The following is a 288,358-nucleotide window of genomic DNA, read 5'->3' as shown; positions in this document are numbered from 1 at the left end:
CAGTCCTGCCAGATGCGACGGTGTAACAAATGTGCGAATCCCAGCATCTAAACACTTAGAATTTGTGGAACTTTATATTAATTTCAAAAGGATAAGTAAATGAAACATCCTTTTCTTTAGAACAAAGGAAAAGAAGACATAGTCCTCTTTGAGAAAAATGCAGAGATTGTGGCTTAAGAAACAGGAAATTGCTCAAATTCTTTTTCCCATTTGTAAAAATATTCTTATTGTCACATGCTTTGAAAAGGATACTCCTGTTATTATTTGTTGCCTGGTCATCTGCATGGCTTTCTGTCTAAACAAAACCTACTTTTTGGGTTCGTCGTTCAGGGGACGGGGAGACCAGTCTGGGGCTCGGGGCAGTGCCAGGTCAAGAGAGCGCGCCACCCAAGTCCCTGGTTAGGAAATTCTGGCCCTGGTGAGCCAGAATTTCTAGCATGGAAACTTTCTAGTTTGCAGCATTGGGACATTCTAGGAACTGGAAAAGCTACCATTCCTGGGGCTCATAATTTATATAGCCCTCATGCAATACCTCACAACAGCCCTGCAAAATAAATCTTGTCATATTTATTACTACATGCTTGCCTAGCATTGGACTAGAGAGTGTGTTGTGGTTTCATTAAGCTTAGTGTGAGGGAGACATGAAATAAACAACTTTCCAAATAGCTACTGTCCAGCAGTGGTAAAGTACCAGGCTAATGGAATAGCACCTGAGACTGGCTGCTCTTAGGATAGAGTGGTCAAGGAGGGCCTCTCTGAAGAGGTGCCATCCGAGCAGAGGCCTGGACAAAGTATGGAAGTGAGATGTGCTAATACTTGAGGGAACCATGGAACGGCAAGGATGACGCCTTGAAGTCATACCTTGGTAATGCCCTGACATGGCACCAGAGCGGTGGGACTCAGTCAGAATGCTTTCTGTTAACCTACTTCCAAGCAGGTCGTGTCCAATAAAATCACCTGAAGTCCACCAGGTTACTCTCTGGGGATTTCTTCCACATACATGTTCACCTACCAAGAAGGGGACTTCCTGTGGGCAGAGGAAAACACCTGAGGAAGTGAAGTCTCTCAAATTCCTTCCCAGGCCTGATGTTTTGCCAGCTCAGCCACTGTAAAGGAGTGTGACTCAGCTTTCCCTGGAATCATTGCCCTGCTGAGCCAGGATGGGGCTCTCGGGTTCCCGCTGAGCTCCGCAGCTGCCTCTGGGAATCCAAGGAGACCACATAAGGGGTGACCTTGATCAGACAAAGAACTTTCCATGTACCAAGCGGTGAAGGAGGGCTCTGCCTTGTACCTGGGCTTTCATCCGTTTGTAGCAAGATTCACATGCCTACGGGGCCTGAGGAGGCAGTGGGTCAGCTTAACAGTAGAAGCCACTTATGCTTTTTTGCTCAGTTGAGGACCCACACCTTTTAGGGAGAATATAAAGACCAATAAAAATGTTGATTATCAGGTTTATAGTCCAGGGGAGGAGATGGACAAGACACTTACAGCGCTAAACACCACAAGTGGCACATGCTCTAAAGGAGTTTGGAAGAACAAGAGGTGGTTTCCATCTGGAGAGATGAAGCCAGAGACTATGTAGTGTGTCCAGCAAGTGCCCAGCACTTAGTCATCACTCAATAAATATCAGCTGTCACTATGACCGGGGCTGGCTGTGCACAGGAAGCAGAATTGGAGGCAAGGCAAGATTGCTAGGCATATAGGACATCCAGTGAAATACGCCTTTCAGATGAACAAAAAAATGTTTTTGGTATAAATATGTCCCACATATTGCATGGGACATATGTATATGAAAATGTGTTTGTTCTTTATCTGAAATTCAAATTTAAATGAACAGCCTGTGTTGTTGGGTTTTTTTGTAATCCTCACTCGAGGATATTTTTTCCATTGCTTTTCAAAGAGAGTGGAAGAGAGAAAGAGAGAGAGGGAAAGACACCGCAATGTGAGAGAGACACATGGATTGGATGCCTCCCTCACACGCCCTGACCAGGGCCGGGGATCAAGTCTGCAACCGGGGCACATGCCCTTGGCCAGAATCAAACCCAAGACCCTTCAGTCTGCGGGGTGATGCTCTACCCACAGCACCAAACCAGCGAGGGTGGCACTCTGGTTTTTTATCTAGCAATTTTCATGTCAAAGGAAAACTTTGAGATGGAGACGAAGTGCGGGTAAATTAGCATGTCCAAAGGCACAGAAACTCGAAAGAAATGGTGTTTTTCATGGCAATGTTCTTCAATAATTGTTAAGACTTACTGAGTACTGCTCTTAGCCCGCGTGGCAATCACTGTTCTCACGGCTTTGCAGGGATTCATTCATTTATTCTTTATAAAAACATGTGTGGTAGGTTATCATTATCCTCATTTTAAAAATGAGGAGTCTGAGACATAAAGAGGTAACGTGTCCAGGAGCTCAGAAATGAGAAATGGTGCAGCTGAGATTATGAACCTGGGATGTTTGGAATCAGGGGACTGCTGTCTTAACCGTTTTGGATGGAGGAAAATTATCTGTTCACAGTAAGATTTTAGATGGCTTTCAGTCATTTTTTAAAAATCCGATCATCCAACCGTCATTCTCACATAAAGTGAAATATCGCTTGTGAAACCTCTGCTTCACAGCGGGCTGCCGCCGGCCTGCCCCTGCGCTCTCCCCGGGCCATCAGGCGCTCAAACCCGGGGTGCGCTCCTCCGGTCCCGTTTGGATTTCCAAAGTCGCCTTGTTCCTGGAATGTGGGCTCTGCCTCTGTCGGCTGCCACCTTTGCAACAGCTTATTGGAAGCAAACAAGCTTCCAATTGAGCAAGAACTTCTGGGACACCAACCTTGGAGAAGGAACAGGGAGTGTAGAGTATCTGTTGACCATCTAAACAGGACCAAGATAATGATTAATTAAATCTCCTGCAGGTTTAAATGAGATGGGAACTGGGAGTGGAAACAATCCTCCTTCCTCACAGCTGGAGTGCTCCTCATGAGCCAGCCCCCCTCCCCTGCAAGAAAGATGTATTCCATGAGGATCTTCTGTCTGGTCCTGAGCGTGGCAGGCACAGTTTGGGTATGGTTGCCTTTATTTTCTCTCCTTGCTTTCTCTCGGGTGTTTATTTCATAAAGAGCTTGCAGGTCTGAGTCAGCATTATGTATGTCCTCATACACTGTTAGCTCTCTCAGCTCCAGGCCATGGAGGCAAGTTCCCAGATGGGCCAAACATATGACCCTAAGAGGGCAACTTAGGGGGAGCAAAGTGTATACATCCAAAGGGGAAGCTTTAACATCTGTAACTCAGGCTTACAACATTGCTGTTGTTTTTTTAAAGGGAAGATATCTTTGCCGTCTTTGTTGCTATAAAGCCTCTAGATAGTTAATGCTAGTCAACAGAACAAAACATTCGCATAAGTTTTAAAAATGTAATTATTATTTTCTTGCTATTTGTCCAGAATAAGAAAAACAGTGTTTAATATAGTTTTTCTGAAAGGTGGTTTTTGTTTTTCTTTTAAGACAAATACAAAGCAAATTAGTTATCTTTGCAAATATATTACAAAGCAAAGTCAGAAAAGGCAATAAGGCAATATGCTTTTTAGAAGCCATTATATCCTTTTAAGATAATTACTAAATATTGCAACAACTTCTAAAGTTTGACTCCAGAACCCCATAGAAAAAAAGAGAAACTTTATTCAACCAGGCTTTTGAAGCACTCCAATCTTATAAAAACATGACAAATATGTTTAAAAAACTCAGTTACACCTAGGCTATGAATTATTCCAATTTATTTCTTTCCCTTCATCACTCATAAACCTTAACACCAGAGCAGAAAAACACTAAGGGTTTCTAACTTAATTTTTTCCCTTATAGCATACTAATAAGTAAACATTTTCATGAGAAATAAAACTAACATCATTTGCTAAGATGACATTTTGGATAATGCATAACTTTCAGTTATTTCTCCCTGTTATTGGCATAAATATTTAATTTTTGCCTGTTTTTATCATGCCATTTTATTCTGAAGTATGTTTGAATTTCTAATTTTATTTCTTAGACAAAAAGATTGTACTTGTTACTTTAAACAAATTGTTCTTGATTGCTTGAATTAGTATTAGTATTATTGGGGTATTTTAAAAAATTAGATGACAAATGTTAACTAATTATAAGAACAAACTATCTGAGATTAAAATAGTCATAGTAAGTTAGTAGTACATAGTAAAAATAGCTAAAGCCTAAAACCTGCATTGATTTGTTAGGATAACATCTTATAGGAAGAATATTTTTAAATCTTAATTCACCTCATAGGTTACAATAGAAAATTTTTACAATCTGTGTTTCTAATTATAAGATGTTCAACAAAGTTGTCAGCCATGGACCATTAGTTTTGCTTTCACTCTTCTTTCTCTCATTTCAAAGACAAAAGAAACTATTACATGAGTGAGCAAACTAAAAAGCATTTCTGAGTCTGAACTGGCCACATTTGTGTTCTTGGTATATATTTGCTCAAATTATGGATCCATAAGATCATAGTAGAAACTTAAAGGAGAGAGGGACATTAAGCTAAGATCATGTAGGCTTTTTCCTACTGGAACAGGAATTATAGTAGGAGAAAGAACTCTTTAAATTTTCTCATTATATATTTCTAGACATTAATGAAAATTAAAAGGTAAATTTTAACCAATTTTGTTGATTCAAATAATTTTCCTTTTATAACAGAGCCTTTAAAAGTCCTACCATTTAGTAAATGCTTTAGTGCCAAACACAGTTAAGAAATTTGTACACCAAATCTCCTTTAATTCTCACAACTTCATAAAATGGGTATTAGGATTTTCATTCTTAAGATAAGAAACTTGAAACTTGTAGAAGCCCCAAAGCTGGTACCCTTAGTCTCTGGGAAAGCCCCTCCTCTTCTTTGGGTCTGACAGGCTTGCCAGCGTCTTTTCCTTACCTGCTTACTGTTCCTTTCTTTTGTGTGTGTAAATGAATCCTTAAAGACTGCAGAGACTGATGAAGGTGAATTTTTAGCTGGAGGAGGAGGTGTGCGTGGCCCCAGAATTTCGGAAAAAATACCATCTTCCTGCAGAGAAACAGACTGGCCCTTCTGCGCTGATGAAGACTGGGTGAGCAGTGGGCCCGGGAAACAGGAGAATCCTTCCTTGTGGTGTTAGAAATGTACACAGGATGACCGACCCATTAGTTCACAAAAAACTTTTCCAATGAAAATGATCTAATAGGTCTTACATGTCAAATGAAAAAAGACAAATGAAAAGAAACCTAGTCCTGAGAGCACTATTTAAATCACCGCCCATACCCTCGTCATTAGCGGGATTACGAGGTTGGATTTGGGTTGTATATCCAGATAGATACTAGGAATCTAAATATTATGGCCTCAGGATTTCATGGGGCCTAATTTATGACTGAGGGGGCTGTCATTTCAGAATTTCTCTATGATCTCTGCCTAGTCCTCTTAAACTACTTTTAAAGCAATAGATGATCTGAAGAGATTGGGGAGGGGAGCAATAGGACCTGCATGGAAACTTTTAAAATTGTACTGAACCCAAAAGATAGATCCTGAATGTAATTTTTTTCTCTCTTCACTTTCAGAATGAAAAATGCCCTTCTGGCTGCAGGATGAAAGGGTTGATTAATGAAGTCAATCAAGATTTCACAAACAGAATATCTAAGCTCAAAAATGCACTACTTGATTATCAGAAGAAAAATAAGGACTCTAGTTCAGTGACCGTGGATTTAATAGAACTTCTGAGAAGGAATTTCGCTTCCTCTAACAGTAAGTATTACATATTTAGTGCCTTGATTTTACATCACACAACAAAACACCACCACCAAAAATTCTAAATATGGTGTCTCCTTATAGCAACTGAGATTTTATACCAAAATACTTTGTGTAGAAACATATACACTTAAGCTATAGCTGAATTATTAAGGAGGGGCTTGCAATTTTGTTGTTGTTATAATGTAAAAAAGGCCAGCTTAGAGTTGTTTAAGATCACCATGTAAGTCAAAATTTTGGATTGAAGACTGGAATTTAAGTGTTTTCTTTTCAAGGGTATATATGGAAAGTAAGATGGGCCCAACCTTTTGAGTAGGTATATTTGTTTCTGTCTTACAGAGGAGGAAACTGAAAGGTCAAGGGACTTGCCTAAATAAGCAAAGCTGTCATGTGATGATGGAGTTGGGAATTCAATCCATAGACTCCACTAAGCTGATTATACAGTTTTTTTTAAATTTAAAATATAGAGCCATGTTATAGCTTTCTCACAGGATGAGAGCTAGGTCTCATTCGGACCAGGAAACATTGGGTTTGCTTTGGGTGTGGGCAGCAAGTTTAGTGAGACCCAGTTCCTGAAGCCTTGCTGGACTCTTGATATGTTCAGGAGACACTTGACTAATTTAAAGACAGTAGTGCAGCAGTAATTGGCAAGTGAGTGATCCTGTTGACCTAAAAATAACAAAAACAAAAAAACAAACCTTAGGAACAATATCAAATCTATAGATAGGAAGAAAACCTCAGTAAGAAAATCCTGGAATACATTTCCCGGTACACCATGTGTGGCAAACAAGAAAAAAATTACAAGGCATACCAAAAGGCAAAAAGCACACATTAAAGAGGCAGAACAAGCACCAGAACCAGACACAGCAGGGGGTTTGGAATTATTAGACTGGGAGTTTCAGTCAAATATGACTAATATGCTAAGGATTCTAATGAATAAAGTAGACAGCATGTCCATGCCATAGCATGGGCAATGTAAGCAGAGAAGTGGAAATCCCAAGGAAGAACTAAAAAGAAATGCTAGAGATAACAGACAGTATAACAGAAATGAAGAATGCCTATGATAGGCTCACTAGGACACCGGACACGGCTGAGAGGACACATCAATAGAACCCTCAAAAGCCTATACATTCATTTTTTTAAAAAATATATCTTTATTGATTTCAGAGAGAGGAAAGGAGGGGGAGAGAGAGATAGAAACATCAATGATGAGAGGGTCATTGGTCGAGCCCACAACCCGGGCATGTGCCCTGACCGGGAATCGAACCCCGATCGCCTGGATCCTAGGTCGACGCTCAACCGCTGAGCCACGCCCGGCCAGGCTATGTTCATTTTTATACATTAGTTCAAATCCATAGAATGTACACCACCAAGAGTGAGCCTTAAGGTAAACTACGGGAGTTGGGTGATATGATGTATCAATGTAGATTCATACTTGGTTAAAAAAAAAAGGAAAAAGACCATTCTGATCTGTGATGTTGATAATAAGAGAGACTATACTTGTGTGGGGGCAGTGGATATATGGGAAATCTTTGTACCTTCCTAATTTTCCTGGAAACCTAAAACTGCTCTAAAAAACGAACAATTGAATAATTGATAAACACATACACACAAAGAAATAAAAACAGAAAATTATGTGGAAAAAAAAAAGAAAATCCAGGAACATGTTCAAGTGCTGTGAGTAAGGATATGATGAAATAATTGGAATGTAAGGATATGATGAAATAACTGGAATGTGATCAAATCAATTATTTTATCTCCTAATTACACCTTTAAAATTCCAAAGAGATTTTTCTTCTGCAATTATTTGGATTACTGATTGCTGGTAGGGCATCTTAATTGACATCCATGGATGACTACAGGACATAACATTGTCCAAAAATCAAACACCTAATAGATTTGCAACTCACAAATTAAATATCCAAAGAACAAACTATTATCAAAGTAAAATGGGGAATGTTTCTAAGTAAATTTCATTCTTTTGCTGGCTATTATAAGTAAATCACCCAGCAGTTTCTTCATTATCCATATTTTCTATTTCAGACAACGGTAATACATACAACCAATTGTCTGAAGACCTGAGAAACAGACTTGAGGTCCTGAATCGCAAAGTCATAGAACAAGTACACCATATCCAACTTCTGCAGAAAAATGTCAAGGCTCAGCTGATAGAAATGAAACGACTGGAGGTAAGGAAGTGTGTGGCTCTGTCACCAGATTTCCTTATTTTTGAATAGCAGGGAAATGGAAGGAGATAGTCATTCACTGAATGCCTGCTATATGTAGAGCAAAGTGTTATATCTCTCTTATCTACCTACAAAGTAAGTATTATTCCCCCACCCTACTGATGAAAAAAAAAAAAAATGGCAGTGATATTAAGTAAAATTTCCCAGGGCACATAGATTGTAAATTTCAAAATCAAATATTCAGTCCCTGCTTGTCTTATTCAAATTCCTGATATTGCCAAGCCTCCAAGTCCTCAGCTTCACTGAAGGTCACTTCATTAGTGTATCCTTTCAGAGGAAATAGCAACTTGATCTGTTTTAAGATAAATCCAAATAGTTCCTATTGCTTCTCCTGGCTAGCATTACAACACCCAGCATCTCTTCCACTGAGGATATTACATAAATGGAAAATAAAGTAGTGGTTGGTAGGTCTCCAAGTCAAAGAAATAAAAACAGCTTCCAAGAAATAAATTAACTACTAAGAACTCAATAGACATATTTTATTTCTTTATACCTACCTTTTTTTTTTCCTTTACATTTCCCCTCCTCTCCCCTCCTCTCCCCTCCTCTAGGTGGACATCGATATTAAGATCCGATCTTGCCAAGGGTCATGCAGTAGGACTGTAGTACGTACAATAGATCTACAGGACTATGATGATCAGCAGAAGCAAGTTGAACATCTCATTGCCAAAGACTTACTTCTCCCTAAATATAGACAACACTTACCACTGTTAAAAATGAGCCCAGATTCAGATTTGCTCCCCAGAGATTTCAGGAGTCAGCTTCTCAAAGCCTCTCCGGAGTGGAAGGCACTCACAGAAATGAAGCAAATGAAAATGACGATAGAAAGGTCTGGAACAGATGGGAATCCCCGAGGAGACTCTGCATCTCGTGGAACAGGATCATCACCTGAAAACCCCAGGAAACCTGCACCTGGTGGCACTGGGAATCGGAAACCTGCGGGCTCTGGACCTGGTGGTGCTGGCATTTGGAACCATGAAAGTTCTGGGCCTGAAAGTTTTAGGCCAGATAGCTCGGGGCATGGGAACACCAGGCCTGCCAACCCAGACTGGGGCACATTTACAGAGGATTCAGGAAGTGTAAGTCTGGCGACAAAGGAAAAGTCCCGCCAAACAGGTAAACTGCACACTTCTGAAGGAGATAAAGAACTTCTGATTGGTGATGAGAAGGTCACTTCTAGTGGCACAACCTACCGTCGTCAATCATGCTTTAAATCCATTACTAAGACCGTTACAGGTCCCGATGGCCGCAAAGTAGTGACGAAAGAAGTGGTCAACTCTGAAGATGGTTCTGACTGTGGGGACACAATCGACTCAGACTTCACCCGCACTTTGTCCGGCAGGGGCGGCCTAGAAGAATTCCGTCGTACTTACCCTGAGGAAGCTGATTTCTTTGAGAGTGAATCAACTGGATTAAGAGTCCCAGGTTTCACGTCATCTGAGTTAGAAAGTCTTGGGAGTAAGACCCACTCTGTGGACTCAACATCTGTCATTTTCGCAGACTTAGGGGAAACCAGCTCTCACAGTGTCAGAGGAAGTCACAGCACCAAGAGAAGCCGAGCTAAAGGTCGCACTGCCAGAGGTATCCGCACTTCTCCTTTGGGGAAGCCTTCCCTGACCCCCTAGACTAAGTTAATTATTCTTGCAATGTGCTCCCATAGCACCTTGCGCTTCTTCCCCAGCCCTCTCTCATGCTTTATTAAAACTGCACCTTTTTTGTTTGTTTTTCATACTAGACTGTAAGTTCCACGGGGGCAGAGACTTTGTCTACCATGCTCATCTTTGTATTCCCAACTGCCTGGCAGTGCAGAGGGGCACCACTCAATAAATACATGCTAAATGAACGAATCCCTCTGAAACTCGATTTTGAGTTTGTTTAACCAAATTTTTTTTACCATTCGAAATATGCCTGTTGGAATCGTCACCCAATTTATTGATCATATATTTTTTTAGAGTGGCTTTCAGTTGAAATCGAGATCAGGTTAAAAACAAGTTATATTAATGCTAAATGGTGCTCAGATATCTTTGCTGGCTACTTGCTGTTAAGTACAAGAAAAATTCCAAATCCATTGAGGAAATCCCCTTTGCAGTTTGTATGTATAAATGCCACTCATTTGCTTAGGATTCATTCCAGTGTAAGTGCATGTTTTCTCCATGGAGGGAAGGAAAGAAGGAAGGAAGAAAGGAAGGAAGGAAGGAAGGAAGGAAGGAAGGAAGGAAGGAAGGAAGGAAGGAAGGAAGGAAGGAAGGAAGGAAGGAAGGAAGGAAGGGGGAAGGAAGGGGGGAAGGAAAGGCAGGAGGGAGAGAAGAAAATAGGGAAGGAAAGGGAAGGAAGCCAGTATCTACCTTCATTTTATCTGGGCCATTCCTATCTTTGTAAAGTTAAATGAGAGTAACTTCTTCCAACCAGCTTAATTTTTTTTTTAGACTGTGATGATGTCCTCCAAACACATCCTTCAGGTGCCCAAAGTGGCCTTTTCAATATCAAGCTACCGGAATCCAGTAAGATTTTTTCAGTTTATTGCGATCAAGAGACCAATTTGGGAGGATGGCTTTTGATCCAGCAAAGGATGGATGGATCACTGAATTTTAACCGGACGTGGCAAGACTACAAGAGAGGTTTCGGCAGCCTGAATGACAAGGGGGAAGGAGAATTCTGGCTAGGCAATGAATACCTACACTTGCTAACCCTGAGGGGCTCTGTCCTTCGGGTTGAATTAGAGGACTGGGCTGGGCACCTGGCTTATGCAGAATATCACTTAAGGGTAGGCTCCGAGGCAGAAGGCTATGTCCTGCAGGTCTCCTCCTATGAAGGCACGGCAGGCGATGCTCTGATCAAGGGTTCCTTGGAGGAAGGCACAGAGTACACTTCTCACGCTGGCATGCAGTTCAGCACCTTTGACAGGGATGCAGACCGGTGGGAAGAAAACTGTGCAGAAGTCTATGGAGGAGGCTGGTGGTACAACAACTGCCAGGCGGCCAATCTCAATGGCATCTATTACCCTGGGGGCTTCTATGACCCCAGGAACAATAGTCCTTATGAGATTGAGAATGGAGTGGTCTGGGTCCCCTTCAGAGGAGAAGATTATTCCCTCAGGGCTGTCCGCATGAAAATCAGGCCCCTGGTGACCGGATAAACTGGCAGAGGGGAAGGGAGAGCTCTGTTTTGTTTAGTGAAGTGGAGGAAAAATAAGGAAGTTACAGGAGTCAAGATTATTTACAACCTAAAACAATTCCCAGGTGCTATTTTATTGTTCTTTGTACTGTAGCTAAATGTAACTGAGACATACTAGTGCTTAAAAATAAAGTTATGTGATTTTTTAAAAATCTTTAAAATAGCTCTGTGAGTTTTAAAATTTCTGTAAGGATACACCAAGGGTCATTCCCTGCACCAGAAAGAGGGAGCCTGAAAAAAGCTCCTCTCTGCAGCCCCTATGGCTATTGTTTGGAGAACTTCTCCTCCCACACATTCAAAGTCATAGGGCTATTGTAAGGTAAAACAGTTATTTCATCCATACAATTTGAATGATTTTAAACCAATATTTTAAGTTGCAAAGCACTAAGTTTAACAATGGCTGACTTTTGTAGAGTACTTTATAAAGTTCTTTTATCTCTTCTGTTAGTTTGCAAATCTAGGAAGGCAGGAGAACCATTCCTCCCTAATGGAAATAGAAATCTCGTTTTTTAAGGCTTCAGTGAAGACCGCAATTACAAGTATTCCAAAAACAGATGGCAGCTACACATTGATAAAAAATTCCCACAGCATTCATTTTACTTTATTTTTCCACCAACCATAAAGTAGTCTGTGATACATCAGTTGTTATGAAAGTAAAACATTTGTTTGAAAGCATCCCACTAAATATGAACTATACTATTCATAAATTCAACATATTTACATTGGTCAATATTTTATTTTAATCTAAGTTGCGTCTTTGATCTTGGTGGCCTTGGCTCCTGCTACCACTTTTTAACTCATATTTTCTTTTAGTGAGAACTACTTGCTATTTATTCTTGAAAAGGTATTAAAATATCCCAAGCACATTGGGATCCCAGTACATGGTCCTTAGTATCTTAGTTTCTATCACAAAGTAACTGCATCCTTCCTCCTTATAAGGAAAGAAGAGAAGGAGGGAGGGACGGAGGGACAGAGGGACGGAGGGATAGAGGAAAACAAAGAAAGATGGAAGGGGGCCAAGGCTAGGGACCAGAGCCAGGGAGCAGAGGAAAGGTGAGCACAAGAACTCGCTAATGAGTCACATACGAAGGCCCAGTATTCTTGCATTTCCTTATGTACAATTAAAAATCCTTGCTACAATAAGTGATATATCTCCAAATCTTTGCATACTTAGATAAGAACTTCTTAAGAATTAAAAGAAGCTTCATTTATTTCAGACAATGAAGTTCCATGTTATCTCTATGGCCACTGTGTTGACGCTCACACGCTTCCTCAGAATTCAATTTGGGAGTAGGAAGAATTTTATTTTCCAGAGCATCACACTATTAGGGACAGAATCAGGTCCCAAAATAAAAGTGACTCTGAATGTGAAGGGCCATTCATTTCTCATTTATTTTGAAGGCTTAGAGTTTATTAATAAAAAATAGGTAACTTCTTTTTAAGAAACAATAGCCAATATTAGCACAATCATGAAATTAGAGATACAATTTCATTGTGAGAAAAGACACCAAACATCTCTTTTTCATTTTACCTTATCTTTAACCTATCGCCCTGTTTCCTTTATTCCTGAAATTAAATATTATTTCAACTTCTCTAATTCTCATTCACTTGGAAACCCACTTTAATTTGGTTTTCACTGGGCTACCACTCTCTTGAAATTCTTCTCCTTAAAGTCAACAATAACCGTGTAGTTCTAAAATTGATTTCCTGCATTCAAGCCTCTTCCTGTTCCACCTCCTTTAAACATCTGCTACTATTGTCCCCATGTGTTTCTTCAATCTGTATTTCTCTTGTTTCTGGTATACCATTCCCACCTGGGTCACCTTTCTTGATCTTTTTAACTGGCCAATTCTTTCTTAGACCACTCCTTAAATGGAGGCGTTTCTCATTACAATAATATTAGAACTCATTTTTAACAGTTGGGATTAGGTTTGACCCATGTGGCTTAAATAAGACAGAAACTTACTTCCTGTTCACAGAATCATCTATAGGAATATGTCCTTGTAAGTGTCTTCAGGAAGCCGTCACCCTAATCAATGGCTTCCATTCTCAAGTTTACCTCATGGTCTAAACCTCATGTCCTATGGAAATCTGGAAGGAAGAGGAAAGACAGAAGGGAACATGAGTGAGTGAGTACCTTCTCTCTTTGAAGGAACTTTCCCGGATGCTCCTTCCACTCACATCTCATTAGCTACAGCTCAGTCACATAGACACACCTAGAGGAAGGAGAGGCCGAGATTCCTGTTAGCTTAGATACAAGGCTACCCTAATTAAAATTAGGATTCCATTACTAAGGAGGAGACAGAGAATAGATGTGGAGTAGGCAACTAGCAGTTTAGCCAGACCATCCTTTCTCACCTTATGTGTATATATTCTCCTTGGTTGATTTGACAATCACCATAGTTTCAATTAACATCAGTAGACTGATGACAGCCAAATCTAAAACTTCAGCCCTGACATTCAGGTCCATGATTTCAACTCACACTGAACACATCCAGTTATATATTTCTCATTAATCTGTCTAAAGTTGAACCAGTTACCTTTTCACCAAAACCCATTGCATCTTCTCTATTTCTTATCCTAGTCAGAAGCATCATTAGACCTCCAGTTTCCTAATTTAGAAAATTTGGGTTCCCTTTCAGCTTCTTTATTAAAATTCCACATCCAAATCTGTTCCCAAACCTTCCTCTACTCTAGAATTGGCCATTCTTACATTATCTTTTGTTAATCTTTTCTGATTTAGGCTATTCAATGAACCGTCTCTTAACCTCTTGCTTTACCACCCTTCTTTTGTTCATTCCTTCCCCACAAAGATATCTTTCAAAAATAAACCCAATCATGTCTTTCTCTTGTTTAATGTCTTATCTTAAAGTTGAGTTAAAACAAAACAAAAGAACAAACAAAACACAACAGACACAGGTACAGAGAACAAACTGATGGTTGCCAGAAGGGAGGGGGTGGGTGAATGAATGAAAAGGGTGGAGGGAATAGGAAGTACACACTTCCAGTTATAAAATAAATAAGTCGTGGGGATTTAATGCACAGCACAGCGAAATTAGTCAATATCTTCCTAACTGTATTTGGTGACAGATGGTTACTAGACTTATTGTGGTGATCACATCATAAAGTATATAAATGTATAATCACTGTGATGTATACTCGAAACTAATACAGTATTGTGTATATCAACTATACTTTAATAAAAAAATAAGATACTTAACTTTTTTACAAATTGGTCTGCTTTTAGCTTCTGCAGTCATTCACTATATACTTTAGTCACTGAGTTTCTCACTGGTATTGGAATACCAGGTTCTTTAAGGGTTCTGCTTCTTTCCATACATTGCCTAGAAGCCTCCCATTCATCCCTTAAAATATAGCTCAATAACGTTCCTTCTGTGAACCCTTTCTTAATCCCTACCATAGAACATAGAGCCAGGAATTGTTCTCTGGACCCTCATAGCTCTTGTTCATATCTCAAGAATAACATAGTCAACCCCTAACTCTAACATAGTTGTTTTGTTTTGTGAGACTGGCTCTTTTATTACCTAGTACATGAAAGTTTATGATTGTTATAACTTCTCCATTAATTAAACTTTTTACTATTACATAATGTCCCACTTTTGCATGTTTCATCCTTTAGAACTGAATTTCACCTTGTCAAATATTAATATTGTCATCACTCCCAATTTCTTTTTCTTTACATTTACCTAGCTATCTTTAGATGCCATTTTATTTTTATCATAACTGTATCACTTTGTTTAGAAGGATTTTTAAACACAATTTTATTTTAAATTTACTTTTTATTTTATTGTTATTTTTTCTTTCCTTAACTCTTTGCATATTGATCCTTCATTTCCAAACTTTTTTCTCACTTACTTCAGATTTTTTATAATCAATAAAAAATTTAAAACACACTTACATTTCACATTTACTTAAACATGAGAATATTGTATAAAGCATTTAATTTTAATTATTTTCCCAGTGGTATTACTGATATACTTATACTCTATCATGGGTTCCTCTTATAACCAACAAAATACATTTCCAATTTAGTAAGCCACATGAAGGGTGCAGCTGGTGGATCAGAACAAGACCCATCCAGCCAAGTTCACTAATCTCCAATTATGTCTAGAAAAGCCTGAAAGAAAATGGCACCATATTAATATACTTAAATTCATTCAAGTATAACTTATATTTATGAAGTAATACAACACTTACAATTTGCTGAAACAACTTGAAAAGAAGCAACATTTAGATTTTGATAGCCATGAATATTATGTAAGTTGCTTGCAGGTAATAAAGTTTACAAAAAAAACATTTTGGAAATAGCATATTATATTTATTTATCCATGCTTTTATTGATTAACCTATATCCTATTTCTAATTGAATCCCAAGTACTTTATAAAATCTTTGATTAAAAGGGGAAGGGAGGGCAATGGCCTTAAACGGCATGGAAGGGAGTAGTGTGGTAAGGAATTTGCACCTGGGGAAGAGATTCAAATTAATTCTTATACAAGAGCTAAACATTATGTCTTCCATCTCCACATTTTAAAAGCAACACTTCAAAACCACAGAGGTAAGAAAATGTTAGGTTTGAGCTGATTAAACAGTGGTCAGCTATTCAACAGTGCTCTTCCTGTTGATCAGCTCATGGGCGAAGGTGGCTAGGTGTTGATTGCAACAGAGCACTCTAGAAAATATTTGCTAAATCTACCTTTGACTCTATCTGCAATAGGCCAGTGACCTCAAGTTTGCTTGCCTACATAAGCTGTTGCAAAACAGCATTGAAAGTATATCCTTTGAGAGATAAACCAAATGTAGCAAACAATTGGTGAATCCAGGTGAAGGACACCAAGGTATTCATTAAACCATTCTTGTCATTTCTCTGTAAGACTGAAATGTCTTAAAATAAAAAGTTGTTGGAGAACTATGATTTGGTCAATATACAAAATGAAAAACATACCATCTACTTGGCCACATATTGGTTGGCAAAAGGAGAGAAAGGGTACAGTGGTTAATATTGGGGCCAGTTAAGACTTGTTGCATAAGTATATGACTCTCTCAGTCTAATCACTTAGAAAGTAAAATACTTGACTAAACAAAGGGTAATATCATGTTCCTGATTGCTATCCTACATATAAAAAGAATGGTTAAGAATTCATATAAAAGATGATTATGCTAATAGAAAGTTGAGGAAAGGATGTGGAAGATAATTCTCAAAAGAAGATAGACAAATGGTCATTAAACATTTTCTAAATCTCTTACTTGTACTAGTAATTAAAGATATGAAAATTAAAGCAATTGTCCATTTTTAATTATAACTTTCAGCATTAGTGAGGGAGAAAAAATTTAAAAACACACACCTATAATTCTATGTGCCAAAGGTAAATTGATACAATTTACATATATATATTCATGAGCTTTAGAATGCCAAAAATTGATATTTTCTTTAGAAATTCTGCTTCTAGAAATTTATTCTAGAAGAAAATATATAATATTATATATAATATAATATATATATATGCCAAAAGGTTAAGGTAGGAAGATACTAATTTTAGTGTTATCTTTATTAGAAAAAGTTCAAAAAATCTAAATGTCAAATGATAAAAACTTGCTTAAAAAATTTGAGTACATTCACGCAATGGACTATTATATGGCCATTAAAAAGTGTATTATAGAAAATAATATTATAGGAAACATTAAATAACATGGTAAATTTTCCATGACACAATGTGATAAATTCAGGTACTAAAATATGTACAGGAAAACAAGAAAAACATAAACCAAATATTAGCTTCTTCTCTGTTAGCTTTGAAATTATAAGTGGTTCTATATTTTTCTATATTTCCCCAAATGTCTGCAAATAATATTACTACTTTCATTATATAAAAGCACATTTAATATTGTTAAACAGAAATCACTCCATTTGATAGGTTTAGCCATAATTATGCACCAACACATTTCAACTTGGTATAGAGCTGAGCTATAGTGGAAGCTCAAGAAGAACCATCAAATCACTTGCCTCGTTGGAGAAGGGAAGGATTTCAGAAGTTAGTTTCAGTTCTATGTAAAAATGGCAGGCAGCATCTATACTTTAAAAAAATCTAATAGTCCAAACTCGAGAATCATCTGAGAATGAGGGGCACCAGAGTAGAAATAGTGGTTCCATCGTTTGGAGAATATGTTGTTAAACTCAAGTCAAGTCTTAAATATAGGCAGCAGTCACCAATGAAGTCATAGTAATTTTACAGATGAACATTTGCTCTAAATACTGCCTTGTGGTCAACATTTGAGTGAAAAAAGTGCTAGATCAGAAAGATGGGAGTCGCCCGGCCGGGCGTGGCTCAGCGGCTGAGCGTGGACCTGGGATCCAGGCGATCGGGGTTCGATTCCTGGTCAGGGCACATGCCCGGGTTGCGGGCTCGATCAATGACTCTCTCATCATTGATGTTCCTATCTCTCTCTCTCCCTCTCCTTTCCTCTCTCTGAAATCAATAAAGATATATTTAAAGACAAATAATTAAAAAAAAAAAAAGTTAAAGAAAGATGGGAGTCTCAGGTAAATGCAAATGTAACCTGGATCAATTGTTCCAAAATCCAACCAGTGATCAGAATCTCTTGGGGATATTAATTTAAAAATACAGACTCTTAGGCTCTTCCCATGTAGAGACTCTGACGTAATAAACCTAGTTGACACAAGGAAATTTTTATTTTATCTTATTTTATTTTTTAAATTCTCACCCCAGGATATTTTTTCCATTGCTTTTCATAGAGTGGAAGGGAGGGGAGAGGGAGACGGGGGGGGGGGGGGAGAAAGAAGGGAGGGAGAGAAACATCAATGTGAAAGAGACACACTGATTTGTTGCCTCCCACTCACCACCTGACTGAGGCAGAGCCTGCAACCAAGGTACTTGCCTTGGTCAGAACCAAACCTGGGACCCTTCAGTCCAAGGGCCTATGTGCCAAACTGAGCCAAACTGGCCAGGGCAGGAAAATTGTATTTAAATAAGCTCTGCAGGTTTGATGATCAGCATGCGTGAGCCTCGGTGTTAATGCTTAAACAGAAATGCCAGTGGACTGCAGCTGGTGGGGTCACATCACATTATCCACATTTCCCTATGGGGAAATCCCTTAGTTACATTGGCTAGCTGTTTACCTTGGTTCCTGAATGCAGAGGAAGCCTACAGTATCCCACATGCAGATATCCTTTATAGTGTGTTACATACTTTCAGTCTTAATTGTATAACAAAATATATTATACAATGCCATAGTATGGGATTAGTAATTTTCAATTCATCTTTTTATTATCTTCATAAAAGTCAGGAGTTCATCTTTTTAGGTAGTTTTATATATTCTAACTAAGGGACACTCCTTTTTTATTATATTCAAAATTGTGATGATTGAAAGGACAATTATAAGATATGTAGCATTTCTTACCAAATGATACCTTAAGAAGGCTTACTTCCTTCTAGAGACCTAGATATTACGCATCACCCAGGAGTGGTCTCTGTGTTTCTCCTACTTGTATGTTAACTAAGAATTGACCATCAGATTATCTACTATAGTGGTTTTTAATCTGTGGCTTTACTTCAAGCTCTAGGAATTGTTTAGGTCTTTTGTGAGTGTGTAAGGGGGTTAAACAAAGATGTGAGGGACACTGCCCTTGGATTGGGCTCCTGCCATCTGCCATCCACGATTCAGTGGGCTTTTGCTACAGTCAGCCCTTCTGCAAAAGTTCTATTCTCAAGTATTTTGCATATTGAATTTCTGTCTGTGCCTTTACTGGAAAATGGGTTCTGTATGTTTTAAAAAGGGATACCCAAGATCTTGATAATCATTGGACGAATATATGAAAATCAGCCTTTCTGACAGGCTGATGATTTTGGAATCACAGGTGAGTAAGAGCTCATTATTGGTAAAGGGGGAAAGTATATGCAACAGATAAATTTCAGGTAAAGTGAGGCTTGAAAACAAAGAGCAATTTGCAGGATGGATTTTGGTGAAAGACACTGTTAGCAATGAGGGCATTATATAAAAGGGCTGACCTTTCCTGGAATGGTGAAAAATTCATTGCAACAAGAATGTAGACGTATAGGAAAGGGGGTGGCGGTGGAGGCAGAGGACAGTGCTGGGACCATTTTTGCTCCCATCTGTGAAATTTGGACTTAAGTTTTAGATAACAAGAAAATAACATTAAGCAGGGAAGTAACTTGGTCAGAATTTTCTATTCTTAAGATATATATGCGGCCCGGCTGGGCATGGCTCAGCTGTTGAGCATCGGCCTAGGATCCAGGAGATCATGGTTGGATTCCCGGTCGGGGCCCATGCTGGGTTGCAGGCTCGATCCCCAGTCGGGGGTGTGCAGGAGGCAGCCGATCAATGGCTCTCTCATCATTGATGTTTCTATCTCTCTCTCCCTCTTCCTTCCTCTCTCTGAAATCAATAAAGATATATTAAAAAAAAAAAAAAAAAGACACATGCGATAACAGAGTAATTGATTGATAAACTTAGGGGCAGAACAGAACTATGGCAGGAAAACCAGGTAAAAGTTGAAGTTGGATTTGCTGAGGAATTAAGAGAGTGACAACATTTCCGTGATAGAAATTTAACAACTTTTGCTTAGATGGAAAGTTAAGAGGACGAACTTTAGGACCATAAGTTTCCATGAAAATCAACAGCAGTGATGCCAAGTTAAGGAAAGGAGGGCTTAAGGTCATAGGATTGCCCAGGGCAGTTGGAGTGAAGTGATGGGAATATTCAAGGTAAAAAAATGTTGAGTTGATACATTCATTTCTTGGGGAGACATAGAAAAACCAAAAAAATATACTTCTACTTTAGTTCTGGTGTAACTATGTAAAAAACAAAAACCCAATTGAGGCCAGTAAGCTTAATTTCCAGGGGCAATAGTCAACTACTGCTTCCTACCTCACTATTTCCCCCCAAAAAACCGAATGGTGAAGACTTTATCTTCATTGTCCTCTTGAGAACTCTGATCCCAAAGCCCAATTAGCTGACAGAGCAGTGGTTTTCCATGGGGCAGAGTGAGAATTTGAATCTTTGAATGTTCGGTGCCAGTTTATGAGCTACTTGAGGTTGTGAATGCTTCTCTTTTCTTAAAAGTCCAAAGCCTAACTCATTGGCCATGTGCTTTATTGCAACAGAGACTAATTAATAATTTTTTGAAAGCTTTCTGTGGCAGTCCTTACATAAATAAATAGAGTTTTCTACAACAAGGATAGAAAATTCCTCTTCCTAACATGAAACTTTTCACCATCAACTGGAATTGAAATTTTGAACACCAACTGTCCACAATTGCTCTTTTAGTTACTTCTTGGTGAGCAATATAAATGAAGAGTACAAAAGAAGATGGTGTGCTTATTTTTTAAATTAATCTTTATTGTTGAAAGTATTACAGATGTCCCCTCCCCCCCATCCCCTCCCCTCCGCATCCACCCTCCCCAGGCCTTCATTAATGTTGTTTATCCTAAACACTTTTTTCCAAAAAGTCACACTCACGGCCTTTTGACAGTTTTAGAGGGATATAATGTATGAAAGAAAATTCCAATGATGTAATACATGAAAGTGTTGCTACATGTGGAAAAATAAAAATCTATGTTTTGGAGACTATTGCTGTGGGAAAAAGGGCCTGATCTTCATAGACATCTTCTTCATTGAATACCAGGACCCCTTCCAGTTCATCCAGACCACTCCATCATCTGTGCCATGTTTTGCCATGTCCCAGCTGTATTGTCCACCCCAGTAGTATCTGCCATTTGGATTGGCTGCATGACATCTATTATACCACCATCCACCACCATCCTCTTTAGAGCACTGCTTTCTGGGGTCTGCATTTACCCTGAAAAGAAATGTGTTTGGGGTTATTACAACTGCAGAGTTGTCCATTTAATTCAATCCAAAGTACCCAGAGAGGATGCTGTGTGCTGTACCCTTCCTTCTGGTTCTGTAAGTAAAGTCACACTAGCAAAAAAGGGAGAGAACTGGGCCTATGTGACAAAGTCATCTATATTTGTTACTTTATACTAAAATGATAGCTTTCAGATCCCTTAATATTTGAGAACGCTGAACAACAAAATGAAGGTTTCAATATATATGTTTGAATATAGAGATATAGAAATTTATCTGAACACTCACTACTCCGAAGGTGAGAGTGTTCTAATTCCAGTTCTATCTTTTATAGTTGTACAACTGGACTAAGTTACTTAATCTCTTTAAACTTCATCTGTCAAATGAGAACCATAATGGCAACCTTATCAGGATGATACATATAGAGCTTACTTCAGTGGCTGACACACACGGTCACTACCCAAGAAATGAGAGTTACTGACAACATTAGCTATCATTAATGATCCCAAGTAACAACATCGTGGTGGCCTTTACAGCAGGAGACAAGAACACAACACTTACCAGCCGTCATTGTCCCTGTCGTACGTGCTGAAGAACATGCTGTTGTGGATGGTCATGGTTTTGTTTTCTCCCACCAGTTGAGAAGCTCCTTCCATGAGGGCGTTGCCAGCTGTTCCCCTATATTTGTCCACTGAGATCTGGTACTTCCTTGTCTCGTCCTGTACAGTGAATCCTCCATAGCGTGCCTTTACCTTATCTCCTTTCCAGTCCTCCATTTCAATCAGAAGTTCTGTGGGTCCCAAGTTGGTAAGAAAGCTAATTCTATCATTTCCAAGCCAATACTCACCTAAGGGAAAAGAAAAATAAAATCTTACCAAAAATAAAACCTTTAGAAACTAAAAACTACCTTCCTTCCCTTCTCTTTCATAAATTATTCTTAACCTCCTAAAATGCCTAAAAACAGACTCCCAACACTATGTTTCCTTAAATGGAAAAAAAGCGAAAACATTTTAAGTAGAATTATATTATTTAGTACTCTCAGTTTTTACCTGGTAGGCCACAATATTTTTTCCCATCTTCATTGGTTGCAATATTACCAAATCCTCCTTTATATGGATTCCATTTCCTGCCAAAGTCAACACTACCATCTTGACGATTCTGAATTACTGTCCATCCTTTGGGGCAAAGAGACAATTTTTTTTGTCAACACATTTAAACAATAACAAATAATGTCACTTTGAGGGAAATGTCTGAATTCTTTGTCTATTTAATTTATTCTATCCTCACCTATGCTTAACGCTCCAAAATAGATATAACAAGGAAATAAATATGAGAAGAAAACTCTTAAATCTGAAAACTACAAGTGCTTTATCTTACTCCAAATTGTGAATCATAGATATTTTATAACTTATAAAATATCAAATTGAATTCCAAATCAAATGGCCTATTGTTGGTTATGTTAAAGCTAGGTGTTATCTGCTAGCATTTTGTTGTATCAGAATAATTACAGAATAATAGGTCGACAACTATCAGATACTTACCTCCACCTTCCGTGTTCATATCGCAGTACACTCTGTAGGGTTTGATAGAGCTGTGAGGCTGAATGAGATACAGCTCGGATGTTTCACCTCCATTCCTGACAATTTCCTCACATTCTGCAACCGCACGGAAACATATTCAGAGAACTACAACATATTTACTTGGTTTTTAGTCACCAATTTTATAATTACATAGGCTCCTGAGGAATGTTTTCTTTTAGATATTTGATAACATATGATAGAAACTGAATCTTCCTTTTAGTGAAAATCAAACTCAGTAGATCTGTCTGCTAAGGGGATGAAAAAGCCCTTCTCTACCTTTTGTGCCCGGGGATATCTGTGAGACATGAACTGCCAGAACAGACGGAGTGAAGACACTCCTGCACCTCTTCACCGTCTGCCACCTATTCAAGCAAGGGTGTGCATTGCACACGCAGAGCTAGACATCCTGCTCATCAAAAGCGTGCAAATGCATTAGGCTGCGCCAGAACACAGCGTGCCAGAGCTGCGCTGGGATGTCATCAGGGTCTGCGGTGGGGAAAACCCGCTGGCCTTTTTGCAGTTCCCTTAGTTTTAGAGAGTGTGAGTTCTTCTGGAACCCTCCAGAAATACGCTTATTCACTCGTTACCTTTGCCGGACACCACAGGGATATTGCAGCTGACAGTGCAGGGGGTTCGGCAGTATTCCATCTGAGCTGACACGTCCGTTTCTAGTTTTTGTATTTTGCTTCTCAAGTTTTCCAGGATTGAACGGAGTACACGGAGGTTAGTGGGGACATTGCTATTCAAGGACTCATCTATATATAATCGGCGCGTTTCCAGCTCTGAGGCGTACTCATCGATTACATTTTCATTATCTGGAAAAATAAAATTATGTAGGAATGGTTAGCATTTTCTCCTGCTAAACTAAAAGTATTCAACCATACAACTGGGATTTGGATTTTCTGAGAATAAATGAATCGACGCTGAGCTACCATCAGGCAGTCGTCATGTGCAGTTGTGCTTAGGGAACATTATTTGGTCCACAGGTAAACAAATTGACATATGTTCTAGCTACTATCTTAGCAATTTACCTTAGGTGGACGCTAAAAAATATGCTTAAAAATAAATACAATAGGTTGTTTACTTCTTCGGTGAGTGAAGAAGGAGAAAGTAATATATGGATCTTCAGACATCAGAAGTTCAACATCTTATGGAGCGGATATGCCTGCTTTATTTACCCATCTCACATAAGTATAGCAGAGCCTTAAAATTCACAAGAGAGATGTCATAACTCCTTTAAAAAATGTCCAAATTTGGGTATACTGCTCACTGATATGCCTACACCAAACTCACTCAACTAGCTGATTCCTAATCACCAAGCCAACAGCACTCAACTTCGGTCTCAAGATTCAAAGGTTAGGTATCATTCATTATTTGCAATACAACTGAGTGTATCATGGATTAGCCCCTTATATTCAGAATCTCAAATGTTAAATATATAAATGCTAAAGTTTTACTCTGTGAATATTGTCTTCTGAGTCACAAGTTTCTTATAGACTAAAAATGAGGACTCACAGAAAAATTTTTCATAGAAAATCATCCTTGCTGATGCCACGTTGGGAGTGTGAATAGTGCTTAGCTGGCGAGTTGCATGTGAAGGTGACTGTGTGAGATCCTCAGGCTAATCAGGCCCATACGGAAAGTCTCTGTATGCTGTTTAGGCTAATCCAGAAATGTTAATCTTCTCATAATCGTGCATTCCATGGCAGTTTAACAGAATCGAATGGAAAACACGAGGATACCTACCTTTTACTTGCTCCTGCTGCTTTTCCCACATTTCTCTTAGTATAGTCACTTGCCGAAAGGAGACAGAAGAGGTCTGAGCAAGAGAATCCACATCATTACTTAACTCATTTACTCTGTTTCTGACTGGTCTTTCCTGTTTTACCAAAGTTTCTTGCAACTGACATCCTGTAGGACACAACACTCCCTGCAAACAAAGAAAATATCAGGCATTATATGAAAAATTTCGTTTATGGATGTTTGTGAAAATAGCAAATAGTGAAAATTGAATGATATCATTAGCCAGTATGAAAACTTGTCATTTGATTTTCTTTATGTAGACCAGAAATTCTCAAGTCATCATATTCCTATGAAGATTAAAAATAATCCTTACCACAAAATAAATGTAAATATATATGTAATAAATAAATGAAACATTTCTTCCCCGAACAAATGAAATGGGCAAAATACAAAGGTAAAGGCAACACCCATGTGTCTTCAGTTATAATCTTGGGCCCAGACCAAAGAAAACTAGAAAGGCATCCTCAACCGAAGGCTCAATTTGTTTGTTTTGTATTTATTTCCAAAATAAACAAAATAACAGCAGTGGCAACATGGATCAATGAAAACTTTCAAAGCCATGATGAACACAGAGGCTTTCTCTGCATGGGCCACCCACCACTGCAAAAAACATCAGTGTACCCACCAGGTCTGGGTCAGCATGAAGACAGCCCCCAGCATCAGGAGGTTTTCTCTCCACTTTCCTTTCGTTGGCAGTTACTTTGGCTGGACGAGCCCGATAGCCACCTTCACTGATGGGAGGTGAGGCAGGTCTCAGGCTGGCAGTCTCTCCCTTCCCAAGGGGTCGATGACCACGGGCACCAACATCTTTCTTCAGAGAACCAGGCAGAAATAAAATGTAGAGTGTTATCAAACATTTGAGATGTAACTATTCCAACATTCTCATTTTATAATTTCGGTTATCACACGACTGATGGTTTGCTTAAGGTCCATCACCTGCCTAGTTGTTGATAAATCAATAGGTTGCTGAGTTCTCTTCAGTAACAGCAGAAAGAAAAACAGTGCAAAAAGCTGCACCTCAGGTAGTTTTTAAAAAGAGGCTCTAACCGAAAGCTGCATCAGATTATGAATAGTAATTATTCATGAAACCTATAGTTTGGAAGACACAAAATATTGAGGAATCTACATTGTCAGGAAGAATAAATACCCTTAAGCCACTTGGATTACTAAATTCCTATAATTATTGTCAATTATTTCCCCAAGTTTGGTTTTTATGAATTGATGATTAATTTGGATAACACCTACATAATAATATCTTAAAACAATACAATTCTATTCATAATAAGACAACTCTTGACTACAGCATGTTTAAAAGGAATAAGGTATTCTGGAGTCAGATTTCTTAGCTTGACCCTACCACCTCCTAGTTATTGGTCTTGGGCAAGTTACTTTATCTGTGACCATTTCCTTATCTGTAAAATAGGCATAGTAATAGTTAGTATCTGCCGTATAAGATGATTGTAAGATCTGAATGATTTAGTGCTTATGATACCCTGGGAAGAGTACCCAGCATATAGTAAGTATTCATTATAATTTTTATTGCAATCACACAGAACTGGTACTATAAATTAAGTGGCTCTTCCACTACTAATCCCAATCTTCTTCCTAGCTTCTATCAACAAAAGTACCTGATAAGCCATTCTAATGAAATTTCCTACATGATTTCTTTATCAAACACCATGATTTTTTCATATTTAAAAGAATTCTCAAGGTATGTGAATTGCGATTAAAATTATTTGTTAACTTAAAAAAATATTACATTAAAAGACAATGAAGTGGAACATGTGTATTGCAATATAAAAGGGTTGATTTGAATTAACTATATTATCATATGGTTTTTGTCAGCTATTATACCCTTTCAGGCTTAATTACAAATTAACAAAACACTAGATTTGAAACAGAGACTAAGCTTTCTAGTTATTTTGTGAGTCTGGAAGTCATTCAGTGACTCTATTTGGAATTTTACTGTCATTTACTCACTAAGTTATAATATTTAACATTTAGTTGGAAGGTGCTAGGCTTTCAACCCAGGCAGCTTGGTTTCTGATTCTCCTGCTTAACTGCTGGACTTAAACTATAGTATCTGTTATATGGGATGGCAATAAAAATAATAATGTGTGAAGATGTAGGGAAAATACACATATTGCATTTTGAAGATGTGGTCTCTCTGTCAGAGCTGGTCTGTTCTAACAGGAATTTTATAAAATGTAATCCACCTGTATATTACAAATAAATTTATAACAGATGGAAAAAATATTTTCTTTTTATTTCAGAATGCTATTAGAGAGGTAGCCTTGATGGTCTAGCTTTACAAGAGAAAAAGAAATAAAAAATATTTTTAAAAATTACACTGGTGTGAATACCACTTACTGAAATAACTAAAGCCAGAAACTCCATTTGAAACCTAAACTAGTAAACTGTCTCTGTAGGGACCAGTTTGTGAGCAAGAATGTCAAAATGCTTACCTAAGTACTCTACGAATATTTATATATTCTTGACATTTTTCTTACCTAATGCAATTAACCAAAGATATTTTTATATGTATAGTTTGATAATTAGATCACTTAGATTCCCTTCAGATTCAATAAATGATTCAAAATGAATCATGTCATTTAAACATTAGTGTGCACTTTTATTTCTAGTATGACGATGCTATGTTATATACAAGAAATTTGATCTTGATTCATTTGATACTAAAGTTAAAATCCTTTAAATATTCATTTGCCTAAATGCATTTCTGTATTTTTGATATCTTAAAACCCATAGGAATAAATCAGCAAAGATAGAACTCGAGGAAAAACTGTTCTACAAATGAAGAAATTAAACTGGGCTATATGTTTCATAATCATTAATAATAACAATAAATGCTATCTGTGATTTAAAATTTTAATTTGCAAAACACAATATTTCATTGTCTAACCTTGCATTTGATCTATTCTGCTTTTAGATTTGGTTTGTAATTTTCACTCATAAATAGCCAGCAATTTCAAGAGTTATATAAATGACCCTCCTTCACCAAAGAGAACCTATCTACTGTAGTTTTTTACTTTTAAAATACTGCTCTTTTGTTATTTTATAGTCTGCAAAATTTTCAGATTTTTGTTCTTACAATTTAGTAATGTGTTGCTAGAACCAAACAAAATTCACAGTACTTGGGATAATAAGTGAGAAAAGCACATCTTACCTTAGATGTGGCATCTTCACCCTGGGAAAATGAAAGTGATAAACCAGAAAACAAGAAATGATTATTTCATTTTCATATAAGAAATACTATGTAGCATTCTTTAAATAAAATGGGTCCTTTAGATTGACAGTTCCATTTCATAACTAAAATCAAGGTCAACTTCATTAAAATAAATATCCATATGATTATGATTCTGTTATATTTTACATTAATAATACTATACTAATACTAGTAATAATACTATTACTAGTATAATACTATATTAATACTAGTAATAATATAATAACAATTTTTTTAAAAAGTCACCTCATGATGGTCACTGGAACCTTGGGACTGAACTATAAAAACACATAATAGTAGCACTAATAGATGTTTCATGATTTAAAATTTTTGGAAGTCCCAAGAAACTGTCCTTTGCTTGTGAACTTAACTGAGAGCTCTTCAATCCTATATATACTTGAATCCTCTGTTAGGTATGACTTTAGAAATGGTTACCATCCTTAGTTAATATTTAATTTTTTGGTTCACTTGTTGGCTGAACCCTTTTATCACTTAAGCAACATCTTCCCAGCAAGACTTATTTACTTGTCATTCAACTATTCTCTGTTGGTCGAATTTAGAAACAACAAAGCTCTTCAGTTCATTTAATTGGACAATATGATGGGAAATTAGGACATTCCTAAAAGAGATGTGTATCACATTTCCTGTAAGTTAGTGTGGATGCTACACAAGCTCACAAAGAATGTGTGAGGGGAAAAATATTTTTAATCCAAGCACAAAAAATTGGACCCACTCACAAGGCAGCCACTAACATTGTGAGCTCACTAAAGGTATAGCATAAATGCTTATGTTTTGAGGCAATCATGTAATTCAGTTTTAAAAAGCCATTAAAATCAAAGAATAATGTTATATCACCATGTGTTTATTAATAGGCATTAATCAGAACAATAAAACGATAAATCATGCATTATGATATGATAGATAAACATGAAAAAGAAATGTCTTGCCCTGGCCAGGCGGCTCAGTTGGTGGGAGCGGTGCCTGGTCACCAGAAGGTTGGGTTTGATCCCCGGTCAGGGCACAGACCCGGGGGGCGCTGGGGGCACACGTGGGAGGCAGCCAGCTGATGTCTCTCTCCCCGCCTCTCTCTGAAAACATGTCCTTAGATGAGGGTTTTAAAAAAAGAAATGTCTCATCTCTTTTTTGGTTCTGACCACATTTCATATTTTGTCCTTAATATAAGTTAAAATCTTCAACAAAATTCTAAACATTATTAAAATAATTAGTAGGTTACAGATTTCTAGATCAAAATCATTATTATAGTGACTGGATACATATTTAACATTCTATTTTTATATTATATTATATCATATGTTTTATTTTATATTATATTGTATTGCTTACAAAAACAATGGTATTTTAACACGAGTATAACCTTTATGCATCTATTGCAAATAGTTGCTCAGACATTAAGTATGGCCCATTTCTTTTCCTGTAGGCCACCAAAACCAACTCTCTCAGCTTTTCATTTGCTTGTTGCAATCAGGATTAACAACTCCTACAAGAATCAATAGGGGAACCAAAATCAGCAACACGTATCCCAGCAAGTGTGCTGCTTTGTAGCATTTTCTGGGCGTTTTTGTACAGAACGTGAAACATCTTATTAACATTTTTAAATGATTTTATTAAAAGGATAGCAGATTTAGACGAGGAGAGTATGTTTTCAACAGTGCTTTGAAGTGGACTTTTGATAATGGTAAGCGACCCACTAAATTTCTTCCTTGTCTTGGTAGCACAGGTTGCTTCTCCAAATTCTCCTGAGTCAGATTTATAGAAACAAAGGATTATGTTTAAATAAAGTAAAAGAATTGATTGGATTTTTCTAGATTTGTGTCCCATTTATTAGTAAATCCTGTACTTTTAACATTAGTTTAGCTTTACCCTTTCTTAGAAGAATACACAATCTGAAAAAGCAAATGTGCACGTGTGTGTATTAATTAAAGGTGAAAGAATAATTTCTTTCAAAATATAACTGAGAAACAGTTTATTTTAACAATCTAAGCAGGGTTTTATTTTAATGATATCAGATTCTTGCTGATTTAAAAAGACTACTATAGATCAATTTTACCTCAATAAAAATAAATAAAGTAAAAAGATTCTGTTAAGATTAAAATGTTTTTTCTTTTGTGGTGACATTGTCAAATTATCACTTCATTTTCAAGCACTGACATTTCATCAACTAGCAATAGAACCATTATTTAATTTGCAGAGGTTTAATGTTTTTAAGTTTCTCCTAGCACCTTACAGAATCTTGTACAACGTTAAAATGAAAACTCCTTTCCATTCCCACGCTTTCCACTCTGACTGGCATCCTTGCCATTATCAATAGGAAGGTGGAAGGAAACTATTAGAATGTGTGTTCCATAAGAACAGACTTAACATTCATTTTACAAATAGTACTTGAGAGCCTCCAATGTGACAGGTAGTGTGCTAGGGGCTGGGGATACATTGGTGAGTAAGACACACATAGTAGGTATTCAATAAAAAATTGTAGAACAAATGAGTGCACTAGCCTTCATTAAAACATGCCTCAGAGGCCAAGCTCTGATAATCATTTATCTGATTGAATTCTTGGAACCACTAAGTTTCATACAAGTGATGAAACTGAAGCTAGGAAAAGTTAAGTAAACTCCCAAGGCAAACAGTAAGTACTAGAACTGGGGCTTGACCCAGGTCTATCTGATCCTACAGTCCGTGCTCTGTGCCCATTACACCATATTGTTCCCCCCAAATACAAACATTATAAAGAATATACTGGTACCTTTCTGCTTTGTTTGTTGTTTGGCTAGCTCACCATCTTGGGACTATAGTGTCTCACACAGGCACACACAGTCTTAGCCTGTATTTTCACTTTTCTATAAGGGTGTGTGTAGGTGTGGATATTCCTGTCTGTGTGAGAGGCATGCCTCATGTAGCGCTAATAACTATGAGTTTCTTTAATTCTAGTCCTTGATAGATATTTTTCCCTGTAGAGTTACAGCTACACTAACACACTGACCTGCCTAATATTATAAAGTACATTACCATGTTTTCAAAGAGAAGGAATATATTTGCAGAATTTTTAAAAAAGATATGGCTTTATTGATTTCTGAGAGAGGAAGAGAGAGGGAGAGAGAGAGAGAAACATCAATGATGAGACAGTCGTCATTGATCGGCTGCCTCCTGCAGGTCCCCGACTGGGGGTTGAGCCAGCAACCCGGGCAGGTGCCCTGACCAAGAATCGAGCCTCAGTCTCCTGGATCATAGGTCAAAGCTCAACCGCTGAGCCACGCCGGCCAGATTATTTGCAGAGATTTTGCTTACTAAAATACTTAATTTCTTTAAAATGTTGATGCCATTGATGGAGGAGGAAGGGAGTACTGTTTGTTCGATTATGATTTCAGGTCACAAGTGCAGCGATCTTCATATTCACTGATACCCTTACGCAAGTCAAGGGCAGTCAATCAGTGACAGAAAACATCATCCATCCTGCCCAGCACCTCTCTGGCGCGAAGGGCAGATTTGCAGGCACTGATTGTCAATACATTTGTTCTTGATACTTTTACAGTTCACGTCAGGCCCAGGTTATAGAGCACAAGGTAATTTGTGTTCATCATATAAAGCGCCTACTTTGAGGCCAGGTGGTGTGCTAGGGGCCAAGGGTACTTTGGTGACCAGGAGAGACAAGCACCTTGTACTCATGAAGTTTTATGTCTAGATGGTGAAGGGCACCCTAAATCTGCCTTTTGGGATAGTGATTTTAAGCTGGTTGTTAAGAAAAAAAGACTCAGAAAAAATCATTTGACCCTCTTTCTTTTCTGCCCAACATATTAAGATGGGAAGACCTACTCCAGGAGGAAATCTTAGCTTCTTTACCTTAGCCTAACTTGAATTAAGTATGGCATATAGGAAGGCGCCAAGCATGGACCTGGGAGCTAGAACCCACTGAAGCAAAAATTTGCCTGACATGTGTGCCCTACACTTCTTTAGTTACCCGTAAATTGTCTATCTTGTTTTTTTTAATCTAAGATCCCATTTCCCCCTTTTCTCCTTTGTGCAAAATGACATATACACCCATTTTTGCTTCACTGTCTTTGGGAATTTTCATGCTTATGTATTAAAATTGATTTCACCCTAGTAATCTTTGTTAATTATTAGCCCAGCTAAAATAATTTAAAAGGTGAGAGAAAAAGTATTATTATTTTTTTAGCCCCCACAAGGGGAAGACAGAAAATGGAAACTACTTATCAGATGTACTATGCCTAAGAGAGGAATAGATGAGCCTTTGGGAACAGTAACTTAGGGACATAACCTCCTTCAGAGGGAAAAGGGACTTATAAGGAAAAGGCCTTTGGACTCAAAACCTGTGGTTTGAATGACTATAGTTTATATCATACACCTGACACATGGAAGATATTTGATAAATATCTGTTGAACTAAGTATGAACACGTGAATGAGTGAACAATTAAATGAATAAAATATTGTTCTCTTTTCTAAATAGGCATAGTTTTTGTTAGTCTCCATGCGTACTTTTTAAAAAAGTTCATTTTTATTGTTGAAAATATTACAAATGTCCCCCTTTTCCCCCATTTACCCCCCACCCCATCCGGCCAGGCCTTCACTGCACTATTGTCTGCATGGGTTATACATATATGCATCTGGGACTTCGTTAACTGGAAGAATAGCTCCCTCACCGTCTCCTATACTCCTAGATGCTTTCCTTTCAACTGTGTTACCAGAAAGCACCTGCTAACACCATCTCAGCATTTGGGTCCATTCTTACCATTGTAGTAAATAATTAAAGACCAAACTCCTGGAAGCAATGTCCAAGTATTCTTTTTTTGTTTCTCACCTCAGGAATTCCAAAAGAAATGAAAACTTTCACCATTCCTTCCTTTTAAATTAGTGAGGAATTATAAATCTTAAAAAAAATGTAAAAAAATACATATTCAACCAAGCAACTCTAAAGAATATTGTGCACAAAGAGATTAGTGTTTGATAAAGATTGTTCATTTTTAAGATTTTAAATTGATTTTTAGAGAGAGAAGAAGGGAGAGAGAAACATCGATGAGAAGGAAACAACAATTGGCTGCCTCCTGCACTCCCCCTACCTGGGATGAGCCCCAAACTGGAGCAGGACGATGTCCAACCAACTGAGCCATACCGACGAGGGTGATAGATATTGTTTATTTAAACCTCTAAGCTGAGAGAAAAAGGAAGGAGAAATAATACTTATCATTTTTATGAGTATAAAAATCATAGAAAACTTCCTATAAAAAAATCTGCTAGAAAGCTGATAAAAATGACAATGAAATCTATACTCATGTGACCTTCTATCATTACTCAAGGGCAAAGGACACATATTTGAAAGAGAATAAAGAGATCTCTTGTACTGGTGAGTTTTTAAAAAGTAGCTTAACTAATGAAGGGAGGCCTCCCTTAAAATTTGTACTATTGGTTTCACATGAACAGACTTAACAATGTTTACATTAATAAGTTATTCTCCCAGTGGGCTTTAGGGAAAATACTCCTACCCTTTTGAAGAGCAACAGCGACCCCTACTGCTCAAATAAGACAGCTCTGTTTGTAAACTAGGACAAGGATTCTTAGCCTTTTCTTGGCCCTGGATCCTTTTATGAATCCAAATCAATTTATAGAACCCCTCACCAGAACAAATTTTAGGTTCTTATTAACACAAAATTTGCATACAATATAGGTAATTCATGGATCCCTGAGCTAGATAACAGGGTAACTGAGTTCTATCTAAAACTTTCAAGTGCATAATTCTGTAAATTCAGGACAGCTTTTTAAAATTTGGAGCATAATCTATTCCAAATTACCAAACTTATTACAATGTTTTTATGAGTCTGGGCTTATACATTTTTTTGGGGGGGGGAGAGATTAACTAATAAGCTAATAGATCCAAATAGACAATTATATTTCCATAAATATATTATAATCTTGCTTACATTTCTATAATTTTATCGCCATTTAAAATTATGTTCTATTGTATAGTTATTACTATCTTTATAATTATAATATGAAGTCTAGAAACAGCACATATTGTATAATTATGGCATTTCCTTGTAAGCCCTACCATCAGTGACCATCGTCAGAGAAAATCAGTTCTAAGGCAAAACTCACACTCAAATTCAGAGTGTTTGCATTTTCAAGTATGACCTTAATGGATTTAACGAATTAAAAATTAATGAATTTCTAAATAAGATTATCAATTCACATTGCTATACTTTTGATAGATCCCCCCGCGCCCCCCAACAGTATACGCAGTATACTCTGGGAACAAGATCAGCGTAACTGATTATGGTTAAGGAAAAAGCAGAGCCAGTGAAACGTTCGTCTACTCAAGTTTGCAAACGTGCAATTCCATCAGTTTTTCTTTCTACAGACACACACACGCTCCACAAGTCTTCGCTCCCCAGGCCCTGACTCCTCCCCACAGGCTGCCGGGCAGAGAAAGGCCCGCCCCTCGGGCCCACGTGGCCTGCGGGCGACTAGGGCGCGTTGCGCGGAGCTACGTCACATCCGGCGTCGGGGCCCCAGGTTCCGGAAGAGGCTGCAGGGTTGTGGCGGCTGTTCCTGCGTTGATGTTTAGTTTCATTGCGGCCAGAGCGGCGAAATACACGGCAGCATCATGGTCGAGGTAAAGTGGCACTTGGGTGCCGAGGAGCAGTTGCTTTGGGGCACGTTTACTCGGGCGGGGGCGTGCGGCAGCGAGGGTGTTGGGAGTGCAGGGAGAGGAGAGGCGGCGGGGGGATGCTGTTTGGCCGAGGCCGGGTGTTTCTCAAGGTTTTCAGGGAGGGAGAGAGGCTGCCTGAGAGCACGGGTTGGAGGTTGCGTCCGGGCGGGAAGCCTGAAATAGTGCCTCCAGCCCTTATTTGACCCTTGGGCACTCGAGGTGGGCACTGTCTTCTGAGGCGGGGCTTCTGTCCATGTCCGACCGCTGGTCTTCGTCGCCTGCGGGGTAGTGTCCGCGATTGTGCCCTAAGAGACTGGTGCCTTCTCTGGTGTCCACTTTGTCTCTTACTCCAGCTGTTCCCCAGGAAAGTGTGTCGTCCTTGGATGTTTGCATCATTCCCTAGCTTGAACAGCCATTCCGTTAGCAAGCCTTGTTTTTCTTTTCTCAGAACTATTTCTTGACTCTTGTCTGTACCCGCTGCCATCACCTTAATTCAGACCAACAGCATGTTTCACTTGGACAGGTGAATTAGCTCTCAGCTGGTCTCCTTGCTTCCATTTTTGTTACAACTGCCCCTCCCCCCCATCAATATGTTTGAAAACATAAGTTGGCCCTGCTTTGCTTGCTTAAAACCCTTTGCTAGTCCCATGTTCTTAGAGCAAAAATACAGACTGTTACAATGGTCTTTAAAAAACCTTACTGATCTCGACCTGGTCTACCCTTGCAACCTCATCCTGCATCACTACTCACCCTCTCACCCAGTATATACAACTATTCTGCAGTTCCTGGCATTATTTCCTTTACTGAACACCTTTATACATAGCATTTTCCTCTCTGCCTGGATTATTTTTACCTCTTTTTTTGGTGCCAGGCTAACTTCCTTTCTGCTTAAGTATCACCTAAGAGAGAGCTTTCTTACTTTGCTAAGCCCTATCTCCATTTTCTCAGTCCCTTGTTTATTTCCTTCATAGTACAAAGTGTGGAGTTATTTTGCTTATTTTTATTTGTCTGTTTCCTCTTGAGCACAAGGACCATGAATGTCTTCATCATTCTGTTGTTAGCTTCTAGCACAATACCTACTAGGCACATAATAGTAGCTCAGTAAATTTTTATTGAATAAATGACTAATCTTAAGCACCACTCTGTCTACTTGGGGCTCTCGTCAAGGAGGAGCTTCCTCCTTTTCTCTGAACTTGACTGCTATAGCTTGCTACGATTAGCTGTGATTAGTGGTACAAAGTTTTTTACATTTTTAAACATGTAATAACTACTTTGACTTCAATTTAGGTTTGATATGTGTAATTTGTAGCTAGACGTGTAATTGCACTCTTTCTTTCTAGGAGGTACAGAAACATTCTGTGCATACACTTGTGTTCAGGTCATTGAAGAGGACCCATGACATGTTTGTAGCTGATAATGGAAAACCTGTGCCTTTAGATGAAGAAAGGTATGTATAGTTTCTTTTTTAATTGTTAGACTATTTAAATTTCTAATATTGGGGAAGAGAGCAAGGAAGGGGAACCTGTAAAGTTTAGTGAGTGACACTAACAGACATAGGTTATCTGTTCAATAATGAGTGGTGTTAGGGTATAATTTAAGCTGATTTAGCTTTTTGGGGTCTTGTACATTAACTAATTAATTGATTAATTAATTGCACTTTACAGATACCGAGTAATTAGGAGAGTCCCTTATAGGTGTTATATTTTATAACCAATCACTTTGTATGTGCTTTTAGCTACTCTCAGAGCCTCACTGAGCTGAAACTGTACCTGGCCAATACATCTACTCCCATCTGTTCTTGTTAGTATGATGAAGGTTTTTGAGTGTTGGCATATTTTTAGTTCTACATCTCCAGCTCCAGTCTGGGTTTACATTATGTGCATTGTGGCCCTTTTGCCCTTTACCCTTCTTTTAAAATCTGCTTAATTCCTCAAACAAGCATTTATATTTAATTTGCAAAGTGGACTGTTTTTAATAGTACTATAATAGGTAGATTTAAAAAAAAAAATGATTGAACTAATTAAGTACTTTGATTAGCTCTAACTAACCTTTTGCAATCTGTCCAGTAAAGGTTACTAGAAAACTTGCACTATATTTTTATACTTAGGCATTTGAAAGAAAATATATTAACATTGAGGTTTTTAAAAAAGATATATTAGTTTCTATACATTTTAAAATCAGTTAGACCCTTGATAACTCATCTGAAAGGTTTTACATTTATCGGTTAATAAACTACACTATTATGTAGACTTAATGGATGCTATGTGGTGGATTGTGAATAAAAGTGTGGAAATGAACTTGGAAATTTTGAGCTTTTTAAAGTGTGGTTTCACTTTAAAATCTTTATAGAAAATTTTTCTACATGATTAGGCAAACTTAAGCTATTTAAGTACTTGTTTCCTGGCTGTCTGTGAATGTGTTTATATTGGTGAATATATTTAAGGTACATAAAGATACATTCTTATGTTTATAACTTTTTAAAATAGTCACAAACGAAAAATGGCAATCAAGCTACGGAATGAGTATGGCCCTGTGTTGCATATGCCTACTTTGAAAGAAAATTTTAAAGAGAAGGGTCCTCAGAATGCATCAGATTCATATGGTCATAAACAATATCCTGCCAATCAAGGTGAGTATAGCATTGTCAGAAATGTCAGGACTTCTGTGTGAATTTTAAAAATAGATAAATGAAATGTGTTATTAATACCCCAACTGGAAGGACTAACTTAAGCCAAACCCTCTTTAATACTTACACCAGTAGTATGTTAGATGCCTTGATTTCCCCATTGGAGTAGTGCGTGAGATTATTGGTTGGTGGATTTTTTCTATAGGAAATGAAAAAGTGGTAGTATAATGATGGCAGAAATTCTTAGTATATGGAGAAGGTCATGATGGAGATTAAAGGAAAAATTCCTAATACGTGGGGAGACCATCTATCTCTTTTTCAGAAAGATAACATTAAGTACTTAAATTGTAGTGACTAAAGATAATGCAAGATTCCTCAGGAAAACTGTTTGCTTAGAAGAAAAAGCAGAGTGGATTATTACTTTATTGAATGACTTCTCTACACACCCTGCTACAGAGTAAGTGCACAAGCACTCTTGACATCATGTTGGCAAATGGTCAAGGAAATCAGTATATACATGTTCTTTAGAAGTCAAAACAAAAATGACCCACTTACCTTATTTCTGAGGCTTGAGTTTAGTTGTGAAAATTTTAGAAATCTGATTGATAATATAACATTTAATTCATTAAAAGAGATGATACTAATAACTTAAGATAAATTTTGCCATTGATGAATTTCTCTCTTTCTCTTTCTCTCTTGAAGGACAAGAAGTTGAATATTTGGTAGCGGGTACACATCCCTATCCACCAGGACCTGGTAAGTGAGCTGCATATGGGAAATGTGGTACTGTCACATGTGTTTCCATGAATGAGCTAATAATGTGATTCCCATAATCTATAAAGTACAAGATAAGCTATTGACATATATTTCCATGAATTAGTTGATAATATGATTCCCATAACCTATAAAAGGTAAACTCAGTAGCCAGCCATCCAGGTATAGGTTTTTAGATGATAATGAACGAATGCTTAGTATCACAAGCATTCATTCAGCAAACATTCTTAAGTACCTATATTTTTTTAGGCACTGCTAGGAATTCAAAGACAGACTGCCCCAGACTAAGACAAGCTTGTTATTTGGAGATTTAGGCAGGCAGACATGTAAATATCACTAAGCTTATAAAAGTGATACTGTAAGCATTACTATAGAGGCAGATATGATAGAAATGTATACTGGGTGTGTGTGTGGAGGAACTGGCACATCAGCGGAGTAGCCAGTATAACAGGGTAGAGGATAAGAAGCATAGTATATCTAGGTTCTAGTAATTTTAGAGGACAGGTTTCACTATATTGAAAGTACAGGAAAATTAGTGCCTCTTATTGTAAGTATACATTTATTCTTCAAAGTATTCTGTTAGTATTTAGGAAACTTGCTTAATTTTTTTTATCTGAGGTTAACATCCCAAGATTATAGAAACTTAACTTTACTGTCTTGAACTTTGCTAATACCAAGCTGCTTGTGATTAAATTAAATTTGAATTATATATTGTTAAGTGATATTTGTGGTAAAAAAGTAACAAAATACATGCAAAACATAATCAGTTTTTGAAATATCAGCACCTGGAGCTAATCACCATTACCTTTTTGGAATGTTTTCCTCCAGTGTTTTATTTTTAAATACATGCAACTGAAAACAAACATAGCTACTAAAAGGAATTTTTTTTAAATTTTTATTTATTTATTTATTTATTATTTTAACAGGGGTTGCTTTAACAGCAGATACTAAGATCCAAAGAATGCCAAGTGAGTCAGCTGCACAGTCCTTAGCTGTGGCATTACCTTCTCAGGCCAGGTATGAAATATGCTTCTCATTACAAAGATTTTGCAAGCATAGTTCACTGTTCACATTTTTTTCTCGTTTTTAAATTTGTTTCTTTATAATTATGTATTACGGGACATTTTTCTTTAGTCAGTGCTTACAAAAATTTAACATATAAAGTTCATTCTACAGAACATGTGACTGGAGGCATTAATTACTTAGAATGTGATGTTTTTTGCCTCAGGGTTGATGCAAATCGAGGTGCACCTGCTGGAGGCTCTGATCGTTCACAGCCTGCAGGGATGACTTTGGTGAGTTTCTCTGTTAAATCACACTGCAGGTGCCTGCCTTTTGGAATATGTTGCCTTATTTCCCTTTATTCTAAGAGTTTTACCTTAAATATTAAAAAGAACCTTTTTTTGGAATTGTTAAATTTATTTTGATGGAGATAGTGTGATGTTGCGCTTTATTATCCACTATTAAAAATACAAGCAGTGTTACTCTGAAACCTGTATGTTTTAGATATGAAAGACTTTTTTAAATTAAACTCTTAAGTTGATTTGTACCATTGAAGTTGATAAAAGTTTATCTGTAAGTAAATGGCAGCTACTATTATTGGTGGAAGTAGTTAAAGAATAAGTGAAAATACTCTGTCACTTGAAATAAGTGTAAGTTTTACTTCTTCAGCTTATGCAGTTGGTTTGACTTTGTGAAGAGAATACAGTTGTAGTCCTCCCACCACATTTCTTTTTTAGTCTCCATTTGCAGGTCTCTCTGCTCAGGCTTTCTGCCTCCTTAGGAGAAAGTAATGTAAGCTTCTTGAGGGTAGGAACTTTATGGGCTTAAGTATTTTTGGATAGATGGATAGGTGTAACAGTAGATTATATATTAGCTAGAATGCCTTTTAAAATAGTATTGAAATATTTGGGGGGAAGGTAAATAGAAGGACCTATCAGTCTCTCCATTGCAATATAAATCAGTGATGTTAAAATATGACAATGAAGGGCAATGGCATTAATCCACATACAGTCACTTAAATAATAATAGCTTAAATAGAGCATTTATTACTCTATTAATCATAACTGTATGAGATAGGCACTGGTATTTCCATTTTTAAAATGAGGCATATAGGTTACATAATTTTTATCCAAGGTCAATCAGCTGTTAATTGGCAGAGCTGGGTTTTGAACTTATGCACAGTGATATGTGCTCTTAACTTTAATGTTCTGCCTCTCAGATTTTTAAATTGCTTTTTAAAATTAGCATACAGAAAATGCAGTTTTTATTAGAAGTTTTAGACTCATTTTCTAGTTATGCAAACATTTTTTAGCTGCCCTTTTCTCTTCATAGAAAGGAGGGGAAAAGCTTTCATAAATCCCCTCTTTGAATTTCCATTTTTGAGAAAACTTTCATAAATTTCCTCTTCCAATTTCCATTTTTGGTAACATGAAAACGTAAGTATGATATCTTTAATAATAATGTGACCTGTTCCACACCTAGGCTGTTATGGAGGGTGGCAATGCCAAGAACACTGCACTGATGGCTAAGAAGGCCCCGACAATGCCGAAACCCCAGTGGCACCCACCATGGAAACTCTACAGGGTGAGTGAATCTGTATATTATTCCACTACATGAAACGTGTTCACTGTCCAATTGACAAGAGCTGAGGACTAGAATGAGGAGGAAAAGGAGTGAATATGAGAACAGGTACGGTGATCTGAGGTTTGACGGGGGAAAGGACTTGGGCACTAGCTTAAAAGATATCTTGGGAAGGAGACTTGTATTTTGTATAAAATATTGATAGAAGGCTACTAAATGTAGAGAGCGGTTGAAATAAATTAAGACTCGTGCCTGAGGTATTTAATATGGAGGTCAAGGGGAAAAACAGTATGTTAGGACATTTCTTTGGCTCTACTGATTATCTTTTCAATTATAGTAAATTAAAGTGATTTCAAATGTACCAGATCTAAAATAAAATGTATATAGTAGAAAAAGTACAAAGTATGTTATATTTTACTTTTCAAATTATCATACAGTAAAACGGATTTTCTTTTGGTATACAGATCTAATACATTTTAATAACTATATAGATTTGGGTAACTACTACCACAATCAGAATATAGAAGTTCTATTTTTTTATAGCCACACCCTTCCCCAACCCTGGCAACCATTTGTTTTCCATCACTATAGTTGTGTCTTCTTAACTGTGTCATATAAATGGAATCATTCAATATGTTCCTTTTGAGACTTTCTTTACTCAATCTAATGCCTTTGAGATTCATCCAAGGTGTTGCAAGTATTAATACATTCCTTTTTGTTGCTGAGTAGTATTCCATTGTATAGATATACCAGTTTGTGTATTCACTCGTGGATTGAAGGAAATTTAATAATTATCAGTCTAAAATCTAATTGTCAAAAATTCTTATAATCTTGTCATTTGAAGATGTTGGAGGACAATTTAAGCTTGAATTGAATAAACTTTAACTTACATGTAATGAGTTGAGATTGAATAACCCTTAACTTATGGGGCTGCCCATTCTACATTGTTTTAAATACAGGTGATCAGTGGGCATCTTGGCTGGGTTCGATGTATTGCTGTGGAACCTGGAAATCAGTGGTTTGTTACTGGATCTGCTGACAGAACTATAAAGGTAATAAGGAGGGAACTGCTTTGTGTTTGCCATGTACATTTAATCTGTTTTAAGTTACTTCCTCTGGTGGGAATGCTCTTTTGTTTTCTCTGATTTCATAGACCTGAGTATGGAGTAAAGCTTATTGTTTATACCAGTTAAAAGTTCCATCTGTTTGAAAAGTGGTATTTAAACAGTTTTTGTTTTCAAACAGAACATGCTGACTACCTATCACAGATTCCTTGATGCTTAAGTTTTTTCTTCTCTGGTTATAAAATTAAAGCATACTCATGTATAAAAAGTGTGGCAATGGCCTGGCCAGGCGTGGCTCAGTGGTTGAGCAACGACCTAGGATCCAGGAGATCAGGGTTCAATTCCCGGTCAGGGCACATGCCCGGGGTTGCCAGCTCGATCCCCAGTGGGGGGCATGCAGGAGGCAGCCGATCAATGATTCTCTCCTCATTGATGTTTCTGTCGCTCTCTCCCTCTCCTTTCCTCTCTCTGAAATCAATAAAGATATATTTTTTAAAAATTAAAAAAAAAAAAAAAGTGGCAAGTATAGAGAAACATAAAAGAACATAGACCCACACGTAATCCCACCACTGACAGATATTCGAGTGAATTTCTCCTTAGTGTTTTGCATTTTCTTCTGAGTTTTTCCTGTGTATAAATATATCTCTTAAAAATCATGCTTGATAATGTAATTTTCATCCTTTTTTATACTTAACATATCAAAGGCATGTCTCTGAAAAATCTAACATCTTTTAAAATGGTTCCATGGTATTTTAGCACTTAGATTTTCTATTATCTATTTTCCTATTGGACATTTTAGTTTCGTGACTTTTACTATCACAAGTAATGCTGTAATTAATCTTTGTGCCTAAAGCTTTTACTGTTTTTTTTTTAAAAAATTTAAATTTATTTATTGATTTCAGAGAGAGAGAAAAACATAAACTTGTTGTTCTACTTGTTATGCATTCATTGGTTGATTCTTGTATGTGCCCTGACGGGATTGAACCCCCAACCTTGGCGTATCAGGATGATGCTCCATCCAACTAAGCTACCCAGCCAGCGCCAGCTTTTTCTGTTTTTAAATTATTTTATTTTTGATTCTCAAAAACGGAATTAATGGGTCAAACATTTTTGAAGTTGGCACTCAAAGTGCAAATTATTTTCTAAAATCGTGAAATGATAGTGTATGAGAGGATTCTTTTCAGCCTAGTGATTGTGTACCTTTGAAAATTTCTACTTATAATCAGAAATGAGTATCTAATCTTTCACAAACGGTTTATACAAAATTTCTAGTGAGGTCCAATATTTTGATATAAAGCTACTTTTAGGATTTTTAAATAAATTTTTTTTATTGAGTTGTAATTGGATATACAATATTAGGTAAGTTTCAGATGTACAACATAATGATTCCCTGTTTGTATATATTTTGACCTGATCACCACAAAGTCTAGTTAACATCTGTCATGGTACATAGTTACAAATTTTTTTTTGTTATAATGAGAACTTTTAAGATCTACTCTTAGCAACTTTCAAATACGCAATGCAATATGATTAACTATAGTTACCATTTGTACATTAATTACATCCCTGTAACTTATTAATTTATAACTGGAATTTTGTACCTTTTGATTCCCTTCACCCATTTTATCTGTCCTTCACGCTGGCTTCTGGCAACCACCCACCTGTTCTCTGTATCTATGAGCTTAGTTTTTCAGGTTTTTGTTTCTGTTTTAGATTCCGTATATAAGTGAGATTGTGTGCTATTTTTCTCTGACTTAATTTGTTTAGCATAATGCCCTCAAGGACAATCCATGTTGTCACAGATGGCAAGTTGTGTTTTTTTTAATGATTAAATAATCCATTGTATGTATATATGCCACATTCTCTTTATGTATGTAATCAATTAATGGACATTTAGGTTGTTTCCCTAGGGTTTTTTAAAAAATCTTCACCCGAGGATGTGCTTAGAGGGAGGAAGGGGGAGAGAGAGAGAGAGAGAAACATCGATGTGAGACAGAAACATCGATTGGTTGCCCTCAGTATGCACCCCGACCGGGGATCGAACCTGCAACCCAGGTATGTGCCCTGGTCAGGAATGGAACCAGGAACCTTACGGTGCACAGGACGACATTCAACCAACTGAGCCACTCCAGCCAGGCTCCATAGGGGTTTTTTAAGTTGCTGCCATCCTTGGCTAATTTAATACCATCACATTCATATTTTTGTTAACAATGATATCCTTTATATATTAAGAATATTAATCTTTTGTCCTCTGTTACAAATATTTTCCCAGTTTGAGCATGCCTTTTAATTCCATTTTCTTCCCTGCTTTTATTTTTGGTGGTGGTAGGGGGGTTATTTTGCAAATTAAAAGTTTTTTATGTGTTTGTATTTTTCACATTTTGGAGACTTAATTTTAACATCAGGATTTAAAAATTTTGTTTGGAATAATCAACAAGAAGAAAAATGAAATATTCTTTGATTGCAGATCTGGGATTTGGCTAGTGGCAAATTAAAACTTTCATTAACTGGGCACATTAGTACAGTTCGTGGTGTGATAGTAAGTGCAAGAAGCCCATACCTGTTCTCCTGTGGAGAAGACAAACAAGTCAAATGCTGGGATCTTGAATATAATAAGGTAAGCTTGGATATAAGGATGTAAAACATTAAGATTCTCTGAGATCTGCTCCTACTGAAGTGGATCAGTGATGAAAATAGCCAAATCTGAGCATCAGAAGACCTTCCAGTCTACTTGATGCATGATCTCTATAGTTCTGGGAAGCAAAAGTATAAAGTAGTGTAAAACAAAGTGTGTGTGTGTGTGTGTGTGTGTGTGTGTGTGTGTGTGTGTGTGTGTGTGTGTGTAACATGTGTATGAAGAGCTGATCAATTCTGAGCAATGATGAAAAGGTTTGACTGCTGATCTTTGTAATTATGAAGGTTTCTACACTTGATCTGAGCTCAGAGTTGAGTTGAAACAAGCAAAAAAACCACATATAATGAGCCACTGTTTTTCTTTCTAATTATAGAAATTTTAACTTCACTGCTATGTTTGCAGGTTATAAGGCACTATCATGGACATCTGAGTGCAGTGTATGGTTTGGATTTGCATCCAACAATTGATGTGCTGGTAACCTGTAGTCGAGATTCAACTGCACGGGTAAATGGAATAGAGCTTGGTGTTTATCTATAAATGTACTGCATCTTATACTAGGCATATTTGATATTGGAGTCATATATTGTTCGATAGAGAATTAAAGATAGTTACTTTGACCCATCAATAATCTAGTCCCTCTGTTTCTTGACTTGTATGTTTTTACACCATCTTCAGTTCTGTGACCTCACCATGATTATTATTGGGAGTGCCTGCCCCTGAAATGTGACGCACTCACATTCTGTTCTGTCACTGCAGGTTTCATTCAGTGGTTCCATTATACCGATTCTTAGACTTTCAGTCTTCTAATCTTTTAGCTTTTTTCCCATCCACTGTATCCTGTCTACAACCCCCAGCCAGCTTCAAAATTATTATCTCTCACTTAAGGTTTTCATTATATTCAGGCATTGTTGTGTATTAAATTCCCAGCCTTGAATTCATTCAGTTACCTGCCTGAGTTATGAATACCTGTTCTCTTTCACAGTATGTCTATTGTGGTTTTTTATAGATTTGGGATGTGAGAACTAAAGCCAGTGTACACACATTATCTGGACATACAAATGCAGTTGCTACAGTGAGGTGTCAAGCTGCAGAACCACAAATTATTACTGGTACGATTGATACTTTAAAGTTTACCATGTATTCATATCAATACATTATTATTGTGCATGTGTTTTTCATACTTACTATGACTTTGTTTTGTTTTAAATTTTATTTTTGTTTAAAATATTACAGATGTCTGTTTTTCTCCCCAATGAACCACCCCGTTCCAATCTCCCTCCCCAGTTTCTCTCCCTACCATTGTCTGTGTCCTTGGGTTGTGCATATATGCATATAAATTCTTTGGTTACTCTCTCCCCCTCCACCCACCCACCCTCCTCCATCCTTCTGACATTCGACTATGACTCACTTTGTATCGTGTATACAGTGTTCCTGTGTGTGTGCATTTGAAATTTATTATAATATTCCATTCTATTTTTAGGTCATACTTTTTACATATCATAGACTATGTCATACACAGTATTATGTACTGTTTGAATGAAAAATGGTGATGTTAGATAAATTAAGCGTTATTTCATAGCATTAGAATTTCTGGTCTAGAAAATTAAAGTTAGAAAATAAGATATCCTGACACCAATAACCTTTATTATTATTTTTTTTAAATATACCTTTATTGATTTCAGAGAGAGGAAGGGAGAGGGAGAGAGATAGAAACTTCAATGATGAGAGAGTCATTCATTAGCTGCCTCCTGCATGCCCCCAATTGGGGATCGAGCCTAAAACCCACCCGGGCATGTGCCCTGACCAGGAATTGAACCTCCATCTTTTGGATCATAGGTCAATGCTCAACCACTGAGCCACGCCAGCTGGGCCACCAATAACCTGTAGAACAGGTTTGAGTGTTGTTTTACTTAAAATAAGGTTAATAACAATGGATCTTTACACTGAGACTAGAAAATAATTCTGTGCTGTAAAGTCATACCTCAGTTTTCGAACATCTCTGTTGATGAACATTTCGGTTTCCGAGCGCTGTAAACCTGGAAGGAAATGCTTCGGTTTTCGAACACACCTTGGAAGTGGAACACGCTCCATGGCTTCCGCTGAGGGCAAGATCCTGAGGCCCAGCTGTCGGCTGTGGATCCCTTGGTTTTTGAATGTTTCAGAACTCAAATGGTCTTCCGGAGTGGATTACATTTGAAAACCGAGGGACCACTGTATTTTATTAACCGAAAAATCATTTGAATTTTATCCTACTTCTCCACTAGGGGTAACATCGTGTATTTGTTTTGTTTATTATTGGCATTTGTTTAAGCTGTTCAGCTGACAGCGCATCGAGCATGTATTACATTTTTCAGTGTTGTTAGTCCTCACCCCAGGATATTTCCATTGATTTTTTAGATAAAGTGGATGGGGGGGGGGAGGAGAAACATCGATGTGAGAAAGACACATCGATTAGTTGCCTTCCACATGTGCCCTGACAGGGGCCGGGGTTGAATCTGCAGCCCAGGTACATTCCCTTGCCCGGGAATCGAACCCGCAACCCTTCTGTACATGGGCCAGTGCTCTCCACTGAGCCACACTGGCCAGGGCTACATTTTTTTAAGAGTTGAATTTAAAACCAGCCCAAGCCCTAGCCTGTTTTCTCAGTGGTTAGAGCTTCGGCCCACAGACTGAAAGGTCCCAGGTTCAATTCCAGTCAAGGTCATGTACCTTGCTTGGTTGCAGTCTCCATCCCCAGCAACCAATCTGTGTCTCTCTCTTGCATTGATAATTCTCTCTCTCTTTCTCCCTCTCTCTCCCTTCCACTCTCTCTGGAAAGCAATGGAAAAAATATCCTCGGGTGAGAATTAAAAAATAATAATAATAAAACCAACCTAAAATTTTGGAAATACAAAGCAACTAGCCAAGAGTTGGTATGACTTTCATTTAGAATTTATGTGTCTGTGGGAGAACACTTCGTATTTTATTATGGTTTTGCATTCTTTTTCCTAATCTATGTTTTGGGGATGTATATTTTTGTTACAGGAAGCCATGACACTACAATACGATTATGGGATTTAGTGGCTGGAAAAACAAGAGTCACATTAACAAATCACAAAAAATCAGTCAGAGCTGTGGTGTTACATCCAAGACAGTAAGTGTGTTTTCCTAATTAGTTTCTCCTCTTTAGTTTTGGTGTAGTACAGAAATACCAGCATTAGTACTACTTTGGTAGTCATTTAGACACTCATTTACAGGCCATTTCCCTTTGTAGTATTTTGCTTCATGCCCTGTATAAAATGAAAGTTTTCTACATGGTAAACAGTGATAATATCAAATGAAACAATATAAATAAATCATATTTAAAAGCTGCATGCCAAAATAGAAGCTAAAAGTAGCTAGATTTAATGTTTTGGATACGTGTTGTTTATTGTACACTAAGATATACATAGAATAGTTTAATTCTTAAGGGGGAAGCTAATGTACATGGGGAAAAAAGTACAAACTATGAACATTATAGTTGGGGTATCCAAAGAGGTGGAGTGTAATATCCTAAGCTATTGTTTGTTATATCACATCACCCTGACCTTTTTCTTGTCATACTCATGTCTTTTCTCCCCCCCCTCCCCTTACCCTCTTCCCTCTCTCCTCCTTTTTTCCTTTCCCTATCTCACTCTCTCCCTTTCTCTCTTTCTCTTGCCTTCTGTTTATTTTCTTTAGTTGTCCTCTTGTCCCCCACACTCCTCCCAAATAGTTGCATAGACTCTTGCCCTTTATGTGAATTTAGGGGTTTGGGTTTGCACATTTATTGCTGTAGCTCAGTATAGAACATGGGTAAATGAGAGGAGAATAAAACATTAATCTAGGCCTTAAAATACATTTAAAATAATTTGAAACTCTGATTTAACTTGGAACAAATGTCTTGATATTTTTACCTCTTTGTATGACAGTAACATTTGGCTAAAACTCCATAGATCCCTGAATACATATGCTAAATACAACTATAATAAGCGTCTTTAAATCTACCATTTTATTTTACTTGGTTTACTTTGTTACTGTTTTTAATCTTATTTCAGTTACACATTTGCATCTGGTTCTCCAGATAACATAAAACAGTGGAAATTCCCTGATGGAAGTTTCATTCAAAATCTTTCTGGACATAATGCTATTATTAATACATTGACAGTAAATTCTGATGGAGTGCTCGTATCTGGAGGTAAAAGAAGATTTTTATGATAAATGTATTTTAATCTGTTACTGTGTCTTTTAGTGAATGAGTAAACATTGTCAAATTTCTAAGCCATCGCACCTAAGTATTATAGCAAATTTCGTAATTAATGTGTATTTGAATGTTTATATGTATGTTTATGCTTATTTATAATTCATGTAACATTTCATAGTTCAGCCTTCTTTGAGTTCCCATATGATAAATCTAAGTTTGGGATTTATGCTGGGAATCGCCTAAAATTTGGTTGTGTATTCTGGAATTGTATGTCATTTTGTGGTGCTTTTTGAGATCTATAATAAATTTTGAATTTAGCACAGATGAAAGTGGACAAACCAATATTAAGAGAAGCCTGACTGCCTGTGTCTTATGTATCTTTATAACTGTAGTTATTGTCATGGTGCTTGGCTAATAGTTCGTGCTTAATGCTTGCCAAGCTGAATTGTTGAAGGGATGCCAAGTTTAACTGGATTGTTTCCTTTAAGCTGACAATGGAACCATGCATCTTTGGGACTGGAGAACTGGCTACAATTTCCAGAGAGTTCATGCAGCTGTGCAGCCTGGGTCTTTGGACAGTGAATCAGGAATATTTGCTTGTGCTTTTGATCAGTCTGAAAGTCGGTTACTAACGGCTGAAGCTGATAAAACCATTAAAGTGTATAGAGAGGATGATACAGCGGTAAGTTCTCCGTTTCACATACATATTAAAGTAATTCAGCTGTTCCAATTTTTTTTCCTCTCTCATTGGAGCATTTTATTTATTTTTAATATTCAGAATTTTTTTAAAAATTAAATTTATTGGGGTGACAGTGGTTAATATGAACATATAGGTTTCGGATGTGGGTTTCTATATTGCAAGATCTGTATATTGCACTGTGTGCCCACCACCCAGTCATATCTTCTCCTGTCACTGTATATCTTTATAGTATTAAAGTATTTATCATCTTGAATAGTGTCTGCTCATAGCTTTCTGCATTGGTTTCATTGATGCCAGTGAATCTGTAGATTGTTTTAATTTTATTCCAACTTTTCTTACTACAGTTACTGGGAAAATGTTGCAATAAGAACAGTAGCAAATAAGTAGATTGTTATGCAAAGAATTCTAAAGTTACCAGCTTTGGAGTTACTAGAATATCTACTGTATTTGAGATAAAAAACCATAGACTGAATTTGTAGTGAACCCACTCATCCTTCATTAGATTCAAGTAACACTGAAAGTTTGTCAACTATTCCTAAAATTGTTAAATAACTTAAATATATAATGCCAAGTAATATAATGTAGAATTGATAATTATTTTTGTTAGAAAGGAAGTTGTTAAATATGAAGCAAGCTAATACTTTGCTTTCTTATTTACTTTTCTATTTTTAGACAGAAGAAACTCATCCAGTCAGCTGGAAGCCAGAAATTATCAAGAGAAAGAGATTTTAATGTGGCATTCTCTTCATGGCGTTTTTTTTTTAGCTTGGTGTTGATGAGAGGATATCCAGTCATTTTGTGCTCTGGCTAGGATTGTAAAGCAGAAACTCACATGCTCGAATCATTGCTGCTTCATATTTTACAGTAAAATGTGCTGTCTCCCCCCATGTTTTTATTTCTAAAATAAACAATTTGAGATCCTATGAAGATGCAAATAGCAAGTATATGCCAGTTTGTTGAGTATAACTATTCTAAATTCTAAAGATAGAATATTTTGTCCATTTTATTAAAAGACACCTTTTTTAAAAAACTTACCAAATTGCCTGATATAACAAGACTTGTTTTGAGGGGAGCATTTGGTGGTGTTTTTTTTATTTTTAATTGTTTAAAACCTGATAATTTGGGATTAAAGGATTTGAAGTCTTAATTTAACTTATATATTGATTCCACAGACAGTTTTCGAGTGCTTGTTCTGCAGAGCTCTGCACTAAATACTCTTCAGGAAATAGACAAATAAGATGTATCTGTCCTCCAAGACTTCTGGTTTTGTAACTTATTGTGGGATGCTCTAATAGAGGTTCAAGGGAAAAGCTGGGGTAGCGCAGAGGAAAAGACTATTTTTCCTGGGAGGATTGTGGAAAACTTCATCGAGTAAGTAGTAGTTGAGCAGAACCTTGAGAGGGCAGAGAAGGAAGGGTATGCTAAGAGACATAAGTAAACGAAGCCAACCAGACATGTGACAGTGTGTGTTGTGTTCTGGGGGAAAGTATTGTATACTGCATTTGAGTGAGTACATCTGGTTGGTGGTGGGGAAGGCTCAGGTTTGAATTTGGATTTTATTCCACAAACAGTAGGATTCCAGTATAGGTATCAAAACCTGGAGAACTAACTGGAGATACCAGTAGAGTATTTGAAGCTGTAGTAACGGCTGTAGTCTTTTATGAAGACTTTACAGGAAAGTGTTACTGAAGTTTCTAATACCTGTGCCTCTTTCTGGTAAATACGAGTTTTGTAAACCCTGTCCTTAGGATCTGGACTCCCCATCAGTCAAGAAGATTTGTTAAACTTCACTTTCTGTAGTTAGAAAACAGTTACAAAAATAATTGGCTTAACATTTTTTTCAAATTAAAAATTACACCATAATTTTGGATAAGCATTTCCAAATTATGCCTGTTCCATCTTGCGTGCTGCAGGTGGGAGTGTGATTATTACAACCTTTAGGTGGATAGTTTTCTGGAATATACTGAAAAGGCTTGAACTCCTTAGCTAACTCTTTTTTGGAAATGAACTTACTAGGAAGCTGCCTAGTAGGAATAATCCGACAAGTGTACAGAAGTTTATCGCATCTCTGTTCTTAAATAGTTAAAACTAGTCCAGATATCCTTTTGATAAGGGACTGGTTTGGTAGATTATGGTACCTTCGTGCAACTAATTTATTTCAATTAAGAGTGAGGAATGCCTCTGGACTAATAAGATACCCAAACCTTACATTTATATAAAAAAAAAGTGCAAGCATTTTTTGTTGAAATAACTTGTTTATGCTCTAGAAGATAATGGAGAAATGGCACCACATTATCATCAGTGGTTTTGTGAGGGAGTGGGATTACGAGAGAACTGTCACGACCAGCTTTATATATTTCTATAATGTTTTAGTTTTCTACAAAATACAGTGCATGTATTTTGTAAACTTAAATTTTTAAAAAACACCCTACACTTGCATCCCTGACATTTTAATACGGCTTCTAACAAGAAAAAGTCAAAGATGTGACTTACGGTATGCTATCCCTAAAGGCCAAGAAGAAATTACTAGTACAGGGAGGTGAGAAAGAGCCCCCATTATTCTGCTAGCAAAGCTTCAAATGGCGTTTGGCACACTATCAAATTCTGAATAGCATTTCAAAAGTCATTTCCCTTCTTCACGCTGTCCCCTATTATCGTGTTCTTGAATCCTCTTGCAAACAGTTATATGTGGTCATGAATCCCATGAAAATTTAAGCAGAATTTTATGCACGTGCCCTTCTCTTCCCCAACCCAAGTTAAGCCCAGATCTCTTACTGTGCCTATGCCTTAAATACACTCAAGCTGTAAAATGTGACCAGGGAAAAACAGCTGTGCTACTGGACTCCTTGACTTACGAGCACTGACTTCAAGTGCGCCCTCAGGAATGACCACACGCATTGCCATAGGTGGTGGCCTCTGCCTCGGCTAAGGAGGAGCTGCCCTGGGAGCCACTTCTCCAAGGGTACAATTGTTGCCTAACATTCTTGTCTACTCAAGGCCTTTGCACTTTTCACCATAAATTCCCTTTTTACCAAATCTCAACAAATATGTTTTATTTAAATATGTACTTAATATGTATTTAAATAAATATGCTTGTCTTTCAAGAAAAGCCAACCCTAATGTTCCCTTCTAAGTACGTAGGCATTTTCTGTTCCCTTCAGAATACTAGAAAGTTTTCATAACCTCACCTCTGATTTCCTCACTTCCCATTCTCTTAACTGACTCCAATCCAAAAATAATCAGAACAAATGTGTTAAACATCTTTAGAAAAAGAAAACATAGAAGAAACTGAAAGTATGAGGGAATTAATAGGAAATAAATCAATGAAATTAAAAAGGAAATATACACTTAGTAAATAAACCAATGTTGACTTTTTGGTACAAAAATCTAGATAATAATTAAAAAACAATTCATAAATGTCCTAATAAAAATGATAAAGGGAAGGGAAGGAGACAATCCTGTCCAATTCTATGCCATTATTTTTAAAAAGCTAAAATGATTAAATTCTATGACTGATTCTAGAAGATACAGAAAACCTAAACAGACTAATTACCATAGAAGAGTTGTCAAGGAATTAACTTCTGTCACCACCCACAGATATCACCAAGCTCATAGAGCTTCAGAATGGGATTCTAATTTCAATGCATTTTAAATTTTTCTAGGACCTAGATAAGAAGGAAAGCATTCACGTATTTTAAAATGTAACAGCCAAATCCAAAACACAAAAAAGGAAATTATGATTTCATTTTGCTTATGAATGTCGATGCAGAAGTTATTAAAGTCTAATCAAGTAGCACATATCCAAGCAAAGTTTATTGTAAGTGCAAAGATGGTTTATTATTAGGAAATTATAATTTACCATATTGGTTTATATAAATAGGAAAATCATGAGCAGGTTGTAACTGGAAAAGCCAATTGGTAAAAAAGCCTAGGAAATGATGGTTTTTTGACCTTCAGCCACACAGCATTACAAAGGAGAGTACAGAAGACTAGGCTGGGGCTGACCGACAGGCAAATAACCAGCAATCTCTTACATAAGAATGATGTAGGATTTTGGCTTAAGATGCAAATACAAGGATGCTTTTTGGTTAATTTCTTTTTATACACATTTTTGGTTGCCTCTTTTGGTGCTCAGACATTTTGAGTGTTTTTTTCTATGATAACTGGAATATGAGATGTCAGAAAATAAGTGCCACACTAGAGGTCCACATGGAAATAGCATAGGGGTGCTGAAGACGATGTGTTCATTCGGACCTGGGGCCCTGCAGAAGCTTTACAGAACCAGTGGCATTAGAATGAAACTTGCATGATGAAAGAAGAAAGGGAAAAGCATCCCCAGGAGAACAATGAGATTAAAACCAGAGGAGAAAGCGTGAGGTGTTCTGAGAACAGCCAAGGTTTGGTGCAGTTGAGTAGAAAATATGATGTATGGGTTCAGGGTGGGGAATGAGTCCAGTCATGTGGGAATAGCATCCTGTTGGAGGAGGGACTTGAATATTGAGCTCAGAATTTGGCTTCTATTCTGCCAAATAATGACTAGGCAATGGGAAATCATTCAAGGACCCTGGAACCAAGGAAAAAGATCTAGACCAAGTGTATTTGAGGCCAGATTAATGGATGGCATTTCTCAGACATATAGAGCAGTGGCTCTTCACCTTGTGGAACCCATGGCCCCTACTGACCAACAAACATTCACAAACACCTACCCTGGGGAATCTTTATGACACTATAACTTACTGCTTTGGTCTGCTTACCTCAGCCAAATCCGAATTTGTCAAACTTTCTTTTTCTAGTATTCTGGAAATAATTTTTCTTTTTTTATACAAGATATGTAATTTCAAAAATAGATTGTCACATTATATTACTACATTCATAAACTATTGAGGGAAATGTAAATTGCCGAAGATATTTTGTGAACAATTTGGCAGTGCACATTACATTTTATTCATCAATGCATTTTTTTTAAAAAATTTTTTAGCACCTGGAACAGTATCTGACACATAGTAGGTACTCAATATATTTGTTAGGTAATTGAAGTCAGATATTCTAAGTAACTGGGAAATTGGGAGAGTCATTTTCCAGTGATCTGGTTTTATTTTATTTTTTACTTTTGTAATAAAAGTAATTGAATGAATTATTAAACAATGAAGGATTGAAAGTAATTTTAATGAAGATAATTTATACTTTTATGAATTTAAAATGTAATTAACAGTTAACACTTAGCAGACGCATAGATTTAGATTAGAAGATACTTTGGTGACATTAAGTTGAATTTAGAATGTGTGAGTTGCAATCTCACAGCATTTCCAATGCTAAGGTTTTCAAGAAGTGGACTTCTGGACAATTTTCTTATTTGAACAAATTATACCCTCTACTGCCCTTCTGGTACGATTTATGGTTTAAAGATCCCACAGTGACTCAAAATCATTTGAGATTTTTACCTCTGATGTCATGTTATAGTTTCTACTTTTCTGAGGCATTTAACTCTGAAGTCTTGAAACAATGTTAGTCAATATGGTGGTATGTGCTATATTCTTGTTTAATTTCTCTCTTGAATTCAGAAAATCAACTAAGTGGGGATGTTCTGAAGGTCAGCAGTAAAAACATTTTCTTTGTCTGGATGCAGAACTGTGTTTCCTGTAACCTGACACTGAGTTGAAAAGCCCCCTGGGGATAAACATCTTTTCCCTTGTGGCTTCATCATAAACTGGTTTTACCAAAGGCAAGGGCTGAGGTGCTTTTCAGCAGCATTTCTTTATAGCTGTCATTTGTGGTGATAAAAAGTAGCAACTGGAACTGGAATAATCACCCAGAGAAAAGCAGTATTTGGTTATCTCTGGCATTTTAAAAATAATACTTATGAATTTCTTTGAACTTTCAGACAAATAAGTTTCCACCATCAGCAACACCCTGATCTAGTCAGATATTCTAAGCAACTGGGAAATTGGGAGAATCACACTATCTTTTCTTCTGATCAGATGGCTGCACCTCTAGGGGAAGAGAAGGCGGTGGTTCAGAGCTCAGCCTGCAGCGCTGCCCACCCTAGTGTGACTCTTGGTCCTACACTGATTGACAGGTGCAGCGTGTCTGCTGGCAAGTTACTAAACTTTTCTGGTCTGTTTCCTAACTGGTAAAAGTGGGCTAATAATAGTACTAAACCCACAGAGTTGTTGTACCTATTAAAGAGCAAAGTGGTCATAACAGGACCTGGCAAATACTAAACACTATGAGTATTAACTATTATTTCCCTGGTTGCATTGACTTCCATCATTCTTAGTTGCTGCTGCTTTTAAGTCCTTTAAAACTGCCTAAAATATGTTACAGTTTCTCCACTTGCACTTCTAGCTAGAGTTGGTAAATTATTTCTACACTCTAGGGCATTGATCTCTCTCAAGGTCATTGAAAAAGCAGCTGTTTTTGTTTACCTGCAAATCAAGATGTCCCTGGACAACACTCATCCACAGTCTTGGAAGAAGTGACTAAACTTCCCTTGCAAACATGTGTAACTGATGTTTAATTGTTTAATTTAGAAAATAGTAATGGAAAATTATTTACTTGGTTATTTATGATAAAACAGGTGAATTTCCCCCACTCTTCAGCCTTCTAATGGGTATGTGCCTGTGCATTCAATTCACCAACTCCCTTTCAAAAAATTTTCAAAGACCCATAGAGACTGTGAGTTAATATCCCAGAGCCATTCTCTTCTCCTTTCTCAGTAAGAGAAGCCTTATTTGGGGGGAGGGGAGGGTGGTAAAATTGTAGCTACATGTCTCAGACTTTGTTGTAGCTATGTGTGGCCATGTTGATTAAAAGTTGTTGATTCAGCCCGGCCAGGCGTGGCTCAGCGGTCGAGCATTGACCTAGGATCCAGGAGATCGCGGTTTGATCCCCGGTCAGGGCACTTGCCCAGGTTGCGGGCTCGATCCCCAGTCGGGGGCGTGCAGGAGGCAGCCGATCAAGGACTCTCTCATCATTAGATGTTCAACTCTCCCTCTCCCTCCCTCTCTTTGAAATCAATAAAGATATATTAAAAATAAAAATTAAAGTTGTTGACTCAGCTGGGAGGTCTGAATTTTGCACCCTTCTGTCAAGAATCTGATGTGATACTTGGAAGCCACCATCTTGGAACAAGAGATGACCGTGAGAATGGAAGCCAGAGCTAGGATAACGCAGCAGCAGGACGGGGGCCTGGGGTCTTCATGATCTCAGTGCTGCTCCCCCAGCCTGGACTGCTCTCCTCTAAACTTCCATTATAGGACAGAGAAGTAAACGCCTATCTTCCTTAAGCTACTGCTACTTTAGGTTTTCTGTTATAGTTACATGGAATCATAACACATATAGGGACCTGTGATATAGTGGATCTCCATCTGGGCCAGTTCCAGCAGGAACTCATCAAAGTCTCAGGGCAGGACGAGGGCCAGGGCAGGGCCAGGGCCAGGGCCAGGGCGAGGGCCAGGGCAGGGCCAGGGCGAGGGCCAGGGCAGGGCCAGGGCAGGGCCAGGGCCAGGGCCAGGGCCAGGGCCAGGGCGAGGGCCAGGGCCAGGGCCAGGGCCAGGGCCAGGGCCAGGGCGAGGGCCAGGGCCAGGGCGAGGGCCAGGGCGAGGGCCAGGGCCAGGGCCAGGGCAGGGCCAGGGCCAGGGCAGGGCCAGGGCCAGGGCCAGGGCCAGGGCCAGGGCGAGGGCGAGGGCCAGGGCAGGGCCAGGGCCAGGGCAGGGCGAGGGCCAGGGCCAGGGCCAGGGCGAGGGCCAGGGCCAGGGCCAGGGCCAGGGCCAGGGCCAGGGCCAGGGCGAGGGCCAGGGCCAGGGCCAGGGCCAGGGCGAGGGCCAGGGCCAGGGCGAGGGCGATGGCCAGGGCCAGGGCCAGGGCCAGGGCCAGAGCGAGGGCCAGGGGATGGGTCTTTTGTTGAATGACCAGTGATCAAACTGCAGGCGGCAGTGAGAGGAAGCTGTGCCAGGGCCGAGATGAGCTCAGAGGAATGGCGGGGTGGTCCCGCGGCGCTGGCTGGCTTCCTCACGCTGCCAAGAGCTGCAGCAGGTATTTGGGTGCAAGGTTATTGACTCTGTTCTAGTCCCCTCAGTGCTTCTCCTTTAAATCTGAAAATGTTTGTTTGGGAGTTAACAATAATAACAGTATAAATAGTTTCTTTCTCCTTGAATTAATACTCTAACAATCTTAATTCTCCTCTGGGCAATATGATCGCCTCTGACCGATGGGTAGAAAGCTCAGGAAGCAGGGGAGAGGAAAGCACGAGGATTAATATTATGATATTGCCTCACTACGAGTACCTGTCACCAGTATTTTCCCAACACCGTGGTATTATGAAAACAAAATTTGCTCAAGCAAATCACAATCAGTGTAGTTTCTGTATATTTTTAAAAATACTAACAAAAGAAAAAAAATTCCATCAAACCTCCTAAGAAGTATTATCCTATATTGAGCATGCCTATTTTAAGAGAACACTCTTAAAAGGAGAACCTATGAATATAATAGCTTTTGTCGAAAAGTGAGTATGACATTGTCAACATTTAGTAGATTGCTTTATAAATGACAACCAGCTATTTTGGTATAAAGCTTTGCTTGTCTACCATCCTTCTGGAAGCTATTTGTAATCACACTGCTTCCAATACCTTTGGTGGCATTGCAAGTGAATGAAAGTTTTGTTCTTAATACAGAGTTAATTGTAGAACTTCCTAGTTCATTCGTATAGGGTGTGCAGCTGGCAGTGCATTGCCATCAACCCTTTACATTGGGAATGCTGCAAGAGCAAAAACTGGAGAGGGTCCATGATGTGATGGGGAGACCACGACAGCTGCAGGTAAGGAGAATGGAGCGAAAGATCTCAAGTACTAATGCAATTGGGAGCATTTGTGAGGAAAAAGGAACAAGATTCCATGAATGAGACTGTGACCAGGTGAAAGTACCAGGTGAAAGCACCACCCCCTCTTTGTTCTGCACTGGTGCTTGACAAATTTGATATTCAACTATTATCAACAAGAGTTCAAAATACCAGTAGAAAGAGCTATAGGTGTGTACCCCAGATGCACTGAAAGTAGATCTGTTTTCTTTATTTCTGTTTCCTAGCTATGGCAAGTTATCTATCTTATTTTAAGAAGATACTAGAATTTTGCATGAGTCATTCATTCATTCAGCAAACATTTATTGACATGTTATTCTTCCCTCCTTTCAGCAAAGATGTGACTTTTCTCTGTTTTTCTTTCTTTTATTTCCAGTCCTGATGAGAGCTTGAGTGGAATCCTGGGTGTCTGGGAATTCTCCTGCTATAAGGAGTGCCAAGCCTTCTGTAGAGGCTTCCTGCAGTAACAGGCCTTTCACTACCTGGAAGGAATTTGACATTGTCCATTTGCTTCTAAGTTTTATTTCTTCTTTTCACATTCTGAGAATCTGAACCTCTCTGACGAGCCTACTTTTAAAATAAATCATACGAGAGAGTATAATTATTTTTAAAAACCTTGATAATCATTGTTTCCTTCATTCACCTGTTTTGTCACTTAGATAAAACCCAAGAGAACACCCATTGTGATTTTTAAAATCATTTTGAAATAATGGAAACCCTGCCCAACCCTTTAAAGAAAAGAGCTTGCTTTAATAGATTTTGAGGGGTATCCTAGCAACCACTCCAGAGTGAAATTTACTAATTTCTCTGAGAGAATTTGCACTAAATCCATGAAGGGACACTTCAATTTTAGCTTCTTAGAACTATTATTTTCTAAATTGTTCCAAGAATTGGATATTCTTAGATATCTTCACTCTTGAGATTTATTTTAATGACAAAAAACATATTAGATGTTTTCCTGCTTAGGTTTGCTCCTTTAGTGGCAGCGGATTCTATCAAATGATAGATGATAGATAGATAGATAGATAGATAGATAGATAGATAGATAGATAGATAGATAGATAGATATAATGTTTTAAAATTGTTTAAGCAGCCTAAAACTTAATGCAAAAATAGAATATATGTTTGTGGGTTTTGGTTTTACTTCTGTATGTGCAAAATACAAGGCAAAACCTTCTTGATCCTAAGGAAATATTGACAAAAGCTGAGTCTTGGAAAGCACGTTCATACTTGCTAATCTTGGTTTTCCTGGATGCTATAAATGGGAGATTTATTTGGCTGTGTTTTCAGATAGTAGTTGTTTTCAAATTGATGATGTTTTTTAAAAAGAATTCTGAATGCAAATTAAAATAGAAATTTCTCCCAGGTGTGTAGACAAGTCAAGCATAAAAGAGAGTTGGAACTGAGCACACATTCTGCAAGCAGGATTCAGAATTTGAACAGGCTATTAAAATTAAAGAGTGTTAACAGTGCAGCTCTGGATAACCAGGGAATAATGCCTGCAGAGCAGAATTACATGCGTGAGCAAGACTTATTCTCATCTTTTTGCTATCTAGAAAAGTAGTACGAAATTATGGTATGCATTGGGTCTATGTGGATTTAGAATCCATGTATTGTTTGACACGGCAGTCATGTGGCGTTGCCTTGGTACCTATGTGGATGTGTGTATGAGGACATAGACGTCTACCAGCAGAGACTGATTTTAATCAGCCTTATGATAATATAGTTATAGGGAGAGAATTTCCACAATCTAGCAGACTTGCTAATAATGCTTCCGTAATGTGTTCTAGTGAATTAAGCACTTAGAAGTCAATATATACAATGATAGCCTTCTCCTGGAAAAATACCCATTAACAGAGTTGGAATTTACAGCAAATACTTTTTCTTTTAAAATATTTTAGTGTTCACTAAAGGTTCATTGATTTCACCATACTAAGTATTCTTTATGAGATTTAAGTATAGTCTGAATTATTTAAAATTTCATTCTTTGAGCTTTTTTTTTTTTTTTTGGAGGTATGTTAACATTGCCATAGCTTTTACATTCTTTATGTTTTTAATTTTTCATCCATTTTTTAATGACATTTCTAAAGATCAGTAATTCTTGAACTTTTGATGTTTAGCACATAGAATCCTGCTTTGTTTTCCTTTCCTTTTGGTTTTCTGGGGGGAACTGGGTATTTTGTTGATAATGTAACAAGGCGACAGTGGCAGGAGGTGCCCACACGTTGGAGGTGGAAGATGTGGAAACCCAGCCACTTCCCACATGGTCCTTCTTTGTTTTCTTTCATCCACAACTCCCTCAGCATCCATTCTCCAAATCATCTTAGCTGGGTAATTTAAGAATCCCCTAGACTAAGAAGGCTTTTCAAGGCAAAACTATCTTATTGTTCAAACAGCACACTTGAATTCCTGTCGCCTCAGGCCACCTCCAGTTTACTACTCACAGAACAGCAACCGAGTAGCTATGGTACGGCGGAGTCTGCGCCACATCATTGCTGTAAAGTGGCTATTTGGAACTCAGGAAGCACTTTCCCCAAAACATTGCCATTTTTTATCTAGTTTCCTAGGTCAGTCAGTAAAAGCCCAGGGAACCTGGACCAGCTTAACCACTGCTTAATCCTTCCCCTCCAATCTTTTGTTAAAAAATAAAAAAGGCCTGGCAGGCGTGGCTCAGTGGCTGAGCATCGACCTATGAACCAGGAGGTCATGATTCTACTCGGGGTCCGGGCACATGCCAGGGTTTTGGCCCATCCCCAGTAGGGGGCATGCACGAGGCAGCCAATCAATGACTCATCATTGATGTTTCTCTTTCTCCCTCTCCCTTCCTCTCTGAAATCAATAAAAACATATTTAAAAAAAAAAAGAAAAGTCCTGGCACGCTGACTTTCTTTCTGTATATATTTATAACAATCTCAAGAAATCAGATTCTTATACAGGTGAGTTTTAAGCCACTCTTTGCAGATTTAATTGAGATAACTAAAGGGAGACACAGACAGAGGTGGCAAAAACCAGGCAGAGGGTAAACTTCAGCCTCAGGAGCCTCCTGTTAGGGCAAACAGGAGGAAGACTGGGGCAGAATGCCAGCATGAGGGACAGAGGCAAAGATGGATGCAAACACTTGCTGAGTGAAAATTTTAGAAATCTGTTGATCACTTCATGGGGAGAACAGAAGCAGAGACCAATGCCTTTTAGTTTGCATTTTGTTTTTAAATTTATGAGCATCTTCCTAAAACGGCCTATGTGGGAGATCACCAAAAGATTCTAGAGAACACAGGATGTCGAATGGAATTAATTAGTAATTAATACTACTAATGGGTTTACTCTCAGTCTTGACCTCAGCCAGTTTTTCCTTCACATCTTAAATTTCTCAATTTCTAACTGCACTGACAAGGGGACTGCAGGCACCCAGCCACTGAACTGGAGATTGAATATTGGAAGCCATGAAAAGTAGCCTAGTGACGCTGCAATGCCCTGAATTCAAAGACGAGAGCACTAACCTATGTTAAAAAGAAAACGGTGTTGTTTTGAACGCTGGTGCTTAAGGGAAGCACGTCTAATCAGAGGAGGATAAGAGATTCCAAACCGGACTTGTGGCTACTTTGAGGGCTTTAAAAGCTGGTGGTAAAGATTCCTTTTGAACCTGTTTCTTTTCAGTGTTTCTACGAGTCTGGACCCTTGCCCTTTTCCCCTGCCCAAGCCTTTTAGCTCGGCCCATAAATGGAACCAAAATGTAACAAGAAATGGAACAAAAGAAAGATTCCTGAGATAAACGGGCAGAAAGTGGGTAAAGGAAGATAAAGAAAGAGATCAAAAGGTACTGAGGGGGAAGGTTTCTCAGAGCAAAACTGAGTAAGGGGAAAGAGAGAGGAGGGGAGGAGAGGGGAGGGAGGGGAAGGGAGGAGAGAGGAGAGGCAGGGGAGAGGAAGGGACAGTGAATGGAGGCACGATCCTTTGGTAGAATCTCTTGTTAGGTGGCACAGAGGCTTAAAGATCACATAGTTCTCTGAGCCAGGGCTAGAGTGGCGCTGTGGACCTGGACATGCTTTAATGCTGGCTGCACATTAGATTCACCCAGGCCTGGGTGTTTCTTGTTTTTTGAATGGCAATTTATGAGAATGCATTTTATTGTATTTTTAAACATTTTTAATTTCTTTTTTTTTTTTTTTGGTAATTGACTTTATTGGGGAGACATTGGTTCACAAAACCAGACAGGTTGTCAACAGTGATTACAAAAGTTGGCCTGAACATTTAAAAAAGTTTTGTCTACATTCCCTGAGAAATCACTGTGGTGTGACACAATCTTTGTCTGAGAGTTAAGAAACCTGTGAGAACTTATGTCTCCATGGTGTGGTTTCTTCCGTTCTTAAACGATATCTTCAGACTGGTTGATTTCTATAAATTTATGAAAATCATGGTAAGGAGACATGGTGGATATAACTATGAACTGTTGGGTGCATTACTAATGTTTTTGGTGGATGATGCTTTATAATTTCCTCCATAAATGTTATTTTTGATCCCCACTCAGCTCCCTTGTGAGGTAAGAAGGGTAACTATCACTTCACCATCCCTGGGAACAAGCCTGGGAATGTTCTTCTGTCTTAAGAAATACTACAGAAGGAGCAGTTTTGTTTTCTTTCTTGCAGTGCGAGGCGGTGGGAAAAGTAAATGAAAGGTTCTATGATTGCTGAAACAAATACACAAAGGAATGTAAAAGCGTGACTTTTTCACTATGCAGTGCAAACATTTTACAATTTCTCATTTTTACTAAAGAAGAAAATCATGTAAATTGCTTCTCTCTAAAATACTCTGGTTGAAAAGGCAACTGGGTCTCCTAGCAACCAACACTTCTCCAAATGAGAAAAATGTCTGGAGGAAGGGAGAAGCTACAATTACACATAATGAATAGAGCAGAATTCTCATGGGCCTGGAAGGGAATCATAAAGGGCATCTGAGCCCATTTCCACTCTCCCAGAGTATCGGTTCCTCGGCTCCTCAGGGGCTCCAAACAGGGTCACCGGCAAGGTTGAACGCAGCGGCCTACCTCCAGCCTGTGCCTGGTGCCAGGGCCTCTTCCTCTCTGGAGCAGCACAGTTCAAAATGATACCCATTGGGCCCATTTGGCTATTTAATTTTAAATGTGAATTAATTTAAATGAAATTAAATGGAAAGTCAGTTCCTCATTCACACAAGTCCCATTTTAGGTGCTCACCAGCCGCGCGTGGTGACGGCGACCACACCGCACGGTGCAGACTTGCCCCGCTGTCGTCGCGGGAGCTCGGGGCTGCTGCACGGGGCCGCTGGGAGCGTCCAGGGAACGGATTCGGGTGGAGACAGCTCAGTTAGGAAGGGGCTGGCTGGGCGAGGAGCTTTGCTCTTGTCTCCCTGAGTTTTACCTCCAACTCTCGGTGTATCTCACCGTATTCCCACATTAGACGCTCCTTTGTCCCATTGCCCTCTTCAATGGGAAACGTAATTTTCATAATTGGTACCTTGCGCTCTGAATGTGACTGAGGGTCACAGAGGGGAAAACGGTGAGAGGACAAGTACCTGCTTGCAATCAAGCAACTGATGTTTTCCACAGGTTTGAATCTAAAAGTTTATAGCAACAATAGGAAAGGCAGGTCACAAATCACAAAATTCTCCATCAAGATAACAGCGCTGGGCAGTCTGAGAGTCAGGAATGGTTATTTTTGGTTCCTGTTTTTGGATCCTGCTACTGGCTAGCCGTGACCTGATGATGGTGACACTCGTGCTTGGGAATGAAAAAGGATTTCCAGACAGATTGGGATTTTCTCCTGGTTTCCTCATCTTCTCTTCTTCTCTTTCCTTCTCCTAAACTGACTTGATCAGCTCCTTCGGTGCCCCTGTAATGAGACAACTCAGTGCCTTGGGGGGAGAGAAGTGCAGTGACCCTGTACTCGGGGTCCCTCTGCCCTGACGCCCCAGGGTTCTGGGTTGATTTCTTTTCTGCAAGATTGAAAATTCTTTCTTCAAAAAACCTTTTCACATACAGTTCTCCAGAAAGTCTTTTAATTTGAGAATGTGTACGTCAGCCCGAGACTTGGCGTAGAAGCAAAAGCAAGAGTTATCGGAAAGGTTGAGCTAGTATGATAAAGCGCGGGTGCTAAGCAACGGACAGATGCAAGGGCACTGCGAGCTGCTGCACACGTAAGACACTGGGCATGACGTGACTGCACAGCAATGCCAGCGGGAGGGAATTTTCTGACATGCTCAGCAAATAATACAGCACCCATATTTCTGCCCATGGGGAATCAATTTTAAATTAAAATCCAAGCAAGAATTGATCCATAGCACTAGTGGAGGCTTAAAACCTTTCTCTTTCTATGTGGCTGCAACATGCAGAGGGGAGACCATGGCAGAGAAAAACCAGATGCATAGACCTAGTGGAGAGACTAAAAGCTGTAGGTTCCTGATCTTGTTTCCATAATAACAAGAGCTGGCAGCCAGCCTTGCAGAGCAAAGGGAAGGAGCACAGGCCACCTTCCTGGGAATCAATTACTAAACAGTAATAAAAGGGAATTGTACATAGTCTCAGGACTCAGTTTGGTAACATTTTTATGAAAGTCAACTTAGTCCTCAGGCCCCTATTTCCACCTAGACCTGGAAAAAAAAAATCTTGCAAAACTCAATCGCTTCTTACCAGGTCAGCTCAGGATTTAAACTGATTAGAGTAGAATTTTTCTGGGCTCTCCCCCTTCACCCTCGCCCTCCCAAGACATACACACATTTCCTCCCCTTATCAGAGCTCTGGGACGGAGCTACCTTTCTGTCCTGTGGCTCCTGTTGTCCCAGGGTCCTCTGTGAAGCTGTCTTCTAGAGCCCAGGCAGGAGCTAGGGCATGGGTCTGCTGTGCTTCCAGAGACCTAAACATGCTTGAGGTTTCAACAGTGCTTCTTTCTGGAATTAAGATGGTGACAAGGCATGGGGTGGGGTGGGGCACAAACTGGCCGCTGTACTGGTGTGTAGACAGCTTTGTTCTCTCTGGTCCTCTCCAGCCTTCTCCCTCCAGTCCAGGGAGGGTTGCCCTCTCTTCTCTGTGCAGAGGGAAACTGTACCACTGTGCATTCTGCCTCTTACTGTCATTTACAGCATGAACCCAACGCCTAAGTCTTCCACTCTCTGGGCTTTTGGAGGCACAAATCCTTGTCTCTCTTAACAAAGCCAGACTTTTGTAAATGAATGCTTTGCTTTCCAGTTTGTTATTTCTGTAATAGATTTGCAAGAATTAATTTAGCACTTTAATTAATGTTAAATGATTAATTGTTCTTACCCATTCTCCTCCTGGAAACAATGAATGCCATTGATTCATTGGATGAAAAGCCCTGGGCAACTAGAAGCTATGAGGAATCACTGGGAATGAAGAAAATACATCAGTTGTTAGTTGCCCCATGATCTGGACAGAGTATCACTGACCTCCCAGACCTCACTGACCTCCCTGAAGGCCACCTTCAGTTCTTTGGCTTTACAGTCGGCTACTTGTTTATTTCCTCTGATAGTTTATTTTGGCTTTCAGTTCTACCAAGCAAAAAAATATTTGCATTTTGCCCAGGGCTCAGCAGTCATGAAAATCTCAATTTCTTAGCGCCCAAATTGGGGGTGTTTTATTAATAATGGAACACCCCAGAATTCCTGGGCCAGCCAGCATTGCATTGTGTGTAGAAGCGAGTCAAACTCAGCTAAATGGAACTGATGCGTGAGGGGCAGGGCCAGAGTGAGCGGGAAAGAAGGACCTGGACTCCTTCTGGCATCTGCCACTAACTTGGGCACAGTCCTTACTGTGGTTGAAGTTGGCCTCTTTTCTTCAAAACATTTTTTTTAGAGAAAAACATCTCAGCTGCCTCCTGCATGTGCCCCCACCTTGCCCCGACTGGGGCCAAACACGCGGCCTGGGTACGTGTGCCCTGACCGGGAATCGAACCCACCACCTTTTGGTGTGCGGGACCATGCTACAACCAACTGGGCCACACCAGCCAGGCAAAACGTTTTTCCCCCAATGGTGGGGATCCTTGAAGGAGAGTAAGAAGGAAAATTGAGTTTCAGAGATAATGTGAAGTTGTTTCAAGCACTTAAATTAGTGGAGTTACTGACAGGGTCAGTGCCGTGATTTCATTTTACAAATGCTTTTCTTTTTGGCTTACTGCTGAGTGTGAATTCTGTTCTGTGTCACAGAACCTGCTTCATCGCTAAACAACCCAAATGCCAAGAAAAACATCTTCTCAGATCAATGGTTTTTAAATTCACATCTTTGTCTAGCCTTACCTCACCTTTTCCGTTTTCATGCTTTATCATCGTCACGATGGAGGGAGAGGGAGGCAGTTTAAAAAAGAAATGGAAAGAGAGCAACTAAGCCAAGTGGTCCTGCCGGGTCCTGCCTGCTTGGTCAGCCGATCGTTTCCTTGATGAATCCACTTAGACTTACTTTTCAATATTGATTTACTTATAGGGCGAGAACGGGTAATTAGTTATTGACTCTCTGAAAAACAAATTATTTGTGAAGTGTTTATTCTATGACGGCCCATGATACAAATGGGCTTCAGAATGACCAATGACTTTTCAAAATAGTTTATTCTTATGTACAAAAAAGTCCCCAGTGGCTACCAGACTGCTTACGAGAAATCCAGTTTTAAGTCATTTGAAAACAATTGTTCAGAGAACAGACTTAAAAAAAAAAGTTAGTATAGGTGGTGAAACAGTAACTGAGAAATAGTCAAAGGAAGGAGAAGGAAGAGTTTGACAAAGCTGGGTTTGTTTCAAAAAGAATTGGAATTTCTGTGTTTTCAATCTGCCCTATACCCCCTCATGCCTACTCACTCTTTGAACAGTTCCTCTGGGTAGGTCACTTGCACCTCTCTGCCCCTCCCTCGATTCATTTATTTCTAATAATTGTGCCAGGGATTTTTGTATACTATTCTTTCTACTGTTGTATGGGTTTAAAATGTCCCATAATAACAAGTAAAAAAAGAAATACATATATTAGAACAAGATCACAGAAGTTTTTCTAATTCTAACATTTTTTTCTTCTGCTATTTGGAACAATAGAAGTCTCAGCCAATGTTTACTCTGAACATTTAGCTTATACAACTGGTTTTTGAGATTATACAACTGGTATTTATTTAATTACAAGAGTAATGTGAGATAATTACAGTAATATGGTTAATCACTGACCTCCACCTCCCCCTTTCCCAAATGCCCACTGCCCCTGCAGTAATGACTGTATCTCTTCACCCTTTTTTCTGTGTTCATATGAACATTTATATACACATATAAACTTAGTATTTTTATTTTCTTTAAAATAATTGGGCTACTTATCACTTAATTAGCTAATACATCAAGGATACCCCCTAGTAAATAGACATGGATCTAACTCATTTTGTTATTTTTTAAGCCCACCTTAATTAAGTGATAAAGAAGTAGGCCACATTTTGTAAAGAAAATGAAACAAAAACACCAAAGATTATATATGTATATAAAAGTTTGTATGACCACAGGAAAAAGGGTGGAGACATACCCTTATACGGTGTGTCAACATTTCGGGATGGATTTGAAATTTCAAAATACAATGACTGCTTTCTAAAATATTACAAACATTTGCCACTGCTTTTGCAGTTGTTACCATATCTTCTTTCCATTTATTCATTTATTCTTTCAACAAGTAGTTCTTTAGGACTTTGCACATTTATATTGCAAATAAAGTCAATACATTGCTGCCATCATAGAGCTGACAGCTGTGGTCTGAAACTCAGGTTAGTTTCTTAAAAAAAAAAAGTTTTAAAAGTTCTCCAAACCAGTAAAAGGCCTGGACCTGCAAATGGCTCTTATTTAAATGTGTCCTTCCATATCCTTAAGTTATCTGGTTATAGGAAATCAATTGAACTCTACAAAAGAGAGTCACTAAAATAGAGACTTATAATTTAGAGTTTCTAATGGTAGCCAAGTGCTGTTAATTTTAAGGCCTGGGGAAGAGAAATGGTGAGAGAGTCTTCCAGTTCTCAGCTCTTCTTGTTTATAAAACATTTTATAAAGGGAGGATCACTTTGCTTTCCACTTTCTTCTGTGATCACAAGATGGCAGTGTTTCTGAGTTTTGCTGATAACAACAATTAGACTTAAAATGGAATTGGGCAGAATTGCTGTAGGGAAGTCAGAATAAACGATGTGAAGAACCTTAGCGTGTGAAATAAAACCCACCAGCAAAGAAAAAATCAGCTGATTGTTCTGGAGTTTGCATTTCTGGAGGGGTGGGCATGTGTCTAGTTCTTGAATATATTTGAATGTTTACAATTTAGTGACTTTTTCTAGAACTCCTAAAAGTTGAGAGCTGGTAGAGATCTTGGGAGGACAGGAAGGTAATGAGATTGGGAAACAATAAAGGGCACCGCATGGAAGACCAAGGAGATTTGATTCTGGTCCTCACTGAGGAGCCCCTGGAAGGTTTGAAACAAGGTTTGGGGGGGGGGGGGAGGTTGTGCTCTGGAAATGGAAAGGTAACTATGGCAGTATTTTGTAGGTCGACAGTGGAAGGGAGGGAGCATGTTGAGATACTTAAGGCAGGCTAGCTAGTCAAGAAGCCATTCAAAAGGTTTAAATAGACCTAATCATCTAGATTAAAGCAATGCCAAAGGTAGAGCAGAAAGAGATCTGAACTGTAATTAAAAGTATAGTCTCTAGCACTCTGATTGTTTTGAATTTTGAGAAAGAAGTCCTAAATTAGGTGACTGGGTAGATAATCACATTATCATAACTGAATGAATTATATCAGAGAGATAGAAAATAAGTTTAGGTGAGAAAATGGTTTATTGGAGTTGAGAGGCCAGTAAAATATCAGTTGGAGAAGATTAGGCATCAACTGAGAACTAGAAATTAGCGTTTGGGGGTAAAATGTGTGTTAATCTTCAAAGTCACAGTTTGGGTATCTCAGAGTCTAGAAGGCCGAAGTCATGGAAGACGGCATGTGGTATCAGCAGTGGGAGACAGTTTACCCCCAAATAAGAACCACCTTGGTAGTAAAAACATTCTCTATGGGAACTAATATATTTTCTGAATCTTATGTAAATCATGAATACATGCATTTTACAACTGCTTTCGTATAAACCATATATAAGGGAATCTTGAAATTTCTTATTTGTAGCATCCTGGAAACACGTAATCCAAGTAAAAGAGAAGTGTTTGCCGTACAGAGGCAGTTCTATGGCGAGCTGTCTAATCCCACCCCCCCTTCTGACAATCACTTTTATGTACCCCAGCCCCCTAAATTGAAAACCACCCCTGGACACGAACATGGAGAAGAGAAGAAAGCCAGGGGAAGTGGTTGTTAACCTTGCCTGTGCACCCAAATTAACTGTGGCTCTTAAAAAACACACACACACACACACACATACTTGAGTCCTGTCCAAGGCAATTTTCATTCAGCAGGTCTGGGGAAAGAAAACCAGGAAAGAAAAGTTTTGTGTAAACCACAGGAGACACATTTAAAGGAGGGACTGGCGAACCTGTCTAAGCAGAGGCCAAATAAGATGCATACTAAAGTGTCTTCAAGTGGCTGCTGGAAACCCACTGACGCCCTGCAGGAGCGTTGCCTTGGAGCATGGGGGCGGGGGTGGAGGGAGGTCACTGGCATAAGGGGACCAGGGAAGTTCTTATGGTTCAAGGAATAAGATTTGTTGATTTAGGGGTTTGTTGATCAGCTGTGGGGAGCCAACTGAAGTTGGAACTTACATATTTGAAATGGTGTCAACGTGCATTAATTCCTAAGTCCATTCTTTACGGTTGTGGCCCCTGGGGATAGAGAAGTGAATAAAATACACAAGGACCTTGTGTTTCAGAGGAAAGGCAGACAGACAATAAACAGGAGTAACTGAAGGTGTTAATTTCAGCAACGGTTAAGTGCTACAAAAAGAAACAAACAGCAGTGATACCATACAGAGTGAGAAGGTCATCTGTGGCGGCGGTTAGCCACTCAAGCAAGACCAAATAAAAGGAAAAAAGCACTTGGATTAATCCAAAAAGGTATGAGGAATGGGAGGTTGTGGAGGGGCCCTCAGAAGGATCAAGGGCAGAGGCTGTTGAGGCTGTTGCTGAGAGGTGGCTGAAGCAATGAGCCGCCTTAGCTAGATTGGATCTGAGTGACAGTGAAGCTGTCCTCTGAGTTCCACGGGCTTTTTTGCACACCTTATTGTAGCAGTGTTTATCTTGGAATGCAATTAATTTTTCATTTATTTGCTTTCCCTAGACTGTGAGTTGTCCTGAAGAAGGGATTTTGTTTTACCAGTTTATTCCCTGAATTCCTAATACATAATATACTTAATAGGCCTGGGTGGTTTCTGGAATGCCAGCAGGAAAAATTCAGCTCTCACGCCCCCTTGCGGTAGTTCAATATGCTCCAATAATCTGCTTGTGTAAGGAGATGACTGGATCCCCAAAAGACCAGGCAACTTTTTGGTCTATACAACAGGAAGGTAATGTTAGATAAATCCTCAAAAGTAACAAAACAGGAGTCAATGACTTAAAGTGCTCTCCTTTATGTTGGTAAGATTGCTGGAAGCAAACAAAAGGCAATCAGGAATGGATTTAGTATTTTTAGAAGACATTTGAAAGAAGTGAGGAAAAACTGTTTTTATCCACATTTGAAGAAAAAGAGGTTAAGATTATTTACCATGCAGTAATTTACTCATCTAATAATACAGAAGACAACTATGTATTTTTCCACCCTGAGATATTATTATTGTTTCATGCCTCTCTCTGCAAGCACAGCCCACAATAAAAAGCTTATATTCATTTAGAGGCTACGCCTTGGAAGCAGCTTTGTAGTTTGATAGCTGGACTTTCTGGAATTAATACAGATTTCAGACTTTTTTTATTCTATCATTTCTTTTAAATGTCTTTAAATTTCAAAAATTATTCATCATAAATTATTTAAAAAATAGCTATCTCTAAAGAAAAAATTATAAAATTTAACTACTTTTTGTATTTGTCTTTACTACATCTTTAACTTCTATCCATTAAACAGTCCATGGGTTGAGTATAATACTTTCTAGATCTTATGAGTCCAAATCATGGCTCTGGATGGTTCTGGAACTTTAGTCCTAATTGGAGATGGAAGCTCCCCTCTGACAATGTGTCCTATTGTAATTTCTTTCATCCTCATAAATCAACGCCCTGTTTCCCTTCAGGCCTGCTCAATCTAAATGTAGATATTAGAACTTCCTTTCAAAATCGTTGTTTGAAATTCTGAATGCATTTCTCCTTATAAGCCACATTTCATTTTTATTTTTTTATTTTTCTGTTAATCCTCACCTGAGGATATTTTTTTCCATTGATTTTTTTAGAGAGAGTAGAAGGAAGGGATGGAGGTGGAGAGAGAGAGAGGGACACTGATGCGAGAGAGACAAATCGCTTGGTTACTTCCCGCACATGCCCAGACCAGGGCTGGGAAATGAACCTGCAACCCAGGTACATGCCCTTGACCAGGAATTGAAACCGAGAACCTTTGGTCCAAAGGCTGATGCTCTAACCCCTGAGCAACGCCACATTTTAAATGGAGTTCTGTTTGACCGAACCAGACTAAGTTCTGGCTCTGGACAGGTTGGGCAGGTGACATTTCGCTGGGTTCAAGACTGACATTTTCCGTTTATATCGCTCCATTCAAGTATCTATTTGACACAGGCAAAGATTTCTTGGTATCTTCTCAGCTGCCTTCCTATATCCAACATCTACTTTCCAGCATCCTTCTTTTTGTCCTTCTATCCCTTTTTTGTAAAAGAGACCACGCCCTTCCTCCCAAAACGACAACAACCAAAAAATTTCTGACACAATTTGATGGGACTTAAAAACAAAGTTACAGAGTATTTTTTGCTCTATAGTCAAAAGGCTTCCACAATAGTAGGTTTCATATTGTGAAGCCTTGAACTGTGATCCTGCTTCAGTTCTAAGTGACGCAGCGTGGGCTCTGCTTCTCCTTTTCTGTGATCTTTAATTTTAAAGTAGCTGGAGATACTCGTTTACATTATCGTTTATTAACTTGCTATATTGGGGGGCAAGAGCAAAGTCATTTTGATATATGGCAGTTTAAACTAATTGCTCTTCTTAAAATGGAAGGGAAATTAGCTGGCCTGGTGGGTCAGCCTATTGAGGAAATATGTCTCCGTGTGTCAGCTCCCTGCTCTCCGCACCACCTGCTGGAATCCTCTTCAGGGACACAGACCGATGAGATCACCGCAGCAGCTATAGATCTTGGGCAAGTTAAGGGGTTGGTTTTGCTTGGTAATGAGGAGAGTGTCTCTGGAAAATGGGAAATTGGAATCTGTCACCTCTCTGCAAACTGATGAGTGATTGCTATTGTTTTGCATCTCAGTAGGGCTAGCACGGTTTATTAACTATTCTTCAGCCCTGAGAGTTTAGTGCCATTCTTATTTTATAGACAAGAATCTGAGAAGTGTGCTGTGAAACATAATTGTTGAAAACAAAGTGAGGTGAGCAGAATTCTCTGATCTAGGTTGCTCGCATTACCTATTCTGAGCCAGTTTAGCAGTGGGGAGAGAAGGTGAGTTTCAAGGTGATTCGGACTAAGATCATAAATCAAAATGTTCTTGGGGAGTGACTCACAATGCTTTGTCCCCAAGGGGTGACTCTAGTTCCCCAAATTCCTGAAATCAAAATTCACAAATACCAGTGCCAATGTGTCCGTCCCCCCCCAAATATGACAATACTTTTAGTAATTCCTGATTTTGATTAGGAATTAATCATTAAAGAACAAGAAATGTCAGAATTATCTTAGAAAAACCATTTATTTGTTAGACAAATTTGCTGGAAGGAAGGCTCCAAGGTGTTAGTCCTTGCTTCATTCTATTAAAAAAAGAAACTTTGGATAAAATAATGTTCCTCTTGAGAAAAAACAATGAAATCATAAAGTTGGAAAGACCTTAAAGGCAGTCAGTTCCAAACTATTATTTCACTTGAATTTACTAGGTGGTAATGAAAAAACTCTTAGTATTCACTGGGAAGAAAATTTTTAGTGATAAAGGGTCACCACTAAAGCTGTTTCTAAGCTGCAGGTCATGACCGCTTAGTGGGTCCTGGCCAGCATTTAAAAAAAAAAAGAGAAATAATAATAAAAATTAGGAAATATTAGAGTACATCTCACATTGTAAGGGTAAGTAGGGTATCATAAAAGGACTCCTCCAGTTACATTGTGTGTGTGTGTGTGTGTGTGTGTGTGTGTGGTAGCTTACAATATAAAATCTATTTCTCAGGGGGGTCAGAAAAGTTTGAAAACTGCTGCATTTAGAGTTGAGTATGAGGAGGTGAAAAGAAACAGATTGTGTGTGTGTTAGCAGGTTTCCCATCTCTTGGGCCGGTGACCCCACCATTGAGTAGATTTCATGGTCCATTATATAACACTTAGACTGTTTCCACAGTCAGGATTTATTTCTCTCCACAATATAGCCAGAACCCCATTTTCTGGCTGTTGGGCCAAGCGCTTTGCTTTAGAAGTAAACTTCGTGTTCTTAACCCCTTTCACACAAAGACTCTATTGTCTTCCTCAGATAAATGGTGACTACCTCTCAATTGTGCCCCAAATGCAGGACTAGTTAAGAGTTTAACACTTGTAATTGTGTTTTCTGTGTACAGTATTTTCAATCTTTTGAATTTTTTTTTTTACAGATATTTTTCTAAGACATTTTATTCAAAGATAAAACTTAAGGGGAATGAGTTTAAATCAAAGGAAAAAACCCACCTTGACATTTTAAGAAACATTCTCTGCAGTGAACCTGCCCAAATTACCAGCTGGAACTAATCCCTTGAGATACTGTGGGCTGGAAGCAAAACTAGTGCCACGATAACTTCCACCTTCTTTCTAATGAGCATTTAGATGTTTGCGAGATAACAGGCACTGGGAACATTGCTATTTACTATGGAGGATGCAGGAAAGAGGGCAGACTGGCCTTGGCACTGCCAAGGGATGTATTAGTTTCTTATTGCTGCTGTAACAAATTCACAAAAATCAAGGTGCTGTCAGGACTCTGTTCCTTCTTGGTGCTGAGGAGAATCCATTTTCCTATCTTTTCCAGCATCGAGGCTGCATGAATTCTTTCTTTCGTGGACCGTTCACACTGACCTCAGCTTCCATTGTCCCATCTCCTGCTCTGACTCTGACACTTCTTTCACTTACGAGGACCTTTGTGGTTACACTGGGCCCACCTGGACAATCTCCCTGTCTCAAGATCCTTAACTTAACCAAACTGGCCAAGTCCTTTCTGTCATGTAAGGTAACGCATCTACAGGTTCTGGGGCTTAGGATGTGGACATTTTGGGAGGAGCATCATTTTATCTACCACAGGGGACTATGAGAATGCATGCCTAGGAGCAAGGGAAAAATGAGATCCCGAGTAATCCTTTAGATTACTTGGACTTGTGAATATGGTTTTGCTGCTGGTGACATGCTGGCAGAGGAGGGACAGGAATCATACCCTGTGGGTCTGCAGAAAGTTCAGGGACTGGCAGCTCTGTGCCTCTCTGCGGCCCTGTACAGCTCTGCCTTGTTTCTCTTGGGTCACACTAGACACTTGCTAAAAAATGAGCAATTGCCTCTCTGATTGCTGGTGGTTGCTTCCCAGCATTTAACATTCCTGTGTGTCCCCTGAAGGGCTTTACCATTTGGGTCTTTAAAGCATCTCCTTTATAGCGCATTTTTAAAAGGCTGTTATTTTTAAGCTTGCCCGATCTGCCTGGATTGGAGACCAGGGCTTAAAAGAAGGAAGGGTCAGCAAATAAAGCCCACAGGTGAAGCAGGTGGGCTGGGGATCAAAGCGCATGTGAAGAGAGGTTGAGGGCCTTCCAAGGAGATGTTAAAGATAAAGCACACAGAAAAACCTCAGAAGCTGGATTTATAGATAAAGTGTCCAAAATAATAGCCCATGAAAGCAGAGGAAAGAAACAACAACAACAAAAAATAACATTTGCAGACACAGGAAGCTGTGTTTGGTGAGAAGCCCCTGTAAAAGCAGTAATGTTACTAACAGTGGATACCCTGGAGTTCAGTGTAATGGTGAAAACACTGTGTACAGTGGTCTGAATGGATATTATTGACCATGGGACATAGGCTTGCTTTCCAGCAAGACTATGGTTTATTCATTGAATGAAACTTGCTAGGCCAAGAGCTTCTGGAATTTCATCTTCTGTTTTTCTCTCTCTTTTCATACTATACAAATAGTTATGGGAAATAAGGAATTGGCAATCAAGAGAAGAAAATTGAAGAGCACCTGCATTCAGGAAGCAGTTTCTACTGTGGCCTCTCCAGGGTATGCAATCTCATTTTCTTGGGGAAGTCACTGGGTGGAAGAGACTCTCCCAGGACCTCAGGATTCCGGAGCCCTAAACTCCGAGTCTATGATTTCTCAAAGCACAGGTACTCTCCTCAGGATTAGCTTGGACCGCAATCTAAAAACTTCTTTAAAAATAGTAAGCACTGATTCACTCCTAATACATTAATATAGCAATGAGAAGCCTCTGCATGCCTTCAAGTAGGTAAAGGCATTCATTATTTAATCTGTAAATATCTGCCTGATTTTCAGGTTAGTTTCAAGGCCAACAGTGGTATTTGAATTATAAATTGCTGAAAAAATATTTGGAAAATGTAGTGAAAATGAATTAGATGCAAAAGCAGTTTATGTTAAGAGAGAGAGAGAGAGAGAGAAATATGTGGAAAATGTAAATGTAAATGGTAAGATAAAGATAATGGACTTTTCCTCAATTCACATGTGTTCAGAAAGGCCTGTAACATTCCTATTATGACGATGCTACTGTGTTGTTGATCATCCTAAAGAAAAACAAGGTTGACATTCAATCTTGCATTTCTCTTTACATGTACACACTACTGAAGCTGAAGAATCAGGGCAAAACAGTCAGATCCTGTGTGATCCAGGAAACTTAATCAAGGAGCTGTCCTGCCAGGCCCACATATGTTCCATGAGAAAAACAACCGAGATATTAACACGGCCAAAAATCTGTGGCAGGAGTTTTCTTCCCAAATGTCTATGTACTAAAGGAGTTTCTCATGGATCGTATCTGTACCCAGTACATCCCCATCTGTGTGTGCTAATCGTGAACTGTGCTCGAATCCAGCAGGATCCATTTATTTCCAAAAGAACTGTGTCTTGATCAAATAGGATTCATGTGTGCCTGTCGTAGTGCGGAGACACACTGGGCCGGATGTGGTTCTCCCCCCCCCCCCCCACACTGCCTTGATTCAATGGGATCCAGGCATTTTCCAACTGAACAGCTGTGGCTTGGGGAGAATCCAGGTGTTTTTCTCACTGAATAGTTGTGGGATTGGCAGGGTCCTGGGTATTTCCTTTGCTTTCTCTTGCCTGGAGTTATTATAACATATATTATCTGTATGTATTTCAGTGAACTTTGCTTTGTCCCAGGAAACAGATCAGCTTCCTTTACTTCACACAAAGAACAATTACACCTAGAAAAATATGGGCAAGATTAAATGCTACTTATCTTTTTCTTCGCTAGCTACATCCTTCATGCTGTCTTATACAAATAGGTGAATATTTTTAAAATCCCTCTGAGTGAAGGCAAGTAAATTACCTTTGCACACTGAATAATTATCTGTTCAGAAGGTGTTGCTTTACTGGAATTGTCACCTGTTCTGACATCCACTTGTTAAGAACCTGTTGGACTTGGCTTTGATTTCTGACTGAAGGAGTAAATCAGCCTTCCTGGGTTTGGCAATGCATAGACCCTGTTAGAAAATGGTGTGTGGTTTTGGTTTCCACATCTTAAACAATCAATAGGGAAATTGGAAAGAGTTCAGAGAAGAGAAACAAAATGATTAAAGGGTTGGGGAAATAAGGAGCTGGGATTATTTCATCTAAAGAAAGGCTTTCGGGGGAATCAAGACGGTGTGCATGTGAGCGTGTGTGTGTGTGTGTATGTGTGTGCGTGCGCACCAGACCATTAGACAAGCCAAATCTTATAGGCTATGCATTTGAGCAGGTTTGATTGGCCTTTGGAGGCCATCTGGAGTCCGTGGAGGGAGTAGGGGGAAGTTGGTCTGCCTTACCACTTATTGGGAAGGAGAGTGAGCAATTTAGGAGAGAAGGGGATTTGGGGGAAATCAGGCAGGAATTACTTTAGCTAGGGCTTCTGTCTCAGACTTACTTATCAGATCCTCTTCAAATACAGGGGGAACTTTAGTATATGTAACTCTTACATTCCAGCTTTTATTAGATTTGAAAAATATAATTCGATATAGTATATCCAAATCTACTTAATGATAAGCTATTATACTTGGCTCCAGTCATACTATGAAATGTTGGTATAAAGTTTTCCTCCATCTTCCCAAAGAATCAGAGGAAATAATTACAGTTGATTCTTGAACACATGGGGGTTAAGGGCTCCAATTCCCACGCAGTCGAAAATCCTCGTATAGCTTCTGATTCCCCAAAACCTAGCTACAGTCATCCCTGGGTATCAGTGGGGGGTTATTTCCTGTGGCTCTTTTCCCAAGCCATCCCACCGTTCACACAAATGTGCTGTCCAAAGTTCTTTTTACTGTTGTCCTCCCAGGTCTTTCCAGAACAGTTACTATGGCACTGTATTGATGTCAATGAGAATTCAGAAGCCAAACAATCTGCTTTAAGCAGAAAATCACAGACGATAAATGACCAGTGAAGTGCTCAAGAGGCCATGAACACTGGAGCAACACGGTCTGGCTTTAGATTGCAGGCCACTGCTTATACTCATATGACTTTGGTCAAGTTACTTGCGATGTTCTTGAACCTCAGTTTCATCTGTAAGATGGGGGTAATAATTATAATTATTTCCCTAAAAGGCTGATTTGAGATGCTGTGAACGCTGCTTTGAGCACTTAGTAACTATTTAGATTATTTGAATGAACTATTACAAAGCTAAGGACTGTCTACAGTCTGGGAGATGACGTTTTGACAATGGACTTCCTGTACTACTTAAACTAGGTCACACTGGGTGAAGATCTGCTCTGTGCCTTTTTGCCCATGATAGTGTCTGTTCATGATACTGGGAATTTTACATTTTCCCTCTCCACACATGAAGAGGGGCTAAGAAGTCAGAGTTTGATGTTATGGAGAATCCCAAAACACTTCACCCCCAAAATATTTCATCACAAACAGAGGGCAAAAGAAATAATATTTACTGAATGCTTCTATGTGCTAGTTCACATACACTGTCTCATTTAAGGCTCATAACATCCCTGTAAATTAGATGCTATAATCTCCAATTTACAGAGGTGTAAACTGAGGCTTAGCAAAGTTGAAATAACTTGCTTAAAATTACAGAACAGAGCCAGAGTTGCCCACTTCAAAGCCTAAATTCTTGTCAGTTACACTACCACGCTTCTCTCAAGAGGGTCAGACCTTCACCTATTTCTTGCAGGCTGTTGGCTCCTGTGCTATCTAAAACTATTTTTTGCATATTGGAGAAATGCTCTTATTTCTTTTGATCCACTAAACTGAATTCTCTATTCTAGAATGCTGTTCAGGACACTCAATGAAGGGTATGGTATTGAGAAGTAGGCAGGACACCTTGAATTGCACATGTTCAAAATACAAAGCCTAGAAACCAACAGAAAAATAGATGCTTGAAGTCCTGATTTTTCTTTTGTTTCTAAACTAAACCACTGTTTATAAAGAATATGTCAGTGAAAGATGCAGAAACACTAGCTACTTTTCCTTTATTTTTAGACTCAAATAAATATTTGATAATAAAACAGTTTGCAAAATAAGCTGAAGTTAAAAATAAGTTCATGAAGCCCCAGAGAATGATTCAAATGGGAAATTGTGAAGATACAATTCATCACAGTAAAGGATCTCATGGCAGATTAATTCTGAGTTATGGTTTCAAACCCCTCCTTTAACAGTCTTATTCTTCACCTACCCATGAGTTCAAACAACAATCCATCCAGTCATCCAGCACATATAGTGAATAGAGACCATATGTACTACGTGCTGTTCAAGGTACTAGGATAAAATAGTGCTTAGAATGTGTAAATAAGGTTGATATCACAATAATCAAATAAACAAATGAATAACACGAGGTAATTTAGGGTACTGATAGGTTCTGTGAATGAAGTATGAAAATACAGGGTTTGTGGTGCAGAAGCTACTTGAGCTACAGTGGTCAAGGAAGGTCTCTGAGCATTTGAATTGAGACCCAAAAGAGAAAGAGCCAAATATTCACAAAGCAGAAATAACTCCCAGGCACAGAAAGGTTCTAGCAATTCAAACTTACGCCATCTTAGTCCATTCAAGTTGCTGTAACCAAGTACCATAGAATGGGTAGCTTATGAACAACAAACATTTATTTCTTATTGCTCTGGAGGTTTGAAACCTGAGATCAAGGTGCCAGTGGGTCAAGTTCTCTTGAGGGCTTCTTCCTGGTTGCCACTGCCTGGGACTTCTGCATCTCACGTGGTGGCGAGCAGGGAGCAGCAAGCTCTCTCCACTCTTATAAGGGCACTAATCCCAGGACCTCATCTAATCCTAGTCACCTCCCAAAGGCTCCACCTCATCACACCATCACCTTAGGGGGTAAAATGTCCACCTATGAATTCTGAGGAGACAGGTACCAAGTTCAGAGAGAAGGCAGTGCAGCTGGGTCCAGAATGGTGGTATGAGATGAAGTCAGAAAGGTGGGTAGGGCCATGTTAGGTAGAGTCTTGTACTATTAAAAGGAGTCTGAATTATAACTCAAGCATAATGGAAATATATTGGCAAGTTTAAAAACATCGATCCAAATGCTTGGTTGAGAATTACTTATAAAGGGGCAAGAATGGAGGCAGGGAGGGAGATAGGGTGAGCTTGAAGAGGTTACAGTGAAATAAGACTCAAGACTCATAACAAATCTCCTTCATGGCAAGGAGACTTCACTGGTGAAAGGAAGCTGAATTTATTTTAATAACGTCTCCCTTTCGCATGTAACATATCTGCTATAAAAGAAATTGTTTTATTATGATGATGTGAGGGGTGGAGATGATGTGGATGTAGATTAGCAATTACATAGAACTCCACTGTGCATTAAAGAGGCATCTTACTGTTGCTTGGAGGAACCACTATGCAGGGCTCTGGCCCTCCCTAAAGGAGAGCTACACTACCTAGGAAATTAATTCTCCCCTCCAGTCTAAATGCAAAACTGCAGAAACCGTTTACTAAAATATGGCCAGCCATTCTGAAGAGGGCACAGAGTCCTTCCCCCGCATTCTTTACTAGAGGCCATTTATCAATTTCTACTAATTATTATGGACAACTGACGGGAAATTGCGACTATGGCAATGTATTGGCATTTTTCTTGGGCTCAGCCACAAGCTACCTTGAAGTGGTTATCAACGGTGGCTCTGCTCGCCAACTTCCCTGCTTAGAGGCGACGTTGGAGCGCTGGGAGGTGGTGGGGCCTCAGACACCCTGTCTTTCAGCCCATAAATCAGCATCTTAAAACTTCCTGGGAGTGTCTTGATGTTGCTGAATGTATAACAAGTGTTCGCAAGCCAAATCCACTGTCGTCATTCCTGGTGGCTGAAGGGAGTGTGACACGACGCGGCATAAAAAAGCGTTGTTTCCGCCCTGTGTGTCACAGACTTCTCGGGGTTCCTCGAAGGCTTTTTCAAGTTCCACCTTTCCCACTTTGCAGTTATCTTGGCCCCAGCTGCGCATCGGCTTTTGACTCCATCTGTCCTTCCGCCGGGGACGCGTCTCCCTAACCAAATGGAGAACACAAGTTTGGCTCGCCAAAGTGATTGTAACCCCCGCCCTCCCTGCTCAGCCTCAGCCAAGCGTCTGGGCTGCGGAAGGGACGGCGGAGGGGCTGGGGAGGGGGCAGGGCGCGGAGAGGCGGTTCCCCTCACCTCCCCGGCGTCGCTGCGCTCGCAGAGCCGGGGCAGAAGCCCGCCTGCGCAACCCCCACCCGCCTGGCGGCCCAAATCGCCGCGTCCTTTCTCTTTTGCTCCCCTCTCCTCCGTCCCTGGCCCAGCGGCGAACGCGCCCCGCTGCAGAGCGGCGACTCGCAGGGTGGAATCTGCCCTCGCGTGCGCCGCGTCACACGGAGGGGAGGCGAGGGGAAGGAGGCGCCGGAGGCTGAATCGCGGCGGGCGCCCCGCGGTCCTGCGGCCCCCAGTCGCGGCGGGGAGCCGCCGCCCGCAGAAGCCCAAGGCGTGCCGCCCGGCCGCTCGCTCTTCCTCCCTCCCTCCCTCCCTCGCTCCGGCCTGGCACCTTCCCTCTCGGCCTCCCGGCCTTGACTCCACACCCTTCCCGGGCGCGACCCCCATCCTCTCCTGCGTGCGCGCGCTTTAAATAATTTCATCCGTTTTGGCAAATGAAATAATGCACCTGACTTTACCAGGGGGAAACAAACAGCCGAGCAGAACCAGGAACAGGAGAGGGGGAAAAAGATGAGACTCGCTTAAAGAAATCCTGGGGCTGAAGAGGTGGCCGCAGCGGCAGTGGCATCCAGAGCGTCCCCCTCTGCGCGAGCTGCAGGCGGAGGACCTTTTCACCAGTTGCAGATGTAACCTCGGGAACTCCTGGGTCTGTGGGCTTGTTTGCCAAACAAAGTCTTTTCTTCTTTGGCTCAGACACTAAAGAGGCTCCTGGATTTTTCTGTCATCCTGCCACAAGCCACTCGGGAGCCTGCCCAAGGAGCTGGCGGAGCAATGAGCCCTTCAGCGCGGAGGATGGGCGAAGGGCGACAGCTGCGAGGGGCTCCGGCGGGGAGGCGAGGGTCACCCCGCAGGCGGCCGGGAGGCGGCGGTGGCGCCAGGGCGCAGCGCTTCCTGCTCGGGCTCTTCATGCACGCGTGGATGTGGGCGGCCTCGGGCTCCTCTGCCCAGGTGTTCAACCTCAGCCTTTCCGTGGACGAGGGACTTCCTCCGGACACTCTAGTCGGTGACATTCGCGCCGGGCTGCCTGCGGCGCAGCAACAGGAGGGGGCCGGCTTCTTTCTGTCCGAGGATTCAGATGACTCCCCGCTGCTGGACGACTTCCACGTGCATCCGGACACGGGCATCATCCGCACGGCGAGACGTCTGGACCGCGAGCAGCGGGACTACTACAGCTTCGTGGCCGCCACCCTGCTGGGCGCAGTGGTGCAGGTGGAGATCCGCGTCAACGACGTCAACGACCACTCGCCTCGCTTTCCCCGAGACTCCCTGCAGCTTGACGTCTCGGAGCTCAGCCCTCCCGGCACGGCTTTTCGCTTGCCCGGCGCCCACGACCCCGACGCGGGGCTGTTCAGCACACAGGGCTACACCCTGGTGCAACCGTCCGACCTTTCCGAGGACCCCGCGGGACCCTTCTTCCAGTTGCGCTATGGGACCCCCGGGTCACCGCCTTCGCCGCCGTCCTCGTCGCCCCTGGAACCCCTGGACCTGGTGCTGCTGCGGCGCTTGGACCGAGAGGCGGCGGCCGCCCACGAGCTGCAGATCGAGGCGTGGGACGGCGGCCGCCCTCGGCGCGTGGGCTCTCTGCGCGTGGAGCTACGCGTGCTCGATGAGAACGACAACCCCCCGGTCTTTGAGCAGGACGAGTACCGCGCCGCCGTGCGCGAGGACGCCCCGCCGGGGGCCGAGGTCTGCCGCGTGCGCGCCACCGACCGTGACCTGGGGGCCAACGGGCAGGTGCGCTACGGCCTCCGCGCTCGGCAGGCGCCCGGGGCGGGCGGCGGGGGGGCCGGGGAGGACGCGCCCCACTTCTCCGTGGAGGAGCTGAGCGGCGTGGTGCGGGTGCAAAGGCCGCTGGATCGCGAGGCTCAGGCCTGGCACCAGCTGGTCGTCGAGGCCCGCGACGGAGGTGCGGAGCCCGAGGTCGCCACCGTGAGGGTGTCCGTAGCCGTGCTGGACGTGAACGACAACCGGCCGGCCATTCACCTGCTGTTCCTCACCGAGGGGGGCGCAGCGCGAGTCTCAGAAGGGGCCCGGCCTGGCGACTACGTGGCTCGGGTGTCGGTGTCCGACGCGGACGGCGACCCGGGCAAGGAGGCGGCGGCAGCTGGGGAGCCCGATATCAGCTTTGGGGACAGGACCATCTCTCTGACCTTGGAGGGCGCAGAGGGGGCCTTCGCGCTGAGGCCCGGCGGCTCCCCAGGGGTATTTTTCCTTTGCGTGGACGGGCCCTTGGACAGGGAGAGCAGAGACCTGTATGATTTACGACTGGTGGCCACGGACGCTGGGTCTCCGCCGCTGAGCACAGAGGAGACGCTGCTGCTGCGGGTCGCCGACCTCAACGACCAGCCGCCTCTCTTCAGCCAGGAGCGTTACCAGGCCTCGGTCTCGGAGGCCGCGGCCCCTGGCACCGCAGTCCTGTGGGTCAGCGCCTCCGACGCGGACGAGGCTGGCACCAGCCACGCCCAGGTGCGCTACCAGCTGGCCCACCTCCCTGCCCGCTGCGGCCAGGAGGCCCTGCGGCCCGCAGCGGAGTGCGCACCGTCCTTCGCTATCGATTCCCAAAGCGGCCTGATCAGTACCATCCGGAGTCTGGACCGAGAAGTCCAGGAGGCTGTAGAGCTGAGAGTGGTGGCCCAAGACCTGGGAGAGCCCCCGCTATCTGCCACCTGCCTGGTGGGCATCACCGTGGACGACGTGAATGACAACGAGCCCGTCTTCTGGAGGCAGGTGTACAACGCCACCCTTGTGGAGCACGCGCCCGTTGGACACTGCTTTCTGCAGGTGAGTGCGTGGGGCCTGTGGATCAGAGGAAGGCCCAGGAAGGGATGGAGCGGTTGTGAGTCTGTCCAGGGAAGGAGACGCGTGATGTGATTATACCCCAACTTGATGGCAGGGAACATGGACTCTAGTTCCTCCTTCACAGTGAGATGAGTGGGCTCCCCCTGGGCCCTCTGGCCACCTAACCTTTCTGCCAGGGCCTTGGACTTGATAGTTGGATCTTGCTTTTGCTTATGGAATCCTGGCTTCCTTCATGGGAGGTATGTGCACCCAGTTGGGAGGAACCACTCATTCTCAAACAGTAGGTGCGTGGCAATGTCTCATATTTTTAGCATCATTATATGGCATCCTAGGGAAATAAGGTGGCCCTCACAAATTAGTTTTTCAAACAAACAAGTATAGGCCTTTAAACACTGAAACTATTTTGAGTAACCATTTTCAGAGACTTCCTACACGTTGTCTTACCTTCCTTAGAAGCCTACAAAGGCTACTTGGGAACATCAACTCATTTTCATCTGTTGTGGGCTAAGCTCCTCCAATGATGTCCTTTAGGACCATGAAGAGCAGTGGGGCTCAGTCATTCTTTAAAGGATGGGGCTCTACCCTGCTTCTTGGGTGTGCTGCCTTTTAGAGTTCTGATCCCTTCTTCCCTCTCAGGATGTGATGTGCACCCTTCTAGCATCACTGCTTATCGATTCCGCTTTCTTATTTCTTGTCCCATGTGAAATAATGAAGCAGATTTCCAAGGTTGATTTATTTGCTCCAAGAAAATAAGTAAATAAATACAGCCTGAGACACTAACTAGTGAGTGAAGCTCTGAAGCTTTAGTTTACTCTTAGGCTGGGTTGTTTTAAGACCTCAAAAGCTTCTTTCCTGGTTGGGGGAGGGGACTTTAGTTTTTATACATTATGTCTCCGATCATCACTTTTAGATAAGTGAGATGCTACTATATTGTAAATCTGAGCTTCATGACTGCTTCTATTTTTTTTTTTAATCCTTTGCATCTGTGGGTGATGATAATCTCCATCACTTTCTCTGACACAATTGGCAGCTCTTTGCGTTGCTAGGTTATTAAAAGAAGGCTTGAAAATCAATGAATGCTTGCTGCTGAAATGGACAAATCTGCAAACGTCAGTGAGTGACATAATGGAAGATTATTCATTACTCAAGCAGATCTAATCTGATGCAGGTTGGCTGGTCCTCCTTCCAGCCAAGGTAGAGCCAGGCCTGGAAGTGACTTAGATCAGGTCCACCATTGGTCAGCGCTCAGCCTCAGGTGTACTGAAAGGAAGGTGAGGAATGGAGAGGAGCACGTGGATGCTAGGCTATACTGATAGTTTCCGCCATGGATTTCTAAAAGTAAAGTCATAATAGGTGAGAGATTGGACTGGATTTCTTCCATCTGGAAGATCTTAAGGATCTTAATATAAAACAGTACAACTTGGCTCCATTTGAAGGAAAATAAGCAGGGTGGTTTAATTGTGATTCCTTTGACGAGAACCTGTCTTTAGAGCTGTTCCTAAAATTTTGAGTTGATTCTGCCATGAGGTGTAAGTTTATCCCATTGTTATGACTCGGTATGTGGCAGATCCATTATGTGAGCTGAACTTGGCTCAAGTGTAGGACTGCATCTCTAACTGCAAGAAACCTTTCCAGGTTGCCAAGTGTTGCTGTAGATAGTATTAAATTGTGCTGATTAGAATTTCTGGACATGCCAGTGATCTAACACCTCAAGATTACAGAAACCTTCTATTCAGTGGGCTCTCCAGTGGCCCCTCCATAGCAGTGGTGTGAACTTTCTGTGTCCCATAAGCCCTCTAGCTGACTCTGTCCCCTAAGTTCTAGTTGAGCCTCAATGCAGGGTCTTCCACATGCTTTCTTTTAAAAAAAATTAATTACATTAGTTTAATTATATTAATTATATTAGTTTCAGGTGTACAATATAGTAATTTGACATTTTGATACCTTACAATGCGATCACCCTACTAATTTTAGTAATCCATCTGTCACCATGCATACTTATCACAGTATTATTGACTATATTCCCTGTTCACTGTTTTCACACATCTCTTAACCCCTTCCCCTCTGGCAGCCATCCCTTTGGTGTCTGTTTCTATGAATCTGTTTTTTTGTTTTGTTCTATTTGTTCATTTATTTTGTTCTTTAGATTCCACATATAAATGAAACCATAAGGTAGTTGTCTTTCTCTGTTTGACTTATTTCACTTAGCATAATACTCTCTAGGTCCATCCATGTTGTCACAAATGGCAGTATTTTATTCTTTTTTATTGCTGCCTGATATTCTTTTATTTACATATGCCACAGCTTATTTATCCATTCATCTATTGATGGACAGTCACCTAGGTTGCTTCCATATCTTGGCAATTGTAAATAATGCTGCAATGAACATAGGCTTTCTATCTTTTATTCTCTCAATTTTTTTATACCACATTGTAAGAACAAACCTCCCCAGCTAGGCTTTGGATCTCATGGCTTCCAGGGCTTTGTTTAGTTACATTATATCAATTCTTATAACTGTACCTTCTTTCTGCTGCTCTTTGCCAGTTTTCTCCCTGTAGACCTTATATCTGCTAAATTCTCCTTTGTCAGAATAAAAAAAAAAAAAAGAGAAGCCACAGGGAAAGAAATTTGTTTTCTAGATTCCCTGTAAGTAAATACTGTGTCACCTAATAAAACACGCCCTTGAACCTTCTTGGTGTCTTGGTAGTTTCTCCGTATCACTTATCTGCTGTTATTATTGCTTGTACCACAGTGCTGCCCATCCTCCTGACTCCTAGAGCTGGCTGAATCTTTTTATATTATAACACCCAGATATTTCTAACTTTCCAAAGACTTTAAATGTGGGGCAGACGAAAAGGATTTAATACTGAGTATGAGAACCAGTAACAGGCTGAGATAGGCGACCTCTTGCCCCAAGGGTTTTCACAACCCATGGGCACTGACTTGGATTTCTTAATTCCTTGCTCCCCACATCCCCCGTGTGGAGAGCCCCTCCTTAACAACCCACCCCATCAGCAACTCCTCTCAGTATCTCTTGATGCTTTCATGGTCAAGGAAGAAGGGGATTTCTACTCTGTTTCTATGAATCTGTTTTTGCCCATTGGGCTCAAGACCCGAGACCTTCGTTCTTCACCCACACTAAATCCCATGATGTGAACTGCACTAACAGCCTTTTATCTTGTAACCAGATCTTAAGGCAATGTAACTCCATCACTCATACCTGAATCACCCACATGCCAGAACAAGATTATTCTTTCATATCCCTCCAATATCAGCACTGTATTCATGCACTAATTCATTTATTTAATCAAACAACAGCATTCATTGAATAAACAACATGCAATGGACAGATATTTGAGTACCTATTGCCAGGAGCTGGTCTTGGTGCTGGAGATGCAGCAGTGAGCCCAATGGGCAAGGTCCCTGTGCTAACAGTCTCCTTCCTTGCACTGTCAGTCCTTGGGAATGAATGACATGTGCTCTGGCTGCCATTTGCCCATCTCTTCTCAGACCCTTCTTCTGACCTTCCCCCATCACTATACTAAATTCTGCCTCTCAAAAGGCAGCTGTGTTCTTTTATTTCAAACCCAATGGACTTTTCTTACTCATGACCTTCTGCATCGTCTCTGAAGCATGTGGGACTGGGGCCCACTTCTTCTTTCTGGAGAGCACTTTCTTCACTGCCCACGTCACACTGAACTCTCTTTCTGGCTCTGTCCTGCCAACTCCCCCTTTCCCTCTTTTGCCACCTCACTCAGTGTGGTAAGGGCATCTCCAAGGTTTTGACTTCCTCTCACTTTTCTCCTTTCTGTACTTTCTTCTTATATATTCCCACAACTTCAACTCTTCAACTTTTTTATTTCTTACATCTCCTGGGCCAACCTCCCTTATAAACTCCATATGAAACATTTCTCTACTTGGTATGTATCTCTTCTTTGACATGTTCTTGGCACCTTAAATCTAACATTTTCCAAATTGAACCCACTTCCCTTATAGTATTTTTCTTTCTTTTATTTTCAACCTTCATTAATCAGCTCCTTTTGGAAACTTTCCTATCTTTGTGAATGTGTCCTTTCTGTAGACGTGTTTATGCATTCGGTGGGTGTCTGTGTGGAGTATTTCCTATTTCTTGGTGGGGTTGTGTTTGCATTGTTGAGAATTACAAGGGTCAAGAGCAAGGTCATGCATGTCTCATGTCAGTCAGTTGGATGAAAAACAGGTCTTGAGATTCTAAACTGGAGCTGTGGGAGAGAGCTCGTGGTTGCTCTCGTTTGTTCCCTCTCGTGCTCCGACTTTGAGGAGCCTCCTAGGAGAGGTGTCTGGGCGGCGGACCTTAAAAATAGTATCCACCATCTGGGAAGACATGAGAAATTGGAAGGTTTGATTCCCACTGTGCTTCATAGGCTGAAAAGAACTAAACTGTATCTTGTTCCTGATTCATTATATCTTTGGGGGTTATTTCCTTTTTTATTAATTCCCAAGCCTTTAGTAAAGGTTTTCTAAGTGCACTAGCTTTGTCTCAACTGTGCCGTGGAGGTGAAAATGGAGAACCCCAATGGTAATGGTATGATTTAAGGAAGAGTTATTAATTAGCTTTTGACAAAGTGTCCAGAGCTAGCAGCTGCTCTCTTGAAGTCTGAATGGTGAGGATGGCAAAGGATGCTGCGGTTAGGTGGTTCTTAGGAACAGTGGGAAGCCTTTCTTTCAAGAGGATCTCCTGGGGCCAACTTGGGAAGTAAGAGACTTTATTAAGGAAGATGTTTCCTAAAATCTTAGTGTCATCTTTGATTCCTCCTCAGACTTGACCACAGTAGCATCCAAGTCCTACAGTATTTCTAACATCTGTCACTTCATTTACACCCATGGTCATCGCCCTGGTTTTGTCCACCGTCACTATTGCCTGTTGTTCCAACTGGAGAGATTGTAGGCATATCTCAGTCTCCTCTCACTAAATGTTTTCTTGACCTGTCTAGTTCTTTCCTTAATTTTCTTGATGGTGCTAGAGTTATTTACTTGTATTAGTAAAACAGGATTTTTAGTACCCTGTGGGGTTGCAATTTAATGATATTTGAATCCCTTATAATTTCTAGTGTCTTCAGTCTCAGCTTAAAACACCTCACAGATGTTCCTAGAAAGAATGTTTAACCAGCTAACTGGCATCCCATGGCCCAGCCACGTTGACACATAAAATTTACAACACATTGTTGTAAGGATTTGAGGTGATCTGTGCTATGTGATAGAAAGTAGCTTGTGTAGTAAGACATAGGGGGCCTCAGAGATGAGAAAGATTCTTTTTACAATGGATCAGGATGGAGGTTTCACTAGATATGGACTTTCTAGAGAGTCCTGCATTGTGATATCTGTGTGTGTGTGTGTGTGTGTGTGTGTGTATCACATGGATGCCTTCCACTGCACATCTTTTTCCCCCCCATAAAAACGTGTAAATTTATAGACATGATCACCTCTAAAAGAGAATCACTCAGATGGATTTCTGAAAGTTATAGTCAGTAACACTTCCTTTCTCTGAGGATTGAAATCTGACAATAAATTAATTTTATTAACACCTACACAACAAACTTCTACTAATGAGCCCCTCACCTTCTAAATTATAAATTAAAAGTGAGCAACTGTAGAAGTAATTTATACTTTCATAGACCACTAGGGAAATTAGGCTACATCATTTTCACAAATACCAGGTTAATTGCTTAAAACCTAATTAAAATCTTCATTTAAAAGAAATATATCCTTGATGGTGCAGGTAGATCAGGTGAATATCTTAACAAATCCAAATTTTAATTAAAAATCTATTTAGGATTACATAGTCTAAGTGGGGATAGAATGAACTGAAATAATCATGATGTTTCTGCTTCCTCTTGTGAAGTAATGGGAGGAGTTCTGAAGATTCGGGGAGACAGCCCTTGGTGGACTTGCAGTGTTTGACTAAAGAGTTTGGTCTTATGGGATAGATGTGGGGTGGAGGGGATCACTGGGGAGGGAAGGAGACATCTGTAATACTTTAAACAATAAAGATTAAAAAAAAAGTTTGACCTTAATATGAAGATGATGCATTATAGAACTGTACACTTGAAACTTAAATAATCTTATTAACCAATGTCACCCAGTAAATTTAATAAAATAGTAAAACAAGAGTTTGGCCTTTGTTATGGAAGCAACTAAGAGAGATGGGAGGTTTTTGAGTAGAGATTGACCTGTGTAAAGTACGGTGTTAGGAGGATTTGTTTTGAATTAATAGAAGGAGGAAAGAAGGGAAACCCTGCGGGAGAGTCCCGATAATACTCTCGTAATAACCCATATTTAGCGGTGAGAGCCTGATCTAGGGGAATGGTGCTGCGGTGTAATAGACAGGATGGCCTCGCTCTAGCTCCTTCTCAGTCCCTCCGGGACTCCAGGATGCATGACATTAACCCTGGCTCTTCCACACCTGCACACTCGCTACAGACGGTGGATTAGCCTAGCCCTGCGTGCCCTCCTGCGCAGCACTTGGACTGTGGAGCACTGCTGCAGTAATTCCAAGGGACCTAGGTTCTATTTCAAGGGGAAGGTGCCAGCTGGCCCCCAGCACTGCTGGGCAACTTTGTTGTGTTCACCTTAGCATCTCTCTTGTAACTTCACTCTATTTAAGCATCACATCTTGGTCCCTTTCCTCTTTATAAGCAATCATGCCGTCTATTCAATAGAGAATAGGTGAGAACTTGCTTGTTTTTTGCTTCCCATCGTCAGACTTTTCGGTATCTGTGCCATCCGATCCCTGAGGGCTAGGTGAGTGTCCCCTGACCAAAGCAGAGTCACCCACTGGTACTGTACGTGGTGCGTCTGCCATCTTCTCTGACATCGCTTCTCAGTCATGCGCGTTCTCCTCTCTGTTTCACCCCTGCGTCTGTACCGCCTCCCCGTTGTTGACAGCTGTTACAGGTCGAGCCTGTGGGCATCTCACGCGTTTGCTCCGCTTCCTCCTCAGTGCCCTGTAATGACTGAGTTTGCTACCTGTTGGCCCATCGCTACCCAGACCTGGCCATATAGTAAGAGCCCCTTCTGGAAATACGCTGTTGTCTTGTTCAGTGTCTGGTATCTCTTGCTGACGGATTCAGGACCTCTTGAGCTAAAGTGGTCTTCAGCATCTGTGTGTCAGGAAGCTGTGAAGAAAATGTAGCTGCTAAAGTACAAAAAAATGCCATGTGAGATTTATTATTACCCATTTCTTAATATTATAGCAGATACTTGATGGAAGCCATTAACTGATGTCTATCGCATGAGAAAAAGGGTTGAATCAGGTAAGATACGGTATTCTTTTGAACAGACAGAAACACCTTGCTGCTTTTACCTTTTCGTTTAAATAATCTTACTGCTTTTACCTTTTTACTCTGTGGCTTTTGGCCATACTAACCCTGCCCTGTGTATGCAACAGGACACCGTGTCTTTCTTTCTTAGCAATTCTGTTTTGAATTTTCTTTTATAAAAGCCCATGCTGTTCACTTCATTTCAGGCTTTACCATTTTCCCATAAAAATGCAGATCTCAGATTGCCCACTGATGAAGTGTGTGGAAGCTCTTTAGTGGAGAGAATAGAAGAGGCTTACTGGTGCTCATTATTTCCAGCTGTCCTTGTTTTGAACAAAGGAAGAGTGATCTAGTGGTTAAAAGCTTGTACTATGGAGCCAGACAGAACTGGGTTTAAATTTCGGCTGTGTCACTTAGTCACTTGACCTTGAGCAAGTTCCCAGACCTTTGTAAACCTCAATTTTCTCATCCGAAAAATAGGGGTGATGATAATGGGATCTATACCTCATTAGGGCTATTGTGACATAAATGAGGGCATGCATATCCAGTGCGTAGAGCATTGCCTGGCACAAAGTAATCGCCCAGGAAAGTTTATTATTGTGTATAGCTTCAGTTGAGTTTAATTAAACTGAGAGCTAAGTGAGAATGAAAACAGAAATGTCAGTCTCTTGTTTTAAAAATCTCAATGACTGCCCGGCCAGGCATGGCTCAGCGATTGAGCATCGACCTAAGATCCAGGAGATTGGGGTTCGATTCCCAGTCAGGGCACGTGCCCGGGTTGCGGGCTCGATCAATGGCTCTCATCATTGATGTTTTTATCTCTCCCTCTCCCTTCCTCTCTCTGAAATCAATAAAGACATATTAAAAAAAAAAAAAGTCTCAACGACTAGTCATGTTAAATGGATAGAAATATCATCCAGAACCTCAAATGGCACTCTAGGAAAGCGCACTGTCATAAGTGCTGTGTGGAACCTCAGTCCCAAATTTAGTCTGCTTCTTACCACCGACAGCCACAGGATCTGTATGAACCTAGAGGATACCTTGACCCTCTTGGTTTAAAGTAAAGATTAGAGTAGCCCGTGCTCTGACATTTTCCCATGATTCTTCTGGGGCCATCCCTGCCAGTCCTTCCATAACCCTGGATGCTTCTCTGGCCTTCCAAGGTCAGGATATTTCCTAAGAAAGAATCACCACCAGGGTTTGTCTTACTGTACTTGACTCCTAACATGTAAGTTATCCAAAGTGAGGAAAAAAAGGTTGACTTCCTAGGATATGGCTGACTTGCATGTTTTTTTTATCGATTATCATGAAGACTTCTTTTCCTCATTCTGTAGTAGGAGTGGGGCAAAGAGAAGAAAGAGATGCTTTGAATTTTCTTTTAACTGGAATAAAGAGGAGCACTATCATTCATAGCACCCTTTAACACACATTTATTGATACACACCACTTTCGACATGGACTTGTAAAATGAAGTCACTGAGTGGTTTTGAAAATTTTAATTCATTGCAGGAAGTTTACTAACAGATAAAAAAGGAAATCAATTAAACTTTATTTGGATACCTCCTTTAACAAACCAAATAATTCCTTAGAAGTTCTTTTGCATATGAAAAAAAGAACGGTATAGTGAACATCTTATTTCAGGGTTAATGGTAAACATTTTTTTACTTTATTAATATTAAATTTATTGAGGTGACAATGGTTAATAAGAACATATAGGTTTCAGGTGTGGGTTTCTATGTTACAAGATCTGTATATTGCTCTGTGTGCCCACCATCCAAAGTCATATCTTCTTCCATCACCATATATTAAGACCCCCTTCACCCAATGTTAAACTTCTTAAGTTGTATATTTGTATGTTGTGTGTGCACTTGACACATTGAGATTCCCTCATGTAATCAAGTGAATTACTTGTTTATACTCACTTTATAGAAATTAGAACCTATGTTTTCTATTTTAAATGATGGTTGTAATTTTTAATTGCTGAATTGTTTTTGATGATCTTGTTGGCTTACTTTATACTAAATCCTCAGGCAACAAAACAGCATCTACTTGATACTTTGGGGGGAATGTAATGTAGCAAAAATCAAGAAAGACTTGCAGTATAGCTGTGTTCACAAGGATAGCAAAGAGAGAACAAAACAGAACTGGAAGCATTTTTTCGTCAGTTTGATGACTGACCATTAATCTGAAACTTCGTTCAATACTGGAGAGGATCCTTTACCTCTTTTGTTCAGATTATGCAGGAAGTTCTTTTGTTCTTCATTTAAATGAATTGTGTAGAAATAGCCATTGTTATGGATATGTTTTTAGAGAGATTAAATATTTTTGGCCCTACCATAAATAGACTTAAATACTATTTGATTTTTAACAGTTGTCTAATTAGAAACTTCTCATGTTGTGTACTCCTTGATTCCTACATTTGGAAACACAGAGGAAGTTATTGTTTACGGAGAGATTGACTTGTCTAGTTCTTAAGAATGTCTATTATAAAAGGACCAAGTCATGAGGTAAAAAACAATCTAAGCTTATGCACTGTTTACTTTCCTTTGAAGTATAGATTATTTAAAGTACCAAACTGTTAAAAATAATACAAAGGCTGTTCTGTTACATTATGCATAAACAAGAACATAATATTTCAGTGCTGGCAGATGCTTTATCCTGGACTCATCTTACAAGAATTTTTATATGGTTTTCCCTTGTGTAGAATCTAATTGTCATGCTTATGTCTATTCCACTTCCATTGCCTCTATCAGCATCCAGCATAAAGAAGAGAGGTGACAGGAAGGGTGATTTATACATTGATGTTTGACATTTATAAATTAATTAATGTATTCTAGGTAATTTCCTTACTTGAATTACAAATATGGATTCTTAAATATTGCAGCATACTTCTAATACTACAGAATGAATTTAATAAGTTCATTTTGAGTTTTGAATCTTAACATATTTTAAAAGAAAGATACTTTTTTCTGGAACATGGTAATATTCAGTTTTGCCATATACCCAGCACAGTACAACTGTGCTCTTATCTAAATTTATATCTTAAGGTGACTTGGCTGTTAGTTCTCTAAACGCATTTTGACGTATCAAATATAGTTACCACTTTTATCTGTAATATGAAGATAACTTATTTATTATTTATTTGTTTCATTCCTCAACTGAGGATATTTTTCCATTGCTTTTCAGAGAGAGTGGGGAGGGTGGTGGAGAGAGAGAGAGAAACATTGATGTGAGAGAGAAACATCGATTGGTTGCCTCCTGCACGCACCCCACATGGGGCCAAGCCTGCACCTGAGATATGTGCCCTTGGTCCGAATTGAACCTGGGACCCTTCAGTCTAGGGGCTGATGCTCTAACCACTGAGCAAAAAAGGCTAGGGCTGAAGGTAATTTTTTAAATGAGAAAATTAAGCTTATTCCATGTATTAAGAGGGATCTTTCTAGAGGCTGCTTTTTCTTTATTTATAAATACTTTTTTGCCTCATTTTTTTTTTCTTGTCTCTGTTCCTGAGATTACAGATACACATGCTAGACTTTTTGATCTGAGGTCTGGAGACTCCGTGCCTAGTCCATGCTGCCTGCCCTTCTATTCTCGTTCCAGGGAACTTTCCCAACTCCCTACACATTGCATGAAGGTACCATGCTCCTTCTTACCTCAGCCCCTTGCTCTGTGTTATGGATCAAATGTTTGTATCTACCCAAATTCATCTGTTGAAAGCTCTAACCCCCTATGTGATGGTCCTTGGAGGAGGGGCCTTTGGGAAGTAACCTGGTTTAGATGGGGTCATGAAGGTGGGGCTCCTGTGATGGGGTGAGTGTCCTTGTAAGATGAAGAGACCAGAACTTGCTCTCTCTACCTTGTGAGGAAACAGTGAAAAATTAGCCATTTGCAAGCCAGAAAGAGGGCTCTCAGTAGAGCCCTGTAGGGTGCTGGCACCCTTGTCTTGGACCTCCAGCCTCCAAAACTGTAAGAAATGAATTTCTGGAGTTTTTGTTTGTTCGTTTGTTTGTTTTTTAGGCAGCCAGTCCATGGTACTTTATTATGGCAGTTTTATTATGACTAAGACACTGGTTTTATGCTTTGCTTGGAATGTGCTATTCTTATAATTTCTACCATGGATCCCCCTTCCTGCAGTTTCTCTTATTTTTTGAAGTTATCATGTCTTTAGGAAGCCTCCTTTGACTATCTAAGCCCCTCACTTTACCACTGTTAATTAAGTCTTATCTTATAAACACCCATAGATTATCCACATTATGCAATAAACCTCTTTTGTAGCACACCTCACACAGCTAACCTGTGTACTATCTTTCCCTGCCCATGCTAAGCTTCACCAGATGATGGCAGAGGCCTTACCTGTTTTGCTTACTGCTAAGTGCTTACTAAAACACCTAGCGCATAATAACAGTGAGGTTGTTCAGTGGTAAGATGGAATGGTACCCATATGCGTGGTACCCATATAAATGAGTGTTGACTGCTTTAGGAATTGGCCATAACCTGCAGCATTCCTCTGGCTTTCCGAAAAGCAGTACTGTTGTTGAAACATCTACCATAAACATTATAAGACAGTTAATATCCTTTTAATGTTGTAATTTAGCACCAGACAATTCTCATTTCATGTAAAAAACATGATTTTTGTTAGTGTCCTTTTTTGCTGTTAGAATATGAACCTGTGAATTTTGCATATTAGCACAAAATATCACTAGTCTTTTTGTTTCTTAAGTGTTTCAAGTTAACCATCTGCTGTTCAGTCCTTTACCCTGCCTTTAAAAGGCATATGTTTCTCTCATTGTTATCCAGAAAAGGTGGGTAGCTGATCTGAGAATATAGCAATATTTAAACTTTTTAATTTATTCTGTCTGTTCTCTAACTTGAAAAATAAACAACTCAGTTCAAAACTAAAAAAGAAAAGAACAATTATAGTAGATATATTTCTTCCCCCTTTTTTTTTTTTTTTTGTGTGTGGAGGAATGCCATTATTGTAAAGCACTTTTCCAATCCTTTTAAGCAGAATATGAGCTGGCTCATTAATAGTTATGCGCTCAGCGGGAGACATAAGTGGAAAGAGCACAGAGAGGCTGGAGTCTGGCTCTGCGTGGTATAAGCTGTGCTCTCTGAACCTCATTTTATTCACCCAGAAAATGGGATGATAATATGTATTTTGAAGGGTTATTTTGAGAATCATAGATAATATATTTCAAACACTAGCGCATAGTGAGCACTTAAAAACGCATAACTATTTCTTGCAAGTGGAGAATTGGAAACTCAGCCAGACATTAGTCTTAGGACTGGACCTCACTGGACTGGCTGAGATTTCTGCGTGCAGCAGTGCAGGATATAATCACTACAAGGCGAGTCCTTTGTCTGCAGGATTAATTTTCCTTATTTCATTTACTTACTATGATTTACTCATCTTGTCCTAACAAACAATGAGGTAGGGTAGACCATAAATGATACATCCTAATCCTGAGAAAAACTAATTTAAGATATGGCTGCCTTAAATGCAGAAAAGTGTCACTGATTTATTTCTTTAAGGTTTCAGCTTATCAACTCTATGAATCTACTCTTAACTTTATATTGCTCTCCAAGGGTTAATTTATAGCTCTGATGGGCAGAACTTTATATAGCACCAAGCATTGATATGTAACAGTTATTTTCAACCTTTTTCATCTCATGGGACACATAAACTAATTACTAAAATTCTGCAGCACATCAAAAAAGATATTTTTTTGCCACTCTCACAAAAAATTAAGTATAATTTTGATGTATCCATATAGGACGGCTATTGTGTTGGCTGTTATCATTTTTTAATTTGATGATCTAAGGGAAAAGAGGTCAGTGTCCCTTATTAAATAGTCAGGCATTGCATGTTCCAAAAATTCTTGTGGCACATTGGTTGAAAATCACTGATATATAAGATCTAGACCTGTGAAATATCAAGACTTATGCTTTAAATTGCAGTTTTTCTCCATTTTGATTTTTATATGTTAAATTTAAAATAAATATATAAGTTTACAGAAGGAGTTAAGTACATTCATTCCTTTGATACTTATAAGGAATACAAAAACGATTTTATTCCCTTGCTGCAAAATAACTATCCTGGAAATTATGATCTTAAAAAGAATGTAATAATGATCTCAAAAAGTATTAACATATTAATTTTATTACAATTGGAATATCAGAAATAATGTAAACTGTAACTTATTGCTTTTAGCTTCATTCTTCTAATTTATAACTTAGGGAGAGCCTGAAAAATATGACATTAATATAAAAATGAAGTTATTCCTTTATGACTGTTTTCCCTAAAGAAGAAAACGTGCTCATAGTAACAGCTTGTAATAAACATTTATTGAATACTTACTATGTGCCAGGCACTGTTCTAAGACGTTTGGATGAATTAACTTGTTTCATTCTCAAAACCCTGCATGGAAGTCATTACTCTTGTCTCTATTTTGTGGGTGAGAAAACTTAGGAGTAGAGAGGTTAAGTATTTTGTGCAAAGTTCCCCAGCTAGTAAGTGGCAGTGTTCTAGGTCAAGTTCCCTGGAAACAGATGCTGAGATGGAGACTTGCGGGAGGAGGTTTCCTGGTGAGCTCTTGGGAACAACAGCTGGAGGGAATGAGGGCAGTGGAATTGAGTGGAAGGAGGAGCCTCATGCAGATGCAGCGTTGACCTCAGCCTGTCCTCTGGGGAGCTCTGTGCTGGGGGAGCCCTTCAGGTCCATCTGGAGCTGAGACTTGGTGCTCCCATGAAGAAGGGGCAGAACCTTAACTTTTGGTGGAGCAGCTCCCTTTGGCTGCTTCCTCTCTCCCGGGAGAGAGGCCAGCAGGTGGAGGCATGCATGCATGCCTGGGGCCTCACGGGGACTCTGAGTGAGCAGCATCCAGGACAGCCCACCTGTGACTGTGACCTTATTTGGAAAGAGGGGCTTTGCAGATGTAATTAAGTTCAAGCTCTCGAGATGAGATCATCCTGGGTGGGAGGACCCTTAATACAATAATCGGTATCATAAGAGAAAAGAAAAGGAGATTTGAGACGGACGGGACGGCCATTTGAAGACTGAGGCAGAGATTGGAGTTGTGCTGCCACCAACCAAGAAGTGCCAGAAGCCACCAGGAGGTCTAGGCAAGGAAGGATGGCACCTTAGAGCCTCCAGAAGGAGCAGGGCCCTGCTGGTACCTTGATTTCTGATTTTGGCACAGTGACAGAACTGTGAGAGAAGAGACTTCTGTCGTTTGAAGCCCCCAGTTCAGCGTGAGGAAATGAATACAAGGCCCTTTGTGCTTCTCGGGCCCACTTGCTTCCCTGATAAGTTTATCCCACCTGGGAGCTGCTCCTCCAGGCCTCTGTTGGTTTCTTCTCCTGGGGAAACTTAAAGGAAAGATCAGTAGGAGGAACCATAGCCCTGCTCCTGAAGCTGGCTTGGGGACTGCATTCAATACCTTTGTCTTCCTCTGCCCATTCTTGAAACCTTTCCCCCCCGGCTAAAGCCTCTCCTGGTCAAGGTGTTATGACTCGGACCTTTGTCCCTGAGGGGTCTTGAACCTCTGATTACCATAACCTTTCTCAGCCTGTATCTGCTGCATTTGTCCATTTTCCTATCAAAATTGGGCAAGACAGTACCAAAAAATGTTTCAGTGTACCTCCTGGGTGTCAAGTGCATTCTCCCCTGACCTCATTGTGTAACATTGGCTCTGCCTCCTTGTCATGGTCATGTGGTCAGGCGCTCCTGTTGGGATGGTAACTTCTTTCCGTGCTGCTGGTCACTTGGCACAGGGAGACTGAAGTGACAGGACATCAGCCTAAGCTTAGTTTAATGGGATTCTTGCTGTGTCCCATGGGGAAGTGCACGGTCACCCTGGGAACGAGGATCTGTAGACACACAGAGCCCAGAGCTGTGGTGTTGGTGGTCAGTTTTTTTTGTTTTTTTTGTTTTAACTTGGAGGTAGACTGGTCAGTAGAACCAGCTGCATTGAAGAATTGCTTTGAAGTCACCATAGACTTGTAATTTCTGGAGCAGTAACTGAAGAGATAATAGGACCCAACTGGTCTGCTTCCCTTGTTTTATAGTCTCAGGGAGGTGCCATAGCTCATCCAGGCTGGCACAACAGAATACCATGTGCGCTGGGACTAGAACACACCTTTTCTAACCAGGTGTCATGCTGCTTCTCATTACTTCACATGGATTCATTTTACTTCATTATTAAAATAAGTGAGTTGATATTTGAAATATACATTCCGCTGAAAGATTTTCAAATTTGGTTTCTAACTGAAAAGTTATTAATGTAATGAAGCAGCCTAGTAGTGAGAGATTTAATTGTGTTGTGTGTGTGTGTGTGTGTGTGTTTCGAGCAGAGTTGGATCATCTTTGAAACATATGCATTTAATATCAGTGTTGAGATCCCAGGCAGTTGTGCAATGCCTTCATGCTTCCATCAATGTTAGCTGCTCATTAAAAAAGAAACATTATAAACTGCATTAAATTTTGGACATTTCAGTGAGAGTAAAATCTTTCTCTTGCATTAAGTCTCAATAAAAATTTCTTCTAAGTGCTGCATATGCCAAAATTTTAGGGGGAAAATGGGGACTTCTTAATATGGTGATAGAGAGAATAATGTTGCTTCAGAACATACCTAAGACCTTTGAATCCATGTGTATGCTCACCAGTGATTCCATTTTAAGTTTCATGTCATTAAACTAGTTAAGTTTGTGGTGGGTTGACATGCTGACAATAGTCTCATTTGTCTTGAAGCCCATGACAGAGCTTATTTCTTGGAAGCTTTTATTATTGCGAGCTTTAGAAAAAGTAACTGGGACCAAGATTACTTTCATACTGTCCTGTAATCACAAATGTTAGACTTGGAAGCGATCTCAGTACAGAGAGTTACAATCATTGTCGAGGGGATAAAACATCGAAGAGAAAGGGCCTTTTAAAACTGTGGATTATTTACATCTGTGTGACACTGCTGATCGGCAGCCAGAGAGCTGCTTTGTGGTTTCATGTCTCGGAGCTTTGCTGTCATATTAATTAATAACTCCATGCAATCCAAACCACCGTCTTTGCCCAAAGCTGTACTTTAAATAGCAAGTCATCTTTGCTGGAGACTCCCAAGAAATAAGACACACAAGAGCTGCAGAGGAATCCTTAGCGGTATCACTGTTAAAATCGCAACACTGTTCTGATCCCACTGTTCAGTCTGAAAGCTCCAGCAGTGTTCAGATCACCCACCGAAATGTGCATCGCCTTTAAAACCTGGACTGTGAGCATTTCTGTTCTCTGCTTCTGCCTGCATTTTTTTCTACACCTTTTTGTGAAGATTTGGCATAGATTTGCATTAATACGCACTACTCTTCCAGGAAAAGTCCAGTTGCAGAATCTGAAGCATTCTCTGAAGTTTAGAGAATGGAAAAGACACAGAACAAATGCTAGGCACGTGACTGCATGGGGCCTCAGTTCCGCCGACAGAGATGTTCGCTCCCTGAGACAGTTGCCCTGCTAGGATTGTGCAGCTGGGCCTCAGAAGGGTCAAAGAACCTTCAATCTGCCCCAGGATTTATTAACTGAAAAGTAAAAATCATCTGTGATTAAGGACAGCCAGTAAGGTCCTAAGATAAATCATTTCGAACTCAATTAGAAACATACCTCTTTGTACAGCTAACCTTGAAAATAAAGGAAAGCGTAGTTTGATCAGAAGTGGGAAGACTTTCACACCAGTCACCCTCATGCTGCCATATGAAAAGAGCGTGATCAGGAACACATTTTTTTTTTTTTAACCGTAATTTATTTCAGACATATGCTGGAATAAATAAAACTCACGAGCCTTAACAGATGCAAAAAATAGGGAGTAATCTTTGTATGAGTAATTTAACAGATTGTGTGGATCGTGGAACCACTCTGATACAAAATTGGGCTGTCAGAGACACTGCGGAGCTGAGAGATTTTTAATGTGGAGCTTTAAGTAGATCGGTGTGTCCTGAAGCCCCGTGGCAATGGTCATAAAATCCAGCCAGCAAATTAAATAAGTAAGTAAGTAAGTAAGTAAATAAATAAATAAATAAATAAATAAATAAATACTGTTAAATTTGGGACCAATAAATAGAAACCATTTGTAGGTTTCTTCTCTGTAGCCACTGTGAAGTGGCCAAAAGAAAGTTTTGATGTTGGATTTCTTCTAGAACACAGGGGCAAAGACACACTAGTCCAGTGGCACCTCTTATAGGTTACTTCTCTTGATTCCTCGGTGTGCTTGTCCAAATCCAGCATCTGTATGTAACTCCATTTCCGCTGGAATGACCAGTTGTTAACTGTGTCCAAGTCTTACAATAGAAAAGTGTGATGATAAAAATATCCTTTTCAAATCTTTAGCCCTGCTTGATTAATTTTGGGGAGGGGGGAATGCTTTGAAAACATAAATTCATTCTAAGTCTAACCTACATCCAGATAGTAGTGAAACTTCTAGGACTTTTCCAATAAGAGTTTTCTAGATATACATAGCTTATGGAATGTGTGACTATGTATAGATACAGTGGCATCAAAACTCTGGGCCCTAGGTAGCATCGGCTGAAAATTGTGTATAAACTGTTGGTGTCTAAAAATCTTATGTGAGGTGCTATTAGTTAGCTGACAGATCTTAATATTAGCCACAGCAGTTTGGCTCTTGTTGAATATTGAAAAATTCCTTTCTTTCTCTCTCTTTCTTTATCTTTCCCTCCCTTCATTCTCCCCTTCTTTCTTTCAGTCTCTTTCTTAATCATTCATTGTCATTCACTCATTTATCAGCTAATATGTATGGGCCAACCACTATGTTCCAAGCCCTGGTCTAGGCACTAGAGCTACAAGATCCAGTAGGGAACAAATTCCAAGGGTTGTTTTCTTGTGGGAGAAGACAGAAAATAAAAATAATAAAAAATAACGTAGCAGACTAGTAAATGCTATAAAGAATATAATATAAAACAGTGGTGTGTTAAAGAGTGGCTGGTGGTAAGGCGGTGCTGCTTTAGTGAGAATAGAGAAAGAAGGCTTCTGAGGAGGGTGAGGCTCTAGCTGAGACCTGAATGAGGAGGAGGCACCCATTTTGATACCACTGGGCGGCGGGGAACAGCATAGAAGGCAGAACAGAACAGTTAAGTACAAAGGCACAGAGACAGGTAGAAACTTGTTATGGTCAATGGACAGAAGGAAGACCAATGTGATTGGAGCTTCAAAATCAAGGGGAAGAGTGGGAGGAGAAACAGGTAGGGGCCAGGTCATGTAGGGTGTTGCAGACGGTGGCGAGAGGTTTGGAGTTTCTCCTATTAAATGGAAGGGCTTTGGAGAGTTTTAAGCCGAGGCATGATTTGAAACCTCAAGAGTATGTATTTAAAAGATGTTGCTGAGATTGTCATTCACTGGATCACAGAATGTCCCAATTAATGAGTGTATAGTGGAGAAGCTTCTTTCAGGTCTCAGTATTCAAGAAACAGTTAAAAATTAAAAAAAAAAATTTTTTTAAAAGTTATCCTGGTTCTTGTAACAATACAATTTCCCCATTTGGTTAGATCTGTGGGAAATTCAAAGCTAATTTGCAGTTTTCCTCTAGCAATTATACACTATTGTATAGTATAAGTGTTTCTTTCCCTCCCTCCCTCCCTTCCTTCCTTTTATATGTCTTTATTGATATAAGAGAGAGGAAGGGATAGGGAGAGAGAGAAACATCAGTGATGAGAGTCATTGATCGGCTGCCTCCTGCACGCCCCCCACTGGGGATGGAGCCCGCAACCCGGGCATGTGCCCTGACCGGGAATCGAACCTCAATTGCTTGGATCATAGGTAAATGTTCAACCACTAAGCCATGCCGGCTGGGCTAAATTTTTCTTTTTAAAATTTTATTTAATTAGGGAATATATTTATGATGCCCAAAAATAAAAAAATAGAAATTTATATTTTGAGAAGGTTTGCTGCCACTCCCGTCTCTGCCCAACTCACCATTCACCCCTGCCCCCTACACAGCCTCTTACATTAGTTTCTTAGGAGTCTTTCTAGTGTTTATTTATGTAAATATAAATATATATTCTTACTTCCCTTCCCCTCCTTCTTCACCAAAAGGTTGTGTGTGTGTTTTTCTACCTCTTGCCATCTTTACCTAACTGTATCTAGAGATTTTTCCATTTCAGCCCACGGAGAGCTTTCTCAGTCTCTTTTAAGGTTGGAAGCTTTTCACTGAGTAGAAGAGTAGAAATACTATGTGCTATATCAGTGATGATTTCCTTTGTTGATGGACTTGAGTTATTTCTTATTTTTTTGGTATTGTAAACAGTGCGGCAGTGAATAATCTTTTCATGTGTCACTCTGTATTCATGAGATATAACTAAAGATAAATTCCCAGAGGTGAAACTGCTAGATCAAAGTGTACTTTTCATGATATGTAATTTTGGTAGATGTTTGTATTGGCCAAGTTGTGCCTTTGTGTACCCCCATTAGCAGTATATGGTAAATTACAGCACTCTCATCGTTGGTTTTACTGGTTGTTTTTTTTTTTTTTTTTTATCATCTACCCATTCTTTTTCTTAGTCTTGGATCCCTAGTCTCTTTATTTCTATCCTTCTATGTTGTATATATTTTTGAGCAGTCGTGTCGGCTACTTTGAATTATTGGTTGAAGGAGGCATTGCATAAATAGATAAGTTTTACATGCTTTAGTTATTGCACTTAACACTCTGTGTTATGCACATTCTTTTACATTTCTACCCCTTCTCCCACTGGACTCTGAGTGCTTCACAAACCACAGTCCCTGTTTTATTGTTCTTAAGAGACCAATGCCTGGCAGGTAGTAGGCAATGACTATTTGGTATATTAATGAATAAAGTATAAGAGTGTTACTACTAAGCCAAGTAGAGTTAAGTCATACTTGATATGCAGAGAAGGACTCAGTCAGTAATTTAATGAATGAGTTAATAAATACGGGATTTTTCTTTTAAGAGAACCCATTATATCAATAGCAATAAAAATATTATTATGGAACGGACTAATCTTGTGTTATTCAACTGGATGCTATTATAAACATAAATTAAAATGATAAACCATCAGTACATGATTTCAGAGCAAATGAAATTTTATACTATATGGCAGATGAAAATTTTAATGAAAACATTCATAAGGAAAATTGTCCAGTGAGTAAATTGGAAACTTAACATAGAGAATTGGCTAGGCAAAAGCATGATTCTGAGGGAGATTAGTCTGCATTAGGGAGCTTTTGATGACATAAATGCTCTAAAAAGTTCTGGAACACTTTTAAAATACAATGCTTTCACTTTTCTGTGTGTAATAAGATACGATTCTATCTTATGCATTCAATAATCTTGCAACATATTCTGGTCTTGATTGTTTTATGATTTGTATCTAAATGAACTGAAGAAACATTCTAAAACATTTAAAATGTAATATTACTGCTCATGAAACATGTATGTGCAATAAAAATCTGTCATTGGGTAAGAATGTCCAGCTGGAGTACTGCCCACATTGAATAATTCTTTGTATATGAAACAACTAATCAGACACCAAATAGGATAGCAGGGAGATGAGGTTTTACTTTTAGGGTAACAATGGCCAGGCATTAAAACAAACTCTACCTAATCAGATTAATTCAGACGTGTACCTGCTAGATATTACACATCACAACGACCAAACGTGCATGTATCTTCAGTTTTTTTTCATGCTCATTCAGTAATCTTGGCATGAACATATGACAACAATTTCATCACACTTCAGGAACTCTGGTGTTGAATATCACTCTGTAAGCATTCTTAAAGCATGGAAAGATACAACCTTGCTCTAAACAAGTCTGATTTATAAAAATCCACTTATTTTTATGAAAAGAGGATTTGCTTTATAAATGATTCCTTAAAAAATTATCTTTAAAGTATCACTTGCATCATGGATTTGAATTATAATTTAACCTATAAGTGTTTTCGTTTTTTTCTAGAAACGTAAATATTTTAAGTATTATTCTTGAAAATAATTTGCTTATGGTAAATTACAAGTATTTCAAAAACATTTGACATTTCTGCAAACTCCCTACGAGTGTTTGGAAAGTTGGCTAATGCTTCTCTTGAATATTGTAATTGTTTTAGCAATTTTAGAAGATGGGCTTCCCTGTTCAAATGACTACAGTGGGTGCAGAGTATATATATTTTGAATTAAAGCCATTTAAAATATAGTCTTAATAAAAGTAAAATATTGAGATATACCTTATTTTGTTCCTAAGTACTATTACAAACTATCATTTCTTGCCTTGCAATAATCCCTTACTTGTTTGTGCAAGACTCAAGTTAAATATATAACATAATGGTGTGAACTCTGTCCAGAGTATCAGACAACCAAGACATACATGGTATATCAAGCTTATCAATTACTTTTTATTCTGTATTAATGTACTTCATGAACATATGAATGTATTTTATATTCATGAACAAATTTCAACCCTCTCTTTTTAAAAAATGTATACCAGATTAATTCGAATGAGCTTTGGATATAATTGAAACTATCTCTTGCTGTGGATTTTCCTCAAATCTTTTTAAACCAGCCATCTTGTGTAACCTTTATAGATGTTACACTAAATACTTAGAAATATATCTTTTTGTATCAGATACTGACATAGTTTTGTGTACAACATTTAACACTTGTGAATATAGGAAAGAGAGGTAGTTAAGCTCACAACAAAGCCAAGAACTTATATACCAGTGAAGGAAGTTGTAATAAAAAAGCATTATAATGAAATCTAATTAAGTCTTAAATCCCCTTTATATAAAAAGTATAACATACACTACCTATATTTCTTGAGCTAAAAAAAGTAAAGTTTTAGATCAGTTGCTTAAACTGTAGTTCTAGCATTAATTCTCTTATTTGGTTAATAAATATTTTGTGTGTAAATATTTACCAGCTCCCAATATTGTCCACCAGCCTGGTTTCTTCAGTTGGCAAAGAATAGTTCAGTTTTTAGAGCTAGAATTCTGACCTAGCTAACATTTTTCACCTTGATGAAAACACACTTAGCTTTAGACCAGTTCAGTATTCCCATAGGTCCTACATGTCTTGCTGAGTATGCCAAGAATGCAAGGTCCTGACTGCCCTTTACCTAGATTACTTATCAGGCTTGTGTTTGCCGCAAGCAACCTTGAGGGATAAGGTAATGTCTCCATTCAGGACTAAGATCAGGCTTGCTTACTGCTTGCTCTAAAACAATGGGTTCTTTAAGGCCACGGTTCCTCTCCTGTAACACAACCTACTGTGTGCGCGGACATATCTGGCCCTCTACCTCACCCTTAGTAGCTGGCCTTGAGGAGCTGACGTGAGCACACTGACACTGTGATTACTGCTTTTGCTGTGAGTAGTGGCCTTTCATCTCTGGTCCAGGAGGCTGGTGTCTTATGTCTTCTCTTAACCTTTAGGCTAGGTGATTGTAACAGTCACCTTGTGGTTTCTCTCAGCTTAGCCATCAACAGTTTTACACTGTCTTGTCGTCAGATGCCTGAAAAGAGTTGTTTCCTATATTTTGTCCAGTTTTCTAGTTGTTTATGATACAATGGAAACTCCAGTCCTGGATGTACCATGCCTGGGAGTAGATATCTAGGGCTTAATTTAATTTTTTTCTTTTTTGGTTTAGTTATCTGTTAAAATTTGTCATCTTTTTGCTTTGTTCTCCATAAACAAAATAAATATACAGCATTTAAATCCTTTGTCTGACAACTCAACTCCAATATCTGGAGCTTTGTGAATCTGTTGTTGTCCATTGTTTCCACTGCATTTTTCTTTTTGTCTTTTACCTTTGTATTTCTGGTTGTCTTTGATTATAGGTGGATATTGTATTTGCAGAACTATTTGTAAAAATAATTTGAGGTTTGGGGTGATGAGGCAGCCAGGCTCTAAGATGGGCCCCAATGACCCCATCCTTATGTAGTCTCTCCTTTGTGGAGCTTGAGTTGGACTTAGCAAGTTAATACTAATAGAAAATGGCAGAAGTAATGGTATGTTACTCTCGAGATTAGGTTATGAAAGGCTGTGGCTCCGATGCACATCTCCCTCTTTTGCTCTGGGATCCTCTGTTCTGGGAGTAGCCGTACTTTGAGCAGCCTTATGGTGGGGGAGGCCCACAGGGTTAGGAACTGGGGCCTCCTGCCAATAGCCACGTAAGTGAACTTGAAAGTGGCTTCTCTCATCCAGACTCAGCCTAAGCTTAGATGACTAAAGCACCAGCTGGCCCCTTGAATGAAGCCTATTGGGAATCCTGAGCTAGAACCACTAAGCTACTCCTAGATTCCTGACCAACAGAAACTGTGAGATGAAAAATATTTATTATTTTTAGCCGCTAAGTTTGGAATAATTTTTTTAAAAAATATATCTTTACTGATTTCAGAGAGAGGAAAGGAGAAGGAGAGAGAGAGACAGAAACATCAATGATGAGAGAGTCAGTGATCAAGCCCGCAACCCGGGTATGTGCCCTGACAGGGAATCGAACCCCGATTGCCTGGATCCTAGGTCGACGCTCAACCGCTGAGCCATGCCCGGCCGGGCTGGAATAATTTTTTATGCAGCATTTGATAACCTAATTCAGACCATGATCTCATTTAACAACTAGGATTTCTATTTGCTTCTTCCAGTTGCCTGGGGGTGCTAGCACTCTAGGACACCTGGGGAGACTTCTAGCCAGAATTTTACCTGTTCTCAGTCTCAGGAATTGAGATGATTCACAGCTGAGCTGCAGCTCTTTTGAAGGCCTACCTGGGGTTCACCCTGATCCCGAAGGAACAGCCGTTAGCAATCCTAGCCCAAAGTGAAGGAGTTCAGCAGGGCTCTCCCAACTCTGTTTTAGGCCCTGGATACCAATCTCTGTGACCTAAGCAGCAGGACACTTGCAAATTCCACTCAGCCTCCGAGCCTCCCTCTCTCCCCTCTGGAATTGGAGTAGTTCCCTGGGGAAGAAGTTACTCCAAACTTGAACCTGTTCTCCCTTCCCTACCATCCTCCCAGTAAGTCTTTAGTAAATCATGAGCTCGTTGATGCCTTAAATTGGGTATTTCTTTAAGTATTTTGTTTAATTTTTAGTTGTCCTATGAGGACTCAGTCTATCATTATTGGGAGTGGAAGTCAAACTCCACCTTCATTTTTCTATCAGAGAAGTTATATACTTAAGTCACAAAGCATATTCAGTGGTAGGTTTCAGTATGGTTGTTGACTGTGTGCCCTCCACCTAACACTATGAGGGGTACTTTTCTGGTGACCAATCTGGTGGCCTGCTTGCAAATTTTACATGGTGACATTGCTGGTTTTCCAGTCTATGTGGATGGGTGGTGAGGTGTTAACTTTGATGTTAATTCATTTTCTGAGTTTTATTCGGGTAGGCAAGAGTTGTATTTTGATGTCACTTGGGTAATGGGGGGTTATAGTGCATATTTTCTAATATAATCTATCATCTCTGAATATTATTATCTGTGAAGTTAATCTTGATGGTTTTTATTTTTACATATGATTTCCAGTCAAGAAGCGAATAAGTTTGTGTGGTTTAAGCACCAACTCCAAATCACAAAGAATACATATGTCTTTGAAAAATGGAATGAGAAGGGAATTAATAGTTGGGAATCTTAAGACCTTATGTTGGGGGAAAAGCCTATGTAATTTTAAAGAGTAGATATGTATATGTTGACTTAAACATGCCAAGATATATTCTTTTTAATAAATTCTTTATATCACTTCAATAAATTAAATTTATTGGGTTGACATTGGTTAATAGGATCGTATAGGTTTCATGTGTGGAATCCTATGTTAAAAGATCTGTATATTGCACCCAGCCAGCATGGCTCAGCTGTTGAGCATCGACCTATGATCCAGGAGGTCATGGTTCGATTCTGAGTCAGGGCACATGCTGGGCTCCATCCCCAGCGGGGGACGTGTAAGAGCCAATCAGTGACTCTCTCATCATTGATGTTTCTATCTCTCTCTCCCTCTCCCTTCTCTCTGAAATCAATAAGAATATATTTAAAAAAAAATCTGTGTATTGTGCTGTGCCCACCACCCAAATCATCTTCTATCACCATATATTAGGCTGCCTTCACCTCTCCCAGATATATTCTTACTGAAAAATACATAGCTGTATACCCAACGCTCCTCTGTGTGTGTGTGTGTATACATACTCATAAATTATACAAAACGTTTAAAAGGATACAGAAGAAACTGAGGAAGGAGACTGAGGATTTGATATGGGACGAACTCTTACTTTTTCCTTGTACACTTTGAATTACTTGACTTTTTAATATTTCATGTGTCATTTTTCCAACTGAAAAACTAGTTAATTGAACACTGAGTAGACACATATTAGTAGTGCAATTGTATATTAGCTGTTAAGAGAGATATATAATTACTTCCCTTTATCAATCCTGTTTTATTATCTCTCTTTCCCATTGTCTCTACTAGATATTGGGTTTATACATTTATTTGTGTTAAGTTATGGATGGTATGCATACTAAGTCTCTTAGATTTTTTTCCTTCTTCCAAATATTTAATGTTTTTTGGTTATTTATATTTGAGTTGCTAAATCTCCCCAAGTCACATTTCAGACTTGAGCTGTTGTCAATTTGTATGTGCAAAATCCAGAGTCAGAAATTTTGGAAGGAATTTAAATTCTATCACTTAATAGTTGTAAGACCTGGAACAAAAAAATTTAACCAATCATTTCCCTCTTGCCTGTCCTCTCCATCCGTCCATGCTCATAGAATCAATATTAACGACTATTTTCCAGACACTTAGTTTTCTGTCTGAGAACATGAATGATGATAACATCTTTCTCACCGACCTCACAGATTTGTGATGAGGAACAAAAAGTAAGAATGCATGAAAGCTTTTGTAAGCTGCACAGCAGAGTGCAGACATAAGGTGTGATTATTTGAAGTCCTTTGCTCCATTGTAAAGTTTTAAGCAGAGACCACTCGAGTTAGATGTCCAATTTTCCATATAGTATCCATGAAGCCAAAAGTTTTTAAGGGAAAACATTGAATATATCGTTTGTAACGAGAAAAAGAACAACTAAAGATACTCAGTGGTAAGGGGATGAAAATTGTGCATAATAAAATAGGTTGGTTGTACATAAGAGAAAGGAATGGAGGCATCTCTTTTGGGGAGGGGGTAGTTCCTGCCAGGTGGCTGTCTCCCTTTCCTTCCTCTGAATTTCAAAAGCGTGACCTACTCTTGTGCTTTTGATTAGTTTAACATCATGCGCAGGGCACTGAATATCAGTTCCTGACCTCAGGGAGAGCTTTCTGGGAAGCTGTGGAAATTGAGCAAGTATGGGAAAGTCTTCCTCTGGAAAACTTCCCCTCCTCACCTATCCCTTGGACAATCCATTAAAAATTTCCAGGTTCTTGGTCTCCATTTCTCTAAATGATAAATACAGTTACTTAAGGATCTATCTGATGCTACCAGATGGTAACAAGCTTAAGAGCACAAGGGGGGGGGGGGGGGGAGGCAACATTTCAGCTCCTTTTACTGTACACAGATTCAGACCAGAATATTTATAGTGCACTTCATTAAAAAAAAATATTCTATAGTTTTCTATTTAATGACCTCCATGTAATTTATCTGAGTTATGATATACGATTATAGCATGTCATAATCTTTTCCATTTTATTTATTAGTTCTCTTTTCCTCTCTGTCTTGGAAAATATATGTAGTAGGATAGAGACATAAGTATATCTTTCAAAAGGTGGGTAAATCTGAACTTCCTGTTGAAATACATGAAATACTGATAGATTCTGAGATGTAAAGTAGAATTATTTGTCTTCATGGTTCCAGAACTATGTTTTTTTCTTAAAACTATCTCCGTCAGCTTTATTTAACTAGGCTCTGGGCAGCTATCTATTGGATATACCATATAAGAACTGATACTCGATCCCCAGTAGTGGCTCAGGGGTTGAGTGTTGACCTGTGAACCAGGAGAACACAGTTCAGTTCCCAGTCAGGCCACATGCCTGGGTTTTGGGTCCAATCTCCAGTAGGGGCATGTAGGAGGCAGCCCATCAAAGACTCTCCTCATCATTGATGTTTCTCTCTCTCTCCCTCTCACTTCCTTTCTCTGAAATATATAGATACATATATATGTGTAACTGAGATTGAAAGAGAACAGAAAATAATATTTCATAGAAGAAAGGAGACATATGTTTTTAATGAAAAACTCTAGATTCTTAGAGAATAGGCCTAAAATTCTACTTGAATTCTGTCTTGGTCAGCTTTGGCTGCTGTGACAAGTACAGTGGCCTGTTGGTGGCTTCAACAGCAGGACTTTATTTCTCATGGTTCTGAAGGTTGGAGCTGCAACAGCAGGGCACCAGCACAGGTTCTGATGAGGCCTCCGCCTGATCTGCAGGTTGCTGCCATCTGGCTATGGCCTCACGTGGTGGGAGAGAAACACCTCGTTTCTGCTTCTCTTTTTATAATGCCCTTAATCCCATGCTGAGGGCCCTACTCTAATGACCTAATCTAACCTAATTACCTTTCAAATGTCTCGCCTCCCGATACCATCACACTGGGGCTTAAGAATTTTGCGCGCACACAATTATTTAGTCTGTAGCAAATGTTAGTGATGCTTTTCCTTAGTGTAGAGCTGGGCCTGGAGTTGGCTGGGCTCCCACTGAGCCCCTTTCAGGGCTCAACAAGGCTGATGGAAATGGTTTCCTAAGGATCTGATGTTTGTCAGAGCCTCATGCTTTATACCTTATGTCTCTGCTCACTGAATTGCTTCTCTTTTTTTCCTTTTAACTAATTTTAATTTTTCTTGGTCTGAAAGCTCGATTAGGTAACACTGACATACAGTAACTCAATTATACCTTTAATTGAAAGCTGAGGCTAAAAATAGGGCTTGTATATATTATATGGAAATTTTAGGCTGATAGGTTTATTATTATTATTTTAATCAAATAATGTATAAGTCAGCAACTTTTTCTCATTCTATTCCTTTTTTACTACTGGCATGAAGTTGTATGCTGGTAGTAAAATGATACCTAACATTTACTGCATTCTTATTCTGTGCTAGGCGATGCCAGACATTTTATATGGAATATCGGATTTAATCTTCACAACAACCCATGGGGCAGGTCCTGTTTTGAAGCCATTTTATAGATATGGAAACTGAGGCTTATGTGCTGAAGATAAACAGACTGTAAATGGTAGGGTCAGAATGCCTGTGCTGGGGACATTCCTGAGGCTGACTCTCTCAGGTGACAAATCTCCCTTAGAAGGAATTTTACTTTACATGCACAGAAGATATTTATATCAGCATTGAGTAAATCAACAAGATATATGTCTTGAGACGTATGGGGACTTTGGGGTCATCAAAATCACGCTTAGCATTTACAAAGCAGTACTTTTTTCTTTTTTTCCTGAAAGCACTTCTAATTAAATTAATGGAGACATTTGCAAATTAAATCAGCATGATTAATGTCAGATAAGATGGGGAAACTGAAGCTGAGATTTATAGGTGAGAGGAATTTATTTGTGACGGTAGAAATGTACCAGTGCTCCTTGTGCAGCCTCGTATTGCCCAGTATCCATGACAATAGTGCTTTATAGGCAAAGACAAGTCCCAGTCAATTACGAGTTAAAAGGTATAAAACTGGTGGCCTGATAGGTGGAATGATGGGAAGACCCTACTAAGAACTTACTAAGTACCAACGTAGTGCCTGTTGGGTTGATTGGGTTTATTTAGGTTCTGAAGGTTCTACTTTTATATTTTGTTTGGGTTTTGTACATTGGAAACTGTGTGTGTGTGTGTGTGTACACAGCCATTGCTACAGACATCACTGGAGGCGGACAGAGGGGTGGAGGACCTCAGTGTTTCCCCTCCGTTGGCCCCCAAGTCTCCTGCCAGTGTGCAGATCTAAGGCAAGCAGCTGGCAAGGGAGCTGGTGAGGCGTCGCCTGCGGGGTCCACAGGACACGGAGAGCGGAGCCGGGAGGGGAGGAGAGGACGGGCGCCTGCGGGCAGCCCGGGGCGGGGGGGGGGGGGGGGGGGGGAGGGGGGGGGCACAGTCTGGGGGGTGCACAGCCCGTGGGGCACAGTGGTCCGCGTGCGCTTTGCCTTGTTCTCCCTTCAGTGACAAGGGAAGAGGAATTCCCCTGTCCCGACTTGGGGAATTTTTTATGGTTCTTGAAAGTCCCATTTGTTTCCTTTCTTCTGAAACTTGAAGTTCTTCTTAGGACTGATGACACCTTTGAGCGCCTGCTTCAGTTCTAACCTTCCCTTTCAGGATTTTTAAACAAGGGCTTCCCAGTGGGCTGCACCCTCAGGAGTATTTCATTTTGAGATGAGAAAAGGCATTGGAGGAAGCATAATTCCCCTGACGAATCCACTTGTGAAATCGTGTAGCCTCGACGGGAGCTACTGCTCCTGTTCTGGCTTCTACCTGCACACGATGAACAGGAATTCTGCACAGCTCTGGCCTCGAGTAGGCAACGCAGAGATGCTCTCTTAGAAATCTCTCATATGGTATATACAGTTTTGCAGTTTGGGAAGCAGTTTATCACTACGGCATCTTCTGTGGTTGAGTCCCCACTTGACATTTTTTTCAGGAAAATATTTTAGTAACTTGAAGTGTTGCAGTAAAATTTTTGTGTTGTTTTGTAGGGACTGGATTTGCTTTGCATGCATCTGTGGAGTATGTGTGTGTGCATCTGAGAAATGGCAATGTTAGAGGACAGTTTTTGGACTGGTCACATAACCAATCCAGTGAACTTGAGAATCAGTGAGCATTGTAATTGATCAACTCTTTAAATCAGATGATGAAGTTTATGTTCTTTAGGTTTTTCAGCATATATGTGTGTATGTGTGTGTGCGTGTGTGTATACACACACACATATATATATATAATGTCCTCCCAAAATGTGTATACACTTTACAGCTGATAGCTCAATTGATGTTTCTTTTCAGATTTAACCCATTGGAATTAATAATTTCTTAAAGTGAGTGTACACTTTTTGGGAACCCCCTGTATATATGCATATTTGTACATTATTGTAGATATTTTGATTGTAACATGGAGGATCATTTAACAACTATCTAAATACAAATTTCTAGATTTTAATACAGTGTATGAGCTCATCAACTTTTAGAACTTCATGAGCCAGTCGTCACCTTTTAGAATTTCATGAATAGCCAATCATCACCTTTGGAACTTCAGCCCCCTGCCCCACAAAAAACAAAGTGAATTTCAAAATGGGAAATACTGTGAAGAACTTAAATTGTAAATAATAAAAACTAGCTCCTTTCTGTGAAATTAAGGCATAAAGGAGAAGTACGATAACAGCTGTTTTCCAGTTCGTCCTTTGGAAGCATGAAGCTTCTACAGACTAAGTTTGTGAACCAAGTAACCTGATTCTATAATGAAAATTCCATTCCTTTGGAAATATAAGTCTGATTTTTATATTTAAACAGTTATTAAATTTTCTTAAAAATTTTAGCAAATTACTATTTCTGTTTGGGTAAAAGAAACTTATTCTAAATGAAAATACTTAATTTTTAAATAATTAGTGTTATTCTGATTTTCTACAGTTATCCACCCCTTTTGTGTTGTGTATTTTCTTCTTTTAACACATTTCAGTTAGCTAGAGGATGAATTAAACTGTAGTTTTTATGAAATAATTTATCTGAAGAAACATTTCTGTATCTGACTGAAGATTAATGTGGGGTAAAAATATCAAAAAAGTTAAACATAAAAACACAAGGCATACCGATGTAATTGCAATAATGGAATTATGCTGGTGTTATTATATTTTTGCATCTGTATCAAGAGATTGCTTTTCCAGATCTACCACTTTCAAGGTGTGGGGTCCCTGGACCAGAAGCATCTGCATCATTGAACTTGTTAAAAATGTGAATTCTTGGGTCCCATCCCAGACCTACTGAAGTGAAAACCTTTAGAAGGAGGTAGGAGGAGAACAATCTGTGTTTAAACAAACCTTCCAGGTGATTCTGTGGACCACAGAATAATTACCATAATGTGGTATCATTTTCCAAAAATTGAGATTACTCTATTACGAATCAGGTGTAACAGATGGCACAGATACTGTCAAAAAACAAAATCATTAACACTATAGATGCTGGTTGTTTGATTTGTAAGAGTCCTTTCTTGTGGAGAAAAGTTTGCAAGACTGTGTTTGGTTTAAGGCAGTGGTGGTTCTGAAGATGGGGAATGTTCACCATTTGTAGGTTTTGCCAGCACAGCACTTAATGCCACAGTGATGGGACATAGAGGAACCAGGCACCAGGGAGTTAGTTAAAGTGGTGCTTAATTTCATTTGTGTGGTGTTAGTAGGCTAAAAAATAATAGGTATGAAAACTAGGTCATAGGGAATTAGCAGTAAAGGAAACTCAAGCCCATGCCCTTATGGAGCTTATGTTCTGGGGACGTGCAGTTATATTTAACTATGTAAATGTTACATATGAAGCTGTAAATGAGCACTTCCAAGTAAACTGAGATTAATTCATAGACAGAGTTTCCAAATAGGCCCTGGTAGCAATGACAGTTTACCTACTGGTTGCTCAGTTGTATGCTCGTTTCAAGCACATCTAACCACAAAGTAAGGGAACAGGCCTCTGCAAACCCAAAGTAGATGTCAGCAGGTCCATTTACTAGCCTGGGATTGACTCTGTCCTTCTCTGAGTCCATCGTGTCCATTGGACTGTGGGTTCCTGGAGGATGGGGGCCACACCTCATGGAACCTATGTCACTAGAACCTACCAGATAAATACAAGGAACTCCACAAATGTTTGTTGCACTGATGAATTTAATGTGATCGTCTGGGTACTAATCCCACAGCTCCTTAGAAATAGCAAGTGAAAAGACAGTTTCCTGGTGAAGACGGGATAGCAGTGAGGAAGGGCTCTTGACACTTTTACATCAAAGGACATAAAGGAAAATCTATTTTTTTTAAAAAGCACAAAAGTGCAGCAATCTGGAGAACAAAGACTGATTACTTTATAACACAGAGAATTAATTTCCAAATTTAAAGAAAAGACTAGCATGTATTTAAGTATAAGATTTACAGAAATGGTTGCCTGAAGATGCAAACCATCAGCTCTCCAGGACACTTGGCCCCCCATAGTCTCCAGAATATCCAGATAACCAGAGCTTTGGCACTTTTTGTTTTTCAGTTAGAGCATTGTTGGCTTAGTACAGATTTCAAGTATGACTTCAAGTAATGACATTTCATGTATTGGTATGTCTGGTATTATAATTTTTATTAATTTTAGTTTTCCAGAAGTAAATATGGTACCTTATAGTTCAGCTACTCTCTTAGTTTTTAGAGCGAAACCTATGAATATTTTTTTCCATTTATGTTACTTTTAACCTTTTAAACCCTATAATGTGGTAATATGTTGTGGCTAAGAAACATTTCCTTTAGCAGCCATTAATACCTCTTCTACACACTGCACTCAGAGGAAGGAAGGACTGCTTGGCATAAGACAAAGCTGTGGTAGAGTTCTTATTTGGGGTCTAGTCATGGTCTGCCACAGAGTAAATGTGGATCTCATCTGAGCCACTAAAATTTCATCAACAGCCGTTTTCTTATCTGCAGAGGGGAGCCAATACAAACTCACAACACAGAACTGTTTTGACAATTATATGAAATAATGGGTGTGAAAAACATTTAAAAAACAAGGATCACTTACAGAAATGATAGGAACCTATAACACAAAAATATATGTTAAAAGACAGGATCCAAGCAATTATCAAAAATTTAATTTTTCCATTCCCATCTCTTCCTTCCTATGATATTTCCCATGACAATTTATGAAGTTAGATGATTCTTTGTTTATATAAAATGGCCCAGATCCAGTTGTTCTCATGAATTGGCCTAGACCTTTCTCTAGTAGGCTTGTGACTGAGCGTAAATGATTGGTAAATTAATTATAAATTCTAAGGAGGAAATCAGATGTTATTAAATGAGCATCAGTAATAGAAAGTAGGCCTAGACCTGGTGAATTTAACAGTGGCTGGGATTTTAAGATTTGTGGAAGAGTGTTTACTACATTGGGCTTCTAACATACTTATAGACCGATTGAATGTTTTTTTGTAGAGCTCTCTCTTATTTGAAATTTTTGTCTTCATACAATTCTTTAGCAGCTGCTTCACATTAATGTCTGTTGAGACAGAACCTGCAGGAACACATTTTGACAAGGAATAGTTAGGAAGCTGTGGTTCAGCATTAAAGTGGGACTCAGCTGTATGTCACTTATCAAATCAACTTATTAAATCTGCCTTTTTTTTAAAAAAAATATCTTTATTGATTTCAGAGAGAGGAAAAGAGAGAGATAGAAACATCAATGATGAGAGAGTCTTTGATGGGCCGCCTCCTGCACGCCCCCAACTGGGGATCGAACCCTGATCGCCTGGATCCTAGGTCGATGCTCAATTGCTGAGCCATGCCCGGCGGGGTTTAAATCTGCCTTTAATCCCTTTAAATCCAGGTCACAGGTTTAGTTTGGCAGGACAATTGAACTGCAGTTCAGATTATTTTCTTCCTGAAAAACAACTGTATCATAAGCTGCTATCACTTGTTAGCACCTTAGAGGACACCAGTTGTCCTCACATTTATGAAAAAGAAAAATATTCAGAAGAGAATGGAATACCTGGATTTGGAGACTGGTTGAGGGAAAAAGCCTGAGGCCAGAAAGTGCTTTTTAGGGAAGTGAGGTCTGCAGGGAATATAGATGTAAGTGACTTGGGGATGAGTCTAGTCACAACACTAAAGGAGCAGTGAAGTAGAGAGAATTCGGGAAGAACTTTGAGACTAAAAATGAATAGGAGGGTGTCATAGGCAACTTCACCTGCTTTGCAATTCGCCTGGTTGCTATGTCCAGGCAAAATCAATGTTTTTCTGATAACGGGATTCAAATTTCAAGTGTAATAATTACCTGTTCATCTGTAGAATATTATTTTTAAGCCTTGATTTGTAGTTAGTGAGTAGATTGCTGACTTATTAGTCTGATTATGTTTCCCTTTGGGAGACTTGAGCATGTTATGCTGAGCACATCAGTAACCTGAAAAGTATCTGTGTGTGTGTGTGTGTGTGTGTGTGTGTGTGTATTGGTGCTATTTGAACCACGAGAATATACGGAATTACTGTACTATATGAAAACAATTACAGTTTCTACTTAATATTTTGTGCTCATCATTTATATTTGTCAAATAATTTAACTAGTAGTTTTAATGTATGAAAGCTAAGAACTATATCAGTATTTGTCGCATGAATACATTTAAAAATAGACAGTTGCTTAGCACTCATGAAACTTAATGTGTTATGTATCTACAATAGCAATATTTCCTTCTTTTAAAACCTTATAAAAACCAGTGAAAAATAGGATTGTTGATTTTTATGTCAGTTCAGGTGTCCTGAGAAGCAGACTCTGTGACAGAATTAGACAGCAAGAGAGTCATTGGGAGAGAAACCTGTAAAGGCTACAGGGCCCTGGAGTAGGAGGAGACTCAGACTATGATGGAGGGCGACACCTGTGAAAGGAAAGAGGGAAGGATGGGGCATTGGCTAGAAAGAGGTTTGAACTGAGTGCAGCTCTGAAAAAGCTTGGCCAGACTAATGGGGTGTCTCAGAGCAAAGACTGCCCATTGGAAGAGCCCCACATTGGGCAGGAATGACCAGCCCTAGTACCCCATCATGCTTCGTCATTGGCCAGGAGCAGCTGGAGGAGAGTGTGGCCTTGGCCAGGTTGTGGTAGCTGGAGGCTGTTGGCTAACTTTACTCTTCCCGTCAGGCTCTCTGTTGAAGAGAGATCTGAGCAGTCCAGTCCCATGGCTACCACTATTATGTAATATTATAAACTAACTTTTATCAAGCTTTAAAATTGGCATTCTAAATAGTCACTCGTGTGAGTATTGTTATTGGTAATTGGGGATTTTAGAAACACACTGGAATCATGCAAAACCACAGACTAACCAAAGTGAAATTGTATATTCTCTGTAAATCTAAGAGCTAATCTTATTTTACTTGAAGATTTACAACCATTATTTTATTTTAGTATTTATTTTCATCTGTATCTGGGATCTAGAGAGCAGTTCTAGCTTTCTTTCAAAGTAGTGTCAATTGCTTTCTCTAATTCTACATACAGTACATGCTCATTTTAGACAATCTGGAAATATAAGAAACCTTTAAAAAGGATATGAAAGTTACTCTTTTTTATTCCCCCCCCCCCAATTACAGTTTACATCATTATTTTTCTGTATCGGTTGCAGATGTACAGCATAGTGGTTAGGTAATCATATACTTAAAAACCACTCTTGCCCTGGTCAGTGTTGTTAAGTGGTTAGAGTGTCAGCCTGCACACTGAAGGGTCATGGGTTCGATTCCTGGTCAAGGGCATGTACCTGGGTTGCAGGTTTGGTCCTGCCAGGGTTGGGGCACCTGGGGGAGGCAACCAATTGATGTGTCTCTCTCACATCGATGTTTCTCTCTCCCCCTCCCACCATCCTTTTTACTCTAAGAATCAATGGAAAAAATATCCTCCAGTGAGGATTAACAGCAACAACAACAAATTATTCTTAATTCCAACACTGAAAATGAATATACAGTTAAATTTTGTGGTGTCTCCTCTGTGGTTTTTTTAAGTGTATGCATGTAACAGGGATGCTAGTAGGGTCTGCAAATAGCCACTGAATTAGTGGGATGGGTTGTTCCCTGTAGGAAGACTTCAGGCCCACCCAGAAGCACCTGAGCTGAGAGCTGGTGGCTATGGTCTCACAGCTCTGCTAGTGCCTGGGCTTAGGGCCAAGGTCATGCTAAGAGAGGAAAGACCCAACCAAGATGGACTTGTCCCATTGAGAAAGTCCCAGTCTACCTTAAAAGACTGTAGCTCTCCTGGTAACTGCCATTTATATCTGTCAGCCCTGGAGCCATGGAACTTAAGTCTGGGGACCACAAAAGACCTGTTTCAAAAATACTATGACTCAAAGAGTGTGGCTTTGGGATTATACCAAGTGTGCCTAAAGGGGCAAGTGCTCTTATGTTACCATAGATCACCTCGAAGCTGGCACTTGTGCTGATAGTGTTGGCAGAGCAGTCACAATGCTCAGTGAGACATGCTGGTATTTGGAGAAGCCCAGCAGGCTGAAGGGGTGTTCAGCAGATGCCCAGAAGCTCACTGGAAGTGCTGAGATGGGGCAGAAGTGTTTGGAAACACACAGGAAGCTAGTGATGCCCAGAAGTAATGTAGGGTCTAAGCTCCTGCATGAGTAGCTGGGCCACAGCCATTGAATTTAGGCTGTGGCTATCACTAGCGTAACCCCACGTGTCCCACAAAACCTGAGAGATGAAATCTTAAGAAATATACTGTGTGTGTGTGTGTGCATGCATGCACACACCTGTACGTGTGTATGTGTGTGAGAGAGAAAAGGAAAAAAAGGGAGACATTGTGTAGTTAATGGAGAGCATACAAGATTTTTAATTCTATTTTTTCATTTGACATTAGAGTGGATAGGTGTTTGCCCAAATCATTAAATTTTCTTTGAAAACATGATTTTAAAATGGATGCAGGATGTTTCATGATATATGTTTGCTCTCATGTTTTTGATTTTCTTATTGATGCATATTTTGTTTTTTGTGGGGTTTTTAAAAATTTCAAAGTGTGATGAACATGTTTGCACTAATATCTTTTATCATATCTTTGTTGATTTCTTTAAGATAAATCCCTACAATGAGATTATCATGTTAAAGGATATTCTCATTTTAAGATCTTTGATACATAACATGTAATTGCTTTTAAGAAGTTTTTTGAAGTTTACTCTCCCTATTGCCTGTGTATGAGATTGTCTACCTCACTAAATTCACTTCATCATAGCATCTATTTAAAATATAAAATAGTATTTTCTAATTTGACATGTAAAAATATTAGATTGTTTAAACTTTATACCAGTTAGGTTGAACTTCTTTCCTGTGTTTTTCTACATAGTCTACTGTGAACTCTACCTACTTTTTCTTGTGGAATGTCAACATTGTTCATATTTATTGGAAAAAAAACCTTTTTATATTATATCTATCAACCTTTTGTATTTGTTCTTTTTTTCCTCTTCTTGCCTTTTCATTTTATTTGCAATATTTTATTAATGCATAGAAGTTTAAAGCTTTTTGTAGTCAGATCTTTATCTTTTTTCCTTTGTGGATTTTAAATCTTCTGTCCCTAGACTTAAAAAAAAATCAGTTAAGTGCTTGGAATAAAATCAGTTGGAGTCTCAAATTAAACCACATGCCAAAATTAATTCCAGCTGGCATAAGGAATTAAATAGAAAAGGAGCCATAAAATTCTGTTTGCCATAAACAGGGATTTGTTGGCCTCCCTCACTGTCTGCTTTGTTGCTTTTAAGGTAATTCTTGCAGCTCCCAGCAGGAGGATGGTTTGAAGTATGCAGGTTCTTCTTTGACTAGATCTGAATGGCTGACCCAAGGGGTCTGCCAGCCAGAAGAGCATCGTAGGTCCTGTTTTGGATGAGTAATTTATACATGTGAAATCCCTAAGCTCTATCACACTGGTCACCAAGAAAAAGACAGACCCATAGCAGTTCTAAGAAAAAGAGAGAGTATTCATGAATATAGTGGACAATTGTAGAAGGATAGGTAGCTTGTGTATCTGATGACAGATGCATCAAAGGGGCTGTGGGTTTAAGACAGAGGAAGGAGAAATTGCCTGGGAGCAGGACAGAGGATACATACCTCAGTCCTAGCCCACTGGCACTGGGAGTGTGTGGGGAGAACACCTGTCACTCGCGAGGGTGTCAACGTAATCCGTGTGCCAGTCTGGGGGGGTGGGGGGCGTACTGTTTTCAGTTACACCCAGGAGGTGAAGGGAACATTCAGAGAAGAGGGTGAGAGCAGAAGGGGACTTTCCTGAATACCTGGATTATTCAAGGTACAGGGAAGGGTGTGGGGGATCCAGGAAGGGTGTGTTTGAGTCAGTTAAGGGATGTATGGGGCCATGTGGGGTAAGGGAATCTGGTGGGTGGGCTCTACCTTCTTATGGAGACTGAGGTCAACAGGATGGAGGCATGATGTAAGATCCATCCTGGAGGTCCCTTAGGGGAGACTGATGGTCAGGTAATTCTAGCCTCCACTTTAGGACCTGTCATGTAGACTGTGTCACTGGGAACCGTGAGGTAGGAGAGATAACATGGCGGTCTAAGCTGGAAGAAGTGGAGCTCTGTGTACATGCCCCTAGATTCTGTTACTGATGATCACAAGGCTGAGAGGTCACCCAGAAGAAGAGTTTATAAAAATCTTTGGATTAGGAAATGAGTATGGTGTATTTGATGCGGATGTAGAGACTAGACTGGTCTGATTAGCAGTAAATAAAACTTACTCATTTGCCCAGGGGTTATTGATTACTCGAGGTAGATAAATACAATGAAAAGCAAGAGCCAGCCTCTCCCAATAATGTAACTCATCAGAAGGTCACCTTGCTATGGTCCTTACTCATGTCCTGTGTTCTCCCGACCTTCAAAACCAAAAGAGTTTATTGTCCATGCATGGGTATTTATGCTTATTAATGAATGAAGAGATGTTTTTTATAAAGTAAAAAATGCTTTATAAATAATCACTGAGACCTTCAAATGGTAAACAATACATGACTGCCTAATAAAGAACGACATAATTCTTTCAACACAAATTAAGAATTTAAAACAAATCGAGGTGTGCTAACTCTGATAAGTGTTGTATTATAGTGTTTTGTTGTTGTTTTTAACCCTCACCCGAGGATATTTTTTCCATTGCTTTTCAGAGAGAGTGGAAGGGAGAGAGAGAAAGAAGCATCGATGTGAGAGACACATCAATTGGTTGCCTCCCACACTGGCCCCAACCGGGGCTGGGCTCGAGCCTGCAACGGAGGTAGCTGCCCCTGAGCGGAATAGAACCTGAGACCCTTCAGTCTGCCGGCCGGTGCTCTAGCCACGGAGCCAACCAGCTAGGGCTTGTTTTTAATTTAGAAAAAGGCTGTTCTGCTGCAAAGGTTCTTAAAAATGAAAATAAGAAAATTAGACAGACAGGAGCAGAGCAAGGATGATGGGCTGTGTACAGAGACTCACCAGGGCAGAAAGCCCTGGATGCCTGGCAAGGGGCAAAACTGGGAAAACAAGAACCTTGTCCCCAGGGTAACCTATCCTCCTGCAGCGTATCTCTGGTCCTGCGGTTTAGACCCTCTGAGTGTTCTGCCCTAAAGGTAACATCTAGGCCTCAGTTGTATTTCAGCTCCAGGCCCAGAAAAGCAGCAAAACCAGACAAGTGGCACCACTGTGGCTGCCTCGGGACCAGATACATTGACTAATGACCCCCTGTCCTGGCACCAACCAATCAGTGGCGACTATGACCTGAAAGAGCACACCTGGAAGGCTGATGAATATTCTACTGAGACACTCCCCTGAGCCCTCCCCTAAGATTTCCACCTGCAAGAAAGAGATAAATACGCTCAGGACCAAGGACTCAGCACATGCTCCCCCTAGGGGAGCATGCCAGTGCCATCTCCTTCCCCCTCTTCCCTCTCAGGGACCCCACGAGACTTGCAACCAGGGGAGCAATGGGCAGCAGCAGCTGGTCCGGGCTAACCCCCTGAACCTGTCTCCCCCTTCTCTCTCTGGCTTCTCAGGGACCCAAAGCAGCCCAGCCTGGGCTCTCCTGTGGCTTCTTCTATGCTCCTCCTTGTTTCACTGTCCCAAGTATATTTCTGCTGCCATCATGGACCCAGTACCCTTGGACTCAGTGCTGTGTAGCCCTTCCCTTTGGATATCCCCATCCCTCATCCCCTTTCCTTAAATAACTTCAATTTTTCTTTATTCACTGTCTGAGATGGCTATTTAGACTGCTCACACACCACAGACTTTAACCTTGAAGAACTTATCTGAAAAACTTCACTCACGTCATGCTATTTGCCAGTGATCGTCACAGCAGATACAGAGAGCTTGACTGGTTTTCAATGTACTTTTATTTTATGACATAGGTTTTGTACTTTGTGGTTTTAAAATGCACTTTACATGTATTCAGTGAGCTGGGAAAGATAAAGACAGTCATTCATGGTATTTAATTAATTCATGAACCATTATAATCTCTGCTTCCAAAACTACTGACCCAGAGACTTATTTATTTTTAGCTATCAACAGGTTGCTACAGTTGATGCAGAAATCTTTTGAACATACCATGTTATCATATTGAAGAAATCTTGGTGAACGTTTTAAAATATGATCAAACCAATTTCCACTTAGCTTTTAAGTCAATGAGGTTTTCCATTCTCTTTTAGTGCATGATTCCAACAAAGACTTAGCATCCTTTCTTTTAAACACCCCCTAATATCAAAGGACTTCAGTGCTGTGGTGCCTCTTTATTTTTGCCTTTGCCAGCAAAAGTTTGTGTCATTTTTCTAAAATGCTGGCAGAGTTCAAAGAGACTTCATAGTAACTCTCAACTTACTGGTGATATATGTGTGTGTGCTTTTTGCACGTTATAACTCCAGGCATCCCATGCTTTTCTTCCTAATGACATATGGGGTAATAAACATGTGAAAGACATTATTTGGTGAAACAGAGAAAGTCTGAATTATGTGGCAAGAACAAGGTTCAATTGTGATTTTTAAAAAATGCCTTTCTTTATATCTCCGTTATACTGTGTTCTTTGGTCTTATAACTTCTTAGCCTGTAGGGATAAGGAGGGGAAGACCTAACTGTTTCTGGGATACTAATAGAATGATTTATGATTTTTATGTCTCATAAAAGTAGACTACAAATATGTTCGGCTATTCATAGAATTTCATCTGGTCTGTGAATCTTTAATGGGGTCAGTATCACCCTCAAGGGGCAATAATTGGTTTTTGGAAGAGTAAAAAAAGACAATGACAATTACTTTTGGCTTTGGAAAGCATCAGGGTACATAAACAGATACACAGTATATCTGTGATATTTAAATTTCTTTGGGAGGGATGTGAAAAAAATGTCTAAAAAGGCTTATTAGAGGAACAGTACTTTTAAAAAGGTTGAGAAACACCGATCTAGTCTTTGAAGATAGAAATTCAGCACCAATGTAAAATATGTACCTCCAGTGAGATAATACAGATAGATTTAAAAAAAAATCCTCGCCCAAGGATATTTTTTCCATTCAGAGAGAAAGTGGAAGGGGGGGGGGAGAGAGAGAAGCATTGATGTGAGCGAGGCACATGGATTGGTTGCTTCCCACACAAGCCCCGACCAGGGCCAGGGATCCAGCCTGCAACTGAGGTATGTGCCCTTGGCTGAAATCGAACCCGGGACCCTTTGGTCTGATGGCTGACGCTTTAACCACTGAGCCAAACTGGCTAGCGCAATACAGATAAATTTTGAAAGTAAATTCCAATTACATACTCTCCAAGTACAATTTCATTTGTTTGCAAACCATGGATCTTATACTAAGTTTTCAGTATGTCGGCCTATTTATAACTCATGCTGGCTCATTATACGCCAGACTTCTGAGGCAGGATATTGGCTGGCTCAGCTTTGCTTCCCCTGGCCTGTTCCTCCAGGGGCTGTCTTTTGGGGGAAACAAAATAAGGAAAGTAAAGCACTTGGCATGGAACATGCGGTAAGTGCTAGTATAGACGGCTGTGGGATCACAAAGGAGTAAATAGTCAACTTTGCCGGAAGGTGTTTAGGAAGGGATTCGACAAAGAGATGACTTTGGACCAAGGAGTTGACAAACTTGGATGGTAAAACTACTGTATCTTTATTTTCAGTAAACTCCATCTGAAATGTACTGTTTCCTTCCATTATGATGTGGCAAACCACAGGAGAATTATCAGTATCTGGACTTTGTCACCAATAGAAATCATAGGTATTTCCATAGCACATTATAGTTGCTGCAACTATCTTGAAATACTGTTTATAGTTGTAACTTTGCAATTACAGTAGTAACTAGCCCCACTTTTAGACCTTTTTATTTGACATGCCAATAAAGTACATATTTTGTAACTCTCACATTTAACCATATAAAAATTCAAAACTATTTGACAAGGGACACCACTGTGTTACAAGGAAAATGTCGGCATGGGATGCATATATAATGGATAAGGGCTACATATTCATGATTAAAATAGAGCTGCTGCCGGGCTGGGCTGGCTCAGCGGTTGAGCGTTGACCTAGGACCCAAGCGATCCGGGTTCGATTCCCGGGCGGGGCACATGCCCGGGTTGTGGGCTCGATCAATGACTCTCTCATCTTTGATGTTTCTATCTCTCTCTCTCCCTCTTCTTTCCTCTCTCTGAAATCAAAAAAGATATATTAAAAAAAAAAAAAATAGAGCTGCTACAGCAGCGTCATGGGATTAAGGAGAAAATTCACAGCTTATCAAAGAGGAGCTTTGACTAGACAGGTTGTAGATGAAGATACTGATACGGCCAATGCAAAAAAAGAAACTACCTCTCAGGTCCTCAAAGTATGAATTAAAAAACAACAACAATTATCTAACAGCATTTTGGCAAATTGCCAAAAACTAAAGGTTAAAGTGGTAATTATAGAGAGTGTGGGAAAATACACACTCTCATGATGTTGGTACAAAGTGGTAAATCCATTTTTTCAGGGCAGTATGAGAGTAGCTTTCAATTTTCAAAAAAATACTCATCGCTGTTGACCCAGAAATTCTCATCTTCAGAAATTTTTCCTACGAGAATACTGGCGCGCACACGCACGCACACGCACGCACGCACGCGCACGCACGCGCACACGCGCGCACACGCACGCACACGCACGCACACGCGCGCGCACACGCGCACACACGCGCACACACACGCACACACACGAATGTTTGGCAAAGTATTGTCTTCATGGTGAAAAACCGGAAATGACTTAAATTAGTCCATTCGTGGGAAGTTTGTTGAAAACATTGTCAAATTCTTATAAGGGTGTCGTATGCAGCTCTAGACAAGGCACCTCTTCTAAGACATACTGTTGTATGAAGTCATTGGGAAAACATGTAGTGTGATCTTATTTACGTAAAAACATATCACAGCCAAAAACTCAACCGAACGCGGGGCGCGGAACCCGCGGGCCCTCCCGCTGCCGCAGGGCTTCGCCCGTTTGAACCACGGCTTTGTTTTTACTCCGCATTGTTCGGACTTTTTAAAAAATCTGTGTATTACTGCACAATTCAGCAAAAAGGAAAAGAATTCTGGAAAATGACTGCCTTTACCATGTCAGCAAAAGTATCAACTACTTAGGAATGAACCCATCAGGAAACGTGCAGGACTTGGGGAAAGAGAACTATTACATTTTATTGAGGTCTATAAAAGAGAAGCCCAAATAAGCGGAGAGATGTCCCTCGTTGCGGAGTTGGACGGTGCAGCGCGAGTTTATAGGCGTGCGTGCACATCTCAAGGCCCGTGGGAAATGAAACTTGACGATGATCCTGAATTTCCGCGAGAATGCAAAACAGGCCGGAGTAGCTGCGAAAAGTCTCAAAAAGGGTAATGGAGTGTGCCTGTGCAGCCGGATTTTAAAGAGTTTTCTAAAATTAAAATAATGGAAATAGCAAGCAGCTGGCCCACGATGAGACGAAATGAGCCGCTGAACAGACGGGAAAGCCGGGCCGTGGCTGGCCGGCCGCTGCGGCCCGGGCGCCGCTGGCGTCGGTCTCCCGGAGGCGCAAAGGCAGCCCTTACCCTCACCGCCCGCGGGCCACAGGCGGCTCCGACGCCTCCGCGCTGCCCGCGGCGCGCCGTGCCCAGTCAGGGGTGGACCCTCGGCGGGCGGAAGGTGACCCTTCGATGGGCTTTACCTGGAAGGTGATTGCGGAGGGGAGGTGGCTGTGTGCCTGGGGGGGGGGGAGGGGAGATAGTGTCCGGCGAGACTGAGGTGGGTCATTTTTTAAAAATAAAACTTGAACCTCTAAGAAAAAAGGATTTTTGGAAAAGTGTGTTTCTAAGCCGGAGGCTAAAGAGTACTTTTTAAAAGGTTTTCTCGAGCCAACATGGCGGCGCCCATGTAACCGGGAGCCGGCACCGCGAAGGCAACGTCGCGACGTTGGCACCGCCTGCTGGGGTCAGAGGTCGCGGTGCGAGGGCGGCGTGGAGGGTGCCGGGTTCCATTGGGACGCAGGCCCCAGAGCTTGGGCCGTCGCGTGGGGGTGCGCTCGTCCTTCCTCCGACCGCTGGGGCCGCCCCGCATCCCCCGCGGTCCCATCGTCCCAGCCGCCCGAGGGTATGTGGATATGCCGCCCAGAAACCAGCCCGGCCCAGCCGAGAGGGTGGCCCGCCCCCGTCCACGCCGCTCGGAGGTCACCAGAACATCCCTGGCATTGATGGAAAGACTCGTATCTTCGGAAATGGCGAACCGGAAGGAGAACCTAAAACTCGAGCAAGAGCCATTGAGGAGCAGGGTTGTGGCAAACCCTGAGGACACCCGTTCCCCGGAAGCTCGAATTGTTCCTTGACAAGACCCGCAGTTGTGAGGAACACACGAGAGTCATGGAAAGGACAGAGCCCACGAGCGGTATCTGCTGGTGAGCTTCGCCAGAGGAAAAAGATGCTCAGAAACTTCTGTAAGACCAGTTACAGTGCCTTTGAGAGGACATGCAAGGCCCCGGGGACTGAGGACACCTTTCCCGCGTGGTACCCGAGAGGCCCGCCGCCGCCGGTACCGGGAAGGCTCTGCAGCCGGGTTTTACCAGGAGGGTCAAATCTGAAGAAGCGAAAAAGGGCCTTAAAAGCCGCAGCAGCAGCAGCCCGAAAACAAGGCCGGACGAACCCAGAAAGCTCTTCCAAAGCTGGACCGGAGGAAATCAAGGGAAACCAATAAGTTCTGTTAAAGTTGTAAAAAAAATAAAATAAAAGGTTTTTTCATATATAGTGATAAAAAATTTTATCTTTTAATTATGTTTTTTATTGACTTTAGAGAGAGAGGGGGAGAGAGAGAGACATCCATTGGCTGCCTCCTGCAGGCCCCCAAGATGCTCAACCAACTGAGCCACTCCCGGCAGGGCTAAAAAAATGTTAGAGAAGAGTTGAGAGGTGCTTGCTGTGAGTTGTCAAGGAAAAACAAATGAAGGTTCAAAGAATGTGCTACTCAAAATCCAAGGTTACTCCCAGAAACAGCAATAAAGTTAGAGACTGTAGCACACATTGGTTATATAGATTCAGAAATTTTACTCCTCTAAAGAAACATGTAAAAGAAGAAAAACTAATGATATTTACCTTGTCTGATTACAAACAAAAGACTGTGTCTTAGTCAGTTTGAGCTGCTATAACAGAATATAATAGATTAGGTGGTTTATAAGCAACACAAATTTCTCTCTCAAAGTTCAGGAGCCTGGAAGCCTGAGAGCAGGGTGCCAGCTTGGCAGGGTTCTGATGACGGTCCTCCTTTGGGTTGGAAACTGCCAGTTTTTCCATGCATCCTCCAGTGGTTGAAGTGGTTGACAGAGCAGAGAGAGTGCTCTCTGGGGTCTCTTTTATGAAGACACTAATCTCTGAGGGCCCCACCCTCCAGACGTATTCACCTCTTAAGAGTCTCACCTCCAAATACCATTATATCAGGGTTTAGGATTTCAATATGTACATTTTGGGAGGGACACAAACATTCAGTCCACAACAGATTAATAGGCAAATGTTTTTGTTTTATTGAATTACTTTGTATACCACTTCTCTGGGGAGTTTCCAAGAATCCACTTATGTAGAAGTTTGCGTACACCTCCACCCAAGAAAAACCTGGATTAAGCTTGTTTTGTTTTAGGTTTTCAATAGATTGTTTGCCCTCCTCCCATGCCATTGAATTTATCTTTACTAGCTTTTTTCAACATTATCGTGGTCAGTGGCAAGTTCTAGATGGCCAAATGTTGGATGTTTATCTAAAGCAGTGGTTCTCACCTTATTGTGCCTTGTAGTCTCCTAAGGGGTCTCATTCACAGATTCTGACTTAAAAGTTCAGGTGTGTGGCCCAAGGGATTGCGCATTTTTAATAAGCTCCATAGTGAACTCTATGAGGCTCGTCTAGGGACCACACTTTCAGTAGGGCCTAAACTCAAAAGGAACCAAGGAAGCCTAATTGAACCTTAGCATCTAGATCAGCACTGTCCAATAGAAATGTGCTATGAGCCACAAATGTGAGCCAAATATGTAAGTCAGTGATTTTCTAGTAGTCACATCAAAGAAGGAAAAGGAACAGGAGAAATTAATAACCTTTTATTTAAACCAATATATCAAAATCTTAGTCTTTTCAACATATAATTGATGTAAAAGTTATTGAGATATTTTACATCCTTTGGTTTTGGATTAAGTTTTTGAAACGAGGAAGGAGGAAAGGAGAGAGGAAGAATATCAGTGAATCTGTAGGAGTCCTCCTTCAGGACCTGGCAGCCCTGTGAGGATGGAGCCAGGGAACAGGTGCCCTGATTTCCCTCTCTTCCCTCCCTCTGATCTGCTGCTCTGCCTCCTATTGGCAGGGCCCACTGGCAGTCCAGAGAGCAAGGGAGCCTCAGGGTATGATCCATACAAGGTCAGTCCTGAAGGGCACAGGGCGTGGCGGACAACGGTAGAGACAAGATCAGGGGAAGGTTGGATTGATGGAGGTAATTTCCTTTCCATTTCTCTTCTTTTTCTCATATAATTTCTTCTGTTAATCCTGAACACTTGATTCTCCATATCTGTTCTTTTTGTCTTCATCCTGCCTATTTAAACCAATATATCAAAATTCTCCTACTGAACAATGCAAGAACTTTAATTCCCACCTTCTCTCCCACCTTAGATGCCGTTATGGTTTATTTGAAGCAGTTATTATAACACAGTTTGTCTGATGAGGAAAATGAGACTCTGGAGGTTATGTGGCCTTCCCTAAGTCAGGCAGTACTCCATTTAGGATTAGTATATGCTCTACTCTGAGGTAAAATATAATCTACATTATAACATCCAGTTGAATATGTGAAATCATTGGACTATTAATGTTACACTTTAGACAAAGTAAAAGTTTCTTGGTTCTGTTATAATTTGCCTTATTATCTCTTAGAATTTCACACTTACGTTGTATACAGTGTGCTTTATAAATATTTCCTATAGTCAAGACATTATAATGATGGTTGTATTAACTTCTGATAAGGTGTCATGAGTGTTTATAGCTTCATTAATTCCCTTCCTTACAAACACAGTTGATGGCAGGAGAAATATTAAAAGAGGAAATAAAAAATATAGATCCAGGCTCAAAAAAGAACGCCTTCCTTTCTGGAGAACAGAAATGAAAAATGGTGATTGGAGCCCCAGCCCTAGGCTCATTGGGCATTGGTCCTGGGATGGTCTGGAAGCAGGGAGTGTGGCTCAGAGTTCAGGTTCTGTAGGCAGCTTGGGAGCTCAGACAGAGCAGGGTGACCAAAACCTGAACCAGACTTCGAGGTTAGGAATAGGGCATCCCAGTATCCCCATGGGACAGGAGGCTTGAAATGCCATTACGAGTTCTAAAAGAGATTCAGCCTACCAATGTTATTTGCATAGAAAAATAAAAAATATATCAACTAATTATTACTTCTTTGCAGTGTACAAGATTAACATAAAAACTCAGAAGCATTCCTACATACCAGTAATAAGGAATAGGAAAATGAGAGAGAAGGTAACTAACCCTTTACAAAATACATCTCACAGATATGTAAGACATTTTCTGAGAAAACACAAGCTGGTAGTGAGTGATACCAGTTGAACAGCACTGCTCATGATATACTCCAAATGCAGCTTTAGTCATGTGTCTTATCTTTCATTTACAATATATACAGACAAGGTGAGCTTCCCCGCACTGGGATTGCAACTTGAGCAGTCCCTGTCTTTTCTGGTTCCTCTCAGGTAATAAGTCCTGTGTTCCTTTCAAATTACACACACAGTCTTATTTCAGTAAATAGAATCCCCAGTCCTCTGTCATAGCCAAAAATCAGAATTTAATTTAGTGTTAAATCTTTTCCAGCTGAGGCCTGTTTGCTCTTTTTCCTTTTTAATATTGTAAAGATGTTAATGTTCCCCTAAATTGATCTATAGATTCAATGCAATCCCAGTAAAAATCCCAGTGGGATTTTTGGGTGCAATTTGACGAGCTGATTCTACAGTGTCTATAAACATGGAGAGGGCCAAGAATCACTGAGGCACTTTTGAAGGAGGAGGTCAGGGGACTTGAGCTACCAGGAAAGAAGACTTGTAATTAAAGCACAGTAATTAAGATAGTGTATCGCTGGCATAGGAATGGACAAATCTATCAGTGGAAGAGAAGAGAGCCCAGAAACAGACTTGTGCATATAGACACTTGATTTATTATTTCAGACAGTGGCACCACAGAGCCACAGGGCAAGATGGTCTTTTTCAATAAATGGTGCTGGGACAGTTGGAAAATGAAATTGAGTCCTCAAAAAGCATTTGTACTAGATGATGCTGAAATTGAATCCCTAAAAGTTGTTTTAGGTGATATGAGGAAAAACAGGGCAGGGGATCAAAGAAAGACCCAGGGATCCCCCTGCCTGGCCCTCACAGTGTCCCAACCCTCGGGAGCAGGAAGGCAACAGTTTCAGAAGGTTTCAGTAGTAGAATGCAGTGCGATACTGAACTCTGCCTTGTTTTTTGCCCCGCGGCCAGAATGGCCCCCAGAGTGTGGGTGGGCCCCGTTGAGAAGCAATTAGATACGCTTTGCTGGGACTTGAGGGACCAGCCTTGGACTGACTGTGAAGCTGATGACAGTATTACTTTTTAAAAGCCCTGTTTAAAAATTGGTCATGGTTCATTTAAGCACTGTGGCTTTGGGAGTTACCTCACAGCTATGTATTTTGCCTTAGTTAAGTGGAGTCCGATGAACCAGAAATGCACTTTATATTATGTGATGCAGAGGTCTGATGGGATGGAGACGCAGTTCCTGCTAAGTGTTAAAATGCTGAATTTCTCCAAATTAATTGACTATCGTGTCAGTTTCAGAGCTTCAGTTTGAAGGCTGTAGGGGACCTGCTAATTGGTATTTGGCTTCTAAATAGAGCAGTGATTCTGTATTCCTACTATATGTTCTTCAGCAACGTTTGGAAAAAACAAATCATCTCGGCCGATTAAATTATCCTATCTCGAAGAAGCGTGGCTTTTACTTAGTTTAGGAATTTCGATCAGAGAAGACTCCTCCAAACACCGCTTCAGGGACCGGGGATAACCAGGCCTGCAAACTCTAAGCATTTGTACGCCACTATCACAGCACAGGCTACTTTTCCCTCTTGACGGTGCTGAGCTTTTGTCAAGTACTTTGTCCTTTCATTCAGCTGTGATTTGGGGATGACTTTGATGGTAAATCTCTTTCCTGAAGGGATAGACCCCTCCAGGTCCTGTTGCACGGCCTCGGTGAGTAATTGCGGTCACCTGTTACTTGGCCTTGATCCCTCTGGCCTGGGATCCTGTTGGTCTGCAGCTGTCGAGGGTGAGGTGTGCTTATCAGGAATCTGCTTTCTGCAGCGTGCTCGTGCCTCTCGTTTGGAAAAAGGTGTTAATTAAAAAAGAAATAGAGCTGCCAAAAGTGAATTATTGAGTTCCATGGTTATCTCTGGGCTCTGGACCTATTGTAGATGTCAGTATCGTGGGGAGAGGGGGAGGCCCTCCAGCCGGGGCCCTCCAGCGACAGTTCATGGCTGGGGAGAGGAGTTGGCTGTTTTTGCAGATAACGGGCAGTCCTGCGTCCTTACGAGGACGGGCCTTGAATGAAGATCGCCTTCCCGTTTTCAGGGCAGATATCTGATTCCAGGTAAAAGGTTAGATACATAGCCCTAATGAACTGACTGAGAAGCTGGGAAGGTTTCAGACAAGTTGCAGCTTTTAAAAGCCCGAGTGTCAGTGTTCATGTATTTCTTCACAGTGTGCATTTGTGCTGTTTATCCTGAAATCCAAAACATTCTAGTTTGATTTAGTAATTCAATTTAGTGTCTGCGTGATTCATTTTCGCGAAAGAAAATCCGTTTGGGCTGTTTAGATCTGCAGCTGGCTTTCATCTTCATTTTCCTGTTTTTGCATGTTTTTTTTCTCTCTCTCCTATCCACTGTAAATTTCCATTTTGCTCCAGCCTATATTTTCTCAAGCTCTTTATAATCATTGTATAAAAACAAGTGAAGCTTTTTATTTTATTTTTTCAGATACTAGATATGTTTGCTTGGTATGTTAAGTTCTTTTCTGGGTTCATTTTTACTATCAATTACATTCAGTTCAGTGACGAATTCTAGTTGTTTAGGATCTAATTGAACTCTTTTTTCTTCTTGAATTCGTTGCTTCTTGAAGCTCCTTGCATTTACCTGCTGTGTGAGCCACATCTGCTATCATCTGTAAGCGAGATGTTTTATACTTGGATGCCGTTTACACATCTACTAAGGTATATTTCAATGACTTTTTGTTAAGCTCCCAATATGTGCATCTTAAGTACAATAATTTGTCAAAAATGAGTTGAATATGCTTCTTAAATGTCAACAAGCTTGAAGAAGATGAGGTAGGATACTCTCAGCCCCTGCTGCCCAAAGTGTGGGCCCTGGAGCTGTAGCACTGGCATCACCTGGGCGCTTATTGGAAACACAGAATCTCAACGCCCACCCAGATTTGCTGAACCAGAGCTTGAATTTTATCAAGATCCCAGGTGATTTGTACACATTTTAAAGTTTAAGAAAAATGTGCAGAGGTGTATAACAAAACTTATTTACTTATTTATGTATTTATAGTTGATATATAATATTATAGTGATTTGTCATTTTTTTCAATTACAGTTGACATTTAATATTATTTTATATTAGTTTCAGGTGAACAGTGTTGTGGTTAGACATTTATATAACTTAGGCAGTAATCCCCCTGATAATTCTAGTACCCGCCTGGCTCCATACACAGTTATTACAATATTATTGACTGTATTCCCTATGCCGTACTTTACATCCCCATGACTACTTTGTAACTGCCAATCTGTACTTTTCAATCCCTTCACCTTTTTCACTCAGCTCCCCAACCTCCTTCCCATCTGGCAACCCTCAGTTTGTTCTCTGTCTCTATGAATCTGTTTCTGTTTTGTTTGTTCATTTATTTGGTTCTTTAGATTCCACATATAAGTAAAATCATATGGTATTTCTCTTTCTCTGACTTATTTTACTTAACATAACATCCTCTAGGTCCATCCATGTTGTCGCAAATGGTAAGATTCATTTTCATTTTTATGACCAACTAAAATACCATTGTATATTCAGGGTGGGGCAAAAGTAGGTTTACAGTTGTTCATATGGAAAATAATTGCAATAATCAATACATAATAATAAAAGAATAAACTTTTGCATACTCACAACTGTAAACCTACTTTTGCCTCACCCTATATGTACCACATCTTTATCCATTCAGTGATTTGACATTTTTATACTTAAAAATGTGGTCACCCCACTAATTCTAGTAATCATCTGTCACTGTGCAAACTTATGACAATATTACTGACTAAATTCCCCTTCACCTTTTCTACCTATCTTCCCACCCTCCTCCCCTCTGGCAGCCATCCCTTTGGTCTGTGTTCTATGAGTCTGTTTTTACTTTTTGTTTGTTCATTTGTTGTTGTTTTTTTATAATAACATTTTAAGTATGCATTTGTAGGTTTTAATTATTTGATAATTGTGGCTAAAATGTACACATATAGATTATAGCATGAGTTTTATTATTTTAGTGATGCAGAGAAGCTCAGTTGGATTCTAAGCCTTTGAAATTGGAGTGACATACTGCAGAAGCTTTGAGCCAAGCTCAGGAAGCTCAGTATTTTTTTCAAGCTCACTTCTTTTTTGGTATGTTCCCAGTACACCTGAGAGAATGCAGTGTAAATGGGAAAGAATGACTCTAAGTCCTCCCATCGCTATGACAAGCCACTCACTTGGGACTGTCCCGAGGGGTCAAACTGTGGTCTTCGTGTGTTTTTTAGCCATGAAAGTCCCATTTGTATGGCTTCTAACAGAGACCGACTCTCCCAAGAGTTTGCTGGTGTAAATATTATAATGAATATTGTAATAAAATTCGCATCTGTGATCCATGCAGCTGGGGGTGGCTGTAATGGGAGGGGAGAAGTGACAGGGACAGATGGAGTTGGGGTCTGACAGGGAAGGAGCCATTCATGCTAGCTTGGCTTTGGACCATAAAAACATCTGGAAAATAAAAGGAGTGAAGCTGACTGGGAATATGAACCTTTGCCAAGACTGTAAGAAAGGTGCAGTGAGGAACTGGAGCAGACGCTTGCTTCCCTCTTCTCCACCTCCAGCTTGGAGATTTAAAAACAACAACAGAGAAATATTGCTGCACATGGGAAAATTGGCCATCTTTATAAACATGTATTAAGTTTGGTTTTCCCCAGTTCCCCTTCTGTGTAAGAAGTTGGTTGCTCAGGAAAGTGGCTGGAACTGCTGTGTGATCTGAGACCATGTGCCCGGGCAGAGCATTAATTCGCTTCTGGAGTCTGCAGATGTCAGAGAAGCCCTCTCTAGAGCCAAGGACAGGAGGACCTTTGAGGATCAGATGGAAGAAAAGGGGGAAACAGTAGGACTCAGGGAGTGTGAAGACTTAAAAACAGAAAGAATACCCATTCCTCACTGGTTGAGAAGAGCACCAGAGGTCTTAAGGACAAGCAAAGCTGTTGGGCAAACAGCCTCTCTGGCCCAGTCAGCTGCTAGTGCCCACGTGCCCGGGCAACTGTGAGCTCAGTCATGGCCCTCTGGCTTCTTTTGGGTCTCTTATCCCCAGCAGAAATAGACGACTGGGCAGTGTGCAGCGGCACTTCCTCTTCCTAGTGGCACAATGCTCCTGTAGTTCTGTTGTGGGGCCTCCTTCCAGGCCATTCTCTGGGTCCACGCTGCCCATTCTCTCTGCAGTGTCTTCTCCTCCTGTGTCCTGTGGGTGCTTCCCAAACCCCACAGCATGGCCCTGACCGTTTTACTTAACACTCTCTTCCCACTCGTTCTCTTGTGTCCATCTCATTTCTACAGCATAGCCTTCAAACACTCTTGATTGAATACATACCTATTAATAAAAATTTTTGAGGAATAATCTCCAATATGTGCTTTTAAGTCATATGCAAGAATATGTATGTATGTGTATAAAGTGTAAATATAAAATGTTATAAATAAATATGTAAAATATAACATATATATTGAAGTCTATAGGTAAGATAAAATATTAAAATATAAAAATAAAAATGGGGGCTATGAAAACATTAATACAAATTTCTTTTCTTCTCACAACTCTGTCTGTTCCCTCAGCCAAACCTTGGAGTGCACCTGTGCCTTTTGGAGACCCTTGCTATATTGGAGCTGCACCTTGGCCTGAATCCCGTCTCCTATTCATTGCCCTTACCAGCTTCCCTCACCTCCTGACTGGCTCAGAGACTGCAGCTCCAGCCCCCTACTACCCGGGGTCAAACTTAGTTGAGAATCTTTAGCTAAAAGCACTGGCTTTCTGTCTTTCCCTCGGTACCATAAGTCAGGGGTCAATACCTGAATAATCTCATACTGCTTCTGGTTGCTTCTCTGACCAGGGAGAAATTCTGTCAAATGCCAGCTTATTTAAGAGCAGATCTGGGAGTAGGTATGCCTCTCAGTGATACTGTGGTGACATCCCCTGAGGTAGTAAATCCTTGGGAACTGGGAGAGACTCGCTCTCTGAGATACATGAGGATATTGAAAATGAAGAAGAAGGCAGGAAGTTCTATTGCAGATGAGTCATGGGCTCCAGTCAAATGTATGTTCAGTTAAATTCATGTGTAGCCTGACTGGCATGGCTCAGTGGTTGAGCATTGACCTATGATCCAGGAGGTCTTGGTTTGATTCCAGGTCAGGGTACATGCCTGGGTTGCAGGCTCCTTGACCCCCCCAGTTGGGGGCATGCAGGAGGCAGCAGATCAATGACTCTCTCACATCATTGATGTTTCTGTCTCTCCTTCTCCCTTCCTCTCTCTCTCAAATCAATAAAAATATATTAAAAAAAAAATCATGTGTAGGTCAAAAAAATTATGAAATGTTTCATCAGTATTCGAGAGTGAAGATTAGAAATGAATCCGAAGTGATGGAAAATATCACTCACATTACTACCAAATTCCTGAAAATAATGTTTATTTTATGTTTACTCATTTGTTGATTTGCAAATAATAGCTTCGTTAGGTCCCTCATGGTTCTCACTAGGATGATTCCATGATAATGTATTTAGCGGAAGAAAATAGCTATTTATTAAGCAGTTGAACAGCTGTTAGTTTGTTGTAGGACATCTTATAGGGGACAAACCTTTTGCCACACCCACATGAGCTCATTTTGGCACTGTGGACCCAACTTCACCCTGTTAACAGCTGTCGGGGATGGGAAGCACTTCCACTGTTGAACTGCTGCATTCCCCAGTGGCGTGATGGCCACGGCACGTTCAGATCTCTCTGAACTGATCTCTTTTGTCCGCCTATTCTTGGTTATCCCCATAATCCATAGTATCTCATTTAGGAAAGAGCTTGGCAGGGTCTCCCTTCCGGTCTTCATTTCTCCATCTTGAATACTTAATTAATTTTTAGGTATTTGTGTAAGAAGAGGCCTATCTCTCACTTTGGTAGGATTAATGTCTTAATACTTTAAAAGCATAGCTTAAGGCAAGAAATGGGGAGGCTGTAGTTGGCTGGCAGCCCAATGGTAGTGATGATCATTTTTGTTTTGAGTAGGAAAATAAGTGTACAGTGATGCCAGAGATGCTTCCTGAATTACAGCCTAATTTTTTCGCAGGTATCATATTTCCTTTGGCCAAAAAAAAAGTATTGTTTGAAGATGTCTGTCAATATTATATTCTCTGGGATTTTTATGCTTTGCTTCCCTTAATGTTAGAAGCTCAACTTTAGGAAAACAATGTACATAGTTATGCATTTTGTTTTTTTGATTGGGCTGAAAAAAATTACTACATTCAGGCTCTGAGTTAGTACTTTGTTCTAAACCTTGAAAAATGAATTAATAGCCAAATTAGTGTTTTGAATCATCTTTTAAACATGCAGATGTATTACTCTGAATTGGAATATATCTAAATCTACATATATATGTGCAACAAATATTTATTGACTGCCTCCTCTCTGTCTGGCACTGTTCTAGAAGCCAAGGGTAACAGTGTTGAACAAGACAAAATACCTTTCATGTGGAGCTTACTGTTATTTTTTGGGAGGGGAGGAATACAAAACAATAAATAAACAAGCAAATAAATAAGATTTTTTCAAATATTAAAGAAAAGGGGAAAATAAAGTAGATGTACTCGTCATGGTCCCAGCAAGAAACAGAGGGAAAACTGAAACTATGATAATTTGAACAGTTTAATAAAAGTTCTCTTTACAAAGATATGGGTAGGGGCAGGGTAAGGAGACTTTATAAATTAATGCAGTACTTTGAGGCTGGTAACAGAGGCAAACCCTGAAATGGAGGACCCAGTTACTCAAAAGACAGAGCTGGTGGAGAGGTCTGCTGTCCAGGGGCACTGGCCTTCAGCTGGGTCTCGTTCAGCTCTTGTCTCTGCAGGAAGGAAACTAGGGAAGTAAGTTGCCAGCCTCACAGCCTCCCCATTGGCCTAACCCATTGGAAGTCACATGGTGAAGGAGCCACATGATATAATCCACACATGTCAATTTTCTAAGGCACAGAGCAGGTGAGGGAAAGGTGGACTCTGTCGATTTAGAGGAGCAGGGGGGATATCCAGCACCAGAGAGAAATGGGACATTATATGGGATGTGCAATGAGCAGTGGTGTAAAATGTCATATTGTTTCTGCCATAAGTGTGCTTACAGTTTATTTGCAATGATCAAAATTAAGTTTATGAAAAGATAACTAGCAAAATAAAATTTGTTATAGGCGATAAAACTTTTATACACCGTAACTTTTATACTTAAGAACAGGAAGCAATTGTTTCTACTTTGGAAGATGAGGAAACGTTTCATGGAGAAAGTGTAATTGGAATTGAGCTTAAGAAATGGATAGATTGTTAGTAGTTGGGAAAGAAGAAGGAAGCATTCCAGGACTATAAAGTGACATGGGCCAAAGTGCACAGATGGGACACATTTTAGGAACAATTTGGCTGAAGTGGTTGGATGATTCTACAATCCTTTTAGAATCAAAGACTTGTAATGAAAATAAGCCTACTCTCTTCTCAACTCCCACTCAGTGTAGAAACCACATCTATAGGTACTAGCTTCCTTTCTTCTTCCCTATTTCTCTTCCCCTTCCCTCCTTACCTCTGTGCCTTTCAACAAGCATTTACTGAGCACCCACAATTTGCATAGTTGCAAATGAGGTCCCACATTGAACAAAACCATGTCCCTAATCAGTCAGGGAGTTCAGTTTCCATCTCATATTCCAGAGGGTCTCTCAGTAATTGAACAAGATCATAATACTGATAGCTAACACTTACTGAACACGTTTTATATACCTTACACTGTTCTTATTAAAGGAGACTTGGTTTGTCTTATGAAGAATGCATTAAAGACTTAAGAAAAAGGATTATTGAAATGGTCGTTCATATTTTGGCTCTATAAAGGTGTGTTTGTTTTAAAAGAAGCACTGAAATAGTATGTTGACTGGATAACCTACTGTATATCATGTGTGCATAAGATTTTAATTTTGCACAAATTGTAGAAGATGATAATTTTCTTAGTGAGAGACCTAGAGAGATTGAATTTGGGTCCAAAGTGATTTCCTTCTGCTCTGTGGAAGCATCTCCTGCTCATGCTCCTTTCTGGGATTCCAGATCTCAGTTCAGCAGTAGACCAGGCAGGTGAAGGCTTCACACAGAATGGCAGGAAATCCAGAGAAGCAGCCAGACTGAGGAGGGGTTCATCTCGGAGGCTCAACTCCAGGAGAGGCTGAGGTCTCTGGGGGTAGAGTGTTGGTTCTGCTCCAGAGGAGGTGAGAAATCTGACTTTGCCCTCTGCCCTCAGAGAGTTGTTTCTTTAGAAGTTTGCTGTGGTTTCTCTTCATTTCTGATGTTGACAAGACAGAATTCATTTGGAAAAAGAGAGCTTCGTGATTCACAATTAGCTCTCTCTCCTTCCCCCCCATCTCTCTCTCACTGTGTGTGTGTGTGTGTGTGTGTGTGTGTGAGAGAGAGAGAGAGGCTCTTTAAGAGCTGCATTTCCCTTATAATTTTTTAAAGTCTTTTTTTAACTTCAGGCTGGTTTAAAGAGATAAGTTATTATAAAAATAGTGATTGCCTATATTACAAAGGGAAATATATTTTATTTTCCCTGCACAATGTATATGAATTATAGATTGGTTTCCTACGGAAGTTATTTCTCAAGAACTATTAACCTTCTTGGGTAGAGTTTTAGTGCTAGTCTTAATTAAATTTGTTCATTAAATGTAGCTCAGACACCATCATAATGTTGAAATTGAAGTAATCACTGGGCAGCAAATGAGATGTTATTAATGTGATTTGAAAATGATCTAGCTGAATTTATTTCACACATGAAAGAAGTGTTTTAAATTTGCATTTTTACCACAAATAACTGAAATCTAGGTATTGGAGAAGTTAATCTTATGGTGATACTAGTGTTAACTTTCTCATTTTTAAACTTGCTTTTCAAGGTTAATTTCATATCAGATACATATGGAGGTGAAAGATACGGTCAAGCAGAATCTGAGGGGCTGCCCATGACATGGGTGGTCTGAGGGTGAGAGATGAACTGCACTTGGAGTGGGTTCAGTTTCAGAAACTGAACAACCAGCAGGGTTTCTGTTTCAGAAACTCTAGTGTTTGGAAGGAGATGGGGGAAGGAAGAGGGTAGGAAAGAGGAGAAAAGTCAGGATGTAGTAATGGGAATGCATGGAGACAGGCGTTTGCCCTGTCCCACCGCTGGAAAGGTGCTTCCCCCTGGGACTGCTGCTGTGGAGCTTGCCATGAAGCGGGCTCTGCAAGCGCTGGTTCAGCGGCCTTCTTCCAGATCCTGGAGAAAGGAAGCACTGTCCAAAAGACCAGGGGGAGAGAGTCAAGTTTGTGTGGAGGATCTTATTGAGGTAGGTGGGATTCAAAGAGTGTGTGTCCTTAGCCTGCATGCGACAGAAAGCTACCAGGACCTTTTTCCTGTGGTGGACAACATGATGTGCTCTAAAGCATCTGGAAAGGCAGAGCATCTCGGGGACCTTTAAGTTCTTAACTGCTTGTCAACAAGGAGAGAAAGGTTTTCTAAGTATATTGCATTTGGAATGCCTACTTGGACGAGGTCTGTGCTAGAGTCATTTGTAGTTAAGTGACCACACAACCTCTGCTCCGCCACGCAAAGCCTGTGAGTGTTTGCTCTTGGTGAAGTAGATTGGGGCTGACATAAAAAAAAAAAAAGGAGGAAAACATAGTAGCTCCTTTGCAACAAATCCACAGAGGTCAGATCTGAGCATTGTTGAACCAGAAATTAAGGTAAATATGAGTCAGCTTCAAGTCAAATCTGTAACAAGTGAGAAAGTTCCCATGATGGGGAAGGAGAAAAAGACCTCAATTCCAAGCATTTGAGCGTGTATCCTGTCCTCTTCCACATTGTCATAAAGGGGATTTCTGTGACCACGTATTGTCTGGCTCATGGCAGACCCCAATATGTGTGGGACAGTGTCAGGACTGCTGAGGGCTTTGGGAGTGTGGGCACCTCCGTGTTTCTGGCGTGTTTGGTGTCCAGCTGCGTTCATGAGGGAAAGGATTAGGGGAGCTGGCATCTTTCTTCTCTGCTGAGAGATGCAGACCCCAGAGGAGGGGAAGATTGGAACCTGATGCTGACTGCTTCCTTTCCAAGACAGACACTTAGATTCTAGCTCCAAAATTTGTCAGAAGAATCTTTGGGGTATGCAGTCATGTGTAGTCGGGAAATTGGTAATGTCGCCCAACACAATAACAAAAGAAGAAAGGAAGGTGGGATCTGTGCTGCAAGTCAGAAGAGATTCATTTGCCACGAGCAAATATAACACATGATCCCTCTGAGAGAAAACTATGTAATAGATTTGTCAGGATTCCAGAAAGTTTTCTTGCCTTAAGATGTAATGAGATAAAGGCATTTAGTCATTAACATCCCTGTGTGGTATTGACTCTCACAAGAAAAACATTAAGGGCTATCCTTTGCTCTTCTGGCCACAACAGAGTAATCTTCCCACCATAAGCATCTATAAAACCAGAGAGAATGTATGATACACTTGCTTTCAGGTGTTAGATAATAAGCAGAGTAGGACTGAGAGTCTTGAGCAAAGAGAAACACATGAGATGAACCCCTGTTTGCCCTGTCCTTTGGGTTCAAGGCACTTCTCTCATTGTGGAGAAGTGAGGAGGAGCCCGAGAGAAGCAGTGGAACTGAGAGGCAGTGATTGGGGGCTGCTAAAAGTTTGTGGGTAGTGCGCTGGAAGAGATGGATTTTCTCAGAAGGGGACCCAAAAAATCTGTGTAGATGCTTACTCTGGCTCTGTGGCCCAGGCCTGGGCTGTGTGCATGCAGGCCAAGACTGTGAGTAGCAGAGAGCAGTTGTGGAGGTAAATGAGAGGTGACACAGAGAAACTCAACTTAATCTAGTGCTAAGAGATACTGGAGTTTCATCTCAGAGGTGGGGAGACCTCACTGAACAACTTGGACATTCTTCTGAAATCACAGAAAAGTCACACCGTAGAAATAAGAACCATCCCCTCAAGGAAGGGCCACACCTTAAGAACAAAAACAACAACTCTTTAAAGGAAGACAGCACAATTCTGGCTCTTTACAACGTGTCACACACAATACCCAGTGTACAGTCAAAATTTTTTCCAAACATGTTAAGAGGTAGGAAAATGTGACTCAGAGAAGTAGACCTCAAGATGACCCAGAGGTTAGATTTTTGTAGACAAGGATTTTAAAATAGCTATTATAAATATGTTCAAGGACTTAAAAGAAAAGATGGTTTAAATGAGGGAACATATGGGGATGTCAGCAAAAAAACAGCAACTATAAAAATGATCTAAATGGAAACTCTAGAAATGAAAAGAACAATATCTGAAATAAAAACTCCAGTCTGACCAATGGAAAGAAAAATGATTTAAAAAAACTGAACAGAGCCTTAGTGATGTCTATAACAAGGTGGGGCAAAAGTAAGTTTACAGTTGTTCTGATGTAAAATAATATAATAATTAATAAATAATAATATAAGAATAAACTGTTCCTGTACTCACAACTGTAAACCTACTTTTGCCCCACCCTGCAATTTATTATACACATAATTGGAGTCCCTGGGGGAAAAGAGAGTAAATGGGGCAATAGAATATATATATATTTGAAGAAATAGGTCAAAAAGTTTTCCAGAGTCAGAGAAAAACATCAATCTACATGTCTAAGAACATCAGCAAATCCCAAACAGGATAAATAAAAAATGAGATGCACTTAGATATATAATCATTTAACTGCCAAAAACTAAAGGTAAGAAGACTATCATGAAAGTGGCCAGAGGGAGGGAAAGAAAACATACATACCAAGGGACAACATTTAAAAGATAAACTATATCGATAATAAACATAAAGTTGGTGTGGCTTTGTCTTTTCAGATGAAATAGACAAAAACTATTACCACAGATCAAGGAGGACATTTCATAATGACAAAAGGACAATTAATCATGAAAACATAATCATCCTAAATGTGAATGCATCTAATAACAGAGTTACAAAATCTGACAGAACTAAAGGGAGAAATGATAAAATACACAAGTTGGAAATTTTAATAGCCCTTTTGAGTAATTGATGGATTAAGCATATTAAAAAGCATATAGATTTATTATTTTTTTCTTTTTAAAAATTTTAATGTTTTTCCATCACCATTTATCCCCCCTTTACCCTTTTCCACCTCCCTTTCCCCCTTCCCTGCCAATAATCATCACACTGTTGTTTGTGTCCATGAGTTCTTTCTTTGTTTTCTTTTTTCTCAATCTGTCCACCCCCCAAAGCACCCTCTCCACCAGAGCAGTCTGCTTGCTCTCTATTAGTCTGTATCTATTTTGCTTGTTAGTTCAACTTGTAAAGCATATAGATTTAAACAACTCTCTTCTCCGCTTGGCATTTATAGAACTCTGTATCCAACAGTTGCAAAACACATAATTGTTTTCAAGTACACATGGAATGTTCCACATCATAGATCATATGCTGGGCTGTAAAAAAGTATCAACACATTAAAGAGATTGATATCATAGAGACCATGTTCTCTATCAACAGTGAAATTAAGCTAGAAGTCAGTAACAATAGAATTTCTAAGAAAGAAACCTAAATATTTGAACATTTAATATTCTAAGTAATCTATAGGTCTGTGAAGAAATTGAAAAGGAAATTAGAAAACATTTTGAACTAAATAATAATAAAAATACAGCATTAAAATTTCTGGGATGCAGTTAAAGCAGTTATTAGAGGGAAATGTATTGCTTTACATACTTTATCATAAAAGAAGAAAGTGCAAGATAGAGCAAAGTAGTAAATAGGAGGGAATTATAAAGGGAAAAGCAGAATTCCAAAAGTAGAACATAAATATTAGAGAAAATTACCATATGAAGATTTCTTTGAAAAGATTAATAAAATTGGTTAGCCTCTAACAAGAATAATCAAGAAAAAGAGAAAAAAAGAATTTTCAATAGTAAGAAAGAAAATGAAGCTATTACTGCAAATTCTACATATGTGAAAAGATTATTATGTAAAACTTCATGTCAGTAAATTCAATAGCTTATATGAAAAGGACAAATTACCAACTTCACAAAACTGACACACAAAGAAGTGAAAAATTTTAATAGCTCTAGATCTACTCAAGAAATATAATTTATAATAACTACCCACCCCTTTCCCTCAAAAAGAAAAAGCTCCAGGTACAGATGGAGTTATGGGTGAATTCTCCCAAGCATGTAAGAAATTAATGCCAATTATTAACAAACTAACAAAAATAGAGAGTGGGGAATGTCTTACAACTCATAAGTCCAGGATAAGCCCAACATTAAAACCTGATCAAGACATAAGCAAAAAAGTTACAAGGAGTGTATTTTGTGAACACAGATTTAAAAATCTTCATCAAAACAAAATCAAATCTGATAATATATGAAAAGGTTAATAAAATCAAGTGGGGTTTATCCCAGGAATACAAGCTTGCTCAGCGTTTGAAAATCAATGTAAATTAGTCACATTAACAGAATAAAGTGAAAATTTTATGTAATCATCTCAATAAGAAGGATGTATAGGGAGCTCTGTTTGTTTGAAATGGCGTGAAGACTCTTGTCTTTCCTTCAAGAAAACCTGAAGCACTCCATTCTTGGCTTTCAAAGTAGATTCATGTTGCTTTTGAAAGTGTCACCATACTGAGACTAGGCATAGAAGGACTCGGGTTCCTAAGGGTTCAGGTAGCATGCCCATGGGTGTTCAACTCTCAATACTTTGATGGCATGGGTGGGGGAGGTGATACTGAGGAGTGTAGTGTTAATTTGTAAACTGCTGGTTTCCTGAGTGAGAAGGACCTTGGAAGTAAGTTCTGCAGGGGTCCTTACATTATCAAACAATAAGGGCCGGTCCTGAGAGCCTGGTAGCTTTCAAGGGAAATTTTACTAGTGCTTTACAAATGACAAATCACGGTGATTTCTTTACTGGTTGCTTGTACAGCATGAACCACACTGTGGATTTTATATTCTCTTGCAACTTGTTCACAGCAGTTTGGAATTGCCTCTCTATTTCTTTGTTCCCAAGGGGACACCTACATTTCCCTGACAGTTGTGAGATAGCCTGGAGCTATGAAACCTCAGTAGAACATTCTGGGCACAGTTGGAATTGACTTTGTTTACTGCTCAGCCCCTAAAGACCTACATTAGTTATGGATTCAGCTTTGGTGTATGAATCCCTTTGTCACCATCTCCCTCTGCTGGCTTGGAATTTGCATCTTACTACTACACCTTCTTCCCCATTTGGTATGATTTTTAAAAATCTCCTTGGAATATAAAGATAGCAACCCCAAACAAAACGAAATGTGTATACTTATGAGGAAGCTTGATAAAAGTTAATATTATTCCCAGTTCTCATTATCCTGCCCACCTTATCTTTACCTCTCACAACTCCAGCCCTTCTTTTGTCACACTGCGAGACTCTGGCCCTCAACTTCACACCCCAACATATCTCATTCAGCAAGGAGACGTGTCTCAAATAAGGCGTTTTTCCTAAATGCAGAGTACTTGAAATATTTCCATAAAATATTTCTTACTACAAACGGGTTTGTGCTTACTAGTTGTTCATATTCTGGGGGCAGATTTTAATGTTAAAATCTTGCATGCCATCTGATTGGAGGGAAAGATTAAGAGCAAAGGGGGAAGGGTGGGTAGATAGAAGCTGGATTCTTCTGAACACTTCTGAAAGTGGTACTGTATTGTAAAATCAATCCAGAATGGAAAATGAAGTTGCTTTCAGGCATGACATTTTCGCATTTACAGCTTAATTTCTGTTTCCAGTTCTCCCAGAAGACAGATATCCTGAAATCTTTCATGAAACTCCAAATCTCCTCTTAAAATGATGTTTTTGGAGGCATGGAAAATGCCCACAAACACTGAAGCTTATGGTGGCAAACGGGAAATAAGTCTGTTTTCTATTCGCCTTGGGCCTAGTGAGAAGGAAATGGGAGTGGGAAGTGGAGTCCTGACTAAGAATTTGATCATGTTTAAGGGAAAGACTGTCCTTCTAAAGGCTCTGTCAGTGTTGCGTTCCCAGACGTAGAGACCTGCAATGAATGGCCTCTATTAAGTAGAATACCTTAATGAGTTTTTAATATGCAAATATAGACTCAGGCTTTAGTTTTGAGAAGGAGTGGGGAACTAAAACTTCTTAGAGTAAATTAATACGACTTTAGTGATTGAGGCTGGCAGTCATTTTGGGAGAAAAGGTCCTACTTGGGAGCTTACTGGAATGAGAGTAAGAGTGACACTATCATGGGGATTGCCCTATAAGGACTGGCAGTGAATAACGTGTAGGTTCCAAAAGTCATTCAAGCATTTTGGAAGTGATTCCATATCTTAAGCACCTTATTTAAGACAAGCTTCATTGCTGAGCCCTGAGTGATGTATTGGGGCATGGCGGGTGAGAACTCCTTACCTTAGTGTGATAGCAAGGGCTGGAGTTGTGATGGGTAAAGGCAGGAAGGTGGGCAGGAAAATGAGAACCAGGAATAATAATAACTAAGTTGTATCAGTGTTTATTACATGTCAGGCATTGAGCACTCTCTGTAGATTATTTTATTGAATCTTCGCCCTGGGAAGTGGTTATTATTTCCATTTGACACAGTTAGTAAGTGGTTTACCCAGGTTTAAATTCCTATTTAGTGCCTCTGTTCTTATAGGGCATAGAGAAAATTTACCATACATAATTCTTTAAAAATTTTTTTAAATTTATTTTATTGTTGAAAGTATTACAGATGTCTCCCATATTCTCCCCTTTACACCCTCTCCCCATCTCATCGACAATTCTTTGTTTGGGTGAAATTAAAAGCAAGCCAACAAATATCCATTGATCATAGTATAAGGCCTTGTGGGGACATAGATTTTGGATTATTTGGCCTTAAAGTAAAAGGAGATTCTGCCATTTTTTGACAACATGGATGAAGCTGGAGGACGTTATGGTAAGTGAAATATGCCAAGCACAAAGAAAAATACTGTATAATCTCACTTATATGTGGAATTTTAAAAAGTCAGATATATGGAATGGTGGTTACTAAGGGGGTGGGGAACAGGGAGATGCTGGTCAAAGGGTACAAAGTTTCAGTTATGTAAGATGAACACATTCTAAAGACCTAATGTATAGCATGGTGACATTAATTTATAATAATGTATTGTATGCAGGAAATTTGCTAAGAGAGTGGATATCAGGTGCTCTCTCTCTCTCACACGCGCACCGAGGTAACTGAGATGGGTATGTTAATTAGCTTGACTGTAGTCATCATTTCACTCTGTATCTGTATAGTATAGCAAAATATGCTTCCCATCTTAAATACATACAGTTGTTATTTAAAAAATTAAACTAAGTTTAAAAAGGAGATAGAAAGGTAAACATATCAGATATGATTCCTCCTCTCCAAAGCACAAACAAAAACCAAAGCATATCTACTTCTAGACCCATTCTCACCTCCTTTTCCAGTTTCAGTCCTTGGTCCACTCATCAATAACTTTCTTTTATATCTTCACACTCTCCTCTTACTAGCTGCGTCCTTTCTACATCATTTTACTTTGTCCAGCTGAGAGATGAGCAGACATTCTGAGAAGATGTGCCAGGTTTTCATTACTCATTTTTGGAGAATGACAGAGAAGGGAAAATTGCTTCTCAGCCCTTCCCTCACCTCATCTTGAGAAGCTGTTGCTGTGAAAGCAGCATAGAGAATTTGTTGGCAAAGGTGAAATATAGGTCCCAGGAGATGCTCTTTTTAAAAGAAAACCTCTTGTAAAAAAGTAAATGTTTTGTGTACCCTTGAGAGAGTTAACTGTGGAATGAGTAAAACTTGGACCCTTGGACTTAAAAGAGTAAGAGAAAGAGTTCCCACCAAGGAGGGACAGTTGTCTAGAAAAAACAGAGGACACAGTATCATGTAATTAAAGGTTTGCTGCAGTTTTGTGAAAAAGCAAGCCTTACTTGATAAGAAGCTCAAGAAGTATAAGTGAACTATTTTTATTTTATATGATGCAATATTTTATTTAACTGGAGCTCATATTTTTATTGGGGCCATGTTCAGGAATACAAATGGGCTTTGTCTTGAATGTAGAAAAGATGTACTAGACCTAGACAGCCCTAATTTTAAACATTTGGCTTAATTTATGAAAGAAATTGAGAACATAAACAGAGAAAATAACCAGTCATTAAGCCCCAGCCCAAATTATGTGTGTAGTGAAATAGAATTGGACAAATATATAAGGTACTTTTGCCTGATTAATGTTCACTCAGATAACCATTGATGTCCCTTTGCTATTCCAACTTTTACGGACCTTCCAGTGTCATTAGAATAAAGCACACATTTGACTGCATGCTCCACTTCATAGTGCAGTGTCCTTGTCTACCCTTAGCTTACACTGCCTGCCCCTGCCTGCCCCTGTGCCTCCTCCACTCCACATGGACATGGATTAGACAGTCGTGGCTCTGATTTTTTGCCCAGGCTGCTACTTCCACCAAGCGCACCTTCCCCTCTTCTTAAGGTATTCACTTCCTACTAATTCCTTGAGATCCTGTTTAAACAAGTAAGGTTGAAACATACAAATAACTCAAATAGGGAGGGGTCGTTATCATAGGAATGAAACAGATAAGTGCCTATGGGAATTCAGTGGAATGGAAGATTACTTCAGCTGAGCTCATCAGAGAAAGCTTCTTGAAAGAGGTAGCAATTATATTGGGCCTTTGGTTTCAAATTAATGAATGAATTATGAGTAGGATTTGATCATGTTGAAGTGGAATGGGGGAGGAATTCCATGCAGACAGACCATCATGAGACAAATCCTGGAGCAAGGAGTGTGTGAAACAGTTGATTGTATTTATTGACAGAAACATGTACATTAAGAGTGAAATAGGTTATAAAGTTGGGTTAGGGACACCATGAAAACTGTGAGTGCAGCACGTTGGCATTGAAGATTCAAAACACTCTATTCCCTTTCTGAGTTCAGAGCCAATTAAAAGATCTCAGGAGTAAACAAATTGGTATTATAATGTCATCATTGCTATCATTAACACTGATTAGATACTGTTCTTTCAGATCAGTGGCCAAGTGTGCTTGCTAATTAGACAGAATTACCAAACAGGCAGGGGAAGCACTGGGCAATGGAAGGCTTCGCTTCCAGGGGAAGGCCACTTACCATGTGGCAGACAACAGGGACTATTCAATTAACTCTTCCTTTCCTCCCTCCCCTCCCTTCCTTCAATATTTATTGAGTACCTGTTATGTGCCAGGTACTCTTCTACATGCTGAGGGTAAAGTATTGAATAAGACAGACACAGAACTTGTGTTGTAGAAAGAATTCAAGTATTCTTAAGGCTGACCAAATCTGAAAAAAAATTCCAGAGAGGCCTCAGTTAATTATGCTTAATTTCATCTCTTAAACTCGGGATCCTGTATAACCACAAAATGGCAAATGTTTTCCTTGCCCAATTTTCTAACCTATAAAATGGTAGTTAGAATTCTTCCCTTGAATAACTCCTCACATTTTTAAGTCAAATGAAAACACATTGCAAATGTTAGTGTACTAGTCACACAGAAAGAAATGTTTAGTCAGTGAACCTTAGTGTTTTCTGCTTGTGTGCTTTTTCCTCTCCTTTCTTAGCAACTTATTACCTTAATTCCTCTTTGTCTTTTGATTCATTCTTTCACTTTCCTTATTAACTTGCCTGCTTTTTCTCCACTAAGAATAGTTGAGCACTTTCCAAGAAAAGCAACCCCTGAATTGCTTTCTGTAATAGTCCTATAGCTACTGTGCATTGCAAAGAAAACATGCTTGCGCTTTGGAAATGTTCTAACTCATCATTTAAATTTGATAAACTTCTAAGTTTACAAGTAGATCTTGGTTAATGAGAAGAAAATATTTCTATTAGAGCAGGGGGCTTTATCAAGTGTCCATGCTGGACTATACTGGACCAAACACCATGCAGGGGACATAACAGTGAAAAACAGAAATGGTTCCTGTCCTTGCAGAACTTTTAGTCTGTGGGAGAAAAGAGAAAACAAATGGGATGGTGGAGGGATCTGGGGGCAGATGGGAAGACCTGTCTGAGGAAGTATAGTTTAAGGATTTCAACCTGGGTCCCATAGGTGGCATTCAGAGGGCTGGGGACCTTCAGCTAAAATAGTATAGAAATGTATTTGGGCATGTGGACCACAAGTGCACACACTTGCAGGTGCATATTATGTTGGCAAAAATCTTGATCAGATTCTCAAAGTGCACTGTGACAAAGAAGTGTTAAGAACCTTTGTATCTAAATAAATGGATTATGAAAAGATGTGGTACATACATACAATGGAATATTACTTGGCCATACAAAAGAAAGAAGTCTTACCATTTGTGACAACATGAATGGACCTCGAGGGTAGTATGCTAGTGAATTAAATCAGACAGAGAAAGACAAATAGCATATCACTTCACTTATGTGTGGTCTTTAAAGAACAAAATAAACAAACCAAACAAACTTACAGACAGGGAGAACAAACTGATGGTTGCCAGATAGGAGAGGGGTTGGAGGGCTGGGTGGAAAAGGTGACGGGATTAAGAAATACAAATTTTCAGTTACAAAATAGTCACAGGTATGTAAAATGCAGCATGGGGAATACAGTCAATAATATTCTATAACTATGTACGGTGCCGGTGGGTACTAGACTTATTGGGAGTTCACTCCGTAAGTTAATTAAATGCCTAACCACAGTGCTGTACACCTGAAACTAATATAATAGTGTGTCAACTGTAATTGAAAAATAAAAATTTTAAATAAATGATTGTGAGCACTGTGGAAAGAGTATGTGGTACTCATACTTAATGATGTCACTAGTAATGCTATTAATAATACCAACAGCTAACATTGTTTTACTGCTCACTATGTTAGTTTCTAAGCATTGTGCTAGGAGCTCTACACACATGCATTGAAAACTCACAGTAGCCCCAAGAAGTAGCATGGATTTCAATCCTTGCCTGTCCACCCACTTCGTCTTATTACCCACTTCGTCCTTGGTATAGAGCCCTTGTTTTCTTCACCTTCCTTCAAATGTGCATAATGTTGTTGGCCCTTGCCCAGTTCTTTCTCTAGGAGTGAATCATAATTGGTCTAAACAAATAATAATGATATAATTTTCCTTGCCAAATAATTGGTTAAGCCTGTGAAGGCCATGCAATTCTGAGACTTGAGGGAGAAGCTGGTGGGAACCTTTGTGGGGAGAGTTCTTGCTCTAAAATATGGATTCAAAGCAAAAATATTCTCCTTCTACCTCTGGATTATTATCATTGGTAAGTAATGTATGACACCCAACAGCAAACTTGGTCCAAACTGAGGACCAAGCCCAAGGAAACAAGCTGATGCACAAAGCATGTGATAGGGAGTGGAGGGAATGAGGTACAAGGACCCAAAACCTCGATGGGCTTGCTGAGCTGCTGAATGAATCAGTCCTGGAATTGCTTCCCCCTCAGACTTCTTGACAAGGGGAATAATAAATGCCCTTACTGTTTAATATGTTTGGTTAGGTTTTCTGTTACTTGCAGTTGAAAACATGCCCAGAGACAGATTATTACCTTTTCACAAAATTGAGGAAGTTAAGTTACTGCTCAAGTCACTTAGGTGCTAAGAGGGAAAACCAGGTACCAAAGCCAGTCTGGCTTCTGAGAGGAACCTTGTGCTTAATCACCAGCTGTGATACCACTGCACTGATCCCATCATTTCACTTCTATATAAGTGGAATGTGCTGACTTAAGTACATTCCATTATAAAAATAAAACATGTACTGTATTAGCCTGGATTGTAGTAAGACATTGGTGGCCCTGAGCTCTTTCTGGACTCTGGCTCTTTCGCTAACAGTTATGAAGCATCAGTAGAGAAATATGACTGGGTTCTCTTCCTTTCTGTTCCTCACACCCTTTTACCTGAGAGTACCGATTTGAAAGAGAATTATGGATGGATATATCAGGGATATAAAAACTGTGTTTTTAACTGCATGATTAGACTGATTCTTAAATTCTTCAGTATGGATGTATCTGAGATCAAGGACTTACCCCATATGTGCATCATAACTATTTCTGTATCTATTTAATGAGTCCTATCAGCCTAGGAATACAGACAAAGCTATCTTAATCATCTCTACTCCCTGTGTGGATACCATCAAACTGTGGTGTGTTTAATTCTGGGAGTCCCTGGAAATGATATTGGGAGTGGTGAGGAGGTGCTTCGTTACACTTTAGGTTCATGCAGAAGATCATCGGTCAAGTCAGGGTTGAAATGGTGGAACACTGGAATGGCAGAACATTTCTGGGAAACTGGAGAGTTTAGACTGGCACATGCCATAATGAAAACCTTTGTAGCATACCTTAGCAAGAAAAGACTATTTTTTTTGCTTAAAAGTATCTTTTTTTGTTAAAAAACATTATAATTTGTGAATAATAAAAAACCTGTTTATACAATTTTTTAATAATCAATTACTATTTTGAAAAAAAAAGTATCTTTTAGTCATAGCCAGCCTTTAGATGGCACTAATGGCCTTGGGATGTGGGAAACATCATTAATATGCCACCATGAGATCAAACAGCTAATTAAACAGACTTTTTTAAATAATCACTTACTATCTTATCCTGTCTTTGTCTCACCTTCATAGGTATAAACTGTGAGGTCAATTTGTTTTCCCTCAAACAAAAGCTTTTGAGCCCAAATGTTGACTTGGAACATTGTGGGGTGAGTTGAACAGCTATGTGAGTGGTACTCAAGTCAACCTCTAAAGATTCTAACTTGCAAGGAGCAGGCTTTGCTTTTTATTAATTTTAATTGCATGTTTAGAGTGATCTTTTGGCATTTCCTGGCCTAAAAATACCTCCTAAGTTTGCATTCCTTGGTCAGTTATTAGACATACAGCTGTTATGCTTGTAACTCCTTTTCTATAGGATGGTATGTATTAAGTAAATGTACTTTGTACTCTATTTAATTAAAAGGCTAACAAAGCTGCTAACAAAATGACACGAAATTCAGAAAGATGAAAATAAATTCAGGAAAATGGGGCAGATGAAAGTGAAGAGGCAGAGTAAGAGGAAGCCAGGAAGGATTTAGTCCCTGGAAGGAGAGTCTGCAAGATCACACACATGCATTCAAGCTGGTACGATTCACCAGAGTGACAAGATTCATGTAGTCGCCGAGTTAAAACATTCCTGCTGCTTGGGAGAAGCATTGACTTTTCTGGAACTAAAGCCTGGGGGAATTGTTTTCCTGTAGATTTTTATAAAAGGGAACACTGAAATGTAATAGGATTTCCCCTAAAGAGTGTACTTCTGATAAATATACAATTCTGTAAGAGTGTTTGGACCGGGGGCAGGAGGCAGAGCAGTGCAGCCCACACTTCCATTAGATCGCTTTTCCCCTAGGGAAAGCAAAGCTGCTAAACGGAGTCTCAGTTTCCAAGCCGTAGCATTTGCCAACTGTGATTATAATGCCTTTGCAGGTGTGAAAAGAGCAGTTAACTGGGTTTTTGTAAGTCAGAGTCCGTATTGGAACTTACAGCCTGAAGTTCAATTGTGGACGGAACCTCCCTTGGCCTTCCTGCTATTTGTCTTCTTGTTAGGATCTTTCAAACCCGTGGGCCCCTTGACTGTACAGTGCACCTGTTTGTGTTTATATCTGAGCGCACGCCCTTCCACTGGGAAGACCTCTGGGCATAGACTTAGGGTAGCTCTTTGGTTTATAAAACATGTCCTGGAGAAGTACAACTAAACAATAAAAGTCACATGGTTCTAATTTACAATATTCATTCCCAAAAGAGAATGTGACGGTTCAAATGAATCCTTTAAATAATTTAACAACCAGCTCCCTCTCTTGATTCTGTAGGCCTTTCAAGGTGTCCTTTGTGGATAGAGTGGGGAGAAGTTAGCCCTTAAAAATCACACAACGTAGAAGACAGATATCAGGCTCAATAGAAAACATTGCTTACAAAAACATTAAAAAGTAGTTTGCCATGAGTGCATCCCAAGAGAGAACACCTGTTAGGAGTTTGGGGTATATTCTTTAGGTTTTTATTTTCTCTGCAAATAATAACATTTATGTAACTCTGCACAATAGTCTTCTCTCTTGAGTTAGGAAACTGGTCGAAAGGAAATGAACCTTACCTTTCAGCGGTCCCAAGGGTACTGCGTGGCCCATCACCTTCATCTCCTGTCGTTCATATTGAAGGACTACACGTGTGCAGGTGCTGGCATGGAAAATTGTATCTGATTTTCTTTTTTTGCTGGTGAACACACAGGTAGAGCCACAAAACATGTAAAGTCACCTTTTTAAAAAATTTATTAATTTTACTTTTCAATTATAGTTTACATTCCATATTATTCTGTATTAGTTTCAGATGTATAGCATAGTGGTGAGACAATTATGTACTTTACAGGGTGGTGCCCCCAACGCTTCAAATACCCACCTGGTCCCACACATGGTTATTACAATATTATTGACTATATTCCTATACTGTAATTTATATCTCGTTAATGTAAATAACAGTTAAAAAGAGATCTTGAAACTCATGCAGTTAGAATTTGTGAAACAAAGTCATAATTGTTTTTCAGGTGTAACTGGAAGTAAAAGATAATGTGAGTATATTTTAGGCTACTTTGTGTGTGTGTGTGCCTGCATGCGTGTGTGTGAATTATTACTTATGATATTAAGGTGATTTGCGTTTTGATTGGCAGTGTTGAGTCAACTAGTTTACTTAAAATTGCTCCTAGAATTTCTGACTATTCTTTTGTCTTAAGATTATTATGAGTATCAACAGCCTAAATCAGATCACTGAAATTACTTAATAAATCAAAGTCAAGCATGATTTGTAAGTACCAATCAGTGGATCAACTACTGACAACCTAATTTATATAACATAAATATTAGTTAATTATTCTTTAAGGATGAGTATCTTACCTATGAAGGAAGATTTGACCTCATTAAAACAGTCTAATGGGTGGAGAGCTCTGGAAGGAGAACTTCATGGGCTATGGGGGTGGGTGACTCTGTTCCTTCAACTTTAACTTCTTTTAACTCTTTTTAGCATAGGTACATTGGAGGGTTCTGGATGTTAGTTCTATTTGACTTGAGTGTGTGCTTATGTGTTTGTATGTGTTTAAATATAAGGTAAAAAGATCTTCATAAACGAGTTATTGAATCATGGCTACATTTAATTTTATCTTATGGATGAATTATAATTCATTTAACAACTTTTATTTGGATTCTTGAATAAATAATGCTACGTTATATATATGTCTTTCATACAAATATCTGTCTACATATATTCCTAATTGGGTCAAGGAGATGAATATTTTTAGGTTTGGGAGAATGTTTACCATATGTATATGGTAAAAGCAAAGTTACTTTCCAGATAGGCTTTTAAAATTAAGTACATATTTATTTCATCTTTGCTACCACTTAATATATTATTTTGATGGTTTCCAATTTGCTATTATTTTAATGGTTCCCAAATTGCTATTAATGTAATGGTTGCCAGTTATTTTAATGGTTACATATATTTATTCTTCTGTGAATTATTTGTTCATATCATTTGGTCATTTGCCTATTTTTTTGTATTAGGAAATCAATATTTTTTATTATTAAAGGACTATTTTCATATTAAGGACATTAACTTTTTACCATATTTGTTGCAGATAACATACTTAATTTGCCTTTAAATATTTTTGTGTATTTAGTGGAGTTTTAAGTTATTATATACTCATTGTATTGATATTTTCTTTTGTGATTTTTGTCCATCTGTTTTAGTTTGTAATTCCTTTTTACTTTGACATTTCTTTCCAATGTAAGAATCGGCCAAATATTTCTATATATATTCTTTGTGTGTTAAATGATTTCATTATTTATATTTAACATATCTGTGTAGATCTTATTTTGGTGTGAGGTTAATATCAAACTTGATTTTTTCCCCATGTTCTTTGCCATTTTTTTTCCTAGCAATTTATGTGGATAAATCCACATTTCTCAGTGGTTTACGATGTTTCCTTTGTAATATAAAATTAGGTTTACCAGCATCTGTTTCAGGTCTTGCTTTTGTGTTCTACAGATCTGCCTGCCAATTCTATTTTTAGATCACACTCTTTTAATTACTTACTTTGTAATACCACGTAGGACAAAGTTACCCTTCGTCCCCACCCATTGGTCTCCTTTCACAAAATTTCCTTTGGCTGCTTTTTTGGGGGAGAGGAGGGTAATAAGTAGTAGGATTAGTGATTTCTTAATCTCATTCTTTAATTAAAGCAATAAAAATGTGTTATCAGAACAGTAATTTTTTACTGTAATTTGAGAATATATAATTAGTTTATTCATCCAACAGCTCTATCAATTTCTCTGAAAATACATTTTGAAAGGTAAAAGTGAAACACAGTTCTGTTTCCAACCACTGAATAGTTTCATATGCCTTAATACAGTTATTTTTTTCTTTTGCTGGTTTTAGCATTTTGAATTTTATTCTATGATGGTGTAGCTTGGTTAATAGGTTGTGTTTTAGAAATTAAAAACTATTCCTCAATGAGTGTTTGATGGGTGTTATAAAATATATTGTCCTTTTGTTGTTCTTGTGTAGTTTTCATTTCTGAATCATAAGCTTGACTCAACAATCCAGCAAGACTAGGAGCAGGCTAAAGAAAATAATGGAACCCAGCAAGTGCAGCGAGAGCACGAGGAGTGGAGGCTGTTGCAAGCAGCCAGGGGCGAGGGATGCCCTCCTGAGCTACAGAAAGATTGCTCGGATGGTTATGATAAAATGCAAGTCAGTTTCTTAGAGTTGTCCACAGTGGGCAATGCCCACTACAGGCACTGTGTGTCGACTGGAAAGAGAAGTGGTCCCAAGACTGGGTTCTGGGTGCTGTGGTGTTCAGAGGCCGGGAGAAGTCAGCCAGTAGAGCAAACTTAGGTTTGGGAGGAGAGTTAGAGTGCGGGGTCTGATGAGAAAGATGATTAACTGTGTTAGGAGCAGCTGAATGGTGCAAAAAATAAGGACCCAGCCTTGATTATTAGACTTGGTAGGACACAGGTCGTTGGTGAAGTTGCCAAAATTGTGTTCAGAGAGTAGCGTGCTTGCGTATGGGGACCATTCGTTGTGGTCCCAATGCTGAATCCAACTTTTCAGTGGAATATTTTAATCCTGTTTTAACTGTAAGATCAGTGATTGGCTAAGTGGTTCAAATGTAAAAAGTTGTATTTTGTGATTTTTTTTCTTCTTTTTGTTTGAAGTTCTATGTGTGGGTATGTTGTGGTAATAACTTTGTTTCTGCAAACAGTTATATGCTCATGGATATAGCATATAGTTTTGGAAATTATAATAAGAAAAATTAAAGTGAGTTACTTTATTTTAAATTTTGTCTAAAGTGCAGCCACTTTTCTCTAGGAATTTTTTATTGGACTCTGAGACTTTTCTATAAACATCACTGAATTAAATAATATGATTGACACAATATCACCCTATGACTTTGGGTTGACTTTTGGGGTTTTGAGTGCTGATGTGATTGGCTGGACAAGTGGACTCCAACAAAACTGCCCAGTTGTTGAAGAGAAGACCTTCCTAAATGAGGGGAGGGGTGTTCTGGTGAGGGAAATGCAAATAGAGTTATTGCACTTATGGAACATGCAAACATGCTTTCAAGAGCCAGTGTTCTCAATCTGTCTCCTGTCTCCATTCACATGGAAGAATCCTTACCCAGATGTCAAAGGAATATCTTTTATGTAACACTTAAGGAAGTAGTAAAAATTCTTTCAAATTTCAGGAAGCTAATAATCAAATCAGGAAGATATTTATATCATAATAATATTTTACATTTTTATAATGTCTCCATTAAATCTGTGAAGGATCAGGCTAAGGGAGACCAGTTCAGAATTGGAATAATTTTAAAGTAAAATCATCGAGTTTATCTGTCTGCAACAGGTGAACTGAGATTGAGATGAGGAACACAGGGATGGCACTGAGAGTGATAGAATGTGGCTCTTTGAGTAGATTCACGGATAAAACCTGTCAGAGCTCTAGAGCCCTAATTTAGCACCACAAGATTTTGATAATAAACGCTGTTGAGATGCTTCTCTGATTCTTTGATTTAAGCAGCTATGTCAGCAGAAAGGGCCCACGGAGCTTATTTACTAAGCAAGATTTCCTCTTGAGGACTTGGCAAAGCCATTTCTATTTTCTTTTCTTTAAATTGCCTACATTTTATGTGTCAGTCAATGGATACTGGGAAATACAGACCTTATAAAGATGCTAAATAATTGTAGTTGTTTAAGATCAAATATTAGTAGGTAGAATATATTGTTCTGGAATATTAGGTCAATATTTTTAGGGAGTTGAGTAAAAACGGGGAAGAATACATTTTTATTTTATGATTCGGAAACTCAGAATCTGAACTGCTAACATAAATTGAGATCAGTACTCTTGTCCCACTTTTTACTCCATATTTTGCTTTGCCAAAAGTCCAGATGAGAAAAAACTGGAAATAAGGAAACTTGTTTTATATAAGCTAAATTACTTGTTAATATGTGCTATTAAAGGCTGAGAATAAGCTTTAGAATTCGAAGTTCATTGTGTTTATCATCTTCCGATCAAGCCAGAGTTATTGAGAATACCATATGGCTTTAGGAAATATATTTGGTGTCTTTGGGAACTCGAGGCTACTAAATCATTAACAGCTGCCAGAATGGAATAGACCAAGTGTACTTGGAATTTAGTCCTTTGTAGTGGGGAAGCTCGTGGGTTTCCTGGTACAGCCCATTTGATGAGAAGAATAACTTACAAACTTGTTAGCTAGTTGCACAGGGTGAAATTTTGCCAGAGAATATGATAGATGAGAATGAAGATGAATTTAAAATACTGTGTCATTAGTTGAAAAAATTAAAGACAATTAAGGAGGAAAAAGTAATATTGCCAATTGTTAAGAGTTTCATCAGGTGCAGGGGTTATCGACCTAGGAACTATTTACCTTTGGGCCAGAGAATTGTTTGTTGTGGGGTCTGTAAGATGGTTAGTAACATCTCTGGCTTCAACCCTCTCCTCAGCTGTGACAATCAAAAATGTCTCCAGACATTGCCAGATGTCCTCTTTGGCAAACTTGCCCCTGATCGAGAACCACTGGGCTGGACTACACGATAGCCCCCAAAGTCACATTCCAGTAATATGCTCAAGGTAGAATGGGATGAAGGTCTGGCTTAGTGAGAACTTTGGTTGTTGAACATATTATTGGGATGGGATTTTGTTTGGAAAACGTAATAATTAGAGTATAGCTCCTGTATGTATATTGTATGGATAGTGAGTAGATCAATTTTTTTTAAAATCCAGAGTTAAATGGGTACAGCGGAAATACTAATAATGTAGGTGATGATTGTCTTCTATTTTGCCTCCCTCCAAAAAACTGTAGCGATATGCAGGACCGCCCACACCGAATCTGTAGTAGGATCACACCGGGGAGCCTTGCCTGGGTATGAATTTCCACTTGCTGAAATTTCCCTGCATAGTAGAGGCTACTTAGAGACCTGCGTAACCTTCTGTGCTTGTCTTCATGTAAAGACACAGAGGCACTTGTGGCAGACTTTTTGCATTCACCGAACATCTTAGTGATCCTACACTTTGTCCCAGTCTCTCTTCCAGTTAGGTTGGGGCCACGTACCTAGTTCTGGCCAGTGAAATATGGGCTGAACTTAACTTCTGGGGTGAGGAAGTTGAAAACAAGAGTGTCTCTTCCCCTCTCTCTTCCCCTGTCACAGTGACCTTGGGGGCGTCACCAGTATGTGACCTATGAACCAAAGAAACAGCTGCTCCTTTTTGCATCTATTTTTCTGCTTTGGGGAATCCAGTTGGAATTTGACCACACAGAAGAGAAGGTTCATTTAAGGCTCGAGAGCACAAGCTTTACTGCCAGTTGACTTTCTTCGTGCTAACGCTATTCTGGGGAGAAAGCCACATGCACATTAAGTAAACAGTTACTTGGAATAGTTTACACACAATCTAACAAGTTCTGCACTGGAGGAAGATCAGGAGACTTGGGAGTTATTTTTTTCAGGAAACGAAAGATGAACTGACAAAGGATAAGACTTGGGAGGTAGGATAGTGTGATCCTTAACAGCATGTCCTCTGCTGTGCAACCGCTTGGGTCTGAAAGCCATTTTTGACACTTATTAGCTGTATGATCTCTGTCAAGTTACGTAAGCTCTCCGAGCCTGACTTTTCTGATCTGTAAAGTGGAGTTGGTTATAGATTATAAGTATGTAATGCATGTTAAGCAATTGGGATAGTACCTGTTCTATAGCATATAGGGTTGTTGTTTTTTCTGTGTGTTTTTTGTTGTTGTTTTTTGGTTGATGTTACGTTAAAGTGCTTCTTTCATTTTAAGTGCTATTTAGATGTTTGCTGTTAATTGAGTTGCATATCAAAAGGGTTATCCTGAGCCTATGAGCTCAACAATATTTTGAATTCTATGTAGCGTGTTGTATTTCTCACTAAATGCTTCCACAGTTAGAGTGTGAGTTTAAATGCTTTCATAATTCCAGTGGATTCATCTTTTCTATCGGGCATATGACCATTGCTAACATAAAAGGTATTCATGGCTGAAGAGAAAGGTGCCCTTTCCTCTGGGCAGTTACTGCCCCGGGTCGGTGCGTGTGTTTTGGTGAGCAGAGCGCGGGCTGGGTTCCATTCCCGTGCCTCCGCTGGCCAGGGGCCTCTGTGCAGGACGCAGTCTGCCCTGCGCTGTGGGCCCTGATGAGGGCATTGCTCCTGCAAGGAAACCCCATCCTCATACTCCAGGGTGAATTCTGTCGCTTGGATTGGATTACCACTAATTGTGCCACCTATGGCCTTGGTCTGCCCTACCCTTGCTGGTCTGAAAGGGGGGAGGCGGTGTTGAACCCATCACTTAAAGGACTTTGGTATGAGAGGGAATCCACAGATACATTGTCAAGTTTTAACAGATGGATGGTTTGAAATCTGAGATTAGATGAGATCACTTAGATAGAGTGAGAGGAATTGGAGGCAGAAGGACCAAGGGCTGGGCCCCAAGGAACTCAGACTTTCAGAGATCCTGTGCAAGTCTAGGCGTGGCCAGAGGAGACTGACAGGAGAACTCAAAGGGGGCGCGTTGTCAGGAACGTGAGAGGGAGAGCCATAAATCTGAGCCCACGCTCTCTCTCTGGATAGCTGTGGGGCTTCCTTGGTCGTGCAGATCGTGATGGTAATACATGGCCCACTGAAAAGTGATGCTAGCATTTCTGTTTCCTCACTGGTCAACCTTCCGTCTCATAGGTAAAAGCCTCAGATGCGGATGCAGGACTCTATGGCCTGGTCCAGTATTCTCTTTATGACGGATTCCAAAGCTACGAAGCACCTCAAGCCTTCCAGATTGACCCACGTGATGGATGGATCTGTGTTTCTCAAGATATCGACAGGGAAAGGGATCCAGCCACCTATGATCTCTTGGTGAAAGCAAGAGATGGGGTAAGTTTTGATGTATGGAATTTTAAACAGACTCAAAACTGAACCACTGTGTGTATACATTAGAGAGTACTAACAATTGTCAATGGCCAGTATTGTTTCATAAATCACTACCCCTTTTCCTTTGCTGGAGAATTTTGAAGCAAATACCAGATATTATACCATTCCATCCATAAATAGTTCGATAATATCTCTAACAGATAATTATTTTTAAAAACATAACTATAACAAATGAACATGAATTAATAATATCTAATACCCATTCCATTTAAGATTTTCTGGATTATCTAAAAATGCCTTTTAATAGTTTTCTTATTTGAATCAAGATTCAAATAAGTTCACAAATGGATTTCATCACTATCTTCCTTAAGTTTCAATCTATGATAGTTAGCCCCCTCCCCATACCTTTTCTCTTAGGATATTTATTTTTGGAAGAAATTGGGTCCTGGCTTCCTGCTGTAACTGCCCTTTCCACCCTCTCACCCTTCAAGAATAATCACTGTTGACTTCTAAGACCAGCCATTATTTGCTTACTTTTAAACTTTCAGTGAATGGGTTCATACAGGAGATGTTTTCATTTATGCTTTTGCCCAACATCATTTGTAAGAATCATTCATGCTGTTATGTGTAGCAATAGTTCATTCATTCTTATTGGTTTATAGTATTCTTTTCTGTGAATTCAGAATAATATTTATAACTGAACATACCCATTTTTATTACAAATTGTATTTCTGTGAACTATCTCATACATGTAATTTGGTGAACAAATGTAAGCATTTATAGTGAATATATATTTAGGAGTGGAATTGCTAGATCATAAGAAAGCCAAACAACTTTTCAAAATGGTGGTACCAATTTATACTCCCACCAGTTACGTATGAGAATTTCATTTGCTCCACATCACCCCCAGTGTTTGGTGTGTAATGTCTTTATAATTAGAGCGATTCTGGTACCTGTGTAGTGGTGTAGCCCTTTGGGGCTGGCTTTGCATTACCTTGCAGACTGATGAATTGAGCACGTTTTCCTGTTACTGGCTGTTTGTTTAACTTGTTCTCTGAAGCATCTATTCAATTCTTTACCCATTTTCTATTGTACTGTTGCCTTCTTTTCTTATTGATTTGTATGAATTCTTTATATTTTTGGCATTCAAGTTCTTTCTTGGGTATATTTATTGCATGTATTTCCTGTTCTGTGGCTGGCCTTTCACTCCCTTATTGATGTCTTTTGAGGAACAGAAGCCCTTAATTCTCATAAAGCTCAGTTTATCAATTTGTTTCCCTTTACAACTAGTACTTTTCCCCTTTACAACTGTTCTTTTAAGAAGTATTTGCGTACCTTAGGGACAGGAAGGTATTCTCTTACCTTTTCTTCCAAAAACTTTATTATTTTACCTTTCCCACCAATTTTTTTCAGACTAGTGAGAGGGATGTTTATTTTTTCCAATATGGGTGTTCAGTTTACCGAGCGCCATTTGCAGAAATGATCGTTCTGTCTTCATTCAACCGAAGCATCACTTTTGTCGTGAATCATGTGACTGTGTGTGACTGTGTGTGTGTCTATTTCTAGACACCCTATTTTTGACTTAGTTGTCTAACTTTGTACTAGCTCCATACTCTTTTAAAATTTTTGGCTTTATGACACATGATATATGCATTCTTTTAGCTTTGTTTTTCATTTTCAAGATTGCCTGACCGTTTACACTTCAAAGTACATTTTAGAAACAGTGTGTCCAATTTCTGTTCCATTACAGCAGAGATAGCCTACTTTTCACACAGTTATGCACTTTTTCTTTTCACTAAGTCTATTTTGGAGACTTTCTTTGTTCCTTTTTGATCTGCTTACTGACTACTCCCTTCTATAGATAGGTGGGCACTGCTAACACCATTGTGGTCTAATCTTCCTCTTTTAAAATTAGTGGGAGAATCTATTTCCTTAAAACAGATGATGGGGAAAAATGAGTCTGACTATATTTATTACAAGTAAACATGTAGAAACTAACATGAAAATATTCAGTAAAATTACTGTGATCTATTGCTATATTCAGGAAAATTACTAGGATCTACTTGGTTAGATTTAATCAACCCCTGACTCTGATTTCAGGAATCCTTGCTTCTATGTAAGAAAACATGTAGGAAACAAAAATAGGAGTACACAGAGGAGCTTAGGTTAATTCAAGTCTGTGCGATTATTTAAAGCCAGATATATGCACACACAAATATTTATTCAAGGCTTCAGAAATATATGCTTAATAGATTTTAAGACAATTATAAAAGGCCATCCTAGGCTTGAATAACCAGTTTAAATCCAATGCTGCAGTAGTCGAACATCTGCTTCTAATTAGTTGGTTTCAAATGATTGTGTAAAAGTGTATATAGAAATTATCTTAATAGAAATAAGATCATTTGATGCCAGAAATTTTTTTACTGCCAAAAAGTAATGCATTAATTAGGACCATTGGCAGAGGAATAAAATTTAAAAAAATCAACCCGGATATTTAATTTAAACCTCCTTGCTTACTTCTTTGTTTCCATATTGAATCAACTCCACAGACTTACTCTGAGGAAATGCCTTCCTTTTCTCTCAGCTTACCAGTCTCTATGGCAACACTCAAGTGCATCTTTAACCACATCATCTTTCCACAGGCTTTCCCAGCTTGAACAAAGGCGATACATTTTTTCCCCCAGCCAAAAGGCATTTTCTTTTCTTAGAGATAACTAAGAAAGTGTTTATAGGCTGTGTAGCAGCTTTTGGTAGTTTTTAGAAATCAAAGAAGAAACAGCTTCCAAGGTGGTGATTGCCATGGTCTGAATGTTTGTGATCCTCCAAATTCATATGTTCATCAACATATTGAACATTGGTATTAGGAGGTGGGGCCTTTGGAAGGTCATGAGGGTGAAGCCCTCATGAATGGCATTATCGCTCTAATAAAAGAGACCCCACAGAGCTCCTTAGCCTCTTCCATCATCTGAGGGCACAGCAGAAGTTGGCAGTCTCTGGGCCTTCACTAGAACCAGGCCATGTGGCACCTTGATCTTGGACTTCTAGCCTTCAGAACTGTGAGAAATAAATTTGTAATTGTATATAAATCTCCCAATTTATGGTATTTTGTTATAGCAGTCTGAAAGGACAATGATGTATGTGAATCAGAATATTCTTTCATAAAAACTACTTGTTTCATAGAAAGAAAATCCTCCAACCAAGCACAACATAGTCTAGATTGTTAGAACACAGACATCCTTCCTATGGGTACTTCAGATTCAAGATCTCATCCTTGTGTTCAGTGATTCATCCTAAACCCAGCCCTGGTACAGATGGGAGCTGGTCTGCACCCTGCCTGTATAATAGAGGTTTTATTATTATTTAGGTGTGGGTAAGGAGATAATTGCCATTGTAAAAACACTTTGTTATACTCACAGATCCCAAGAGGAGGGCAGGCCACATCAAGGGAGGGAGTGTGTGTGCACAAGGGAAACCCTGGGGTCAGGAGGCAGAGGGAGAGAGGAAACACTTCAGGTGAGGATCTTTATTATGGTTTCCAAGGTAAGGAAGTGGGGAGGCAGAACAAGCAGGCTTAAGATTGACCAGTTTAAAAAAAAAAAAAAGAAAAAAAAAAGATTGACCAGTGTGAATAGAATAGGTTCAGTGGACTTTTGGAGCATAGAGGCCGACTCTAGTTATCTGGTACCTGGCTGTGGAGTGATTAGGGCAGGTGCATTGTGGCCTGGGGTGTGGAATCCCAATAAAGGATGTGGTTGGGGGTATGGGCTCTGACTTGGTTGGTTTGCATTTGAAAAGCATGCTCATCTGATCTTGGTCAGTCCCTCCGGTCCCCAATGTCAAAGTATCGGAACACAGAAAACAGAGTACATGGCCAATGCACTGCTCTGGTGCAGTCCCCTTAAAGAGGAAGGCAAAGGCCAGCTTCCACATTCCTGTTTGTCGTCACCTTCAGGCTCTACTTCTTTTGGCCTCACCTACCTTGTTTACTCTTCTCTGACCTAGGTCCCTTCAGCTGTCCCTCAAACCAGCAGTTCTTTGCGGTGTCATAGAATACAGGTCATTAAAGAAGGTGTCCTCCAGGCTTTCTTCCTCACCACAGACATCCCTGAGGAGCAGTGTCTGATGATTCAGGGCCATAGCCACCCAAACGCCAGATGTCAGGATGAGCTGTCCCCCATGATGTAATCTGAGTCCACACCCATTGCCTTTGCTTCTTCCCTCTGACTTTAGTCAGAACGTATCTGAATGCAGGGTGAGTTTGTCCACCTTTGTTGACTGTTTCCAGTGGCCTCCATAGGTTATTATGCTCCCCTGGGGAGTGGTGGACATTTGGCAGCTCAATATAGATGCGGTCCCAGTCCCTTATGGGGACGGCTTGCTTCACATGAATGTGTCCAGGTTAAAGGCATACATGTCATCGTAATGATTTAATTCCTTATACGCTCATGGAAACTACCAAAAGGAATTAGCTACATCTTCCAGGCTACCGTCCAATACCCACTTTGACCTAAAGAACCCTCTGTTGATGTGACTTGCTCCCAGGTTTTGGTCACCAAATGCGGGACCCCGTAAAGAGGATCGATTAATTCGTCTTTCTCAGGATGAGCAGAGAACAACACATGCCACGTGGCTGAAGATGGGGACGCAGTGTCTCTACAGCCTGAGTCTTTCAGCACCTAGTGTTAGCGGGGCTAGCAGAGCTTCAAGGCCGCCTCCTGCTGCAGTGTTCAGACACCTTCGTCTCCTTCTTGCCCATCGCGCGGGTCCAGGGAGGTGCAGGGAGGCTCAAGGAGAGAGCTGCGCACGCAGCCCGCCTGAAAACAGGTCTCCTGAGAGCACACCTGGCCGTGCATTTTCAAGGACAAATTTTAAGTGTCTTCCCCCCTCCCCTCAAATAATAAGGCTTTTAACAGCTACCTAACCTTCATCTTGTTTGGACCAAAAACTACCTCCAATGTTTGCCTTAGAATGTATGAAAGCAAGCAACGTAAGACTGTGTGTGTCTGTGTGTGTGTGTGTTGTCCAGTGTGCAGTGTTTATTCTGTTGCTTGTATAATATTTATAAATTTATTCTGTGATGAACTGTGCATTTCTACAGGGTGAAGTCTGCATCTGTTATAATTGTTTTGTGCAATACCTACCAGCAGCATATGTCCCTAATCAAAAAGGTTGACAAAGATGAAGATAACAATGTTGACAATGACCGGGTAGGTTGTCCCTTAAATACAGTCTAGACTGGAGCAGAAGAAAAAATGAACTCAGACAAGATATTTTAGGGTCAAGATACAGGATTTTAGGCCATAATGAATTTATTTAAAGCAATGAACTGCACTTTGACAAAAGACCTTCAACTTTACAGAATTGCCTCGATAGTTGGTGGTTTTTCCTCTGATCCTTTCTCTTCCTAATGCATGTCTTGAAAGCTCTTTGGAAGAAAATTGCTGAGAACCCATTTGCTGGTGGTTACTAAGATATTTATCTGTCAATAGAAGAATTTTGTCTTATAAAATACCTAGATGTTCTGGGCTTCTTTTCTATTTATTCTTATGATGACTGTCAATATTTTAAAAAATTCAATCACTCCTTCTATTTTACTGGTATCACTTCTGAAATAACCTATTTTTGCTGCTACTGTTGCTGCTATTTATCTCATTCATAGAAGCCAGGAGGATGCTATAAAGTTATTTAATGGAAACGAATAACTGGATTACATTGGAAATCAAGTGGGTTTTCCCAGTAAAGCCCTATAATTTAATTATTCCTTGCTTATATCTAATTCTTGTTTCCTTTTCCCATTTATTTTCATCAAGTGAACGTCTCTTTTTTGGTGTGTATGTTTATTAACATTCTATTTCTATTTTTTGTGACATCCTGGATTCAGTTGCTGAAATATATGTCTGAGATAAAGCTATTTTGTCTCTATCTCACCATTGCAGGCTTAGGGCAGGGCTGGGGCAAGCTAGCAATATAGAAAGTAAATTGGTTTAGTCGTTCACCATTATATGTATTCATGCTAAAAGTTGGCTATTGAATTCGTGCTGCATGGTTTGTGTGTAAAGCAGATAATTTCTAAAAGCAAACTTGCTGAGTAAAAGGGCACATTCATTTTTTCCCCCTTTTACTGCAGCTTTATTGAGGTATAATTAATAAATAAAATTGTATATATTTAAGGTGTACAGCCTGATGTTTTGATTATACATATGCATCGTGAAAGGATTACCACAATCAAGATACTTAATATACATATCAGCTCATGTAGTGAATGGTGAAAATACTTAAGATCTCAGTAAATTTCAAGTATACAGTTTAGTATTATTAACTGTAATCACTGTGCTATCCATTAGGTCTCTGGAACTTATTCATTCTGCATAACTGAAATTTGGAGCACAATCAGTTTTATTTTAATAGATTATGTTATCTCACTTTCCAAAACATATTCAAGTGCTTATTCCTATCTTATCTTTCATTGACTGCCACCCCCACCTCAGTTTCAGGAATAAGCCTTTGCCCAGTTGCTCCATTATTTTTTAACTAAATTGTCTGAACTATATCTCAAACTGATTGTCTACAATTGTTTAGTATATTATCTGAACCAATCCCACAATGTCTTTGAAAACCCTTTACCTCGTTCTCTATAGAAGGTTAAGCTTGCCATCCATCCATTACCCTCTGCATTCTTATTCCCACCCTTCTTTGTTCATCCTTTAATTTGAATCAGTCTCCTCTGTGCCCTCCCAAGCTCGTCTCCCATGCCTTCTGGAACTCATAGCCCATCATTTGGCGAACTCCCTTATAAACTCAACCTGGTCTCTGGCTACCCCTTTATCTTCTTGCCCTGATTAAAACAGGCCCTCTCAAAGGATACCAACTCCTTTCTGACTCTCTCACAGAGAAACCCACATTCTGCTAAATCACAAGCCCAGAGGGAGGTGTCCAGGTGGGTGCCTTCCTTGCTGGCCATCGCAGCATCCAAATCATTTCTACTCCCTTCTCCATCAAAAACCAATTCACATTTGAAGTTCCTGTTTCAGACTATACCATGGACACTGTTGCTGCTGTCGTGTTCTCAACCTCGTTGTCACTCTGGACCCTCACACCTTACTTACAGTCTTCCTCTCTACCACTCTTCTCTTGAGGAGACTTCAATGTCCATTTATTGAACAACCCCAAACACTGAGCCTCTCAGTTCCTTGACTTTCTCATTCCCAAGGATCACAACCTCTGCAATCTTGCTTTCGAGCATGCTCTATTCCTACAAGCATCCTTATCTTTCAGTCTCACTTGCTGGAGCACCTGCATTCAGTTGATAATTCTCCTGTGTTAAGATCACTAGCTTATTGGCCCATCATTAAAGTCATTCAGTTTCAAACTCTCTTTAGTTCCCTCACTTCATAGAGCCCTTCCCGTAAAAGCCCAGCCCTGTGTAAGCCCGACCTAGTCTGCACTGGCCTAAGCAGCTGAATATGCCTGGAGAAAAGTAATACACCTGCTTGAGAGAGACATCCTTACCTTCCTGCCTGCTGTCAGCACACATCCTTACCTTCCTGCCTGCTGTCAGCACACATTATCATATTAGAGATGTCACTGTTCGCATCAAGAGCAACTTCCTCTGCTGTTCAGGTTCCCATCCATTCCAGCCTTCTGAAGGAGATCACCCCTATAATGATTTTCTCAAATTCTGTTGACCGTCTCCCATAAGCTTACAAGGTATACTAATAGTTTCTATCTTTTAAAAAAGCCCCCTTTTCATTTCATGTACCTTTTTAGAACACCATGTAATTCCTCTCTGTCTTTCAAAGCACATCCACCTAAAATCGTTGTCTGTTTCTTCACTTTTAGTTTTTCTTTGATCTGGTCCTCCCATTCTGCCCCTCTAGGAACACTGCTTTTATGAACATGATTTCTGCTGTGTAACGTCCTGGGGTTATTTCTTTATTTTCATTTCATTCAGCTTCTCCATGAACTTGAAATTATTCTTTGAACTCTGCTTCTCTTGGCTTTCGCGACACCACAGCTCACTGTTGTTACTGTTTCTGAACAGACTGTACCCTCATTTCCCTTCAGCTTCGTTCCTTGAACCATGAACTGTAGACAAGAATGCACTGACAGAGGCAACCACAGCCCGCAACAGCCGAGAGTCATGAAGGATAGATACGAACATTCTACTGTTCAGAAGCCCCAGAAGGGAAAAACAGAGAGACCGGATAGGAGACAATGGCCAAGACAATGCACTCTTCACTTTGTCCACCTAACATTTTGCCTGTTTTTGGTAGCATTGCCTGGTTTGGGATCTTCATGGACAGCCTAGGAATTAACATCTTTGTTCTCAAAGATCTCAGGGTGGAACAAAGTTCATTTCTTCACGTTTTCCCCACTTTCTCATCACTTCTGCTCTCTGCTGTCTCAGGCCCTCCTCAGACGTAAGTGATGTCTTGAACTTGAGCAGAAATAAGAAACGAAAGGGAAAGGAAAGGTAACAGGAAAGCCTGGGGGAGGGGAAGGAAGGGCATTTGGAGGAACAGCCGGCTCTGTGTCTGATGGTGCGCAGTGCTTTCTATTTGCTTACAACCACTCTGCAGTCCCCTCTTATCTCACTCCACCTGGGGACCTACTGGTCATTTAGGTTTGTGGAAGACAGAGAGCCAATCTGCATTTCAAGTATACAGGATAGATGAAACTTCCACTGTTTTTATCCCTTTGTCGCTGGCATGGCCCTGGCACTGTATTCAACTTAGAACAAGGAAAATCACACTTGCACAAAGATGGATTTCTTCATTTAATTTTAGTCCCTGAGTCTGAGATATATGAGACCTCAGAGCCTGAGAGCCACTTCCAGATTCTTCCTTCACGTCATCCCGAACAGACCTCTTCCTGGCCCTCCCTCGCCCTCACATGAGCTCCTGCAGACCTGCACAGCAGCAGTCCTCCTTTCCTCTCCTGCCAAAACCCCTCTCCCACTGTCTTTCTGTTTCCTCCTCAGTGCCTTCCTGCCATAGTAGAAAGAGCAAAAAACATTTTTTAAAGAGAGAGCAAGAGAAGGGGGAGGGGAGGAGGAGTGAGTGAGAAAACCCAGGCTGTGACTTACCAAGGATTTTTGTCAAAGATGAAAATATCAAAATGTACTAGATACAAATGGAAAGTGGTGCTTTAAAGTAGGAACATATGTTTTACTTTAGAGAAGTAAAAACTGCAGAGGATTGTTTTCTTCTATCTTATTCGCCTTGTTTTGAGAAGGAGGCGACACAAAATAAACAGTATCAGATCCACCTCTCACTATTTTATGCAGTAGATTAATTTTTTAAAACTTGAAAAATTCAGAATTCTAAAACTAATCTGGTCCCAAATAGTTAGGATTACTACCTTCACGGCTACCATTCACTTTGGACTTGATGATTCTAAATAGCCTCCTGACTGGTTTCTCTCCTTCCACCCTCGCTGGCCTTCAATCCACTCTGAATACTGCAGCCAAAGTACCAGTGAAAGTCTAAGTCAAATGAAGCAACTTCTCTGTTCAAAACCCTCCAGTGGGTCAGAGCCATGGTCCTCTCGGAGGCTCACAGAGTCCTCCACGATCTGTTCCTGCCTTTCTGTTCCCTGAACAGGCCTGGGATGAACACTGCCCTCCTGTCTCGGGGCCTTTGCACTTGCATTTCCTTTTTCTGTTACGCTTTTCCTCCAGAAAGTCTAACTCCCTCATATGGGTCAGCCTGTAATTCAAATGGCATCTTCTTAGTGAGCCTTTTACTGATGACCTTTTCTAAAATTGTATTCTCCACCAATACTTCCTTACCTCTTCCTTCTCCTTAGTGGTTAAAAATTACCCTGGAGATAAAGTTGATTTTTTTTCTCTTTAGACAGCAGGAAAACTTTGACTATCAGTGTTTGACCTCTACTCTGAAATTATTGCCTCATAGGTGCTTTAAGTGTAATGATACTCATATTTAAGAATAAGTGCTGGAATATAGATACCATGCTATTGCACATGAACTTACCTCCAAGTTTTATACATATATTTGTTTCAACAGTATGTTCTAGGATCTTTGTCAATTATTCTGTATCCCAGGGTTCAAGGAGAGATCCATTTGTAACCGCTTCTCGTTCATCAACAGGGTGGATTAAGCGCCCAAGCTTTTGTCCGTGTGGAACTGGAGGACGCAAATGACAATGAGCCTGTGTTTCACCCATCCTCCTATGTACTGAGCATTAGTGGCCAGACCCAGCCAGGAACGGAGATCGTCAATGTCCTTGCCACTGACAGGGACTCTGGGATATATGGAGCCGTGGCTTATGAGCTCATCCCCACTGACCTGTCCTTCCTTTTTTCCATCGACTCGACCACAGGTATGTGATCTTGGAACAGTTCTCCTCTGAAATCAACATCTTCTAAAAAAACAGCCAGAAAATGAGCAAGAGTGATATCTTTTAATTTCAGAGATGTTGCAAGACTGGTGCCACCTTTCAGAAGGCAGGGAGGTGTATTGAGAAGAGCAAGGGCTTTGTAGTTAAGTTACAGCTGGATCTGAGTCCCAGTTTGCCTCCTACTGGTCTTACGATTTTCATTGGCCCCGGTCTCCTTACCTAAAAAAAAAAAGTATTGCTAATAATCCCTGTGGTGCAAAGTGTTCGTGAGGATTAAAATCAATAAATTAGGAGAAACAGCTGGACAATGTGTCTGTTCCTTAAAAGCCATCTAAGGATGACTTACATCATTTCAGTATATTAATCTTATTAGTGCAAAGAGCATTGTACAGACATCCCTTTCTAGTACTAGGTCTGGCATTCCCTTAATCTCTTTGCTTGGTTCTTTGTTTTGTTTTGTTTTTTACAGTAATACTTAACGCTCCTTTTTGTTCTCTAATACAGTAATTGTGTTTCTGCCAGAGAAGTCCAGTGAGCAAACTGAGTTTTTTAGAAATTATCGTTGTTACTTTTCCCTTCCTATTGGATTCTTATTAACAAAATAATGTTTGAAATAATTATTACTAGAAAATATAAATTTCAATATATTACATTATAATACTTTTGAGATATTAAAGATATTCTGGTCTAAAAATGAGGCTGCAAAAAAGAAAAGATTATTTTCCTTTACATTTCTTCTTTAAAAGTTTTTTTAAAAACATGTGACATGAGATCTGCCCTCTTAACAAATTTTTAGGTGCACAGTACTTTATTGTAGGCTGTAGGTACAATGTTGGACAGCAGATCTCTAGAACTTGCTCTGAAACTTAACTGAAACTTTGTTCCCACTATTAAGCAACTTCCCATTTCTCTCTCCCTATTCTCTCCTGGCAACTACCATTCTACTCTTTGATTCTACCAGTTTGACTATTTTAAATACCTCACATAAGTGGGATAATACATTGTTTGTCCTTCTGTTACTAGCACATTTCACTTCATGTAAGGTCCTCCAAGTTCATTCATGTTGTCACATATGATAGTATTTCCTTCTTTTAGAAGGCTAAATAATTTTCCATTATGAGTATATGTTTTCTTTATTTATCCATTGATAGACATTTAGGTTGTTTCCACAACCTGACTGTTGTAACAGGCTTCAGTGAACATGGGAGTGCAGATAACTCTTTGCTATTACATGTCTCCTTAAAGCACCTGATCTGAACATGGGCTGAATGAGTGTCTATTGTGATGATGATAATGTCAGATGCCGTGGTAGGCATGCTCTGTACATTGTCCTATTAGATCTTTAAACACCCTTCACAACAACCATATTCACTAGCAACAAATAGTAATTTACATGGGACATCTAATCTACCAAGTTAGTTTGCCTTCTCGCCCAGTCCCAAGAAGCCTCCTGCTTCTTGCCTGGAACGTGGACTTTATCTGGAGTGTGTGACTGCTGGGGCATTAGTTGTTTACAATGGCAGTCTTTATAAGGCAGAACTTCCCTTGCTCAAAATAATCCACTGATGTGGCCCCTTTAACATTTAAAAGATCAGAAGAACATACTTTTTTAGGAAATTGGTCTGCTTATCTTGGCTTTTTCAAAATTCCTCTAAACTGAAGACCTTAACTGCTTGTCAAAATGCCAGGCCCTCTAGGACAGTAGCATTGCCAAAATTATATAGGCCAGCCAGTAATCAGGGCACAGGATCAAAAAGCATTTAGCAGATTGTTTTCAGAAGACATTAACACACTCATCATCTAGTTTCCCCTGGAAGATCTTGAAGTTGCCGTACAGTGTCCCATTTTTAGAAGAGATCTCTAATGTCGTGCTGGCTTCAATCAGCCACAGGCTCCCATTCCTGGCACCGGGTATAAGACAAATGCCATTGTTAATCACGGACAACACTTTTTGTGAGTCATGATCTAGGGAAATATCATGGCTTTTTTTTTTTTTTTTTTTTTTAAGCAAGGACCAGTTTTGTAATGGAAGTGGCTTTAGGTTATTGCTGCCGGTGCCTATATTGTCTTCATGTCAGTGCATTTAGGTTGAAGACATTTCTCAGTCTAACAGTACTTGGAATTTAGTTGCACTTAATCACTACTCGTGAGAAATTCGTGAAGGCTGGTAAAGCTTTGCTTTAACCTTTAGAAGAGAATTGAACAGCATCAGGACTAGCTATGGGGAGAAGGCGGCCAGCCTAGGGAACAGGAAGTCTCCAGTTTGAAACGCTGCATCCAAGTTCATCTGTTGGTTGACTGCCACTCCGCATACATTTTCTAAATTGCACATAACAGGCTCCCAGGCCACACCATAAAAGGTAACCTAATTGTTGATATTCTCAAAGAATTGAACAAGCTTGGAATATGGTTTTTCTCTTCGGGACCTGTGCTTTTGTTGTAGCTTTTAGGAAGCTGGTCCTTCTTGCTTACCTTATAAGGCTCATCTCTACAGAAGCTGCCAGTGTGAACAGTCTCAAGGAATTGCCTCTAGTAATATATATATTTGTGGAATAAAAGAACAAGTGACATTTAGAAATAATTGAAAAGTGATTTAAATCCTTATTCCATTATCGTAAGAAATTGCAAGGGAGTGTCATTGATAATACAGAGCAAAACTTCATTTAAAATCCTCTTTCCCCATCACAGCGTGGTAGGTGATTTGTGGCCTACTCCAGTTTTCTTCAAAACTAACCCAAACTTTCTCATGTTCTCTTTAGCTAGTCTGTGCTGGCTGGCACTTTTCTAGATTTACGTATGAAATAAATATATATAATGCATATACAGGGTGTGGCAAAAGTAGGTTTACAGTTGTATGAGGAACAGTTTATTCTTTTATTATTATTTATTAATTATTATATTATTTTCCATATGAACAACAGCAAACCTACTTTTGCCCCCACCTTGTATTTATATGTAGCCATATAATTATATAGATTGTAGTTTTTACTTATTGGTTATATCATTGTATAGTTTTAAAGTTATATATAGTTATGTTGCATGAGGGGAATATTGAGAATTGATGAGCACATTGTCACTTCTTCCTGAGTTACTCTAAAATTCTCTCTGGAACCTTCACTAATCTCACTGGTCCATTCGCCCTTTTGTTTTGACACTTCGTATGTCAGACGTGCTCTTCTATAAGCTTACATAGTGTGTTATAGGCTCATGTTTTCCTGAAGACAAGAGATTTTTCCATTGACCTGTTTGTGCCACAACCAAGACTCATACATTAAAAATAGAGCTCTTTGACTTACTGTGTTCATCTGGTAAAAACAATGTTTTGGAGAAAACTGGAGGGGGGGATGCGTGGTGCTGTCATGGTTGTTTTCTCTTGTGGGTTTATCTTCCTGGTCTGTTTCTGGTTTTCTCAGTGTGTTGTTAATTCAAAGAATGTTTTTGTAAAATGTGTTTAGGCACCAGGAGAGAGATATTGAATTGAGCCTTCATTTCTCTTATTCTCAGTTAGTTGGGCTCCTTTGATGTGGGCACGAGGCAGACCACAGTGTTTTGAGTTTTAAAAGAAAGAAATACGGAAGCATATTTATTAATAGCTCTTTTTTCATATATTTTTAATCCTATTTAATGAACTGTATGTAGATTTTTCTACATTGTTTGAAGTATCCTTTTAGTAGTATGAAAAAAACAGTTCTTTAGCCTTTCTGTTTGTGCTATTTATTCAGTAACTTTACACTGAAACAAACATAGCTTCTAATTCAGATAATTTTAAGGTGGCAGAGATTGCAAGCATTTGTGTTGGTCATTTATTGTTGTCAACTACTTTTTTTTGCTAGGAATTAACCTTTGGTTCAGTTCTTGTTTACCTCTTTTTATAGAAGCAAGTTGATATAAAGAAAAGTCAATACAGGTTCTGTAAAGAATGTAACCTGTTTGTTCAAGGCCAAAAATGGAAGCAAGTTCATGCTTTCAATGCATGTTTATTTAGCGCCTATTTACTTAGGTCCCTTGCTCTGCGACGGGTGTTGGGGCTGCATCGTGAATAAAAGAAACAGAAATCCCAGCTCTCAGAGTCTTACAGTAAAAGCTACGCCGCTTGGCCTAATGTCTGATCCATGTTCGTTGTGATGTACACAAAATCCAAGGTTAGCACGACGGAAGAACTAGGAATTCAAAGGGCAACTGAATGAAGTAAACTGCCTGACGGGCGGCTGCTCCTCCGTGTTGTATGGGTGTATGGACTTTATTATTATTATTTTTTAAAATTTTTTAAAATATATTTTTATTGATTTCAGAGAGAGGAAAGGAGAGGGAGAGAGAGAGATAGAAACATCAATGATGAGAGAGTCATTGATTGGCTGCAGCCCACAACCCGGGCATGTGCCTCGACCGGGAATCGAACCCTGATCGCCTGGACCCTAGGTCGATGCTTAACCACTGAGCCAAGCCTAGCTGGGCCAGGTGTAGGGACTTTAAAATGGACTCTAAGTAACGTAGCACAAACTCTGTTTTTCTTTATTTCAAGGGCAGATTCTTTTCTAATGTCAGTTTTATGCTCAGATTTCATACCACGTAATGATTCTCTTGATTCTTCCTGATGGCCACATTTCTACATATAAAACATTCTGGTATGTAGTGAATACATTAATACCACATCTCATTTTGTAAGGGATGTGAGCCTGCTCATGCCAGAGAAATTCTTTCCTTTATTTGCAAGACAGAGACTAAAATTAATCACAAGCACCTAATCAGCGTATGTCACTTTTATAGGAAACAAAAGCATGTCGGAGAGTTTTCTCATTCTTTTTTTCAGTATAAGATCACAGACTGTTGGAGATGAAAGGGACCTTACAGTTCAGCTCCCTCACTTAGTGGGGGAAGAAATTGAGGCAGAAAGGGATTTGGTGTCTTGCCTAAAGGTGCGTGGTTGGTGTACAGCGGACCTGAACTTGAACCTTGTTCTAAGCCTGTGATCTGTCCTTGTATTGCTTTGTCTCAGATAATAATACTTTTAAACATCTTTTCCCATATATTGCTTATTTGAACCTTACATCAAATGGGATAAGCAAGGCAGATGCTTTTATGCCCATCTGCAAATTAAGAAAATGAAGACCCTATGAGTCTTCGTGATTGGCTCAAGGACATAGGAAACTCAACACTCAAATTTATTTCTTAAACTACCATTTCAAGGATATTTCTACTATTATGACTTTTTTTAAAAAAAAAAAAGACAAAATTAAGATAAATTCAGGTTCCATTGATTTCAACTAAATAACATTAAAAAATGACCTCTCACTGTGACTTTCTATATAAGCCTGTTGAAATACCAAATTACCAGTTGATTTTGTTCACTATTTTCCATTGAATAAATACAATTGAGTGGAATCTTCCAAAGTAGGCAAATTATTCTTTTAATTCTTTTTTTCCAATATTATTATAAAATTTTATAGAATTCATTGGGGTAACATTGGTTAATGAAATTACATAGGTTTCAGGTGTACAATTCTATAACACATCATCTGTATAATGTGCCGTGTGTTCACCACCCCAAATCAAGCCTCCTTCCATCACCATTTATCCCCCCTTCACCCTCTTCTACCTCCCCCACCCCCTTTTCCTCTGATAATCACCATGCTGTTGTCTGTGTCTATGGATTTTGTGGGGGTTTTGCTTAATCCCTTCACCTTTATCACTTAGCTCCCCAGGCCCCCTCTCCTTTGGCAGCTGTCAGTCTGTTCTCTGTATCTGTGAGTCTGTTTCTGTTTTGTTAGTTTATTTTGTTGGTTACATTCCACATGTAAGTGAAATCATGCAGTACTCGTCTCTCTCTGACTGGCTTATTTCACTTAGCATAATTACTCTCCAGGTCCATCCACGCTGTTGCAAAAGGTAAGATTTCCTTTTTTTTTTTAACAACTAAGTAGCGTTCCATGGTGTAAATGTCCCACAGCTTTTTTATCCCCTCACCTACTGATGTGCACTTGGGCTGCTTATAAATCTTGGCTATTGTAAATAAGGCTGCAGTAAACGTAAGGGTGCATATATTCTTTCAAATTAGTGTTTTGGGTTTTGGATATATTCCCAGAAGTGGAATCACCTGGTCATAAGGCAGCTCCATTTTTAGTTTTTTGAGGAACCTCCGTACTGCTTTATACAGTGGCTGCCCCAGTCTGCGTTCCCACCAGCAGGGCCCGGGGCTCCCTTCTCTTCACACCCGCGCCAGCACTTGTTGTTTGTTGATTTATTGATGGAGCCATTCCGACAGGCATGAGGTGCTGTCTCACTGTGGTTTTAATGTGCGTTTCTCTGATAACCTTGAGCATCTCTTCCTATGCCTATTGGCCATGTGTTTGTCCTCTTTAGAGAAGTGTCTGTTCAGGTATTTTGCCCGGTTTTTAATTGGATCTTGTGTTCTTTGATGTTGTATTTTATAAGTTCGTTATACATTTGGCTAGTTGTTTTAGGTGCCAGCAGCAGAGAGAATTTTGAGTCCATCCTATCCCTGTCAGCCTCTACAACTACAACTTAGGTACCCAGGTTTGTGTGCAAAGTAAATAGCATAATGTCGTCTGTTTAGTAGGTTTCTACATTCTCACAAACTGAATACAGGAGAGGTATCATAAACATCGATAACCAATAAGAAAGTAGTATTGATATCCTGTAGTTTTTGGTCTGTCTCTGTTTTTGAGAAAACCACGCTTACCGTCTCTGTGTTTGGTGAAGGTCATAACTTTGTGCTTGTTGTTGTGTTTATCCCTAGCTTACAATTTTAGTAATGACCTACAGATTTTTTTCTAAATAGGAATTACCACCTTGGTTAAGAATATCCCATCTTTTGTGGGAGTTTTGATTATGAAAGTAAGTATTGCTTAATTAGTAGAACATGATTTTATATATGTGTTAAATTTAATTAAGAGAGGACCTTTGTCTTTAAGTTAATTAATTAGTCTATCAATTAAAATAAATTTTATTCCAGCAGTGTCCTTTTTTAAATAAAAAGTGAGAAGCTAAAGATAATAGACAGACATTATTGCACGTTAAAATTTAGTATATATAAATCCATGCACCCAGTAATTAAAACATAAAATAATCAGTGCTCTGTAAATGAGCCTGTATCTGTTTTAAAGTTGGTCCCCTGAATGGGTGGTAAATGATAATTTGTAAGAGTCATGAACAAATGAGAGCTAATTCACCACTGGACTTTAAAGTATTAAAAGTGTCATAATTTTAAAAATATATATATTTTTATTGATTTCAGAGAGAGGAAGGGAGAGGGAGAGAGAGAGAGAAATATCAATGATGAGAGAGTCATTGATCGGCTGTCTCCTGCAAGGGGAATCAAGCCCACAATCCAGGCACATGTTCTGACCAGGAATCGAACCAAGATCTCCTGGATCATAGGTCAATGCTCAACCACTGAGCCAGGCCAACTGGGCAAAAGTGTCATAATTTTAAGCTGACAAAATATATAAGCAGAGAGCTACTTATTTTATTTACTATTTCATTATTATGTATATTATGCATATTTATATGTCTATAAATATATGTAATATATATTACATGTAATATATATTATATAGCTACATTTTCTCACTCCTCAACTTTAATAGACATCTCAGTTTATTTAAGAGTGTTAGGTTCAAGTAAATATGCTCTCTAGCTACTCTTTATATTCAAATGTCCAAAAAGTGAATGCTTTGAAACATTCGACATATAGAAGGACATACTTAATCTTAATACTCCCCTCTTCTAACTGGTGAGTATTCAAAGAAACTCACTAGTTTCTTCCTGGTCTCTAGTAGGAATATTTTTACTATACAAAATTGACTTTGAAGGCCAACTAAAATAGTCATTGGCTCAGAGGAAGCCTAGTAAAATTTATATATGTAGGCATTAAATAGACCTTGTTCAAGTATAAAAAGACAGATTTGGTCCTTTCACTCCCCTGCCTAAATCTTTAATGACTTCCTGTGGCTCTTTCGCTGGAGATCAAATCCTTGTTATGGTCAAACCAGGCCCTTCACGACCTGTCTGCTTTCCCGAGTGTCCTCATCTGCAATAACTCTTCCCTTTAATCTCTCGCCTCCTTTCTTACATCAGCTGCTGCTGCTTCTCCTCTTCCTCCCCCTTCCTCCCCATCCTGCTCCTTCCTTATGTCATGCTTCCTTCTGCAGGTACATTCCAGTGTTTGCTTCCACTGAGGTCATTTGATTGTCCCCTCTCTGCTCCTCTTCCCATACTCAAATCTTCACCTAGAGAATGGCCTAAGTCATCCTTCAATGCTCACTTTATGAAGGATTGCCAAAGGAGGCACTAGAAAACCAGTACCTTTATATTCAAGTTATTAAATTGAGACTATTTTGTGAATTAAAGCAACAGAAAGAATTTTAATTGGGTGATAGTGATTGTAGAAATTGTAGGAGCTTCCTGAATTGTGACTTAGGGGCAGGGGAATAACCATTTGCCATACAAAATAAATTTAAATAAGAGAAAAAAAAGTTGCTCTATGATTGTATCCCATGAGCTGTGCTTTGTATCATACTTGCTTACCCATATTTATGACAGCCAGAGATGATCATGTCTGAAGTGGAGAGATGGGCTACAGAATGGTGAGAAGCCACATTAAGTGGGGTGGCTTGGGGGGATTTAAAAGCATGACAGAAGTTTAAACTTGATTATTACAGGAAATAAGGAATGGCATCGGGTTTTGAGCACTAGCACATTATGGTGAACGTGACAGTTAAGGAAAATTACCCTGGTAGCACTGTGCTTGGTGGACTATAGGACTGGAAAATTCAAACAGGAAATATAAATTAATGAACAGAAAATATATAATATTGTTATAATCTAAGGGTAACATTATGAGTTTTGTACTAAGGAAATAGTAGTAAAAACAGAAAGGAAGAAAATAATTGAGATATTTTAAGAGGAAAATAAGAATGGTGACTGATTTATCAATGAAAGGGATGAGTCACACATAATTTCTTAATTTTAACTAACGTGATTGATAGTCCAACTGATATCAAACTGATAAATGCCCCAGAAGAAGTGCCACCTAGAAAGAGGCATAGAACTCAGGTGGGAAGACATAGGGGGGAGATACTAGGATAAAGTAGCTATCGAAGAACATACAAATATTTTGAAGGAGAGAGTGTATAGCAGCGGTTTTTAAACTTTGGAGTAAATAAAAATTACTGGTGGAGCCTGTAAAAAATTCAATTCCTGGATCCTTTCCACATCTAGAAACCAGAATATCTGTGTAAGAGCCTGAAAATTTTGAGTTTGCAAGTACCCATGGTGACTGGATGCAGGTAGTCAGGAAACACCTTTTGAGACCCTCCAGTGAATAGAACAGAAAAATGCCTGGAATCCAGAACTGCTTGGAAGTTTGAGGAGGAGGTGGAAATCCCAGGGATTTTTGGGAACTGCAAAAGAAAACTATCATAGAGCCAAAGGAAAAAGTCCAGAAGCGAGAGGACAGCATTTGTCAGATAGATGTAGGAGTTAAGGAGCGTGAGGTTGGCTGTGACATCTGATTGCCTACCCTTCCCTTGCATCTGTCCATATTCTTTTCTTCCAGGTGTGTTTCTCATAAAGATATGTTTGGATTTATCTTGAAATCCATTCCGATAAATTTTGTCTTTTAACTAGAGCATTTTGTCCGTTGATATTTTCCAAAGTCTTTCCCAGTCGAAGTCTGCTGCTGGTTTTCAGTCTCATTCATGTTAACATATTTCCTGAGGTGTTTTGTGATTTTTTTACTGTGGGCTTGGATCCTTATCTGAGAGAATTCTTTGAACCCTGGGGATGAAGAGGGGCTCCTCTGGAAAGTGTTTGTGCTTCTCTTGCCCAAGTGTCTCCCCAGTCTATACCATGTTAAACTTAATTCTTGGCTTAGCAATTGATGAACAGGTTTCTTGTCCATTCAGTACTGACTATCCCATCATTACAGAAACATTTGGGGTAGATCAGCAATTGTATATATACTTGTACATATATATACACAGCACATACTTATATGTGTAGATATATATGCATGTATACGTATATGCAAATATATGTGTGTGTGTGTGTGTTTAAAATGTATTAATGCAGATACCCTAGTGTGCAGGCCTTGCTTCTAAGACTGCTGTGAAGTGAGACATGAAGGAATGAGACAATGAGCATTTTCTTTTCAAAACCTAGTGAAAAACTGAGATTGGAAGAATTTACTTTGCATATTTACTTTGCATGGTCAGGCACTGTTTTAAAAGGCTTGGAAAACTTTTTTTAAGGTTTTTTGGTTTGTTTTTTTTATTGACCTTAGAGAGATTTGTGTGTATTTTTTTTTGCCTCTAGCACAAGCCCAGATCCAGAATTGAACCCTCAACTTTTTGGCATACAGGATGACACTCCAACCAAATGAGCCACCTGGCCAGGGCTGGAAAACATTTTTTTCTTAACAAAGTACTTCCCTTTGGGAAGTGGGACTCTTGAGCCTCCCCCCAATAAATTCATTATCTGAATAACTACTATATATACCAGGTTCTAAACTAAACAGTCTTTATAGCAGTTAACATTGGTGTGGTGCTTTGATGTTGACATAAAATGTGAACTATGTTATCTCAGACTCATCTCTGCCTGTCATTTCTTATTTATCTACTTGGTTGACATTACATCTGGGTGGGTAATATGTAGTCAGGTTTAACAAAGGCAGCACAATTTATCTTTCTCTGTTGAATTGATATACTTCCAGGATGTCCATTGTTTAAGCTCTAGGAGAATATTGTTTACTTGACAGATTTTGAACCAACATTTTGCAAATATACTCAAGTCTTTGTTTGCAAAGTGAGTGTATTAGGGTTCCAGAGAAATGAAATCAATAGGAGCTCTGTATCTATCTCTCTATCATCTCTATCTCTCTCTCTCTCTCTCTCTCCCCTCTCCCCTCTCTCTATCTCTGTCTCTATCATCTCTATTTCTATCTCTATCTCTATCTCTATCTCTATCTCTATCTCTCTCTATCTCTATCTCTATCTCTATCTCTATCTCTATCTCTATCTCTATCTCTATCTCTATCTCTATCTCTATCATCTCTATCTCTATCATCTCTATCTATCTCTAATCATCTATATCATCTACCTAATTATCTATATCATCTACCTAGAAATGCAATCACAAAGACACACAGAATAATGTTTGGCCAAGTATCTGGGCACTCCATGGCCCAGTCAAGTTGACATAAAATTAACCATCACTGAAGAATCAACAGATCAGATGTTCTATTGCTCATCAGTATTTATTGCATGTTACTTGTTTCTTAACTCTTTCTTTCCCTTGCCCAGGAATTATTTACTTAACATCGACTCTTAGTCATTTGGAATCTGCTGCACTTCTGTTGATGGTCCGTGCTCGAGATGGTGGCGGGCTCACATCTGTCATTAATGCCGATGTCACTATACACATACTTCAGACCACTCTGGCACCCGCTGAATTTGAAAGGCCCAAGTACACTTTCTCAGTTTATGAAGATGTGCCCGAAGACAGTCCTGTTGGAATGGTGAAAGCGAAAGAGTCCTTGAGTAAGTACGCTTTATGCTGCATTGAAATCCATTATGGGGACATTTCCTGTATTTTCTTAGGCTGTACAGTCTGATATTAAATCTTTCCTTTTCTGTATGCAACAAGAATGTGGGGAGACCACACAATCTGTGGCTTGCTCTTTGTTCTTCAACATCATTTCTATCCTACAATTTTTTTTCTAATCACAAAAGTAATAGGTACTTTTAAAAGAAAGTTTAGCCCTGGCCTGTTTGACTCAGTGGTTAGAGCTTCTGCCTGTGGACTGGAGGGTCCTGGGTTCGATTCCGGCTACGGGCACATGCCTCGGTTGCAGGCTTGATCCCTGGCCCTACTATATATAAAATACATTAATATTTTCTGATTCCAGTGTTTCCAGTAGGTACATTCTTTCGACATACAGTGATTGCTTTATTTTTTATCCTTTGTTTCTTTTCCTTAATTATTCAGATTCCTCAGAGCCAATATTTTACAGAATCTCCTCTGGCGATCTGCAAGGAAAGTTCTCTATTCACCCGTGGCTGGGCACCATTCGAACCCAGAAGCCCCTGGATCACGAAACGCAACCGGTGGTGGTGCTCACCGTCCAGGCACAGCTCGGCAGCTCCCCTGCCTGCAGCAGCACGGAGGTCAACATAACTGTAATTGATGTCAACGACAACAGTCCAGTGTTCCCCAAGGCCTCGGACGAGGTGAAAGTATCCCAGATCACGCTGCCTGGCACGGCCTTGTACCGCGCACGGGCAGAAGACAAGGACAGCGGTTGGAACGGCTTCGTCCGGTACTCCCTTGCAAGCCAGAGCCCCAGCATCTTTTCCGTGGACTCGGGCCTGGGGGTGGTGTACCTCAACGGCAGCCTGGCAGGCGATGTGCCCCAGGAGCACACCCTCACTGTCGTGGCTCAGGACCTCGGCATTCCTCCTCGCGCCTCCCTGTTCGTGCTCACAGTAGTTACCGAAAAACAAGAATCGAGCCCATCCTTGATTTTTGGAAATTTGGTCTATCAAGTAGAAGTTAGTGAGTCTCTCCCACTGACGACCCAAATCCTGCAAGTACAGGCCTATCGGCTTGGCCCCCAGCGCAAAGCCTCCCCGCTTCTGTACTCGCTGGCGCCCAGCACCGACTCGGCCGTGTTTGCCATTCACCCTTACACAGGCTGGATTTATCTGCGGCGACAGCTCGACTATGAATCCACCGAAACATATAATTTAAGAGTGTTTGCCTGGATCGCGGAGGACAGGTTGTCACAAAATGTGAGCACTTCAGTAATTGTTCATGTCCTGGATGAGAATGACAATCCCCCTACCTTCTTGCATGATGTGTTGTTTTTGAAAGTGAAGGAGAGCCCCCTGCCCCAAGGGGTAATAGGCAAAATTACAGCAATTGACAGAGACTCGGGAAGGAACGGACAGCTGACATATTTCCTTTTGTCTGATGGAAAATTCTTCAAGATGAATCCTCATACAGGTAGCATTTTATAGCTTCCACTTATTCCTTTAAAATTGGAGTTGACAAAACCCAAATCTTTCAGTTATAAGATTAGTACAAAACTATAATTAAAATTAGTTTTTAGTACATACCTTATTGGCCGTAGTACTGTGATTTTAAGATGAAGTAAAAACGAATAGAACTTTATCTATGATGATTCCTACTTCTCTTGTCTCTCACCCACATATTACTAATATATGGCTCCTATTCTAAATTAGAGATACAGTCAGAACTGGATTAATAAATCCTTTTATAAAGTCTAATTTTTTTCACCAACCTTCTTTTCCACTTGTAGATTTTTAAAAGTCGGATAATATTTTATAAAATATAAATGTCATTGATGTAAAACTAGAAATCAATCCAAGATTTCAGTATCTATTGATATATTTTCCCATTCTCATTTTGATAAGGGAACCAGGGGGAAAGGACAGATATTTTCCATGACTTTTTTCAAGTCTTAATTATGGAATTAAATATAAAAATGTTATTAGGTTTAAAAATTTGTATTGCATAGATTTACAGGGACTTTGTTTAGTCCCTGAAACCACCTACAAATGAAATGTGCTTATGCTACGACTATATAGCTGGGGAACTGAGACTCAGATACCTCAAGTAACATGCCCAAGGTCACGGAGCTAGAAGGAGATGAGAGGAGGTCACCACTTGGTACAATTCCTGGAGGTACCATGTATATCATAGCCTGTGTAAATGATGCCTCATGCCCTGTAGTGGATGGAATTTGAATTCAGTTTTGATTAACTTCACTCCAAAGACCCCTGCCATGTGAATTGGGAAAAGGTGCCCTTTCCTCCAGCACATGGAGCTTTCCACCAGGGCACAGGGCTTGCCAAAAAGACTGCAAGCCTGCTATCAGCTCCCATTCACTCCTACCTGGCTCCCCTCCGCGGGCACAGACTGCACAGCTATACAGGATGGCCTTGCTTGCTCTTTGCTTCTGCAGGCTAGTTTTCCAGCTCTTCTATTTCACTTAGTAATTTATTTTTTTGAAAACATGCAAATTACAATTGGTTCCCCCATGACTCTCTCTCTTTTGCAATTAGTGCAGGGCCCAGATGTCCAGTCTTCGTTTGCTGAATGGCTTTAAGCAAGTAGCTTAGCCTCAGAGCACAGCTTCTTTACAATTAATAGAGGAGATAATTCCTAACATGCTCTGTGTTCTGCTCTGAGGGGTAAAGAGTTAAAGTGTAGGAAAGGGCATTGGAGACTATATACCGGTAAACTGTTCCCATTCACCAGGGCTGGGGACAGTGAGACAAGACAGGGGTTGAGGGCACCAAGCATAGCAGGTGTGACCTTCTCCACATCCTGGAGCTCTGAGCAGCTGCTTAGTGATCAGGACACCAGCGCCCATGGAACCCTGCATTGGCATCACCCATGCCCAACAATCTTCTTTACCACTGACCTCCAAAAGGTTGCTGCTTGTCAGTCAGAGTTCCTTCATCAAGTAAAAATCTGCTTGCCATTCAGGATTTAGGGTTTTCCAAGGAGAATTACAGTTTGGAATAAAAAAAAATAATGCAGTTGCCCTGGCTGGGTGACTCAGTTGGAGCGTTGTCCCGTACACTGAAAGGTTCCCTGCCAGGGCACATGCCTGGGTTGCGGTTCGATCCCCAGTTGGGGCCCATACAGGACGCAACCGGTCGATGTTTCTCTCTGACATCGATGTTTGTCTCTAAACATTAATAAACATATCCTCAGGGTGAGGATTTAAAAAAAGCAGTTGTATGTATGTATGTGAGTTTTTTGCTGAAGTCACACTTACTGTAAACACTATATAAATATAATTTATATGGTAAGCACTGCATTTAAGCTCACCAATTCAGCAACATACCCAAATGTGAATTTTCTTTTTTGTTCATCATTTCAGCTTTTTGTTTTGTTTTATACGTCATTTTATTTGGACGAAGAGGGAAAATTTAAAAATCTTAGAAAGCAATGTTAGGCAGTAGTTGCTTCATGTTTACTTTCTCACAAATAGATATTTTCATAAACAGTGAGGAAACCACTGCCTGGCAGAACTCTGCAGCAGGAGACAGACTACCAGAGAGAGCACTTGGCCTCCAATGGCCCTTGACAAGCGGCAGAGGCAGTTACCACTTTATGTTTGAGTTTCCAAGGCTGACAGGTGAGGGACACTGACCAGGAGTGGGTTCTGAGCAAGACTATGCAAAATAAGGCTTGTAAACATTAAGAGTTATTTGGGACACCACTATCCATCACTACACATATGTTTTTGTGAGATAACGATAAATAACTAACTGTATATGTAAAAGAAAAACCATAGCCTGAGGAATATATTTGATTCTCATGGAGATATTTGCCATTATTTTAAAGTGATGATAATAACTGCCATGTGTGTAATGATTTACAGCCTACAAAATACTTTTAAATGAACGATTGCATGTGTTCCTGATAGCCCTAAGGAAGTAGGCTCGGGGAGGTCCTTCTGTGTCCGAGATGGAGAAACTCGCACCCAAACTGAGAACTTGGGATGCCCGAGCTGAGCCGAGCGCTTCTTTCCGTTCCTCTGTATGGCAGTAGGAAGATGAATATGTTGTGGTTTACAGTCTCCTGAGTTATTACTAAATTCCCACAAAGTATTTTACATTGGTTTCTATGAATTCAACTTTTAGTTCAAATGGTTGATGGTAGATAAGTTGAAATTTAAAGTGGCATTTTTAGGAGAAACTTCAGAAAATTCTTTCAACAGTAGAGTCAAATTATTCTTGGAAGTTGTGCTTTTACTCAGAGCTTTTACTCAGTATTTGATTTTCCTTTCCACAGATTATTTTGGACATGATTCACAATGCCAGAAGTCCAGTTCACAGTGTCAACCTCTTTTGTCCTCTGTATCCCTCAGGCGAGCTGATCAGTTGGGTGGCATTGGATCACGAGGATCAGGTGCACCATCAGGTGACTGTCCTGGTGACTGACCATGGTTCCCCGCCACGAAACGCCAGCATGGTGGTTTATGTCTTGGTTACTGACATCAATGATAACAGGCCGTATTTCCCGCAGTGTCTCCCTGGAAAGGAATTACACATCAAGGTTTGTGGGGTGAAATAGCCTTGCAGTGAGCTCGTAGTATTCTTAGTTATTTGTGCTGAGCACCATCTTGTGGTAAAAAGAGTGAATTTATCAAATCAGTCACGATGTGGCAATGCATTCATTTCTTGAAGACCTAGAAATTGTTCATGTGTCAAAAATAATCCCATTTTTAAAACATAAAATAGTTATATGTGCTATTTGGGATTTCACATCCAGTTGTTTTTGATTAGTGCAGTTCTGTTCTTTGTATACAAACATAATGGTTCCCAGTTATCAGTAACCCTCAGACAAGGATTGCTTTTCCAATAATTTGCATGCATCTCTCTGTGCAGAGCTCCTTGTGAGCGATTGATACACATCTCTAAGGTGGTAACAATCTGTAGCTCTAAAGTGGGGAGACATATATCCAGAGATTATAAAAGCTGATATTTTGGGGGCACATGCAGAAACTTCTGATTATATTTATATTATGTCATCATTTTATTTCTGTCATTTTTGTATGTTTTATAATGTACATAATAAATTAGCATATTAGTTCACACACATAATTAATAAATAAATATATCTTGGAGGTACTCATACTTTTTAAAAAATGAATGGGTTGTATGAATAAAATGCTTGGAAGCTGTGTTTCCCAAACAATTGAACTGGACATTCAAATTGTGCTCAGATATGCGCAGGGTATTTAGGAAGTTAATAATTTTAAATTCATCTTCCAAAGCCATATTATAGAAAATATTACCAAAACAAAATATACTATTATTATGATTTTAATAATGTCATTAAAATATCCCATGGTTTAACTGCTCAGTAGGACTTTTAAACATGAAGTTCAGCTCCACATGTAAATTTCAATGTTCTAGGAAATTTTCTATTAATTATCTTTCCTATATGAGGTATGTTTCCTGAAGTAAAGATTTATGTTTATCTTTAGCATATTTTAGACCTTAACAACAACCTTTAAAAAAAAGTCCTGAGGTGATGAATGAAAAGATGCTAGAATTCTTAAAATACATTCAAAATCCAAGATTGTTTAGTTATTTTGATTCCCTTCCCCAACCCCCAGAATTAGTTCAAATGCTACAGATAGTTTGTTCAAACTGAGTAAAATATTTAAATTGTAATGTGGATTTTTTTCAGGGATTTACACCCATATAATTTTTATATGGTTGACATTTGAATTATATGGTTTTATATGGTTGACATGTAGATTTTAAAATAGTTTTTAGCATGCTTAGTTGTAGTGTGTTCTTTCACTTAAAGTTCATTTTTTTTTCTTTTAAAAATTTTACCGAGAAATAATGTAAACTGTTTATTTTATTGACAGGTTCTAGAAGGTCAGCCAGTAAATATGTTGGTCACAACTGTGTTTGCAAAGGATTTTGATGAAGGAAACAATGCAGAAGTTACATATTCAGTATCTTCAGGTAAAGGTCACTGCCCATAAAGGATTATGAGATTTTAGAATTTCCTCTTTTTTATCAACTGTCCCCTTCTGTGAACATTGAAAATAACACCAAATTACAAACAAAATACATTTGTTACTGTCTAGAATCACGTTTATATTTAAAAAATTAAAAGTTTAGTGAAAAATTGTAGTAGTTTTCTGTGCCCTAAATAGGAACCAACCCACCAATCATCCACCTTACTTGAATAATTTTCAATAATCTGAAGTATGTATCAACCTTTTTGAAAGAGAATTAGTAGTTAGTGGATAGAAAGTGATATTAATATAAAAATATGATTATGAACACTAAGCACCTGTGAATCTCTATGAAGACTGAATATTCTTAAGGTTAGAGTAAAGCAGGCGTAGAAAATGTCACATATGTACATGATGTATGTGTAGGTGGGAACTTTATTGAGACAGGCGTGCTTTTGTGTTTTGTGTTTTTATTTTATAATATACAGACCTCAGATGTGTTCCAGTGATTAACTTTAGTTGACATTGTGTTTTACATCATCTAAAAAGAAGTTCAGTGCTTCCTCATGTTTGGCAGAAACATAGGAAAGCAAGAGACAACAGTGCCCTTACCTGCAGATAAATTATCTACATAAAAACCCAAAAGATGCTACGACAAACCATTGGAATTAATAAGATGAAAAATTTCTGGGATCAGTGTCAGCATACAAAATTCACTAGCATTTCAAAAACTAAGCAGGTTTTCAAAGATCTCATTTGCCGTGAAGTTTAAGCTTTAAGAACCTTCACTTGCACAGGCTCTTCAAAGGTAGGGCTGAGAACCAGTGAGTGATTTATATTTGTAATACTGTTCTATTTTTCTTAAAAAGGGACCCTCAACTTATATGTTTCAAAGCTTCTGAAATCCTGATCATCTTGATTAGAGCACAGGAAGGAAAACTCCAGTAAAAGATGTTTGAGACCTTTATGTAGAAAATTATAAAATATTAACAAAGACATAAAATAAGAATGAAATAAAAGGCCTGTCATGGTCCTCATGGGGCAGGTTCGATGCCCGAAAGGTGACACAGTGGACTGTCCAGAGGTAATGAGCCTGCAGCAGATCCACGTTTGCGGACACCTTTTTCTGTGTCCGATTCTCTGCTTCAGAGATTCACTCTTCTTTTTTATTTTTCCTCCCATTTGTAACCACCCAGCTTTCTCTCCCCATCCCCTTAGCCTGTTCTAATCTGGTCCTAGAGGAAAGAAAAACTAGCTTTGCTGGCGTGCATTCAAGAGGTCAGTTAGTCCATGAGACCTATGTATCTTTTTTGTTGTTCCTGTTTTAATTTGGGCTGGGAAGAGAACATATAAAACTTAAATGGATAAGGAATTGCTTCTTGTGGATGAGCAAAGAAAGTGGTTTCTTGAGATGGAGTCTACTGCTGGTGAAGATGCTGTGAAGATTGTCAAAATGACAGCAAAGGATTTAGAATATTACATAACCTTAATTGAAACAATGGCAAGGTTTGAGAACACTACTCCACTTTTGAAAGAATTTCTCCTGTGGGTAGAATGCTATCAAGTAGTGTCACATGCTACAGAGAGATCATTCATGAAAGGCAAAGTCAATCGATGCAGCAATTGTTGCCTTGTAAGAAATTGCAAGTCACCCCGGCCCTCAGGAACCACCACCCTGATCATTCAGCAGCCATCGACATCAGGCAAGACCCTCCCCCAGAAAAATATTACAACTTGCTGAAAGGTTACATGATGGGTAACATTTTTTAGCAATAAATTATTACTTAATTAAGGTATGTACATTTTTAGACATAATGCACACGTAATAGACTACAGTATAGTCTAAACATAATTTTCGTATCCAGGAAAGGATAGCAAAGAAAAATATATGAACATGAAATAAAGATTGGTCATGAGTTGATAATTATTGAAGCTATGGGATAGTCACATGAGAGTTCATTTTATCATGTCTACTTTTTTATATGTTTGAAAATTCCACACTAAAATTTTTAAAAATCTATTGTTTCTTGTGTATATTTTCAATATTATTTTTATATTCATTCTTTCACAGAACTTAAGGCAAATAACATCTTCCAAATGATCGATCATAGATATATTTGTATTCTGTTTTCTGCATTGTCGAGTAACATTAATTTCTTAAATTTTTTGTGTATGTGTATAGAAGATGGGTCTGATCACTTCAAGATTGATGCCAACAGTGGTGAAATAAGAACAACCACAATACTTTTGTATGATTATAGATCTTCCTACAGGATGACTGTAATTGCCAGTGACCAGGGAGTGCCTCCTCTTCATGGACAGGCAGTTATTAATATTCAGGTAATGTTCTGTCATCACCATAACATGTAGAAGGATGTTCTAAGGTTCTGTTTGATTATTATACAACTGTATAGGCTGAAGATACAGTAAATATATAAATACTGTTTTTAGAGAGTATGCACGTACATGTGTGTCTTTTTATTATCACTAGAGAAATGATTAGACTCAAATAACTTTTTATTTGAACTTTGAACAATTCCTGACAAGGCACTCACCTTCCTCGCTGTACGGGCATTTGTGTTGTTTTGGTTTAATAAATAAAAAAATGCCTTTTCCTTTACTTTTTTCTAATTGCAGAGACCTGGTAAATTTGCAGGAGTAACTTGTATGTAAACAAATGGTCAATCACATAGTTTTAAAGATAATTTTTAAACTTAGAAAAGTCACTTGGGATCCATGCTCTAAAGCTTTACTCTAATCAGAATGAGAAAACAAGTTGTGGGAAGTCTTCATAGTAGGAAAAAAGTTACACCAACGAGTCAAAAATAAGATGACTGTGCGTAGTCATTTTTCTTTGTTCATGCACATGATACTCAGCAATACTAATATTGGTATGTATAAAAAATAAGAAATATATCCCCAAGAGTTCTGTTTCCAAATTATATTCTTTATTGATTGAGGATATGTGTATTAAGAGAAAATTCTATATAATAATTCCTCAATTCTCTGGTTTCAGATAAACAAAGACACATGATACATAAATATATACAGATGTTGTCATTATGGATATATTAGTCTCTAGGATTTAGAGCAATTTGGAGAACTAAGTATTCCACATTCTCATTAAAGAATCACAAAACTACAGTTCGGCTTATCCAAATATAGCACAGCCTCACCAATATATCATTTCACACATTAGAACAGATGGGAAGTGGAAAATTGTGTGCTTTCTCATCTCCTAGATACTAATTTTCAATCATCAGAGGCACACTGGATTTATATAGTAAAAGTACATTTTATTACCAATTAACATATGTATTTCACACAAATAGAAAGAATTAGCTTCCAAAGTAACATCATCACATGTACTGATTCAACTGTTAAAAAAATGCACCACATTAACAGCTCCTTTTAATTCTTGTTTCAGGTGATACCGCTATCCAAAGGGAGAGCTACCATTCCTCAGAATATCAGACATTTAGTTATACCGGAAAACTTGAAGCCCACAAAAATAATGAGCTTGATAAAGCCACCTGATCACTTTCAACAACATCATAATGGAAAGCTACATTTTACTATCGCTGCAGATGACAAGGATGGTCACTTTGAGATCGACAGCTCAACGGGGGACTTGTTCCTTTCTAAGGAACTTGATTATGAAATGACATCTCATTATCTTTTCAGGGTGGTCACTAAAGACCATAGCAGAAATCCTCCCCTGTATAGCACAGTCTTCCTCAGCATCGATGTGGATGACCAGAACGACCACTCCCCTTCTTTCCAAGATGAGTTCATTGTGATAAGCGTAGAAGAGAATGTCCCTGTAGGAACTCTGGTGCACGCCTTCAATGCCAAAGATGGAGATGGCAGTTTTTTGAACAGCAGAATACAATACTTCATTGAATCCCACCACCCCGGAATCAATCCATTTCTCATCCACCCCTCATTTGGCACCTTGGTCACTGCATCCCCCCTCGACAGAGAGAGGGTTCCGACTGTTGTCCTGACAATCACTGCATCTGATCAGGCTGTGAATGTGACAGACCGGCGACTGAGATCGCTAATGGCCAAGGTAGTGATTTTGGATGTAAATGACCACAGCCCCACTTTTAGGTCTTTCCCCATCGCTCGTGTCAGAGAGGATGCCACAGTGGGCTCCTTGGTGCACCACGTAACTGCTCAAGATCCAGATGAAGGAAGGAATGGAAGAGTAACATACAGCATTCTCTCAGGAAATGAAAACATGGCCTTTATGCTAGATGAGTCATCAGGTATTTGTCACTGTCGATTAAAGCCTCCGATCGCTTGCTTACATTTGTCTATTTTCATTTTCCTCTGTTAACATTATGGTTCCAACTGAATAAACTAAAAAATGTGACTTGATTTTGCGTTTAACTTATATATGTGATAGGCACAGAGGATGTATTCAGAGAACCAACTGTCATTGGCCTGTTTGTTAGTATTGACTATGCTTGGTAGCTGGCTCACATTTCATGGGATGAATCTATAGAAGCAAACCTCTTTACCCCCATTGTGGTCCTCACAGGGTAGGAGATGGTACTGAAAGTACAAAAAGATAAAATATGACTAACCAACATTATTCAAATGCGTTAGTATGGAAATGTATCTTTAAGATCATACAAAAATACATTTATAAGTAGTTGAAAATAATGTATTTTATTTTTTATTTATTGATTTGAGAGAGAGAGAGAAGAAGAGAGAGATTTGTTGTTTCGCTTGTTTATGCATTCATTGGTTGATTCTTGTATGTGCCCTGATTGGGGATTGAACCCGAAACCTTGGTGTATCGGGACAACACTCTAACCAACTGAGTACTGAGCCAGGGCAGAAATAATGTATTTTTAAGTGGTTGGATTGATTTGGGCCTAAGGCCTTTACTTCTCATATCAACTGTACCATTTTATATTTTTGCAGAAGCTTTTATTCACTGTCAAGTACTCTGTAGAAATGCCAGTCACTGTTACTTTACTTGTCTTGCTATTACCATGTTGCCAATTAACATGTACTAAAAGTTTTGATGTAGTTTGATGTATAAAATGTCATTCTTGTGAAAATTCGACATGAACTTTCCTCAACCTGAGAGATGGACTGCCATCTCAGTCTCTAAAAAAATAAAGTCATTTCTGCACAAGCCTTAGAAAAAAATCTCAGATGTATGCCAATTGGCCCAGCTATTAGAAAGACCATAATTTGGAATGGGACTGAATGTGTAGGATTTGGAAGTCATGATTATAGTCTGGCTATATACTGTTGAAAATTTTTATCAAAATATTTATTGAATCCTGTACATATGGTTTCATTCTGAGGGATGCGTGAACGCCACCTAAAAGCCCAGCTGACAGAGAGATAGTCCAGGCCTAGTTACTGATTACAGCTAGAGCTGGGGTCTCCAAGGACCTGTTTCAACTATGCTTAAAATGTTTTCCACAATGGCTATGGAGGTCTATGTTAAAGAAGAGGGATAAAAGTAGAACTTTGTCTCAATAATATAGGTCTCATGAATCTTGAAAAATTGCAGTGGCTGTTTCAGTTGAGACATTTTCCAAAGACATAAAATGGTAATTGCTGAATGCATTCATGTGAGATGGGCTATTGTTTCTCTCACGAGGTTCATATTTCTTATAAAGAAGACACAGTGAATTTTTCAATGGCTTTTGTCTGTGCAATATGAGATAGTAAGTAATTACTAGAAAACTGTTTTATAAAATAGAAAGCAGTAAACCTCTAATTATTTGCAGAAAAGTTCTTACAGGTTGAGCATGTGCTAGAGAAGCAAACAGCAGTCCTACAAGAAAAAAATATGACAATTGGACTCAGAGGGCAGCTATATGTGTGCAAGTCTTTATAACACTTTGCTTATATGAGTTTATATGTTTCAGTGGCAATAGGATGGAGACACTTGTTATTCATGAAATTTTTTGTCTGAGTTATAAAGTCTTTGTTAATAAAATGACAGTTACAGAGTAAGTATAAAGAGACTACAGCTCTTTGACAAAGCTAAATACATTAAAGACTAAATATCTTAAACAGTGTAGCCATACTCATTTTTTTGTAACTTGGTCACTTTAAATACGAATTGTCATTTGACCTGAAGATGTATACTGTTAAAGCCCAGATATTTTTAAAAGTGAATGTCCATGTTGGATAGAGAAATCATTTTGATGTAAATAATAGTATATGATTCACAGTAAATAATAGTATATGATTGATTGTTTCTGAATTTTCATTCCTCTTTAAAGTTTAAATTAGGGTGACTTTTATGATGAAAAATGTTATTGTTTTATTTTAGATAATATATAAATTTAAAGTTGGTCTAATAAGATTTATTATTTAACAAAGAAAGATTCTGAATTTTTAGCAAGTTAGATGAGTTAGACATAGAGTGAGCTTGACATTTCTAAAGAATATTTACTACATACTACTTTTCTCCACCTGCAAACAGGCTTACTAACTACAGCTTGTTCTTTGGATTATGAAGTGAAAACTCAGCACGTTCTGACCCTCCTGGCCCTGGATGACGGCGCCCCGGCACTTTCTTCCTCCCAGACTTTGACAATTACTGTTCTTGACGTAAATGATGAGGTCCCAGTATTTAAGCAGCACCTGTATCAAGCTTCAGTTAAAGAAAACCAGAATCCAGGGGAGTTTGTCACAAAGGTTGAAGCTATGGACAGAGATTCAGGTAATTTAAAATATGGAAACTGTATAGTTAATGCTAGGAACAAAAACTGATGTAATTGAAACTAGTTATGTCCCAGAAAAATGAGACACTTGCGAGTCATCTCAAACGTCTCATACCTCTTTTTAAAAATTCACATTAAAAACCGTATCAAAGTGTAAAGATAATGTGTGCTTTTATTTAGCATTTTCTTATATCAATCTTTATCGTTATTTATAGTAGAGTGATATACACCTAATTAACACATAATTTATTGATTTTTACTTGATAATAAGCAGAAGTATGACTAAATATCACATTTTTTTTTAGAGTATAATGGATACTTTGAATACAGGAAGGCAAATAGTTATTTCTCTATATAGCATAATGGAAGAGATAGGATGCTGATGTCAGGCTGCCTGGGTTTGAATCCTAGGACTGCTCTTTACTTAGGCTGTATAACCTTTAACAAGTTACTGAGCCTCTCTGTTCCTCTGTTTGCTTATCTATAAAATGGGGATAATAATAATGCCTGGTTTATAGTTCTAAGTATGAATGAGTTATCACATGGAAAGAACTAAGACCAGTGTCTGGCACAATGAATGGTCAAAGGATGTTAATTTCTATTATTATTATATTATTACTATTATTAATGTCAACCGGTTGATTCTGATGTAAATGGTTACTATCGCTAAGAATTTGTAAATTTCTAGAATTTTTAGAATTACTTTTCCATATCACTGACTTTTTTGGCATTTAAGTTTCAGTAATTTTAATAATATCCTGTTTTTATTTTAAACAAAAGAATTAAAAAATTTATAGTGAAGTATTTGCCATTAACAGCATATGCCAAAATTTTCCACCTGAATTAATATGTATAGTTTAATAAGCCGGTCTTCTGAGATTCACATTTGTATGTAGCAAGTGGCATTACATAATCAATATAATATTTTGTTCTTTTCTTATAGGGCTATTAATAGATGCTTCTATGGAGAAATAGTATTAATAATAGCATGCTTCTAGTGTTTCAAAGGAGTAAAAGATACATTTCCTTCAGCTTTTAATCTAAATTGTATACCATTCAGATGCTTTGCCCTCTTGGAAAACATCACCTTTTAATGAAATGCATTTTACATGAATTTGGATGTGATGCTACAAAAACTTTCATTTTAAGGACTAACCTAAATCTCTCTTTTGACCAGAGCGGGGCAGTGTGATCAAACAATTTTTCTTACTGTGCTCCAAGACACAGAACTGGAGCATGCTAACAATTGCTTGTCCCAGCCCCTGCTTAAAGAATTGATTTAGCACATTTCCTACAGCATGGTGTTTAGGGTGCTAGAAGCAAGGAAAAATACACGTAAGCTTTGTGTTTCAGCATAACTCTGGTTCAATAAAGTTCTTTCAGTGTGTGCGCTGGTGTAAGCTGAGCAACACAGGGCCGGGGGCACCACGGAAAACACTTCCTGAAGCCGCAGACACATGCCAAGCCTGCCGCTGATGTGCAGTTGAGCAGTCATTAAAGCATTCAAATGCTTCCTCCCCTTGACCTTACTTTTAGCTTCTTAATTTCACTTTTTGTAATAGACTCTACTGAAAGGATCTCTTTTGCTTTAAATGTTTGAAGAGGGAGGAAATAATTTCTCTCAAGTTTGCGTATATCAACTAAAGATGATGACCATAAATATGCTTTCTGATTTTTACTGTCAAGTTGCCTAGTGTTCATGTTACTTTCTTTTGGAATCAATAGTCCGCAACCTGTTACTTGAATTGAATGTTCATCATTCTAGAGATTATGGCTTACTGGATGGGGAATTTAGATGTCAGATTATTGTTCTTCTGGCTGTGCATTTATGGATGCTTGAAACACACATTTAGCATCTTCATGAGTCTCATGTACCTTCACATGTTTCAGAGACAATTTCAGTTTACTGGAGATCTCAGTGTTTTTAATGAGGCCAGATCTGTTAAACAAGTGGTTATGTAAATGCATGTGAATATGTGTGTAAGCTTGTGTGTATGCTTGATTTTGAAATATTTTTCCTCAATTTTTATTTATTTATTTGCTTGTTGGGTTAAAACAATGAAAAAGGATTATGCATGAGAATTAAATGACGTACTCAAAATTTTAACGTACTGGCATAGTGTTGGAATTTATGAATGGTTTACTTTACAGTATGTATTTTTAAAAATACTATAGCATGACTTAATACCAGAAAGCTTAACATATGTTTTCTAGCATTCTACGATGTAGTTTTAAAAAATGTCAGCCTGAAGTGTTGGCCTTCAAAACCCATGGGAATTCCAGCACTGAATGTTTATGATGTATGACTCACACTAGTTCTAACAGGAGTTTTTTCTTATATTAAAAGAGAAAAACAACTACCAGGTTTTAACTAAGATATTAAAACTCCTACAGTATTTGGTGCCACCAACAAGAGCTCCATTGTTAGTGAGAAAAGACCTTCTCCCAGGGGCCCCTCTCCACTGCTGAGAGGAAAGGGTGCCCCTCCAGGGAAGATGACTTTACTCTTGGCTGATACATTTACTTCATAGTGGCAAATATAAAATAATTTAACAGTACATTGCCATACAAAAGTGTTGAATTCTACAATGAGAACTTATTCTCTATTCCATAAAAATGTATTCCCCATCCGGGTTTATCTTGAATAAATTCTACATCTGGATTCCTGAAAAATGTCTCACGCTAACGGAACAATTGCACCTAACATCCTACACTTGGAGCAAGGGAGCAACACAGCGGTGACAGAATTTCATCTACTTCATGGGGTCTAAGGCACCATTAATTGTAAAATGCATTTCATTTTAGAAATGTTAAAATGTGAAAAAAATGTGTCTTAGAATTAATGAAATAGTAAACAGAAATAAAAAGAGAGAGAGAAAAGACCACTCATAGCCTCACTCATCCAGAGAGAATCACTGTTGAAATTGATATGGAGTCTTATTTCATTTAATTCATGGTATTGTAATTATATAATTGTTCATTTGTCTGCCTGCCCGTTAGGCTGTGAACTTCTCATGGATTCAGGACGCAGTTTGTTCACTTTTATCCAAGGCCCCTTAGACAGTGCAAGCTATGACTTAGGAGCTTAGTAAATATGTTTGGCTATGTGATCTGAGAAACTGGGACATCTGTGAAATAAGCTGCTTCAAGTTGCCTTCACTCTTCACAACCCGTTCATTTACTTATTCCTTCATTCAGTCAACCAGGCGTGATCCTAGTTTTGCTTCAGAAATGTCTGAGCTGCATGGCATTGTACAGTTGAGGAATTACATGAAAAATGATCTTCTTGAAAAGCGTATCTGAAATGAGCATTCCCCTGGTCAGAATTCTTTATTAACCCTTTGCGGTCGTTTGTCTACTCTCAGCCACCAAAGCTTTTTTACCGTTCCAGTCGTATGTCTGCTCTCAGCCAGCACAGCAAGGAACCATGTGAATCTTAACTCTATTCATCCATGTGTCAGTTCGTAATTTCTCTGAAAGCTCTTAATTCCGACCAGTACGACACCCATGTCCAAATTTAATACATGGGTTTTGATGGTAAAGTCCTATTCTCTTTTAGCTTAACAACCAGGCATGTTATGAAATGACTTCAGCTTTCCTCAACTCCTATCACTCTCCCACCCTTTACTCAAGGACAGGCTTCTGCAAACATTTCTCTGTAAAGGGGAGATAGTACATGTTTTAGGCTTTGCAGGCCATACACGTCTGTGTTACTCAACTCTGTCACTGCAGCAAGACAGCAGCAATAGAATTTACATAAAGAAGTGAGTGTGACTGTGTTTCAAGGAAACTTTACAAAAGCAGGGGTGGGCTGTAGTTTGCTGACCGCTGGTCTGATACACGTATCTGTTTAACACATCTAAGTTAAAACACTTGCTGCTTTCTGCTCATCAGTTCATGTCATCAGAGCAGCAGATCAATGCGATGCTCTCCTGGATGCCAAGGTGATCAGTATCTTTGCCAAGTAGATGGTGGCCAATAGTAGAAGAGTTTACCCTGTAGATGTGCTGTGTTGTTCCTGCTGGGTGAAAGCAAATCGCTACTGATAGTCCTTATAAATTAGTGTAGAGTGTTGGTTTTCAGAAGGTGGTCCCCAGGACCAGTGGCACCATCATCTATTGTCTACACAGAGACAACTACCAGAGGGCTTTTAAAGGATGCCGGTGTTCCTCTAAAAAAATGCCTTTCCAAAGGTCTTTATGAAGGAGAGGCCTTTGAACTCAGGAAATGCATGTCACACATGGTAAATCCATCCTAACATTCTCATTTCCTTAAGCTTTTGGATTCTTTATAGTATATGAGGGAAGGTCCAGCCTCTCAGCCTCAATGATGGTAGGCCAGTATGAATCCAAGCCAGTCAAAGAAACTGTCAAGAGACATAGTTGTATGAGCTAACGCAATTGATAGTCTCTGATAAGCACACCAGATCAATAAGTCCATCCTGAATCAAAATTATATTTTACTTTTTTGGATCTCACATCCTTGGAAAGGACATCCACACATATTCCCCAGGTTTATTCCAATATAAGTTAGGAAACTTTATACACTCTTTTGAAACTGTAAGCTGTCCCTGACGGAGTGAGATTTGTACACGACTGCCTGCAATATGTTGAGGTCTGACTCCAGTTATGGCTCTTCAAGTCAATAAGCATCCCTTTGCATGAAGTCATGCCTTGTATCTGTCACTCAATTTGGGTCCAGTCTTCAGGAAGATTAATTTTAGGGCTCCTGTGGAAGCTTTCTGGTGGTGTAACTATGCCTGAGCTGTGAGTTTAAAGCCTCAGCGTGTAATTTTCTTTTTGTAAGTTCCTAGTACACTCAGAAACAGCCATCTAACATCATAGTCCTTTTTGCTGTCATATGGCCCAAGTCAGCACTATTTGGTCCTCTAAGGATCTGAGTCCTTTAATAGTCACTTGATTGCAGTCAAGCACAGGTGATAATTTAATGGATTGTGATATCATTGCACACTTGTTACTAGTTACTAGTTACTAATACTAAGTTACTAGTATTCCATTTCTCATGGGCGAGGAACTCAGCAGTGCATTCAAGGCCAAAGACATAATCAAACCAGTCTCAGAGCTCCTGCTACCTGGGACCCACTTCTGGTGCCAAGCACTGTAGATCAGTCCAGGGCACTCAGGAAAACCAGTGTTGGAAGGCTGGGTAAGCAAAAAGGGACGCTTGAAGTAACCCAGGAAAAATACTGGAAAACAAGGAGATGAGGTTGAGATGTCAGAACCTAGGAAGGAAATGAGAGCAGGAGCCTTGCAGAGCCTGATCCTAGGAGTACCAAAGAGACTGAAAGCTGCGGGCACTTGCTGCAACCAGGCAAAATGGCATTGCTGACAGTAAGCAAACAGGAAGGAAGTCCTACCTCCTCTCCTCTGACTCTGTCTCCCTTGGATGTCCCTTTAGGGCCAACACTCTTTCTTCCCTCTTACCCATGAAATCCTACTCATCTTTAGGGTCTCAGCTTGTACAAAAGGCAACTTAAACTTAGCCATGTCTTATCCTCTGGAATCGCAATTGCCTGCTTACTTACCTGTATCCAGTGCTATACTGTAAGCACTGTGAGGGTGGAGAATTTGTCTTCTTGCCATCACTTATATTCTTAGCACCTGGCATGGTACCTTGTCACCTACTATCACCCTCTCTACATGTTTATTGAATGAGATCATTAATGAACACACTGTCTACCTGTGATAAGTCTTCCCTGATCCACTTCCTCAGTGATTTAAGATATTTTACCACATTGTCTGTAATTCATTGATTTCATTGTCTCCCCCACTAGAGGGTAACTCTGAGGGTCAGGATAATTACTTATTATTCAGTGGCACCTTTCCAGTGCCTGGCAATCAGTAGATGTGCATTATATAAAGGAACACATGAATGGATGCAGGCATGAATGAATAACTGAATTAAACTACCAAATAACCGGAGCTCAGTGCAAACACATGGTGTCATCTGTTTATGAGTGGCAACTGAAGTCAGTGGGTTGGGAAGGAGGTAGAATGAATTCCTTTTTCCTCCTTCCCTCCTTCTCTCTCTTCTTTCCCTCTCACCCTTCCTCTCTCTTTATTTTTATTTTTATTTTTTTTTAAAAATCAATCAGAAATATCTGAAGGTAAGAACTAAAAATGACCAGTTGATTTTGTAACCAGAAGGTCATGGATGACTGTAGAAAGAGTAGCTTGGTATGGTAGTGGTTTCAAGCTAGTTGCAGTGAATGTGTAGTATTTTTTTTTTAAGACTCTTGGCTATAAAGAATATGAAAAAATTCTTGATATTTATAGCTAGAGAAGAATATATAATTTTAGGGAAAAAAATTAATGAACAAGACTAGAACTGACAGAAAACTTCCAAGGAGAATATTTGAAGAATTACTTTTCCATGGAGATAGAAAGCGCAAGGTTAGAGTTGAGCACAGAAGCAGAAAGTTGGGGGAGTTTTTCCCCAATGCCCCCATTTTACCTGGGAAATAGGAAGGGGAAGAATCTGTGAGAATGAGCCAGGAGGTATTAGGGTGGGAGACACGAATGGGAGAGAGGCGCCCAAGGGGATTTGGGAAGATCACCAGATGACAAGGGCATTTCAGTGGCCTCAACCTGTGCTGTTGTGACATTTTCTCCAGCTCCAGTTATCTGCCGGATATTCCAGGAAGGCAGAGAGATGATTGGAATGATCTCGGGTTGGAGATTTTCTGGTCATCTTTGGCAAAAAGCCACAGGACCTGAGGAAATTTGCAAGGTTGCTAAAGTGAGAATTCATGGGGCTGGCCTGGATAGGAAAAGAAATGAATTGAGGAGAAAGGTTATCCTAGAGTGGGAGAAGTTAAGATGTCATAAGGCTGTAAGTCTTGAGGTCTGAGAGCAGACGGATGTTTATGTGCACAGATGGGTGCACACGTGCACACACACACACACACACACACCCCTTCACTCGGTGTATGTCATACATGTATCACAGAATAGTTCAGATCCAGATTTCCAGATTGCTTAATGAGGTAATGGAATTCTACTAAATAATCTCTTTTCTTTTCTTAGTTTTCAAGTCTGGTGATGCTCCCTTTGTTCTGGTGGATTATAAGGGCGTGTGGAGGAAGTGGCAGGGAACTGAGCTCTAGAAGAGCCCTCGTAGAGCACTTCAAATTTGTCTCCATTTTTTAAGTTGTGAGGGTGTGAAGTTTGGAGTGTGAAAATGAATGCATGCAAACTATAGTTATAAACAAAGGTCTTATTTATCTTCAATATTACACTAAGAGGGTTGCAGACGACTGGTTTAAAGCTATATTGAATAATAGAAATAACAAAATCAGAAAGTTTCTAAAAAGTCAGGGAAAAATAGGTTATTGTGACAAAACACATTAGAGAACAATGGGAGGAATGGAAGATATAAAGATTTGAGTATATGTTTAAACATTTAAAGGTATTTATAGGTTTGACAAGCATTGGGAATGAAAAGTATATAATGTGTAATATATAATACTATGTGTAATATAGAATAAAATCACATAGCGAGCAAGTTTATTTCAAAAATAAAAGGCCCCCAAATTAAAAGGTGTTGTCTCCATGTGCGCTCCATGCAGGCAGAGGCCATACCTGTTTGATTTACCACCGTCTCCTTGGCAAACTGGCACTGTGCTTGTCACCTGATTTTGCTCACCAAATACTTGAGGAGCAAGCAAAGTAGATATAAGATGGTATTGCTCCCGTTGTCATAATGTAAGAAGAGATAGGAATAACAAATTTTTAACAACCTAGAATTTTTAGAAATTCTGTCTTGGCTAGAGGAGAGATTATGTGATCATTATGAGGTCAAAGTAATCTCTATGATATTAAATAATAATTAATGTAATAATATGCCTAAAGCGATCATTATGAGGTCAAAGTAATCTCTATGATATTAAATAATAATTAATGTAATAATATGCCTAAAGCCTGATGAGAGAATGAAATATTTTGGTGACCTCTGGCCATTGCATATCAAATGTATTGATCCTATTTTATTAGACTTTTAAAACGGCAGTTAAATAACTGCAGATTATCTCAAATACCTTTTTCCTTCCTGGGGACATGGTAAGAAGACATGTATATTTATTCTTATATAAAACCAGCATTATATTCCACTCCTTCCAGCACTCAGTCCTATATTACATTCACTAGATCATAGTGAAGCTTATATTTTAAGACTAGCAAAGATTTATCATTGAAGTTTTTCCATTAAGGCCAAAGAACAGTATTTCATCTTTTATTAAAGTATAAATCATATATTCTAAGTACTATATCTATGCCTAGATTCTTGTCAGTTAAGAAAAGAACATAGAAAAATGACTGAAAGGAACTTGTGTACAGTGCAACTAAGCTTCCATGCAAAGGGTAAACCCATTCAAGGTAATGGTATGAACGGTCTTCACAGCCAGTGATGGAAATGGCCTGATACTTTTCTCAGGGGAGAAATGGAACCATAAAGAATATGGGAAGATTTTTATTCAAAATGTGTAATAACGCAGCACCACATTTCTCACTCCAGAGAGGAGACTGAATACGAAATAGAAAACAGAACAAAAAATATGCAGAGAAGCACCTCCATGGCTCTCTTTCTGCGCCGGAGAATGAACAGGGTGTCATAACTGAGCGCAAGCTTTGAAATAGGGGGTCAGTCTACAGAAACTGTCCTTTGCCTCTCAAGCCTACAATTATGTCATTAAGTCCCAATCAGGGGTGTTAGAAGGAGTAATTAGGAATATGTTGGAGAATTGCACACTCTTTATAAGAAATTTTTTATGGGAGGGAAAAAATCTTAAGCATTCACTATGGGGAAGTCTCATAAGACTTTTGAAAATCAGGCATTTTAGCTCATGAGGCTTTTATTTAGCAGAAACAGCCAAAAGAGTTGTTTTGGTGTGGTTTTCTTAACCTTAACTTGAAGGTTGTTTAAGCGTCTTGCCTTTTTCATCCATCACCTAACATGTTCATAGGGAAAAGAATAGGAAAACAGACAAATGGATTCCAAAGGGATACTTGCTAAAATTTTTCTTTATATTTCCCTTAAGGAATCAATGCCAAGCTTCGGTTTGAAATCATGCCAGGTGCATCGTCTGGGCTGTTCGAGATAAATGCTGACACTGGAGAGGTGGTGACAGCCACCACACTTGACAGAGAAGTTCAGGAAGTCTTCACCCTCCGAGGTAAGGGATCCCTTGACTCTGCTAAGCAAAAACCAGAAATGGGCAGCAGGAGGTTTAGTGTTGAAATGTTACATTTAAGTAGGGCGTCTTTAAATAAACCGTTATTGCGTCAGTGCCACCTGGCTGGTTTGGTCAGATGCTGTCTAGTTAGGGCAGTGTATTTTAGGTATGAATTAATGGCCTCAATCTGTGCCTTTTTTCACTCCGTGCCAGTTCTTGTTCGAGACGGGGGAGCCCCTTCATTGTCTGGCACCACGACCATTGTCTGTGCTGTGGAAGATGAAAACGATCATGCTCCGAAGATTACTGCCCCCACGCGTGACATAGAGGTTCTGGAAAACCAAGAGCCGGCAGTTGTCTACACTGTTTTGGCCTTCGATATGGATACTGGCAATAATGGAGCTGTCACGTTTCATATAATTGGTATTTTCTTTATTAAAATTCCCCCCGATACCAAGCGAGTTGACACACACCGTATGCTGATCATTCTGTGTTTGGTGTCTATCGCAATGTCTGTGAGATACGCACCCAGGAAGAACTGATTGGTGCCCTGGGCTTCCTCTCCACCTCCTTCCTACAGCCATCTAGAACCACTGTCTCCCAAATTCTCTACAAATCTGCTGTCAACAACTCTTGTAAATTGTTCTATAGGGCAATACATTTTATTGCTCTAAATTATTTAGTATTAGTGAATGTACTCTCTCTAAAAATCAACGGAAAAAATATCATAGGGTAAGGATTAACAGCAACAACAAAAAGTAATAACACAAAAAACCGTATGTCTTGCAGAGATAACTCATTTGGTATTGTGAAGAACACTTTTCCATGAACCTCAGCAAATTCAGACACCAATTTTAAATGAATTGGGTAATTTGTATATGCTAGTTCGTTACCTCACTTTTTAAACTAACATACTATGTAAATCTTTCATGTCAACGAATACACATTTCTAAAGATGTCTCTTATGCACATGCATGCCGTCATTTATTTCACTATTCCCCTTCTGTGATCATTTAGATATTGAACAGTCTTACTAGTATAGAAATGCTGTGCTGAACAATATATTATTTCCTTATGATAAAGGCACTATCATAGTGCCATCCTGAAGAATAGTACTCCCTCAGAGTGACTCAGTGAGCCCACGTCTTACCCCTTTCCCTCAGGTTGCAGTGGAACAAATATTTCCCTCCTCTCTAAACTCCACCTTTCTAGAACTTCCCAAACTATCTGTGGTTAAGGACCAAGGTTTATATTTTTTAACTTTCCAATCTTTTGTGACTGATACTTTTGTAAAATACAATAAGTATGAATTACTGCGGGAAAGAATCAAGGCATGCAAAATGCAAACCCCAATTTTTAAGAATTGTTATTGTAATCCGCAGATATAAAATCATTCTCTTGAGTTGCTATAAAATTTTCTAAATGCTTATTCTCAATTTCTGTATTTATCTGGGTGAGGACCAATGACAAACAATTTCCAGACTGCCACCTGTCCCCTTCCACTGCATCAGAGACATTCCTTATGCTCAGGCACTCCTCTTTTCCTGTATTGCCAACGTTTCTCCTTCTATTGGTTTTCCCATTGCTTTTTTAAAAATTTTATTTTTGTTTAAAATATTACAGATTTTTTTTTTTCTCCCCAGTGACCCATTCCACCCCGCCCCACCCCCTCTCCAGTCCCTCACCACACCATTGTCTGTGTCCTTGGGTTATGCATAGATGCATATAGGTTCTTTGGTTACTCTCTCCCCTTCCACCCACCCACCCCCCTACTTCCCTCTAAGATTCATCAGTCTGATCCATGCTTCCATGTCACTGAATCTATTCTGTTCATCAGCTTATTAAGTTCTTTAGATTCCACATGTAAGTGAGATCATGTAATGTTTGTCTTTCTCTGCTTCACTTACTTCACTTAGCATTAATACTCTCCAGGTCCCTCCACACTGTCCCAAAGGGTAAGAGATCCTTCTTCTTTACAGCTGCATAGTATTCCATGCTATAAATGTCCCACAGCTTTTTTATCCCCTCATCTTCTGATGGGCACTTGGACTGTTTCCAGATCTTAGCTATTGTAAATTGTACTGCTATGAACATAGGGGTGCATATATTCTTTCTGATTAGTGTTTCAGGATTCTTAGGATATATTCCTAGAAGTAGGATCACTGGGTCAAAAGGCAGCTCCATTTTTAATTTTTTGAGGAATCTCCATACTGTTTTCCATAGTGGCTGTACTTTTTACTGGTCTTTTCCATCTTGAAAAACATTCCCCCTCAGATGTATCCCTTCACTCACTGCTAGCCCTCTCCCTACCCTCGACACTCAAATACCCAGGAGAGACTCAGTGTTTACTGAAACATTGGCAGCCATTCATTTCTCCTAATCTTGGGACTTCACAGAAGCTCTTCCCTCTTCCTCTTTCTCTTCTCTTTGAAACTTGCAGCCTGTCTTCTTTCCCTTTAGGAGTTGGTTTTGATGTAACTCTTTCTAATAAGCATATCCTGGCCATCCTGACACAGGACTGTGTGCCCTTCCTCTGTGCTTCTCAGTGCCCTGTATGCATGATTTTCACACCATACTTTAATGTCCAGGTACTGACCAGCATTTCCTCCTGAACTATAAACTCTTGGAGTCTGGGATCATGTCCTAATCTTCTCCTATTCCAGCATCCTGAACTTACTTGGTACAAGATAGGTGTTCCTTAAATGTTTGCTGAGCAAATTAATTGCTTTATTAACCACAAATGCCACAGAAATGTAGTTTGTCTGATCATCCCTGTATTTGGTACAAATTAACCACGTCTTATGAATAAATACAAATGCGAGTCACTTCTCTTCAGCCCCAGCACTACCTGTGGCTGTTGTGTTGTCTAAATGCCCATCCACTTCCTCTCCACATGCCTCTGGCAGACTCTAGTAAATTCCCACACTATTGGGAATAGTGCGTTTCATCCAAGAATATGGCCCTCAACCGAAAATATGCCCCTCATCCAAGAATATGGCCCTCAACTGAAAATATGCCCCTCATCCAAGAATATGGCCCTCAACTGAAAATATGCCCCTCATCCAAGAATATGGCCCTCAACCAAAAATATGCCCCTCAACCAAAAATATGCCCCTTGCCCAAGAATATGGCCAGCAAGTCATCGAACCACATTTTCCCTAATGTTCAGGATGATTTTCAAATATCCTTGAAAGCTTTTTGTCCTGTGTTCAGTTTTAACTTATATTCCACTCAGTACCATGGACAATAGTAAAGGAAAGACTTCTTTTGAAGGCTGCAGAAATGAATAAAACATTCTTCTTACATATGTTATGGAAGAACTAGACAAGTGCTCCACTAACGGAAGTGCTGTGATTCGTGCGCCGGGTGCCACGGATGTGTAGAGGAGGAACTTACTGCTCTCGTATAAGTGGCGTACAATCTGTAGTGAGTAATGTTTGGGAAAATTCCTTCTGTCAGTCTGTAAATTTGTTTTGCATTTCTTTTCTTTTTTAATTTATTGATTTGAGAAAGAAGGAGGAAGGAGAGAGAGAGAGAAAATCAGTTTGTTGTTCCACTTATTTATGCATTCATTGTCTGATTCTTATATGTGCCTTGCCCAGGGATTGAGCCCACAACCTTGGTGTATCAGGATGATGCTCTGACCAACTGAGCTACATGGTGAGGGCTTGCCAATCTGTTAATTTTTTATTGATATATAAAAGTGGACATTATATCCTGTTTCTTAACCCTGCTTACTATTGTTATATTTCAAATAAAATATACTTTTTACTCCTCTCAAAAGGAAAAAATATATGAATATAAAAGTTGTACAGGCACACACACCAAAATCGTAGTTCCACAACTCAGTCAAAGCAAGTGTTCTAATTATTGAGATACTGAATTTGTTTATCCCCGATAATAGAAGCTTCATGAGGACAGGGACTTGGTCATTCATGTTCATTCTTACAGCCTCAGTACTTACAAAAGCACTATTTGTAGTAATCAGGAAATAAATATTTGTTGAGTGAACGAATCAATGAATATATATGTATATATTGTTAGCCAACGACTGCTACCTTTTTTTAATTCAAATGAATTTTGAATTTGTTTTCTTTAACAGATGGGAATACTGCTGAATACTTTGCTATTAATGAAACGTCAGGAGAACTGTCAACCACTCGCGCTTTGGACCGGGAGCAGGTGGGCCGCTTCGCCCTTGCCATCCTGTGCTCTGACCTGGGGGATCCACCCAGAAGCTCCCTCGTGCAGTTGCAAGTCAGAGTCTTGGACGACAACGACCACAGCCCTTCCTTCCCCACGCCTCAGTACCAGTCCTTCGTGAGGGAAGACGCTGAAGTGGGAACGGTGGTGCTTGTGCTGGCCGCCGTGGACCACGACCAAGGCCCCGGTGGGCAAGCTGAGTACCTCCTGGCGGAGGAGGCTGCGGGCGCCTTCACCGTGGACCCCGTGGCGGGCACCTTGAGAACCGGCCACGCCCTGGACCGGGAGGCCCGCTCCCAGCATACATTTCGGGCTGTGGCCAGAGACTGTGGTGTCCAGGGCTCAAGAAGCAGCACAGTGATGATAAAAGTACATGTCACTGATGTTAATGACAATGATCCAGTTTGGGAACAGAACCCCGTAGAGATTTTTCTTTCCCCTCAGTCACCTATAAACGAGACTATTGCCGTTCTGAGAGCCAGTGATCCAGACTTGGGGCCCAATGGAACTGTCACCTTTAGTTTTGCAGAGACCCAGTCAATGTTCTCTATTAATAAATATACAGGAGAGGTTCAACTTCAGCAAAACCCATCTTCAGAATATTTTCCAATCTGGCTGCAGCTTAAAGTTATGGACCAAGGAGTCCCAGCTAGGACAGCTATTGGTCTCTTTGTCATTCGCATGGAAGGACAGGATATAAAAATGGCCTTCAGCCACCATCTGTATGAAGGGATTGTGACTGAAAATTGCGAGGCAGGTAAGTATCCCTTTGAGTGTTTTTATATTTTGTACTTATTTTGGCAAAATGCTTAAAACTAGAGATTATGTAATAATAGTGCTATTGTAGATTAGTTATAAATTTTTGAATTTAGCCAATTCTTGGTATGCTAATTTTTATCCAAAGTATATCAGAAAAATATACTCAAATACAGTATTAGACACATGTGACAATTTTTCTTCACAACGCTAATGGTTTTTCAGTAATTTCCACACAAGTTTATACCATAATGGGGAACATAAAAACAAAACTACCAAACAGATTAATTTAAAATATCCTTCTACACCAAAGAGAAAAAAGTTTCTTTGTAGATAGTTGTGAAATGAAAGAAACTCAATCTACATAATCATATCCAACTAGAAAACAAAGAATTGAATCTTCTGATCCCTTTATCCCACCAGGCAAAGCAAAGGGCCTCCGGGGTTGGGGAGAAGAGGAGTGTGGTTGCTAAAGGTCTGATGTGTGTTGTGCCCTTGCTCATGTCATTTTTTTGTTTTGTTTGTCATTTTATCATGATTCAATTTCACTTTATACATACCTAAACCACTATTCAAAAGGAAGCCTGCTATTTTTCTGAACTTAATTTATTCATGTCGTAGTGAAAATATATTTTATATATTATATACTGCCTTGTATATGAAAAGAGAATATTCAATATAAAATTGAGTATTAAATTAGGGTTGTTCTATGTTGCAGATTATTGACCTGACTTCCACCCTCTTTTGAATTATGGGTTGCTTACTCAGAAGTCCTGTTATTGAGTCTAAACATAGTTAAAAGTAAATTGCTATTATCTTATTAAATGAAATAATAGTGGCTCCCAAAATAAGTCAGAAATGTCCAAACTATATATATTCTTATGTATAATGAGACTTCCACATAAGAGTTAAATGTTAAAAAATATGAAATTATTCTTAGAGCTATATTTCTATTCACCTTAAGAGGCATAAATACCAACCTCATAGCAGAGCCTGTTGGAAAGTAAAATTAACATGTTCTAAATAATATAGCACAAAATACATCATATTAATCAATCTTGAAATTAATCTGATAAAGTTGTACAATCAAGCCCAGCCTTTGTCTGTAGTGCAGATACAAACATTTCACCCTAAACATCTTTGACGTATGGTCTTTTAGTCTCTACTTGAATGTTTCAGTGATTGAGAGTTTAGGACAGTATTTCTTGAACTTGTGTATAAAAGCAGTGATATTTGAACCCCCCTCCCCTGCCGCAGAGTCTGTTTCCCAGTTCTTCTAGGTTCTGCTTAAGTCTGGGGTCCAGACCCTGTGGTTTTTAATAAGTTCTATAGGTGATTTGTTGCATGACAAAGTTGGAAACCCCTTCATTTGGAAAGTCATATTTTGAACCCAGATCTGCCCTTTTTGTAATTATCCATAAATCCTAGTTCTGCCCTCTGGAGCACTCTACTGCTGTACATAATCACTTTTCAGATATTTTATTTGTTCCTTCAACACTTTTTTTCTTTTTGGGAGTACTACATGCCTGACTCTTTTCCATTGTGATATGTTAGTGAACTGAGAGACAAAGCTGCTTGTCCTTGTGAGGCTTGCATTCTAGCAGAGATAGACAGTATCCATAAGCATAATAACTATAGTCTATGTTAGATGGTGGTAAAAGCCATTGAATAAAGAAAAGGCAGAGCAAGGTTAGAGGAAGTAGAGAGTGCTTGAAGAGTGACAAATTCCAATTTTAAATAGCAGCTGTAAGATCAGGCCTCATTGAGCAAGTGACATTTGGCCAAAGACTTAGAGAGGAGGTAGCCATCCTTATATTTGGGGACAGAGTGTTTCAGAAAAAAGGAAAAGCTGCTGGGAGCTGGCCTGGTTTGTTCAAAGGACAGCAAAGAGGACTGCGTGACTGAAGCCGAGTAAGCAGGGGGAGAATGGTAGGAAATGAGGTCACAGGACTAAGAGGTCATGCAGGGCTTTGTGGGCCATTGGAGGACTTTGGATTTTACTTGCAATAACTTTCCCTTCTTTAGTTTGTTCATTTACCCTTCACTTAAGATTTCCAACCACTGCTAGTGAACATTCACACCCAGTAAAAATTTTCCAGAGCAATAGGCATTAAATATGCTGTTCCTGAATAGAATTGGCATGGAAGCCATCATTGTTAGTACAATTTTTTACATTAGTGAATGCAATTTCTAAATATACCTAAGGCATTTCCTAATTGTTAAGATATCCTTTCTCAATTCACCCAGGGTCAGTTTGCAGAATTAAACCTAAATGTAATATCTAAGGTACCCTAAAGAAAAAGTTTCAATATGAAATTAAGTGAGGGATTAGTCAGTATAATATTTCTGGTTGAATTCAGCAATGATTTAATAATAACACTATTAAAAACTGCTTTGGAAAGGGAAATTTTTTCCTTTTGCAGGGCCATTCATTTGTATGTCTCAGGTTCACTCTGTTGATAGAAGGCAACCTTTACAGGAGGAAGCGGCCTTGATTTTAGCCTGTTTCCCATCATTTAGGCAGCATCTCATCAAATCTGTATACCTTCCATCTGCTCGCAGCCATCACAGTTGGGATTAATCAGTATGGTTAAGAGTAACATGAGATAAAAAGTTAGGGCAGAGGACAGTGAAGACCAAATTACATTCTTACCTCCGAGGCTGGGATTCCCTCAGAAAAGCTAATGAATAAATGATGGGAAGCTTTTTGTCTTGCTATCCACGTCATTGTGTTTTCTTTGACCTCTGATCAGAGTTGTCCTTCTTAGTTCTCTTGTATTTGGAATTACTGAATAAAAATTTGACTGTTACCTTTTAAGTAGAACTTAACACTCCATTTATTAAATCTTACACATAAGGAAGCTAGAAATACTTCTGGCGGTAATACAAGCATATGGTATCCATAAACATCCAGGTAGGTATACGTTTCAGGATATCTGAAGCAATAGGTTGGGACCTTGCTTTGAAGACTAACATGTGTGAAGGGCATAAAGTCTAAGCTGAGAGGTAAAGCTTCAGCATAAGCAGGAAGGAGAAGGAGAAGGAAAGGGGAGGATGACAGTCAAGAAGGCTGTTGAGTATGATTTGATACAACTAGCCTACACCTGGGTCCCGGGAGCCTGTGAAAAACAACGACAAGGTGCATGAAATATTGATTGACATTTCAAGTTGGCCAAAGCTTTGCCTGGAACATAAATTCAGTAGAGACTGCCAGATCACATAGACACCAGATGGTGATGGGTGGTTTTTTTTGCATTTGAATTCCAGTGGTTTTAAAGGATTGTGAATCCATTGATCAGTGTTAAAATGGCCCTGATGTAAATTATTTAATATTACTTTATAGCTTCCAGCATTATTTCCCTCCCAAATATACCTGCAACTTAATTTTATCTCCAAGTGAAAACTATATGCCTATTGGAAGCTTAACTTTTCCATGGGTTACTCAAACATCCTATCAGTAGGCACTACTTGACATCTTCAGTGAATTATTTTTTGTGTTATAATTTTTATCGTTCTAAACTGATTTTAACATTTGGATGTTATTTTAAGAAAATTAAAAGTTAAAACAAATTACTCCAATTTATTTATACTTGTTTAACATTTCTTTCTTAGCCCACAAGTTCGTTTTTATTAATATTGTATTCATCAATTGACAACATTAAACTTAACATCAATTGTTAAAAACAATATGTAGTTCAGTAAAGAGTTTCCATTTTGAAAGCAACCTTTTGGTAGGTAAAATCTCTGGAAGAGGCAGTCATGAAATGTTCACTTATTCGTAGAAAGAGTCATTCTCGAGGGCACCAGTTGCCTACAGGCCAGAGGCTGGCCGTACGGCAGTGTGACAGGAAAAGTTGAAGTCTCGGTGATTTCCCACTCTTTACTCCTCCCTCTGTTCCTTTTCGACCCAGGTGAGAGGGAATCCAACCGTTCTGACTCTTTCTGAAGTGAAAGATAAACCACTTGTTTGTCCATGCTGTTTCAATGTATTAAAACAATTTAAACGAACCCCCATAGTCCCCAGTGTGGACTAGGCACAATTTTATGCATTTCTTTGAATTACCATGAGGGGAAAATGGAAATGATGGATTGTATCCATACCCTGATTAAAAGTTAATACTCAGACTTTAAAAGACTTGAAATAAAATTAAAACATGATGAACTGTGGGGGCATTCTAACTAGTAGAATATATTTAATATTATATCATAAATAAATTAGATGTTGATATTTTGGAGGAACTCTTCCAGCCCCGTGGCAGTTGATTCAGCGAATTCTGGCTCCTACATTTGGTAAGGCTGGGCACATGGATGTAGGATGTGGGAACTGAACGCTGGTAGGAGCTAGTGTAGCCACTCTCCTGCCCACAATGCGCAAGCTCTTTTCTCTTTCAAGTGGAGATGATAAAGACTTCCTGGGAGGATGCTGTAAGGATTAAATGAGGTCATCCCCAGGGTAGTAGTCAGTGCTCTTCTTGTAATTATTGTTACCCTCCTTCTGTCCTAAATCTTTAATTAAATTCTATAAAGTTATCTGGGTACACATTCTCACCAGAGCAACCCATTGTTACTGAACAGTTATGTAGCAACAATGAACTAACTACTTGCAGTTTTAAAACCCTGCCATTCCATTTTGTTCATTTTGTCTTCAAACCAGATAAGAGTTATACTTTCCAAGATGACAGAGTTCCCATTACTATGGAAGTGGTCATCCACGACTTTGAAATAGGGCCCAAAATAGAAATTTTTATGATAATGAAAAAAGGAAGGAAACATTACCCGTCATCCCTAGTTCATTATTTAAGGCCAGTCTCATATTTGGAATGGAATTCATTGGAATGAGTACCATCTAACTAACCAGCCATTTACAATGATGATGAATTTATTACCTTACCTGTGACTCTAAGATAGCTCTGGAGGAGATAGAAGGAGAAAGGCCTTACTCAAGGTCAAGTTTTCTCAGAAGACAAACACCTCACAAGGCAGTTTTCATCTTTGTGAATTAACCCCAGTCCCACCTCTGGGCCTCAGCCAAATAGCCTCGAGACCTCATTTTGTTAACAAACTGGGGAGTTCTTCCCCCAGGGCAAGGACCTATATATGAAAGAGACATACATAAATCAGAACTCAAGTCCTTTTATTCATATGAAGAACTATGATTGCCGTGTGAATTACAGTGGTCATGCCAGGACGATCAGCTCTCTCTAAGAAAAAAGACACAGGAAGCCAAATTGTAATCAGAAAGTTGCTTCTAATCCTAACAGTTCGAGCTGGATGTGATTCCTGTGTTGAGTGTCATCAGCCTGCTTTACTCTTTCCACAGAAGAGCTCACACAGCACTGCCTGCAGGGATTTTGTGATGTTGTCATGACGGCCTGGACTTCCATTGCTCATCAACTTCCTTTGATTTACATGTTTTTTTCTTTAAGTGTCTTAACACTTAGGCAAGGCACCTGCCCTGGGAGTGATTCTGTTTCTTTATGTTTTCTTTATAGTGTAACAGGGTTAATGTATTTTTAAAGACTTTTTCCAGAGTAGTTTAGGTTCACAGCAAAGTTGAGAGAAAGCTACAGAGATTTCCTATATATCCCCTGCCTCCACACAGGCACAGCCTGCCCCATTATCAACATCCTGCACCAGAGGGGTACATTTGTTACAGCTGATGAACCTACATTGATACGTCATAATCACCCAAAGGCCGGAGTTTACATTAGGGTTCACCCTTTGTGTTGTACATTCTATGGGTTTGGACAAATATATCATGACACGGATCCATTACAATGATATTATTCACTGCCCTAAAAAAACTCCATGCTTTGCCTATTCATCCCTCTCCCACTTCTGCCCCAAACCCTGACAACCACTGATTTTTTTATACTATCTCCACAGTGTTGCCTTTGGCAGCATGTCATACAGTTGAATTCATTCAGTATGTAGTCTTTTCAGATTGGCTTCTTTCACTTAGGAATATGCATTTAAAGTTCCTCATGTCTTTTCATGGCTTGATGGTACTGAATAATATATCATTGTCTGCACGTAGCACAGTTTATTTATCCATTCATCTCCTGAAGAACATCTTGGCTACTAAGTTTGGGCAATTATGAATAAAGCTATTATAAAAAATCGCTACTATAAAAAATATCCACATACAGGTATTTGTGTAGACATGTTTTGAACTCCTTTGGGTCAAGTCCAAAGACTGTGATTGCTGGCTCTTATGATAAGAGTATGTTTATATTTTTTTTTAAAAAGAAACTGACAAACACTCTTCCGTAGTGGCTATACCATTATGCATTCCTACCGCAGTGAAGGGCAGTTCCTCTTGTTCCACATCCTTGTCAGAAATTTGATGCTGGCAGCATTCTGGATTTTGGCCATTCCAGTTAGTGTGTAGTAATATCTCATTGTTATTTTAATTTGCATTTTCCTGATGACATACGATGTGGGGGATCTTTCCATATTCTTATTTGCCTTCTGTATATCTTGTTTGATGAGGTGTCTTTTTAAGTCTTTGCCCATTTTTTAATTAGTTTGTTTTCTTGTTGAATTTTAAGAGTTTGTGTATGTTTTAGATAACAGTCTTTTACCTTTTGCAAATATTTTCTCCCAGTCCGTGGCTTGTCTTCTCATTCTCTTGACATTGTCTTTCTCAAAGCAGAAGTTTTAAATTTTAATGAAATCCAGCTTATCAATGATTTCTTTCATGGATTGTGACTTTCATATTTTATCTAAATAAAAATCACCAAACAAGGTTATCTAGGTTTTCTCCTATGTTATCTTGTAGAAGTTTTATAGTTTTTTGCTTTACATTTAGATCTATGATCCATTTTGAGTTAATTTTTGTGAAAGGTGTAAAGTTGGTTTTAGATTTTTTCTTTTTTGCATGTGAATGCTCAGCTGTTCTAATACCATTGTTGAAAAGACTACCTTTGCCTCATTGTATCGCCCTTGCTTCTTTGTCAAAGATCAGTTGACTATATGGGTCTGTTTCTGGGCTCTCTGTTCTGTTCCATTGATCTATTTGTCTATTCTTTTTTCCCCCATTATCTTTATTGTTGAAAGTATTACAGAAGTCCCCTTTTCCCCCTCATTGACCCCCTCCACCCTGCTACCTCCACCTCCCCAGGCCTTCCCCGCACTATTGTCTGTCCATGGACTGTGCATGTACGCATATAAATTCCTTGGTTAATCTCTTCCCAGCCTCCTCCCCCAATACCACACTGTCTTGATTATCATAGCTTTAGAGTAAGTCTCGAAGTTGTGTTCTTCACTGTAGGGTTAGTATTTTTGTCCTTTGTTTTTCTCCAACTTTGTTCTTCTCCGTAGGATTAGGTTTTTTGTAACTATATTTCCACCCTTTTCTCAATTGTCTGTCTCTGGATAAGACCTTCCACCTGTTCTGCAAAGGTATCCACTTGTTTTGTGTAGTTTTAGGATAATTTCAGCAAAAATGCAAAGAAAGAATATTCTGCCTCTGACAAAATAGGTGGCCCTGCTACAAACAAAGATAGTTCATAAGAAAGTCTGCCATGTGGAAAGAAAGGAAAGCTCATCTCTTCTGTTTGCCGCGAAGTGTGGGTAGGGCAAGGGAGGAAAGGTATAGTAAACAAGTAGTCAGCGGAAGCATCCTGGCCCCTCCGTTTCCTGAAGCTATAATCCTGGAGGTGGCCATTGAGGTGGACTGAAGGAAAAGCTAACAGCAGAGGATACTTGGGAACTCTGGGAGGACACTGCTGCTTATGCTAACACAAGACGTAAATTAGGCAACGTGTTTAGGTAAAGAGAAGGCCCAAGTGAGAGCCCCATCCCTGTTTGGCTCACTCAGACCTGGAAGGCATCCTATGGTCCCAGCATTCCTACTTGTGGACATAGACTGACACAGAGTCCAGGCCAGTAGGCCTGCCATGGGACCACTGTTGCAAGGGATGGGATGAGCTCGTCCCCAAATCTGTGGGGTGGACAGTCTGAACGCAGGGTTAGATGACCCTTCAGAGGGTCTGCAGTATTAGAAACAGCTGGTAGGGCCAGGGCAGCAGTGTGGAGTTTGGAGCCTGAACATGATGACGTGACTGACGAGACTCCTTTCCTAGAGACAAATCTAAAAGCCAGTGGACAGCACACAAAGATCCAGCCTCATCCCCCGGCCACCCACCCACTTATGTCATCTTACAGAGGAGCAGCGCAAGAGGGAAGGAATCTCAAAGATGGAACATGTTCTCAAAAAAACACTAAGTCACCTAAAAGTTCTGTTTAAAGGGAAAATATTGAGATGACCTTAAATAGTGTGTTTAAGATGGTCAGTTTTTTGTTTTGTTTTAATCATCACCAGAAGATATTTTTCCATTGCTTTTCAAGGAGAGAGTGGGGGGGAGAGAGAGGAACATCAATCTGAGAGACACACATCGACTGGTTGCCTCCTTCAGGCACCCTGACAGGGGCTGGGGATTGAGCCCACAACCGAGGTATGAGCCCTTGATCAGAATTGAACCCGAAACCCTTCAGGGCCAATGCTCTAACCACTGAGCCAAAACGGGTAGGGCAAGATGGTCAGTTTTTCTGACTATTGTCTATCAGGGTGGAGTTCATAAGGAATATTATTAGATCAATCATAAAAAATTTAAAAAAGTTTTTTCTTTGCGCATCTTAAATTGTTCTGTGCAAAACTGTAACTCTGCTTCATTCATTTTTAACTCTTATAGGACACTTTTATCTCTGTTGTTGAGATGCCCTTCATTTCTCTCTCCTTCCCCGTCAAGCCTCCTGTTAATGTTGACTGTATGCTTAATACTGTATGTTCAGTGTTCAGTTTTTTAAAGATATAAGAAACAAATGGTCTGCCTTGTGAAGGGCCTTGAACATCTATTTCAGCTGTTCCTTAAGAAGACAGTTTTGATGATTAAATGAGCACTTAATAATCTCTAAGGCATTTTGCCATCATGATTAACCAACAGTTGTAAGTGTAAGACATGGGGATGACTGTGCAGCCAGAAGGAGCTGGGAGCAACTCCTGGCTGTGGATGGCAGAGCCAGAAAGAGCTTGCTCCTACAAGGCGTTCATCAAATGCTTATTGAAATCATTTCACCATTCAACCGTTATACTTTGAAGATAACCAAAGCCATATGCCCAAGTGAGAATAAAACGAGGCACAAAGAAGGGGGAACAGATACTTGGTTCCAGGAAGGAGAAATGGCTGGCACAGAGGTGTGGGGACTCAAGAGAGTGGTGAGTTTACCATCCAGAGCAGCAAACCATCTGGACTAGCTGGACAGAGGCTCGCATGAGCTTTCCAGTGACGAGCTGGAATGGAGAGACATTAGTGGCCTTTCAAATAGCAAGAGTGACAAAACAAATTTTATATTGTAGAAGATGATTTTGGAGGCCTTGTGAAGGGTGGCAAAGGGGAGAGAGACGAGTTAGGAGGGGACTGTGGTGATGCACATGACAAATGGCCAGGGCCTGAATGAAGCCACGGCAGGGATCATACATTGTTGTTAAGTAGATGTCTCTATGGAGGGTGAGTCCTAGGTCTTCCTCTTCAACCATCTTGCTAAATGTCACTCCCAACTTCTCTTCTTAAGTGATTGAAATATGTTTAACTTTTCAGTGACTGGACATTTAAGACATAATAATTCAAAATCATCCAAATGTTTGAAAAAAACTGTTCCTCTCAAATTAATCATCAATTTTTAAAAATTATTAATTAAAAAAAAAGGCTTGAATTGCTTAGAAATCCCAAAAATAAAACTCATAATAAACTCATAATAAAATGTTTTCATAATTACTGTATTTTACTTAAATGTTTCCATGATATGATTTTTATATGACATATAATATTTTATATAATATAACATTAATAGAGAACTCTGCTTTTAAATGGATAGTTTACTGTTGCTGTAGGTGACGTTAGTTTTTAAACTGTGTGTTTGTAAAGAAGAAAAAACCAAGAACATTCAGTGTATCATCCTTTTTGATGCAATGTTAGACATGAAGTGAAATTCATAAATGCCTGAAAATATAAAAAAATAATAATAATAAATTTGTGTTTTACTTACCTCATAGAAACTGAAGGTATGGTATTACTTTTTATATTTTATCATTTCTACCTTGATGTGAAATGAGAATTGTAAGTTTCCTCTTGGTGCCCGAGACAGGCTTCTCTTTAAAACGTGCATCGTAGGGCAAAGTGATGGGGGAGTGCCGGGGGAGGGGACATCTGTAATAGTGTCAACAATAAAAGTAAATTTTAAAAAAGAATTTTTTAAAAAAATGTGCATAGTAGCCAAGACCTAGAAAGATCCAAGTCCCTTTAGTTATTTCCTCTTTTTTCAGGCTGTCTCAAATTTAAACTTTGTCAGAGGAAGAAAGTATATAAATATTTGCAGCTCTTTGCTGACTTGAGCATCTAGTCTGAAGTATTTTTGTTGAATGAAATTCTTTTTGTACTACCATTCATTGATACTATGAACATTTTATTTGCAATAAAACTAGGATAGTTCCCTTTACGGGAGAGGCCACGTGTGATTCTCACTGGCAACTCCACAGTCATCTTTGTTCTTTTACATGTAAGTGATCTCCATGTTTTCTTTTGTAATTGGGCATATAATACGCATCCTCACCCGTGAAGAACAGGCCGTCAGCAGGATGGTACATCTTGCCTGCGTAGCTGTTTTTCTTCTGACTGCCGTTCTTAAAAATAGATGACAAGCCACTTGAAATAAAATTTCCTGTGTTTAAAAAACACATTGTATCAGGAAGCACAGAACTGTGACTGAGCACTGAAGACAAAACATATTGCCCTCCTGTGAAGGCATATTCCTACCAAAACTGTAAGACGTTTTTATATTCACAATGGGTCCCCTGAAATGTACCAAAATAAGCATCAGATTATAGTGACATTTGAAAGAGTTCTCAACATGTGTAGTAACTTGATTCCACCATGATTGATTAAAATCCTTTACCTTGCCACTGAATGATTTCATAACTGCCTTGAAAAGAGCAATGATTTGGAAACCTGAAAAATGATTTTCAAACTTTGTCCCAGCTTGTGTTAAGTGTAACGTTTTTAAAGAGAACGTGTACGCAGCTTCGGCGCTCCTGTTCTTCCTCCATCTCCGTCGCGAGTTCTGTTTCCATCTTTTCACTGAATTTTCAGTTTTGCAGACAGCAGCACATACTTGTTTCTTTTAATATTTAGTGCACTCATCGCATTTTTCTTTGGGTAGTAAGTGTTGAAAAGACTCCTGGGGAAAATATTGTTCATTCCAGCTTTTCTTCTCTTCTTTTTAATGAAACACTTTAAGTATCTAGAAAAAAGATATAGCTATTAGGCTTAGCTTAGGGGTCATTTTTACCATGACCTCCAGCAGGATGAGTGTCAAGCCCATTCCCAGGGGCCTGCTTAAGTAAGATTCAATGAAGATGCCCAGCAGAGATCTTGAATAGGTGCTATTTTTTTTTAACCACTGCAGTTCCCATAACCAGATATGGTATTACAGCATTGAGTGATTTAAAAAATATTAATAACAATTGCCCTTGGTTTGGAAGGGTCCTGTAGGCAGAGAAGCATTTTCTGATCTCTCAGGCCAGAACTAAAGTGTTCTACCTCCCTCCCTCCCTTCTTCTCCCTTTCTTCTCTAATTCCTCCATTTTCCCCATCCTTACTAAGCATTTACTATGTACAAAGACATAAACTTTTGATGCACAGAACAGCATGCTTGATTCTCAAAGAAGTATGCTAAACAAAAAGAGACAGCCGCTGTTTATTTACAAGTATATGAAATTTTATAGGCAAAACTAATCTAACGTTATAGAATGCAGATCACTAATTACCTGGGGCCAGAAGTGAGAGAAACTGACTATAAAAAAGCATGAGGGAACTTTTTATAGTGGTAGAAATATTCTATATCTTGATCATGAAGGTGGTTACACAGGTGTTATATAGTTGTCAAATCTCGTAGAACTGTATATTTAAAAATATGTGTATATTATATGTAAATTTTAACATAATACAGTTTATTAAATAAAAAATATTTTTAGCCCTGGTCGGTGTGGTTCAGTTGGTTGGGTCATTGTCCCATACACCAAAAGGTCACAGGTTCGATTCCTGGTCAGGGCACATCCCTGGGTTGAGGACTCAGTCCCTGGTTGGGGTATGAGAGGCAACCGATTGATGTTTCTCACATTGATGTCTCTTCCTCTCTCCCTTCCTCTCTCTAAAAAGAAAATCAATAAACATGCCCTCGGGTGAAGATTAAATTTAAAAATATATATATATAGCCGGGCCAGCCTGGCTCAGCTGTTGAGCATCAACCTATGATTCAGGGGATCGCAGTTCTATTCCCGGTGCGGGCTCCATCCCCAGTAGGGGGCGTGCAGGAGGCAGCTGATCAATGACTGTCATCATTGATGTGTGTATCTCTCTCTCCCTCTCCCTTCCTCTCTCTGAAATCAATAAAGACATATTTAAAAATAAAATAAAATAAATAAAATAAATATATACATTTTTGAAAACAGGACAGGTAGTCATAGGAGGGAGACAAATGGGCAACCAGGACAGGAAGCAAAGCAGAGGTGAGCAGCAAGGGGCACAGGATGTTACAAATGAAGACAACAAAGCTAACTTGGGACCCAAATGGATTCTCAGGAGCACTTCAGTGGAGTCCCAGTTCTAATCATACTAGTTACTATACTGCCGTTAACAGTCCTTGCTGATTCTCTTTCCATGCTGGTAATCGGTCCGTTCCTTATAACCCGAAATGACTTCCTTCTTTCCTCTCTATTTCCTACACCTAACTCAATTTCTGTTTTTTTTTTTTTCCTTCAAGTTATCTCTTGACTATTCCTGCAGTACCTTAACAATTCTCGAATGAATTGATATGCAATTAAGAACTTGGTTACCCTCTAGTGGGGCTGCTTTTACCTACAACTATACTGGAAACTGGTTGAGGGAAGATTTCTAATATTTATACACCTGTTACCTCCTTTCCCATATTCCACTTAATGTTCAAGGAAGTGTGTCAGAATGTGTCTTCAACCTCTCCAGTATTTTCCGTCTCTTCTCCCACAATCCTAGGTGGTTTTGTCTTGCTTGGACTATTCCCGTATTACCTTAATTGGTCTCTGTGCTCAATTCTTACCCCTCTTTGTTCTCCACATAGCACTCAGAATGATGTATTTAAAACTTTTTTTAAAAAAATATCTTTATTGATTTCAGAGAAAGGAAGGAGAGGGAGAGAGAGAGAGATAGAAACATCAGTGATGAGAGTCATTGATCGAGCCCACAACCGGGGCATGTGCCCTGACCGGGAATTGAACCATGACCTCCTGGAGCCTAGGTTGATGCTCAAACGCTGAGCCATGCCCGGCTGGGCAGACTGATGTATTTTAAAAGTAAATCAGATTATTTTACTCTATTCCTTAAAATGCTTCCATGACTTCCCACTGCACTTAGAATAAAATACGATCCCTGCCTACCTAGATGCTGTCTTTACCTTCCACCTTTTCTCCTACTCATTGTGCTTCACCAAACTAAGCCCTTTCCCAGCCCAGGGTTTTTGCAGTTCTTCTCCTGGAATCCTTTTCTTCCAGCTCTTTCTATGGCTTCTCATGCTTCCAGCATTAAGTGGAAGGTCATGCCTCTGAGGCGTCTCTAAAGGAGTGTCTGCCTCCCCCGCAACAGAAGTGTTTTCTATCATATAACCTTGTTTATTTCTTTCCAAGGAACTTAGCACATATGAAATCAACCTCGATTATGTATTTGTTTGATGGTTTATTGTCTGTATCCTCCCATCAGTTAATAACCATCACGAGGACAGAGATCTTTTCTATCTTGCTTGTCACTGTCTCCCCAGCAGCTAGCATGGGATCGGCTTATTGAAGACACTCAATAAGTAATCATTAAATGAATGAACACATGAAAATGGAGTAGGCCAATAATAAATACCCAGTGTTTGCTCTTGTTTTTCCCTGAAATTTCTTTTCTTTTAACTGCACTTTTACAGGTACTTCTATCGTGACTGTAAAAGCTTTCGCTCCTGACGCAATTCAAGATAGCATTAAATATTCAATTTTTAGTGGAAATGAAGATGGAGTTTTTTCCCTCTGCTCCAACTCAGGTAAGTCTTCTCTCCCCAGTAGCAACTTTAATGTTACTAGTAATAAATACTTCTCCAAGGGAAACAACGCTTGAAAGGTAGAAAGTGTTACAGGTAAATAATTTAAAAGGTAAACAAGAAAGTTTTTTATGGTAACTGCTGAGAAATTGTGGGAAATCAAAAACTATTAACTTATTTACGTGTTCTTGCTAAGAATTCTGTTCTTTACACTTCCAAATTAGACAGTTACTATCTTACTCTTTGAATTTTTGAGATAAATTGATTTCTACCCGTCTACTTGGGAGAATTAGAGATATAGTAGGGAGAGCGTTGATACTGATGTTGAATTAAAAATAAACACACATGTCTAGCCTTAGGGAATTATCATCAGATTCTTCCAATTTGCCACTGAGTGTCAGCCATGCAACAAGAGAGGACAGCTGGAAAGGTTTCTATATGATGGTAAAGAAATGACTTCCAAATACAGCATGTATTAAATTTAGCTTTAACAAGACCATTAATGTGTTTTAAATGAATATCAATTGATTATTTAAAACATGCTTTTTTGACTAACTGCTATGTAGTAGATACATATCTACAGCTTCGTTGTCAACCCTCAAGAAGTATGTTTTTGATTATTTCTATATTACCATAGAACTTCCTCATTTAATCTGTACTACATGCACATGGGAAGAATTGAGAGGGGGTAATTTCTTAAGTAAATGCCTTCTTGTCCAGGATAGTGGTATGACTTTTTGATCCACACAGCCTTTGGTCAGGAGCTTTCTGAGGTATTCTGCTAGGAACCCTCATCTCTTCACCCCATCTTTTGGTTAAAGTGTGGTACAGGAAGCCTGTTGGCAAGAGGGCCATTGCATACATGACCGGGCCTTAAGTATCTAGCAGTCCAGGTGCCTGAGGATTCTGGGAAAGGAGCTAATATTAGAACCTTTAGGAAAAAGGAGAACAGAGCTTGCATATTTTCCCAAGCCACCCAAATCTTTCTGCTGTCTCACTCCTGACATGGCCTAGGCTTGGCCTAATATTTTCTAGAGTATCTCATTAAAATGCAGATAAAATATTCCTAGTGTTAGTCCAAAGAGGTCATCCACAGAAAACTGTTTTTTCAATTAAGTAGTCATTTATTTATGTTGAAATTTATTTCAAATTTTTATTGTGAAATAGCTACAGAATGATATATTAAGACATATAAAACTGTGTAATGGACAATAATAAAATAAAAACCCATGTATTTGCTACCTGTCTCCAGTGATGAGACATTACTACTAGGACCTTGGAATACCCTGTGTTTCCCTTCCCTCTCACATCTCTCTTCTTTCACCCTAGAGGTCATCAGTAATCAGTAATTGGAATCTGGTCTTGATAACTCCTTTTTTCGTTATAACTTTCCCACTGTGTTGGAATCCCTAAACACTATTTTATTTAGTTTTACTTTGATTTAAACAACATAATAGAATCATGCTGAATGTACTCTTCTATGACTTGATTCTTTTGCTCAGCATTTCTACTATCATTTCTGGTGCATAGACCCTGTTGTACACATTTAAGAGGAATAGCAAAGAATGACATGTACCTGCTGCCAAGGTTATAAACTAGAACACGACCATTGTCATCAATACCCCCTTTGTGCCTTTCTCTAATTGCATCCTTTCCCTCCACTGCTCCAGGCTGACCAGTGTTCTGGCTTCCGGAATAATCGTTCCCCTGTGACTTATCGTAAATGCATTCCTACATGTCAAACTTTAATTTTGCTTATTTGTGAATTTTCTATGAATGGATTCATACTCTATGTGTTCTATGGGATTAGAATTTTAAATTCAAAGTTAGAGTTATTCATGCTAATGTGTGTAGTTGGGATTCTTTCCTTTTCACTTCTTTAAGGTGTTCTGCTGTAAGTCTCTATCACAACTTATTTATCCATGCTGCTGTGGATGGACAGTGAGGTTTTCCTGTCTGGGGATGTCGTGACAAGCGCTATTAGGAACAATCTCATGCATGCCTGTGGTGCACAGGGAAGGAGTTCCTGAGGCTCCAGCGTCTAGGCTGGGCCTATGCCTCAGAGGATGCATTCTTCAGCTTTACAGATAGTGGGAGTTTGTTGCGTGAAGTGGTTTGTCCCACACTTTACATTCCACCAGGATTGAGCGACGGCTCTCATGGTTGTTCACATCCTGCTTTCTACTGCCAGTCTGGTGGCTGTGAAATGGTCTCTCATGGATTTTCATTTTCATTTTCCTTATTACTAATGAATTGAATTTTTTTCACAGTTTCTTGAGCATTCCTGTTTTCTCCTTTGTGAAATTCCTATTGCTATCTTTTGCCTAATTTTTTTACTGGCTTGTTTGTGTAAGGATTTTTAATATATTTGATTAGCATTTATCCCTTGTTTTTTGATGCAAATATTTTTTTACTGTTTGTGACTTGTCTTTCATTCTCTTCATGGCATGTTTTGATGTCAATGAATTAGATTTAATCAATTTCTTAATTTATGATTTGCTCTTTTTGTAAGTTTTTTAAGATATTCTTCCCTACCCTGAGATGAAGATATTCTTACATTGTCTTTTGAAATTTTATAGCTTTCCTCTGTTGCACATTTATATCTTTAGGGTATCTAAAATTGACTTGTGTTTTATGTGAGTTAGGTGTAACTTTCCTTTCCTTTCCTTTCCTTTCCTTTCCTTTCCTTTCCTTTCCTTTCCTTTCCTTTCCTTTCCTTTCCTTTCCTTTCCTTTCCTTTCCTTTCCCCTTTCCCCTTTCCCCTTTCCCCTTTCCCCTTTCCCCTTTCCCCTTTCCCCTTTCCCCTTTCCCCTTTCCCCTTTCCCCTTTCCCCTTTCCCCTTTCCCCTTTCCCCTTTCCCCTTTCCCCTTTCCCCTTTCCCCTTTCCCCTTTCCCCTTTCCCCTTTCCCCTTTCCCCTTTCCCCTTTCCCCTTTCCCCTTTCCCCTTTCCCCTTTCCCCTTTCCCCTTTCCCCTTTCCCCTTTCCCCTTTCCCTTTCCTTTTTTTAAAATGAAATTGCCAGTTATTCTAAATGGCCATAACGTCCTCCTGTGAACTGCAGTTTCACCATTGTCATATGCCATGTTTCCATCACTTTTTACTGCACTGTCACTCTTTTCCATTCATTTCTTGTGTATCTGCACACCGATGACACACTCAGTTACATTGGCTTTATATTAAGTCTTCATATCAGGGCAGCTGCCACTTCCCCCCAATATTTATCCCTTCTTCATGCTCTTCGTGAGTATCTTAGCTGTTATTGACCCTTTGCGCTAATATAAATTATTGACTTCACTTGTGAAATTTTACACACATACCTATTGGCATTTTTTTTTCAAGGAAAGGATATTTGCTCATAAATTTTGGAGTGATGTACAGCTGTCTACGTCTTCATGCATGTAACTCACATACCCATGGCATGCACGTTTGATTTCAGGTGAAACCTCACCCAAATTAACAAAGAAGATGCCAAAAAATAATCAGATAACTCCAATCTAGAAACGAAGTAACTTAATCATCAGGCCACAGTGTCCTCCTTTCAAATCTCAGAAAGCCCCGTATCACTGTGTATCATAGATGACAATCGTCTACTAAAAGTTTTCTTTTTTATTTGCTTTCTTTCTTTTTTGTAGTAAGAACATTGAATGTGAGATCTACCCACTTAAGTTTTTCATGTACAATACCGTCTTGTTAACTAAAAGCGCGGCGTTGCACAGCAGATCTCTGGAGCCTATTCTTCTTGCAAAACCGAAATGTTGTGCCCACTGGACAGCACCCCCCGCCCCCCATTTCATCCTCCCCGCCCCTGGCAACCACCGTGCTACTGCCCGCTTCCAGGAGCTTGACTGTTTTCATACCCTGTAGAAGTGCAGTCATGCAACATTTATCTTTCTGTGACTGCTTCACTCGGCATAGCGTCCTCGGGGTTCATCCATGTTGTCCCCCATGGCAGTGTTCGCTGTTGCACGTGCACACCACGCTTTCTTTACTCATTCAGCCATCGATGGGCATGCAGGTGGTTGGAATTTTTATTTGAATTCTATTAATCTAAATATCAGTTTGGGAGAAACCTATATCTCTACATTATTATCTTCTTTTTTTTTTTTTAAATATATCTTTATTGATTTCAGAGAGAGGAAAGGAGAGGGAGAGAGAGAGAGAGAAACATCAATGATGAGAGAGTCATTGATCGAGCCGGCAACCCGGGCATGTGCCCTGCCCGGGAACCGAACCCCGATCGCCTGGGTCCTAGGTCGACGCTCAACCGCTGAGCCACGCCCGGCTGGGCTACATTATTCTCTTCTAAGCCAGGGATAATATAGAAAATCACACCAATCTTTTTCTTTAATATGTTTTAACAAACTTTTAATCTGTTTACATACTAGACTTGCATATTTTTTTGTTAGATTTAGCCTAAATACTTTATACTTCGTCTTGCTAAAGTAAATGGGAAAATGCTTTCTCTGATAGTGCTGGTGTGCATACTTGAAGTTGGCTTTTATATTTTAATTTTGTACCTAGCAACTTGTAAACTTATTAATTTAGATATTTTTCTGTACCTTCAACATATACCATCATTGTATGAAAATGACTATTTTCCCCTGTGTTTGTTGGAAGTTACACAGCTATTTCTCTTCTTTTAATGGTTAGCTTAGCTATTTTAACATATATAGCTAAAGTTTAACATTAACCAATATTTTGCTCTTGAATGATACAAGAGTCTTAGAATTCTTTATCTCCAAATATGTCTTTTTCTATTTATAAGCTTTTGTTGACCATATTTTAGTTTTTTCAAATTAGGGATTATTAAAATTTTTAAATAGATTCATATGCTTCTTTGTTATTCTCTTTTCTAACTGTTCTTTCTTATGTCTCAAACTTTTCTTTAGTATCATTTTCTTTCTGCCCGAAATACATCCTCTAGTGAAGGGCTAGTATAGTAAACTTTCTCAGGTTTTGTTGTCTAAAAATGACTATATATAATCCTTATTTTAAAAAGATATTTTTTCTGGGCTTAGAATTCTAGGTTCAGTTACCTTCTTTCATTTTAAAGATATTATCCTACTGTCTTCTGGTTTCCAATAGGTGCATTAATAAGTAAGCTTTTGATTTAAATATCATTTATTTGTATATTTTCAGAACTACAGTTAAACAAATATTAGGCGTATGACTCTCTCCTACATCTCTTTTTCATGTTTTTCAGCTCTTTGTCCCTTTTTAGTTTAGAGAACTATTATAATTTGCATTTCCAGAAATTTTCTTGGGTTCTTTTTCAACTCTTCTTGGTCTTTTAAAAACATCATCTCTTGTTTCTTGCTCATGTTCCCAAGCTTCTTTTTGGCTATGTAAACATATATAATAATTGCATATTCTGTGGCCAATAATTCCAGCATCTTAAGTGCTTGAAGATTTGTTTTGCTATCTGTGGATTACTAGCTGTCATTCACGATGCCTTGTTTCTCTGTGATTTTTGTGCTTAACTATGAACTGCTTAATGCCCTTGAAACATTTTTATAGTTGTTGTTTTGTTTTGTTTGTGAGAAGTTTTGAAGCCTGGGTTGAATTTCTTCCCTTTAGAGAGGATTTGCTTTTCCTTCTGCAAATCACTTGGACACATCATCAAGCAAAGCTTAGCTTAAATCTAATTATTGAGGGTTTTAAAAAATATATTGCTATGATAGTTTGGTTACCATAAATTCAGGCTTATGCTAATAAATTATAGTCAGACACTTTTTTTTCCCTCCCAGTCAACACCACTGTCAAGAAAAGCAAGTGTCTGTGCATCCATTTTTAGTCCTTTTTTTATATATTGATCACTCATTTGGAGGATTTGGAGCCTTTGGGTTTATAGCTCTATTCTGATTTTCCTATTAGACACTTCACCTTTTGTGGGTTCAGGCTTCTTCCCTTGTTTTTCTACACCCTGTGCAGCTATCAGAGATGAATCCCAAAGAAGGAAGTTGTGTTAGAAATCCTTTTAACAAAACAGGATTTAGTGCTTGCTTACCTTCCTGGATTACTGTTTTCATTTATTTACTTATTTATTTATGGTTTCTATTTTTTTCTTTTTTCTTGAATTTATTGGGGGCGACATTGGTTAATGAAATTATATAGGTTTCAGTGTACAACTTTATAATACATCATCTGTATATCATATTGCGTGTTCACTACCCCAAGTCAAGTCTCCTTCCATCACCATTTATCCCCCTGTACCCTCTTCTACCTCCCCGCACCTTCTTCCCTCTGATAATCACCACGCTGTTGTCTGTGTCTATGCAGGTTATTTTTGTGTGTTTTTGTTATTTTTTGTCCTCTGAGGATTCCCTACTACTGTACCAACTCAGCAATGCATTTCAATACACACACACACACACACACATATTTATCAAGCATTTTAGTTCTTTTCATCATGAAAATAATTTCAACATATATTTTATCATATTGCTGTCAAGAAACATTTTTAAAAATTGCTAAGTATGATATTAAATTTGTCTTTTATGGTTATGTCTAAATATTTTATGAATATGTACTTTAAACTATATACCAGCTAAAAGAGAAAACTGGTATGTATGATAAATCACTGGAGTTTAAGTTGTGGTTACTTTTCTTACTGGTAAAAATGGGAGAAAACCATTTCATTAGTTATTGGTTAAATAGTTATGATTAGATGGCTCTCTGATGGGCACTGTGTTTTCTGTCTGTGCCAGGGTTTGCCCTGCGTTCCGTAACCAGAGGTTTACTTTTGTGTCCAAACTTCTTGTCACTTTAACTTAAAAACATCTACTACTCACTGTCTAAACCAGCAGGAATTTTGGAGTTTGACTAACGCTGTGTATGTCATTAACAGATGGTAGTATTCATTTCATTATTTGGTAGATTGACATAAAACAAAAATGATCAAACTTTCAATGTTGCAAGGATGCAGCTTTAACAGGATAGAGTTCAAAAGCTTGGGGAAAACATAAATATTTATCACACTCTGCTTCGGTTGGGTATACGCTGTGCATGTGAACCGTTTGTAATTGACTGAAGTAACCTGAGTATGCTATCAAACGCTTAGCATTTGAACACTCATAGTCTCATTTTGATGTGTATTTTACAACTTGGACAAAAGCTATATATGTACATATATCAGAAGGAAAATATTACTACAGTTTCATTCTCAAGTTATTGTGTAACTGGCACTCTAACATATGAGAATGAACATGAAGTTGGTATTGTGGGGCCCTTACTCTAAGGAGAACATGGACTTCTGCCCATACTGTTAGACAGAGCCCAGGAGTACTTTCATCTCACCGGTGGCAGTAAATCCTTGCTGTCTCTGAGAAAAATATGCGTATATATCATCCAAGGCAAAATGTGGATCTGGTAGGTGCGCCAGCCGTGAATTATCTCACAGACTGGTTATTGTCTTTTCCACTTGCATAACTTTCCCAGCATATGCCAATTATTATGCCAAAAATAAAAACCAAGCAAGGAAAGCATTAGAGCTGCAGATCCATTCCAAGTTCAAAATTCCAATTATCAAAGCCCAAACACAAGCCTTTTATTAAAAACCCCACTTTGATCTGCACTGTAATTGGCACACTTTCTACTCAGTGACACTGGCAATTTAGTATTGCATTTCCATTGTATTTCTCCTTGACTAGTAGTAACAGCACATGAGAACAAGCTGCGTGCCTTGCTCGGTGCAGACAGGGCTCCAGATGAGACCTTTGGACCCACCTCAGACTGGGGCTTCTCTGCCGTTTGGGGGCGTGGGCTCCACCCCTATTTCATGAAGGTTTCTAAAGACCAGCTTCTTTCCTTCCCTGCTCATCAAAATGCACCTGAATGATTCTCCAGCTGCCAATAGTTAGAGCTATTCTAAATTTTGTCAGGGGTGTTGGTAACATCAGACTGTGGTTTGTAAAAGTAACTTGGTTTTAGTTCTGAATTGATAACTAAATCTGATGACAATAAACAAAAGTGATTTTATGAAGTTTTAAATTTGGTAATATAGTGAATTCTTCATATAGAATATAAATATTTAATTTTTCTTAATAACAGAATAGAAGCTATAAGATCCCCCCAAAATACTCAACCCCAAAGTTAGCATATTTCTTGGATTAGGTTGGTTACCTAGGAAACTGCTTCAGATATTGCACTAAGAACTGTGGCTTCCAGGCCAGATATCCAGAAACAGGGTCTTTCACCAGATGATAACATTTCTCTAACAGTCTGTGGCTATTAAATTTTCTCTTTCTAAATTCATATTAAATCTATAACTAGTGGTGGAGGGGAAGAGAGATGTAGGTACAACGCTGGAATTTATACCATCTGACTACAAAGAAACATTCTAAATGTGCACTATGTTATGTCTCACAGCGTCCCTATGAAGTCATTATTAATGTCCCCATTTCACAGAAGCGGAGACTCAGCTCTGTAGAACCTGAATAACTGACTCCAGGTCACAGAGTGAGTGGTGGTGGAGTCAGGGAATTTATCTAAATTAAGCAGCCAGGTTTAGGATCTATGCTTGGGTTCAGGTTTCTCAAACTCCCAATCAAGGCCCATTTAGTAAATCCCCATTCGATTGTATCTCTGACAATGAGAGCCAAGTAAATCATCATAATAAAAATAACAATAAATTCAGTAAGAAAATTAGTTGAAAAGGGGGAAGAAAAGACAGAGTAGAAACCAAACAAGTAAATTATGTCAGGGGAGGAGTTTTGTTAATTTGAGGGAGAAACTTGAACATGGCACAACCCCAAGGGTCACTTTCCCTAGTCTGGTTGTGCTTTTTATACAAGTTGTAACAAATGTTATTGGATGCCTTCTGTATGCCGGACCTCGATAGGATGGTGTAAGAGGCAGGTAACCCTCCCCACCCTGCAGAACTAAATCACAAGGAGTAACTGGACTGAAGCAGGTGAACAAAGTACAGCAGGTGTTTGTGAGATTCCTGGGGGGGCTGACAGTGATGGTAGGGGGATGGGTGGCCTGGGAAGATCCCTGAAGAAGCACAGGAGTGGAGATTATTGAAGGCAGATGGAAAGGCATACATAGCAACTCTGAAATGAGCGTTTGAGGAACTGAACATTTATGAGTGTTATAACCAGAGCAGAGAGACCAAGGTGGAGAGGAACACGATGAGACTCCTGAGGTGGGAGAGGCCCTTCGGAGGTTAAAGATGCTGAAATTGGTCACAGTCGCTGTGGAAAGCCATTGGAAGGTTTTCCACAGGGCAATGACAATGTCGTTTGTATTATTTAATTAAAAATGGGAACTGGGTTGTTGGGGAGACCAGGTAAGTGGCCAATGCAGGGGACAAGATGGGAAATTCCAGTGGTTTGGAGTGGGGCAGAAGCAGTGAAGATGGAGAGAGGTGATGCTTGAAAAGTAGATTTTCCAGGCATGGTGATGGACCAGTTATGGAGAGAGAACGATGATTTAAGAGACAGTGACCAGATTTCAGATAGTTTATAATTTCTTTCCCTCCTACATGTTTGAACCTTGCAGACACCTGCATGCTCTCACTTTTGTGACAACGACACCAGTCAATAGAGGAGGGAGGCCAGCCAACAGGGGGCTTTGAGGGACAGGTGAGCATGTGAGCACCTGAGTCAAAGGTGATTTGGGACTTCTTAAATAATAGCTACAACATCAACTTCTTTTATTTTTTTCTCCCTGGGAATACAAATAGGAGAACTCACTGTGAAAGAACCCAAGTTTCTCGATTTTGAAGTCAGAAATGAAGTACGACTCATCGTTTTAGCTGAAAGCAGTGGGCATAGAGCCTACAGCAAAGTAGCCGTCTTGATACAAGATGTGAATGATAATTTACCATGCTTTGGTCAAAGCGTTTACCATGTGTCAGTGTCTGAAGGCCAGTTCTACGATGCTCATATCATACAGGTAACAGAAATACTTTTTGTGTGCATGTGTGTGTAAATGTACATCAAAATATTTAGACCCCTTTTCCAGCACATGAATTTAAATTTAAATGTTTGCAAGGCATGTCCAATGCTTGATGGATGAATGAAACCTTAGGTTAAACAAGTTTGGAGTTTCTGAGTTCACTCTTCTTCCTCTGTTTATTTAGTGATCCATTTGTGCCCACTGCTTACTCTGGGAACTCTGTTGAACACTAGCAAAGAGTCTATAGGGACACACAAATAGACTCATCTTATACATGCATACAATTTAATAGGGAACTCAGAACTATATATAATTTAAGTGCATATAATTAATGTTGCAATGGAAGTGTGCATTTAATGCCACGAGAGAAGAAGAGACACAAACTCTTCCTGGTGAAAAGCACAGGACTTCACAGAAGAATGATTTTGTATTAAGTCTAAAGGGCATTTAGGCATTTGCTGGGAGGAGCCACAGCCAGACAAACATGAACTGAAGCACGGACACACGGACAAGCTTCCCGTGATTGAGATTTGCAAATGTTTTGTGAGTGAAAGGAACAGATCTGCTGTTTTCAGGCGTAGCCCCATGTCAGGAAGATGCTGCAGGCGCTGGGAGAGAATCTGCCCACCAGGCAGTGTGGATCAGGCTCTAAATCCCACTATCCTCGGCAGCCTCTCTACCTGTTTAGGAAGAGTGCCCAGTTTTGCCTTTCCCCGCATCATTGAATTGATGCTTCATATTGAAGGATCTGGACATTAAGAAACCTACCATCTCTTGGGAATCTTCGAAGGAAATCAGTATAAAACTGCCTTCCTGAAGTCAGCAGCAAGTTAGGACATTCCCTTTGGCTTCTGTAATCTCACTGCTGTGACCCGGAGTTGAGTGGCTACTACACCTTTACCCCTCTGGCCTAGGTGGAGTTAGGGATCTAAATGACACATTAGTGCACTTTCTGGACAAGACCTCCAAGAGTTCTTCACTGTGCAGCCACCTTCACCTGAATATTCAGAGAGAAACCTGTTTTGACTTTCAGTCCAGTTCCTGGTGCACACGTTCCTCCCTTTTGGTGCAAAGAAAACCAGTAGAATCATAGAATCTTGGGACTTTTACTCTGGCATCAGCCATGACATTTAAGAAGAAGGTGAGGACATTAGCTTTTCCAATATGTATTTTTTAAGATCTTTTATTGATTTTGAGAGAGAGAGAAACATCAGTGTGCGAGCAAAACATGCATCGACTGCCTCCTGCACGCCCCCTACCAAGGTTCAAGCCCTCAGCCCTGGACATGTGACCTTGACCAGGGATCGAACTGGCAACCTTTCAGCCAGGGCAGCTTTTCCAATCTTTATTACCCCTGCCCAGTGATGCCTGTATGGTGGGGATGACAGGTGCCTTCCGTGCCACTGTGGGGCGCCACTGTGCTGTACTGCTTTGTCACGTATGCTAGCACAGCCACACTGCTCGGGGTGGAATACATGAAGGTGAAGATGCCTTTAAAGCCCAGGTACACCAAACGGGACAGCCAAAGCCACCAGTGCTTTAGGTTATGTTGAACTTCCAGAAGACGGAATCAGGGACTGATTCAGTGAACTTCGTTCTTTACATTTTTAGATCATTTGTTTCCAGGAAGCTAGAGCTGCCATTTTCCTCTTCTCGCTGAGGTAAACAGAAAGTCTCTGGGTTCATACCACTTGCAGTAGTTACTTCTTGCTTTTCACCACCACCCCGCCCGTGTGCCCTCCTTTTGGGTCCAAGCTCACAGACTTCCCTTAGGAGAGCTGACCCTGCTCTGTGGGATGCAGTCTAGGGGGGATTGTCAATCAAGGTAGTGATGTACCCCCACCCCACCTTGCCTCAGTCTTACAGAGACTTCCTCTCCCTGGAAATTGAAACTTGAGTGACGGGACAGAGATAAGTTAGAGCTCATTTAGCTTGATGATAACAACTCGAAGCCACCCCCAGAGTTGTCCAGGTTCTTATGCTTCACCTGGGCTCTATCTTTCTTATGCATTTTTTCCTGGTGAAGTTAGCCATAATGGATATGTATTGCTGGCATCCTAAAACCCTAACGGATGTACCTCCTGGGAGGCCTACTCTGGAACACTTTTAAGTGTATGACCCCAGGGGACACAATAGACTTTCTTCTGCCCAGATACAGATGAGTTTCTCTTCCTGGTGATTCCAAAGGGAACTGTGTATTGCAGTCTTTCTGTACCAAATAGCTGGCTGTGTGCTCTCCTGATGATGTCCCAGCCATCCCACTCGGCCACTCAGGATCCCCTGAGAACTCTGGCAGCAGTGTGTGAAGGACAAGTTGAGAGGGTGGAGAAATAGAAGCAAAAACTCACTAGGACATCAGTGCAGTTACTCAAGAGCGAGATGACAGGGACATAAGCTCAGGCCAGGGCTGTTGGGCATAGAGAATAAAAATAAGTTTAAAAAAAATTAAATTTATCTGTCAACTTGTTCACAAACAAGACCTTGAATTCACTAATGGTTTTGTGATCAAAATGTAATACAGACTAAATAATACATCTCCCTGGAGACCACTGCAAAACTTTTGTTTGTCCTCAACACTATTTTGGTAACTTGTCACATAAATCATCAGGGGGTAAAGTTGTTAGCATTAAATCTAAACTTTGTTTCATCTATTTAAAGATCCCTTTTTTAAAAGACTCTCAATATAATATAAAGAACCCCACACATGGCTCCCTTTACTGGCAATACTTTAAGCAAGAAATAAAAAAACAATGGCAGATTCCCATTCACTATGTGGAGGCTTCCTCTATCATTTCTTTCCTTTTCTGGGGCTAGCCTGAATCCACATACAGCACTGGAAGCTTTCTATTCAAGCAAATTGGGTTTTTTCCAACTATGTTTTCCTCTTGTCTAAAATTGTAGCTCTAAATACGTTGGGCTCCTACTGAAAGTTACCAGGAAATCCTTTGAATGAGAGCGCAGGCTTGCTTCCTAACCTGTTACCCACTTTATTGTGAAGTGAAATGTAAGATTCAGCAGTCTGTCGGTGTTGCTTTGATCATTGGTTTTTAAATGTGTTTGACCGTCTGTGATTCCTTCATAAAGCATTTGTCTGAAAAACAGACTTGACCCATGTTGCAGATTAAATTCTTATCTAACGCAAGAGTTGCTTCCCCACAGGTTTTTGCCACTGACCTGGACAGCGGGTTGAACGGCCTCCCTGAGTACTCCATCCTCGCCGGCAACCAAGGACAGGTGTTCCACATCGACGCCCTGAGCGGCGTGATAACAGCACAGGGCCTTCTGGATTACGAGTCCACCAGCTCCTACAGGTTTGTCCCAGATTCCAGTCCATTTGGCCAGCTGTCTGCTTTGTTTCTGACAATACTATTGTTGCTTTGAGCTTGACTTCCTACTATACAAGCTTAGTTGTAAAATGTGTTTTCCCTTTGATCCAACGTATGATCACCCTTTTGATATATTGGAAGAGCCCTAGAAAGTATTTGCAGTGTTGCAAAGATGATTAGAACTAGAACTAGATTAGACAGAGCTCTGGGACATGTGGCTCCGTGGATGAAACAGGGCGTATCGTGCTCACGCCGCAGGCTCTGAGCAGCGGCCCGCTTAGCCGGACGGCGGCGGGAAGAACGTGGAAGAAGCTGTTAACCTTGTCGCTGGAGAGGTGGTCATGGGGGCAGTCAGGGGTCAAAGAGACGCTTGACTTTCTTATTACTTATTTTAATATGCTTCATAGTTTTGTGACATTTTCTGTGTGTTCTTCCCAAAGGCCTTGCACATACAGTGTTTCCCTTAATCCACCCAGTCACCTTCCGGGGAGGTTAAGGTGCGCATTTTCTTACTCACTGAAAAGACAACAGAGGAAGACAAGTAGGATCTCACTCACACGCGGAATCTAGTGAACAGAATAAACGGACGAGCGAAATAGAACCAGAGACGTGGAAGCGGGCAACAGGCTGAGGGATCTCAGAGGGAAGGCGGGTGGGGGCGGGGGGAGATTGACCTAGGAATTTAAGCACAGATGTGCGTAACCCACGGACACAGACAGTGCAGTGAAGGCCTGGGGCGGGAGCGGGGTTGAGGGCATCAACGGGGGAAAAGCAGGGGACATCTGTAATACTTTCAACAATAAAGATAAATAAATACAGCAGGTGGAGTGGATTGCTCAGGGTCACAGAACCACTTAACATTCAAACATGGACTTGCAGCTAGGGATTCTGAGTCTGAGTCACAGTGTTTCCACTGTACAAGCTACAGAGCTGACCTGTTTCGGGGGAAAACAGGTATGCAGAAGACCTGAGTGTCAGTATCCTCCTAGGCTCGGCTACGTTCATGTTTATGAGGAGCGTGCAGGATGTTCCTGTAGCTGAGCTGGTTAATGAGATCCGTTACTAGGAGGATTGGACTAATTAACCTCTGAAAAACTTCCCAACTCTAATAAAAGTATAAGGGTTTAAATATTTTTGTTTAATATACTTCAAAATATTACTTCAAAAGTATTTTAAAAGTTTAAGACCTTACCTTGTATTAACTAGTCGAATTTTTTGGTAATATCTTATAGTCATCAATTGTTGTGATACTTTTGTATAAATATATTAAAACTTATTGCATAAATATGTTAAAACCTCTCCTGGCCACATTGTTGCTATAGCAATTTTAAGCATTAAGCTTTTTTTCTCTCTCCATAGATGACTGCAGGTAAATCTCAGTCTAGTTGCCACCTGGTATGATTACAAATTCAGACATTATCCAATGTCAGCTGTGTTCCAGGAACTAAGCATTTCCTGATTGTAGACTCTCTGTTACGAAGTGCCTCTTACTCAATGGAGCCTAATTAGCCATTAAATCTAACTCCTTCCAGTTTTTCCTATGTGCTATGTGCGTCATAGTTTCAGTGTTCCCAACATTTAAATTGATCCCAGTGTTTAAAAGTGTCCCTCCCCAGGTCTCCATAAAGAATTTAACTCAAGGCTGGAAGAACTGAGAGAAGTCAAATTCTACACATACAGCCACAGAGAGATACAGACGCACACATACACACACACACAATCTCCAGTATCACCAAGGCAAGGAAATATTTTAAACCTCCTGTATCTCTCTCGGTTTGGGGCCTCCCCTTCTCCCTGTAGCTTCTCTTCCTCTTTAGTGCTCTTTCTGATATTTAAGGCAGTGGGAAATAGAAGATGATTTCCCCCTAGCCTATTTATATGTCCAGTGATATACCTCCAGTGAATGCTTTGGGAAAGGCGTCATTTAGCTTTTACCTTTACTTTTGAACTATTGTTATTTTGTCTGATTGAGGAAAATAGTCTCAATTTCAATCCTCTGTTTTACAGGATAAAACAAGGGGGAAAATGGTATTGTTGGTTATGATTCTGTTCAATATAAATGCATTAAATAAAAATTAAACAAGTTTTCACCCTCATCTTAAACCACATATAAGAAAACTCAGTAGAAAAATGATAACAAATTATAAGACAGACCTTAAGTTCTGTCTGACTGATATTTCTGAATTTTAAAAACTGTTTGCTGAGCTTGAGATATAAAGACATATGAAACAGTTCTTGTTTTCAGGGAGCTCAGACATTGAGTGCCTGTATAATCCATGGCAGGAAGCATAGTAACAATCACAGTAACTTAGGGAGCACCTGCACTACATGTTGATTTCTCACAATAGACTCAAGATTTACAGAATAAGGAAACTGAAGTTCACAGAGGTAAGATTTGCCAAGATTATGTAGATAGTAAACGACAGAACCCAGATTCTTGTCCACTCAAGTGGTTGTAGTAGGGCTTCCTATTGTATTATGTGAATGAATCTTAAAAGTACACACCTGCCCTGGCCGGTGTGGTTGAGTTGGATGGGCATCATCCCGTGCACCAAAAGGTCGGCGGTTGGATTCCCATTCAGGGCACATGCCTGGGCTGTGGGCTTGATCCCCAGTAGGAGGTGTGCAGGTGGCAGCTGATTCATTGTTTTTTTTTTTCTCTCCCTCTCTCTAAAAAAAAAAGAAAAGAAAAAAAAAAATCAATAAAAAAATTTAAAAGCACACTCCTGTATATTTATAAAACACAAAACAGAAAGGAAAAAAAAAAGAAGTTCCAGCTTGTAGTTGTAAAATAACACATCTAGGTATGAGCACTCAAAATTCTATTTGAATCATTTGAAGGCGTTTCTGCTGCTTGACTTATAACTGAAGAGGAGAGATTTATTGCCGTTTAAGTTGATAATTGAATATTCCTGGGAGCGTTGTAACACTTCAGGGCCAAGATTTTTATTATCAAAGTAATACACTTTTAAAAAATCAAGTAGTATCATGGAGTATATCAACATATTAAGAAGTCAGCCCCTGTTGCCTCACCCATCCCAACACTGAAGTCCCCAGAGACTGACATTTTTAACTGGTTTTCTCCATTAGTATAGACACCAATATGTCTTCATTGATCATTTTAAACAATCTCTCAACTTCTTGTTATAATAGAAGTGCATTTAATATTTTTACTTTCTCTTATCCAATTCTCTCTTTACACTCATTCACTGGTTTTCATTTAATTAGTAATCAGTTTGCATTATATGATTCTATGAATGTTCACTTCAGAGCCATGTCATACCCATGTGTCTTCTCCCTGCTCCAAAGATAATGATTATCTTTTTTTTTTTCCCCTCACTGAGTTTGCTACATCCATGTATTTAATTCCATGTTAAGGCTCCAGGAGCTCTGTTGTGCCCACCCATACTCCCCCCCCCCCCCCCCCCCCCGCCCAGATGCCTCTTATATCAAATATTCTATCAAGTCCTCTTTGTTCTTTCAGGACCTGCTCCTACTGCTTTCTGCCCTCCAGGTCCAGCGTTAATGATCTGCAGCAGTTTTCTAAGCCTTCAGCAAAGCTGATTCTTCCATGACTTTGCTTTACTGCTCTCCTAAGTTGAGCCCATATTACAGATCCCGTCTTTCTCTTCCAGTAGCTTTGGCCAGGGAAGTAAATTCTCTGAGTTCTTGAATATCTAAAAATGCCTTTATTCTACTTTCACATGTGATTTATACAATGGATAGAATAGAAGTTGAATTTTTTTTAGGCTTTTGAAGGTACAGTGGTACCCTGGTTTTCGAATGTGATCCTCTCCGGAAGCCCGTTCTAGTTCTGAAAGGTTCGAAAACCGAGGGCTCCACAGCCCACAGCTGGGCCTCAGGATCCTGCCCTCAGCAGAGGCCGTGGGGCGGGTTCCACTTCCGAGGCGGGTTCGAAAACCGAAGCATTTCCTTCTGAGTTTATGGCGTTTGTAACCCAAAATATTCGTCAACGGAGGCGTTAGAAAACCGAGGCACCACTGTATTCTGTGATCTTTTAAAACCCAATGTTGCTGTTGAGAAGTCTGGTGCCATTCTAATGATACATTTTGTACATGATTTGTTTTTTTCTTCTCTGTGGAAGTTTTCAGGTTATTTTCTTTATGTCTAATGTTTAGGAATTTTATGATTATATACCACGATGTGGGTCTTTCTTTGTGCTGAGTACTTGTCTGCTGTTTTAATAAGGAGAAATCTTTCTACTTTATCTTATTTCATTGCCAATCACCTCTTCTTCTGTTTCGTTTTGGTTTGCTTACTTTGTCCTGTTCCTTTGCCCTGAACCCTAGTCAATCAATTGTTGGATCGATCTTTTGTCAATAATATTTTATTTCCTACTTTCTGTTTCTTGTTTTGTGTGTTGGTTTATTTTTGTTTTATTTTTTTAGGGAGAATACCTTAATTTTAATCTTCTAAACTTTCTCATTTCGCTCTGGCTGAAAAACATTTGGGGACATCGTTTATACTTTTATTTCCAAAGTTTCTTCCTTGTTCTTTGAGCTTTTCCATAGCATCCCATTATTGATGTGTGCATGCATCATCTTCTGATACATCTTCAAGGACATTCATTAGAATTGTTCCTACATTTTCTTTTGTTCTTTCAAGATCTCTGTTTCCTTTGGGCACGTTTCTTCACTTTGTCTGTTCTGCACTGTCGTTTTCATGTGGGAGGCTTTCTGGAAGTAACTGATGATCCTTGGTTCTGCAGGATGACATACAAATGACAACATATAGAGAGTTCTTTTTCCTTTGGGAGGGGCTTTCAGTTCTCCAGGGACAGTCCCTCAATATTACTTATTCTGGGACTGATCGTCAGGAATTCTTTTGCCTGGGAGTGAAGAGCAGTGGGCATGGGGACTTAACTGTTCTGTATCTTGAGTTTAAAATAATCTTCAAGCTATTTTTAACGCAATATCTCACCTCACCATTTGCCATGTCTTGAGCCTCTCTTTGGTTACCTGCCAGCAAATCTGTTTCTCCTTCATCCTGATCTCTCTCCAAATGCATTTTAATCTGTGACCCACTCATGAGTAACCACTGCTTAATCTGCTTGCATTTTCCAGAAATTCATTGAAACTTCTCACCTGCTCCACCAGTTCATATCTTCTCCCATTTTCTTTTTAGCTTTATGGATATATATCTAAGTTTAAATTCTTTTGCTATCATTATAGTAGAATCTCAGAAAGAAGAGGAGATAAAACTGTATAGATGTAACCAGAAATCATAGCTCTTCTTTTCATAGGTGTTCCTGATGTTGGCTGATATCTTTAGTTTTTTTAGAATTTCAGAAGAAACACCTCATTGTTGGTAGACAGTTAAGGTACTGTTGAGAGTGAGTTGTGAAAAGTCCTCTACCAACATCTTCAGTATTTGTTAAAGCAATCAGCAAAGATCTTACCTGGTCAAAGCCTCATTTAAAGTTTAACGTGGTAAAAGAAGCTTCCCACGGGTAGAGTAGGAGAAAAATGCTCTGAGCTAGAATGGGCCTGTTTTAAATTGGTCCAGACTCATTTATAGTCTCTGCTGGTAATACAGGTACTCATCAGGGTAGCAGTTCGGAAACATGGAGCCAGTTGGACTGGCTACAGCCAATAGTTACACAAAGACTGCCAAGGAGCCATCATAAGAAACTTGAGGTCTCGCAGAGGTTGTGTGTAGAATCTCAGTGGATCTGCCTATATAATTTTTCATTTTTTAAGCCATTGAGAAACTTTTTACTTGTCCTTTTATTTTGAAACTGAATTATGTATTTTTCTCTATATCAAAGAGTCCCACTTTTTTAAGCTTGACGTCGGCAATACATAGAACCCCTGAAGTCGTAACGTTGTGAAAATAAGGGTGGTTATGGCTATGGTGGAAGAATAAGACATAACTTTGATGTCTTGGCTGAGACTTTAGTATGATATTGGGGAAGGGCAGGCAGCAGGGATAGAGAACATTATGAGTTGATTATTTTTAGTAAAATATTTCCATATGTACCTGACTTATGTTCAAACTAACAAAACAAACTTTCCACATGGAATTATTCCTAGGCCCCAGAAGTGTAGAACTCAAAGTCTGTATTATACTGATATCCCAACTTTGACAGTGTTGAAGGCAGTCTGTGTGCTTCCTGAACGGTAGATAAACAGGAATCATTTGCTATTAAATGGATTTTAAACCAAGAAAGAGTTGATGCTTATTTTACATCATTTTTAAATTTAAGGTTGGGAAGAAAGTAGACTTATCAGGTAAGCTAACAATGGAAAAGAAAGTAAAAGTGTGTCAACTTCTAAGACTCAGTTTCTCAAAAAGTAGCATCAACAGCTGGCTAAGACTAATACCGCCTCTGAAATAGAGATCATCTTCTGATTGACAACTCACTTTATTACTCAGCTGCCCTCCTACACCTCCCAGTGATTAGAGGAGAGTGAAAAATTAGCTGATGATTATACACTAAGGAGTGACATATACACAGTAAGAGAGGCAAATCTAAGGAGGATCACAAGCTGTCCGTTCAACCAAGACCTGCGCTTCAATCTGGCTCTGTGACATAGTACATTTATAATCTTGAATAAATCTTGAGAAACCAGTATCCAATATATATTAAAGAAAATCAGATAAGGTAGCCCACTGACCCTCCAAGAACTTACTGGAGAGGCTGACAAATAATCATTAAGAAGAAAGGCTGATGTTTGTTACACAGAAGAATGTACAGGGTGCTATGGGACAGAGAAGGGACCTCCAAATCAAAGGAGAGGTCAGTGAAAGCTTATGAAAGGCCAAGATGTGAGCTTTGAAGGATCAAGAGGCGTAGGGATAGGGATTTGAGGCAGAAGCCAAATCATAGAAGGTCATGTGTACATGCTCAATGCTGGGACTACCTCTTGTAGACATGGAGAGATAAGGAAAGGTTTTAAATAGGGACTCACGTTTTCAGATCAGGAGTTTAGATAGAACAACTGAGTGGCAGTGTGGAGGTTGGAATGGAGCAGATGAGACTTGTAGTAGGGAGATTGGTGAGTAAACAGATACTCCAGATGAAAAAAGATATAATGAATATACACCATTCCAGGTAAAGATGTTGAGACTACAGAACCAACTTGTCCTGGTTTGCCTAGAACTGTCCTAGTTTTTTTAAAAATCTGAAAATCTCATATCCCAGGAAACCCTTTAATCCCTGGCAAAGCGGGATGGCTGATCAGCCTTTCTGAGGCTCTGAAGGTGAGAGTGAAATGGATGAGTGATACCCAGGAGGTAAAATCTATTCAACACATAATTAGTTGGGTGTTGGAAAGGTGGTGACAGAAAGGGAGAAGTTGAAGACACTAATAAGTTTTTTAACTTGGTTGCTGGAGAAGCTAGTCATACCATCATCCAAGAGAGACTGAATCACTTCACTGCATGTGAATCCTTTCACATGTACTTTATAGTCTTGCCCAATCATGCATTTTTTATATGTGTATTAATCATGGCAATTTTTTCTCTCTTAATTCTACAGTTTTGATTGTTTTGCAATTTGGGTCTGAAAAAATATCAATATGAAGCAATCTTTTAGTAGCTTTATCTTTTGTTGATATAGTAAAATGAAAATATGTAGCAATATACAGGCTGTGTGTGGCAGAGTAGACAATCTATTTATCCAAAGATCAGGTCATGGGATTTGTATCTTTTAGGTTATTTTTAGTAAAAAAGGACTGAATTTGACGGTCTATCTCCCAGAAATGGTGCATTGCTTTGATACAAATGCCTCATGATCCCTGGTGGCTTGCTGGATTTGCTTCTCTAAACATGTCACAAATAAATAAATAAATTTCAGGCTACCATTCTTACGAAATAAATTTTAAATGATGCCATTTAGAAAAAGCCAGGAAGAGAAATAAATGTATCTAATCAGCTTATTTTAAAATTTTCAACTGGAAATCTGATATTTATGTTGTTTTTCTTTATTTTTTTCCAAACCAGCTTGATTGTGCAAGCCACAGATAAAGGGATGCCCAGGCTTTCTGGTACAAGTGTGGTCAAGATCCAGGTGACTGATGTAAATGACAATGCCCCAGTGTTTCTACCCCCTGAAGCAGTGGAAATTGCAGAAAGTAAGTGTGGCAATTTGGAACAGTGGTTTTGATTAACTTGTATAATATCATCTACCCTATTTTCAGCCAGGTGCTATATTAAATATGAGTACTAATTCTCAGCAACCATGCAACTTAGACAGTTTCCATCTTTATTTTACAGAATAGAATATGGATGGTCAGAAGTTAATTACCAAATGTCAGATAAGTTCAATGTTAAAGCTGGGATTCAGTGGGAAGCCAGTTCCCATGCTCATACCACTGTTGCACATGGGTTCTTTTTATGTTCAGACATTTCTTAAAAATGAAATCTGCTCTATGAAGAAACATATTTTGTTGACTGATAATCATCTTAAAACTCCTCTGAGAAGAAGCGATCTCAGACTGGTAACTTTGTCGGTCTTTGCAAGTACACTAATGACAAGTAATAAGTGAAGGGAATTGGATGTTCATCATACAAAGTCATCATTTTCCTCTAATGTAAACTAAACTTCAACATTTGCAGAAAGACTTTATCACATTAGTGGTAGAAGCTGCAAATACAAAATTTTACATGATATGCTGCTTAATCTTAATTGTTTGGGCATCGGGGCTACACGATGACTCCATAGACTATGATCCCAAAGTTGCCTGTGTTCAATGGCTCTAGCAATAAAATACAACCCAACTCTTTATAGCTGAAGTTGCAGATAGTGTGGCGCCTCACTTGCCTCTCTCCTTTCATTATTATTATTATTTTTTAAACACATCTTCATTGATTTCAGAGAGAACAAGGAAGAGGGAGAGAGAGAGATAGAAACATCAATGACGAGAGAGTCATTGATCGGCTGCCTCCTGCACGCCCCTGCCTGGGGATGGAGCCCACAACCTGGCATGTGCCCCGACCGGGAATTGAACCCTGATCTCCTGGATCCTAGGCCGATGCTCAACCGCTGAACCATGCCAGGCCAGGCTCCTTTCATTATTAACACCAAACTTATTCCTGAAGTATTCCTAACATTTTATGTCCCTTTTCCAAACAAATTCTAACCATCACCACTCACAGAGGGATATATTCCAGAAGCTTCTATATATAAGAATATCTACACATATTCTAAATATTCTGAAATAGTCTATCAATAAAAAATATTTAAGTTTTGCTTTCTGCCTATTTGACATATTTTCATGTGCTTTTACTGAAGGTAAAAGTACATGCATTAGCATCAAAATGCAGCAGGGTGCCCAGTATAATTATATCATAAGAACGAACAATATAAATCAAAACCTACTGAATGGGGTAAGGTGTGGTTGGTGCACATCAAGAATGTTCAGGCTTGACTATGAACATTGTGAGTCTTATATGCAGTGGAGCTGTTCTGAATACCGTGGCATCGCCCTTCTACCTGTACCATACATGTAGCTAAAAAACAAAGCCCCTTTCACGGCAGCTTAGACTAGAGAACACATACCGTATGAGGCATTTAGCATATCATCTATTTTGTGATTTTTTTTTTTTTTGGTGAATAACATTAAAGACTTGTTTTTATAACTAGTACTCTCTATACTTTGTCCTTCTATAATGATGAGCATTTTGAGAGTCATATTTTAAGGGAAGGAAGCAATGTATGTCTCACTCCAAAAGAAATAATTTTGCAAGATAAGTGCAAAGAACTGAGTATCAATTCCTAACTTCAGCATCCAAGAATTTTTATTTCAATATTGCCTACTTTTCAAAATCTTGTGTTTTGCGTTAATGTTTTGAGTAATAACCTTCTTCCTGCCCATATCTCCCATGAATATATGATTTCGATACAGAAACTACACAGTACAAATGAGTGGTTTAGAATGTTTCTTGGTGCTGGAATTGTGTAGTAAGCATACAATGAAAAATGTAATATACAAATTGAATATACCCTACCTCCTCAATTCCTGACTCAGTGGTAAATTTTCACTTTTATTCGGCTTATAAATTCTTCAAAGTTTTTGTTCAGTTTATAACAAGCTTTGTATGAGAAATCATGCCAAGAAACAGCAAATCCTGTTGGACTTAAAAAATAAACCTTGTATTGAACTATTAAAGGAAGGTATTTCAAAGGATGAATTTTAATGGAGACTGACATTGGTCATGACTGTTTCAGATTCTTTGCCTGGTGTGATTGTGACTCAAATATCAGTTCACGATGTGGATTTGAATCCAGCTTTCATCTTCAGTTTCGCGAAAGGCAGTAATCCTGGAAGCAAGTTTGCTATTGATCAGAGCACTGGAGTAGTGGTGCTAGTGAAAACATTGGATTTTGAAGAAGCTACTGAACATGAGCTGCTTATCCAAATTTCTGATTCGGTGCACCACACAGAGGGAGCACTCATCGTCCGTGTGTTGGACGTCAATGATAACCCACCAGTATTTTCTCAAGATTCTTACCAGGTAAACAGCTCACAGAGATGCTGAAACACAGCCCAAGCTAGAAAGGAAAGGGAACAAAGTAAGCCTCCCGCTGTTGACAGTCTAATTTATAATACAGCAGTCACTGTTTTCAGTGCTTAAGTTGATGCTAAAGGTTTTATATTTAATATCATGGAGGATTGAATTATATGTGGAATTGAATATGTAATTCTATTCCATTTCTGAAGTATGTATCATGTGTTATCTTATAAAACTATGTCATCATTTTTCTGGTTTTTAGGGATTGGGGTCCAGTTGTTCATAATAATTGGAACTTGCCTAATATTTTCAAAGCTACAGATAAGACAATAAGGTAGCTGGGATTATCTGCAGTTAATTTGGGAAGTTTTTTCTTTCCTAGGCCCCTTTTTAGAATATTTTGAAATGATTAACATTTTGAATGATAACAAAATGATTAACATTTTGCACAATTATGAGCAAAGTGGAAATTTTAGTTTTTAGAGCATAGTGTATGCTTATAGAAGTAAGGACAATGATAGCGTTCAACTAAGTACTTGGAATGGGCTCTGGGACTCTTGAAGGTAACACATGCAAGGTTTCTGTGTAAACATAGGAGAGAAACTAACCTAAGTAATGCTTTTCTGTGAAGGCTTGCTAAATTAGATAATGTGTATAAGTAATAATATATTATCGAATGTATTAACCATCCTCTACCACACAGAAATAATTTAGAAGGAAATTTTTTCATAATAAAAAAAAAATCAAAACTTAATTAAATTAAAAAAAATTTTTTTTCTGAATTCTAGGACCACTACATAATCTTCTTAATATGTCCACTCTATAAATGAATATGCCTGATAAAGTCAGGTTTGCTGTGTATTTTCCATAAGCAAAATAAATGAAATGATCTCCTGTCCATGAAGATTCGTGTCTTTAAGCACAGCGTCCATTCCTCTCTCTTTTTCCCTCAGGTCACCATTCCAGAGTCGGTGCCTGTGGGGTACTCCGTGCTGACTGTGGCAGCCACCGACGCAGAGAGCCATGAGTACGTTTCTTACAGAATTCTTTCCCCTTCTGAGGAATTCTCCATTGATCCTATGAACGGTGAGTTATCTATAGTGGCTTCAGTGTCCATAGCTTTGAGTTACAGGGTGGAAACCTGAAATAATCCTTTCCAAATGCTCCTAAAATGGCTCCCCACCTCCACCCCCTGGTATTACAGACACCACCATCCCATTTCTCTTTATGTCAAATGCTGTGGTAGCAAATCCCAGGATTATTTCTCTTCTCCAGCATCTCAGTGGCTGGAAAGCCAAAGGAATTGGTTAAATGCTGGCGATGGCTCAGAGGCTCAGAGACCCCCATATAGTAGACACCCAGTCGGTCAGTCCAGCGAAGCACAGTTCAGGTAGTTATCCCAGGCCTCGAAAGGCTCAAGTCAAGTTGAAAGTTGAGGGGATTAATTCAGTACTGAGGACTTGATGTTACTAGAGTTTGGAAACTTATTGTAGCCCAGGTGCATAAAGTTCAGTAATAGCATCATTCATTCAATAAGGACCAAAAGAAATTATTTGAGCCATCTCTATTAAGTAAAACACTTTCTGCTGTTCTGGCTTATTCGATGCCTTCGAAGGCTGCCTGTGTTTTTAATACAGCAAGACATTGGTGGCTGTGAGATGCATTCGGGCAAGTGGTTTCAGGTTAGGACAGTTAAGCATTCATTGTACAGAGAAAGTTGGACAGTGAGTAGACATTAAAGCTAAATTTGATAAAGATGAATAGTTAGCAAAGCACTGTCCCTAGCAGAGCACACTATGGAAAAGAAGGACCTGCGACACCGCACAGTGTGTGTTCCCCATCTATACCCACCGTTGCATAATTTCACAAGTTGAGAACTGATTTAAAATTACCCCAAGGGGAGGGGAGGGGTGGAGTGGAGGAGGTCATTGGGGGGGAAAAAGGGAACATCTGTAATACTTTCAACAATAAAGATAAAAAGTAAAATAAAAGGACTCCGAGGATGGTGGATGTTAACTAGACTTATTGTGGTGATCACTTCACAATATGTACATAGCTGAAAATAGTATATGCCAATTATATCTCAGTTAAAAAAAAATTAACCTCGGGATTACCTAGAAGGAGAATTTAGTAACAAAATACCAGCACAGAATTACCCATGGAGTGTTGTAATGGGGACAAGTAGATAATGTCGCCACATGTGTGGATAAATGGTTATCGTATGGATATAAACATGTCAGGAATTTGGCTTTCCTTTCTCTCTCTCTCTCTCTCTCTCTCTCTTTATTTATTTATTTATTTATTTATTTTTATTTTAATATATATAAATATGTTTATATATATATTTGTCTTCAGATGATGACAACTGTTGCCCTCGCGATAGCAAATCACAGTGTGGAAGGTGGGAGGTGGTTCCTTTTGCTTGCCAGTGTTAGCAGCAAACTTTGCAATGAGACATTGATTAGAACATCTTCAAAATATCAACTGTTATCAGGTCAATTTCGTTCATGGTGGGACTCCAACTGAAATGTGGCATTTAAGTGACAGCATTTTGTATTCTTTCTTAGTGACCACACTCAAAACACATTTGTCTTAGAAAAATGTTTACATGCATAGTTCTAAAAATTACATATCTCTATGTTTAGAACAATACATTGTATTAAATATATTTCATCAACAAGAGGAAAATTCACATGCTGAACTAACCAAGAACTTTAGGACAGACATCTCTATAATTACACAATACGTGTAACTGCATTATCATACTTACTACTTTCATTTGACTAGAGTGGTGTCAACCAGTATTTCCAGAATAAATATCTGAATGCTAGAATGTCTCTATACAGGTGTCTATGGATAGTAGAATGGGGTACAAATTTTTCAAATAAGAATACATTTTTTTAAAAGAGCAATGGAACAACTTACAATATAAAAAGAAAATTAAGAGAAATTTATGGTAAAGTCATCTGCAAGCCTCACACATATTTAATGGAATGAATATCATGAATATTATTTCTGACTCTTAAGTGTTACAAAAGTATAAATATAATAATTTTAATTTCCTATTCGGAGTTACTCTTGGTTGTAACTTAAGTAACAAATATAACAAATAAGTAAACACATTAGTAAATATTGATAAATATTTGCTAACTAAACGGTTAATGAAAATTTAATTTCACAACATTGAAATGCTACGTCTTGTTTTTCAGGCACGATATTTATTATTAAGCCTATATTACTTCTGGATGAAAAATCAACAGTTCAACTTCTTATTGAAGCCAGTGATGGTGGAATTCCTGACCTGAGGGCTCTTACCTTAGTGGAGATAGAAATACAAGATATGAACAATTACGCCCCTGAGTTTGCGGTAGACTATTACAATCTTAGCTTGAGTGAAGATGCCCAAATCGGAGGTACACTTGTCACCTTTTCAACCACTGACCATGACTGGACCCCTGAAAACACACATGTTGAATATTCAATCATCAGTGGTAATTCACAGAACAATTTCCGCTTGGAAACCAGTTTCATTCACTCAGAATATCCTTATAAGCAAGTTGGGTATCTGGTGTTGCTTCACAATCTGGACAGAGAAGCATCTGCCAGTCATAAGCTTGTCATTCTGGCGTCTGACCGTGGCTGCCCTCCACTGAGTTCCACCGCCACTGTGTCAATAGAAGTGCTTGACGTCAATGATAACCCACCTACATTCAGCAGCCTCAGATACCATGCCCATGTCAAGGAAAGTACCCCTCCAGGGAGTCACGTCACTGTGGTCTCAGCCAGTGACCGTGATGAGGGTTCACATGCAGAAATCATCTACCACATAATCTCTGGAAACGAGAAGGGGCATTTTTACCTAGAAGAAAGAACTGGAGTTCTTTATTTGAGTAAACCTTTGGATTATGAAGAAATGATAAAATTTACTTTAACTATCCAAGCTTCAGATGAAGAAAAAAAGCATTTTTCTTTTGCAGTTGTGTTTGTTGGTGTCCAAGATGATAATGACCATGAACCTCAGTTTCTGTTCCCAAGCTTGAACTGTGTTGTTCCGGAAAATCTGCCTGTTTTCTCCACCATATGTTCTGTAAATGCTTTGGATTTTGACGCAGGTCCTTATGGAGAATTGACCTATTCTATTTTATCCGCCTGTTCTGTCACTCATGGGGTGCGGCGTGACCATGATCCCTTCCTCATTGACCCTCTGACAGGGGATATTCATGCTAAGCAAGTCCTTGACTATGAAAATGACAATAAGTATTGCCTCACGGTTCAGGCAAAAGACAAAGGTGACTCAACTGCTTCTTTAACGGTTTGGGTGGATATTGAAGGGATAGATGAGTTTGAACCCATTTTCACTCAAGATCAATATTTTTTCAACCTCCCAGAAAACAATAACATACGACAGTTGATTGGCAGAGTGGAAGCATCAGATGCAGATGCTGGGATCGATGGTGTTGTTCTCTACTCCCTTGAAACTCCGTCTCCTTTCTTTTCAGTAAATAAAACTAACGGAAATATTTATTTGACTAAAGCCCTTCCCCTCGTTAGAAGTCAAGTCGGCAAGGAAGACACCATTGAAATGAAAATAATCGCTCATAGCCCTAAACAGGACTCCAGGTTCGCCTCTTGTACTGTTCTTGTCAACGTGTCTCTGTCCTCGGAGGGACATCGCTGGGCGCTGACAGCCAGCCGCTTCTCGGTCGGCCTGGCCGTCGCCTTTCTCGTGTTCCTGTTACTCGTGTTCATTCTGATCGCCCTGGTCTTAAGACATAAACAGAAAGACGCCTTGAAGAGCCACGGCGACAAGAAAGCGCCGTCGCCCTTGGGTATCGGCGGGAGGCTGAGCAGGGAGGCGGGCGCGGTCAGGCCCTTCCCCGCGGCGCCCGAGCGGCGGGGCGTGGCCGGGGCCCCGCACCAGGACGCGGCGGGGCTCTGCAGGCGCCCGGGCTCCGGCGGCCGCTGCTCTGCCGACGGGGAGACTGCGGAGGACAAGGAGATCCAGCGGATAAACGAGCACCCTTACAGGAAGGGCTCGGGCTCGGGCTCGGCGCTGAGCGGCCGCGAGTCCCGCGTGCCCGACTCGGGCGTCCCCCGGGACTCGGACCAGCTCTCCTGCGTGTCCGGGGACACCGACGGGGTGGGGGACAGGGATGGCGGAGAGGGCGGTGGCGCAGCCTGCGTTCAAGGTCAGGTGGCACCCCAGCCGCTGAAGAGAGAGGGCAGAGCGGACGTGCTGGCCGAGGCCAGCAGAGGGCCCGCCTCCATCCCAGGCGACCCAGAAGCAAGGCGTGCGGCTCGTTCAGCACAGAGACCCTCGGGCGGCGGCGAGAGAGGCAGCTGTCGCTGGGATTACCTCCTCAGTTGGGAGCCCAGGTTCCAGCCTCTTGCCTCGGTGTTTAATGATATTGCAAAACTGAAGGACGAACATTTACATAAACCTGGAATTCCCAAAGAGAAGAAATCTTTTATCCTCCCGCCCCCTTTGATAACAGCGGTAGCCCAACCCGGGATTAAAGCAGTGCCACCGAGAATGCCAGCCGTCACCCCAGGGCAGGCACTTCAGAAGTACCCGCAGTCCCCCCTTCTCTACCATCTCAGTTCTCTGCCTGAGGCCATGACCCCCAGTTTTTCTCCATCCCTTTCCCTATTGACAACACAGACCCCGGCCACGACTCCGCTGCTGTCGCCTGGAGATTTCTTAGGGACACGTCTAAGTGACACCTGCCGTGAACTTAAAGCAGAGGACGAAGTTCAACTATAAGCTGGTTGTGATGTCAAGCGCCTGCTCGCCATTGGGCGCGAATGACTGAACGGGACATTCTTAAGCAAGTTGCTCGAGATCGGGCTCATTTTATCTACAAGGGAGTGATATCATTTAGTCAGGGTTTTTAGAACCTCCTCATTTCAGTTACTCAGATTTCTTACAGCCTTAATGAGAAGTTATCCCTTCTTTCAACCTTTATAATTTGCTCTCAGGACTCGTTTGTATATATTAAGCAGTATATATTCTGTCCTACCTGGTTTTCTGTATGATTAGATTTCCAAAGGACACAGTGAACTTGACTGACTGCCAACATGTTCATATGAAAATGAATGGAAATGAAGTACAGGTGCAGTCACCCAGTCGCATTACTGCTGATTACATAGTAATTTGGAAGGATAGACTTAAGGTTTAACGTGAAGCAATTTTCTGTAGATCTGATGTGTTTAGAGATGCATTTCTTCACTTTTGCCATCGGCCACACTTGTGGAGTTTAGCCATAATTTGAATTTTAATGTGGTGTCTTTTGGAAATTTAATCAGAAAATAAGAATTAAATTTGTCATAACCCTGTGCCAAATAAGAAAACTATTCTCGATTGAATGAACCAGAACTGTTTGTTCTTGACAGAGGGCCAGGGTTGATAAAAGCAGTAAGTGTGTGGCTGGCTGTCACCTGAGACACGTTTCCTTGACCTTCTTTACAAATAGAACGATGATTTTTTTTTTTTCAATGTTCTGTCTTGTAACATCGTACGGGTACAGACATTAAAGTTTGAAGATTAACTCATAGATTTTTAAAATTTTCTTCTAGATATAGTAACTTTTGGAGATAAATAATTTATCCATTCAATGTCAGTTTAAAAAGTTTACGTAGATAAAATTATGTTATTAGCTAATAATAATTTTTATAGAGTAATTTAGCAATATATTTTCCAATGAAGATTTTTTTACATAAATATTTCTACTATAAAAGTTAAGAATGGATGTCAGAAGTTTTTCTTCCATTGGTTCATGTTGAGCTTTAACCGACATTAGATGGAGCAGTTTGGCAACACAGTTAAAATAATTCTGTTTGTATGGCTCCTGTTTCAGAAATACAGTGGTGCTGGGTGGTGCTCACAGATGATGCTATATCCCCTTCTCTGGTGAACCTGAGAGTCCATCCAAAGTTCTTATCTGTTCCAGGAAAGCAGAGCACTTCCTGCTGCTGCTGAGGGACCGGAGGGCATCCATGGTAGGCAACAGTCTTTAGAGTAAGAGTTTAGGATTCTCATGGACATCTGGTACGGTTTTCTTGGTGGTTAGTGTGAGTGTCTGCTCTAGAAGTATTTCCTTTATGTTTTTTTAATAGGCCTTGTCTGTAAAATTATGTGAGATAATTCATTTCTCTTTACTGAAAAACATTGCAGAATGCTGTGTTTGACCCAATTTTGTAGGTAAATAATTCTAGGCTTTCTAAGCTGATTTGATCAATTATGTATCTTTGCTGACTCTTACATTGAGAACAAGTGTATAAAACCACATTAGAAATTGTATGAAGCATGAAGGTTTTTGGTCAAGTCTGGAATCCTAGGGAACGTCATTTAGGCATGGGATACTTAAAGGACAGTGTATGCCTCTCCTTTTTTCCATGGCACTTGAGGAAGAAGACTTCATGGTTTTTGTAAAAACAATTAATTAATTATTCTAGTGTTCCAATATTTATTCTCTCTTTGACTTCCTTCAAAAGATCACATTGAGCCTATGAAGAAATGTTATACTGATTTTTTTCTTGAATTATAGATGGAAGTTGTGTTTTGCAACAGAATTATTCCTAGGAACGAAGAACATTTTGTTGTTTTTAATTAAACAGGTTCTTTATGTACTTATGCTTAAAAAGAGATACTCATCTAACTCTTCCTTAAGTTATTTGCCTGTGATTTATTACTCCTTCTGGACAGGATTCTGCATTTTTTAGGCATTTAATAAAGACAGAAGACAAGAAGTCTTTAGAGCCATTCCTTACCAATATCTAGTGGATTTTTCATTGATGACTTTATTAATACTGTATCCAGCACCACACCACCACCAAACAAATGCTGTGAGTGGGGTTAAGGGTAAAAATGTAAACATGCTGGCTAAGTGTTCGCAGTAAATCATATGTCAGCCCTTTCAACCAGAGTGCTTTTTTCCCTAAATAAACAATATAATTTGTATAGTTTTCCTTCAAGTTTAATATTAACTCACCTCATATGTTCTGTGTTACTTTGCTGATCTACACACCAGCTTTAGCACTCTGGAGGGGGTACAGAACTTGTTAGTGGAAAATCATATTAAGCCCCAAATTCATAAGCTATAAAATAAAAGACAGTTGTCTCTTGTGGAATTTTGGCTGCCTGAAATTCTGGACTTTCTTGTTGGCAGCCTTCAAAATACTGGTGTAAATTAGTACCAAATGGATATCAAAATTCCATGTCTTAGTAGTAATCATTGAATTGGCTTCCAAAACAGATTCCTGGGCAAAAAAAGGGGGAAATGCTGTATCTTCGGGGATTGGATCATTTAACTGTTCTCCAAAAATATTAAAATGCACTATAAACTGCTGGCTGCCTACATGTATACATACTTAGTCTAGAATAAATGTCCAGTTGAGACAGGAGTTGCATTTCTCAGCACCTTTACCTTCAATTTCAGTGACCTCTTCGCTGTGTGTTCTAGAATTTATAGTGATGAAAGTTAATTACTAATTTTCAACTTACTTACATCCAAACATATGTTTCGGTACATTTGTTTTGCTTTGCCATTTTGCACATTTTTAAATTTTCACTAAGAATAAAAGCAAGACATAAGTAAAAGGATCTAAGATGATCGTTTACTTCAAAGCCATGAAGTATACGGAGAGAATGTGGTTAGTGGATTTGCACAGGATTATTATGGATAAGCTCATTGGGTTTATTTTTACAGCATGTTTCAGTTGAGCTGAAAAGTATAGAGCCGTCTGCTTGGTCGTAACTGAGGAGAGGCAGTATGGAAAATCGCCCTGTTCAAGAGGGACACTGTGACCAGAGGAAGCCTTGCTTATGGCCAAACCCGGCATTCCCGGGTGAGCCACTGAAGGAAGGTAGCTTCCCCCTTCAGAGAGATGGAGGGAGAGAAGGAGGGACGAGAAAATAGAAGATTAAACCTGAAAAGGAATAGTTTAGGGCACTGGTAGGGAAATGCAACAAGAGAAAAGATAAGGACTTGTAAAAAATAATTTTTAAATGTAAAGATTTTGCTGAGTCATTTCCCCATTATAGGTTCATCCTGTTAAGGAATCTCTTTTTTTTTTTTTTTTTTTTTAGGAATCTTTTTTCTCCTTCCATTCTGTTCCTTGCAAGTCTCTATTTCCATTGCTCCATTGTCTGAAAGCTTAGGTTTATCAAGTTGTGAACCTAAAGCTAAGCAACAATGAAATAAATTTGACTATGAAAACTTGAATTTCTTTTTGGTGAATTAAAGAATAAAATATATGGAATGATTACCTTGCCTTATTTCCAACTCTACGTAACTTTGGCATTGAGAGTGCCACAATATTAAGCAGGTGACTTTTCACATATACCAAGAAATGAAAGTTCAGAAGGCAGTTGGGACAAAATATGGAATTTTGGTACCTGGTCTTTTTTTCTGGTGGCATATCCTTTTTAAAAATGAGTGCTTGCTTGAAATATAACCTTTAAACCATAGTGTATAACACACAGATATAGTTGATAGTTTGTTCTCAAATATTGTCAAAGTTTATTTGAATTCTGGTGTCATAAATTATTTTGATTCCATATAATTCAAAGAAATTTATCTATTAGAGAAAAAATTATGGCAATCTTAGATCAAGAAAAAATGGCTGGAATATCAAATTATACCTTTTTCTTATAAACTCGGTACTTGGCTATCTGATGACAATTTAGCACTTCCTACTGTTTTGGTCTACATAATTTTCCTCATTTCACTCAATATATTTGCTAAACCAAAACTGTGAAGTGAGTAACAGAGAGCGGAAAGCATACCAAATAAATAGCAGATGCACAAGGGCATCTCTTGAATGAGAAAGCATTATTTTGGTTAGAAAACGAAATACATGGATTTCGTTGTTAGATAGTGAACCCTCAGGGCAAAATCCTGGTCTCAGCTCGTATTATGAAATACAGATGTTTCTTAGATTGAGCGAGTACATATGTGAATGGGCACAGAGGGTGCTATAAAGTGAGGGTGTGATGCATAGGCCTTGAACCATTAAGTGTGAATTCTAACACAGTTCTGTGATTTTAGCCAATCGCAGGGCAGAGGGACAGTAAGTGCAAAGATTCTATTAAAATACTGTAGAATATCTTAGACAAAGTCAAATGACTAGAAATTCCTTCTGTAATCTGGTTTGTCTTCTCTTTCTCTTTTCCTCACAATAGACATACATTTCTTGTGCGTTTTAGACATAATAGAAGCAATTTGTAGGTGACACTGAAAAGCACATTGTTCGAGACATTACATAACCAAGCACATTCGTTTAATTTAATTTCAGATTCTGTAATAAATTTTAACTCCCCTGTGGCTAGCAGAATGAACTTCTTTCAATAAAAGAAGAGCATATAGTTCAATAGATGTGTCTAGAATATTTACATCAAAATGTATTAAAATTTAAAGTAAAAACAATATGAAAAATTTATGAAAGATATTCTATATGTGCATATACTTAGTATGTGTTAAAATGATATTCCACACAAGTACAGATTATCTTATAAATGCATAAGGGAGCTTGGGGAAGGGAATAAATATGAAGTTATTTATCTTCACACCATAAACAAATGCATTCTACCTGGATTAATGAGTGAGAATTAAAACCATAAGAACAGGAAGAAAAGCATAGAATAAAGGTGGAAAAGACCTTTTTTAACTATAAAAGCGAAGGTAGAGTGATACATTTGAACTTGTGATAATAATAAGAACTATTACAAGTTATAAGAAATGATAATTAGGAAATACTTCACAGATGTAATCAACAGATATTTACTTAATACCTAATGTGGACAAGGCGTGGATCTGGGCTCTACATATGAGCGAATAGGGTAGATAAAGCCAGTGCATTTACTGTGCTTACATTTTATTGTGGGAGATAACAATAAAAACATGCCCTCAAATAATGCTGTTATGATAAGAAGGAAACTAAAGAATATAAAGAAAAAATAAAAAGAGATTGATAAGGGGCAGAGCAATACAGCAGTCCTATTTTGATGGAATGTCTCTGATATGACGCTATTCTAACTGAACGAAGTGAGTGAGCCTTGCAAAGATCTGAGGAGGAAGCATTGAAGGTAAATCTGTGAGCGTGTGCAGGGGTCAAGAGGTAGCAGCCACATGGAGTGTTTGGGAAACTATGAAACCAGTATGGCCTAGAACTAGTGTGAGAGGAAGAAGAGTAGGAAATTAGATCATAGAGATAGCTAAGATTCAGATTATGTAGGCCTTGTAGGCTATGGTGAAGCACTTCAGCTTTTGTTCCAAGTGTTATGTGAACCCATTGGTAGTTTTTGCTCAGAGATACAATATTATCTTGTATATATTCTTAAAGAGTAACTGGGTACTTTGAGGAAAATAAACCCAGGTAGGAGTAGAGAGAAGGTTAGTGTAGTAATAGTAGCCCAGTTAATTGGCTATTGCAGTAATTTCAGATGGTGATTATAGCTCAGCTTGGGTATTATAAGTGGAGCTGAACGGAGTCAAGATATATTCTGGAGGTAGTGTTGCTAGTTCTTGATAATGAGTTGGATGTGAGGTATGGAGAATGTTATACCTAAGTCTAGTGTATAAGAGAGAATTTAAGGCTATAGAGAGAAATTTTGTAGTCATAACATTGCAGAAAGTAAGTGTATTTCTGGAAGCTCTGGGGACTTGACCATACCAGCATAATCTAAGTTTATTTCAAACGTTCTGAACTCATCTAAAACGTGGGTTTGCTGTAGCCCACCCCCAGTTGTGACAGTTAATTTTCAGACCTGCCTGCTAGGTTTCCTCCCCAAGGATAGAGCTTCCCTTGAGCAGGTGAGCACTTGTTGGTAACTCCTTATTTTATGGCTGAAAGAAGATTGGACATTCCTTCTTTTCTTCCCCCTGTTACTGCCAATAGTTGGTGCTTTCATTTGTTTGCTCATATTCCAGAATTTGTAGGAATAACTTTTTGTTAAAGATGTTTTCCATGAGTTTTCACTTTCACTATTCTAGGTCCTCTGACTGTTTTGTAAGGTGATTTGGGAACATTCAACAATACACCGATGTTGCCGTCTTACCCCAACTAGAACCTAAACTACTTTCTCTACTTGGCTTTTGGGACGCCACACTACCCTGCTTTCCCATCCTACCTGAATAGTTGTCTTTCTGAGAATTATTTGCTGAATTTTCTTTCTTTTTTGACCTTTTGGTCAGTGTTCCAGGGATCAGTCCTGGGATCTTCTCTCTACAGTTATTCTTCAAAGATCTCCAATCCCATAGATTGTTACTATATTATTGACTATATTTTCTATGCTTTACTTTACATCCCCATGACTATTTTTATAAATGGCAGTTTGTACTTAAACCCGTTTACCTTTTTCATTCATCCTCCCAGACCCGCTCCCATTTAGCTACTATCAGTTTGTTCTCTGTATCTGAGTTTGCTTCTGTTTTCTTAGTTCATTTATTTTGTTTTTTTAGATTTCACATATAAGAGAAATCATATAAATACCAAGATACATTTTAAAAATCTATTGAGATTCAAAGAAAAAGAATATATCTTTTGGGCTTCCTGATTTAAAAAAAAAAAGCAAGCCATACTTTTCAACAATAGTATTTTAAGCCAAAAGACTATGGAGTAGTATACTTAAGATACTCAAAGATAATGTAAGCCAAATTTTAAATCTAGCTAAACTTACCTTTAAGTATATATATCAAAAATGAAGCTACAAATGTGTATGACCTCAAGGAATATTCCTAAAGAATCACTAAGGAATGAATTCAGGCAACTGAGGAATAATGGGGATGGTTCACCATAAGGATAGTGAATATATTTAACTGTAGAGCTTATGGTAGGTATTAAGGTGATAGAATAGCATATACTTAATATGTGCCTTGAAAATGGAAATAAATTTCAACTACAAAATTGGGCGAATAAAAGAGTATATGGAAATAAAATGTTTCCTAATTACCTTACAGGTACTAACTGGGAGTAAAAAAGTATTAAAATTAGAAAGAAGAAATTAGAAAAATAAAATAAAAGTAAAACAAATTAACAAGTTAGAAAATAAAATAAAAATCCACAGAACTTATGAGTAAATAAATCTCGTTCTTTAAAAATCAATTAAATCAGCTAAATGTGAGAAAATGCAAAAAGAAAACAGCATACAAAATAAAAAATAGCTAATGGGGCATAATGCTAGCTATCAAATGATAGGAAGTTTAATAAGAAAATTTTCTATACAACTTTATGCAAATTCATTTGAAACCCTAAAAAAAAATAGATAATTTTCTTTAAATTAGATAATTTTCTAAAAAAATATAATTTACTAAAATTGATCCCAGTAAACATATAGAGTCTAAACAAAATAAATTTTAAAAATTTAATAAAAATGTAAAAATTCTCCCACAGACATTTCTATAGTGAAATTTTACCAAACTTTTAAAGATTAGATTATCTAAATACTATTTGAACTACTTCAAAGCATGGAAAAACAAGAAAAATAATGAAGTGAATATAAAATTAATACCAAAACCTGAAAATATTGCATAAAACAGAAAACTATAGCTTATTTCACTTATAAATAACTATGCAAAGTTCTTAAAAGCAAAAATAGTTAATATTATGTTAAAGAATAATACATCATAACATGGGAGATTTATTTCAGAAATACAAAGATAGTTAAGTGTTAAGAAATCCATCAATATAATTCAGAGAGCTATGGAGAAAAAATATAATCATTTTTTTGAATGGCAAAAGATCACTGGACAACATAAAACATCCATTTGTGTAAAAAAAAAGCACTCAGTTTTAATTAATCGATACTTCCTTAAAAACAATAAAAACCCAGTATCCTCCCCAATAGAGATACTCTAGACTCTTTGCTATAAAAGCCAGGAACAAGAAAATATGTCTAGTATCTCCACCAAAATCTAATATTGTACAATTAAACAAGAAAGCAATTAGAAACATAAGAATATGAAAATACAAGGTAATACTATCTCCATTTGTAGACTATATTACTGTATTTCTGGAAAACCAAAAATAATTGATGGAAAAATATTATAAACAATGAAAGAATTTAGTAAGGTTGCAAGATATAGCATAAGTATGCAAAAGTCAAATCAATACCCTTCACATATATGAAAATAACCAGTTACAGGATGAATGGAAGAGAAGACTCTACAACAGAAATAAAAGTAAAATAATAAAAAAATAAAAACCTAACATCCATATGAAAAAAGTTATAATATCTCCTGAAGGCACAGAGGAAATTTAAATAGCTTTTTAAAAAATATACAATACTAGACTCAATACCAGATTGATGTACATTGTTCCTAAGTAAATTTACAAATTTAACCTGATCCCAATACAAATACCACATTTGTTTTCTGGAGTTAAATAACTTTATTATACAGTTTATTTCTAAGAATAACCAAGAAAACATAGCTAGAAGATACTGAAAACATGAGCTCTGTGTGTGTGTGTTTATGTGTATGCAAATGTGCACACATGCATTAATTAACCTTACCAGATATAAAAATATATCATGAAGTTCTTTATAATTAGACTAGCATAGTTTTGGTACATGACAGGAGACTAATGGGCTAGAATAGAAAATCCAGAACTGAGTCCAAGTACCTGCAAAGGCATGCTGTAGTGATGGATCAGCTTGTTGTATACCAAGCTGATCTCTCTTGCTGAGAATAAGAAAAAAACCTAAATAAGAATAAGGAGCGAAAGAAACAGCTATGTGTATGTCTGTGTGTGAGAGGTACCAGAAAACTACCAATACAGTGAAGACTTGAGTAACCATGACCTTTGACAGAACAGAAACACAGAGAGGTACACCTGATATATTGTGTCTTGAACTCCCTTGAGACTAAACAGAAAATGTCCACTGCAAGGTTGAGAAGCTAAAAAGACACACTGGCAATAGAATGTAAATTACATCTCAAGAATTATTGTTAAAATACAGTAATTGAAATAAAGAACTCAATAAATATGTTTAATATCAGATTAGACACAGATGAAGAGAGAAGTAGCAACTTAGAAAAGAAATGAAAAGAAAATATATGAACTAAAACAGATATTTGGAAAATACTGACAAGAGAATAAGAGATGCATGGAACTTGGTTTAAAAGGTCCAGTATGTGCAATGAATTCCAAAGAGGAGAATGGAAAGAATAGGACAGAGCAATATTTGAAAAAATTGTGGCTGAGAATCTTGCAAAACCAACATTAAATCACAATTCAAAATGTGCTACAAACCCCAAACATAATTTTTAAAAAAACAAACACATCACGGTAAAGTTGCTGTAAAACAAAAGGAAAAATATTTAAGATATTCAAAGAGAAATGACACATCATCTTCAAAAAACTGAATGCATATGGAAATATGATAAAGGCAGCACATTAAATTAGTGAAGAAAGAATTTTTAATAAGTGGGGTTGGGATAACTGGACAGCCATATAGGAAAAAGATTATATTGTACACACTAGACACCAGGATAAGTCATACAAATAAATACAATTAAGTATTAGAAGAAAACCTGAGTACGTCCTTTTATAAACTCGAAATGGATAATTTTCCTACAAGAGTAAAAATCCAGAAGCAGTAAGGGAAATGAATGGGAAGTTTGACTAAAAAACATTTTGTATGGCAAAAGGTCTCTAAACCAATTACAATGTTCAGGAAGATGGTTCTCTGGCCCCATGTTCAACTTTGTTTTAAATAAGCCAGGCAGTGAAAGACAAACATCACATGACCTCGCTTATACGTGGAATCTAAACTTAATAAACTGATGAACAGAATAGATTCAATTCATGGAAGCATAGAGGAGACTGACGAATGTCGGAGGGAGGAGGGCGGGTGGGTGGAGGGGGAGAGAGTAACTAAAGAATTTATGTGCATATATACACAACCCAAGGACATGGACAATGGTGGGGAGAGGGACTGGGGAGGGGGAAGGGACAGGGTGGAACGGGTCATTGGGGAGAAAAAGGGACATCTGTAATATTTAAAAAAAAAAAAAAAAAAAAAGACTTTGTGATTGGTAAGCACTTGATGCAGAAAGGCCAGTTCTTGAACAGATGTCTATCACCATTACAACATGAATTAAGCGCTGTTGTTTGCATTGCATGTATACTTATAAAACTAATTTATAAATATACCATATCGGCTAAACCATGAGTTTACCAGTTTAAGTGCTATTTCACAGAGTGGAGTGTGCTTATATACTAAGCAGAAGATTAAAACCTTATTACACTAGTAAGTGAATCTTTATTTGTTCTTTAAACTTGAATTTTTATATTTCATTTTTAATTACCTTATTTTCTTTTCTGTCATTTCTAATCTATCATTCATTTTTCTCTTCTGCTAATGTAAAGCAAATAATTTGCTTAATGTTTAAAGTAGTTCTCAACAATGACACCAAACTGATTGGACTTTAATTATTTTATAAAGTTTTATTTTCTCTGTTTTAATTTATTTAAAAGTATAGTTTGTATTTCTTATCTAAAAACTCTGGGAAAGCCTATATTTCATGCTAAATACTGAAAGCATATGTGCTTAATTTTACGATATGAACAAATTGAAAGTAATGAAAATAAAAGGCTTCAGATTATTGTCAAATTATGTCATATAAAAGGGAAATATATTAACCTTTGTGAACTTAAATAACAGCTAAATTTTATTGAGTGTTCATTATGTGCCAAATATTGTGCTACATGTTTTATGTGTACTATATTTTGTTTAATCTTCAAAATGACCCTTTAGAGAAGATATGAGGAAACCATGACTTAAAGAGCTAATAATTGGGGGAGCCTAGAATCTAACTCAGTGGTGTTACTAGAAGCTCTTCTCTTAACCCCTTCACTACATTGCCTGATACTTGAAAGTTCCTTAAGAATATCTGTTTTTTTAAAAAATCATTAACTTCTATTGGCTCCATTTTTAAATTCCTTTAATATGTGCAGATCATGTTCAATAAATGACAAATAAGCTATGTAGCAACTGGATGAGCAGTTTCCTTGTGTAGAGAGATCTGTAATCACAGGCAATTCATAATTTAGGGATTGTTCTAAAGACATGTAGCAAGTGTAATTTTTTCTGATTCTCACCTTTTCTTACACAGAAGAAAATTATTTAAAAGATAGAACTGATAATATTTATGGCCAAAATGGCTCTGGAAGTGTGCACATTGCTTCAGTCTCCACTGCAAACAAAGAGCAACAAGAGATCAAATGTTTTAAACAAAATAAAGATAAAATGACATAGGTTCAAGAACAAGATAATTCTTTCCATGGCAATATCTAGTAAAGTTGAACATATTTTATTCTACAAGCTGGTGAATTCCATTTCTAGGTATATGCATTAGTAGAAAAAATTCAAAATACTGAAGAATAGAACATAAACTCAATCCAATGTGCATGGTGGAAGCTTGGGTTTGCTCTACTCCAGGAAGTAGGCATTGCTAGATATGGACATTCAGGAAAGTGTTTAAAAGGTTCTATGTAAGATGAGAACCGTAACTAGGAAAACTGCTTAAAGTCAGGGGCTGAGTAGGGCTGCTGAACTCCCTCCTCCCATAAAAGGATGGACAAAGATAGGTTGCTGACCACCTGGGACTTTGGCTGCTAGTAGGCTAGGGAACTTGAGAACCTGAAGAATAAATACTTAATTTCATGAATAAGAATTAAACCCATCTTCCCACGACTCAGCAGTTAGTCTACAATATCCCAATATTACTGAGAGACATGAGCCTTTGGAAGTCATTCGAAGATCTGACTCTGGAATCATCATTCCCTTTAATGTCAGAAATAATAGAAAGATCTCAAATTACTATTTTAAAGTGCACCTATGGTTGTATATAATGCAATAGGACCAGAGAAAAAGAAATAACAAGTACACATTTGGAAAGAAAGAGAAAAAACAATATCTTCCAACAATACCGATCTACAACACCACTCTCTAAACAGGTATTCTCTTAGAGAATTCAGCAAATTTGTGAGTACAAGACCAGCATCAAATAGCATTAACATCCAAACATGCTCCAAATACTCGACTGAAGTGTGTAATAGAAGAAAAGCTCATTCACAACAATGAGAACCATAAGTTACCTCAGAATAAATCTAACATTTTTTTTGCTTTTTCATTTTGGTTTTTGAAATTTATCTTTATTGTTGAAAGTATTAGAGATGGCCCCTCCCCCTCCCCCCCGTTGATCCCTTCCTCCCCAATAATATTTAAAAATATTATTGCAGGAAATAGAAGACCTAATTAAATGAAGGTACATAGTGGAAAGAAATGCTCAATAATTTGAGATGGTAATTCTTTATGAATTCATCTATGAAAATGCAATTCAATTAAAAGGTCAGTGTGCATTATTGTATAATTGGACAGTGCTATTTAAAAATTCATTAAGAAGAGAAAAGACTCAAAATAATGGAGACAACTTTGAAGAAAAAAAAAGGGGGGGGGAGGGAGGAGGCATTTTCTTTGCCAGATATAAAGAGATGGAATAATTAGGCCTAGAAATAAATAGATACCTAGATCTCATGGAGATGGCTTACTAAATAAGGAAAGGGTGGATAATCTAACAAATGGTGCTGAATTAATGTTATTTGCATTTTTTAAAAAATGAAAGTGGATCTGTTTCTCACATATACTGAAGTGAATATTAAAACTTAAACTTCGAGAAGAAAATAGACAAAACTCATAAACACAAAAGTAAAGATTGTAACTATAATTACTTTAAGAATGAGTATGGAAACAAAGACATCATATGATTAAATTTATAAAAGAATCCATAACTTAGAAGAAGGCATTTATACTCTATATCATGATAAAAGGCTAAATATCTATAACTTATAACATTAATAAGAAAGTGATAGCTTAATAGAAAAATGAACAAGGACCGTTACAGAAAAGGAAGTTTGTATGGTCAATAAATGTATTCAGTAAAGTATACTATTATATACCTATCGGATTGGCAAAAATTATACAAATCTGACAGTATTAAATGTTGATAAGATTGTAGAGAATTAGAACCTTTCATATGATGTTTGTGAGAATTTCATAGTTTTCATACATTGTTAATCATCATGGAGAGCAATTTGGCAATATTTAATAAAGTTGGTGATATTGTCTGTTGACAATCTAGTTAATTCCATTTCTAGGTATACAGTCTAAAGAGAGTCTCCCTTATGCATATAAAAAGACATGCATAATAATGCTTATTGCCGCTTATTTTACTGTTCTAAAAGCAAAATTGGAAACAATATAATTGTCCTTCAAAAGGAGTATTGACAAATATTGGTGTTATGTTCATAATGCTTTACAGTAGTTAAACCGAATGAGCTAGAGCTAATTGTATCATTATGGGGAAATTGTTTAAAATATTATATTGCAGAGTAGCATATCCCATATGATACCAATTACATAAAGTTAAAAACACAATACAGTGCTATATAAATTCTTTATCAATATATACATATGTAATAAATATGTAGCATTAGTTTAAATACCTGCCTAGGAAAATAAACGAATTCACAAAGGTGCCTACCATTGGGAAGAGAGGGGCATGTGTTTGTAATATCTTACCCCTTTTAGATATCTGAGGCAAATCAGGCAAAATATTAAACTTTCATAGAGCTGGGTTGTTGGGAGTACATTTAAATTAAAAATATATAATACCGATGACGAACATCCATATCACATAAGAAGATTTTACTTTAAAATCCTGGCTTCCCTTAAGTTCCCATTGCTACTTCTGACTTAGGCAAACCTATTTGTCTTCTAAAGGAGAGTGTGTTCCCCACACAACTGTGGCAGTGAATCTAAGTGTTAAAGTGCTGTGGAAAATTTTTTAGGCTGTATGCTTTAATCAGCATCTTCTGCCAATGATTTGTCTTTGCTTTCGCATTACAAAGAATGCCAGTAGGGTGAGCGCAATCATGTAACTGCACAACATTACTAGGGGTGAACCGCAGAACCCGAGAACTGCCAAGGTTTTTTAAATACGCATTTTAATTTTGAGCAAAAGAGTCCCTTGTTTCCGTGATGGATGTGATGTGGCATTTTCTGATTGGCAAGTGACCCATAGAAAGCACCCGGGAATGGTCGTGTCACAGTCCAACTTCATAATTAAGTGTAGTTTTGTGACCTTAATTGCATTTGTTGGAAGCCGAGTCCTTGATTTCCCAATCATGTCTGCATTTTTACTTGCCCTATGTAAAAATGAATAAAAGGAGGTATGTCTCCAAAGCAATAAAAATTTGGGAGATTTATTTGGTATGGATAGCAGTAGAATGTTTATTCCATTATTTAGCTGCCATAATTTTCTCAGGAAAGACCCGAGTCTTTGAATCATCTGGGGATTTTAACTATGACCAAGAATTTGTCCTTTCAGCTAAATGCTGCTAATCTGATACTTCTCCCTAAACTGAATTTCCTCAATTAATAAATGGGCTGGTTTAAGTGTCTAGGTCCTTGACAGAGCTTTAGTTATACACAGGTGTTTTATCTCAGCACAATCATCATCCCTCCGGAATAATATATGAAAGTTGGAAAATATGAAAATGTATATGACAGTGCCCTTACAAGCCATCAAGCAGCCCTGGGAGCAGGGAAGAGTCCCATTTATGGAACTCTATGTCCCCTTTCTTTAAAGGAGAAGGGGTGCTTAGTGGCTACTGGCTCCTCAAGCATGAGGTTTCCTTCAGGGCCAGGTGGATGGAAAGAAAGGACATGGTGCTCACCAGGGCCAAGCAGGCCCCAATTTTCTCGTGAGGATGAACCGTCACAAGGCAGCAATCAGCGTCTGGCAAGCGGCAGGTTCCCGCGTACCCGCGGTGATCCCAGAAGCATCACCAGGCGCTAGCGAACGTGTCGGGACGGGCGGCTCTGCCAGCCTGCAAGCAGGGGCGGCTGGGTCCCCCTGCAGACGAACGCCTGCAGCGCCGCTGGGCTTGGAGAATGAATGGTTATCAGGTCTGTCGCTGGAATGTCTCTATGGACATGTTTGCCTGAAATCATATGTTAACTATTCACAGTAGCAATATTATTGGTGAACTCATGGGCCTGACGGCGATTTACAGTATCCGTGTGGCTTTGGGAGAAGGCAGAGAAAAGCTGACTCCTGGCATTTCTGCTTCAATTGGAGGGGGGGCAATATTAGTTTTTATGACTTCAAACGTTAAACCAGATCACAAAAAGCGAAAATGTTTTTTGTAGACTGTTCTCTCTGGAGCCCAAATGATGTCAGTCCTAGCATGGATTGAGGCAGTGTCCTGCACAGGAAAATGGAAACGTCTTAGATCTCCTTTTTCTTTCTTTTTACTTCTTTTCAAAATTATTCTTGTGAGGCTGAGTACACCAAAAGATGTGCGAAAGCTTGAGCCAAAAATCTGAATACACACTTTGTGTCCACTGCCACAAGCAGTTCTACTGATGGATTTCCTCCCCACCCCCACCTCACCATCACCTCCACATCAGCCCAAAGGGCCTGCCTCCTTAGGAACTCTTTTCTAAGAATGAGCAGATTGTTTTGAGCTGAAAGAAAGGAACACAGATGATAAACAGCGGGACATCCTGCATCCCAGAACTATGGTGCGCCTAGAGGAAAGTTGGTGATACCTGGTTAGGCTGTAAGTTCTGAGGTGGAGAAAGGAAGGCGGAATCTAAGAGGAAACCATCGCTCACCTCTAAACCCTGAGGCGACCCTTCCTTGGGCATTTGGTTTTCAACATCTGAATCTGGGGGGACACAAACATTCAAATCATAGAAAGGATGCTGACAACTCATTTTCACTGGAAATGAAAGATCATTTAAAGAGATCCTAATGATAATAATGGCTATTTTTATCACTTTTCATTGCAAGGGAACCATTAAAGAGAATGGGTTAATTTAAGACATTTTAAGGATTCAGACAGTCTTCATTTAGTAGAACATTAGTTAATAATACAAGATCATTATCTATTAGGAAGAATCATAATAATGTGTGGAAATTTTACTGATAAAAGGCAGGATAATGTGAAGGAGGAGACTTTGGGCCCAGATTTCCATGTGAACTGTGTAACCTGAGCAAGTTCTTAACCTTGTTGTGCCTTAACTCCCTCAGTACCATCAGGGAAATAATAATGCCTTCTTCACACAGTTGTTAATCCATATAAAATACTTAGAACAGTGCCTTGCACATAAGTGCCCCATCAGTGTTAGGTGTTACCTTCTTTAAAGGGGCACTCACTTTAAATAAAGACAGCTCAGGCCCTGGCCAAATAGCTAAATTGGTTAGAGTGTTGTCCCAACATGCCAAGGCGGCAGGCTCAATTCCTGGTCGGGGCACATACAAGAATCAACCAATGAGAGTAGAAATAAGTAGAACAACAAATTCATCTCTCTCTCTCTCTTTCTCTCTCTGCGTGTCTCAAAAAAAAAAAAAAAAAAAATCAATAGAAAAGACAGATCAGCCCTGGCCAGTGTGGCTCAGTTGGTTGGGTCGTCCCGTGCACTGAAAGGTTGCCCGTTCGATTCCCAGTCAGGGCACCTGCCTAGGTTTTGGGCTCGATCCTCAGTGGTGGGTATGCAGGAGGCAGACAATCATTGTCTCCCTCTCACATCAATCTTTCTCTCTCTCTCTCCCTCTCCCTTTCTCTCTAAAAATCAATAAAAATCTGGGGGGGAAAAAAGACAGCTCAAAACCTATATGAACATTGGCACCAAATATGCCTGATTTTTTTCTCATGGGATTCTAGTCACTTCAGATACACATGGTTTCTGTGGGGTCTTAAGAAGTTTGGCATTTAATAAATGTCAAGTGGCCTCCTATTGAAAGACTCTCCATGGTAGTCATCAATTAGCTACCCAAAGGCCTATCCATAGAATTTGACCATATCTAGTAACATGGGAGCCCTACACTGGCAAATACATTTACAGAGGAGGCAAAACTCATTGACTCTCTTCTTTTATCTAGGAAGAGTACTTCCTTAGATTTAATCAGTTTTAACCAGAAACTACAGACATTCAAGTAGAGACATAAGGAAAGTTTTTATGGGGTTGCAAATTCCTTAAGGAATAGAAATAGTCATTGTTTGAAATATAATCAAAGGTAATTTTGCCACAGTTGGAATCTCATCAGTAATACTGCTTAAAAGGCTCTCAAATAGTCACTGTTGGCTTTACCCTCTAGAAAAGTAAGAAAACTTAAGGGGGGATACCCACAAGTTTTAAAATGATTTTGTTCACTTTTTTTTTTAGATTTTGATCTCCGAGCCTTTTCCTTCTCAAAAATTCTGCTATTAAAAACCCTTTTTCAGGGGAGGGGGCAAAGAATGCTATGGGAGTAAATAAATAAAGTTGTCATTAGAAACAGCTAGAAATTCTAGAAAAAGAACCTGACTTGTGATGCCAATTTTTGTTAGGGAATTTCAAAATATATTTTTCCCTACCGTTTCCCTATTTAACAAAATTACGTTTTTTATTTGGTGGACCTTCAAAAGAGTCAAACTATGCTTCTTTCCTCCTGGACCTACCCATCCCCCATTTCCTTTCTTCCAGCCAGGGAGATCCCTTGGGGGGAGCACAGATGGGGATGAGAGTTTGGAATTAACTGTCCTAGTCCCTTCCTCTAACCTCCTGGATTTAGTCAAGTCACTCAACTTCTAAATGTGGTTCCTCAACTTAAAATTAGGGGTTGGAAAGTCGTTATCTCCAAGATCTCTTCCAATGCTAACATTCTATAAACTTACTATTTTTAGATGTCTTAATTAGCTGCTCCAAGTCAGCTGATACAGGAATCATTTATATTTGCCTTTGAAATGTGTTTTTGTTCTTGTAACTGAATCTGTTTGAAACGTTGCCCAGCCTATCCAATTATGAAGCCCCTCTTCTGGGTCATTCTCTCCAACTACTCCCCAGCCTCTTAAAAAAATGGAGAATACTCCAGGATAGCAGCAGAGTTTGAGGAGGAGGTGATTAAGTGTTAGGGTTCAATGACTTTTGTTAGACTTTATCGCACAGGAGGATGTAGAAGGATAAGCAACATTTTAATATCAACAAATGATTCTTTTTATAATTGATTACTTTTATCTAGTCTGTTTAATTTTTTCAATACAAAATGCCTAGTGTAAGGGAGAGACAATTGAAACTAAAAAGCTGTCTTATATTTATGAACCTCTAAAAGTGGGCTTAAGGATGCACTGGCAACTCAAACTCACTGAGACAACATCAGAGAAATTGATTGACCTGCTTAAGTTCCAGGCACGTTAAGGGCTGAGCATAGGGCAGTGATTTCTCTGTCTCTCAGTCCCTTGATCACCCGAGCCTGGAGGTTAGAAACACTGATGTTCTGTGATTTGTACCCATTTTCATAATTGGACTCTTGTCTGGCTTCCCCTTGGTCATACCTCATCTTGTACCCTGGCTCCAATGACAACATCAAGGTCTTTTCCTTGGAGGCTCTCCTGAATTCTGCCTGGCTCTTGGGTCTGTCCCGGTCCACAACACTTTTCCAGCTTCCTGAAAAAGTTATGTCATTTCCCTGCAGTTTGGGTAACTAACTGCCTTGGCCTTGCCTCTCAAACTCCTCGGCTACTGTAATCCTCCCTCTGAGGCCCTTGTCCACAGCTGTCTGGTCCTTGAGCTTCTATACTTCAGTTAAAACAGCATAAATAACAGCCTAGCCAGGCAAATCCACTGGATTCCTGGCACTGCTCTAGGATGGGGGATACATAACAAATAAGGAATTGGTCCTGTCTGGAATTACTAACCGTCCAGGGCCAGGATTCCAGGTCTGTGTCCTCAGGGTCATCAGAGGCTCCTGAAAAACCACATATACTCCGGGCATTTTCAACTCTTGGGTCAGTTCTGGGCTTGAAGGGTTTTACTTGCTTGCGTTTTGTCTGTCTGTTTAGCATCTTTCCTGAGAACATAGCACACACACTGTCTTCTGACCAACCGTGGTTCAGTGATCATAATTGAGATTGGAGCTTTTTCTGACTTCTTTGGAGAAGATGTAACTGGTAAATGAGAGCATTGTCATTTTCATTTCTTTTTCATCTGTCACCGTTTAAAGAGAGTACTCATAACAGTAGACTTGTGTTACACAATTAACATGTTGTAAGTCATTTAATATGCTGTCCCCAGATGGGAGATGCAAAATAGGATGTTTGCAGACAAGTCCTCTGCCAAAGCTTAGCAAACAAGTGGGTAGGAGGGAGCGGCAGACTTTGCCAATTCTCTGGATGTATTTTAGTTCATCTGCTTGCAAAGTATTTCTGTATCTCATTTTAAAAACTATTATCCCAGGAAGAGATTGACAAATAAGTTATAAAATGACCACTCTACCCATGAAGGAAGTGAGGATAGGTGAGTCAGAGTGTCTCCCAGGAGGGCCACTGGTGGTGCTGAGCCCACGGACTGGAACTCTGGCATGGGTGGGAGAGGTGTGTATGGGTGTGTGATATTGTGATTTATAATAAGAATTATATATTTGTTTTTTGTCCAAGTTCCCGGCACAGAGTTCTGAAAATTCTTCGTATTTCCTATGTGTTGAGAGCAATGAAAGTGTCTTTTGTTTTGTTAATGAGGGGACTTTTGGACCATACCTAAGGGTGGGAGCTGGTTACCAATGGAGCCAACCATGTGATTAGAGGCTTGGAACTTTTAGTTTCAACCCTGATTTCTAGGTAGGAAAGGGGGGCTGGAGGTTGAATCTGTTTCCTATTGGCCCACACTTTAATCAATCATGCCTATGTAATGAAGCTGTCATAAAGCTCCCAAAGGATAGGGTTTGTAGAGCTTCTGGGTTGGTTAACATGTAGAGGTGTTAAGAGAGCAGTCACCTAGAGAGGGCCTGGAAGCTCTGCAGCCCTTCCCACATACCTTGCCCCATGCATCTCTTCTGTCAAACTGCTCTTGAGTTGTATTCTATAATAAACCAGTAATACAGTAAGCAAAATATTTCTGTGAACTGCTCAAGCAAATTCATCAAACTCAAGGGGACAGAGTCTTGTAGACAAAACCCTTAACCTGTGGGATCTAATGCTATCTCTGAGTAGATCATGTCAGAATTTAGTTGAATTGTGAGACACCCAGCTGGTGTCCTGAGCATTGCTTATTGGTGTGAAACACCCCACCCACATTGGATTAGGTGCCAGAATCTGAGTGTTTTACAGTTCTGCTTCCTGATCTTTCCTCTTTCCATCCCATAAGTTTGGTGGTCCTTTGTTTCCTGGTCCCATTATCCTGATATCCAACCAATAATGCTCTCGTTAATTTTTTGGGTTACATTCTGCCCACTTCTAAGGGTACCTTGATTGTTAAGCTTACGCCATTCCATGAGAAGGCACAGTTCTAAGGGTACCTTGATTGTTAAACTTATGCCATTCCATGAGAAGGTGATCAGGTCCCAGGGAGAGCTCCCAGAGATGCTTTGAAATGTGTCCCTAAAGTATTTTCAGGGACCAAAGATGAAGGGGAGTCCATGGAACTTGGAGCTCTGTGAGCAGATAAACCCATTAAAGCATATCTGGGTCAAGGCCAGACAAATTTCTGGCCAACAGTGCCCTGGGGAGGGACAGTGCTCATCTCCTTGGGGCCTGCCATTGACATAAGCCCATTGAGCTTACTGGGCACTGCCCTTCTGAACGCTCAGCCCGTACTATTGCTCCTCTGTCCCTGGTGGCCACTGGGAGGTGTAGGTGAAGAGAACAGGCGTAGAAACTGGTGTGATCCTGACCACAGGGCACAGCTTCGAGAAAGGGAAAACAATGGACTGTTTGTGGAAAGTAACAAAACAAAAGGATTCATTGGTCTAATTATGGTCCTAAAAAATCAGAAGATCTTGAAGTGGTTTCTTTGCTCATTGCTCACTTGGGTCAGGGACCCAGGAATAAACGATAAGTATGTCACAATCTGACGGGGTTCCACCCACTGTCTGATGAAGGCGAGTGTCCATGTTCACTATACAGTGGTACCTTGGTTTTTGAACGTCTCCGTTGATGAACATTTCGGTTTATGAACGCCGTAAACCTGGAAGGAAATATTTAGGTTTTCGAACCCGCCTCGGAAGTGGAACGTGCCACATGGCTCCTGCTGAGGGCAAGATGTTGAGGCCCATCTGTCGGCTCTGGATCCCTCAGTTTTGGAACGTTTCAGACCTCAAACAGTCTTTGGAAACGGATTATGTTCGAAAACCGAGGTACCAATGTACTTGTATTTTTAAATTGGAGATGCATACATTTTTCTGGTTACTTAAATCATTTTCTTCATCTTATTTTGCCTTTTGTTAGTGTAGGGGTGGAAGAAGGGCATAGGATTCAGGACAATTAAAGTAGTGGGAGGGCAGGGAGACCAGCCAGAGTCTAGACTGGCATCCTTCAGCGCCTAGATCCATCGCTAACAGAGGTGGCCCTGTGTTTCCTTTGCCTGCTCCCCAGAGCTGGGACAGGGACAGATCCCATGTGGAAGCCAGCTGGGAGGGTCCCTGCCACCCTGTGTAGGAAAATAAACCGCAAATCAGCAGCAGGAGATTTGCACTCAAGGAAAGAGATTCTTAGAATAGTTCTCAGTTCCATTAGGGAACCAAGTGCGTCAAAACCAGATGATTTCATCTGAGCTGGTCTCTGAAGGGGGCGGAGGGAAAAAACATGTGACTTGACACATTCTGAGGGATAGACCAAAGCATTTTTATCAACCATGCACATGTCCACGACTCTTTTTTAAAAGTGTATAAACTTTTTAAACAGTATAACAAGGACAACATCAGCGCGGACTAGTAACTTCATCCTTTTAACCCACTGGGCACTGTAGGATGCAGCCGGGCGGCGCCCGGGGTTCAGTAAGGTGCCGGTGTCCGGGACCCGGCTGGCTGTGAGCGAGCCTTGGTCTGCTTGTTCCGCCTCCCTTCCAAGTACCTGTCACCCCTGGGTGCACAGCCCACTGTGTCTGGGAAGCGCTGGAAGGGATCATGTCCTGTGACCATCCTCATGCTCACACCAATCTTTCCAAGTAACGGCAGCCAAAGAGATTGTAAAGACACCTGAGTGAAGAGGCCACGTAAACTCAACGTCCAAGGCAGACAGGCCCGGTGAGAATGAGCTTTGCGAAGGCAGGAGGTGTGACAGTCACTGCACTGCCGCGCTGTGCGGATCAGCTCCTACGAAGCCTTCGGGCCCTGTTAGCATCGCCGAGGGCAAGGACCGGGACTCTCCGCAACTCTTCCCAGGGGTGGAGACTGACCAAAGGGCCAGGGGTTTTCTGGGCTTGAAATGGGTGCTTAACTGAAAGACTGCATGGTAAGAAAACCTAAAGGAGAGGAAAAGAAACCTACCACGTGGTGAGAGTATTGCTAAGGATAATGTTTCTTAACTGATTGCTGCCTGGTGAATTGTGAGTAGGCCTCGCATTTATTTCCCTGTAGTAGTAGCTTGATAAGAGTGGAGAGAAAAAATAAATGGCAAAAGATATTACAATAGTAGTGGGTTTGGGGGGCTCTCTTTCTGCTCTAAGCCATTCTTTGAAAACAAAACAAAACATAGCGGTGATGGTTGGACAATAATGTGAAAGTATTGAATGTCACTGAATTGTACACTTAAAAGTGGTTAAAATGGTAAATGTTATGTTATGGATATCCTGCCACAATAAAAAAAATTCAAAAACATACAAGTATATAGAAATGAGGCCATCTCAGGCAAAGCATAAATTGTTTTAAGACCAAAGAAGAAGAACCAGGGGGCTCTGTTCCCTCTCCGTAATGTATCTAAATGAAAACTCAGCTAATTCTACTTGTCCACTTATTTCTGAAAAATAGAAACATGAAAACAGCCACATTTATAGAAGAAAATATGTAAATAGTATTTATTGAGTGTGTGTTCTGTTTCAGGTACTATTCTAAAGGTATCACATATATTGAATATTTTACTTCTTTTAACCTATGAAGTAGAAACTATAACTTTCCATTTTATAGATGATGAAACTGAGGCACAGTGGTTAAGTAACATTACCCAAGGTCATACTGCTTAGTAAGTAGCTAATTCAGGAATTGAACCCATGCAAGTTCAATAACAGAGTCTAAATATTCCCTGACCACTTCACTTCACTTCCTTTTCTGATGCTGGATCATACCACGGGCCCCTCCAGCTCACAGGTTTTTTATTACTGTTTGTGGTGGAGGTGGTTTGTTTGTCATTTTGTTTTGTTTTGTTTTATTTAACACCACCCCAAAAGTAAAAGTTGATACCCTCTCTGAAATCCACCTTCAGGGGATATCCTATGTTCCCTTAAAAGCTTTTGTTTTCTATTGTTGAAAAATAACTGCCAAATTATATTTAATAATTTAATATATTAACTTAACAACAGTTGTAGGACTCACCTGATAGTGTCACCCCGCTCAGAAGTCACAGTTTTGCACTGCTGTTCTCTTCAAGTCAGTAGGGCTGTGGGTTTTCTGGCCAGGTTTCAGCCACTCCATCTGGCATAGACTGGGGTCTGCTTTTAGGCAAAATGTTGAAAAAAAAATGAGAAACTTATCCTATAGATTTCTTCCTCCCAAGTTTAAACTGCTATCGAGTTTCTGCCTGTTTTTGTTTGCTCTCCAGTGTCTTCAGGTAGTTATATTTTTTCCAGAGTTCATGGTTGTTATTTGAAGGATATTTGGTCCAATAGGAGCTATTCATCCATGACCAGAAACTAGAATCCCATTGCTTTGGCTTGGATTCTTTTAATATACAAATACAATGCCTCGTACTTGTCCAACATCAACAATTTTTCTGTTCATTTTCACAGAGAAATCAGATCTTTCAGAAGTCCATTTCATCTCAACTACACAAAATGACCTAGTATCATCCCCAAATATGAATATTGTGCTCTTAGCCTCTCTTCCAAATCACTTATTAATTCCTGATGTCCGTACAGAGCTCTTCTCCCTATGACCATTTCTATTCAGAGTTCACTTACCTACACCCTTTGTTTCCTATCTCTAAACTCTTGCCAAGATAAAATAGCCTCTCCACTACACCATGACCAGATTTTTAAAATAACTTATGTGGAACTTTGTCCAAGGCCTTTTAAAATTCTCCATAAACTATAGCAACTAATTGTTTGTGCTCATGCCTTTTTAGCTCTTTAAGGAAATCAGTAATTTATTAACAACATATTTTAAAATGTCCCTTTGGAGAACTCACATTGCCCCATGGGTTATTTTGAGAGTTTGATAGACCAATCCTTTATGAATTACAACCTCATATCAGCTTGTCTGGAATAGAACTCTAGTGTAATGATGTAAGGCCCTTGGATTCTCCCTGGATTTCTTCTTCTTTTTTAAACTGAGATTACATTTGTAATCTTCTAGTCTTCTGGCATGAGAGTCATAACAAGTCAGACTTTATATTTTGGCCACACATCCCTGGTTTCATACCTCAGTTGCTTCAAGAGTGCCATCTGATTCTGGTGATGTAAACTAAATTTATTTTGCTAATAATAACAACTATTTATTGTGCATGTCTTAAGTGCCAGACACTGTTCTTAGTGTATGACCTCATTTTGCCCTCTAATAACCCGATAAATTGCCTTTATTCCCATTTACAGATATAAAGCTGTTGGAGCACATTTTAGGTATTGACCACCAGTTGATCTATTGCTTCTAATTTTTCTCTACTTAGAAGAAATTTTAGAACTGCACATCTTCTTTCTCAGTAAACCCTCAGAACACAAGATTTCTTGGCCTGTTGCTTAAACTGGTTCTACAAGAAAAATATAAGTTTTCCCCAGGGAGGAGGGATTTTAAAAAGTAGGAGAAATGGCAAAGATAGGTTGTCACTCAAAAAAAGTAGACAAGCTGAAGTTGCCAGCAGAGACAGACAGCATGTTGTGGATAATAAATCATACGTTATTACTCTCAGAGCCTCATTCTTTTATTAATGTTTGAATAAAACAGGCATGTTTTATAATGCTTTTTTCATGTGTTTCTGGCTCAGTTTATCTGCCCCATATGTTTTGTCTCTTCCCTATTTTGGGTTATAGGTTTTCTTATCTGTCATTCAGCTCGAGGCATCCCCTTGGGCCTCATTTTGCTCTTGAGATAGCTTTTCATTATTTTAAACCTTGCTTTTGGTTGGAAGAGTCTTTTCCTCTATCATTGTCTTTTTAAAAATCTATTTTATTTTTCCATTTTTCTCTTTTCCTCTGCCTAGCCAGTTGTGATTCATTTTCATTCTCTGTGTTTTCAATTACAAGCTTCCTCCCACGGTGCGTTTTCTCTGGTCCCTTCAGCATTTTCCTTTATCTCTTCACAACTTATTTTTTATTTTATTTCTACAATGAACTGGCTTATTGAATTGGCCCAGTATTTATGAAATCTCCTGCAGTGGGGTCCTTTTCCTTTCCCCTTTCCTTAAACTCTTCAGCACTCGATTTGGTAACGCACAGAGTCAAAACTGAAGAACTTCATGGCTTTCCCTTGCTGCCGTTCCCTGCTTCGCGAATCCACGCCCTTGAAATTGCCCACACTGGTTTAGAGTAGACTCCTGCTTTCAGCTTGGATAAACGTGACAGGCGTGATTAGAAGCTGTGGTCCAGAGCTGCCTGCATTAGCCCCATGTAGAGTTCCTGGAACAAAAGCCCACGGGAACGGGCCGATGGGAGTACCCGAGTTCTCCCTGGTGAAAGCCCAGGGCCTGTGTGTGAAGAGGGGGCAGAAAAGGTCCTCTCAGCCACTGACATGCGAGGGGAGCTGGAGCTGTTCTTGTGTGGGGTTTCCTGAAGTTGTAAATCATTGAAAGCAAAAGCCATATTGAAAAATATAGTTTAAAATGGTGTTTGGAGTCTTACTTGCCTTCCTTTGGAGATGGTGTTGCGTGCTGGCCTGCATTTGTTTGGTTCTTATTTCCAAAGAGTTTTCATGTCATCTCAGTTAATTCTGTTACTGCTCTGAGGGGAAAGGCCTGCAGGGAAATGAAACCCACTTTACAGGTAAGCTCACTGAGGTGTGGGATTTCACTTGTCTGACATAACAGAACTAATAACAAATGGGGGGGCATCTAATCTATGGCTGTTGAGCTGGGTGCTTTCTCAGCTTCTAGTCCCTGCCACTCTGCCCACCCGGCCTTTGCATGTCCCTAGAGGATGACCTGAACTAACCGAGGGAGAAGGAAGCAGTCATTCCTTTCATGGGCTCGGATGAAGCTGACCACATGGACTCTGGATATTTAACCTCATCTAATAATTACTTCAGAGTTAGGTACTATCCCTGAGGTGTTCATAAAAAAAAAATTGGCAGGAAAAAAGAAAAGACAGATGACGCAAGGGAGGGAAAGATAGTGGAGGTCTGGCCCACAGTTCAGCAGGAAGAAAGCCTCAGAGCGCCACACGGGCAGGAGGCTAAGGAACAGAAGGCAATGCTTCAGTTTTAGTTTGCCGCCTTTATGGTTTTACCTCGGTGGCCTTCTAGTCGGCCCGTGGCAGCTGTGACCCCCGCAGCCTCGGGAACACCCGAGAGTTCAAACCCTGCTTCCCCCTGCTTCCGCGTGGGGCCAGCGGACACTCCCCGCGGGGCTCCTTCCTTATCGGAAGCATCCAGGAATTCTTCCACCCTGCCCTCCAGGTAGCCTGCCTTTTGTCAGCTGCCTGTTGACTTTCTCCCAAGCCCAGGGGACTCAAGGCCCGTGTTTTCATGAAGAGAGTTCCAATCCATTTCCCTGCCATGATCAAGCTTGTGCTCAGTGTCACCAAGTTCACGGCTCCCCGCTTAGCTTCCTGCAGTCCCCTGGGCCCGAGCCCTGGCGAAGGGACCCGGGCAGCCCCGGCTCCAGGTGGGGGGCGCAGCCCTGCCGCAGGGCGGGCCTTGGCGCCTTGCTCAGCTCCCCGCAGGCCTCCCTTCAGCCCTCAGGCTTCCTCCCTCATGACATCTGTGTACACATCTGCTTTATCAGCCTGCCATGGCGCGAGGGGAGGCCCTGGGGGGGGGACAGAGGCACAAAGACGCAGACACTCTGGCCACCTAACTGCCACAATTGCATAGCCCCGTCGCCCTAACTGATGGGGAGAGCCAGCTGGATGGCACCGACTGCGGTCTGTGTCCCAGTCGTTGGTCCAATCTAAGTTGATGAAAACTTCGCTTGGAAGTATTTTGTTCTAAAGCTCACTTGACTCACAAGCCTGGTGTGAAATAGATCTTATCCTGTCTCCACCATCAATCGCTTTTCAGACTTCATCCTGGGTACAAACACGCCGAGTGCATTTAGCCTATCTAAGGAGAAGCACTATGTATTTGTAATGGCCAGTAGAAATTTATCTGAAGAAATCTGTTTTCCACCTCCCTCTGTAGCCCAGTAAGTGGCTGAGTGAATTGTTTTTTCCATAGCCGACCACTCTTGCCGATGCTTTTCCAAAGAGCCACAGAAACCAAGAAAAATACATCGTAAATGCTATTAAAAATAAACTGGGTTCTGAGACAATGAAAACGTTTTATTCCTTTAAATTAAAGCAGAATGGCAGTGGCCTGCTTTTAATTCACGTTGTCCATGAAATTGAAACAATATTCATCTTGATTTTTCATGCTTCTTGTCCCTGTTTTAAAATGGTCAACTTCGACTGCAGATTATTTGCTCAAGTTGTTTAACTTTGAGTCTATTTTTGACCAAAAGTTAAACAAGTGCATTGACGGGCCATCATTTAACATGTGGCCAGTGGTATCCGTTAGTGAAGCCCTTTGTCCTCACTGAGTATTTAGAGACTCAGAAGGTGGCATTCTCCTTAAGAATGAAACAATGTCAGGCTTAGGGATTTGGTAAGAAGAGAGTATTTGCTTGCACCAAAAACCCTCAAATCTTAAAAATCCTAACAAAATAGTCAGAAGCCAGCATATGCCATCATTTAAAGTATGGTCTGTGTATTCCATGATTTTCAGAGTCAGTGTGACAATTAAAAAGGAAGAAGATGACATTAACACAGATGCCAAGTGGTTTGGCAACCTGATACCAATCATTTCTAAAATCATTCTGAGACCTCACAAATTTGAGATGTGTGAAAAGGCATGTGAAAGCATCTTCATTCTGGAGAAAAAACCTTAGTCATATTTGTTTACATCAAACTCTTCAAAATAAACTGATGGGTAATGCAAACATGTCAGCTTTTGCAAGTAGCACAAAACTAAAAAATGTTCTTGCCCTGGCCAGTGTGGCTCAGTGGATAGAGCGTCGGCCCAGGCACAGAAGGGCCTCCGGTTCGATTTCCAGTCCAGGGCACATACCTGGGTTGCAGGTTCAATTCCAGCCCTGGTCGGGGTGCAAGTGAGAGGCAACCAATCAATGTGTCTCTCTCACTTTGATGTCTCTCTCTCTCTCCCCCTCCCTTTCTTCCCTCTACTCTCTCTAAAAATCAATTAAAAAATATGTCCTCAGGTGAGGATTAACAACAACAAAAGAAGTGTTCTAACTACCTCAAAATGCGTGACTATGTAAATTTATAAATAAGTACAGGATACCTAGGAGAGATGGCTGGGTTGGTTTGAGACCACTGTAATAAAGTGAATATCACAATAAAGTATGTCAGGCAAATTTTTGAGTTTCCTAGTGAATGTAAAATTATGTTTATGCTATGCTGTAGTCTGTTAAGTGTGCAAGAGCATTATGCTTTAGAAATGTACATACCTTAATTAAAAAATACTTTATGGCTAAAAGATGCTAACCATAATCTGACCCTGTTGGGAAAACAGCACCAATAGACTTGCTCAACACAGGGTTGCTCAATTTGTAAAAAATGCAGTATGTTCAAAGCACAGTAAAGTGAAGCACAATAAAGCGAGGTATGTGTGTAATTACTTTGGACAGCATTTACATGTATTTTTCTTTTGTAGAAAAAGATCAGCACACCACAAGACTATATCATAATGAATTTCATTTACAGAATATTTCTTAAAGATATCAGATTTTTTCTTTTACAGGTACATATAAAGAGTATTGAATATTTACAAATGGAATGGAGAAATTATGGCTCTCAATAGGCTTACATTGAAAATCCCGAAGGCCTTTATAAGAGAGGGAATTGCTAGATCTGGAAGAAAAACTAAAAAGAATCTTTAATCTTTCAGCTCTTATTTTGAAGAATAAAAAAACTGCTTTGAAAATAAAATATTTTCTTAAGAGTCCAAAACCTTTTCAATAAGGAAATAATTTTCAATTTTCTATTAAGTAGGAATCATAGGAGTGGTGTTTAAATTATGTAAAATTCTGGATTAGTGGAGTACCAATTAAAGAGGAATTATAGTAAAATAGAAACAGATTGTACAAGCTTAGTTCTAAAGGTACTTTGGAAAATTCAGTCGCAAAGCAGGATTTTGGAACACGTACGTCATGATTACTGTGTGGGCAGCGGCTGTCTCCTGAGTTTGGAAGGGGCCAAACAGCTGAGTTGCCATATTGAAATGGCTTAGCAATCTTACCCCAGAATTTAGTTTGAGAGGAAGATGAATTGGAACTTCAGTGTAAAAATGAGCAGCTGAGCTTTCGTCATGGGAGAAAGAGAAGATTTATAACTGGACACATATGATAGTCATTTACTTGTTATTAATGCTTTTGAACCTGAGTGCATATAGCATCACAGATATCACACAAAGGAAGAAGAGGCTGATCTTTGGGCTAGACTGAGCTCGGAGAAAGAATCCAAGGATTTCTCCGGTGGACTGTAATACTCTGGGAGATTTTTTTCTCGCCCCTTACTTGTTCCACTTTGGTCTTCTTTTTCCTTCTGTGAAGGCTACATATCCTCACCGAGGTACACGAGCTCATATTGTGGATTCAGGGGGAAAATAACACATCCCATTCAGTTGGAATTCTGAACTAACTGAAAGATAGAGTAGATACAGATCTGAAAGTCTGACTTAATAATATTAAAGCTACCTATTTGTTCAATAAGTTTAGGTGAAGCCCCAAATGGGCTTGATAACATTCTTCTGAATTAAACATTCACCCCCAGAACATAAGCTTTCTGCCGGCAACCATCTCCCCCAAAAGAAAACAGAAGGCCAATTCTGTCTCCCAAACTAACTAATGACTGTAAATGGTAAAGGGAATTCGGGCATGTTACTCTACTGCAGGGGCTCTCAAATGTGTCCCAGGGCCTGGGGGGAGCAACTATTGCTGCAGTATTCCAATGCCCTCATTCCATCCCCACTTTTTATTTAAATAAATCTATGTTTTCCTTTATCCTTCACTTATCTATTTATTCAATTATCCACTTATATTGGTACAGGCTCGTGGACATTTATTTTTTTTTCTTTGTTCTTTGGATTGTATAAAATATTATCATCAATTATTTTATTGCTCAAATTGTTCCATCTTTGGCTATTGGAATTTCTTTTATATTGGTTCAGGTATCCCGTTTGAGACTTCCTTACTTTCTAACACCACACAATGTCCCAGCCTCATTTTGCAGTTTTTCTGCTTCAGCCGTGGACTCAACCAGTTCTCCAAGGACCCTTGGCTCCTTTTATTGGAGAAGGTATTTAGAAACCAAGATCTCTGAGTGCTGGGTGTACTCATTGCTGCAAAGATGTCACTGCTTCTAGATCCTGGAGCATAGGTATAGTATGTCTGTCAACTCATGTCTGCTATCTGTCTGTCCGTCATCTTTGTTTAAACACGCAAGTTCATAGGAATACCTAATCCAATCCAGCACACCACACAATTCATTCCAGAATCTTTTTACTTATTTTTAATTTCTTTCTTTGACAGTGGAGAAACCTGGCTCTTATTATCTATAATATATTTACTTATTTGTTCAACTTTAGAATACATATAAAGAAAATTCAGAATTGCTAACCCAGACCCATATGAGAAACAAATTTACCAATAAAAGCAGTATTTGCATAGAATTATTATTCTTAGCCTCACAGTATCCATTAAACATAGTTTCCAAAGTTACTTAGATTAGCAATTTTGGTCCTTACCTCCTTCATTATCATTATGACACACATTTGTAATATAATAAGATATACTTATCACAGTGTATGTTTCATCTTAAATTCCCAAATTTTAATCCAATATACTTTAATCTAATATATTTAAGAACATAGACGAAAAAGACATTCATTGAAAGAGACTGTAATAGTTTACTAGACTGCCATAACAAAATGCCATGAACTGGGTGGCTAAAACAATAAGTATATTGTCTCATAGTTCTGGGGCCTACATCCATGATCAAGGTACTGGGCAATGGCTCCTTCTGAGGGCTCCAAGAAAGAATCTGTTCCATCTCTTGGACCTACCTGTTGGTAATTTTCTGACAATCTTGAAGTCCTGGGCATATAGAAGCATCCCCCTGATCTCTGCCTTTATCCTCACGTGACACTCTCTCTGTCATCACAGTCTCCCCTCTCTCTTCTCACATGCATTTTTATGTGAATTGCATGATATGTGAAACTGCAGCAGAGTCAATCTGCAGAAGCAGATATGAGACTCTTGCTGTCTTCTATTAAGTGGAACATTGAAGAGACTTACAAAAAGGTAAAACAATGTTACTCTTCTCACTAAACTTATTTGTTTTGGAAAATAGAATTAATTTTCATAAACATATAGTATGTTAGCATGAAATGGGCTTGTTATGGTTATTTTTAAATGAATTAACACATATTTAAAAGATTTGCTCATTTAATTCCTAATATGCTAATTACTGAAAGAACTTATGTAAACAAAAGCTCTTTGGGGTCTTCCCTTTCTAAGAGGGTGGCAGGATCCTGAGATCAAAAAGTTTGAGAATCGCTAGGCTAGTAGACCATTTTAAAGATGACTAAGTCAAGACTGACAGAATGGAAACAAATTGTCCCAAGTAACTATCAGACAGAACTCAGACGCAAAGGATTTCCCACTCCAGATGTTTCCATCACACACTCTGATCCTCTCTCTTTTGCCCTGAGTCTAGATGAAGCCTTTGTCTATTTCTCCATCCTGTCTGCCCAACTGCAGCCATTGACCCAAAGGCAGATCTTTTTTTTTTTTCTCTAAACACAAACATAACAGACTTCAGTTACAAACAGAGGTAACAACCTGTCACCAGACACTCTGACCTGCCCCTTCTTCAACACAGGTGGCCTCTCCATCCTCACCGGGTTTGGAACTACTTTAAACCTAACTCAGTCTGCTTCCAGAAGCCAGTTTTTGGAAGCATACTTTGAATCTCTATAAGGAACCAGGGTGGTCCTCATGGAGCTTTTCCTTTGGGACTTTGTTTCTAAATCCGCTTCTCTTGTTTAACTCATTGTCATGATAATTTATTTGCATATATTTAGGATTTCTATAAATGAACTCTAGGAAGCTTAGCCTGGAATGCATCTCCTAGTGAGGGGTGGCAGCCCTGCCTAGCCACAGTCTGCTGGGGTTAATGATGGGAGACCCAAAAGTGAAATGTTAACAATCCCTAACCCCCTCCAAATAATAGCTCACATAAATTAAACAAATGCACTTCAAATTCTCTTTATCTCATACTGGGGGCGGGGGCCGCAGGGGGAGGGGAAATGGTTCAAAACAAAAGGCTAATAATTCTGACAACAGAGGAAAAGTAGCTTTCCTTCCCCTTCAAACAAATGACTTTTTCTCTATGCATTCTCCTCCAAAATGATTCTATGCTTTATTCACAAAGAACTATACATAACTTGAGATTCCGATGGATTATTTGGAGTGGGAAAGCTGGCAGCTGAAGCAGAGAGCCCCACGTTTTTGCAATTATCTTTCTTTTGCATCCCTCCCTCTGGTGTTCCCCGGCAAAGGAGCTGAGCTGAAACGTGGGGCAGGGTGTCCAAGGGAAGAACTTAGCAATTCTCATGGTGAAAATGTGCTGATTTTA

The 288,358-nt window shown here is 39.4% G+C and overlaps 4 protein-coding genes, 2 non-coding genes and 1 pseudogene across 12 annotated transcripts; 6 read left to right on the top strand and 1 right to left on the bottom strand.

Moving 5' to 3' along the window:
- The first annotated feature begins 2,905 nt into the window (after positions 1-2,905).
- FGA (fibrinogen alpha chain) lies at positions 2,906-11,144 on the top strand. Its single transcript, XM_016197803.2, has 6 exons — positions 2,906-3,047; positions 4,966-5,091; positions 5,576-5,759; positions 7,806-7,951; positions 8,560-9,589; positions 10,435-11,144. The coding sequence occupies exons 1-6, from the start codon at positions 2,964-2,966 to the stop codon at positions 11,142-11,144; spliced, it is 2,280 nt and encodes a 759-aa protein (XP_016053289.2). The 5' UTR covers positions 2,906-2,963.
- Positions 11,145-20,807: 9,663 nt separating this feature from the next.
- FGB (fibrinogen beta chain) lies at positions 20,808-28,016 on the bottom strand. 7 transcript variants are annotated; one of them, XM_087815963.1, is made up of 9 exons: positions 27,921-28,016; positions 27,615-27,635; positions 25,056-25,241; positions 24,374-24,557; positions 23,215-23,442; positions 22,589-22,702; positions 22,097-22,222; positions 21,609-21,894; positions 20,808-21,039 (listed from the first exon to the last, which is right to left on the bottom strand). In XM_087815963.1, the coding sequence occupies exons 1-9, from the start codon at positions 27,990-27,992 to the stop codon at positions 20,808-20,810; spliced, it is 1,449 nt and encodes a 482-aa protein (XP_087672089.1). In that variant the 5' UTR covers positions 27,993-28,016. The 7 variants fall into 7 exon arrangements, with proteins under 7 accessions (XP_087672089.1, XP_087672086.1, XP_016053301.2 ...); XM_087815960.1 differs by lacking the exon at positions 27,615-27,635 and having other exon boundaries at positions 24,374-24,421; positions 25,052-25,241; positions 27,921-27,992; XM_016197815.2 differs by lacking the exon at positions 27,615-27,635 and having other exon boundaries at positions 27,921-27,992.
- Positions 28,017-34,222: 6,206 nt separating this feature from the next.
- On the top strand, positions 34,223-49,878 carry PLRG1 (pleiotropic regulator 1). Its single transcript, XM_016197764.2, has 15 exons — positions 34,223-34,315; positions 35,692-35,798; positions 36,838-36,980; positions 37,680-37,733; positions 38,678-38,768; positions 38,980-39,046; positions 40,236-40,337; positions 41,294-41,386; positions 43,866-44,015; positions 44,436-44,537; positions 45,040-45,142; positions 47,058-47,166; positions 48,089-48,228; positions 48,723-48,916; positions 49,607-49,878. The coding sequence occupies exons 1-15, from the start codon at positions 34,307-34,309 to the stop codon at positions 49,664-49,666; spliced, it is 1,524 nt and encodes a 507-aa protein (XP_016053250.1). The 5' UTR covers positions 34,223-34,306; the 3' UTR covers positions 49,667-49,878.
- On the top strand, positions 44,078-44,157 carry LOC148093273 (small nucleolar RNA U2-19). Its single transcript, XR_015714478.1, has one exon. It is a non-coding gene; the product is annotated as a small nucleolar RNA U2-19 (small nucleolar RNA).
- LOC148093272 (small nucleolar RNA U2-30) lies at positions 44,272-44,341 on the top strand. The gene has a single exon (XR_015714481.1). It is a non-coding gene; the product is annotated as a small nucleolar RNA U2-30 (small nucleolar RNA).
- A 31,616-nt stretch (positions 49,879-81,494) lies between the features above and the next one.
- Positions 81,495-256,094, top strand: DCHS2 (dachsous cadherin-related 2). The gene is made up of 20 exons (XM_087816138.1): positions 81,495-83,504; positions 162,794-162,985; positions 173,092-173,323; positions 184,663-184,899; positions 185,348-186,364; positions 189,267-189,454; positions 190,782-190,881; positions 193,060-193,217; positions 194,305-195,148; positions 197,341-197,580; positions 206,637-206,771; positions 206,985-207,194; positions 210,874-211,731; positions 225,729-225,842; positions 235,524-235,735; positions 238,898-239,049; positions 247,030-247,160; positions 249,257-249,543; positions 250,494-250,626; positions 252,750-256,094. Exons 1-20 carry the CDS (start codon positions 81,495-81,497, stop codon positions 255,302-255,304), a joined length of 10,005 nt encoding a protein of 3,334 aa, XP_087672264.1. The 3' UTR covers positions 255,305-256,094.
- Positions 127,392-128,639, top strand: LOC148093271 (small ribosomal subunit protein uS15m pseudogene; annotated as a pseudogene).
- Positions 256,095-288,358: the final 32,264 nt, after the last annotated feature.

Source organism: Miniopterus natalensis, chromosome 4 (assembly GCF_054644295.1).
Source record: "Miniopterus natalensis isolate mMinNat1 chromosome 4, mMinNat1.hap1, whole genome shotgun sequence".
In the NCBI taxonomy this organism is placed as follows: domain Eukaryota; kingdom Metazoa; phylum Chordata; class Mammalia; order Chiroptera; family Miniopteridae; genus Miniopterus; species Miniopterus natalensis.
Note: the sequence above shows the minus strand (reverse complement) of the source record. Positions and strands in the feature narration are given on the sequence as shown.

Excerpts from the sequence above, each read along its gene's own strand:
- DCHS2 (XM_087816138.1), top strand. The coding sequence starts at position 81,495 with ATGAGCCCTTCAGCGCGGAGGATGGGCGAAGGGCGACAGCTGCGAGGG. Across the intron at positions 207,195-210,873 it reads TGTCACGTTTCATATAATTG|ATGGGAATACTGCTGAATAC; the intron begins GTATTTTCTTTA and ends TTTCTTTAACAG. Across the intron at positions 235,736-238,897 it reads ACGATGCTCATATCATACAG|GTTTTTGCCACTGACCTGGA; the intron begins GTAACAGAAATA and ends GCTTCCCCACAG.
- FGB (XM_087815963.1), bottom strand. The coding sequence starts at position 27,992 with ATGAAACATCTATTAGTGCTACTATTATGTGTTTTTATAGTTCAGTCC. Across the intron at positions 23,443-24,373 it reads GCAGCAGGAGCAAGTAAAAG|ATAATGAAAATGTAATCGAT; the intron begins GTAGGTATCCTC and ends TTATTTTTCCAG. Across the intron at positions 21,040-21,608 it reads GACAGGGACAATGACGGCTG|GGTAAATGCAGACCCCAGAA; the intron begins GTAAGTGTTGTG and ends ATTTCTTTTCAG.
- FGA (XM_016197803.2), top strand. The coding sequence starts at position 2,964 with ATGAGCCAGCCCCCCTCCCCTGCAAGAAAGATGTATTCCATGAGGATC. Across the intron at positions 3,048-4,965 it reads GCGTGGCAGGCACAGTTTGG|ACTGCAGAGACTGATGAAGG; the intron begins GTATGGTTGCCT and ends GAATCCTTAAAG. Across the intron at positions 9,590-10,434 it reads TAAAGGTCGCACTGCCAGAG|ACTGTGATGATGTCCTCCAA; the intron begins GTATCCGCACTT and ends TTTTTTTTTTAG.
- PLRG1 (XM_016197764.2), top strand. Across the intron at positions 35,799-36,837 it reads GTGCCTTTAGATGAAGAAAG|TCACAAACGAAAAATGGCAA; the intron begins GTATGTATAGTT and ends TTTTTAAAATAG. Across the intron at positions 41,387-43,865 it reads CTGCTGACAGAACTATAAAG|ATCTGGGATTTGGCTAGTGG; the intron begins GTAATAAGGAGG and ends CTTTGATTGCAG.